Source organism: Lissotriton vulgaris, chromosome 8, assembly GCF_964263255.1.
Source record: "Lissotriton vulgaris chromosome 8, aLisVul1.2, whole genome shotgun sequence".
Classification (NCBI taxonomy): Eukaryota; Metazoa; Chordata; class Amphibia; order Caudata; family Salamandridae; genus Lissotriton; species Lissotriton vulgaris.
The window spans coordinates 104,851,849-105,140,206 of record NC_141696.1 but is presented as its reverse complement, the minus strand read 5'-3'; the positions used below and the strand labels follow the sequence as shown (position 1 = coordinate 105,140,206).

At 45.5% G+C, this 288,358-nt stretch overlaps 1 protein-coding gene across 1 annotated transcript; it reads left to right on the top strand.

Moving 5' to 3' along the window:
- Nucleotides 1-59,013: 59,013 nt before the first annotated feature.
- LOC147693544 (neuronal acetylcholine receptor subunit alpha-10-like) lies at nt 59,014-223,336 on the top strand. Its single transcript, XM_086933235.1, has 5 exons — nt 59,014-59,305; nt 178,546-178,691; nt 192,647-192,801; nt 217,875-218,407; nt 222,387-223,336. Exons 1-5 carry the CDS (start codon nt 59,248-59,250, stop codon nt 223,028-223,030), a joined length of 1,536 nt encoding a protein of 511 aa, XP_086789361.1. The 5' UTR covers nt 59,014-59,247; the 3' UTR covers nt 223,031-223,336.
- Nucleotides 223,337-288,358: the final 65,022 nt, after the last annotated feature.

The window sequence follows — 288,358 nt, the reverse complement described above, 5'->3', positions numbered from 1 at the left end:
CCCTCCTCCGAGAAGGAAACGATTGTCGCTCCGCTACTAAAAAAAAAAAAGACTAAAAAATCGAATGCAGACCCTGAGGACTTTAAAAACGTTTGCCTTATTTTCTTGTTACCTGTGCCGGCCAAGATTCTTGAAAAGTTTGTCAACCTGGAGCTTGTGAAATTCATTGATGCTCACTACATCCTCCATCCCTCTCAAAATGGTTTCAGAAGTGTCCACAGCACAGAATCCACAATCAAGTAGATCAGGGGAGTGGACATTCTGGTGATCAATCTGTCGGCCGCATTCAACACCATCTCGCTGATCCAGTTCATTAAACAACTGCAGTAAATCGGTTTCTGTGGATCTGCTCCTAAGCTTCTCCGCTCTTTCCTTACCACCAGGGAACAAACAGGTAGTTGTGGAGGGTTCAAGAGGGAAGCTTTCAATCTTCCTTGTGGAGTCCCTCAGGGTTCATCCCGGAATCTGACCCTTTTTAACGTGTATGTTGCTACGTTGGCTAAATTGGTGTATTCTTTCGAGTGCCAAGTACTGTTGTACGTTGATGACACCCAGATCATCGTGTCCATTTCCAGTGACGTGTCTTCTGTAGATGAGAAGTTCAATTACTGCATATCTGGCATTAATAGGTGAATGAGAGACCACACCCTTAAACTTAATGCAGACAAACAGAAATACAGGTATTTGGCTCTCAGGAGTCTGTTTGCTTTAACATCACTTGACTGGAGGATTGTGGCCCTCTTCCACCCCATTCAAATCAGCCAAAAACCTGGGTGTTGTGTTCGACAATGCCTTGAGCTTTGATACCCATGTCAGCAGCACTACCAGCACATATTTTTCTCATTATCAGATCTGAGAGAAAGATCCTTCCTTATAGTCCTGTGGGTCTGTGCCAAGCAGTCATCGCGCTTATAACACCACAACTGGATTACTGCAACTCTCTGTACCTCAACATCAATGCTTCTTTTTGTTAACAAACTTCAAGTTGTCCAGAACACAGCTGCCCGCTTATTCTTAACATCCCGGGGAATTTTCAGTCAGAGAAGGGATTTGTTCCCTCCACTGTCTTTCAGTAAAAGAAAAGGATTATTTTTAAGGCTCTCTGCATGGCTTCTAGTTCTGCATCGTAAAGGCTCCAGCCAACTCAACTCCCTGTTTCATTGGTACGGCCCGAGTAGGCTTTTCAGATCCTCTTTTCGCATCAGGTGTTGGTTTCCAGATTCGATAAGGCCAGATGTGGTGCTCGGTCCATCTCGGTGGCTGCTGCCAAACTGTGGATTACCCTTCCCGCCCATATCTCAGGTGACTTTTGTCGCTTTCAAAAAATAGCTTAAAACAGAACTTTTTTGTCTGCATCTCCCTCACCCATTGGGACTTCTCTGATTGCTGTTTGGTATTGGGTGCTGTCAGCTAGTGCTTTGACACCTCAGGGTATAGTGCACTCTATATCTGGCAATAAAATAGTGCTGCAAGGGCCTTCTCTTGCAGGTGTGTAAGAGCTGCTAACACTTGTTTGATTTATTGAGGTTGGGGCAGTGGGCATAAGCACCTAATGCTTCTAGCTGCTTCTTGAGAGCACTTGATGTAAGTGGATAACAAGTGATTACATGCATGCAACATAGGAATTATGGAGAACTGATGTTTCAGCAGTACTAAACTTGTGGCAGAAGATGGTCGCAATTGGTTCAATCACAGTGAGTACTACATGCAAAGTTAAGTGCACCAGCATTATCAACGCTTCTACTTCTCTTGTCGTGGTAGCTCTGCGCTCCGTTTCCGCGCCACCTGCTGTTGATCTGTAGAGGTGGGTGAGTTAATGCATTAACAGGGAGAGCCCAGCCAGAGTTTTGCCAAGGGCAGGGGTGTTATGCAGCTCCTGCACCCCCTGCTGTGCAGGATGGTCCCCAACCCCCACTCAGATTAAGTTCTATGAATTTCTGTGAGATGTGAAAGTCTCAGGTGTCCCTCACAACATTGTGAAGGGAGGTCACATAATTTTACATGAGGACACTGGGCATGGAATGGCTCTGGCTCAAAGGGTCTGCTTTGGCTCTAAAAGTCTTTGCATGAACCAAGCCTTGAAAATACGTGTCTTGTAAAACATGCAACAAACATGTGAGCATATAAGATGTCTTTTAAAATTCAAAAAAGTATTTCACCTTAGTACAGACACTATCTCTGCAAGGCGAAGTATATATCAAAAGTGAGAGTTTTGAAACCTGCACTGAGAAGCATTCCTGCCCCTGCACTTATGACAATGCTATTGGCGAAGAAGCAAGCCAGTTGTCATGTGTACTTTATATGTAGCCTAGATTCTTATTATACATAGAGCAAGAGTATAGGCTAACATATCAAACACAGGAGGGTTTTTATGCACCCTCATCTTAAACTCCCATACTTGAAGGCTTATATGTGATAATTAACAAATAAGAGGCACTGTGAAATAAAGTATTTGCCTTGGATCACTCAATTTGGTGAAGCAGTGAAGCTGGAATTGAGCCCCAATTTTTCAGTTTCACACTCTGTAATTCATCCACTAGATGGGTGTCTCTGACATGAAAAGTTAATGCTTTGTCTTTAATTCTTGGAAGATGAGATGAGCAAGGGGCTGACATGAAGAATACACATTTTATTTCTGATGGATACTTCTAACCACAGGTTCCTCACCTTTAAAATAATCCCCAGGTGCCACCCCCAAAGTGACAAAGCGTAGCAGCATATAAGCACCAATCTCAGTTCTTTTCTATCTGGGTCTTCACATACGGGTCCGGAGCGCTGCGCCCGATTCTTCAGTCGACAAATTCCTTCCAAAATACTTTTTCAGTGTGGAAGCGATCGATGTCCTCACCAAAGTTTGCAGGGTTGAAACTGTGCTGTGACTGTCAAATACAGATGTCTGTGACAGACCCTCACATGGTGTGCCTGTGCTGTTTAGGCTTGGGACATGAACCCATGTCGTATGAAGAATTGCCCTCATGTACCTGAAGGCAATTCAGGACCATGAAGCAAAGCTATATGTTACTAAATAAAAAGTCACATCCTTTGTGTTAAGTCCTGCTCCAGGCCAGGTGCAGACTTGTTCTGTCTCTCAAGGCCACTCTGCGACCGGTCCTCTTTGCTGTTGACGTCATCTGGTAAATCCAGGACTAAGAAGAAACTTAAGAAGTCGAAGTAGGACTCGACCCCATCCCGCCACTCTGTCCGAAGACAAGTGAGGAAGGTGTTAGTGCCAATAGATAGATCTGATCGCAAAGCTGGCTCCATCCTGCCCTGAGTTTCCTGGGCCATCAGCAACCCCACAGCAGCTCAAGGCATTTAAGGAGGCCATGCTGTGTATTTTTGGCACTCATGGTTTGCTCTGGGCCCCAAAGATCCGCACTGGACTCCAGTTTGGTTTACTTCAAGCAGATTAGTCATCTGCTCAGTCTGTGCCCCTAGAATTTAAATAGGATTCCACAACACTTTGGTGCAGACTTCTAATCTGGCTCCAAGATCTCTGCCTGTCCCTTCTCCACTGATACTGCCAGTACTGGAGGTCGAGCCACTGCTGATTCCGGTGCCAGAACTCGAACCAAATCCGCTTCGACCCCAACCAAGGTTACACTTTACTCCAGTCACTCCAGTGCACCGAGTCCCCGGAAACTGGTTCAGACAAAACACTTCTGCAAAGCCTTCCTCAGAGGTTTTACCTGACACGTTTGTTTTTGCCGCTTGGCTCCCCAACAGAAGTGAATGCATCATTTGCTGTAGGGATTAAACATTTGGATGTGGTCCTGGATCCAGAGCTGCCTTAAGTTGAAGTCAAGACAAATGTTCTTGCTGAGGTTTTTTGTGTTGGGCCCGACTCATCTGAGCCCTTGCTTCCATTTTATGAAGCTCTGACGGACACCCTTATGGTCACTTAGGTAAAGCCTTTCTCTTGTCCACCAGTAAACCGGGAGATGGACAGAGACCACAGACCAGGCAACCCAGACGTCCTTGCTCAGCGCCTTACTCAAGTGAATTAATGGTCCAAGCTTCCACTTGGAAAATCACTAAAGCATTCCCCACAAACCCTCCAGACAGGGAGTCGCAAAGGATTAAAGTGTTCAGGAAGAGGATGTTCTCTTATGCCTGCTTGTCATGGAGGTCAACGTGGTCTGCCTCATAGATTGTTATACGCACACCCTGTGGGACACTGCCAGCAAGATCTTGCAGTCAGTCCTCGATGAGTTTCACGCCTCTTTGGTACAAACCATTCAGGCCTTCCAGTATGCATCAAAATATATATTGGGGCTGGCCTACACACTGCTGACTGCTTGGTATGTGTAGTGGTCACTAGTGTGGTGCTCAATCACCACGTATGGATGCGATCCAATGGCTTTTCTGGCCTTCCTTCAATCCATCAAGGGAAGGCCAGTGCAGGTTCTCACGGACACACCATTTCCATGTGGTACTGCAACAAGCAAGGTGGAGTGGGGTCCTTGATACTGTGCCAGGAGGCGCTGCACCTCTGGAGTTGACTGGAGTGTCAGGGCATTATGAACATTTGTCCTCTGATCAAGCTACCACTGCAGGAGGATTTTCTGTCATAGCAGAAGGGCAGGGGTCTGCACCCAAACCTACGGAATGGACTCCTCCATGCATGCGGGGATTGAGCGGTGGTAATTGATTGATTTTATCTACCTCCGGTTGCGAGTGTCATTCTCGCATCCGTGCGTCGTCCTACAAAGTCCATGTGCACTGGGACAGATTTGGGCCCAAGTTGCAGTCCGCAACACAAACCCTTCCAAACCAAACTGTATTATGCATTACTGTTGATTTAGTCTTTGGGCCAACTAGGTCTCAGTGGGCACTCTTCAAGGTGATTTGTCACCTTTTTTGGTCTTTTTGCGTGTGCCTGTTCATGCTTCTTTATTTAAATCACTCGTAATGATGCATTTTATTAAAGGTTGGACACACATGTTCCCTCTCAAACCGTAATGATGCCACAGAAGGATCTTATTTTGGTGCTTACTTTCCTTGTGTACCCCTTTTAAATCCATTCATAGCTGCTTGTTGCGTCGTCTCACTCACAAGTAATTCTTTCTCATTACAATTATTTCCGCTTGTTGTATGCGTGATCTGCTGGCTCTATTCGTGAAGCAACGCTACCTCACCTTTTTCACACACAAGCTGATGTTGAAGACCAGGACAGCCTTTTTGCTGTAAGTTACTACTTGTTAAGTTGAGCGGTCGATCACCCTCCCAATGTTCTTGTTCCACATCACCCCTCAAAAGATAGGGAGAAATCCATAAAATTTCAAGAGAGCTTTAAGTTGGCATATTGATCGCACCATAGACCATCAGGTGGATGATAAGCCCTTTCTTTGCTTCGGAGAATCCCATAAAGACAAAACAGTGCAGAAAAGGACTCTGCATTACCTGCTAGGCACTGGCCAAAAATCAGCCTCCAGAAGGGCAGAGGGCTCAGAATCAAGGTAAAATGGCGTTTACACTTCTAATAAGCCTATGCTAACATAGCAATGTGCGCAACAAGGCCCAGCCCTCACTACAGGCTGCTACCACTGCGTTGACACACAGAGGACCTATTCTTGTCATCTGTCAGGCTGCAACGTGGGTGCCAGTGCACACATTAACGAATCACCTAAACCTCAACAGCCTGATGAATACTCTGTCTAACCGCACTTTCCTTACTGCCCTCCAACTTTCCTGTTTTGTGGAGTGACCTCCTTTTACCAACTAAAAAGATTCCAAATTAGGGATATGCACCTCTAATGGTCTGTGCTCAGTGTCTGAGGGTGTGAAAAGTCAATCATGGGTGATGTTCATATGCAGCTCTGCTTCTTCACTTACTGGGTGGAACAAAGCACCAACCTGGAGCCGCACAGCACCACCTAGCGACGTGCAGGATCATTGCTGTGAAAACTTGAATATCCAGTCAGGTACATGGGTAACATTCTAAAAGTGAGGAATCTGCTGCTAGATAGTGTCCACCAGAAGGAGCCTTCCCAAAGGTAAATAACTTGCTCTTTTGGCAGTTTTACATAATGCAAATACTGCCCACAGACATAAAAGCGCTTGATAACAGACACCGACTACTTTTCACCATTTGGTTACGGGAGATTTGCTGGGATTCACAGGATGCAGAGCCACGGCCAAGATTCCAACCTGGTCCCATTTTACTTGGTCAGTACCACTAGGACTCATCACCTCTTGTAAAAGCTCAGCTAGTTTTTGGCTCCAAGAGGCCCTTGAGCTGAGTCAGAGCTACACTTCTGACTCGACCTTTCAGTGGCTCACCCACCTTTATTGGTCCCAGGCAGCATCAGTGGTAAAGCCCGAGTTATTTAGCAGTAGCACTTTCACTGAAGTGCAATCTCCTTTCCAACTACTCTGCCTTCGTAATAGATATGTTGAGATCATGCACAGCCCACTTTTTGTGTTACCGATAACATGGTATTACAACTCAGTGTGAATGAACTAATTTATTACATAAAATGCAAAAAACACTGTTGTACATGGCATCAAAGCATTCAGATAGTGCCCTGCTTCAGGAAACTCATTAGTCCCCCACAGAATCTGACAAATCGAAAAGGGACTTGTTTGGGAAGGTGATTTGTGCCTGTAACACAAATACCCGGCACATGAATATCAACATAAAGGAATAGGAGCGTAGCCGGTCTATAAGGCCTTCTCCTTTTGCATTGTCAAGTGGTGGAAAGATCTGGATGGACATTGGGATGTGTGTGAAGGAGTCATACAAAGGGATAGCACATGTGGGTTGGTTCCAAATGTAGTAATGTTGAATTTTTCGTTGTACGCACGGAGTCGACAAATGCAACCAGTGATTGGATCGGACTGGAAGGGCACAGCAGATCCTCTACTGGGCTGATCTGGAAGGTCAGATTTCAGCAATTGTCCGGACTGAGGTGTCCTTTTGAGATGTGGTGCTGGTTCATTGATTGTGAACATGTGCAGGCGATTACATTCCAGAGACTACACCTTCGTGTCTTGTGCTCATGGTATCTGCACATGCATAGACTACTACATGCTGCGCTCCATAGTATTTCCAGATGTCCTGTCTGAACATACTGAAGGATGGAATTTCAGATGAGGCTCAAAGCTTCTTTTTTTTAAAAAACAATTTGAACAAGTGTTCTCTTCTAGGGGATCCTCATCAATAGTCATAAGCAAATGAGTATTCCCGCCCATGTGCAGGACCCCGTAAAACATATATCATATATATGTAGCTCTACATATATGTATATATACATATATAAAACACACTCACAATGCAGCCCTCTCTGTAAGAGCTGAACAATGCTGCAAAAGACTTTTTTGCACATAAACATTCCAATAAAAGCAGGGAGAAAGAAAACCTTTGAAAACTGCTTTATTACACAGTAGAAAAGGTAATCCTGCAAGGAAAATGACAGCATTGTCAGCACATAGGCTGCATTGTAGGGAAAACCATAGAGTAGAAAGCTGAACAGCTAACTTATATAGAAGGTAACAGAAAACTGGCACTGTGCCTTTAAGGCAGCCATGACCCCTAGCTCCCATCATGCCTCAGGGGTGACAGTTAGGTCAGTTGTTCTTTCCGGCTCCTTCTGACAGGACCCTGGTCTCTACAGCTCTTCTTTTTTCTGACTTTTAGTCAGAAATTGCTTCACTTTGTGAGGTTAAACCTCTTTACTTCGACATTTTTCCAGTGTTGAAGTATTTTTCAACTGTTTTTTGAAGGGGTTTAGCATTATTTTCCAGTCAGAAATGCCTTCCCTTTTTGATGCTTGCGCCTCCTGTGGCAAAAAAAGCAAAAACAGGCTCCCATTCAGTCTGTATTCTATGTTTGCCTTCAGATCAAGATCCTCGCACCTGCCAGCATTGTCAACTTCTGACCAAAAGAACATTAAAGGACAGAGAGAGGATTCACCTCTATGGCCTTGCAGAGAGATCATCCTCTAGAGGCAGGAGAGAAGAAGAGAACATCAGCGTCGGGCTCGGCGCTTCAAAACCCTTCTTCAGCAATGAAAATGGCGAAAAAAGGACCATCGGCGTCGGGCTCACCGTCGAGAGATCAGTCGTCGTCGAGATTCACAGGTATGTTGAGTCCTCCGCCGTAGATCAGTCGTCGTCGAGATTCACAGGTATGTTGAGTCCTCCGCCGTCGTCAACCAGGCGACGATCGGAGTCAAGGCAGCTATCTTCGTTGGTGCGGGCTTGCACAACGTAGAGAGATAGGTCTCCATCGTCGCTGTCGAAGCGGCGTTCGACGTCGAGACAGACTCCGTCAAAGCCTAGTTACAGGCGATCGACGTCGAAGCACGGAGCTCCGTCTACGTCAACCAGGCAATTGTCGACGTCGAGTCAGGCTCCGTCGTCGCCTAGTCACCGGCGATCGACGTCGAAGCATGGAACTCCGTCGACGTCAGCCAGACGATTGTCGATGTCGAGTCAGGCTCCGCCGTCGCAGGATCATCAGTGACCAGGGGCGTAACAAACACCCCCGCAGCCCCCGCAGTGCGGGGGGGCCCCACTCTCTTCAGTAAATGAAGGGGGCCCCCGGGCCCCTCAGCACTTCAGAGAGCTGTGAGAGAGGCTTGCGCTGAAGCAAGCCTCTCTCCCTCTAAACTTAAGCAGATGCAGGCTGTCTGCAGCCCGCTCCGAGCCCCTCACCCCCTCCCTCTGACTGAAGAGAAACAAAGTAACAAGTTGCAATGTTTCTCTTCAGTCAGAGCTAGCAAGGCCCGGAAGGAGGATGGGGTGGGTATGGGCCCGAGCAGGAGGCAGCACAGAGCAATTAGGACACAGAACAAGTCATGAGGTCAGGTCTACCTAGTTGTGAGAGGGGAAATGGAGATGGTGTTCTTCCGGCAGGTTTTGAAGGCACATACCACACTCATGACAAGAGTATGGATGCAAATATACATGTTATTCATGAACTGGTTGCCATTTCCTAATGAAGAATGAGCAGACGGGTAACAAGCTGTCCCACACACTTGCAAGACTATGTTTTGAATTAATGGTTTCAAGATCCTATCTACTCAATGTTGTCAAATATTGTAGTACTATTTCACAACTTTGGTTGTCATGTAACACCGCACCTTTAGCTGTAGCTCTCCACTGTGAAGTATTTTAAACAATAGCTTGATTCCTATAGGAAATCTTTGTGTTGGATATTTTCTAGCTTTCTGGTGAGGGTGGTGTGGAAAGTTTGTATTCTTTAGTGAATTTGCCTCTATAACATCAGTATATTGTTTCTCTGAATTGAAACTGTGAAACTGTGAGAAAGGTGGAGTATGTCTTGAGTCGGTATCCCCTTTGGGAGTGGGGGCCCTCCGAGTCAGACTGTCAGCATTCTCAAGGGCAGAGCTCATATGAGAAGGGATGAGGCAGCAAAATGGTGCCCTCAGGTAAGCACTCTTGTTAGAAGCACCATGTGGGCATCCGCAGGAGGGTTCGTAAGGGGGGGCCGAGAAGGGTGCAAGGCAGAGGGGAGAAGGGTGCAAGGCAGAGAGGAGATGGGTTCCAGGTCTTGTGAGAAGGGTGCAAGGGGGAGGGGAGAAGGGTGCAAGGTAGAGAGGAGAAGGGTGCAAGGCGGAGGGGAGAAGGGTGCAAGGCAGAGAGGAGATGGGTGCAAGGCGGAGGGGAGAAGGGTGCAAGGCAGAGGGAAGAAGGGTGCAAGGCAGAGGGGAGAAGGGTGCAAGGCGGAGGGGAGAAGGGTGCAAGGCGGAGGGTGCAAGGCGGAGGGGAGAAGGGTTCAAGGCGGAGGGGAGAAGGGTGCAAGGCAGAGGGGAGAAAGGTGCAAGGTGGAGGAGAGAAAGGTGCAAGGTATAGGAGAGAAGGGTGCAAGGCGGAGAGGAGATGGGTTCCAGGTCTTGTGAGAAGGGTGCAAGGGGGAGGGGTGAAGGGTGCAAGGTAGAGAGGAGAGGGGTGCAAGGCGAAGGGGAGAAGGGTGCAAGGCCGAGGGGAGAATGGTGCAAGGCGGAGGGGAGAAGGGTGCAAGGCGGAGGGGAGAAGGGTGCAAGGCGGAGGGGAGAAGGGTGCAAGGTGGAGGGGAGAAGGGTGCAAGGTGGAGGGGAGAAGGGTGCAAGGTGGAGGGGAGATGGGTGCAAGGCGGAGGGGAGAAGGGTGCAAGGGGGAGGGGAGAAGGGTGCAAGGTAGAGAGGAGAAGGGTGCAAGGCGGAGGGGAGAAGGGTGCAAGGCGGAGGGGAGAGGGTGCAAGGCGGAGGGGAGAAGGGTGCAAGGCGGAGGGGAGAAGGGTGCAAGGCGGAGGGGAGAAGAGTGCAAGGGGAGGGGAGAAGGGTACAAGGCAGAGGGGAGAAGGGTGCAAGGCAGAGGGGAGAATGGTGCAAGGCAGAGGGGAGAATGGTGCAAAGTAGAAAAGGGTTCAAGGCGGAGGGGGAGAAGGGTGCAAGGGGAAGGGGGAGAATGGTGCAAGGCAGAGGGGAGAAGGGTGCAAGGGGGGTGGTGATGAAGTTAAAAATGTGCCCCCCCCCCCGGAAATATTTCTGCGTACGCCCATGGCAATACACACTACTTTGTTAGAGAGAGTGGGAGAGAGAGTGGAGTGAGAGAGAGTGCAGAGAGAGTGGAGAGAGAGAGTGGAGGGAGACAGTGGAGAGAGAGTGGGGAGAGTAGAGAGGGAGAGAGTGGAAAGAGAGAGAGTAGAGAGAGAGAGTAGAGAAAGACAGTGGAGAGAGAGTGGTGAGAGAGTAGAAAGAGAGTGGAGGGAGAGAGTGGAGAAAGTGTGGAGAGAGTAGAGAGAGACAGTGGAGAGAGAGAGTGGAGGGAGAGAGAGTGAATAGAGAGTGGAGAGAGAGTGGAGAGATAGAGTGGAGGGAGACAGTGGGGAGAGAGAATAGAGAGCGGAGAGAGAGCGGAGAGAGAGCGGAGAGAGAGCGGAGAGAGAGTGGAGAGAGAGGGAGAGTGAGAGGGTGGAGAGAGAATAGAGAGAGAGAAAGTGGAGAGAGAGACAGTGGAGAGAGAGTGAAGAGAGAGAGAGTTGAGATAGTTGACTAAGTTGAGAGAGAGAGAATGGAGAGAGAGAGAGTGGAGAGAGAGAGTGTAGGGAGACAGTGGAGAGAGTGGAAAGAGAGTAGAGAGAGAGAGAGTAGAGAAAGAGACAGTGGAGAGAGAGTGGTGAGAGAGTAGAAAGAGAGTAGAGAGAGACAGTGGAGAGAGAGAGTGGAGGGAGAGAGAGTGAATAGAGAGTGGAGAGAGAGTGGAGAGATAGAGTGGAGGGAGACAGTGGGGAGAGATAATAGAGAGTGGAGATAGAGTGGAGGGAGACAGTGGAGAGAGAGTGGAGAGGGAGAGTGAGAGGGTGGAGAGAGAATAGAGAGAGAAAGTGGAGAGAGAGACAGTGGAGAGACAGTGGAGAGAGAGTGGAGAGAGAGAGTAGAGATAGAGTTGACTAAGTAGAGAGAGAGAATGGAGAGAGAGAGAGAGTGGAGAGAGAGTAGAGACTGACTGACTCAGAGACTGAAGACTGACTGACTGAGAGACTGACTGGCTGAGAAACTGAGAGAAAGAGAGAGAGAGAGAGAGAGAGAGACTGACTGACTGACTGACTGACAGACTGACAGAAAGAGAGAGAGACTGGCAGACTGACTGATTGACAGACTAACTGACTGAGAGAGACTGACTGACAGAGACTGAATGACAGAGAGAGAGACTGACTGACTGAGAGAGAGAGACTGACTCACTGAGAGAGAGACTGGGATGGAATTGGGGTCACAGTGTGTATGAAGCTATGCAATGCCTCTTAAGATTGCTATTGTCTACTAATAAAAATGTATTATCAAAATTAGCTTTTTGTAGTTACATCTGCTTTTGAAATACTGCATTGTCACATTGTCTAATGTTTTAAAACGGAAATGAAAAGGAGTAGTGGATGCACTTTTGTCAAAATTGAACGATGAGTGGGCCCGATGTTGTATATCATGACAGGAGTCTGCATCAGGAAACCCACCTAGAATTGGGCAAACTTCCCCGGCCTACTGATGGCAGGGACCCTGTAATGAATGGACCACCAGCTATGATAGCCTGCGGGCAGAGTAAGCCCAACCTTTAACTCCACCATCCAGTGTTACTTATCACGGCTGTATTGGTGACAGTGGCGTAACAATAGCCCTGCATCCCCTGCAGTATGGAGAGTCGCTGGCCTGAGAGCTCTAGACTGGCCCGGAGGATGGGAGGGGTGCCCCCTCCATGTAGTTTGCAGGGGGCCCCCTCAAGTTTCGTTACGCCACTGTCAGTGACTGGCGTTGAGGCATATGTCGACGTCGTCCAAAAGGCGTTCGACGTCGAGACAAGTACCATCTTCTCCGTCTGCGTCAAAACTACGTTCGAGGTCCAGATCCCCGATGAGGCAGAAGTCGACGTCAAGGCCAAGGGTGTCGACGTCGAAGGTTTTCTCCGTGGACAGAGCATTGGGGAGGCAGCAGGCACGCTCTTCGCATAAGGCAAGATCTAGGGACTCTAGCCATTCGGCGTCACGTCATACAACGTCGAGGCATTCAAGATCTACGTCGAGGAGATGCTCGAGATCCAGAGTCACCCCATATTGGTGACGCAGAGCAGATCCACGTCAAGACAGACGTCTCATCCCTCTCCGCGACGGCAGTCTCTTTCAAGATCACGTGGGGCCTCTTCGCATTCCATCCGAAGTCCCCCACAGACAATTGCCTCTTCTCGCAGTGCATCTGTGCAATCTGGAGGTCCTGCAGGCTCTCCTTCTAGAAGCCCTCATAGGAGACAGGAAACCCCTTTGGTTCACCTCTCTCCCAGATGGATGCAACCACTACATGTAAGGCAACTGGAAGCAGCGGGCGGAGGAAGAAGGGAGGCTGAATATTCAAGCCCTGTACATAGGTCTCCTTTACAGCGCTTGCTGCAAGAAGCAGACAAATCGCCTACCACTCGCCCCAGGGAGCACTGGTGCAGGTCTCCGGACCGAAGACCTGCACATAGCCATCATAGAAGGCAGCGTACACCATCATGGTCGTCAATGACAATGCAATCGTCTAAGAGGAATTACTCTCCAATCCTCACGGATAGTCCTCCCAGCAGAGTGTCACCCATTGATGACGTGAACACTTTCCGCGATGTGTTATCCAGAGGTGTGCAGAAGTTGGGCGTTACCATGGCCACAACTCAGACGACAACGTCTATTATCTTTGAAACGCTCACCAACGATAAATGTCCAGACCGTTATTCCCCTTGGTACCTGTAGTCATAGAACCGATGATGGATATTTTTCTGGCCCCAGCATCAGCAAGAGCAGCTCCCGCAAGGATCTTAAAGAAATATAAGCCGGCGGCTACGGATCCTCTGTTTATAAGCTCTGATCCTCCCCCTGACTCAGTGATAATCACGGCAGCGAAAAAGACCCATTCGGTGGCATCTTCATCTGTCCCACCAGACAAGGAAGTAAAGTCATGGACTCTTGGGGAAGGAAAGCCTGTGGTTCGGCTGCATCCTCGCTACAGGTTTCCAATGCTTCAGCCCTGTTAGGGCGTTATGACAGATCCCTGTGGGACTCTTTGGATCGTTTCAAGGCAAAACTCCTGAAGGAAGACCAACAGGACTTCGCGGATATTATCCAAGAAGGGTCTTTGGTTTCTAACCAAGTAACAAGCGCAGCAGCTGATGGTGTCTCCCTGGTGGCGCATTCTTATGCGCATGGCGTTTGCGCATGCCTTTCCTCTTGGTTACGACTCACCGCGTTGAAACCAGATGCTCAGCAACGCGTTTTAAACTTACCCTTCCCCGGTACCCTTGCAGACGAGGAGATGGGCAGGATGAAGTCGGAGTTGGACACTTTGAAAGCGGTTGGCCTTGAAAAAAAGAAAGAATTCAAGAAGCGCTTCAAGTCGTACAATCGCAAAGGGGGCAAACAGAGGGTTCAACCCCCTCAATGGTCCCAAAATAAACAGGGGCAATCCCAATATCAAGGCCAGCCATCTTCCACAGGAAGAGGACGCCAGCAGCATCCTCTTCCACAACCAAAGCAGGAGAGAAGCAATGAGTCTATGCTTCCTTCAGCACCGTTGCGCACTCTAGTCGGAGGAAGTATAACACACTAAGCTCAAGAGTGGCGCACAATAAAAAAAAGATCAGTGGGTGCTCAATATACTAGTCAATGGCTACGCACTACCTTTTTGCAAAGCTCCAAAAGACTGTCCTCCGATAAAATCCAGACAACATCATTTGGTCCTCTTGCGTCAGGAAGTGGTGACCCTTCTAAAAAAACAAGCAATAGAAACGGTCCCATCACTACAAAGAGGAAAAGGCATCTATTCCAGATACTTCCTGGCCCGAAAGAAAGACCAGCAAGGCAAATTCCGACCCATCTTGGATCCGCGTTTTCTAAACAGATGCATCACAGAAGAAAAATTCTGGATGCTGTCTCTCCATCAAATTTTCCCTCACCTGAAGACAGGCGATTGGATGTGCTCAGTGGATCTTCAGGATGCATGCTTCCACATCCCGATCAAGGCACGGCATCGCAAGTTCCTACGTTTCACGGTAGGGAAAGATCATTACCAGTTCAAAGTCTTGCCCTTCGGCCTCAAGTCAGCCCCAAGGGTATTCACAAAGTGCATGGCGGTAGTAGTGGCATGCTTACAGTGTCATGGCCTACACGTACACCCATACCTGGACGATTGGCTACTAAAAGAATCGTCTCCTTGTCTGGTACAGGAGCATCTTCACATGTGGCTGATCCTTCTTCATCGTTTGGGCCTTCATGTCAATCTGGACAAGTCAGTCCTGCTGCCGACCCAATCGATCCACTATCTGGGGGCACTATCGACTGCGTCCAAGGAAAAGTGTTTCCTTCGGCAGAAAGACTATCCTCAATGAAGATCAAAGGAAACATGATTCTTCAAACTCCGCGGCCTTCAGTGAGACAGATGGCTTCCCTGATGGGTTCAATGGCCTCCTGCATTTTTCTCATACCCAATGCCAGGTTGAGGATGAGACCACTTCAGCAGGACCTGGAAGACAAATGGAGTCAGGCCTCAGGTCAGTGGAACGACCGGATTGTTCTATTCCCCATTGCGAGGAAGTCCATCTTCTGGTGGATACACCCTCAGAATCTCATGGTGGGAGTTCCATTTCATCAGCCTACGTCTGTACAATCCCTGATCAGACGCCTCTCTTCAAGGCTGGGGGGTACATCTGGGCCCTCTTCAAACTCAGGGGAGATGGACTCCCCACGAGCAGACTTACCATATCAACATGCTCGAGCTGTGGGCAGTCCACTTGGCCCTCAAGGCTTTTCAACCTGCCCTTCAATCAGATTCAATTTTGGTTCAAACGGACAACACAACCACCATGTACTATTTAAACAAACAAGGTGGAACGCGATCCTCTCCTTTGTCTCTTGAGGATCAAGCGATTTGCCACTGGCTGCTAGCCAGGAACCTATCGATCATGGCAGTCCATCTGCCGGGGGAGCAGAATGTTCAGGCAGACTCCCTAAGTCGTCACTTCCAAGAGCAAGAGGACTGGGTGCTCAACGACGACGTAGTAGACAACATTTTCCAGCAGTGGGGTCATCCCAGCATCGACCTCTTCGCAGATGAATACAACAGAAAATGCCCCGCCTTCGCAACCAAGTTCTTCCGACCAGGAACGAGGGGGAATGCACTTTTGATAAGTTGCTCAGGGACGTTTGCATACGCCTTCCATCCCTCCCTCTCATTCCGAAGGTGGAGGCGAAGCTTCTGAGATCCAGGATGAAAATGATACTAATAGCACCGAATTGGCCTCGCCAGTGGTGGTACCCAGATCTCCTGCAAGTGTCAATTTGCCTGCATCTAAGACTTCCATGCAGGCCGGACCTTCTTCCCAAGATGGGGGGGAAAGATCTTCCATCCGAGCCTCCCCTCCCTCAGCCTGACAGCATGGCTCCTGCGGTCCTGCAGTATGGACACCTAAATCTTCCTGCAGACTGCATGGACATTCTAAAGGAGTCGAAGAGGCCTTCCACATGCACCTCATACTCTATGAAGTGGAAGAGGTTTTATCTGTGGTGTGTTCAAAAGGGTTGTAGTCCGACTACTGGTCAAGAGGAAGTCATACTACCATACTTACTCTATTTGGCCAAGTCAGGTTTAAGGTACTCTTCTATAAAGGTACATTTGGCAGCCATTACGGCTTATCGTAAGTCTCCTAACCAACCTTCATTTTTTCAGCTTCAGGTGGTTAAGGATTTCCTACAGTGGCTAAAGAAGGTTTACCCTCATGTGAGACCTCCCTCTCCACCTTGGGAGCTGAATTTGGTATTGTTCAAGCTCATGGGCCATCCGTTTGACCCAATCCATAAAGCATCTCTGCAACACCTGTCTTGGAAAGTGGTGTTCCTGGTGGCGATCACCTCTGCACGCAGAGTTAGCAAAGTTCAGGCTTTGTCATCTAAAGAGCCCTATACAGTGTTCCACCATAATAGAGTGGTTATGCGAACCCAACCTTCTTTTTTACCTAAAGTTGTTTTCGAGTTCCATGTAAATTAGTCAATCTCTTTACCCTCCTTTTTTCCAAACCCTACAACTCCAGCGGAGAGAGCTCTGCATTCGTTCAATCTAAATAGGGTGCTCAAATTTTACTTAGAAGCCACAAAATCTGTGAGAAAATCTGACCAGTTGTTTGTATACTATGGTTCGGTCATAACTGGTTTTGGTGCTTCCAAACGGACCATCGCTAGATGGATAGTCTTGTGTATAAAGTTATCTTACCAATTGGCAAATAAACCTTTGCTCGCTACCCCTAAGGCTCACTCAACTAGGGGCAAAGCGGCAACAGTGGCTTTTTTGCATAATGTACCGATGGCTGAGATTTGCAAAGCAGCAACTTGGAAATCGGTTCACACATTTACCAGGCATTACTTCTGGATTCAGACTCCAGAGCAGATACCCAAGTGGGCCAGGCCTCCTTGCGGAATCTGTTTAAGTGTTGAAGGCTCGGAGTCTGTGCTCGCCTAAAGGCGGGTTGTTTTTCTGATGTCTGCATAGTTTCCAGTCTACTTGCCCGCCGGATGAGGGGTTGGCTTGCTATTCTATTCATGTGCTTATGACTATTGATGAGGATCCCCTGGAAGAGAAGGATAAGTTACTTACCTGTAATCCTAGTTCTCTTCCAGGTGTATCCTATTCAAAGTCATAAGCAAACCAACCGCCTCCCTGGGCAAGTAGTTGTGTGAAATATATTTATGATTTTTAAAGAAATGGTCTGCGGTTATCCGCAAAGAACAACTGACCTAACTGTCACCCCTGAGGCATGATGGGAGCTAGGGGTCATGGCTGCCTTAAAGGCACAATGCCAGTTTTCTGTTCTCTTCTATATGAGTTAGCTGTTCAGCTTTCTACTCTATGGTTTTCCCTACAATGCAGCCTATGTGCTGACAATGATTAATTTTCCTTGCAGGATTACCTTTTCTACTGTGTAATAAAGCTGTTTTCAAAGGTTTTCTTTCTCCCTGCTTTTATTGGAATGTTTATGTGCAAATAAGTCTTTTGCAGCATTGTTCAGCTCTTACAGAGAGGGCTGCATTGTGAGTGTGTTTTATATATGTATATATACATATATGTAGAGCTACATATATATGATATGTTTTCCGGGGTCCAACACATGGGCGGGAATATTCATATGCTTATGACTTTGATGAGGATACCCCTGGAAGAGAACTAGGATTACAGGTAAGTAACTAATCCTTATATGGCGCTGGCAAGACCCGAGGATATCAGAGAGCTTTACAGCATTGTCAAGGCAGATTTACAGTCCATCATAATACAGTAGAATGCAAGTATCGAAAGCTGCACCATTAACAGGTAATCACCATACAGAATACTTGTGGTGTAGAGTGGTGGATCATTCAGTAGATCTTGAGAGAGGCAGGGTGCACTAGGAGTCATTTCCCATAGAGTTAAGGTGTTGATTTAGGAGTTCTTTTAATTGTCTCTTGAAGCTCATGAAGGAGGGGTTAGTTCTGATATGTACTGGGAGAGAGGTCTAGATTTTAGGTGCATTGCCTGATAAAGAGCAAGAGACTACCTTTTTTTTTGGGGGGGGGGGGAGATGAGTAGAAGTGTGTTGGAGTTTCTTAGATGTCTTGTTTTGCCTGCTTCTATGAGTTTAGATGTTTGGTACTCTGGTTTACCAGTGTGTAGACATGTGTGGGTGAGACGAGCGGTTTTGAAGCAGCAGCGTGTTTCAATTGGTAGCCACTTTAGATTTTTCAGTGAGGAGGACATGTGATTGTATCTCTTTGCCCTGGTGACCCTCCTTTCGCCTGTATTCAGAGTGTTACTCAGGGGGGCTAGGTGTGCTTTCGGTGTGCCTGTGAGGGTGGTGTTCCCATGGTCAAGTCTGAATAAAACTTGTGCTTGTGTAGCGATTTTTAGGTGAGTTTTTGGGAGGAAGGACTTAATTTTGTTGAGACGTTTTAGGTTATAGAAAGCGCCTTTCGCAGTGGACCGTATGTGGGTGCGCATGTTCAGACTAGAATCCAGGGAGATCCCCATGATTTAGTAGAGTTAGCCAGAGTCAGCTTGCAGTTCAGAGCGTCCAGGTTGTTTAGCCATTCTTGGACCAGTGGAGATTGAGCGTTGTTTGACATTTCAAGAATCTCAGTCTTTTCCCTGGTTGAGTTTGAGGTAGTTGTGCGATATTCAGTTTTGAACTTTTATAAGCGTGGCATTAAGTAGGTGAATGTCGATTAGAGCGGATACTTCCAGGTAAAGCAGAGTGTCATCTGCAGAAAGGTGGCAGGCAATGTTTGCTTGTCTATGTATTGCGGTGAGGGGCCCCATGTATACAATGAAGAGTGTTGGTGAGAACTGAGCATCGTGGGACACCTCGAGTGATAGTGGAAATGTCAGATGTTGAGTTGTTTATTTTTATGAGTTTGGGGCGGTTATGCAGAAACGAGGGGAACCACTGTAGGACTGTGCCTTCTACTCTGATTCGTTGCTGTAGGGAGTCTAAAAGTAGTTTACGGTTGAGCGTGTCGAAGGTTGCTGATAGAGGTAGGAGGAAGAGCTGGCAGCCTTTGGTGGTTCTAGGGAGTTATGAATGTAATCTGCTATGTTTATTATAGTTGCTTCTGTGCTGCAACCTTTCCTGAAACCCGACTGGAGTGACGTTATTGGTGTCAATGTGCTGATTGAGGTGGGGAGAACACATTTCTCGTGACTTTCTGCCAGGAAGGGAAGGTAGGATATGGGCCAAAAATTGATGAGGTCCTCCAGGTCCGTGCCTGTTTTTTTTCCCTGTTTTTTTTTCTTTTAAGTAAGGTGATTTGTCCCTGTTTAAGGTAGTCAGGTATAATCCTGTTGCTTAGGGAGCTGATTACTATTTTGGTCCATAGAGGGTTTAAGGCATGGTTGAGGTTTTTTTTTGCCAGGGAGGCAGGGAGAGGGTCTGTATAGTGGGGCGGGAGGGGGCTTGGAATTAGCGATCACCTTGGTGATGGCCTCCTCCATGAGAGGGTTTTGTCTTCCAGCTCTTGGGTGCTGATGAGGAGGGCCTTGGGCGATACCAGAGGTCACTATGGGCGAGGTTTTGTCGATTGAGGAGTGTGTTCAGGATGGGTTATTCTCTGTTGTGAGAGAAGAGTTGTTGGCGAAAGTCCATGGGTGACAATCCAGGGAGAGTTCAATCATTGTTTGTTTCAACTTTATTTCGGCTAATATAGCCATAAAAGCAGGAAGTACAAAAGAAAAACGTTTACAGACAAATATATACAGTGCCCTATACCAACAAATAGTCACATAAACAGGTTACAATTAATAGAATGGGGCAAATAAACAATTGATCCATATCAATAATTTTACAAGTACTGCGTTAAAATCAAGATCTCACTTTATAATTTAAATAAGAGTTATTTTTCATGATTTAAAAGCCAGAATTTAAAACCTTTAAAAACCACATTTAAAAGGTGAACTCAGTGCATTCTGTGCTAACTTATGCAGGGTGGAGAAGACTACGGACCCCATTATTACATTGCAGCTTGTGGCCAAGCTGTTTTCTAATGAGGTACACGTTAAATAAAAACCTACTTATGCAAAACACTACCAGTTGTGAGGTATTAGACTTAATTATACGCTCTGCCTCTTTGAAGGACCTAACGCCAATATTTTTGCAGAGGGGTCTAATCCAACGGTTCCTAGGTGACTTATAGACCGGACAAAAAAACATTAAATGGACATCGTCTTCCTTTGCCTTTAGAGAGCAGAGGATACAAAGACCATTATCATTTTTACCCCCCCCCCCCATATCTACATGTATTGGCATTCGTCTGGAGCACCCCATATCTAAATTTCAAGTATAACGTTTTTGCTAATGGTGGTCCTATCTCGTCCATGAATGGTTCAAATGCAGCATTATCCTTTACAATCAGACATTTCTGGGTCAATGTGCCAATGGATGAACTATGAAGTAGCTCACAATTGACATAAGACCAGAAAATGGACTTTAGGAGCTTTTTGCACGAGGGTGTCATATTCTGGGGTTCTTCCCAAAAATGGGACAACCCTAACCTGATACACCAAAAGGAAATATGTTTTAACCAAGCGATTTTCCTATACTCATCAATTTGAATAATTTCTATCAATCCACTTTTATAGTTACACAACTCCGGGGTTGTCCATAGCCTTACCCAATACAACAATGGCCTTAAGATTGCTTGGTAATCTGTCCGTTTGAGATCAATATCCAGAAACACTGGGACTAGGGGAGTTCTAGTTGGTAATTTGAGCAACCTACGTATAAAATGATTTTCTTCCCGTTTAAAGTTGCTCTTACAACAATGCCCCCAAACCTCAGCGCCATAAAGTGCCGCTGATTGGGCCTTTGCCTTAAATACTTCAAGTGCCGGCGTGATAGCTTTAGAATGACTCGCTCCATGCACTTTTAGGATGGGCATCGAATTTTGTTTGAAGGACAATCTACTTTTTACCAGATGCCCCTTCCATGAAAGGCTACTATCCAACATAATACCTAGGTAGTTGAAACTCCCCACATACTCCAGTTTTTGATTATTTAAGGCCAAATTCTTCCTAAAGGACTTTTGCGGGTTTATGGACATATATTTTGTTTTAGATGAATTTATTTCTAACCCCTTCTTTACACAGTAACCATAGAATGAATTCACCAGATTTTGGAGACCCTTCGGACTCTGTGAGATGAGGATTGTATCATCGGCAAAAAGTAGTGCCGTAATCACCTCATCTCCTAGCTTCGGGGAGTCATGGTCGCAGTCTCTTAGGTATGTAGGTATATCATTAACATATAATGAGAAGAGCGTAGGCACCAGCACACAGCCTTGGCGCATGCCTCGCCTCACAGGTATGGGCTTTGAAACTTCACCTCCCTTCCCCCATCTGACTTTGGCATAGTTCCCTGTGTGTAGTCTAATAGGTTCTTTGAGTAGCTCGCCGGGGACCCCCATATTTCTTAGTGTGATCCACAGAAGATTACATGGGACGAGGTCGAAGGCGGCCCTCAAGTCTATGAACGCCACGTACAAACTGCCCTTTCTTATATTGATGTACTTCCAGCAGATGCACGTGAACCTAAACACTTGATCCACCGTACTGATTTTTTATCTAAACCCTGCCTGGTATTTAGTCAATATCTGAGTCCCCTCTATCCATTCTAAAAGTCTATTTAAAATATGTCTGGCAAAAACCTTCTGTAAAAGATCAATTAAACTAATTGGGCGGTAATTGCCCGGATCATAACGATCCCCTTTTTTAAAAATTGTTGCTATTTCTGCCCCTTTCCAACTATCGGGAATTGGCGTTCCAGCCACTATAGAGTTACATAAAAAGTTAATATAAGGCCCCCATACTTCCACATCATGCTTTAATAGATCGCCGGGGATCTTGTCAGGTCCTGGGGCTTTGCCTGCTTTGATAGCCTGTATTGCCTGCATGGTCTCCTCTATGCTGAATCGTAAAGGCACATTACTCAATTCTAAATTACTCTCTTGATCTTGTATGGGCAACCCCTCTTCATCGTGTGAATAAAGTTTAGTAAAATGGTCACACCATGTTTTTTCGTCTAGGTAAAGGTCCTTAGATGATCTACCCTTTCTATTCCCCTTTGATATTAAACTCCAAAAGGTACCCTGATCTCTCAATTTAGCTGCTGTTAGTAGATCATCCCATAATGCGTCATCCCACGCTTTTTTCGCCTGAGTCAAGATTTTATTAAATGCATGCCTGCTATCTCTTATAGACTGGGAGTTTTTAGTTTTTTCAGCCTGGATCAAGTGGGACTTAGCTAGACGACATTCTTTATTGTACCAAGGGTTAGCTAGCTCTAAGTGACTTTCATTTGAGTTCTTATCCTTTTTGCAATTTTTACTCAAAAAGGGAGTTAGAGCATCTACCAATTGATAGTGTAGGTCTAGAACACCCTGGGTGCCCAGTAAGGGCTCCTGGCAAGATGCAATGGTGTCGGAAAAGGTATTATAAATATTTAGCATCGTCTCATCTTTAGCCAGGATAAAGGGCCAACTCAGAGCACGCCTATTATTTGATACCTGAAGTTCCCCAAAAGAACTATTTAATGCGACCTCTTCAACTGGTTTAGATATAAAAGGCTGAGGGTTTAGCCATAGTTAGAGTGGAAGATGGTCACTCTCTGTCCTAATATCTATTTTGAAGTCAATAATTAAATACCATCGACTCAGAGAGACCAATATAAAGTATATATGTGACTTACAGTTGCCTTTACAAAAAGTTGGGGCTGCTGGTCTATCAGACTGTAGGCGGCCATTACATGCCCTTAAGTCATGACCCAAGGTCAGCTGTAGAATTTGAATTGCTGCTACAGTACATTTAACTGACCCAGTAGAATCCAAAATTGGGATATCATTTGCCATGTCCTGTTCATCGAGTAAGTTATCGAGGCCCAACACTGGTTCGTATTTACAGTTGAAGTCCCCTCCTACTACCACTTGCGCATTTGGTCCTAGTGTATCTAAAAAGGAGTCCAGTAGCTCCACTGCCTTAGATTCCTTGTTTGATGGGTGTGGGCTATTATATATGTTTATTAGATATACAGATTCTTTTTTCCTTGTCACCATCTTTAATGCCAATAAATCTGGAGAAGGAATTGACAGTGGAGTAACTTCTATTTCTAAATTAACTCTTACCCAGATCACCAGGCCCCCCGACGCTCTCCCTCTTACTGAGGGAATTGCATCACAATGAAAAGTTTTATACCCGAGCCTATGCGGAGTTTCTAAGGCCCAAGTCTCCTGGAGGAGGATGACATCATAATCCTCAATGTAGGTGCACCAAACTAAATCCCGAAGATTCCTAGCTAAGCCTGCTATGTTCCATGATATCAATCTTACGGGTAGATTTTCCTTGAAACTGGGTAGGGGTGCATCCAACAATATGTCTTGCATAGGTTTACCATCTAGAGGAATAGTTATAATACTTGTTCCTTCCATTGGAATATTTCCAGTAATGATTCCCTCAGGCGCGGTACTATTGATACAGCATAAACCGACCTCTCCTGGGCTGCCATTGCTATCCCCAGTACAATTCGAAATCTGATATCACACCGCTGCCATTAAAGCAAAGCCTGGTCTAGGGCTATCATCATAATTCAATGTGGGCACCACTGTCCGTAATTGCTTAAACTCTAGATTATTCATATTTAACTTCCCAACCTGAGCATTTGAAGTTACCCCCAAGCCAAGGCTGCCAGCCGACAAGAGTCAGTCATTCTGATCCAAGGTACTCAATGCCTGATATCTATTATGAGTTGGGATCTCGAAGATTGGACATCTGCTGGAATTAGGAGGCCTGCTTGTGGTATTATGCTGAGGAACCTTGGCTAAATGGCTATAGAAATATCCCAAAGGATGCACACCCACACTATATCCAGTTTCAGGGATGCTGCTCTAAGTAGCACAGTCGCAACATGTTGAGGGTGTCTAAAATTAATAATGATACATTCAGCCCTACAAGTTTTCCTGGCATTACCGATCCAGAGTACCTGTCTAGTTGTTAATATCTGGTCCGAATAATTTATCGGAAACCCAAAGTTCTTATTCAGCCAGGAAACAGTTTTGTGTTTAAGTGAATCATGTGATTCCTGGCGGAAATTGGGCTCTGTAGAGTCTAGGGGTGGGACATTGGAAAGTACGACAACATATGGTTCACAATCTGGTGGGCGATTAGTTGGGCGCATTTTCCTCGGTGGGACTGATGACCCCACTATACTTGTTGGGACCACTTTGGTCTGTGTAGTCTGGCCATTCGATTGGCTCGTCTCCCTGGCTTTAGCCCTACTTACCCTCCCCACCAATGGCTTCTGTACAACATTTTCAGGTAGATCGTCCCTTTCCCTCAATTTCGAGCTCTCATCGCTAGTTATCCGGGTTAGAAGACCTCCCAATCTAGACACTTCAGCTGTCAAGACATCTATTTTTGCCACTAGAGGCTTAACAACAATTTCTAATTTAGCCTCAAGCATCTTAGCTATATGGTCCAAAAGATCAGAATTCATGTTGGTGCCACTGTTAATAGTCATGGTCTCCTTGTGACCAAGAGTGCTCCTCTGCACTGTTTCAGGTATTTTCTTGTGGTGTGTTCCTCCCCGCTTGGTCTGTGTTTTCCTACATTTCCTTACTGCTCTCTTAACTGGAGAGCGCCGTAGTGAAACATCCATGGAATCATCTGGTAAATCCTGGTTTGATATGTCCTGATCTACAACTGATATTGCCGGGATTTCCACTATAGGGACATCAATTGTAACATCAGTAATAGGAGGAGAGGCCAGATTCGAACCACTACTATCACCAGGAGGAGTAGTAATTATCACTGGTGAATTTTCCCGACCTAGTGATTTCCTTCTATCATTATTAATCTTACTCAACATTTTGACTAAATAATTGTCCATGGCTGATTTGTTCTTAGCCATTGGTATTAACTAAATATTAACCCCTAAAGTGCTAGTACCTTTAGAATCACGGCTAGTTGGGAATAGGCACACAAAGACAAAAAATTATAACCTTGCAAAGTACTTCCTGTCTAAAAGTATGGAACATGGGATATGGTTAAAAATGTACTAAACAGTCATGTTAATAATATGTCTAATGCTTACTTTTCGGGGATAGCAATTATCAGGGGGGTGGCCTGCCCTGCCTCGGTCTGCCTGGACTGCACAGACTGCCCCGCCCTTGTCCCGCGCTTCTCCCGGCGTCGCCCGCGCGCGTCCCGCGACGCGGGAGGTGTTCCGAGCTCTTAAGCGCCTCCAGGCGCGGTGGTGGCGTCACAGTAGTGCGCGGCCCCCGGGGCTTCTGGGAAATGTAGTTCGCCTGAACTACGGCGTGTCGTGGTGGTAGCTGCCAGGTCCTGCCATTTCCCTCACAGCGCTATCAAAAGGAGCAGAGACCGTTGCCCTCACGGTGTGCTTGGCTCCAACACAGATAACCCCCAGGAATGCTCGGCCCTCCGAGCTCTTAAGCGCCTCCAGGCGCGGTGGTGGCGTCACAGTAGTGCGCGGCCCCCGGGGCTTCTGGGAAATGTAGTTCGCCTGAACTACGGCGTGTCGTGGTGGTAGCTGCCAGGTCCTGCCGTTTCCCTCACGGTGCTATCAAAAGGAGCAGAGACCGTTGCCCTCACGGTGTGCTTGGCTCCAACACAGATAACCCCCAGGAATGCTCGGCCCTCCGAGCTCTTAAGCGCCTCCAGGCGCGGTGGTGGCGTCACAGTAGTGCGCGGCCCCCGGGGCTTCTGGGAAATGTAGTTCGCCTGAACTACGGCGTGTCGTGGTGGTAGCTGCCAGGTCCTGCCGTTTCCCTCACGGTGCTGTCAAAAGGAGCAGAGACCGTTGCCCTCATGGTGTGCGTGGCTCCAACACAGAAGACCCCCAGGAGTGCTCGGCGCTCCGAGCTCTTAAGCGCCTCCAGGCGCGGTGGTGGCGTCACAGTAGTGCGCGGCCCCCGGGGCTTCTGGGAAATGTAGTTCGCCTGAACTACGGCGTGTCGTGGTGGTAGCTGCCAGGTCCTGCCATTTCCCTCACAGCGCTATCAAAAGGAGCAGAGACCGTTGCCCTCACGGTGTGCTTGGCTCCAACACAGATAACCCCCAGGAATGCTTGGCCCTCCGAGCTCTTAAGCGCCTCCAGGCGCGGTGGTGGCGTCACAGTAGTGCGCGGCCCCCGGGGCTTCTGGGAAATGTAGTTTGCCTGAACTACGGCGTGTCGTGGTGGTAGCTGCCAGGTCCTGCCGTTTCCCTCACGGTGCTGTCAAAAGGAGCAGAGACCGTTGCCCTCATGGTGTGCGTGGCTCCAACACAGAAGACCCCCAGGAGTGCTCGGCGCTCCGAGCTCTTAAGCGCCTCCAGGCACGGTGGTGGCGTCACAGTAGTGCGCGGCCCCCGGGGCTTCTGGGAAATGTAGTTCGCCTGAACTACGGTGTGTCGTGGTGGTAGCTCACTCGTCGGAGCCGCGTGGAGGGGGAACAAGCCAGACAGCCCTGTGCAGAACCGTGAGTGTGTATGGATGTATGAACAAACCTGAAGGTGTGTGATCTATTTTTACCGAGGTATTACTACCTTTTGATCCATTCCCTTAAATACCTCACAGGTTGCCATATCGGGTAGAACGGACCACGCCCCAACACGCTGTGGCTCATGAGGCCATTGGACCTCTATTAATAAGTAAGCTACGCATTTGGGTCACAAACCATACCCTCTAAGACCTATCTGATATTTTGAATGTGTGTGTGTGTCTCAATCTATATGTAGTTCGTTTTTTTCTTTTTAGGGTTCCTGGACCTTCACTTTTGTTCCTTGTTACCCTTCTGTGTATTTACACAGTAGTAACATAAAAATATGTATTATCTTGCTTAGTAGTAAAAATTTTTTTAGGGTTCCTGGACCTTCACTTTTGTTCCTTATGACCCTTCTGTGTTTTTTAGCACAGTATGGACACAACAATATGTGCCATCTTGTTTTACATAACCTTTCTGTTTACAGGTATCCTGAACCGCCAACTGGGCGCAACGGACCGTACATCCAACATAGATAGGTACATTATTCACCATATCTATTTTTGTAGAGCACAATTTTTAATATCTACACACATGTGAGTAAGGTGGGGATAAGTAGTGCATATTCCCGTCCTGAAGAAGGAGTTCCAGTACTCCGAAACATGTCGACGCACTAATTTGGTTGGGTTACCCTAATTAGTAAACCACAACCACTCTAGCACTTTTTTTAATAATACCAGCCGGAGACTAAATAAAAATTTTTTTCAGCACTCACGTGCCAGGTATTTTTTAATTCCTCACTTTTTCACCTCACCACTCACATTATTGGTACCTTCACACACCAAACACATAGTTCACTCATAAAGTGCTCCTGCGTAGTCGTGAAGTCGTAGCACGCCGCATTCCGTAGAGGTTTGCGAAGACCCCGATGATGAAGCATGACACCAAGGGGCCTGTTGGTGTGTGAGGGGTATTTTAACAACACTGGTTGCTCCCCACCATTGTGGTAACAACCGCCGTCCACCTAGTGGATTCCTTTTGTTTATGATAGTTGCCAGGGGAGACAGAATCCACTTTTCCCTCTCCATCCCTCCTTTGTTAAAAATTATTCGTGGTGGTAGCTGCCAGGTCCTGCCGTTTCCCCTCACGGCGCTGTCAAAAGGAGCAGAGACCGTTGCCCTCACGGTGTGCGTGGCTCCAACACAGAAGACCCCCCTCAATCATTGTGATTTTGTCATTGCAGAATTTGGCAAAGTTGTTGCAGTGTTCTTCTGAGGCAGGGGGACTTACTTTGGTTGGTTTGGAGGATTTGTTTTTTGATGTTGAAAAGCTGTTTGGGGCAGTTTCTTGCTTTATCTAGGGCAAAGCTGAAGAAAGTGGCTTTTTATTTTAGGATGTGGGTTTTGTATGTTGTACGTTCTCTTCTGTGCTGGTGTAGGTGGGTTGTGGTTGGGTTAGCTCTCCAGAGCCTTTTAGCAGCTCTTACTTGTCTTCTGTCCACGTTCGGGTCTTTGTTGAACCAGGATCTTGAGGGAGTGTCTCTGATCCTTTTTACTTTTAGGTTGAAGTTTAGTGAGTTGTAAGCTCATTTTTTGTGAGGTCAGCAAGAGGGGGGAGTAGAGATGAAATTTTTTCTTTCAGGTCTGTTAGGGGGATCTGACCAACCTCCCAGCCCCGGTAGTGCTTTGGGACCCATCCTTAAGGTGAGGATTCTGAGGGAAGATGCATCCATCAGAAGAAAAAGGTACTTACCTTCGGTAACAATTTTTATAGTGGATGCATAAACTTGCTGTAGATTCCTCATTGTCGTTTTTCCTGAGATGTTCAAGCAGGGACTAAGATTTCAAGGTATGCAAGCATGCTAATGTGCTGTATCTGCTGCTGTTCTCTGTTCGTTTCCACAAGAGGAGGGCTGGACTGCTAACTAAATCAGCCATAAAAAAATACTCAAACCAGCCCCTCGCTGTAGGAGCTTGTGACTACAATGCAGCTATAGCAGCATGGTTGAGTTACGGCAGCCCATCTGGCTTTGAAAACAGCTCACAAGCCTGCAGCCCACCGGGAAAATGCCAGTGGCACAGTGGCCTGTCCGGCCCTGCCTCTGCCCAGATCTTTTATAGACAGAGTGCAGGATCTTTAATTTAATCCTATCAATAATTTGGAGCCAAAAGTGATACTTAAATGGTTTTAATGGAATCCCGCCTCATGAAACTTAAGGCATCATCCTTCCACATTGTACACATGTAGTTTACCGAAAAAGGTGTCTTAGAGAATAATACATCTCTAGGTTCTATTCTGCCTACTCAGAATATTTTCTTGGTACAGTGCAGCAGGTGTATTGACATCAGGATCCAGAGGATGGAAGGCCCCCCAATTCCTGATTATTGCTGTAATCTATCATTCAAAGAGCAGCCAGAGGGTCTATTTCCTAATTTCACCAGGGCTCATGACGCACTCGCCATGTCACTGAGGCCACCAGCAACATCTAAGATGCCTTGCACGTGGAGTCCAACCACCCCCTCTACCTCCCCTCCCAGTTGAACCCCTCCTTCAACCTTCCATTGCAAAGAAGATGCCCAGGTTGTTTCCTCCTACATAATGCATGGCCAACAAACGTGACACCTCCAGTTCTGGGAGGCCTGGCTGTCGCGAGGCACGTAGGGACCCTTCGTTACCGTAATGAGGGGGACCTGCACGGCAGGTCCTTTCGTGCAGCGGGTTGACCAGAAAGAGCTCCAAGGGACTTCCTGATTGCTCGTACATAATTCACCACCTGTAAACAGAACAGTATACAGCCCTTAAAACTGACCAGCAATAGTGATCTCGTTTCAGGGGCTGTCGATTAGCATATCAATGGAAAAGGAGACACCGGAGAGGGCTCCCGGCCTGTTTTACATCGCCTGCTCCACGTGAAAGGAAGCCTGCAGCTGTTCGCCCTGAATTACTGCAAGCAACAGAAAAGTGATACCGTGATCCATTGTGATAGAACAGCCATTGCACGCACTTCCATAGTGTTGCGGTGGTGTATAGTCTGGAGAGTTGGATCCTTGCCAGACTTTCAGGATGAAACTCCCTGTACACAAACGAGCACAATTCAATTTCCCCACCCACACTTTCAGGGCACTACATAACACTGGCCCAGCACAACTCCGCAATCGCATCTGCTTTCACAAACCTTCCAGACTTCTCTGCTCAGCTGGACTCCTACTTGCACACATTCCATACACACCAGATCGGACGGGCAAGCCTTCTCCTGCATGGCTCCTAAAGCGTGGAAGGACAGGCTACTACACATATGAGCCGCCGCCTCACTTATTGAATTCCGCAAGAAGCTGAAGACCTGGCTTGTCGAGTAGTCCCACTTGGCTTAGGAGCGTCTCGGCTCACACCGGCCGGGGATACTCTCTCGGCTCACACCGGCCAGGATACCCTCTCGGCTCACACCGGCCAGGATACCCTCTCGGCTCACACCGGCCAGGATACCCTCTCGGCTCACACCGGCCAGGATACCCTCTCGGCTCACACCGGCCAGGATACCCTCTCGACTCACACCAGCCAGGATACCCTCTCGGCTCACACCGGCCAGGATACCCTCTCGGCTCACACCGGCCAGGATACCCTCTCGGCTCACACCGGCCAGGATACCCTCTCGGCTCACACCGGCCAGGATACCCTCTCGGCTCACACCGGCCAGGATACCCTCTCGGCTCACGCCGGCCAGGATACCCTCTCGGCTCACGCCGGCCAGGATACCCTCTCGGCTCACGCCGGCCAGGATACCCTCGACGCTCACACCTGCCGGGATACCATCTCGTCTCACAGGGCCCTCTACAGATCTGCCTAATATATCACGGTCGTCCTATTGAACAGTACTATATTTGCTGCACACATTATTGATATTGTAACTGTGGGACGGTCCAGCATGTTGACGTTTCTACACCAACATTTTATTTATAGAGCATTCCATCATGTAGTGCTAAATTAAAAAATAATAAGTGGAGTGCACAAAATCAAGGAGCAGCTGGTAGCAGATCTCAGCTGCCAGCCCTTGGAATAAATCAATAAATAAATGAAAAATCTGGGGTGTAAGTGGAGTAACAGAGCTAAGTTACTTCGAGCAACAGTGAGAAGAGAGGGGTAGGGGTGCAATAGAATAGTGGGGATGGGATGGGAAAATGAGAAATAAAAGTATGTGGCCTGAGGGGAACATCAACAGGTGAGCCTGGGGCAAGAAGACAAAATCAACACAGAGAGCGCAGGGTGGCAAGGATGTGAAGAGGGAAGCAGCACACAATTGTGGGTGTGCAGCACTAAACATGCAATCCCATGGAGTACTAAAAGCAAAAGAAAAAAAGTAGTTCTCTAAATGTAAACATTGCAAGGCTTCGAGTCACCCTGTCAAAATGCTGGTAAAAAGCTAAACTCCTGTGGAGGAATACACATAAGAAGAGGAAAATAAGCTATCTAACAAGGAGCAAGCAAATGAGTCAGTCAAGGAAGCAAACCAATCATAAGCGTGGAGCTGATATAAACCCACTGTAAGTACTGGAATAGCACACAATAGGTCTTTTGATAACATATAGCGCTGTTTGGAGACAAGACCTAAAAGCAAGTGAAAGTTGATGTAAAATTGATGTTTAATATCATGGTTCCTCAAATGCAGTTTTGTTAAACTATTGTTGCAAATGTAAAGAAGGATTTCTAAAGGGCCTGGGTGCCTTCTTCTAAAACTCTGCAGCGGGGCAAGGATTCAAAAGCACCTTAGCCAGTTGGACACATACTGGGGCCATCTAAAGTTTAGCCAAGTGGGAGCACGGAATTTCACATCTTATACCAACAGAATTGCTACCAAGTTTTACCTGCCATGAACCTGTGTGCAAATGCCACAGGGTACGTAATTTGCATATGGGCAAGTAGCCATGGGTAACTCCTGCCCTCTTGGATTCCCATAGGGTAAGTTTGTAGTTGCAATCGGGGGCTAAGAAGGTTTAATGCTGATCTGGCGTCACCTACATCTGAAGTCAAGTCCTTGGAGTGAATACAGTAGTGATGCCCGTCATCATTACAAGGAGATGCAGACACAACATACATCATTCTTACGCTACAATGTTTATTTGAATCCCATTGTGTGTGGTAATTGGACAATTCAGGATCTATAAACTCCCACACTGACGGCACATTCATTGTGCATCTCGCAAAAATAAGAAAAGTTATTTTTCATTTCTAATAAAATTATTAAAGCTTTCATTTATTTATATCCTCCTAGCCCTAAAATATTCTTCTGCCAGGGACAGCTTATCTGCTTTTGCCTGGTTGGCCCCAGAAAAGGCTCAAATTAATTGTCACTTTGAAATCTGTCCCCTCGATCCCTTCCATTAAAATCTTCAAGGGCGTGCGACAAGTTAGAACCATATAATGTAAACCGACCCTGTAATGTGCCTTTTTTTTTTTTTAATACTGACAGCGTTTGAAGCCATGAAGGAGGCAATTATAATTTCTCTGCTCGAGTTCCCTTCTAGAACCCTGAAGACTGGGGGGCGGTAATATTTAACTGCCCCAGAGGCACGCTGGGTGTTTGTACAACACTTCTCAGCACAAATATTAATTTCTGTTATTCGGAAGGAAGTGGTTCTTGACTTCTGGAGTCCTGTGATAACATCCTAAAAGGTTAAGTGCATCCCATTCAAAGATGGCTGACACTGAGCAGGTCTTCCCGGGGGCTTCTTTCAATTGATGAACTCTGGGGTCAGGGTGTGAAGCTAAAGTACTCTGTGGACATCTGAGCTGAGCGACTAGCTGCTGCTGGCCTGCAGCTAGCTGGGGACATATGTGGATACTGCAGGAGCTAGTGATAGTTGTCGCTCTCCAGTGCATACTCTTCACAGAGCCCCCTACTCCCGGCCCCATGTGCCCCATCCAGCACCCACTCACTCTCTGGAAGTGGCGATTTCAGATGCAGGCGTTCTCGCGAGAGTTTGAGATGCAGCAGGAGGCATAGGGCCTTCAATGTGGCAAAGCTCAGTCCAGTAGGTGAGTGGGTAGAGTGTTGGGGCAGCTAGGAGGCGGCAGCTAATGCGCGAACGCTGCAGGAGTACGAGCTCGAGGAGGTAGCGGCAGAGCTAGCCCAGCTCCTTCTGCAGGTCTAGTCCCATGTAAAGGTGACCCCACTGACCCAGGAACCCTACGGACCGTGCAGGGAGGCCTCCCCGCTCCGCTGCAGCGCTGGTGCTGGCTGGTCTCCGGTTTGGAGAAAGGTTATGACATGCACAGTGCTGCCAGATTTTGAGACCCACCCCAAACCCAAAGACGCTCAAGTACAAGTCCAAATTCAGCCCAACACAGACCAGTGTCAGCCCAAAAACCAGCCCAAAGTCAAAACTCATATTTTGCAAAAGTAGTCTTCAGAAAACATTTTAAGGATGTATCTAAATTCTATTCAATATACAGATAGTGTAAGGAGGTTAACTGGACACCTGTTTTAATAAATACTCCTTTTCAAGACCAGTCACTACTTTAACTTTTCATCTTGTAGTTCTCTCACCACACAACCAAGTCTTAACCTGGCATTCATGAATTACCTCTACAAAAGCAGATTATAAACCACTTTGTCTATGGATAGGAATTTCAATGCTATCTCAACAATGTGACTCCAAAAAAGAATACTGGAATGGTTATGCAGAATTAACACTACACAATGACCTACATATGAAGTAACATCCCCTTGTATCAAAGTAATTGCAACACAACTTGTTTGGCACTGCTTAACATTCTATGTACTTGTCTAAAGGTATTCGACAGCAAAAAACTCCTTTACAAAGGCAGTATGGGACAACAACAAAAATAAACATCACAGCAGACAAATCTGAAAAACAGTTTTTATGCAAAACAAGTGTATGTAAATGTGAAGCAACAGTGTTGCTACAGTAAGACGAGAGTTCCACACTTTTCCATTTAAGATGTAAGGAGAGGTCAGAAAAGAGACAGTCACGTACTCTGACTGATTCCCTGCCCTCCGTTCCAAAGTCTGTCACCGTGACCACTTACTCTGGCACTAAAAAGTATGGAGGACATTGTTGTTTTCATGGTGTTGCAAGCAAGCGCTCGACTAAAGCTCCTAGTCTTGGCAATCAGCAGATGGGTTTGTTTACGGTACAGATGAATGTAAGGCTGTTGGAGCAGATAGGATTATTACCCAATTTCCTTGAACTTTTGGCAACACCAACACTCCCTCAACTCTAGTGATACTGTCGGTGTTCCATCCCACTCCCTTCCCCTTCATCACTAGAAGTGTCCCACTCGCATGCCACCATTGGCCTGGGCCCTCTCATGAGGCTCCTTTACTCCTATCGCCCAGCCAGGGCTTTAATTATTCACGCTCTTAACTTTAAATGACAGTAATCTCCATGAATGAATGCTCAGGTGCAGGGAGGTGTTCCTTCCTGCACATGCTCAATCATTTAACAAATGATGATTTGCAACTTCAATATGTGCTACACCGTGCAGCACACATAAGTTACAATTCGCCATTATGGATTCTTTATGTGCAGGAAGGGGCACCTTCCTGCACATAAACAATCATTCCCTTATCACTGGCACCCTTGCACTGTGGTGCAAGGTTGCCTATGTTGGCGCTAGGGAACATGCAGGGATATGCTCCAACATTGTAAATAAGGTGCCTCCCTGCGTTTTCAGAATGGCGGGGAATGGCATTAGCAATGTTTGCTTAACGCCACACTTCGCCATACCCTTGTAATATGCCCCTTAGTTTGATGTGCGTGCAAATCTTATATTGCCGATCCCTGGTGAGTTGCACTGCTCCTGCTGAAACAAGGCCAATGGAGGTACCAATGGGTGAGGGGGAGTGGCCTCAAGGGACCTGTGACCTCAGTGACAGAGTCACTGTCGCTCTAGTGTGTGCTGCTTCGTAGGCCTGCCCCCAAGACTGGAGGTGAACTTCAGCATGGATTGTGGTGGACAGACCTTCAAGTTGCTATGATACCAGCGCTTCTAAGGTCTAGCATGGGAATGTGCTTCTTCAGGAGAGTGGTCTGGTGGACTTGTCATGAAGGCTGAACCTGGTTCCCCAGTTCCAAATTCGGTAGCTCTCACCATAGTGTCACATCCTCTTCCCCCACTGACCACCATACTGCCCCACTGAGAGAAACTCACACTTCCTTCAACTACAACTCAATTGTGCCCTGTTATTAACACCTGGATGTGACTGAATTCAAATTATGCACAAGAGTATTATGCTGCCTGAAAACAAATGTAACAACATCCTGGAAAAAGTAAACCCTCATAGGGAATACAAGATTAAGTAAAGCATGTGAAATGTAAGCAGAACAACATGGTTATTACCTTAACACTTTTATACTCATTATTCAGAAATCAATGAGTGTTTTGCCTGAAACGTCAAGCGCACGACTGCAGGGCTCGGAAGGGACTCCTTTCAATGTCCATTGCTTAAATCCTTACAAAACAGAGGTAGTATGGTTTAAAAGGACCACATTCCTGAACACAGCGCAGCAGTACACATGTTATAAACTAAAATAAGGAAAAGAGCTGATAAGGATCACAATAAACATTTTCCACTCCAGTCATCAGCCAGGTATTGCAGAACCTCCTGGAATGGTGCACTACCACCACCCAGGGAAAACAATGGTGTTTCAAGAATGATGAGAAAAAGAAAGAAGCGCTTCAGGGGCAAACTCTGTAAAGTGGCGCTAATGTGTTTGTGTGAGAATAAAACCAATCTGGTCACTTTGCAACTGCTCGGTAACGCTTTATTCAGTAATTTTGTTTTCCTATTTTGCACCTTTTTTTTCTCTTGGTCCCGAAGCTGAACTTTGGAACAGAAATATGTAAGGGAAAGACGAAATTTCCAACAAAAGTCTTTCTTTCTTTTTTGGATCCATTTCACATGGGGACGAATGAAGGAAAGTAGAATGAAACCGAGGGTAAGAGACGTTTATTGAAGCACGGGTTTCAGCAAGTGAGCAGCTGCGAGAGAGAGAGAGACAGAAAGAAAGGGAATAAAAGGAAGAGAGGGGGCAGCTGACCGGCAGAGCAGGAAAAGTGGACACTTTGTACACTAATCTCAACTCAATACACCCGCTGGACACCAAGGGACTCCCACTCGCTACAGAAGCAGGCTGCAGGATAAGCCAACCAGCCCTGCCTTGACACTTGTGCCTCCTCCTTTCTTGAGCTCCAGACTGCAGAACTCCGAGTACGCTGCGCGCCCGCACCAAGAGAGGCCGGTGAATGAAAAATTGTCTAGCAAACGCGACAAAGAATTTTCAATTCTATTAAGGACACGGAGGCCAGGATTATGCTTCTCTTCACTTTACTGACACAAACAGCAGCCAATAAAAACTTTAATCTGGCATGACCCCGGAAGGACAACCCCCTCCAACAGTATGCACCAATCACTAACAAGTCCAATATATAACTGTCCATGTTTATCCATACGACCTCCTCTTTCTTTGCGAATACATCATCAGTCCAACGAGACCGGAGGCCAACGTGGCAACCATCGCCTCCATCGTCGAGGAAGGCACCTCCTGTACCACGTCACACAGTTCCAGATCATAGACTGTTCATCTCATGTCTGCTTGTGCTGATCTCCTGAAACAAGAACATAAGTCGTAATGGCCATTCCCAAACTTGGAAATACAACAAGCCATAACATTCATTCGGGTGGGTACAATAATTCACAAACCATACAATAATGCATGAAATACAGTTCTGCAAGCCCGGGTGGGATAATCCTCGCCTCCGTGTCCTTAATAGAATTGAAAATTCTTTGTCGCGTTTGCTAGACAATTTTTCATTCTATGTCAGTCCACGGAGGCTCAGATTATGCTAGTTTAAAGTTTCTCCACCACCACCGAGTCCACATCCACAATAGGCTTATGATAAAACACTTTAAAGGTGGAATCAGAAGACCAATCTGCCGCAGTCATGATATCCTGAAGCCGAGAACCGGCACCAAAAGGTTTTGAGGCCATAGCCCCCCCTCACAGAATGAGCCCCAAATTTAGAGGTATCAATACCCGCCAGGTCCAACAACCAGGTAACCCACCTGGCCAGAGTCGCACTGGTGACTGGGCGGAAAGGTTTCTGCAATTAAATCAACAATTGACCAAAACCAGTTCTAAATTCTCTAGTACAATCCTCATATACCTTCAAACATTTGACCACACATAATTTACTATGATGAGGAAATGCAGGATAAGCAATACATTTTGTATGTGTTTTTGTACGCCTAGAGATTGTAAAAGAAACTCCCGTGGGAGTGAATACTCTACCTTGCAAATCCAAGGCCCGAATATCCGACACTCGCCTGCATGAGATCAAGCAGAGTAGAAGTGTAAGCTTAACTGAGAGTTGTTTGCGAGACAGACCCTCATTAGCCGGCCAGGCCGCCAAAAAACGTAGGACCACTGAAACGTCCCAGAGCTCAGTATACCTGGGTTGAGGGGGATTCACTAAGGGGACCCCCCTGACTACCCTACACACCAAGGGGTGTTCCCCAACAGGTTTACCATCAACATGCGGGTGCCCCGCAGAGATTGCCGATCGGAAGTTATTCACTGTTCGATAAGCCATTCCTGACCGCGCCAATTCAGATAAGAAATTTGCTATCACAGTGATATCGGATCCCATCGGATCTCCCTGCCGTTCGTTACACCAACCAACCCATCGTCTCCAAGCTGACTCATAGCGCTTGTGGGTGGAAGGTGCCCATGCCTGTGATAAGAAAAAGAGAGTGTTCTGTGAAACTCCCGGCACTTGCCAACGGCGCCGGAAAGTCTCCACGCCATGAGGGACAACTGATTCTGAAGGACCAACGGGTGGTGAAGACCCACCGGGTCTGTAAGAAGATCCGGAAACGATGAAATCCGCACCGGCGCTGCACAGGTGAGACTCATTGCTACCGGGAACCACGCTTGTGCTTTCCAACACGGCGAGATCAAGACCAGCTCCGCCTTCTGCCTCCGAACCTGAGCCAGAACCCTCGGGATCATGATAAACGGAGGAAACGCATATAGAATGCCCGTCGTCCATGATAGAAGGAAGGCGTCCGAGCTGATCTCCAAGGGGTCTGGGCGCCAGCTGTAAAACTGGGGTAGCTGCCTGTTGAGCCGAGAGGCAAAAAGGTCCATCACACACGGACCCCATTTGTGGTTCAATGCCCCGAAGATCCGGGGGTACAACCTCCAATCGCTCGCATCTCTCAAATACCGAGAGTTCCAATCCGCCGTCACGTTGGCAGACCCCGGTATATATTCCGCCGTCACTGAAATTTGATGGGCTAGGCAATAGTGCCAGAAATCCTTTGCTATCTCCGCCAGGAGCCGAGACCTGGTGCCTCCTAGGCGATTTATGTATCGCACCGCGGACACATTGTCCATGCGTAGGAGAATGCAGCATGACACTTTCTGAGGGGACAGAGTGCGAATCGCAAAGGAACCCGCCAGGAGTTCCAGGCAATTGATGTGGAGACTCAGCTCTTCGCTGGACCACCGACCCCCCGTCTCCACCGAGCCGCAACGGGCTCCCCAGCCCCAGCGGCTGGCATCTGACTCTATCACCACCTCCGGGGTGGCCGCGAAAATGGCTCTGCCATTCCACGCATCCATATGCTCTAACCACCAGTTCATCTCCGTACGAGCCTCCGACGAAAGGGAAACTTGTTGAGCGTAAGTCAGACCTTTGCGCAAGTGCAATGCCTTCAAACGCTGCAGGGCCCTGTAATGTAAAGGGCCCGGAAAAATCGCCTGGATAGACGAAGCTAGAAGCCCGACCAAGCGCGCCAAAGTCCTCAAGGAGATTGTCGGAGAGGCAAGCGCTCTCCTCAACTCCTTCCTGATTGCTACTCTCTTCTTGAGGGGCAAGAGTAATTGAGCTTTCACCGAGTCAACCTGGAAACCCAGGAATTCCATTACCTGAGAAGGTCTCAAGATGCACTTCTGTAAATTCAGAAGGAAACCCAAGTCCTGAAGAAGTTGAATCGTCCAGGACAGATGGAGTGACACCATCTCCGGCGACCGACCTAAAATCAGTATGTCGTCGAGGTAAATAATGAGGCGAACGCCCCTTTCCCTCAAGTTCTGTACGACGGGTTTCATCAACTTGGTGAAACACCATGGGGCGGACGATAGTCCAAAGGGCATGGCTGAAAACTCGAACCACCGGTTGCGCCACTGAAACTGTAGGAACCGCCGGTGTGGGGGGTAAATGGACACTGCCAGGTAGGCGTCTTTTAAGTCCAGGCGTACCATCCAATCTTGTTCCAGGAGGATGTCGCGCAGTAGGTGTATACCTTCCATTTTGAAGTGTCGATACACCACCCAGCCGTTGAACTCCCTGAGGTTCAATACCAGCCGATACCCCTGGTCCTTTTTGGGGACCACAAAGACGGTGCTTACGAAGCCCAGGTCGTGTGGGGCGGTTTCCACAATCGCGCCTTTCTGGAGTAAGGAGCATATCTCTACGTCGATGAAACTCTGCTCTGTCTGGGAAAAATGCAGGGGATTCGGTCTCCGCCGTTGTACCGGGGAGGCATAGAACTCTATGTGAAATCCCTGTACTGTCTGTAACACCCATGGGTCGCTCGTGAGCATGCGCCACCTGTGGAGAAAAAGAGACAGCCTGCCTCCCACCATATGTTCTGACGGACACAAAAGTCGTACCTGAATAGGAGTTGTCTCCAGAATTACTCTGTTGTCCCCGATAGGTTCCTCTCTGTCCTTTGCCTCGCCCTCCTCTATCGCGGGAGGGGTAGAAGTTGGAGCGTCGGTTGCCTCTGCCCCTCTGATCTGCTCCACGCAAGGTCTGTGCATAACCTCGGCCGGACCCTCAACCTCGTGGGCGTCCGGCCCTATCAAAAACACCAGTGTGGAATACCTTCTTGATGTTAGATTGCGCCCGGTCCAGCGCGGAGAAGGTGGCAACGTACTTGCCCATTTCTCTAACAAATTTGTCCCCAAAAAGCATACCATTAGCAAGAGAGCCAGGTTCGGAAGGGGCCATTTCCACCAGATGGGAATCGATTCTCATAAGAAAAGAGCGTCTCCGCTCTGTAGACAGGGCCACATTTGCATTCCCCAAGAAGCACATGGCACGTTGCGCCCATTCAAGGACCTCCGATACATCCAGTGGTACCTTTTTATCTTTTGCCTTGACTGCCGCGTCTAGTATCTTCGTGAGGGGTCCAGCGACATCCAACATTTTGTCCTGACACCCCCGCCAGGCCCTATCCAGCCCCTTTTTAGGGTCCTTTGCAAATTTCCTCATAAAGGCCGCCATCGTGGGATCCAAGTCCGGCGTATCTGCTACCTTTCCTGTCAAGGATGGTCTGGGGCATTCAGATCTGAGCGTGGCCCTCACACTGCTGTCGAAACCCTGTCGCAGGTTGTTACCCACATAATGTGCCACCTCCGGGCACGGCACCCATTCCGTGGACCTAGGGTGCACGATGTTATTTGGATCAAAAAGAAGGTTCTTCGGCGCCTGACTATCATCGGCCTTATAAGCGGTGTGATGCACCTTCTTCGATTTCTTCCGGGACGTCACCGACTCCACCTCAGAATCAGAGGTGACAGGTGGGGTCGGGGAAGAATCCCCAGAGGTATCATTAATCATTGAGCCATGGTCCATCATAACATTCCTGGCCATCTGTGCCAACACCTGGGCCGAGGATTGAGTAGAGGTACCACCCTGGTGGGCTGACTTGAACTTCCTCTTACCATATTTCTGAAGGGGTTTAGTGAAAGGCTTGAGAGCCTTGATCAGTGCCTTATTAACTGACCCTTGGACATGGGTATCCAGGGCCTCAACCAAGTTTTCCTCCAATTGTTCTTCTTGCGGCTCATAGTCTTCATACTCGTTGTATTCTACCCATTGGTTATCCTCCTCGGCGTAGTACGCCATAGCGCTAAAGCAGGGAGGTGTGGAGGAACTTCAACAGGGGGGAGCAGCCCAGGGGTGCCTCAAACACACACACACACACACTGTAGTCCGAAAGAATCACCACTCTGTGAGGCCAAGATTGAGGTGGAAGGAGACCCCTTTGTACACACAAATCTCCCCTAGAGCAAAGCTCTGATCCGGACACGCTCCGGTAGGCGTTCTTTGAGACCAGGATTTATGCAGCCTTAAAAGACGCGCGATGTACGAGGAGCCGGTATCACAGAAAACGAAAGTCGGCTCCTCGCGCATGCGCGCCGCGTGTGGGGGCCAAACTCGACTGCCTCCTGAGCGCGAGAGGCTCGCGTCTGTCTCCTCCTGCTCCACCGCCCCCTACCGAGCGAACCACGCGCACTGCCGACTCGCGCCTACACAAACACAACAAACGCGCGGCAAATCCCTCAACGGGCAATTAAGCAACGGGAAGAAAGACCGGCAAGGAAGCCAAGGTATAAGCGCACATCAGCAACATGATATAAACGTGTGGGGAATAAACACCATAACGGATGGACCAACATCAATAAATGCGAAGGCATAAGGAACACATTAGGCACAACAAAGTCAAGGGCACGATCACGCGCCGGTAAGAACCACCGCCCTTAAAACAATTAACCACAAACAAGTAGAAACGTAAAGGGCACTTAACTCGCTGCTGCAGCAGCAAAGAAAGAGGAGGTCGTATGGATAAACATGGACAGTTATATATTGGACTTGTTAGTGATTAGTGCATACTGTTGGAGGGGGTTGTCCTTCCGGGGTCATGCCAGTTTAAAGTTTTTATTGGCTGCTGTTTGTGTCAGTAAAGTGAAGAGAAGCATAATCTGAGCCTCCGTGGACTGACATAGAATGTATTCAAAAGTAAACAAAAAATGTATTACAGGCCTGCCCCTCGCAAGATCATTGGTCCATTCTCTCTGGGGGCAGGCCAGTAACAAGAAGCAGGGCCGTCACAAGTAGTGCGTTCGACTTCGCGCTATGAATGATTGACGGCCCTGATTATTACAGATTCTATGTGGGTGCCGCAGAAACCACTCATTTTGAGCACACAAGGACAAATGTCGGCCAACTTTTCGCAACCCGCCAGGGTAGTTTTTTATGAACAGTGTTGCCAGACTGGGCTGTTTCCCGCACAAATGGATGACATTTTTCCCATTTGTGTGGGAAACAGCCCAATTTGGCAAAACTGGTCACATGCAGTAGCTGAGTGCAGAGTATAGGGCAGGGCCACGTCTGTGTCATCAGAGTAGGGCACAGCTAGTGGGACAGGTTGAGGCAAACAGAGGTCCCGCCGGGAGGTGTTGTAAAGATAGAATAAAAGTAGAAAGGGGTCTCCCCCTTGAGGGACCCCACATGTGCAGGTGGTGGTCATCTCTTGCAGTGTTCTGAGACTGAGACAGGTCAGTGGCACGATGAGAGGAGAACCATAGAGCAGACTCCTGAATGCCAATGTATTAACTAGAAGGAGAATGGAAGCCCATTATAAAACTTCAGAATAAACAAATACATGTCTTAGAAGGAAGAGAGTAGTTTAGTGAACTACAGCGTCAGATGCAGAACGATCAACGAGGCAGAGGATGGAAGACAGAAGAAGTGAAGTCTGTAACGTGACAGAGTATGGGTTCGGATTTGTGAAGGGCCGAGAAGCCCACTTGCAAAGGGTTGGGGCGGTGAGAAGAGCAGAGATGGGCTTTAAGTTGGCTAAGCACTAGCGGGCCCAGGGTATTGGGGATGAAAGGACACTGGAGGAGGGTCACAGTGCTGGGTCGGCTACCTCTAAAGAAGACCGAAGTCTGAGAAAATCTCACTAAAGGAAACGCTGAACCTCATTCAGACACTGCCCCAGCATCACGCTGAATGTAAACGGTCACCCCATAATGTTCATCATCCACAGTGGGGCGTCAATTGGTATCATGCCATTGGAAAACTTCAACAGCCTCTCGCCTGTGCAACGCCTCACTCCTTCAGACAAGAAAGTATATTCCTGGGCGATGTCATGACCGTTGCAAGGCCAAGTGTCATTCACAGCGACAGTGCAACACAAAACATTGTCAGTGCACACCACCATTTACGTTCTACAAGGGCCCTCGTCTAGTGCATGCTTACTCAGTTTTGCCACAGCAGCTGACATGGCGTTGACATCCCTCAACTGCAACCTCTGTGCTCAGCCTGATATATCACAAGGCAATTCCGGTCACTGTTTCATGGCTTGGCAAACTCAAGAAGATCATCCAAACAATAGGAGCTACAGGGGGAAGAAATGATCAGGCCGCCCCCCACTCAACGTATTATAAACCAACAATGGGTCTGATCAACAATAGTTACACCAAAATCTGTGTATCCAGCGATTGAGGGGTCACCAGAAACTTACTAACTCCCTCCCAGACTTATCTAAGTCACTATGCTGTAGTGTATCTAAGTTCCAAATGCTATACCATCATGAATCCACCCAAATGTACATGAAAAAAAGGTGTGGGGCAGAGAGAAAGCACCTCACGGTAGTAACACCAAGGGGACTGCTGGCTGGTACACGTCAGCAAGTTCACTTATCATCATCGGTTACTTCCGCTCCGTAAAAAAAAAGAACCTGTGTGTGTGTTTTATTAACAAAAAACTCAAACCCATGAAATCAAAATATAGAAACCTAAGTGTGATTATAAGATCTAAACATGCTGACAACATGCATGCCCAATGGATACCGTCAGGATATAGAGAGACAATCCTCACCTCTAAAAATTGGTGAAGCTAACTAGCTTGAGATAGCTTTATTCGATGCCGCTAGCTTCCCAAATTAAAAATGTTTCCCTTCAAACCATAATCAATTCATCAGAGCCAACATGTTTTGTTGCCAAGGGATAATTCGGGCAACTTCGTCAGGGCTACTGGGGTTCCAAGCCAACACTTCATGGGAGGTTCACATCAAACCATCTGGTTGCGTCCATACTGTATACCTACAACTATAAAAAAAGGGGAATGCAGCATGCGTCAATGGATCGGGTTTCCCTGCCATGGTTGCCCACAGGTCCTATCACCGCTACCGGACACGTCCGGTCCTCAATTCGGTACCCAACTCAAGAAGACACTGCTTCATATCAATAAAGACATTCATCCTGTTGCCCAACGGCACTTGAGTCGCTTTTCATTTCAAGAAGCTGTAGAGAAAGAGTTGGAAACAATTCTGAAACACGACATCATTGAACGTTCCACAGTCTCCATGCCATGGGTTTCGCCCATAGTAGTAGTACCAAAGAAAGCCAGTAGAGGATGGAGCGGTGTGCATTTGTGTTGATATGCCGAAGCTAAACAAAGCTATTGAGAGGAAGAGGCATCTTGATCCTCATATAGCGGACCAGATCATGCAACTGAACGGAACTAAAGTCAAAATTTTGGAACAATATCACCAACTTGAGCTAGAAGTGAACTGCAGATACAGTACTACTTTTTCCACTCATGTTGGTTTGTTCAGATATAAGAGACTGAGCTTTTGAGTATCCTTGGCTGCTGTGATATTTCAAGATGTTATATGCAACATAGCCCAACCAGGTTAAAATGCTTTAAATTACACTAACAACATACTGGATTTTGGGAGCACTCAAAGAGAGCACGACAAAGCCCTTACTCAAGAGGCCCAGCTACTTCCTGATGTAGGCCTCACTTTGAATGGTATTCCAAAATTAGAGGGCAACAATGTACCCTTATTCTGTTTTACTGGCCATTCAATTTTATAGCTGAAAACACTCTTAAATTCTTTAAATTAAAGAAGGGGAAACACGCGTGACCACCCGTGACGTGAGATGGGCAGTAAAGTCTTATTAAGGAGTGCCACCCGAAAGACGGTAAGTAATCTTAACATGTATAGTTAATCTCATAAAATGATAATTTACGGATAGGACTGAATTGGCGTAAAAATGTGTTAATGTGTTTAATCGTTTTTAATAAGTGCGATCAACTATACACAATTGAAAACTGAAGGGCACATGTATGAAGCCTTTTTCCCGTTCACAAACGTGCCGATTCACGGAAACGGCCCGTTTGCGAACGAGAAAAAGCCTTTTGGGACGTATCATCCCAAAAGGCCATCGGAATATAGGGAATCGCATTTGATTCCCTATTTTGCAAATGCATTTAAGAAATCGCAAATTGCGATTCCTTAAATGCAATGCAGAAAGCACCCAAGTTGTGCGATTTTGCCCTAAGAAATCGCAAATTACCACCAACTTCAAGTTGATGGTAATGTGCAATTTCTTTGCAAAATTTACTTTTTTGCATTTTTCAAAGTGCCATGTTGGCGCACATACATGCGCCACATGTGCACAAATACATATTTCAAGGGTGCAACAGGGTGTACTTTTGACACCCTTGCACCCTTGAAATTGCATCCGCATTTTGCGAATATCTTCCCATTCATTCCTATGGGCCTCTAGGCCCAAAGGAATGATTGGGAAGGTATTCCTTAATTGCGAATCTCAATTTGCGATTCGCAATTAAGGAATATTAGGAATCACAATTATTATTGCGATTCCTACATACATTCCATTTTGCGAGTCCTTAATAGTGATTTGCTAAAAATTGCTATTAAGGACTCGTAAAACGGTTTGTTCATACATATGCCCCTTATTATTTTAAATTCATACAGGAACTGAATGATAAACTATGAACGGGGATGACTGGGCTCTAGGCGACAAGAAGAATTCATACAAGGGATAGACAATGAAATTAAAAGACGAAGATAACATCCACTCAAAGCATAGGGTTTACAATACCTAATTGGACATTAAAAGTTAATTAGTGAGCATATTCCTGTAACGGACGGTTCTTTAAGAACAAATATAAGCCATGTACATGGAAATAAATTGGCTTCAGACACATTGAGGGGAGATATAAACAAAAGGAGGGGAGATATAAACTAAAGATGGCGTCCAAAACTACCCATGAGATGATCATATATTTGAGACTACAAGCAATGGGTAACTGCAATGGATGAGCTGGGGTCGCTCAGATCAATTTGGAATCAATGAGCATCTTTTTATAATGGACGGGGCTTAAGAAACAGACATTATCCATCTAAGTAGAAATAAAATGGCTTCATACACATTGAGGGGAGACGTAAACACATGATAGCGCCCAGAAACTACCCGTGATATGGTAACATATTGGAGATTGCAAACAATATGTAATTTTAATAGATGAGCTGAGGAACGGTCCGGTAAGTATGAAACGTAGATTTAAAAAGCAGGAATCAGGAAAGATATATGAAGAATACATTTAGAATATTCAGATTTACCAGCCGGAAAGCCAGGTTAAGATGGCGCCCATGATAAAGAGAAAATTTGGAGGCTCTGTGACAGGTGAAACCGGTCAAACAAATAGAAAGCCTATTTAAGGAATGCTAAGGAGGCACAGGTTATTCGAGCAATTTGGATGCCAATATGGGAGTCCGCAGTACAAAAAAGGCAGGACGTGAGAATGAAGAAGGAAAGTGATCCCTGTTGAAAAAATTACAACATAGGAAATGTAACCTCAGATGATTGCCCTGATAAAATCCCTATAAGGGATAAAATGCATTGGCTGGGTCTGCCAAAAAGTGATGATTGGAATTGAATAAAGGTTATTTATATAAATTTCAACGTTTAATGATTTACTTTAAAGAAAAATAAAAGAGACTTTGTTTACAGGGTTGGACATAAGAGTGATTACAGCTACAAAATGTAATGACCAGAAAAACTTTTCCTTGAGATTGAGTTCTGGGAGCAGTCGGAACTCTAGGAGTTGGCACACTATCTGGGGTTTTAGTGGGACTTTGGCCGGTGCACTCCAAGGATCACTACTGCTACTCTTGTGAAAATTTCACTTTGAGTGCAGCAAAATGTGAATTCTATAACTCCTAACTCTAGTTTTTTGGGCACACATTCTCCAATGAGGGAATGACTCCAGGTCCAGACCTAGTACAAATTATTTCATCCACTTGCCCTCCCCATGATGTTGCCATGCTGCGATTTCTAGGCATGGCCAGTTGTTGCTCACGACACATTCACAATTTAGCCATGGTGAGCGCCCCAGTGAGAAACCTGACAAAATAGAATGTTCCTTTTCAGTGGTCTCCTGAATGTGATCAAAACTTCAAATAAATAAAAAATGCAATTGAGAATGCAACTGAAATGGCCTACTTCGACCCCAGGCTACATACCGAAGTCACAGTAGATGCGAGCCTGGTGGCGCTGGGGGCCATCCTTGCTTAGCACAGGGCCATTTGAATGCTCAGAGACATATTGTAAACACCATAAGGAGATGATGGAAGGAGTTCTGAAACTTTTCAGACACTCACCCCAGTCACAGATTTGGGTTGAATCCATCATCGTTCTTTAGCTCACTTTGGCACCCCAGTTCAGACACAGCTATATGCAAATCAGTCTTGACCCTGTGCCTCATGGGAACAGTCCAGCCCGAACTGCCAAGCCATGTCTTTCCTGGACCGGAAACAAGCATCCTGAGACCACTTTCTGGCCTTCATCAGCCAGGCTAGCTTGAATCCAATGGCAAAGTGAGCAAGGGACCCATGACAGGCATACCCTGCGTATGCCAGTCGAAGCTTATCTGAAACAGAATGTGCCTACTCTCAGCCTGAGAAGGAGAGTTTGGCTGTGGTGTGGGTCTGCAAACATTTTTATGCATTCCTTTATGGAAACCGATCTACTGTCATCATGGTCTACCAGGTGTTGCTCACTATTTTTGGAAGCCGGAAGCCTAAGATGCCCCCTCTCATTGAAAGGTGGAGGTTGAGGCTGGAAGAGTATCACTATGAGAGTGTACACAAACCTGGGAAGGACCCGAACCCAGGGGATTGCTTTTCACAAGCACCACTACATCATCCTAGTTCGACATCCAGGATGGCTGAAGAATAGCTCAATTTTATTGTGAGAATCAGCCCACCAGCAGCTGTGTCTGTGAATCAAACCATTGCTGCAACCAACACTGACAACAACATGACTATTGTTAACCTGTTCGCTGCGGCGCAAATTAGCCCGGTGGATTTTATGCCTGCAGAAGTCGGATGGCCCCCAACCCCCCGACGCACACGCCCACCGTGACGTCAGACGGCCGGGGGTCGTCCGTCGCATGCAAGTCGCTAAAGAACTCACTGAGACACATTCATTGAGATGAAGCACTCGGTCTCTGGCTGATGACACTGAAATCCAAAAGTTTTAAAATATACAGGTTTAGTTAACAGTCAAACCCAGAAGGAATAATATTGAGAGGCTCGAGAATCATCATACCCGAGAGCCTGAGACAAGGGGCATAGAGTTGAAGGGCACCATGGCATTGTAGCCACCAAAAGAGCATTGAAAGACAGAGTGTGGTTCCCTTGACTAGATGAGTGACTAGAAAAGGAATTGAAAGCTTAACACATCTGCAACTGCCTGTCCCCCAAGGTGACTCAGCACTCTGTGACAATGTCTGACCTCCCTGCTCATGCTAAGGAGCGAATCGCAGTTAACTACTTCGAACCATTAGGAGATAGACAGCATCTCATGGTAGTCATAGACGAAAATTCCCGTTTCTCCTTGGTGGTGATGATGTCATCAACAACTCATGAAAAGTTCATAGAAAGGCTTGAAGACATCTTTGCAAATTGTGGTATTCCCGAGACCCTCAAGTGAGATAATGGCCTGCCCTTCAACAGTAAAGAGTTTAAAGAGTTTATTGCACAACTCAACGCCAAACACCAAATGAGTACACCCCTCTGGCCTCAAGCCAATGGTATAGGCAAAGGATTTAAGGACATCCTCTAAAGGGTGATTCAACGAGCATCCCTGGAAGGAATCGACTTGAGACAAGCAATGTGCCAGGTCCTCTGGGCCTATCGGTCAACTCCTCACTCCACAACAGGTGGGAGTCCCGCTATCTTGTTGTTTGGGAGCACAATCAGGACAAAACTACCTCAATGGTCAAACTTAGTGACACCGACGCTGCTCATAAGAGTAAAATTAAAGTATATGCTGATCAGCGCTGACAAGCCACGGAAACAGTCTTTGACAAAGGAGACCGGGTACTGGTAAAGCAGAGACAGAAACGAAAGATGGACCGCCCATTCGCCACCGATCCTTTACAGGTGGTGGCGCGCTGGGGACACATGGTGTCAGCTCATCGTCCTGCGAAATCCATTACTCAGGACACATCATACTTGAAACACCTACCTCGTCACTCGCCAGCTCCTGAAACTACTTTGGAGCGACCGCACCTTCAGGTCCAGCTCGAGAGCCTGGGTCTGGGCCTCTGCTGCCGGATGAGGGTGGAACTCGACCACCCTGGATCACCCGAGCGGACAGACAAGTACGAGCTCCTCGCAGGCTGATTGGAAAGATGTGATTTAATTGATGCCTGACACTTTTTATTTAACAAAGGGGGAGATGTAGCATATCGATGCTTTAGGACCCTGGTGGTTCTGGGCAGACTGAACAGGAACTACGTGCTATGCAGGGGAGGTGTTAGGAATAGGATATGGTTTGGGAAGTATGGCGTAATGGGCAGAGCATGACTGAAGGTTGGAGAATAAAGATATGCTCAACCGCAGCTCCTGTGTGTGGCGTAAGCTATTTGCATGCTTCAGGGCTGGGGAAGACGCTACACCTCAGACAACAGAACTGAGTCAGAGCATTATATAATGTATTGAGGATCCAGCCCCCCCCCCCCCCCCCCCCCCCCAACAGAAGTACCTATGCATTCACGCATGAAGGGCAGATTTGCCTGGATGTGTTTGAAAGGCGCCCACATTGCTCTAAGCTTGAGTGCAGCGCTTTCTTGGTCCGCTGCACTGCACTGCAGCATGAAATGGGTCCACATATTTTATTGAGCAGCCCCTGGTGCCTCTGCCACGGCGAGGATTTACTCTGCTCTGCTGTGAATCTGTCTCTTTCTGCAGCAAGAAAGACCCCAGAGCTATTAGAGCCCAATGTTCTCATTTACTGGTGTGGGTTTGTGAGGGCTGAATTCTTATAGGTCTCAATGGGTCAGTTGAGAGCAGCAGGAGAGGCGAAGGAAGGTAAGAATTTGAGAGAGAGAAGGGTGCAGTGAGAGGGAGGGAGGAGGGAGAAAGTGGAATACGTAAGAGAAGGAAGGGAAACAATAAGAGAAGGAAAGAGAAACGACTGAAAGCAAAAAGAGGCACGTTGGGTGGAAGGAAGAGGTATAAAAGGAAATTTAAGGAGGACAAAAGCAAGGCAGGGAAGGAGATACATGGATAGAGGACGGGAAATAGAGTAGAGGGAATCCGAGAAAGGAATTAAGATATTGGCAGAGAAAAAGAGGAGGAAGCTGAGAGGGACTGTTGGTAAAATAGAGATGAGGGCAGGCAGGACGGACTGGGAACCAGAAGCAGGCCTGGCAAACTCTGTAGGATCAGCCTCCTCACTGCATCTAGCACCCAAGTTCAGAGAGCGCACCTGGCCACTGCGAGAGTGGGAAGGGTGGGAAGGGTCTCCTACATAAATTATTTTTAGACTTGCAGATACGGTGTGTCTTACGAACATTTTTCATTATCAAACCTTATCCAGTCATTGAATGAATGGATGGAAAATATAGACAGGTCTGCATGACTCAACGAATGAATAGTTGGATGGTGAATAGTGGGTGGATGAATGAATTCAAGAATACATGATAGTACCTAAAGGCTTTTAGCTCCGTGGAGCGAATGGTCTAAATGCACTGACCTGCGTTATACCGTCACCCTCCCCAGACACTACTACCACCGCCAATCCTTGTGAAACAGGCACAGCCTGGGTGCATTTGATACAGTGCACTCATTTAGAACTTCCAAGGAAAGCATAAACCATTATGCTTGGATCTAAAATGGGAGATCATGAGACACCCATGTAGTGGCTGAATTGCTCAAAAACGTTTGCATTGTTCCCGGCTTCCCCATGACCACATTGTGTAGTCTTTGGCAATTATTTTTTTTACAATGTCTCCTTTTCCTTCGTCGTCACGAGAGCACCTTAACTAGGTCAGTTCGGAGTGAGCGCTGCACAGAAAGCAAAAGACTAGAATTTTACTCCATCTATAGTAATACCCTATGCCACACATAGAAATGTACTCCATCTATTGTAACACCCTAAGCCATGCATAGAATTTTACTCCATCCACAGTAACAGTCTACGCCACGCATAGAATTTTACTCCATCTATAGTAACACCCTATGCCACCTATAGAAATTTACTCCATCTATTGTAACACCCTACGCCACCTATAGAATTTTACTCCTTCTATAGTAATACCCTACGCCACGCATAGAATTTTACTCCATCCACAGTAACAGCCTACGCCACGCATAGAATTTTACTCCATCTATAGTAACAACCTACGCCACATATAGAATTTTACTCCATCTATAGTAATACCCTATGCCACATATAGAAATGTACTCCATCTATAGTAACACCCTACGCCACGTATAGAATTTTACTCCATTCACAGTAACAGCCTACGCCACGCATAGAATTTTACACCATCTATAGTAACACCCTATGCCACATATAGAAATGTACTCCATCTATAGTAGCACCCTACGCCACCTATAGAAATTTACTCCATCTATAGTAACACCCTACGCCACCTATATAATGTTAATCCTTCTATAGTAATACCCTACGCCACGCATAGAATTTTACTCCATCCACAGTAACAGCCTACGCCACGCATAAAATTTTACTCCATCTATAAATAACAACCTACGCCACATATAGAATTTTACTCTATCTATAGTAACAACCTACACCACGTATAGAATTTTACTCCATGCACAGTAACAGCCTACGCCATGCATAGAATTTTACTCCATCTATAGAAACACCCTACGCCACGTATAGACTTTTACTCCATCTATAGAAACACCCTATGCCACCTATAGAATTTTACTCCATCTATATTAACACCCTACGCCACCTATAGAATTGTACTCCTTCTATAGTAATACCCTACGCCACGCATAGAATTTTACTCCATCCACAGTAACAGCCTACGCCACGTATAGAATTTTACTCCATCTATAGTAACAGCCTACGCCACCTATAGAATTTTACTCCATCTATAGTAATACCCTATGCCACATATAGAAATGTACTCCATCTATAGTAACACCCTACGACAGGGGCAGATAGCGCATATTGAAGGTAAGCCTACATCATGGGCCACATTGCCATCCCCAATGCATCGCATGTCACTACATCCCAATAGATAAGAATAATAAGAATACTGAGGTAAACTAATTTGAGGAAAATCAAGTTAAAGTGTTAAAAAAGTGTAACTCATTTGAAAAACATTTTAGATTTAAAAAGGAGGATTTGAGAGATATTTCTCAAAATATTTATTGGATGGTATTTTTCTTTATCTATGATTAATTAAATTAAAATTATATATTAATAACAATGGCTCCGGGTTTTGTGGAATGGGGGTGTGCTGCAGTTCCCCCACAAAATACGACTTCAAATATTACTAAGTGTACTTCTTTGTATTAGTATTATTAAAATCAAAAACAATAATGTATTATGTATTTTTTACATTATTTTGTTGGTATTCATTTTTTAAATATAAAAGGAAAATATAGGGTTAAGATCAGTTTTAGGGTTAAGTAAGGAGAAACATATTTTATATTTTGGGAGGTAAGATATGTAAGATCATAGCTGTGTGACGTAAACTTAGTCACTTTTCTCATAAATATTGAAAGTATAGCTGAAATAGCTCTTGATTTTTATTCTGTAGATTAACTCGATATGAAGGGACTATAATAGCAACGCACCAAGGACTTGTGACATTACATCTTATCAGTTGTTGACTATGAGACATGCTGCAGCGTGTTGTTTGTGATTTATGAAACAGCCTTTGTTCTTTTTTCCATTTTCTTTTTTTTTTTTTTTGAAAACCTTTTTTTAACATTTGCAATCAAATACAGACAAGGGCCTACAACCCCCAGGGCTGGCCGCTAAGCATAGGATCTCAATTCACAAAGCGCATCAGTTGCAAAGGTAATTCAATTTAGACACAGGATAGGAGGTTTTCATTTTAAAATAATAAGTAGAAAGAGTCAGGTATCGCACAGTGTCTCGGATCACAAAAGGGGGCGAGCAAAGAAACAACGTGTCCAAAAGAAACTCGCTATCAACTAAGTCAACGGAGTTAAGACGTAAGTCATCAGGATAAACTAGCACATTTTTGTTCTTCTACTCCATCAGTATTGTCCGCCCCAGAGCACCAAAACCTCAGAAAGTCAAGGTACAGATATAGAGTCAAGGATGTAAGAAAGCCGAACCCACTACACTAACCCGGAAAAGGAAAAGAAAGGAAGACAAGGGAAGAGAAGGAAGAAAAGAGGCCATAGAACAAAAATAAAAACGAACACCCATTCCCACACCCCGCCACCCTGCACCCCAGCTGATGACTACGGCCACCCCCCTCGCAGCGTGCCTGTCACCCAGTAATCAGAACCTGAAATATAGAAGAAGAGAAAGAAAGAAAAGGCAGAGAACCCCACTCGGTGAGGGAAATCGGAGGAGGGCATATTTCTACGGACTCCCGGTCTTCTTCCCCCATCATAACCAACCCCGCCCCGGACTCCGTTAGATCAAGAAAACAATCCCGGTAAACCTAGTGCCACAATGAGAGACCCAGATAACAATCTCAACCCTGGCCCAGTCTATCAAATTCACTAAAGTCGTTAATTAAAGAAAGCCCTTTCCACAAATTACTGCAAGAGTCTACAGAACAGGAGTAAACAGATGAGAAAAATGCGGCAGATCTCAATGTGGATGGTTGGCGCCAATGTTGCCCCTCCCTGTCTCCGAAGCCAAGCTTTAACCAATCCGCCATCTTGAAAGACCGACAGGGGAGGAGAGTCGACAAGGTCCAAAACAGCAAAGGATAAAAAGTAGAAAGTTCCAGAATGGGGATGTCGTGTAAATATTCCAAGGGATACACAATCGGGGGTTCCAACGGCTCCATTGGGTGATCGGGCACAGTACAGTCAGGTAGATCCAGTACAGTAGGAGCCGACCCTTCTTCCAGCGCCGGGTCAAAACAAGTCTCCGAGACATATATTGAAATGCAGGCTGGTTGCCGGGGCGCGGGTGTCGAGTCAGGATCCGCTCTCAGGTCTGTGAGTCCATCCGTCGCAGACAACAAACTGCAAGTCTGGACTGCAATGGTTCCCTTAAGTGCCATAAGTGCTTCCAGCACCATTCGCAGTGACGGGCCAGTTCGAGCCTGCTCCGCTAGCGGCCTTTCTTCCTCCAACATGGTGGTCTCCACGGAGTGGCGCCTTCTCCGGGGCAAAATTAGACGGAGCAGGAGTAAGCCATGAGGGACTGATGGTTAGCAAGCAATAATACGCAGCGAGGTACCGACCCGGGGGGATCGACGATGCGAATGTCGAACCCCCGGTCAGGGACCCCCGCGACACATCGCCGTGCGTCACTCGTCGCCTCACCTACTGTAGGGCACCAGGCAGTTGGTGGTAGCAGACCAATCAAAAGTCCGAATGTTCCAGAGAGCGGACCCGACCACATTCAGCAGTCCGTTGTTATTCAACTCGGACCTGGCAGAGCCCGTCCTCGAGACCCCGGCATCCCTGCTGGGTTAGGCCTCAGACGACCATCGATGTAACTCTGCTCCACAACGGCGGAGAAACTCCGGGATTGCACCACTGGAAAGCAGGTCAGATCACACACACGGATCCGGTGCGGGTAACCAGGATAGGCGACAGGATAATAGATCGGAAGACGGAGGTCAGCGGAGCCGGGAGACTATGCGGCCATCTTGGTTGATGTCGTAGCTCCTCCTCCTTTTTTCCATTTTCACTAAAGGTTAGAGAGTACACCTTCAGTGTTTTTGTTACTTTAATTTTATCCTTCATAGTGCGACTCACATGCATTTTCTAACATTGAGTAAGACTGAGAATATTTGGAAAAACTAGAAACCAGATGGCATCTGAGCTTTTTAAGTATAAATAAAATCTTCCAAACTTTGCGCCAAAAACATCCTGGAAACTCCCCAGCAGAATGAAAATGCTAAAGGGCTACTTCCTTTAACTCTGTCCTTAACTTTCGTATTCTTTCTTGATTTGGAGCCCCCGACGCACGTCAATATTGTAATTAATTTTATTTTGATTAACTTGCTTTGTTATAAAATATCTATAGAAAGTTTTTACCCCACAGATAATGTGTGCTGATTATTGTGCTAGGTATGTTTATCTTTTACAGCCCTGAAGAAGCGGTTGTTGTGCCACGAAACACGTATTGGCTGTATCTGTGTATCAAGCATCTCCTCATGACTTGCTGTATCTGTTCAGCAAGAATCAGCCTATGGGATTTGGTTTTCTTTTCTCAAGCGACAGTACCTTGCCTTTTTGTATAACAGTTTTCATTGGCTGAACCTGTATGTCAAGCAGTTACTCAAGGGATTGACTGTATCTGTTTATCAAGAATGCACTTATAGAAATTACATTTTTTTTCTTAAGAGAATGTATTTTGCATTTTTGTATAACTGCTATCACTGTGAAGTATGTCTGCGACTTAAATTAGTCCGTTTTAAGAATAAAAAGTAAGACCACATTTGGGGCATCTTTTTATATTAAAAAAATAAATCTATGTAACTAGTGAACTTGTATAAATTATTAATATGTAATAATTAGGCTGTGGCTCCCCAATGACTTGTGTATTTGATTTATGTAACTTATGTGTAAGTTGGGTTACTGACAACAGCGGGTAGTATACATCTGTAGCCCGTATACATCAGCGGGTAGTAGCCTAGCGCAGGGCTGTATACATCTGTAGCCCGTATACATCAGCGGGTAGTAGCCTAGCGCAGGGCTGTATACATCTGTAGCCCGTATACATCAGCGGGTAGTAGCCTAGCGCAGGGCCATATACATCTGTAGCCCGTATACATCAGCGGGTAGTAGCCTAGCGCAGGGCCGTATACATCTGCAGCCCATAAGAGAAGACAGGCTATGATCCTTGTCCTTTCCGGTGGCCCCTCTGGCATCCACGGCTCCACTCTTATTCTGCACTCTGGAGGTCGGTAGTCCAGCAGTGGTCCTTTCAGCAGCACAGCAGTCCTTCCAGGCAGAGTCTCCACAGGTCCAGAGGTGCACTGAAAGTTGTTGTCTGAGGTTAAATATTTATACCTGGTGCCTCCTTTGAAGTGGGAGAAGCTTCGAGAGGTTTCCTTTTGAACTGCACAGGTTTCCTGCCTCCCCTGGATCCAAACAAGCACAAGGGTATGCTCTCTCTTGTGTGAAGGCAGGACCCAGCCTATTCAGGGTTTACCACCTTGGGTGCTCATACCCGGCTCAGCTTTTCATGAGGCACAGTGGCGCTGTGGTCATGACCGCCGCGGCGCTCCCACGCTGGGATAATTCCCCTGCTGTGCTGAGCGTTCTAAGAAGCAGGCGTGGTCTCGTCATGAGCACAGCGCCACCGTGCAGCGTGACGAGCTGAGCTCGTCACGAGCACCACGGCGCTGCGCGCGGCTCCCCTTCCCCCCCGCACTCTGGGGGAATTAGCCCAGCGGCAAAGGGGTTAAGTGGGGCTGGGCGGTGGGCCTAACTCCGCCCTCCCATCATGCTAGTGATGGCCCATCCAAACACTACTAAGCTTTGTATTGTGAATGTCTAGGGAGGAACACACACAGACCAACTACTAACCACACCCAGTCATGTGACCTAGAGGCAGTATGCAAGCGCTCATTGGCTATGTCAGGTAAATGCCAAGTTTCTAAAAAGGGGCATTTTCGAAATTCTAATTCAAAATCTGACTTTACTAGGCTCCTATGCAAGCCAGCTGAGAAATTATACTCTGCAGACTGTTTTCTAAATCTCCCCATGTGTTCCCAAACATTGGCAAGTATGCAACAACAACGCCAGAGATCATCCAGAGGCAGTAGACACACTTTATTTAATGTGCACCTGTGCAAAGAGCTTAAAGTGCATTGTCTACATAAAAATGCATTTCAAATGAGGGGCAAATCTACGCAGTGACTCCTTCATCCATTCATCTGCTAAAAGCAATCACTCATTCACCCATCTGCGCACTTCATTCACCCATCTGCGCACTTCATTCACTCGTCGACCTTTTCATAAACTCTCCCATCCGTTGACTCACTGGCACATTTAACCACTAACGCGTTTCAGCCACACATGCCGTCACACTCACTGGCGTGGGAAATTAACACGTCCTCACATTAAAAAAACTAAATCTGCATGCCTCTTACTCAATATTTATCTTAAAAGCAAAAGAGCAGACGAGTGCATGAACACCTCGAGCGACAAACACGAGTGCTGTACAGGGGGCGGACCCCAGCGGGGTGCGCATGGCTGGAGGAGGCACAGGAAGGAAGTAGCGCTAGTGAAGGGGCTGAGAAGTCAGCCTTTCTGGGGTCGTGTTCAGTAAAGAGATGGCGCTCCAGTTCCTTCCTGATTTCTAGGAGGATTGGTTGTGTCCTGATGCCGTCCCACACGTTGACACGTTGCGGCTGCGTGAATGACGCCTTTCAGAGGGGTGAGGGTGGTCTCTGGTTGCTGCCTGTCTAGATAGGAGAGGACTAGGTTTTGAACTCTCTTAAGTCTTCTGTGGGAAAAGGCAGGGCTTTAAGTGGGCCGGGTCTCACTGGTGCTGAGCACCGGTAGTTTTTTTGAGGGGGGGGCTCGAAAAGGGTCTTTGTTTTGGGCCCTGGCACAGGTGGGTGCTCACACTGCTCACTTCTCACTAGTGGAGAAGTTACGTCATGCCGTCATGCCAGGTGAGCGTTTTAGGGGAAGGAATTCCTTTAAAGAGAGTCATTTTCTCCCTGGATTTCAATTCACTTTTTAAAACTCGGGACCAGCAACATCGTCGTGGTGTCTTCAGGGCTTTAAGTGGAAGCTTTTTCAATATTATATACAAGCCATAGTTGTTGCTTATTTTTCTTATGCATCAAACAGCCATTCACAAAGTCCTGACTTCTTGTAGGTATGATGTTACTTGTTGTATCATATATCTGGATGCAATGACGGAAACAGCAAAATACAAGTCGCGCGACACACTATGCTAAGCACAGATGTTTGGCTTAGGTGTTTTTAAGCCACACCCTAATTAATTGTAGAGAACCCCTAGTTGTTTCCTCCCACTTAAAGCCCTGCCTCCAGATATTGTTAGTTTGTTCACTAGTGAGGCAGGGTCTTGAGGTAGAGAGCCTTGTGAGTGGAGACGCTGATCTGAAGATGGTTCAGGGCTGCTTGCAGGGCTGCCCCTGGAGAGCCGCTGGCGGGCAGCTGTGGTGCGCGGCTGGCTTCAGCCGCATGTTGACACGTTGCGGCTGCGTGAGTGACGCCTTTCAGGGGGTTGAGGGGGTCTCTGGTTGCTGCCTGTCTAGATGGGAGCGGACTCGGCGTTGAACCCTCCCTCTGAAGTCTTGTGGGAGAAAGGGGTTCCCTCCTTTCAAGAGAGAGAGAGAGAGTTGGAACACGGCTGATTTGATCATGTGTGCTTGAGTGACAGGTTCGAGTCACGCATGTGCCCGACAGATTATTCGACCTGTTACATCAGTTCGGGTCTGAAGCCTGTTCGGGTTTATTTGGGGAGCAGTGACTGTATCACAAAATGTGTGGTGCTGTTGGCAAAGCGGAGGAATTCGGTCTGTGTAGGGCCAGTAAAGTAGCTGGGATACCACAGGCCTTGTTGCAAACAAGGAACATGCCCCCCTGTGGCTGCTGTTGGGGTAGTAAAATACAGCATTGACAGGGTTCAATGGGCCACGGTGCCACTGCACCTGCTGCACTATGCGAGCTACACTCCTGCCTGAGTTCAGCATCAGAGAGTTAATGGACCCCCGGCTGTGTTCCAAGCAGACCTGGGGTCTCTGTGTGCCGGAGGAGATTCTGAGACCGTTCTCCAAAGGTGCACGTGTAGGCGGGTACCATCGGCGTATTCCTAATGGTATCTCCAGGGGTCCACAATGTTCCTTGCTTTAGGGTGGGGCATGGGATGCCACCATGGCCCTGGTGATTGACCCTCACTGGAGGGTGGCAGTGCCGCCCCAGCATCAAACGCGATCCGATGCATTTGCCACTGGCGGAAACCGAGGTTTAAAGCAGAGCGTAGAGGGGGCCAGAGCACAGCTGTGCACGAGTAACACATTAGAGGAGGGGACGGCGGGGCGGACCCTAGCGGAAAGAAATAAATGACCCCCTGTGAAATGCAGCAATAATCAAGGTTCAACGGGCCCCGGTGCCACTGCACCTGCTGAACCGATAGAAGCTACGCCCCTGAGTGGGATGAATGAAGTCACGGGAAGAGAGGAGTGAGGGGGCGATAAATGGGTAAAGGATTGTGTCCCTCGTGGGTAAGAAAGTGTGAAGGCTCAAGGGGGGCGGGGGGCGAGAGCAGGTCACTAACAGAGCGGGGGGGGGGGGGGGGGGCGTCGCGTGAGGAGCGTCTGTAGAGAGGGGGGCACAGACTCCAGGAGAGGGAGCATGAGATAGGCAGCGAGTGAGGGGGCAGGGAGAGAGTGTCGGGAGGGGTGGAGAGAGGAGGAGACAGGATGCGCTGAGGTGGACAGCTCTCTGACCGACTGAACGCGGCGGACGTACCTGCAGCATCCGGGGACCCAGAGGAGACCCTGCCCGGGCGCCCCCTGCTGGAATGCATTCACCGGCTGCTCTCCGGAGGACCCCGGGGACCGAGCTCGGACCGGGAGTCCCGGACTCACAGCCGGCGCGGGCCTGAGGCAGCCCACCACCTGCGACCATGTGGCCCCGGGGCCCCCTGCCCAGCCTGCTGCTCTGCGCCGCCGCCCTCCTGCCAGGTACATCCCGCCATACCACCCTCTGCCCTCTGTCATTTATTGATAAAGTCACCAGTTAGCAAAGTCCCTGTTTATTGCTATTTACACTGCTCGTATAGCCCGGAGGGATAATGCGCCTGCTGCCAAAACTTGTGTTTAATGTACAGGAGCAGGGACCCATCCCAGTGAGCTGGCGAATTAGTTTGAAGAGCTGTCACGGGAGCCTTTGAACACTGCAATTTACAAGACACGTGTTCAATTCAAATTGAGATACCTCTGTGGGTTAATGCACCTACTGGCGGGGTCTGTTAAAATTTTGAAGCATACAGGCTCAAACCTCTCCCCTCAGCCCTGAATCTTTTTGCCAATGCTTAATTAATACCGGGTACATGTGCTGATGAAAAATATCGTATTTACTGCATTCCAGAGAAAACGCTGATGCATTGTTGACCCGCTGAAAAATAACACGGTGCTTGTGTAGAGCTTACTGTCGTCGCGTGTGCTGTGACGAGATATAAGTAACACGTTATTGCTACCAAACTTAACGGCAATAATTTGAAAGAAGTTGCAAGGGCGAGCGTTTGATCCACCCCTCCGTGAACAAACCTGAGAACTGCGGCATGTTACACAAATCTCAGCCCGAGCAGGCGCCTTATCCTGCGGAACTATATTACCAGCATTGGGGGCGGGAGGGGGCAGCAGGGAGACCCGGTGGACTCAGTGAGAGTGGGGTGTGACGGCCTCGACCGATTCGAACCCGTAACACACAGACTCTCCTCTGTAGGCGCTAAGCACACTTTTCATGATTCAAACACGCGCCCTGCAGTTTTACGGACAACTCTGCAGCATCCGCATTACCCACTGAGATATCTTCCTGGGGCTGTAATCCGCAACACGCGGGCAAACCTCCGTAGCAACTTTCTTGCCCACTGCAAGATTTATTTTTAATTTGCGACCCGTGGAGCCAGGGTTACATTCAGAGCCATATATATCAATAAAACCAGGGTTGGAAATTGTGAACACGCGGTCTCCATCGCTTACACACACGCGGACTCCGCTGCAGGTGCATTAGCCAACCGAGCTATCTCGTTAAGTAGACGGCCTTCCTGTTACGATGCATGGAACTCGACAACAGGTGCAATGACCTGCTGAGTTATCTGGTTGGGTTAAACCAGCAGAGATTCACCAATGACGGCGTGTCACAGGCTGCGCTGCCAGTGCCCGTGGGTACTTCAGTAGGGAATTTAAACAGGCATGTGACGGCCTGACAGGCATATTAGCCCGTGGCATTGCAATATTGAGACATATGAGGGCAGAAGGATTTTTTTTTGAGCTCGTCAGTTACACACATTGCTGCAGGAAGGTTGTCACAACATTGTCTTATTTTGCACTGATTAGAACCTGTGTGCATTGCATGCAGGTCACCGCAGCAGGTGCTTTAACCCGCCGAGCTGACTGGTTCGGATCCTGCAGCTGGGACCCACGGATTGCGATCTGGAAGCGGCTTCTTCCGGGGTACCCTGGACTCCGCCGCAGCAGCCTTGACCCACCGAGCTGTCCCTGGCTCGGATATCCCGGGGGAATCTTAACCGGGGCGCTGTAGGGTCTTACATCTCTGAATTAGTTGTAACCCAATCATCTGCGCGGCGCTGCGGTGAAACGCGGCCCGCTGGTAATTGGAAATGTTGTTGTGATCTGTAATCGCCGCGCGCGGGGATGTCAATGGAGCGCGTGCCGGGTAACCCGAGCCCGCCCGCGCGCCCATGAAAGATTGAGCGGGAAGCCGGGGCGCGAGGACGCGCCTCCACCTAGTACCTGCGAACAAACGCGCAGGCCGGCACGTGTCCGCAATTCATTTCATTAATCTTTATTTCGATCACAGATCATAAAAGATAAAAACAGTACATACATTTAAAAACTTATTAAACATAGTGTGATCCAGATTTCTAAAAGTAGTTAAAATATAAATAAGACATGGGTGGGCTGGCGCTGGTAATGTCCAATTATGGTAGGCATTTCATCATTCGGCTACGGGTAAACCACAGGGAGGTTAAAAATTTTGACAGTGCAAAAACAATAGGGGGGGAGAGATCGGATTTTAGCACTCTATAGGCAATTTGATGAGATCTAAAACCCAAGTTCCTAAGCATCGGGACAAGCCAATATTTCCTGCTCCGCTCGTAGCCTTTGCAAAAAAGGACCGCGTGCATGTCGTCCTCTTTGGGGTGTGCACACATTGGGCAAATTGATGTAGTGGAGCAGACTGACCAAGATGCTGTAAACGAAGCTAGAGGAAGGCATCCATAACGCCATTGTAAAAACAGTTTCCTGGTTAATGCAGGGGAAATCTCATCTAGTGTTTTTTCAAGGGAATAAGTATCTTTTATTTTCAGAAATGAATTTGTCAAAGACCCCTCGCGAATGTCATTAGAGGCTCTGGTGAGCATCATGGCGTAGTAGGTGTCCGCAAGTGTCTTTTTTGGGATCTTGGTGCAGGAATTTAGAGGATCAGTCCATAATTCCGGGAATCCCATTTCCTCGCACCTTCCCTTGACGTAAATCAACCAAGGAATCCTTTTTATGCTTCGTAGTTCCAGGAATTCTTGTAGTTCTTCTCTATAGGTTACAAGATCTGGGCTGGACCACAAACGCCTCCAGAATTTTAGGGGTTTTAGACCTAGCTCCTCTGTGATGGGTCTGATTCCCAGGTCCAACCTGAGTGGTAGTAGTGGAGTGCTCTGGGGGAGGGCAGCTACCTGTCTCAAGAACTTGTTCTCCGTGATCTGTAACTTAGGGTACTGGGTGTGTCCCCACAACTCTCCCCCGTAGGTGACCCCTGCCCTGGCTTGTGTTTTGTATATGTGAATAACTGGGGTTAGTGGTCGATAACTAGATTTGTTAGCCAGGCGCAAAGTGCCACCCGCCAACTGTGCCAGTTTGATGGTCACTTTGGCCTGGTGTGCCGACCAAGTTAGGTGTTCATTTATAGTAATCCCCAGATATTCAATGTTGTGCACTCGTTCTAATGTAACCATGCCTAGCTTGGGGGGGGTTCTATTCCGGGAGTTGGGATTTAAAATCATGAATTTTGTTTTTTGGGGATTGACTTCCAGTCCCCGATCGGAGCAGAAGTTAAGGAAGCCATCCAGAATGCGCTGAATCCCCATAGGGGATTTGGACAGCAACAGGGTGTCGTCTGCAAACATAATTGCAGGCACCCTGTTGCCGGTCAACTTGGGGGCGTCTGTGTTGGCGATCCTGTTAAGGTGGGCAATTACCCCGTTCACGAAGATGCAAAACAGGGTAGGTGCAAGTACACAACCCTGTCTTACACCTCTGCGAACGGGGAACCGCTCGGATAGTTTCCCACCTTGGCCACACCTAACGCGGGCATAATTGTTAGTATGGAGTCTTATCAGGATTGCCAAAATATCGGCGGGGACATCGAGTTCTTTCATGACATTCCACAGCCTGGCTCTGGGCACCAAATCGAAGGCGGCACGTAGGTCTACAAAGATGGTATAGAGACTTCCGCCTTCGATTATCGCTGTTCTCCAATAGAGCAGTTGTAACCTAAATATTTGGTCTGTGGTGGATACACCCTCCCGGAATCCTGCCTGGTATGGGGACAGAATCTCCCTTTCTTGAATCCATGCTTGCAGACGATTTAGGATCAATCTGCCAAAAAGTTTTTGGGAGATGTCTATCAGACTGATTGGTCGATAGTTGGACGGGAGCAGGGGGGATCCCTTTTTATAGATTGGGACTACCTCTGCTCCCGTCCAAGTGTCGGGCACAGTCATACCCTCCTGGATGGCGTTAAATATTAGTGTGAGGTAAGGTGCCCAAATCCCTGGTTCTTGTTTGAACAGGTCCCCCGGGACCCCATCCAATCCCGGGGCTTTACCAGCAGCTAGACCTTTGATGGCCTCCCTCACCTCCTTCTCAGTGAACGCAGCCCCCGAAGGGGTGGGTGCGGGCAAGAGACTCGTAATACAAGAATCCTGACCTCTCTCTGCATAAAGTGCTTCAAAGTGGGCCTGCCACACTGAGGCGGCTATATTGGGTTCTATTGCCGATGGTAACTCACCCGTGCCATTAGCTACTACCCGCCAGAATTTACGTGAGTCTCTGGTTGATAGTGCCTTCACGAGATTCTCCCAATAGTCGTAGTCCCATTCCGCCTTGGCATTCACTAGGAGGGATTTGTATTTATTTCTTCTCTCGCGAATTTCTTCGCTGCTAAGGCGTCCCTTTATTGCAGAAAGCAAGTGAGCCTTTGCCCTCCTACATGTAGCATTATACCACGAGGTCTTTGGCTTAAAGCCCTTCCTTTTCATAGAGGTTGTGAACAGATCTTGTTCCAGGGAATCAGTAATAGTTTTGTGAATTTTTGCCAGCTCCCCTCTGGTGTCTTCGTCTGGGTATTTAGTACCCAGATCAAAGGCACTCTCTAGTAAGGGGACTAGCCTTTCATAAAGGCGAGGGAGTTTGTCCGTGCTAGTGACCAGCTTCTCCCACTTCACTTTCCTACGGTTGGTTTCAAGTAGGAGACCAGACTTTTCCATCCCAGATCCCTGTGATATATCCTTACAGCCGGGAAGGCAGTAAGTTAGTTCCAGGGAGTTATGGTCACTATCGTTTCTTGGGCACACTTTGAAATCAACTATTGCTGGCCACATAGAAGTTTTGACCATAATGTAGTCAAGTCTAGATTCACTGCCAGGTTTGTTGTAGGTCGGGTTGCTGGGTATGTCCGAGGTACAACGGCCATTACATGCCCTAAAACCGAAATTAAGGGTGAGGGCATTTATTTGTAGGGCAAGGGGAGTCCAAGCCCTTGGCGGTGGCGCCGCCGTCTCGGGTATGAGCCAGCAGGAATCCTCATCTAAGGAGGGACCGTCGCGTAGTCCGGGCAGGGGTTCATAATGGGAGTTAAAATCGCCCCCAACCAGACAGGCGAGATCACACGGCACGCCCTCTAGGAATCTAGCTAACTCTTCTATGGTAGGCGACTCTTTTTGCATTTGGGTCGGCCTAGAGTAGATGTTAATGATTAGTAATTTTGTTGTGTCCGGCCACTCTAGTAGAACAGCCAACAGATCATCGGAAGCGGTCTCTATATCAGAGGCTTGGCAACCTAGATCCGTTGCTACCCCTATCATTAATCCCCCAGATGGTCTCCCCTTTCCCCCCCACCTGGCTATTTTGGAAAAGGAAGCAAAGCCAGTTAAATCTATTGCTTCTCGCGCCCAGGTTTCTTGCAGGAGTATTAAGTTCTTAGATCTAATGTAGGAGGCCCATTCTAGACAATCTAATTTACTAGCGAGCCCTGCTACATTCCACGAAATTGCTGTTATGTGTGATGTTTGGGCTCGCAACGGACTCACAGCAATATCAATGGGGTCAGAGTGAGCCCTTTGGCTCGAAGATGAATGTGTGAAGTCCAGTGGACAAATGGCAATGGGTGAGGGAGGGTTCACCATAGTTGGCGTCTGGGTCAATTCACCCAGACTGGTTGTTAATGAGCCCGTCAGTGTATGTGAATTTATATCACATAAGGAAACTACGGGTGTATTGGTGGTAGTAGGGGAGGATGCAGAAGCAGCATTCCCCTCTCCAGCCCTCTGTCAGTCTACCATATCTAAGTGGCTGTATCGATTCTGAGTTGGTAGATAGGCAGGGTAATGCGTTCTATATGGTCCAGGTATTCCCCTCCTATGACCTCTTCCCCCCCTCCTCCTCCTGGTGACAGTTTCCCACCCATCCTCATCCCCGTAGCCAGAGATGTACTCAGTTGGTCTCCCCCTATATGGAGGATAGGTGTTAATATCTCTGTGACAAGTTTCCCAACCCTCCAATAACTCTTGGTGGTGCCCCCACCTATGATCCTCAGAGTCATAAAGATTGGAGGGGTAGAAAAATGAAAGGGGAAGTGTTTGGATGGTATTACCGAAGTCCTCATCAGTAACACAGGAGCAAATATATGCAGCTGTGTTAGGGTCTCTAAAAGAGACCAAGATACAATCTCCTCTGATAGACTTCCTGGTATGCCCCACCCATGCCACTCTCTTTGTCGTGGATATGTCACTCACAGTACCTCTCGGTAGTGGTCTATTAACCGAGAGCCAGTTTATTACTTTATTCTTGAGTGAAGTATAAGATTCAAATGTGGGTGGGTCAAGTTCAGGTACCCCAGCCAAAACTACAGTGTAGGGGGCGGCTTCTGGTGGGAGGTTTACAAACTGTAGTTTTCTTTTGATGTGTGGCTTCTCTCCCTCAAGTGGGGGGTTGTCCTTGGTCTTGTTCAGGGGAGTTGGGACCGATTTTGATGTAGAGGTCGGCTTGGGAGTAGTAGTATTAGGCTGCTGTGAGGGTGTCGGGACTGTAAGTGTGACAGTAGATTTTAATGTACTGTTTTTTGCGGGTTGTGTGGATCTGATTTTTGGGTCTAATGGTTTGGGGTTTGATACAGCCTGCAAGTTATTGTTTTTAGCCGAATTAGAGCCTGTGCCCTCCGTTAATGACTTAGTGATATTGCTGTCGGTTTTCCTGGCATCAGCGAGTTGCACCGTTGCCTTTTCGATGCTCACTAGTCTTGCTTCGATCTTTATCAGTCTTGCCTCTAATGGGCTTAGTAAAGACCTGAGCATTGAGCCTATATCCTCCAGAGTAATGTCATCCGAGGAGGTGTCTAATGGGGGCTTATCACTAGGTTGTAGGGGTGGGATTGATGTGGGTGGTCTGGGAGTGGTTGAAATTCCGGGCCTAACCCCCGTTGCGGGTAGGGCATTTAATTTCCTCCCCTTTCCTCTAGTTTGTTTAGATTTGGGGGTTTTAGACCTAGGTTCTTCTTGGTTTTGTGGCCCTTGCTTTTTCTTGGGGATTGCTCCCTCTCTGACTCCCTTATTGTTAACACTATTGGAGTCTACGGTTAGAGCTATCTCGGTGTTCTGTGGTGGTATAGGTTGTGTATTGGGAAGCACCATTAGGCTCATGTCCTCTAAGTCACTTGGAACATCAATGGTGATTTCTGGGCTATTTATTGGTGTATCCGTAGGGTGGAATGGTGTTTGATCAGAGCTGATCAAGGTGGGCCTGTCTGCACTATTTTCAGGCGTTTTAGCTAGTGCCATTGGGCCCATAGAAGATCTCCTTACCCAATCAATTTCTTGAGAAATTCTTCGCTCCAGGACTTGGATCTCCTCAATCAGGAGCGAACCAGCCTTGGCGAAGTAAGTGTCGATTGGGCCTTTGGTCACTCCAGCTGCAGCAAGGGAAGATGTTTTACTTCTTGTTTCCCGTGTGCACATTGCTCAGGGTGTCCGAGGTCTTGGTGGGGCAGGCAAAGAGCGGGGGCCCGGACCGGACTCTCCCGACCTCGAACGGCCTCAAACGGCCCGCTCTTTGCCCGGTCTTCGCCCCGAGCTCCGCCCCGCGCGCGTCCCGCGTCGCGGTTGAGCTTAGGTGGATTAAATGTTCCAAGGCAGGGGGCGTGGCCGCCGGGGGAAGAGGCACCAGCTGAGTCAGCTAGGGCTGCTGGTCCTCGCAGTCCTCCGGTCGGCTCCAGGCACAATCCAACGCACTATGCCACACCCAGGAGCGCGTTGGCTCTTCACCGAATGTGAAGCCGCTCCCACTAGGCAGACACGGCGAGTATGCAAATGAGCGGCACCCGCGAAGCGGGTGTCGCGAAAGGTAACGCTGGTCTTGGTTCCAGGAATATAGCAGCGCCTGTTTCACTCCACAAAGGGCAGCAGCGCCAGAAGCACCCACTCGATGTTTGAACACAGGTGATCTTATTTCCGTGAGGTAGGGGGCGTGGCCGCCGGGGGAAGAGGCACCAGCTGAGTCAGCTAGGGCTGCTGGTCCTCGCAGTCCTCCGGTCGGCTCCAGGCACAATCCAACGCACTATGCCACACCCAGGAGCGCGTTGGCTCTTCACCGAATGTGAAGCCGCTCCCACTAGGCAGACACGGCGAGTATGCAAATGAGCGGCACCCGCGAAGCGGGTGTCGCGAAAGGTAACGCTGGTCTTGGTTCCAGGAATATAGCAGCGCCTGTTTCACTCCACAAAGGGCAGCAGCGCCAGAAGCAATTAGTGTGATGAGGTGCAAAGGGATATCCTGGGAGAGGCGCGCCTCGCGCTGCTTCTCGGGTGACCCTCGCGGCGCTAAACCAGCGCTAAACCAGCGGGCTGAAGAGGTAACTCACTGCAAATTGTCACAAATTCACCCTCTAGTAGATAGCAGGGTGGATTAACGCGCCTGCTGCAGAGGTGCTGGTCTGTGCACCCTGAAGAGTACAGGTTTCAATCCCTGCAAGATAGCTCAGTGGATCAATGCACGTTCCGCATAGAGCTGCATTACACACAGAGAGGGTCGCTAGAATTGTGAAGGTCCTTGAATTATGAATGGCTGCTGCACTTTCAGCTTAATTATGGATTTGCTGCTCTTGTCACACAATCCACCATTTGCTGCCTAATTTGCAGATTTTAACAAAAAAAAATTCTAGTTAAAAAATATGAAAATATACAGAAAATAGTTTCCCATATCATGGGTCAGCGCTGTGGCATAACCTTTGCAAAGGGTAAATCAAATGGACACCCTAAAATGGCTGTCTTCAAGTGTTAAACTGGCAGAGATGAGTTACGATTAGAAGGGGGTGGGCACACACTGTCAGTCAGTCAAAGTACTTTATTTCGATAATTCAATATCATAAAAAGAAGGTGAAAGCATACAATACATTCGAAATACGCATTAAAAACAATTACAATTCATGTATTAAAAATATCCCACAGAATTCATAAAATTACTAAAAAAAAAGTAATTTAACATAAATATGACTACCATATAACGTTGCTCTATTAAAAAACCCAATATATACACTGCCTCCCACTGCAGCACTCAGTTTGCCCCTGTGCGTCATAATAAATGCAGTGCATGATAACACTTTCTTCGGTGTCAGACTTTAGTTTTTCACCCTTCTTGGTGCAGCCAGTGCTGTGTATCTCTAGACACGTGTTTCAGGATAAATGTCCTTCTTCAATAAAGAGCAACACATTTTTTGGGGGTGCTGGAGATGCTGCTCAAAGTCTTCTCAGGTCTCAGTACCACTCGCTGGGCGCAGGTGCATCAACCTGGGACCTGAGAAGACTTTGGGCAGCATGTGTTGTTGTCTACTGAAGAAGGACAACTATCCTGAAACACGTGTCTAGAGATACACCAACAAGGGTGAAAAACTAAAGCCTGACACCGCAGAAAGTGTTATCATGCACGACATTTATTATGTTCTAATATCTTTATTAAATTAAAAAAGGACATATAAATAGTTAAACACAATTTAAAGAAAAGTGGTACACTGACCAAGAATAATACAAGAACTCAGATGCAAAGTTGTCATGTATTGTTCCCACGAAAAATGCAAAAAGCATGTTGCAAAAGAAAAACAATATCATAGAGGATCCATATTAAAAAATCAGATGTATCACTTTGAAAAGAATAAATCGAAAGAAAAAATAAGAAAGGACAGGAAGTAGGAAAGAGGGAGAAAGAGGAAAAAGAAAAGAAGAAAGCAAAAGAAAGAGTAAGAGTGAGGGGGGGATGCACTGCATTTATATGATGCATCGGGGCAAACTGAGTGTTGAGTGTGAGGCAGTGTGCGCCCACCCCCTTCTAGATGAGTTACAGTGTTGCTCTTCCTGTATTCACCTTTTAACCCGTTGGGTGCTCATCACGGGCGGCGTGTGCTCATGACGGCGTGGAGCCGTCATGCTGCTGCCGCTCCGCCCACGCGGCACTAATTCTACGCCTGTGCGGGCGAATTATTGAGTGGGCGGGGTCATGACGGCTAAACACCGTCATGAGCACACGCCGCCCGTGACTCATGACGGCGTGGAGCTGTCATAAGTACCGGAGAGCCATGCCCACCCTCTAGCCCCCGCACCGTGGCAGAATTTGCAGCACAGGGAAGGGGTTAAAATGACCAAACAACAAAAGAATCCTGGCCCGGAATGCGCCCCGTTTATTGTCACGCAGTTTAGTCAACACTGCGGGCATACTGTGTCTTTCATTGCAACATAATCCTAGTGGCCGCGTCTAGAGGCCAACAGGTTCAATTCTAGCAAAGAGTTCAGTGTCACCTGCCTCAACATATACGTGTGCAAGTGTAGGTAACAGGTCTCATCTGCAGCAAGACACCTCAGTGGATTCATGCACCTGTTGCAGAAGGGGGTCCAGTTCCAGGTTTAGTCAGATTATTCTGTAGATGAATGCGCCTCGTGAAGCGAACTGCTTGTGACCTGCAGACCACAGATTTCACTGCCAGTGACTCTATTCTGTGGGCTCATGCGCCTTTTGTGGAGAGAAAATCATTGTGCAACCTGTTGGTTACACAATGTTAACACCTTGTGTGCTCATGACGAGCTCAGAGTGTCATGAGGCACAGTGCCTGTGTGCTCATGATGAGCTGAGCTCGTCATGAGCCGTGGAACGCTCGCACGAGGGGATAATTCCCCTGCTGTGCTGAGCATTCCATGGAAACGGGTGTGGCTGTGACGAGCTGATCTCGTCACGAGCACCGGGGAGTTGTGCACCTCCCCTTCCCCTCAGCACTGCTGGGGAATGAGCCCCACAGCTGAGGGGTTAAACACAGCTCGGGCACTGCACGTAAAAGAGGTGGGGCCGGCTGAGTGGGGACTTCGAGAGACAACCACAAGGAAACATTAAATAAACAATTATTTTTCCCCCGTGGTCGTCTTTTAGCAGTTTAAAGCGCCTACAAGTTAAGGCTTCCCAGGCCAGTGACAGGTCGTGGGCTTAAAGGGCCAGTTGTAGAGAAGCGTGTGCAACCTGTAGCTCACCGATCTCGTAGGATAGGCCAGTGAGTTAATTCACCTGCTGTAAAAAGATGGGTTTCTCCCGCACTTCACAAATTTCAAACTCTGTGTACCCCTGGAAGAGATATTTGCGTGTCCTGCTAGTCACGTGGGTCCATCCCAGTACAATGGTTCCAATGGTCCGACACTATTTAATATCTACGTGTCGGACCTTGCTAATGTCATCAAAGCACATGGGATGGGCCTTACCTCATATGCGGACGACACGCAATTGGTTCTAGCCATAAGGGGAGATGGACCAGAAGTGGCCAAACGCTTTCAGAGGGGAATGACGGAGATAGGAGATTGGATGGCAACTAATTGCCTAAAACTTAATTCAGAAAAAACTGAAGTAGTGATATTTGGCCCTCTTTTGCCGAGCTGGTCAGCCCAATGGTGGCCAGCCAGTTTTGGAGCCATTCCTAAACCAGTCCCCAAGGTAAGAAATCTGGGTGTCATCTTTGATGATGGCCTCAATTTCATGGACCATGCAAATAAAGTGGCTTCCACAGCCCACTATAAACTTCGCATGATCAAAAAAATTCAGCCCCTACCTTCCAGTGGCGGCTATCAAAACCCTAGTTAGCTCCCTGGTTTTATCATCACTGGATTACTGTAACGGCTTATTTCTGAACACACAATCCAGAGTCCTGGGAAAATTACAGTCAGTGCAAAATGCCGCAGCTCGCCTGGTTTTCGGAATTCCTAAATATGTGTCCACCTCAGATGCCATCTCGCGACTTCACTGGCTGACGATCCAGAACCGGATCAAATTCAAGTCACTATGCATTGTCTATAAGACACTTAACGGACAGGGCCCACACTCACTGAGTGAGCAACTGATACTATATCAGCCTTCTCGTCAACTCAGGTCCTCCAACAGCAATCTCTTAGTGATTCCTCGCGTCAAAACAGTATCTTGGGGCGACCGTCGCTTTACGGTTGCGGCACCAAAACTGTGGAACACTCTCCCGTTGGACATTAGAACTTGTCCAACGCTGCTCCAATTTCGTAGGAGACTCAAAACGTGGCTGTTTACTCAATAACTCTACAAGGGTAAATTTAGAGAATTTTAACACCATTTAGGCTTCTGCAAACAACCAGCGCCAAGACGCCTACGGGTATATGTCGCGCTTTACAAATAGCAATAAATAAATAAATAAATAAATGGTGAATACACTTCCTGCAAATCTCTGTATCCAATTTAAAGGTTACCGAGTTGATAGCCAGCAAACGTTCAATGGGTTTATGAAATGCCGGTGATACATGTTTATAACCCGCTGATCAAAGGTAGCATGCCAAGTGAAAGGCCTCAATGGGCTAATGCAAAACTGTGCTATATTTCTTATTATTGTAAATTAATCTTCTACATTTATTTAGAATGCAGGACAAAAGAAAAAAAATACCAGAGCACTTTTATCCTAACTTTGAATCAAATCTTTAATTAATTTAAATACATTAAATACAAAGAAAATTATTTTTCTGAAGTTTAAATAAAAAAAATCTTCATTAAGAAAGACAAATTGCATTAATAATTATTGACATTGATATGTATCATTAATTAAAAACAGCATTCATTTATAAATTCAACCAAGGGCGTTACGTCTGACAGTTCACACCATTCCACACCCCTAAGGTGTACCAGCGGGTGGCATGTATTAGTCATTTCGAATGTATAATGAATTAATAAACGACTATTGTTGTGTTCTCTCCAAAGTAGACAAAAAGCACCACCATGTGGCAGGAAGTCATAAGTGTCAGTCTTGACAATTAAGTCCCTGTGCTGAACACTGGTAACCACCGGCTAAAATTAAGCACTGGCTAGATATATTTCTGGATACCCCGTCTGTAACAACTTTGAATTTTATAATCTATTTCCTTCTAATAAATGCCCTCATGATGCCAAACAAACTTTCCAAAATGGCGCTCACACACAAAACAGTTGAAATATATCCGGAAGCGCCAAAAAACCTTTAGATGACGCCAGGTGACCGAGCCAGTGGTAGAGGGAGGCAGACAGAAGGAGAGAGGTTGAAATATAGAGGAAGACAGAAGGTGAGCTAGATACAGAGGAAGTTTACTTTCCCAGAGGACCCCTAGGACGGTGGGGCCTCTGGTCAATTGCCCACTTGGCCATGCTTTGAAACGTCTCTGCGGTCAAGCACAAGGGTAGCTCTATTTCGAGGGTTTGTAGGGGGAAGGGAACACTTACAAAATGGCGGTGGTGTGGGGGGTGGCGTTTCTCCAGGGGGAAATATAATTCCCCATATGAATTTATTTATTTATTTATTTATTTTTTAAACTTATAAAGCGCAAACAAATACCACTAATGGTGTCTCGGCGCTAGGCTGATAGAGAGGCAGATAAAGAGAAAACTTCTTTACATTTATTGACTGAATAGCCAGGTCTTCACTTGCTTTCTAAAGATCATCAGTGACGGGCTGCATTTTATTTGATGGGGCAAGGTATTCCAGAGCCTCGAGGCAGCTACCAAGAAGCGTCTGTCTCCCCATGTAACTGTTCTAACTCGTTGAATACAAAGGGAAGCAGATGAGGCAGATCTTAAAGCTCTCTTAGGGACATAAACCAACAGTGATTCCCTAAAGAAGTCAGGTCCTTGGCTGTTCAACGCCTTGTAGATAATACACAATGCCTTAAACTTGGTTCTTTTTCTCACCGGAAGCCAATGAAGTTGGTAGACAATGTGGGAAATGGGCGCAAACTTAGGAGTTTTAGTCAGGATTCGTGCAGCAGCATTCTGCACCATTTGCAATTTCTTAAAGACCTGCTCCTGGGCATTCAACAGAAGCCCATTACAGTAGTCCACCTTGGATAACACCAAGGAGGACATAAGTGTTTTCCCGGCAGACAGGGGAAGGAAAGGTAATAACTTTTTCACTTTTCGTAGCGTGTAAAAGGAGGAGGAGACCACTGCATTAGCATGATTGGTGAAACTCAGTTTGCTGTCAAACAGCACTCCTAAGTTTCTCACCTTCGAAACTGGAGTAGGTGGATTACCCATTTCTGGTGGCCACCAGACCGGGGACCAAGCTGGTTTTAGGTCCCCAAAAACCATTACCTCAGTCTTATCGGTGTTCAATTTCAGACAATTATTGTCCATCCAGTGACTAATAGCTCTCATGCCTATCTGAAAGTTGGCCGCTACCTCACTCCCGTTTTTATGCACTGCTAACACCAACTGAGTGTCGTCGGCGTATGAAGTCACTCCCATTCCATGGATTTTAATGACCCTCGCCAAGTCCGACACATAGATGTTAAAAAGTGTTGGACTTAGCGAGGATCCCTGGGGGACTCCACAAGGCAGCATAAATGTGGGTGAATAAAAATTCCCCATCTTTACTGACTGTTCTCTGTTGGATAGAAAAGAGACCAGGAGCTCCACAGCCTTGCCCTGTATGCCCATAGCTGTGACACGGTCGATCAAGATGTTGTGATCGACCGTGTCAAAAGCCGCCGAGAGATCCAGCAAGATCAGGATTGCCGTGCCACCCTGGTCTATGATCTGTCTGATCTCTTCGGAAGCCTTTATAAGCGCCGTCTCCGTTCCATGGCCTCTCCTAAACCCAAACTGGGTGTTATCCAGCAGATTGTTGTGATCAATGTAACTGGCCAGCTGTTTATTTATAACCTTTTCAAGTATTTTGGATGGAAAAGGGAGGGCTGCTATAGGGCGATAACTTTTTAATTCCAAGGTGTTAAGAGTGGGTTTCTTTAGCAGTGGCTTTATTATAGCAGTTTTCCATTTTTGAGGATAAATGCCTGATTCGCAAATGGTACTGCAGATATTCTCCAAAATTGGAGCTACTACCTCGGTTGTTGATTTAATGATGACCGGTGGGCAGGGATCCAAAGGAGAACCTGACATAGTTGTTTTAATAAGGTCTTTTATTTCTGAAAGTGATGGGGGGATAAATTCATTCAGAGAAGAGGATATGAGCTGTGTGTTCTTGTGGCTCTCTGATGATTCCCCTGTTATATTATTGTTGAATTTATTATAGATTTCTGTGACCTTGGTCCTGAAAAAATCAGCCATCTGATCACAGAACTCTTGAGTAACGTCTGTAGTATTTGCTGTTGGTGTATTTGTTAGTGTTGCCACTACCTGATATAATTGTTTACTGGAATTCTGGGCTTTTTCTATCTGTTCGGTAAAATATTTACTTTTTTCCAGTCTTAACAGCTTCCTGTATATTGATAATGCTTGTTTGTATTTCTCTTTATCGTTGTTGTCATAGTTGATTCGCCAGCACCTTTCTAGATTGCGGCATTTCTGTCTTTCTAGTCTTAGAGGTTCGGAGAACCAAGGGGCTGATGGTGTTGCGCGATTGGGGCGCAATTTCTTAAGAGGCGCTGCTTGATTAAAAGTATCTGTAAGCCATTGGTTATAGTTATTTGCTGCCAGTTGAGGGTCTGGCGTTCTAGATGGCTTGTTATTTTCCAATTTCTCAGATAGTGTCTTTGTATCTATATTTTTCCAGTCCCTGCACGTTCTAAGTTGTTTTTTGGCCGAGTATTGAATTTTATGATTTTTAACACGGACGTGAAAGACCACTACTGCATGGTCTGACCATACAATAGGGACAACAGTAGGGGGAGTAATGGCCTGGTTATTTGTAAATAGGCCATCAAGAACATGACCTGCTTTGTGCGTGGCTGTAGTGACTAGCTGGTTTAGGCCAACGGCCTTAAAATCCTCAGTAAGGCTCAGTGTGTCTTTATCTGCTGTTTCTTCTAAATGAAAATTAAAATCTCCTAGTATAGTATAGTCAGAGGCTTCTGCTACTGGCTCTAATAAGATACTGATAGATTGGAGAAAAGGCATTCTAGTGGCTGGGGGACGATAGAGCAGAACTCCATTAAACATTTGGATAGGAGATAGAGTGATGGAAAAGGCTAATGTTTCTGCCGGAATGTTATCTAGTGTCCATGTTTTCAGTGTTAGTTCTAGCCGTAAAATAATGGCAAGGCCGCCCCCTTTTTTCCTGTCGGTCTATCTTGTCTAGTGATATAGTAGCCCTCCGGGATGGCTGCTACAAGGTCAGGGTCAGAAGCCAGATCGGCCCATGTCTCTGTTATAAACAGAATATCTAATTTGTGTGCCGAAATTAATTCGGCCACATCTTCTCTATGTTTACACATAGATCTGGCATTCACCAGTGCGCATTTAATGCGTGTAGTCTCGTTACTAGAAGCTCCTGATATCAGTGGTTTCTGGGTGAGGGAACCTGTTACGTTAAAATTACAGTTTGGGCAGATTATATGTGACATGTTAGAACACTCTGCTAAATTAAAATGTGGGCACTCTTTCAAAAACATAGTGTTTTTTATATCTAGCAGGTCAGAAGAAGTATATTTCTGGAACTTACTAGATTGGCGAGGTACACGGCCAGGGGAAGGAGCGCTGGGCGCGGGTCCAGCGCGGACTGGCGCAGACTGGCACCCCTTAGGCGCGGCTTCGGCGCGGAGACGGCGCTCCCGCTGCGCTCCCGCTGCGCTCCCGCTGCGCTCTACCGCTGCGCTTCCGGGTGGCCATTTTATATCCTGTGCCCCGCCCCCAGCTGTAACCCTACCTCCGTTGGGATTGGTGAGCCAGCGCTAAGGCACAATGGAGCTGACCCTGCCCTCCACACAAACGGCACAGAGCCGCGATGGAACGGGGCTAAGGGTGCAAAGGGCAGAACAATAATGGTGAGGTATTTAAGTTTTAAAAAACATTAACAAGATTATGCAAATCGTACATCAATTGTATCTGGTAAAATACGTTTGTTAAAATCACGCTGAGTTCAGCAATTAAGCGTTTCAGATCGGCCTCGATAACATGCAGAGGAGGGTCCCCTCGCAATCTGCACAAGCTCTCAGTAAACCACACAGAGCGCTGCCACCACTCTGCTTAGTCAACAGAGCTGCCCAATCCTGCTTCTACTTATTTCCTGTAGGAAAAAAGAAAACAACTGCATTTCACTTGCATTGATGGCTATTGAATGAGCAAACATACAAGTGTATATTTGTTCCTACAATAATAGAATTCCTGAAAGTTTTTTCCTCCAGGATTTCACCTGGAAACCTGTGTTTGTGGCTGATTTGCAGGAAAAACCTGGCAAACTATTATGAGTCTCAAAAAGGACTAAATTCCCCTCCTGCCCCCTCATATATATGCACATGCTTTCAAAGAGCTTTGGGGGAGAGGGTGTAGTGAAGGTTCAAGATGTTAGTCTTCAGAAACAACGTCATCGGTGGTATCAGGCAGGTGCCCAGGAGCTCTGTCCTACAGCACCACCACTGCACCCGCCGCACAAGTGCAGGTGGCACAGGGGCATATCCCAGAAGGGATCACCAGGACCCCTCCTGTAATGTCAAGTGGGAGTACATTTACAAACTGCATGGCCCCACAGTGGGTGGGTACCCTTTCAGACAGTGCTTTAAATGGGAAGAAAATAGTGCAGGTACTCATTAATATGTGGCGAGTGGGCGGGGCTAGGGGCGGAGCCAAAGGCCAGACATGACCTACTTATTGACTTGGATACTAGTTGTAGCACATACCAGAACACATGAGAAATGGTTTCTATGAACAAAATAGGCTAAATCATTACTCAAAACAAAAGACAAACGCAGTGATATTTTAACATTTCCTTGTTTTGTAATATTTGCAGCTTGAATACTGTCATTTGCTGTTACTTGTCGCAATACTATACATTCACGAGCATGCAGAGAAACAAAGAGAAACAAGCAGATGTGCACACACAAACCATTCCACACATTTCCTTTAATATTCCCCCAAGAGTGCCTCGATTTCCTCCCTCTTTTCACGCACACTAAAACATGCACAGGTAAACAGACAAACCTAAGCAGTCACTCACACAAAAGAATTGGGTGGGATGAAAGCCCTTTTAACCTCCTTACCTCCACTGTCACGGGGCTGCCTGGATTCCTTACAACACAGCGTGATGGTGAACACCCGGATATCATGCAAGTGAGCCCACGCTGAATAGTTCAGCGGGGGCTCGGCTCAGGGCTGCAGAAGTGATTTGACTGTCAGACACAGGTTACCAGCCCTAGCAGCCAATGCGCCTATCCTTTCATGGGTACCTGTACTCTCCTCAGCAGTAGAGAAGTGCTGGTACTCAGAGTGATAAAAATATGAAGTGCCGGTACTCAGCACCTCTGAGTACGGCCCATTTAAAGCACTGCTTTAGGACATGGCATGGAAGGTGCTGGGAACTGTTCATGGTCCTAGGCCCCTTCCAAAGGGAGATCAGGGGGTGCTGATAGAATGGCGAACAGGCGGAACAATGTGGGCAGAGCCACGTGTGCCGGAACAACGCAATCTCAACCACACTTGCCTGAACACACATCTTCCTTAACCACGCTAATGCGTAGTTAAATCAGATATCGGTCTAGTGTTCAGAATGGGCGGAGAGAAGGAGAGGAAGCGGTGCAACAGGAAGCTCTGGATGCGGACAGGTAAGTGGGGCTGGGTTTGCAGGGGGTTAGTTTTTAGGGGTGGGAGTCGCTTTTAGGGCTCAAGTTCGGGGGATAGCGGTACTTTTGGGAAGGGGCAGATTTTTTGGGCTCAGGTCAGGGGTCAGGGTAGTTTTAAGGGCTGGGCCTGGGTTTGGGAGTGGGGCGGTTTTAGGGCTCCGGGCACGGGGGAATAGGGGTAGTTTTTTTAATTGGGAGAAGGGGTTTAGGCCCAAGGACAGTGTAAGGGGTTGGGGTACTTTTATGGTCAGCGCAGGGGTAAGTTTTAGGGCTCAGGGAGGGCGGGCATGCAGCGGGACGTTTATGGCAGGGGCAGGGTTTCAGGCCTAAGGGTAGGGGGAGGGTAATGGCTAGTTTTAAAGGCGAGGCTTGTTTTAAGCCCCGGGGTGGGAGGCGAGGTAGTGAAATTAGAATTTTAGGGCTTGAGGCAGGGGAGGTCATTGTAGTGGCAATCTTAACCATGCATACCCCCTTACCATGCATAACTTTACAACGAAATTGCGTGGTAAAGGAATGCGTGTTTAAGACTTATTCGTGATTCGGGCTCTGTGGTAGAGGCACGTGTGGTTTAGCACGGCGTGCCTCTGTCATACAACCTGATAGAATGACACTCACCGTGCAGCGGGGACAGCACTTTCAGTCTCTGCACTTACCACCGCAGGACCCTTGAGTGGGAGCCTCAGCATCCTTCAGGTCCATCCAATCTGGTCCGCACTCACTTTCATGTGCGTCTTCAGGGCCCTCTCACGAGGCCACATATAGCCACAGATGGTTCATCTCACAGTATAAAGGGTCTCGTTCTGAATGTCCTGCACATCCTATTCCTGGGACCAATAGGAGTTCACAACCAAGTTAGGATCTTAGTTCCGTGGTTCTTGTTCTGCATTCTAGACAAGCAAGTAACTGCCACCCCCAAGGAGCTGCTGACGAGCCATTCTCCACTCTGCAACTCACATCACCACCTTCCATCTAATCTACAGGCCTTCCGGGTAGAACGCGGCCTTCATTGATGAATTCTCAGATCTCCTCGCCACCTCAGCCATTCATCATGCCCACGCCACCCTCCTGGGCGACTTCAACCTCCCAGACTACACATGACTTAAAAAAAAAAACTAGAGACCCACCTCAGCCTCATTCACACACTCACATAATCAACTTGATACAGCACACCACGCAACAACACATTCCAAGCATCCTTGTCCTGATCCTTTTTAGATCACCAACAATCCTATGCAAACCTCCCATATCCACGGACTGGACAGACCACTTTGCCGTCCCTGTTCCCTCTTTAGCGTATTATCGAAAAATCAAGGTCAATCCAAAATAGCAAATCTTCAGATCCTTCAAAGACTTATGCAACCCATTGCTCAATCTCATCTCTCACCCTATCAACTCCATGTCTGACACCAACACCCCCCTAAACAACCCAAACACTTTTTATGTAAAACTATGGGAACATTCATGTCCCAATGAATACACACAATTGCAAACTAAAGTTTTCAGCAATCTGGAACTGTAATGACCTTGCTGATGACAATAAATGATCCAGCCACAGACAAGGAAGAAAACAGAAGAAAAACTAAATTTGACACAACCTCATGATACGGAAGTTTCTCAGCGCAACACTCAGATAGCTCATCACATCAGTCAAAGCAAAGTATGACACAAACACCATCGACAAAGCCACCAACAGAAGCAGAACACTTTCCAAGACAATCAGGCACTGCTTCACCCTCTGCCGTATCCACTTATTCCTCCCTCCACAGAAAAGTGCAATGCCGCTTCTTGAGTGAAAAAATACAGAGGACCCAACAGCACCTTAACACCACCAAGACTGTTTCATCTCTCACGCCCACCTCTCTCCATAGATTCACACAATGTTACCCATCAACGCCCTTTCTCTTGCAGAGCTCACCAACATATGCAACACCCTCAAAGCCGCTTCTCATCAACGCTCTCTCTGGGGATGCTCTCTCTCACCCCCTACTTACCGTTGTCAATGCTTCTCTTGCTCAAGGAATCTTCCCGGAGGTTCCCAAGACAGGCCAGATTCGATCCTCTTGGGAGCTGTACCCTTCCCTGATTACATTTCAAAGGACCTTGCACACACAGGGGAACCTGACACCCGGCCTTCCCTTGCCTTTGTCCCCTAGACAGATTGGAGACGTACCCAGGGGAAGAACTGACCGTAACCAGTTATGAGGGTAGGTCAGGGAATTCCCCACACAATGGCTGGCACCAGGTATAAGGACAGGCCCTTCCGAACCACTCATCAGAACACTGCTGGACCTGTGTGAGATTCAGATGAAGGATTGCCGATCTGCCAGAAGAACTGCCCACCTGTTTGTAGAACTGCCTTGCTGCCTCAAGAAGGAAGATTGGACTGGCTTACCTTGGTCCCCGGCTACCCAGAGTGATTTCAAGGGTCCATTGGCTGACCTTCTGTGTGAGCTACGGGGACACAACAACTTTCCAGAGTTCTCCTTGCAATTTCTCAGCCGACTAGAGAAGACACTCAAAAGAGGTTTTATTTCTCTGTGAGGCTGTAGAATGACTTACAAGCTTCAGCTGGAAGGTCTGTCCCTGCTACACTGTAGCTGCTACTGGACTGCGAGGCTCCAGAGATGACCGGCTGTTTGCTTTACAGACACGACCGTCTGTGGCGGTATACCTGCTCTGGACTTGAGAAGGTATCACTTCAGCTAGACTGAGCTGGTTCCTGGTCCAGCTTGAGCTCCAATGCGATAGGCCTGAACTTGTGCCTTTTCCCCAGATCAACACAACCAGGTAACTACGAGAAGCGCTTTCTGCTTCTTGGCACTATTTTCCTTAGCAATTTAAAATTCAATGCCTCTGGTTCTACTGATTAGATACTTGTCATTCTGGTATCATTTTATTTATTACAATTTACTCTATCTTTCGAAACTGGTTTGGGATTTTTCTTGTGTTGTGTTTTCACTTTATGACTGTTTGAGTGCTGCATAAATACTTTACGCATTGCCTCTAAGTTAAGCCTGACTGTTTTTCGTGGCAAGGTTCTAGAAGGCTAAGCTCAGGTTAATTTAGTGTCTTTCGTGGTTTACCCTGACAAGGAATGTGCTTGTGGCCTGAGTGGGGCTAACACCCCTTTCCACCAATAACTCAATTTCTTATAGAAACCAAGACAGAATTCCTGTTCTTTGCCAAGAACAACAAACAGAAACAGGGCACACCTGACTTAATTATATGAACTTTGACAGCTTTGAACCCCCACTTTCATTGAATGCCAAGTCACTTGGATTCACCCTGGACACCAACTTCATTCTCAGGGAACACATTGACAAAACCTGGTATCAGGTTTCTCTTCTAAAGAAAGTGAAACTGTTTCTTCCAGACGCCGACTTCAGAATTGTTGTTCAAGCCCCTCATACTTTCCAATCTGGATGGTAGTAACAGCCTACTCCCTGGATTCCCAAACTGCACTCTGGCACTCATTAAGGTTTGCCTACATGCCGCAGTTTGTTTCATCCAGGACCCTAAAGAAATACATCCACATCACCCCATCCTCATGGAACTCCGTGGACTCCATTTGCCCACCTGCACCATCTCCAAAACCAGCTGTATTGTTTACAAAAGCATCACAAGCAGCACCCTGCTTATCTTGTAGACAACTCACCATCTTTGATGGTTCCCGGCACATCCGCAGCCATGAAAGCATGGCTGAAGAGTAAGCAATGTAAAAAAGAAAAAAACAAGACAGCAGGACTTCTGCATCAATGCACCCGGGATCTGGAGCAGTGTCCCTATATCCATCTGACCCACCCCAACCCTGCTCTAATTTAGAAAAGGGTTGAAGATGCACTTCTTTAAAGACCACTGCATCACAGTGCATTAACAGTCCACAAACCTGCTACCTCTCCTGTCTCTTTGTGACTTTAGGCTTGTATTTGACCCTGAACAGCACTCCACTGCCTTTGAGATAGGTGTGCCCTATAGGAGTCCCACATACATACATAGAATACATACATGTATGTGCCATATCGCCACATGAAACAAAGGGCAGCTTTTAATAAGGCCTTAGTTATGAAAGAGGGGATTGTGTAGGAGAATGCACATTTTGTTTTAGAAATGCAGCACATGACCACAGTGTGGTGTGGCACGTCTGTTTAAGAAGGCCATGATGCCCTTTCATTCATTCGACCCATGGTATGTGCATAGCACTAAAATTCCTGGCACACCAGAAGCCTTTTTTTCCCCAAACACTTTGCCCTTCGTTACATCTTGGGCTGAATAGGTTGCAGTAGCTAACACACTTAATAAACACCAGTACCCCAGGGTGAGTCTTTTACTGCACATTGCAAATACCTCCGATTCACAATTTTCAATCAGAAAATGAGGCATAACTTGTAATCAGATTTGAACACATTGAATTTCACATTTTGCCAGTCTTTTCCAGGCCTTTTCCCTCCAATGCATTTCAACAGGTTTGAGGTGCCCAAATCTACCAGGGGAAAACTGCAAGGGTGCGATAATGATCACACACTGCGTAATTCCGATTTCTCTGCAAACCCTTATTTGGTCAGGGATCGTAACGTACTCCTTAATTTGTAAAGAGTTCCTAAGACGTTGATGTGGGCTTTCAACGTTATTTAAAAGCACATAACACCAACACCACCTGATGTTTCCTGGAAGATACGAGCGAGAAGCCCATGGCATGTAACAGGAAGCAAAGAGCAAGAGCCCATGGAGATATAGTTACACATATCAACTCCTCTGGCATGCAGCCACTGGCAGGGTTGAGCGTTGCCAATGCTGCTACGGTGTTCTGCACATCACTCTCAGAGATTACAAGCGATGACAGACGTGGGGAGGGCTCACTCTCATGTGGCACCCTGGCACCTTCTCAAGGTGCTTTGTTTCTTGCCAGCAGTGTGTGCTCTCACATATTATCTCCCGGCTCTTTGTCAGGCTCTGTTTGAGGGACCACCGGGCTGGAATGGGCTACTGGGCCACAGCCGTTGGGAGTGGTCTCGTTTGCCTCTACTCCCCCGGGCTCCGTCCTACTATGGTTCTGCAAACCGGGCCGAGTACAATCTTGGGCGCTTGACTTTCAGTGGCAGTGATGGCGAACGGACACAAACTTCCATGGGAGCTTAATGTCAGAGCTCAACAGACACCCAACAGCGCAAAAATGTGATTCTCCAGCCCAGTGCTTCCATTAGAAAAAAAAACACTTTATTGCACACGAAGACACAATACTGCCCAGGTGTGCAGAGCTGTGCAAGTGCAGGACTCCGCTGGGTCTTCTGTGGTTTCCCCAGTGAAGAAGAAAGCTAGCAGAATGCCCTTATTATCTGCAACAGAATGCAGGTCAGACTTGTAGACCAGCACAAGCTGAAAGGGATGGATCATTATCGGCCCAGAGGGCGCAGAGGTAGACATCCCACCACAATCCTGGGGACGTCCAGTCCTGCTAGGTAGGGTGACCAGGCGTCCCGGATTTGCCCGGACAGTCCCTGTTTTTCACGAGCTGTCCAGGCAAATTTCAAGAAATTAAGCTCATGTCCCGGTTTTTAGAGAGAGTCATCTGAAAAAGCTGGGAGGTATCTTTTTAAGTTTTGCAAAGCAGGGATAGTTGGCTACTGTTATAAGAAGTCAATTTAATTAACAGGCATGCTACTGGCTTTAAAAATAGCATTTTATGTATGTTCTTACTGCCTCTTCTGTAATTCTCTGCTAAGGAGCACTGTCATTCGGTGCGCTGTGTGGAAGTAAAATTGTAGTCCTTCTTCTATTTTTGGGAAATGTCCTGGTTTTTGGCTTTAACATTCTGGTCACCCTACTCCTAGGCATCCTCCAAGCTTCCGGCTTCCACACTTCTCCGTTTCCACAGGATGAACACTGGATGGCAGTTTTGCATCTGGCTGTAGTCCTTAAAGGACAGGTTGAGGCCTGGCTCTGAAAATCCTTCACCTGACACTGGGTAGAGAGACAGAGTGAGGGGTAGAGAAGGGAAGGGAGGGCGAGACATCCTGAAAGAGAAAGCGACAAAGGCGTGAGAGAGTGAAGGAAAGACGACTTTACAGGGGTCCCTTGGGAGATGTGGCCCTGGGCAATTCTATTTCAGGACAGGAGGCTCCGATTATGCTTAGTCTCATTTCTTTACTGACACATAGCAGCCAATCACATTACAGTAAAGAAAAACAAAACAATACGTCACGTATGAACTCAGGGCAACCATAGAGTACACCCATAGTATATAAACAGTCTCAGAGGTAACCACTTCCTCTTTCTTTGCTGCTCCGCAGCCAGTTAAGTGCATATTTCTTATTCTCTGAATGTTTACCTTGTATTGAGAGTTTCATTAAATACCGCTTTGTGCGCGCTGTTTAATATTGCTTTGGCGCTTATTTTCGCGCTCTTACTGCCGTCTTGGTCGTCGTTCCTTACACTCGGCCGGCGCGTCGGTGGGAGCGTGTGTCACCTCCCGGGGTCGGGCACTTGCTGCCGTTTGTCCCGTATTTTGGTGGAGGGAGTTGGGGACTGTCCTGCCTCGCGCGCGTTCAGCGCGAGTCGGCTTCTGAGCTGTCGGGCGAGCCGTGTGTCTGCGCATGCGCGACCTTTGTCCCTAAGGGCTTTTCCTCGCGCAGCTGTGTTTCTGTCAACACAGCGCCGGCTCCTGAACGCGTCTGTTGACGTTTGCGCCCACTGCCTGTCAGCTTGTCCCTTTCGACGCCGGAGCTTGGAAAAAGGTCCCGGTTGTGAATTTGCATAGGCTTTGCCTAGAGTGGTGATTTTTTGGTCGGCAAGCCTCCCTCCACGCTCTAATTCTGGTGTTCTAAGCAGTTTTTTACTGTTTTTCTTGCTGACTGTGAGGTTTTTTCACTCCCTCGGACTGTGTCACTGACATACCGGATTCCTTGTCACCTAGTGGGCTGAATTACTACACTCCCAGTGTACCATGAGTGGCTCCTATCATTTTGAGGAGGAAGGTGACTTTGAGGAGGAGGGGTCTGACTTTTTTGAGCAGGACCTGGTGGAGACACTCGACAAAGGGGTGCAGCTCTCTATGAATAGGGCAATGGCTCGCGCCATTACCCCCCTGAAGCGCCATTTGACGCAATATGCGCAACAGCAAGGTTGGCTTCCCTCAAAGAAGTCCTCATCTCCTGGTAATCCCCATTCTTCGGATTTTAGGAAGTTGGCTCGTTCCTTGTCCTCTAAATCCAAGGCTGTCCCTGTATTGGTAGAGAGCGATGACCATGATGCTTCCTCCTCTTCGTCGGAGGTTTTGCCTCCTCCCCCCAAAAAACGTAAGTGCAAAGAACATTTTGTGGATGCCTCCTCGCGGCCTCCTGTTTTAACTTTTGAGCCCGAGGATATTGTGCACCCGAATTCTTCCGCCTGGCTTCCTTCCCCGGCTGTGGCTGACTATGTTCAGCAATATATCAGGCACCCTTTTGACAAAGATGTTCGAGCGCGTCTTCGCTCAGAGTGTCCGCGACCAGATTTGGCGGACAACCTGGCGGACACGCCGGAGGTCGACCCTACTATCCTTACATACATGACCAAATTTTCCAAGGACCCCAAAAAGGGTCTAGATCGTTCCTGGCGGGCTTGTCAGGATAAGGTTTTGGACCTTTTAGGTCCAATCACTAAAATATTGGACCTGGGCTTCCGGGCCAAGGAGACATCCTCCACTGTCGATCCTGACGAGCTCATTCAGTGGGCACAGCGAGCCGTCTGTTTTTTAGGGAACGCCAACTGTGCCCTCTCGAGTGAACGCCGGCGTTCTATTCTTCTAAAACTGGACCCGAAGTTGTCTGAACTTTCTTCCTCGGAGGCAGGTGCTGCTGCTCAGGGCCTTCTTTTTGGTCAATCCTTTTTGAAGGAACTCACCCATTTTGTCAGCACTTTTAGTAGTATTGACAAGGCACAGGCCACTTTGAAGCGGGCCATGCGTCCGGTTTTTAACAAGGCCGGACGAAGCTGGGGACGGTCGTCCGGCCGCGGTCAATACCAATCCACTCAACGTGGGAACCAGTCCCAAAAGGGAGGCCATCAGGATTCCGGTTATGCCCAGCGGTCTCACTTCTACCCTTCCAAAAAAGGACGTGGACAGTTCAAGAAAGGAGGTTCAGGTGGCTACTCCGGCGGACGTCAAGATTCCGCCGCTTCAGGTGAGGCTTCTTCCTGCATGCAGTGTTGTTCTGGGGGGCAGGATCCGCCATTTTCTAGCCAATTGGCGCGCAATCTCAGGCGATGCTTGGGTGCTGGAAACAGTTCAGGGATTCAAAATCGAATTTTATCATCCCATTCACCAATCTCGTCCTCCCTTCCCTCTTCACTTCTCAAAGGAAAGTCAGGAGTTCATCACAGAGGAACTCAAGTCTCTGGTGTTGAAGGGGGCCATTGTGCCGACAGTCCGTCATCCGCAGGGCTTTGCCAGCTCGATCTTTCTGGTGGACAAGAAGGGAGGAGGTGCTCGGTTGGTCCTCAATCTGAAGGATTTCAATGCGGGGGTAGTTTACAGACACTTCAAGATGGAGGGTATCCATCTGTTGAGAGACCTCTTGAGGGAACGGGATTGGATGGTTCGTTTGGACCTCAAGGATGCTTATCTTTCGGTCCCGATCTTCCATCCACATCGCCGTTTTCTGCAGTTTCAGTGGCAGGGGACTTGGTATCAATACCAAGTCCTTCCCTTCGGCCTTTCGTCGGCACCGTGGTGTTTCACGAAGCTGTTACGTCCTGTAGTGGAATCGCTCCGCAGTCGTGGGGTCCGTTTGATCATTTATTTGGACGACATCCTCCTTCTGGCGGATTGTCCGGTCCGACTAATGACCCATCTGGACTGGACCATAGACCTTCTCCAGTCCCTCGGGTTTCTGGTGAATGTTCCCAAATCTGTGCTTCACCCTTCTCAGGTCATCGATTTCTTGGGGTTCAGAGTCAACTCCATCACTTGTCAGCTGCTGCTGCCCCAGCAGAAGATTCGCTATATCAAGAAAGAATTGAATTCCATTATCTCGAGTCCGACTGTGTCATTGAGGTTGTTAGCACGAGTAGTCGGGCTTCTGGCGTCTTCTCTGCAAGCAATATTTCCAGCGCCGCTACATTATCGAGCCCTTCAACGCCTGAAGATCCAGCATCTGCAGCGGGGCCTCCGGTATTCCGATTTGATACCTCTCTCGGAGGAGGCCAAGCTGGAGATGCAATGGTGGTTGGATCACATGGAGGCCTGGAACGGCAAAGCCCTCTTCGGCTCCTCCCCGGAGGTTGTGATCGAGTCGGATGCCAGTCGTTGGGGTTGGGGAGCCCGCTGCGGTCCGGTCTCGACGGGGGGACGGTGGTCTCAGCGGGAACTTTCGCTCCACATCAACTGTTTGGAGTTGCTGGCGGGGTCTTTTGCGATCAAATGCCTGTCGCCTCTTCAATCCCACTGTTGCATCCTTCTCCGGATGGACAATATATCCGCAGTGCGTTACATCAACAAGCTGGGGGGTACTCGGTCGCGATTGTTGGCGGAGATTGCCAAGGAGTTCTGGCACTATTGCCTCCAACACAAGATCACTGTTATTGCAGAGTACCTTCCCGGGTCTCGCAATATAGTGGCGGACTGGAACTCCAGACATCTGAGGGACTTCAGCGACTGGAGACTCCACCCCAGGGTGTTTCGCCAACTACTTCGCAACTGGGGTCCGTGTCTGATCGACCTCTTTGCGTCCCGGCTCAACGCCCAACTTCCCCAGTTCTTCAGCTGGCGACCGGATCCGGAGGCTCTTGCCACCGATGCTTTCCTTCAGACGTGGCCGACATCCCTCTGTTATGCGTTTCCCCCATTCATGATGCTCCTGAGGGTTCTGGCCTACGTGACGCGCTTTCAGGCGGAATTGATTCTGATTGCCCCTCTCTGGCGGGCTCAACCGTGGTTCCCTGTTCTTCTAGAGATGGCATGCGACCTGCCCTTTCTTCTTCCTCAGAGAGCGAATCTCCTTCTAGATCCATTGCAGAATCCGCATCCCCTGGTTCAGTCAGGCTCCCTCCTTCTCCTGGCGTGGCGAATTTCGGGGAACGTTGGACGGTGCCAGGCCTTTCTGAGGACGCTGCCAGATTCCTCAGCAATGCCTGGGCCCCTAACACTCACAAGCGCTACAGAAGTTCCTGGAAGCGTTGGAGTGATTGGTGTGCTCAACGGCAAGTTGATCCCACATCGGCTGATATCTCTTTGATATGCAATTTTTTGTCCTCTCTGTCCTCCTCTTCGGGTTTGGCTTATTACACAGTCAACAATTTCCGTTCCGCCATCTCGGCGGGTCATCTTCCTGTCGATGGCAAGCCAGTTGGGGAACATCCTCTCGTAGCCCAACTTCTGAAAGGTATTCGTATGGCTACTCCTCCTAAACCTAAATATGTTTCCCTCTGGGATGTTTCTGTGGTACTACGTTTTCTAGAAGCTTGGCCGATTAATTCCTTATTATCTCGTAAGCAACTTTCAGCCAAGCTTACTATGTTACTGTGTTTGCTTTCCTGCAAACGCATTTCTGACGTCCGCGCTATAGATCTAGCGGGTCGTAGTTTCACGCCTGAGGGTGTTTCATTTCGCCTTTCCCGGCGCACAAAAACTAACACGGAGGTCATTTCGTATCCTTCTTTTCCGGCTCGACCCAACCTTTGTGTGGTTCAGTGCCTTAAGGAGTATGAGGTGAGTACTTCTCTTTATCGATCTGATATGCAGGGTCAATTGTTGATTGCTTTGCAAAAACCCTTTCGTCCCGTTGCTCCAGCCACTTTGGCCCGTTGGGTAAGATGGCTTATGGAGGAAGCGGGCATTGATGTTTCTGTTTTCGGGGCTCACTCGGCTCGGGGAGCCATGGCCTCTAAGGCCTTTTCATTGGGGGTCTCTTTATGTGACATTATGAAAGCGGCTGATTGGTCATCAGATTCCGTGTTTAAGACATTCTATTTCAAGCCTGTTCCTACTGTTGCTTCTGTTGTGGTGGATGAGCTTTGAACAAGCATAATCGGAGCCTCCTGTCCTGAAATAGAATTCAAAATTTGCTAACATTCGTGCCAAGAATTTTCAATTCTATTAAGGACAAGGAGGCGAGGATTATCCCACCCTTTGTATATGCATATATCTATTATATTGTTACTCTGCAATGCTACATAAGTTCTTTTCTGATGAAATGTACTGAATGCTTTAATTTTTGCTCTACCCACCCTTTATTTGCTCATGATTACACAGGATGTGTATTACGGCTTTGTGTCTCTTTTCAGGCTCTGATCCCAAGTGAGGTTCCTCCGGACCCGCCATTGTGGAAGTTTTGCTGCGAGTTTCTACTCCTCGTGGGACTTCTTCTATTCCTGTGGCTTTTGGAAGTTCCTCCTCCTCCTCGTTCGGATGTTGGCCCTTTCGGATGATGTTCTCCGTGGATTTTCTGATGTTCAATTGGTTCTTCCTACTGGATTTGGACAAAGAAAGAGGAAGTGGTTACCTCTGAGACTGTTTATATACTATGGGTGTACTCTATGGTTGCCCTGAGTTCATACGTGACGTATTGTTTTGTTTTTCTTTACTGTAATGTGATTGGCTGCTATGTGTCAGTAAAGAAATGAGACTAAGCATAATCCTCGCCTCCTTGTCCTTAATAGAATTGAAAATTCTTGGCACGAATGTTAGCAAATTTTGAAGTGCCCACTTTTCCTTTGTCACTTGCAGCCGCAGCCGTTAGTGGGAGTTCGGGCCGGGCGGTGACGTGCGAAGGGGGAGGGGCAGGATGGGGGGTAGTAATGTATGGGTTAACGACCTTAACAGGTAAGTAAACATATAAATAAAATAAAACGAATTTCGTTGCGCGCACTTCATCGCATTTGGTGATGCAGTGTGCGCAACGAAATTTGTTTTATGAACTTGTATGTTTACTTACCTGTTAAGGTCCGTAATCCATACATTACTACCCCCACCCTGCCCCTCCCCACGTCACTGCCCCGCCGGTACTCTCACTACCGGCCAGTCACTTGGTTCCGCTTCCGGTGATGTTTTGAAAATGCGTTATTTGCGCCTGAGACGATGCGGTTTCAGAGGAGAGTTTTCGCCAGATGTGCTTGTGAACCTTCCAACGGAGAGATCGGGTTTCTGTGAGTCCTGCACGCGCCGTTCCTGCCTATTTTTAATCATTTCACGCTGACAGGAATCTCCTTCCTCGCGGCCTCTGCTGCAGCCATTCATTATGCAAGAGGCGCACCCGTGACGTAGGCAATTCCCCTTTCCGTGACTCCGCCCAGTAGCAAAGGGCCTTGAGGTCTACCCTGCGCAGTGTAATACCAAGGGCTTTAAGTGGACCGGGTCCTACTGGCTGTTCTTAAAAGCAGGTGCTGTGATGCGTCCTTATCGTGCCCCATTACCCTCACCATCAAGGAGAAAAAAAAATCTTAACTCTGCAGCATTGCCACCCTTCACTGCCTTGGATTTGGATTAAAAATCGGCCTGGGCATGCAAATAAAAAAATTGGCCCTCATTTGCATATTGCCTTTCCGCAAAACACTCCTTGGGTGAAGTTTTATATAAAGAAGTGGGGGGGCTTCTCTGACAGAGGCATGTTTTCTTAATTTAGCTTAGATTTTCTAGAAATGCATGGATTAGTTCACACTAGAGAAACACCTGAAAACAAGTGTGGCCATTTCTGCTCAGGCCCCCTGGCCCCGCTCAATATGCATACATTAATGGGCCGGCCCAGCGACACAAAGGGAGTGACACCTCTGCCTGTTGATAAAAGGGAGGTAATAGAGGCCCATCTGTCTCCAGAAAGGCCGCTCAAGGCCACTCGGTCACCCACTGGGCTGCTGGCAGCATCCGAACAACACAGACACCACCCAATTCTGCCCCCAGGGCTGCACAAAAAAGCATCCCACAGCTGGAACTTGGATACCGGCCCCTCGGCCATTGCCCGAGTGCCCGCCTTACCAATCCGACGCTGGCCTTTCATGTAACTTTCAAGAAACTTGTTATAGTTCTTTCACAGAAACATCATTTCAGAAGGGAATGGTATTCTATACAAGGAAGCCATCGCTGTTGCTTATTTATCTCACACAACTAACAACCATTGGCAAAGTCGATAGCCATGGCTTGTTACAGGTGTAATTTTACTTGTTATATTGTTTATCTGGGTGCAATGACAGGAAAAGCAAAATGCCACTTGAGTGACACACTATGCTAAGCACAGATTTTTAGCTTGCGTGTTTTTAAGCCATGTCCTTAATTGCAACGGCCACGCCCCTTTGAGAGACCCCCTAGTTTTTTCATTCCACTTAAAGCCCGAGTAATACCGATGGCATTTCTGCGGATCACACTTCGCAAAGCCCCCTTGTACTAGGGTAGTTAAGGGGAGAAGCGTGCATCGGGGAGCAGAGCTCACGCAGCCCCGGCCTTCCTTCATCCCATACCCCCGCACCCCAGTGGAAGGGACCGCTCACCAAATATTCACTGCTCTGTCGAGCTGCACCCTATACTCGCTGCTATGCTGGTTGATTCAGTAATGACACTGGTTCATTCAGCGTGTTCAGTAGTGCTGGAGGCTTTCTTGCTGAGGAGAGGGATGTACACTGTTTACAGATGCATTCTGGGAGCGCTCTTACTGTCTCTGAGTGTTGCGATTAGAGTCATCCCTGATTAAATGTTCATATTATCATTATTATTAAAAAAGTTTATAAAGCGCACAGCTACCCCTGAGGGTTTCCCGGCGCCCAACATCAGGCAAGGGAACGTCAGAGCTATGTTTCCAGCTGTCTTCGAAAGATTCTTAGTGAGGACATTCTCTCAGCTGTTCATGGAGGGCGCTCCATAGCTTGGGGCCCAGATAAGCCAACAAACGCCCTCCCATGCATGACAGTTTTACTGTCTGGATCGCACACAGCGACAGGCCATTAGGACGGAGGGACCGGGCCAGACGATACGATTTAACAAAATCCTGCAGGGAGCATGGACCAACCCCTGCGCCTGCTCTGTGCACATAACACAAGGTTTTAAACTGAATTCCCTCATTAGTTGGGAGCAGCCGCGGTCAGTAGTGGGAGTACCTGCCGGGCGGTGACGTGGGGAGGCGGAGGGGCAGGGTGGGGGGTAGTAAACTATGGATTACAGAGGTTTACAGGTAAGTAAATATATAAATAAATCAAATGAATTTCGTTGCGTGCACTGCATCTCCAAATGCGATGTTTCTGTCATTGCATCCAGATATATGATACAATAAGTAACAATATACCTACAACAAGTCAGGACTATTGGTTTTGTCAATGGTTGTTAGTTACATAAGATAAATAAGCAGGAACTATGGCTTGTATATAATATTGAAAAAGCTTCGACTGACACCACCACAATGTTGCTGCTCCTGAGTTTCAAAAAGAGAAGGGAAATCCAGAGAGAAAGTGACTCTCTTTAAAGGATTTTCCTTCCCCTATGAAGCTCACCTGGCATGACGTCATGACGTAACTTCTCCTGTAGTGAGAAGTGACCCGTGTGAGCACCGCACATCGATGTGCCGCTGTCACTGCAGTCTGGGGAAAAAAACGGGCCGCCTTTGCCATGGCACAAAACAGATCCCGCTAGAGACCTGTTTCGAGGCCCCCTTTAAAAAACTGCTGGTGCTCAGACCCCTGGAGACCCGGCCCTCTTAATGCCCTGGGCACACCAACAGTGTAAGTGACGCAGTGAAAAGTGGTGAAGATCACTTCTGTGAACTGTGAAGGAATAAAATGGAACAGCGCAGTGAGCTCTGTGGGAAGCTCAAGAGGCAAGAGAATTATTTGGTCAGTAGCTAAGTCAAACAAACCTTTGTGACTCTGAAAGGGTCTCTAGATAAGGACCAGAGACGATTTATTGAGGCTCCTGTGAAAAGTCAGTGTTTCAAGCTAAGCCAGAGGTGTAAACCCACAGGTCAACGAGAGGCCTGAGAAAGCATCATCAGGATATATCTGAGGTTGAAAGAGTCAACGAGTAATACGCAAATATGTAAATAAACAACACTGATTGGAGGTGGGCTTTACCCTATTAGGATCACAACATTCAGAAGTAGTTTGCAACTCTTCCCTAAACTTATGTGGATTTTCTCAGTTTTGGGGACTGAATTGTCCAGGAGGGAGTGTTCAGGTGATCAGGGGACTGGGAACCTTTTATCTGACACTGTTGCTGCGGTAAGAGGGCTCCAGGTTAGATATGAAAAGGACACTACAGTCACCATTGTCATCAGCGCTCAGGGACGGGATTCGCTGCCGGGTTAGGGCACACCTCACCAGCGTCGAGTCATTGGTCGCCGACTGACTATCCAGATACAAAACAGGCTTTTGGGAACAGTGAGGGGGCTGTACATGGAACGTTCTTGAGTCTGCCTCTTCTAGTCCTCGTGCTTACACTACTATCAGCCATGCTGCTGCTTGAAGCGCTGCTGATTATTGCCCCTGCCTGTACCCCCCTACTGGCGCTGCCCCTGTCTGTACCCCGTCAGCCTGCCCATCGGCTTGTACTGCCCCATTCCCTGGTGCAAACAATGGCACTCGCCTGACACCTACTGCTAGAATTGGAAATGTGAAATAACTACCAGATCCTCCTCCCTGTCTTCTGAATAGTCACTTGGACATACAATCAGTGGCAAAGCCAATAGGTCTCGCCTTTTGCCTTTGCCAATGCTTTTTGCTCAATGTTTACCATTTAAACAAACAGTGCGTGGGGGTAATGTACCTGTGAAGAGGAGAGGGGGACAGCAGCAGATTCTCCATCTCCTCTGAGCATGTCGCAGCGCCTGTGGACCGCCAGCTTGCGACCAACCCTCTGTCGGCTATGAATACAACAAAGGGGACAAGGGGAATGAATGCAGACAACGGGAGGGGGCAGGAACTAAGGGAATGTGGACAACGGGAAGGGGTGGAAGCATGGTAAACACGGACAACGGGAGGGGGAGGGAAGCAAGGGAATGAGGAGAACGGGAGGGGGCGGGAGCATGGTAAACATAAACAACGGAAGGGGGCAGGAACTAAGTGAATTTAGACAAGGGGATGGGGTCAGGAGCATGGTAAACACGGACAACGGGAGGGGGCGGGAGCAAAGTAAAATACAAAAGAAATTTAAAAGCAAGCCGAGGCAAAAGAAAAAGCAGCGTGGGTAACAAAACATATGGTCTGTGTCTAAAGGATCCATGCAGCAGGGCTAATGCCTGGGCAGAAACAAAACACAAAGCGGGACAAATTTAATGTATCCTCCAACCAAAACTATGCCATTTAGAAAGGCAGACTAAGTAACCAATCACAAGTGGTGGGCGTGTGGTGGGTGTGTTTCAACTTCACAGAGACATTACAGCATGCCTCGCAGACCAGCGCATGCGCGCTGCCTCTCGGCTCGACCTAAAAGGTAGGTAGGTAGTGTGGGGCGGAGGGGGGCGGGGAGGAGAAGATCACAGGGATGAGGTAGGGCAGTAAGGGCACAAGCTTGCAGGGAGGAGGTAGTGCAGTGTGCAACAAGCTTGCAGAGAGGATGTAGTGCAGTGGGGGACAAGCTTGCAGGGAGGAGGTAGGGCAGTGGGGGACAAGCATGCAGGGAGGATGTAGTGCTATGGGGCCACAAGCTCACAGGGAGGAGGTAGTGCTGTGGGGGCACAAGCTTGCAGGGAGGATGTAGTGCTGTGGGGCCATAAGCTCGCAGGGAGGAGATAGTGCATTGAGGCACAAACTCGCATTCTACCCCTCATGGGACGGCTTTGGTATCTCATTCTCTCTTCAGTGTCTTCAAGACCCCTCATGTGCGATTCCTGCCGACATCTCGTAACTTCCTCATGCCGATTAAGGAAGGCCATCCATTACTATGGGGTTGTACTATTATTAGGGTATATTGGCCTCCTTTTTAGAACCATTTTGGATTTCAATGTCACAAGTGTCTCCTTCAGGAAAGTCTTTGCTTTTTTTGCCATTAGTGGAATAAACCCAGTTCTCTATAAACCCGCATGTATTCCCATCATGTTGGTGACATATGAAGTGGGCAGCAGTCTGTATGTGTGGGGTCCTTCTTCTTCTCTTTGGATTCCTCAGCTCCCGCTTTCCTTACAGCACATTCATTCACACTCTAGGAGGATGTGGATGTCGTCTCTGCATGTTGCCGCAGCTCATCAACATTCATGGAGGGTTTGGGGATGATTATGCTAAAAAGGAATGGGAAGGTCTGACAGCTTTGCCCTGTGATTTGCCTAGGTGGCAGGTTGGAGTATCCGTCCGTACCTGTCCCCTTCCCCCCATGGAACCGGAACACCTCGGTCACGGCCGGTTGGGGCTCGCCGGAGGTTCACGGCAGCTGCACTAGTGAATTTCTTTCATTACATTCATGCAGTTGGGTCCTTAGATTTCACCCAACAGGTGAAGGGACCGACACATGAGAAGGGACATGTGCTTGACTTAGTCTGGACCACCATGCCAGCCCAGGGTGCTACAGAGATCCTGCCTTGTGCCTGGTCTGACCACTTTTTAATAAAGGGCAGAATTTTATTGAAGGGCCATTTGTACAAGCCTGGGGAAGGTTGGAAAATGGCCCGGAAGTGGAGAAACTTTGACGGGGAAAAATGGTTTACCTCCTGGAACAGTCCCCTTCAGCAAAGGAGCAGGATGCTAACATTGATGTCCTCTGTGGTCACCTTCAGCATAAACTGGGGAGCGCCATTGATTTGGTGGCACCCCTTCGTAGGGTGAAGAAGGTGGCGAGAGGAGCTGGGGCCCCTTGGTACAATGATTCCCTACGGGATATGAAACGTGGGGTGAGGAAGAAAGAACGGGCATGGCGCAAAAAGTATGACGCCACTGCCAAGAAAGAATACATTTCATCCTTAGCGAACTACAAACTAGCCATCCAAACTAGGAAGGCTGCTTTCTTCGAGGAAAGAATAGTTGCAGCTAGAAATCCACAGAAGGAAATCTTTCGGGTCCTGGCGGAGCTCAGGATAAACAAAGAGCAAAGTACTGAGTTCACCCAGGAGGACTGCCAGAGGTTCCAGGATTTCTTCGTGAATAAGATCTCCGATATTCTGGGAGAAATTGCTGCAACTACACCCCTCGATTGTCCTTGCCCACCGGACCTCACTGCCCCGCCAGATATTTCACCACTAGCTGAGTTCTCCCCAATTTCAAAACAGGAACTATTTATGATCACGGACCGAGTCAAATCGGGTTCCTTGGTGGATCCATGCCCTCCTGATGTATTCAAGTTGGCATTGCCAGGAATTGAGGAAGAGGTTTTGCATTTACTGAACACCTCCCTTCGCACAGGACAGGTCCCTCTAGCTTTTAAAGAGGCTCGCCTGATTCCTCTACTAAGAAACCCGGATCGGACACGAAGTGTTTGAAAAACTTCCGACCCATCTCCCAGTTGCCTTTCCTGGCTAAGGTGATCGAGCTTGCAAAAACAACAGGTGATGGACCGAATGAGGATCAATGTCACACATTCAACCCAGTCAAAAGATCTGGGTCCTAATCCATCGTTTTTTTGCACTCCACACCACCCTGGGTTAGACAATGGCGATATGCAAATCAGCTCTGACCCTGTGCCCCATGGGAACAGTCCAGTCCGAACTACAAAAGCCATGTCCTTCCCAGAACGGAATCAAGCATCCGAGGACCGGACCGGTTTCGAGGTACCACCTCTCATCAGCCCGGCTAGCTTGACTCCAGTGGTGTGGAGTGCCTGGGACCCACGTCTGGGCATCCCCAGTACACTTATAGCGAGTTTGCAAAAACAACAGGTGATGGACCGAATGAGGATCAATGTCACACATTCAACCCAGTCAAAAGATCTGGGTCCTAATCCATCGTTTTTTTGCACTCCACACCACCCTGGGTTAGACAATGGCGATATGCAAATCAGCTCTGACCCTGGTCCATCACCTGTTGTTTTTGCAAACTCGCTATAAGTGTACTGGGGATGCCCAGACGTGGGTCCCAGGCACTCCACACCACTGGAGTCAAGCTAGCCGGGCTGATGAGAGGTGTTACCTCGAAACCGGTCCGGTCCTCGGATGCTTGATTCCGTTCTGGGAAGGACATGGCTTTTGTAGTTCCGACTGTACTGTTCCCATGGGGCAACAGGGTCAGAGCTGATTTGCATATTGCCATTGTCTAACCCAGGGTGGTGTGGAGTGCAAAAAAACGATGGATTTGGGCCCAGATCTTTTGACTGGGGGAGTGTGTGACATTGATCCACATTCAGTCCATCACTTGTTGTTTTTGCAATTGCCGCCCTAAGTGCGCTGGGGATGCCCAGACGTGGGTCCCAGGCACTCCACACCACTTGGAGTCAAGCTAGCCGGGCTGATGAGAGGTGTTACCTCGAAACCGGTCCGGTCCTCGGATGCTTGATTCCGTTCTGGGAAGGGCATGGCTTTTGTAGTTCGGACTGGACTGTTCCCATGGGGCAACAGGGTCAGAGCTGATTTGCATATTGCCATTGTCTAACCCAGGGTGGTGTGGAGTGCAAAAAAACGATGGATTTGGGCCCAGATCTTTTGACTGGGGGAGTGTGTGACATTGATCCACATTCAGTCCATCACTTGTTGTTTTTGCAATTTCCGCCCTAAGTGCGCTGGGGATGCCCAGACGTGGGTCCCAGGCACTCCACACCACTTGGAGTCAAGCTAGCCGGGCTGATGAGAGATGTTACCTCGAAACCGGTCCGGTCCTCGGATGCTTGATTCCGTTCTGGGAAGGGCATGGCTTTTGTAGTTCGGACTGGACTGTTCCCATGGGGCAACAGGGTCAGAGGTGATTTGCATATTGCCATTGTCTAACCCAGGGTGGTGTGGAGTGCAAAAAAACGATGGATTTGGGCCCAGATCTTTTGACTGGGGGAGTGTGTGACATTGATCCACATTCAGTCCATCACTTGTTGTTTTTGCAATTGCCGCCCTAAGTGCGCTGGGGATGCCCAGACGTGGGTCCCAGGCACTCCACACCACTTGGAGTCAAGCTAGCCGGGCTGATGAGAGGTGTTACCTCGAAACCGGTCCGGTCCTCGGATGCTTGATTCCGTTCTGGGAAGGGCATGGCTTTTGTAGTTCGGACTGGACTGTTCCCATGGGGCAACAGGGTCAGAGCTGATTTGCATATTGCCATTGTCTAACCCAGGGTGGTGTGGAGTGCAAAAAAACGATGGATTTGGGCCCAGATCTTTTGACTGGGGGAGTGTGTGACATTGATCCACATTCAGTCCATCACTTGTTGTTTTTGCAATTGCCGCCCTAAGTGCGCTGGGGATGCCCAGACGTGGGTCCCAGGCACTCCACACCACTTGGAGTCAAGCTAGCCGGGCTGATGAGAGGTGTTACCTCGAAACCGGTCCGGTCCTCGGATGCTTGATTCCGTTCTGGGAAGGGCATGGCTTTTGTAGTTCGGACTGGACTGTTCCCATGGGGCAACAGGGTCAGAGCTGATTTGCATATTGCCATTGTCTAACCCAGGGTGGTGTGGAGTGCAAAAAAACGATGGATTTGGGCCCAGATCTTTTGACTGGGGGAGTGTGTGACATTGATCCACATTCAGTCCATCACTTGTTGTTTTTGCAATTGCCGCCCTAAGTGCGCTGGGGATGCCCAGACGTGGGTCCCAGGCACTCCACACCACTTGGAGTCAAGCTAGCCGGGCTGATGAGAGGTGTTACCTCGAAACCGGTCCGGTCCTCGGATGCTTGATTCCGTTCTGGGAAGGGCATGGCTTTTGTAGTTCGGACTGGACTGTTCCCATGGGACAACAGGGTCAGAGCTGATTTGCATATTGCCATTGTCTAACCCAGGGTGGTGTGGAGTGCAAAAAAACGATGGATTTGGGCCCAGATCTTTTGAATGGGGGAGTGTGTGTTGTTTTTGCAATTGCCGCCCTAAGTGCGCTGGGGATGCCCAGACGTGGGTCCCAGGCACTCCACACCACTTGGAGTCAAGCTAGCCGGGCTGATGAGAGGTGTTACCTCGAAACCGGTCCGGTCCTCGGATGCTTGATTCCGTTCTGGGAAGGGCATGGCTTTTGTAGTTCGGACTGGACTGTTCCCATGGGGCAACAGGGTCAGAGCTGATTTGCATATTGCCATTGTCTAACCCAGGGTGGTGTGGAGTGCAAAAAAACGATGGATTTGGGCCCAGATCTTTTGACTGGGGGAGTGTGTGACATTGATCCACATTCAGTCCATCACTTGTTGTTTTTGCAATTGCCGCCCTAAGTGCGCTGGGGATGCCCAGACGTGGGTCCCAGGCACTCCACACCACTTGGAGTCAAGCTAGCCGGGCTGATGAGAGGTGTTACCTCGAAACCGGTGCGGTCCTCGGATGCTTGATTCCGTTCTGGGAAGGGCATGGCTTTTGTAGTTCGGACTGGACTGTTCCCATGGGGCAACAGGGTCAGAGCTGATTTGCATATTGCCATTGTCTAACCCAGGGTGGTGTGGAGTGCAAAAAAACGATGGATTTGGGCCCAGATCTTTTGACTGGGGGAGTGTGTGACATTGATCCACATTCAGTCCATCACTTGTTGTTTTTGCAATTAAGGTGATCGAGCAGCATGTGTTAGCATTACTCTCAGGTCATCTAGAGAGCAACAACCTGCTGGAGTCCAATCAGGCAGGGTTCCGTGCTAACCATAGCACGGAATTAGTCATGCTATCAATCCTGGATGAACTGAGAACTCGGGCTGATGTAAAAACACCGAGCGCCCTGGTACTACTGGATCTCTCCGCGGCTTTTGATACCGTGTGCCATGAACAGCTTTTGTCGCGGTTGAGATCCTTTGGTATCAGGGGTACAGCACATGCATGGCTTACATCATTCCTGCAGGGCAGGACGCAAAGAGTACAGTTGGGAGACTTACTTTCCACCTCTGCTCCGATCACCTGCGGGGTTCCACAGGGATCTGCCTTGTCACCCCTACTCTTTAATATCTACCTGCAGCCATTAATCGCACTCCTGAATAGGATGGATTGCCTAGTGTACAACTACGCCGATGATACCCAGATAATCATCCGGCTGGATGATGGCCCGGGAGCGTCCACCAGGTTGCAGGACATACTTAAAGCCACGGTTAACTGGATGTCCGAGAACTCCTTAAAAATCAACCCGGATAAGACGGAAGTGTTGCCCATTTCCATCTCGGGCAACCCCTGGAGCGAGAAATTTTGGCCTGTGGAGCTGGGTGTGCCACCGAAACCGGCGACTGCAGTCAAAAGTCTAGGCCTATATGTGGATGACAAACTATCCATGAAAAAGCAAGTCACTACGGTAGTGGGTACTTGTATAGGCCTGATACGACAATTAAGGAAGATCTCTGCTTTACTTTCATTCTCTACCTTGAGACACGTGGTCTCAGCCACAATCCTGGCTAGGCTGGACTACGGGAACTCCCTGTATATAGGTTTACCCCAGCGGTTGCTGGATAAACTACAGGGGGTCATGAATGATGCAGCCAGGTTGATCTATAAGAAACCCAGGCCTGCCCACTCTTCCCCCCTGATGCAGGAGCTACATTGGCTCCCGATTCGACAGAGGGTTGTTTTCAAAGGACTGTGCATCGTACACAAGGCGCTGTATGGTAAAGCACCAAGATATTTGAAATCCCGCCTATTCCCATATATACCGGGCAGGACCTTGCGCTCGTCGGACGCTACCCTTTTGTTCCAATCCCGTTTCAAATTGACCACGTGGGGGGACGTGCTTTCTCCAACACACTCCTAGCCTTGTGGAACAAACTGGCCCCAGAACGTAGGAAGGAAAGCAATTTGCTATCCTTCAGGAAAAAATTAAAAACTGTACTTTTTAAGCAAGCATGGAGCAGACCCTAGGCGCACTAGTGGGATCAAGTGAATGCCATACCTCACTATGTAATCTGAACAAACAGCGCTTAGAGACCCTGGTGGTTATAACGCGCTATATAAGTTAAATAAATAAATAAATTGGGTCTGCATTGGGAACAGAAGTAACCACTGCCACCTAACCTCCCAGACCTCCTGCTCTAGTGTGTGGGTTTCACTCACACCTCTTCCTCCTAATACCTGTGACCCCCCCAAACTACTTCACCCCAATGTAATCTGCCCCGATGACTTATGTAACTGATTATATTCATGAAAAAGTAACTTGTGTATAATTATAAAAACTTATATTTGAAAATGGAATCAGGTTAGACTCTGAAATGAACAGTGAGTCGGACACCAGACCATCCTCCAGCCAAGGTCCCCAGGAGAACCCTCTGCCTTATCTCAGCAGCTGCAGCTGTCAAGTGGAGGTTTGGTCCAGCTCCAGTCACTGCTTTTGGCCAAGACAAAGCATTTCCAGGCCAATACACTAACATCTGTAGAAAATAACTCCTTCCCATGGTATGATGGAGGCTGTTTATTCCAAAAATGAATAGTCTGTGAATCACAGAGATTACTGAAAAAGGGATGGTTATATATATATATATATATATATATATATATATATATACATATATATATATATATATATATATATATATATATATATATATACCACGTGACTCCTCTGAATCTCTCGGACTTTCCAGCTTGGCACACCAGCAAACAGAAGGAAGACGGACCACATAACTTCAGCATCATAACGATTTTATTCGGTACACAAAAAGCAGCTACGCGTTTCTGGCAAGTTATGCCCTTGATCAGAAACCGGTCCCCGGGAGCTTGTTTCCACCGGGCCGAAGACGGCTGTAATGCCAGAAACCGGTCCCCGGGAGCTTGTTTCCACCGGGCCGAAGACGGCTGTAATGCCAGAAACCGGTCCCCGGGAGCTTGTTTCCACCGGGCCGAAGACGGCTGTAATGCCAGAAACAGGTCCCCGGGAGCGGGCCGAAGACGGCTGTAATGCCAGAAACCGGTCCCCGGGAGCTTGTTTCCTTCCCAGTGTAAGAATTGGCTTTTGTAGTTTGGTTTGCCCTGTTCCCATCATGCACTGGGGCAGGAACAGACTAATTTGCATACAGTCGGGTACTGAAACTGGGATGGTGCAGTGAGCTAAAAAACGGTGTTGGATCTAGCCCTGATCTCTTGACTGGGTGAGAGTTTTCTGCTTAATTCAGAGGCTCTGTCCCTCACCACCCCTTGTTGTAAATATTTTTGTCCACCCTAAGCGTGGAAGGGTATACTCAGACATGAGTCCCTTGCTCATTGCACCATCAGGATTCAAGCAAACCGGGCCGAAGACGGCTGTAATGCCAGAAACCGGTCCCCGGGAGCTTGTTTCCTTCCCAGTGTAAGAATTGGCTTTTGTAGTTTGGTTTGCCCTGTTCCCATCATGCACTGGGACAGGAACAGACTAATTTGCATACAGCCAGGTTCTGAAACTGGGATGGTGCAGTGAGCTAAAAAACGGTGTTGGATCTAGCCCTGATCTCTTGACTGGGTGAGAGTTTTCTGCTTAATTCAGAGACTCTGTCCCTCACCACCCCTTGTTGTAAATATCTTGATCACGCTGCAACATGTACTAAAGACATAATGCTTTTTTAAATGCAAGGTTCAAAGGGACCACCCCCTCACAGTGACGTGATGTGTCATGTGACAAATAAACAGTGAAAACATACTGCCGCAGTTATTCATTTTTTGAAAAAACAAACTTAATAAGTAACCGGATAAATCCCGGATTTTTGTATGTACAAAACGGAAGGTAAATAAACCTATCACATATAAACGTTCAAAAATGGAGCACAATCTAACTGTAAATACAGATTACTTGTATGACTTAAAAACATTCTTACATACAGTATAATGCTCATAAAGCTTGTCTGATCATATAACAGGGGCAGCTAATAAAGTGCTATGTGAGAGTGAGATAAAGTGCAAAGAAGGAGAAAGGACAAGAGAGGGAGCAAGGGAGTTCTGTGCAATACCATTCATTAAGCAAGAGACGGAGAATATCATGGCATATATAAGTTTCACAGATCCCTGGAAACGAGTAAATATCTCAAAATTCATGAACATGATTCGTCACTTAATAATAAATAGTATAAATAGTATAAAAAGAGTATAATAAGATCCAATAAATACACCTAAACTTGTGGTATGCGTATACACATATATACAAATAGACATATAATTGCATATATATACACACAATATGATAAATAAAACCTCTAATTAATATGACAATTCATGTGAATAAATTTGACCTCCGTCAAAGTACAAAAGTAGAAAACAGTATAGAAAAATAGAGATGCACATAGATACATATATAAAAATATAAATGTCCATAAACACATATCTATACCAAAGAAAAATGCAAGAATGACATCAAATAGAATAAATGCGATAAATATATATACATCAAAGTAGTTATGCTTCAACCAATATATACTATATCACAAAACCGATTAAGATGGATACATGAGTGAGCAACAGAAATGAGACCCGACCTCAACCTCGAAATAGGGAACCTAACTAAGAGGGAGGGAACATGATGGACCGGGTCTAAAAGATGTATTAACTATTATGGCATAAGAACAATATATTTACAAAAAGTGATGCATTTCATCAATATTGTTCAAACCATTCGGCCAACGTGTATCGAGCTCTAGGATCATCTTGGTTTCCAGCTGTCTTAATAGTGATTCCCTGTCGCCTCCTCTTTTGAGGGGCGATATAGCACCAATCACAAAGTATTTCAAACAGGATAAGTCATTATTATGTGTTCTTTTAAAGTGACGGGCTACCGGGTACGCTGGGTCACTGTGTAATATGGCGCGTAAATGCTGTAAAATCCTGACGTGTACCTGTAGCTTAGTGCTTCCAACGTATCGTAATCCACAGGTTCACGTCAGGACATACACGGCAAAGTCTGTCTTACAGTTGAAATTGCCCATGATCATTTTGGGTTCTACATCAAAAGGAGTTGAATAATGCAGAGTATTAATGCCGAACCTGCACGCGCGGCAGCTGGAACATTTAAAAAAAACCCTAGAAGGTTTCAACCAAGTAGTATATATATTACCTACTGGCGGTCGCCAGTAGGTAGTTATAGTTAGGATTTGTTTTCAATGTTAAATCTCAAAATTCTACTTGGAATAACTTTGGCGCCGGTTGACGAATCTGACTGAAAATTTCCTCAAAATGGCCTCGCGGCATTCGGGTCCTTCCCTGAAAGTTTGGGGGGATTCGTCAAGCGGGAGCCGAGATAAAAGGGGGATCCCAAAACGCGTTTTCCCCATGTTAATTTCCATAGGGCGGTCGATTTCACTTTTAGCCCGAACGGCTGAATGGATTTCCACCAAACTTGGCAAAATTGTATGGACTGGTAGCCCGATGTGCCTTTGCTATGTCTCAAGATATGTGCTCCAGTGGATTTTGAGTAATTTAGGTTCAAAAAAATATATATATCTATAGGCGCGCTCCAGTGCGCGCACCGGGGAGCGCACCAGGCGCGACACGCTACTTGTGCGCGGAAAGCTGATTGGCTCACGGGTGTCTGTAAACATTCGAAACAGTCCGGAGCGGCCGCCATCTTGTGTCTTGGTAGGATCGAGACACAAGAGGTGACATAAAAAAAGGGAGAAATGACTATAAGGGGGCAGGGTAGACCCCCTCCTGACCCCCTAGGTTTAATGTGGGGGCTAAAATAGGGTCCCGCGGGGCATTTAAAAAAAATATTTTTTTTCGATTTGCGCGGGGGGAGCGCCCGGTACGCGCACCGGGAAGCGCACCGGGGAGCGAAGCACGGGGAAAATCCAGGACCTTATTTATGAAGGCCTTGCGACAGTTTTGCGCCGCCTGTGCGTCACTTTTTGTGACGCACCAGCGGTGTAAAAAAATGCGCATCGTTGCACTATATTTAAAAAGTGACGCATCTAGGTAGATGGGTAACTTTTTAAAACCCTGCGCCACATTATACTTGCGTCAGGTATAATGTATGCAGAGGGGGCGCTCCCCCGCAAAAAGCTTCGTAATAGCGACTCAGTGAAATCTATGAGATTTCACTGCGTCACTTTTAGGATGCTGTTGCGTCAAAATCTTGCGCCTGCCTCACAGCAGGTGTAAGACTGACGCAAGACCATTCACAAGGTGCTTTCCCCCCATGTGAAAGGACGCATTACTGGAGTTGCGTCACTTTTGTGAGGCACTCCAGCAATGCGTTACTTTTGTGTTTACAGATACGTCAGAAATACTGACGTATCTGTAACTCCTTGCGACATGATTCGTCATACATTAAATATGACACATCTGGAATGTTGTAAGGAGTGCGCACAGAAAAGTGACGCATCGCGCCAGCGGTGTAAAAAAATGCGCCTTGTTGCGCTATATTTAAAAAGTGACCCATCTAGGTAGATGGATCACTTTTTAAAACCCTGCGCCGCATTATACCTGCGTCAGGTATAATGTATGCAGAGGGGGCGTTCCCCCGCAAAAAGCTTGGTAATAGCGACGCAGTGAAATCTATGAGATTTCACTACGTCACTTTTAGGATGCTGTTGTGTCAAACTCTTGCGCCTGCCTCACAGCAGGTGTAAGACTGACGCAAGACCTTTCACATGGTGCTTTCCCCATGTGAAAGGACGCATTACTGGAGTTGCGTCACTTTTGTGACGCACTCCAGCAATGCGTCACTTTTGTGTTTACAGATACGTCAGAAAAACTGACGTATCTGTAACTCCTTGTGACATGATTTGTCATACATTAAATATGACACATCTGGAATGTCGTAAGGAGTGCACACAGAAAAGTGACGCATCGCACCAGCGGTGTAAAAAAATGCGCCTCGTTGTGCTATATTTAAAAAGTGACGCATCTAGGTAGATGGGTCACTTTTTAAAACCCTGTGCCACATTATACCTGCGCCAGGTATAATGTATGCAGAGGGGGTGTTCCCCCGCAAAAAGCTTCGTAATAGCGACGCAGTGAAATCTATGAGATTTCACTGCGTCACTTTTAGGATGCTGTTGCGTCAAAATCTTGCGACTGCCTCAGAGCAGGTGTAAGACTGACGCAAGACCTTTCACATGGTGCTTTCCCCATGTGAAAGGACGCATTACTGGAGTTGCGTCACTTTTGTGATGCAATTCAGCAATGCGTCACTTTTGTGTTTACAGATATCTCAGAAATACTGACGTATCTGTAACTCCTTGCGACATGATTCGTCATACATTAAATATGACAGATCTGGAATGTCGTAAGGAGTGTGCACAGAAAAGTGACGCATCGCTGCTTTCACGCAGCGATGCGTGACTTTTTCAGAAATGAGGCCTCCAGTTTATTCACTGTGTCACCTCTACGACCCTTTCTTGCGTCAATACGTCCCTTTTGCATACATTACACCTGACGTAGGAATAATGTGGCGCAGGGGTTTACAAAGTGACGCATTTACCTAGATGCGCCACTTTGTAAATATGAATAAATAAGGTGCATTTTTTATTGGACTGATGCGTCAAAAGAAGTGATGCTTTGGTGGCGTTAAAGTGACGCATGGCTTCATAAATGAAGCCTTCTGCCTTCAACTCCAGCAATGCATCTTTTCTTATCCTTCCACACCCCTGTTCCTTTTCAACATTTCTTTGAATTTCAACATTCCCCATATTCACTCTTCTTTTCCTTACTTTCTTTCCTAACACTCACCTTCTTTCAGTCCTCCTACTTCACTTCCTTTCTCCTCTCATACCTTTCTGTTCTTTCTTACTCATTTTCCTTCCCATTATCAATGCACTCTATTTCACTTACTCTTTTTCATTTTTTTAAGAATATAGCTCTTTGATGAGAATTGGAGGTAGTTCTGAAAAGAATTTTTTGTTTTCTTCTTTTTTCTAAACAGGAACAAAAACAGGGAATGGAAACTGCTCAACAGGAGCAAAAAAAACAAAAAAAATTAGGGGTGGGAAGGGCAGCAATGGTTTTCTAATGCTCGAACCTTGAGCTGTACACTTTGTTCTCCAAAGGTAAGTAGTTGATTGCAGTATCTGCATCTGAGGGCACCATGGTTAAAAGCAGGTTGAATGTTCGGAACCAGCTCTTGTGATCTCCCCCTCCCAGAAGAAGTTGCTCCTCCGGTGGATGTAGAGGCCCCATCACTGGGAACCTCTTGTGCCAGAGCCCTGACACTTTCCCGGGCAAAATTCTGGGGGTGCTTCCTCTCCACATGGCGCAGCATCGTGAAGTTTCCAAATGAGTATTTTTTTAAGGGGGTACCCCGTGACAGCACTTCTTTGCAGATCCTGCACTCCACTTTTGGAGCATTCACCTTTTTTTGGTTAGGTGGGATTTAAAAAAAATTCCAAATAAAATGTTCCTTAACTTTTCGTTGAGGAGGCTCTTCATTGATAAATTCAGGTTCTTCATCACTGCTGGATTCTCTGGCAGCCATGGTAAAACCAAGAAATATCCAGGAGCAAAAAGGCAGGTCTTGCAGTCACAAAAGTGAAAGAAGAAGTGAAGGAAAGGGGTGGGGATTTCATTCTTTGTAAAAAAAACTGTTAGCAACCAATGAAAAGTGTTATGGGGCGCACACGCGGTGCGAACGTAGGCGTTTCCGGGGGCGCACACGCGGCGCGAACGTAGGCGCTTCTGGGGCGCACACGCAGCGCGAACGTAGGCGCTTCCGGGGGCGCTTACGTTGCGCGCCGAAGCGACGTCATCATAGTTTTACGGAAATGCATAATCATTTTCCTTATTAAAAAAAACTGCTTTTATTTGTATGGTACGAAATGTTTTGCGTTATTATTAACTTTTCATTCATATTTTTTTCACGAACGAAAGTAGCGCTCTGGGTGCGCTTTCCGGAGAGCTTACCGGAGAGCTTACCGGAGAGCTTACCGGAGCGCGCACCCAGAGCGCCCCAGGAAAAAATGATATAAAAAAAACTCAAAAATTAATACTTACACAAAACAGCAAATTGTAAAAAAAAACATAGGTTAGAAACTCGATATAGAAAGGAATTAGCATTTAAAAAACCTATGAAATTCACTGAAAAAACCATAGGTTTCACACCAGTTATAGTTAGCTGGAAATGTTATTGACATAAAACCATTGAAATTCACACGTTATAGTTAGTTGGACTCACTAAAACTTGCGCGCCTGCAATGCACTGCTGATGACGTCACATATTACATCACTCATGACATGGTCATTGACATCACTCATGACATCACTGATGACACCATCCTTGTGACAGAATGAGAGACCTCCTTTCAGTGTAATGTAAGCCTTGAAACACATATTCAAGAACAGTATTTAACATTTTCAAAAAAGTGGAGATACCCATACCAGTTACAACAAACAATTCAGTAATTCCACCATCTATATACACATCCACTCATTCACAAACAGTTCTATATAGTCACTCATACATATACTCACTTATTATATGTAGTGATACACCTATACATCCTGTTACACTTCGACAGTCATCCAAAAGTTACTCACACACATATTCACACATGCAAAAAAACTAATGAACATTCATTTATTTGCATATACAGCAATACACACACTACACTACCACTTTACTTCTAAGAATACTTACACATACTTACTCTCTTAAACAATCACTTATATAAACACATACTAATTTAAACAGGAACTCTTATAATCTCTCACTCTCACATATACTCACTTTTATAAATCAATACTCACATATACTAGATTAAAACATATGTCGTTACTGAAAAAGACAATAGTGAGACAGTCGTTTACTCACTAACATACACATATACACACTCATACATCCATGCAGTCCTGTACATATGCTGTCTTCAAAACACATACAAACAGTGAGTCAGTCACCAACCCATACAGCCACTTATACAGTCTCTACCCTTGTTGGATGTACATGTTTTACTGAGAATGTCAGACTACATTCTCACATGACTGAGAAAGATAATGTGAATTTACAGAAAAAAATGCTCTCAGTTTAGCTCATAGATCACCTTCCAAACCTCTGTGGGAAAAGCATGAGAAAATAGTTTTCTCTCAAACATGATTCATGATATCCCAGCAGAAGGCTTTTTCACATGGTAAAATCACCTTAGAACACACCACTATTCCTAAAATGAGTATGGTACCATCAACAAATGATTTATAATGTAACTAAAGTCTTAAAACCTTCTATTAACTGCAATGCTTTTTATTGAGGTCCCAAGATGGCTGCCAACACTTCTTGGATGCAGTGCTGACAGCCAATCAGATCTCACAATGAGATGTGTGGTTAGGCTCCGCCCAGATATATATATTTCTCTTTCCATTAATATTTTAAAAACTACTGAACGGATTTACACCATTTAACAAAATGGGCTCATTCTGAACCAAGGGCTACCTTTTTGCCAAATATTATGTAATTCCGTTCAGCAGTTCGGGCTGTAGCCGTGTCAAAAGTTTCCTATGGAAAATTGCATGGAGAAAACACGTTTTGGGACCCCCTTTTTTCTCGGCCCCTGCTTGCCGAATCACCCCGAAACTTTCAAGATAGGAGCGGACCGAAGCGGGCCATAAGTTTTGAAAGTTTTGCGAAGATTATTCCATTGGCGCCAAAGTTATTGTGAATAGAATGTTGTGATTTTCCTATGAAAACTAGGTCCTAACTATAACTGCCTACTGGTGACCACCAGTAGGTGATATATATATTCCCTGAGAAACTGCAAGACCCAATTTTCCCCCAATTTACCAAGGTAAAATTAGACCAAAAGTCTAATGTTGAAATCAATTGTCCTTGGTCCATCCGTGTCCCTTCCCCACTGGAATGTTCTGCACTCAAATGCCTTGTGAAGATTCCATGGCTGACTCCAGCTGACTGGAACCTGTGATGGTGTAAAACGCTTAATTAAGGCTCTTTTCAACTCACTGTCTTCACTTTGTAACACAGATTTATTGCTTGGTGGGGAAAGCTACACCATCCCCCCCAACTAGTTCTCCAGTGGCAGCAGTACTGTATATCGTACTCTGAAGTACCTTTTGGGTAAGATTACCCTATTCTACATCCAGCTGTGGAAGGTATTTAATTACACCCCACATTTATGAGGCTGTTAACGACTTTTGAGCTCATTTTATCGTGTGCCCTTAAGACCATTAAGCTTCTTTTAGCGATGCCACTTACCGTACCATAGTCCTGTGCTGGCTGAGGACTAACTTTCTACGTGGTAAGGCTTCACACTGTTTTTCTTCTTTACCGCAGCTTTTCTGCATTTTACTGGGTACGCGCAGATCTCTGTTACTTCACAGTTGATTGTGCTGCTGGTGGGACCCTATAAGCAGTGGGGTCAGTGTTGCCACCTTATCCTTGCTGCTATCAGCCGTCACCATTTCATTACTTTTTGGAGACTGCACAGCATTTAAATGGCTTGCTTTTGTAGCATGCTGTTGGCATCCATCTTCCGCTGATCAAGTATTGCAGTGGAGTTACAGGGATTGCTGCTTTACAATGGGCGCTGAGGAATATTTCTACCACTCCCTTTTGTAAATATTAGCTACGCATTCCAGAGGCAGCCGTGCTAAAGGAGCGTCCCGTGCCTTGGCTTCTGAACACAATCCCTTTACTGCTTTTCGGTATTCACAAAGATAAGTTACTACTAGTGATTTTACTAGTAGTAAAGTTACTAGTAGTAACTTACCTTTGTTATTACCGAAAAGTAGTAAAGTTAGACTTTTGGTCCAACTTTACTTGTGTGAATCGGGGAGTTAGACTTTAGGTGTAAACTCAGACTTCAGGTATAAAGTTAGATTTCAGTTGTAAAGTTAGACTTTAGGTCTAAACTCTGGGCCCGATTCACAGGACTAACTTAAGACAAAATCCTAAACTTACTACCATTTTCGTATTCACAGAAAGCACTTACTCATTTTGGTATTCACAGAAGACACTTACTCATTTCGGTATTCACAGAAGTTAGGAGTCCTAACTTTAGGACTCCTAAATGCCTTCTGTGAATACCGAAAGTCTTAAAATTTTGATTTTTCTCAGTTTACTAGTAGTAAAGTTGAGAAAAATCCTAATTTTAAGACTTTCAATATTCACAGAGGGCATGTAGGAGTCCTAAAGTTAGGAGTCCTAACTTTACTACTACTAAATTGAGAAAAATCCTAACTTTAAGACTTTCGGTATTCACAGAAGGCATTTAGGAGTCCTAAAGTTAGGAATCCTAACTTCTGTGAATACCGAAATGAGTAGGTGCCTATTGTGAATACCAAAATGATAGTAAGTTTAGGATTTTTTCTTAAGTTAGTTCTGTAAATCGGGCCCTTAGACTTCAAGCCTAAGTTTACCTTTGAGAATCAGGCCCACGGTTCTTAGTGTCAGCCTCATGACTAAATTCTCACCAAGTGAAAAAGAAGGTGCCTCGCCTAGCTCACGAGAATTAGTTAATTACCTTCATGAGTAACAAAAATGCAAACAGTTTCGGCTGAACACGCTAGTTTGCACCTTTTTGCTTCAGAGTGCCAGGATGCGGCACGTCTAAGGCTCATAAATGCACGCATCCAGAAATCTAAGTTAGCACAAGAAAGAAAACATGGTGTCAGTAGGGTACAGTTACACGAAAATACTGCGTTTCAACTTTTCACCTCGTGTCAGAAAGAAAACCTGATGCAGAATCACTATTTTGTGCAATATTTAGTGTCGTCCAAGAACACACATTGATTGCTAGCCACACAACAAACATGTGACACTGGTCACACACACCGATGCTCCCATCCTGAAATCAGAGTGCAGTCGTCATTCTTAACTAAAGGTGGGTGTACACATTGGGTGCACCCCCTGCCAGCAGAGCATCAGTGTCATCCCTCCCAGGTGTGCAACAGTTGATCTACTCACAGGGGTCACCCTTGAGCCAACTTTACAGCATATTCCACACAAATGTCCACCAATGTTCAATCAGTCAATCAATCCGGATTTGTATAGCGCTGCTTATCACCCACGAGGGTATCTAGACGCTGGGGGAGGGGTGGAAGCTGCTGCTGAGGTGTTAGTTGAAGAGCCAGATTTTCCCTCAATTGCTGTAAGGTGGGGACTGTTCTGAGGTGGAGGAGGAGATTGTTTCAGGATTTGGCGGCCAGATGAGAGAATGAGCGTCCGCTGCTCTTTCTCTCACCTGGGCCTTATGCAGGGCTCAAGAGCATAAGTGGAGGAAGGAATATAAGGATGATGAGAAAGGAAGATAACAAAAACAAGATGCTATACTGAAAAAATGAGTGCAGCCATAAATTCCTCCAGTGAGCTCTTTAACACAGTGAGGACTCTATCTAAATTTAATAACTCACAGTCTTTTATGCCTGCTAAACAATTTTGTACAGAACTGGCTGATTTTTTGCAGGCTAAAGTTAATGGTGTTTATAAAGAATTTTCTGCCCATCACATGGATTATCATGGTTCTCTAAGGAAGGAAACAGTGGCGTAATTTTCTGGAACATTTTCCCCTCTCACAGCAGGCTATTAAAAGCTAATAAATCATATTTCTCTATAGACCCTTGTCCTCCTTATGTTTTACATATGTTTTTATCAATATCTCAAAATATGTGACTCCTCTTTTAAATAAAGTCTCAGGACACTGCCCTGTGGAGTGGAAAAAAGCATTGGTATGTCCCCTCCTAAAGAAAGATTCACTGGACCCAGGTGATACTAAACATTACAGACCTATCTCAAGGCTCTCTCTTCCTGCAAAGATATTAGAAAAAAGCCATTATTGTATAATGTGTGGACTATCTGGATATACATGATGTTCTAGATCCTTAACACGGTTTCAGACCCCAAAACTACATGGAGTCAGCATTATTGATCGCCATAGAGGAGAAATGTACATTGGTGGATCAGCGACATAGGGCTGCATTGATACTATTCGACCTCTCAGCCACATTTGATAAGATTAACCATGTTACGCTTGACAGATGGTTGTAAAGTGTCGGGATTAATGTTGCAACCCTGACTATCCTACGATCATTTTTGTCAAACAGAGAGCAAATGGTGTCCTTTGGAGAGTTTACATCTGATCCTTTTTCTCTACCTTGTGGAGTACCACATGGGTCGTCTCTGTCACCTACATTGTTCAATATTTACGTTATCCCTCTACTGGAACTCATTAGATCTTTTGGGCTGACGGCCGTATCCTTTGCAGTCAATATACAAATTGTGGTATCAATATCATCTGATGTTGATCAGGCCACCAGCAATTTTCAGAACTGTCTGGCTGAGATAGTGACCTGGATGCAGGATAACTGTCTAAAGTAGAACTCAGAAAAGATGGGAGTAGTTATTTTCAGTTCAAATACTTCCTTCTGGAACACATCGTGCTGGCCAACAAATCTTGGGCTGCTTCCTTGCCCCGTGGTGTAAGCAAATAACCCGGGAGTGCTATTTGATAATCAGCTGGAATGTTCTGCCCAAATTAACCAGTTCACCTGCACTTGTTTTCATCTCCTCAGAGTTCTAAGGAAAATATATCCGCTCAATCCAGTAGAATTACAGAAAACGGTGGCGGTGGCTCTGGTGTTATCGAAATTATTGTCATGCATTGTACCTAGGCACCCAAAATCTCCAGCTTCGAAAACTTCCATACCTCGAAAATGCTACAACTCGTCTACTCTTGGGAATTCCCAAATTTGCTTCTGTTTCAAAAAGTATCAGGAATCTTCACTGGCTACTTGTCAGTGACAGAATTAAATTCAAAGCTTTGTATATTGCACACAAAGCCCTGCATAGAAGGGCCCTGTGTACTTCCAAGGGACTTTTGTCCGGCGTGTACCTACCTTAGATTTAGTTCAGAAAGATTTCCCGCGGTCGGAAAATAAAAAGAGAAAGATGGGAAGGGAGACGGTTTTTTTTTGTAACTTGCAGACTTTGGAATTTGATGCCATTGGAATTAAGAACATACCAGAATCACTACTCTTTCAGAAGTCTTTAAAGACATGGCTGTTTAAGAGCAGCATGGTCTGTTAACATTTGCAACATGTTTTTCAGCTTGCTTCCAGTAACCACTACTGCCAAGACGCCTCGGCAATCACGCTCCCTATACAATCGTTTACTTTTCTTTACTCCTGTGGATGTGAGCTGCGTTGCATGGAGAGTACTGCAGAGCTTAGCTGTTGGGTGGGCTTGTGGAAGCTCAACATGTAGTTGAGGTATGCTGGTCTTATCTTGTTGAGCGCCTTGTAGGCGTTGGTGAGTAATTTGACATGACACTGTTTGCTGACAGGGAGCCATTGTAGTGCCTCGAGGTGGGGGTGATGTGGGTCTGCCTCGGGTCGAGGGCGAGCCTGGCTGCAGCTTTCTGGATGTCTGCAGTCTGTTTAGTAGTTGTGAGGTGATTTCCAAGTAGAGGGCATTGCTGTAGTCCAGTCGGCTGGTGAGGCGGGCCTAGGTGGCGGTACGTCTGAGCGGGAGCCATTTGAATATTTTCTTGAGCATGCTGCAGGGTGTAGAAGCAGGCGAATGAAACGGCGTTCACCTGCCTCCTCATCGTGAGCCTGCTGTCGAGTATGATGCTGGGGTTCCTTGGAGGTTCAGTGGGTGCCGGTGTCGTGTTGGACACAGCAGGTAAAATCATAGCTGCCCTCTCTTATTACCACTCTTTTTAGAAGACAACCAAGGGGCCGTTCAACATTGGAATGCTTCATTACATTGTGCGGTTGTACTCAATGCAGTTAGTGGTATATCAATATTGTCTGTGTAATATTACACACTGTTGCCGGTACTCATATAGCACTGGCGGTACTCATAAAAAAAGTTCACAATAACAACATGCAGCAGGTAGTCCTGGCATTTGGACATTGTGGTACATCAATTTTGTTGGCAGTACTCTCAGTTTTAGGGCACAGAAGTAATGGACGTCCTCCTCGGATTGTGCAGTTGGTAACCATACACTGCTGGCGTACTGAAAAAGAGTTGCGGTACTCAGATAACGTAGTTAGTATACAGATTGTGCTGATACTCAGATATGTTGAGATACTCGAGCAGTATTGGGTGCACTCAGATATTGTAGTTGGCACTCAGATAGCGCTGGTAGTATTAAAAAAATGCTCTTTGTATTCAGTAGTGGGGCATTCAGAGTGTATTGGTGGTACCCCAGTGTGCTGTTGGTATTCAAATATTGCTGCTTGTACTCACACAGTGTTGCGGGACTTGGACAGTGTTTCATGCATTTAAATGGTGCTAGTCAGAGGTCTTCAAACTTTTGTAGGTTGAGCCCCCCCAGCTCACTTTTTTCAGCTGTTGCCCCCCCCCCCCCCCCCAAAACCTGACAGAAATTTCTGGAATCTGGTACACTACATAATTTACCTCCGCACCAAACCCGTGGCCATATCCAGCATATAATGTCCAACATAATAAGAGTGTTTAGTTAAGTGCAGGTTTGTGAGTGGGGGTGCTGAAATGACAGTTTATTACATAGCTCAAACCAGCATTTTCCTAGATAAAATGTGCACAAATTGTTTTTACTAGGATGCTTTGTTTTACACATGACATTGATTGATAACACCACCAATATAAATGTTACGGGTGTGCCCGTTTTTCGTCACAGATGCTCAATCTGTGAATGGATTTTTGAGAATGAGAAGCGAGTTGTCTGAATGCAAGGTGCATTCCAAGACACTTGAAGTAACTCAGAATGTTATTGAGGGCAGAGTAGGGTTTCAAACGTGTTAAACCATGGGCAGTCACAAACTTTCTCTCGGGGGGCCAAATTTACAGTGTGGTTTGTGTCCGAGGGCCGCACCGCTGGGGGCAGGGTAAGTGGGGGAGGGGCGGGGTTAGAGAAAACAAAAAAAACTGAGGTTGAACAGAGGTCCCTGCAGCAGACACCTTCGTCCACTGAGCCACCAGACCAGGCATACACACATCTCTCTCTCACTCTCTCTCTCTCTCCATCTCTCTCCATCTCTCCCTCTGTCTCACTCAGACTGTCTCACTCCCTCCCTCTCACTCCCTCTCTCCCTCCCTGTCTCACTCCCTCTCTCTCTGTCTTTCTCTCTCTGTCTGTGTCTCCCTCTCCCTCTGTCTCCCTCTCTGTCTCCCTCTCTCTCCTTCCCTATCCCTCTCTGTCTCCCTCTCTCTCCTACCCTCCGCACTCTGTCGCCCTCCCCCTCCCTCCCTCTGTCACCCTCTGTCTCCCTCTCTCTCCCTTTCTCTGTCTCCCTCCCTCTCCTTGTCACCCTCTGTCTGTCTCCCTTTCTCTGTCTCCCTCCCTCTCCCTCTCTTTGTCTCCCTCTGTCTGTTTCCCTGTTTCCCTCCTTCTCCCTTTGTTTCCCTCCCTCTCCCTCTCTTTGTCTCCCTCTGTCTCCCTCCCTCTCCCTCTCTTTGTCTCCCTCTTTCTGTCTCCCTTTCTCTGTCTCTCTCTCTCCGTCTCCCTTTCCCTCCCTCCCTCTCCCTCTGTCTGCCTCCCTCTCCCTCCCCCCTTTCCCACCTCCCTCGCTCTCACTCTGTCTGCCTCCAATTCCCTCCCTCCATTCCTTCCCTCCCTCACTCTCCCTCTGTCTGCCTTCCTTTCCCTCCCTCCCTCGCTCTCCCTCTGTCTGCCTCCCTTTCTCTCCCTCCCTCTCCCTCCCTTTCCCTCCCTCCCTCGCTCTCCCTCTGTTGCCTCCATTTCCCTCCATCCCTCTCCCTCCCTTTCCCTCCCTCCCTCGCTCTCCCTCTGTCTGCCTCCCTTTCCCGCTCCTCTACTTAAGCACACACAAGCAAGAATTTGCAAACATTTGTTCCAACTGAGACACTTCGGTGAATTGGAAAGCTGAAAGCCTTGCTATATTTAGTACGTAAGTATAAGGTAAGGTACTTTTAATATTATAATTTAAGGACGCATTCTTGTTAGCTTCCTTAACGTTTTTAAAAATATATTTGTATATTTATCAAAAGTACACTAAAAAGTACATCTATCATTGAGATGTGGGAATTGTTATAGTACTTAGCTGAAACCCTCCAAACAGAGGCGTCCTCAAGGCAGTTAAATACAGCTTTGTTATTGTGCCCATTCAAATGGTGGCCTCTCAGCTGATGCTCTTATTCTGCGGGAGTCAAGCAGCACGGAATGTGTAAATTCGCCCCTAATGCTTCTGGACTAGCTTGCCTCAACAGTCAGATGTACACCTTGTAGCACTATCATGGACCCTTGACTTGCTTCAGCATTTCTCACTCTTTTAAGATGGGACTTTGCCTGAAAGCGCCTCAAGGTCATTATGATTCGTGTGCGCTATAGCCCAGCTGACCCCTCGTAACTTCTGCCAAAGTGCATGATGGTGGTAGGAGGTAACTGAGCGGGTTCACACATCTGCTGGAGAAACGTCCTCGCACGCTGCAGAGTGTGAGTTTGAACCCTAGCAGGGCCGGCTGCGCACCGTCCTCCCACTGTCAGGAAAATTACTATCATGGAGATGCGGGAATGGTTACAGTACTTAGCCGCAACCCTCCAAATAGAGGTGTCCTCAAGGCAGTTAAATACAGCTTTGTTATTGTGCCCATTCAAATAGTGGCCTCTCAGCTGATGCTCCTATTGTGCGGGAGTCAAGCAGCACGGAATGTGTTAATTCGCCCCTAATGCAAAGTTAGAACATAGTGCTACATAAAACTATAATAAATAATGCACCACGGACGCTTTTAAAAACAAATAGATAAACAAGCATTTGCAATGCAATAGGTCTCGCATTAGGAAAGTCTGAGTTATTGGTATTGTAAATGTCAAATTTTTTATTTATGTGTTGGTTTTGAAAATAGCGAAATTAATAGCTTTGTCATTTACAATGCCAATATTTTACATTTCGCAAATGTGACACCTATAGCCTTTGTAATGCAATATGTGTTGTATTTACGTGACTTAGATGTATTGATATTACAAATAACAATTGCTTTTGTTTTTTTTAAATAACACTTAAATAAAAGTTATTGTAATTTATAATGGCAATAACTTAAACTTTTGTAAATAACTTTTGTGAAGATTATGTTCAGTGTATTTTATCGTGACGAAAATCCAAGAACAGAAGTGAAATCCAGGTGAAGAGAGTGAAGACCGCACCAGCTTTTCTCCATCTAGCATCGCGCCCTGCCTGCTATCATGTTCCCAGCACCATGGAGCTTAACTGCCCCTGGCTGACACACTCCGACGCACATCTCGGTCATCCCCACCCACACAGCCTGAAATGGTAGTCACCATAAGTGCCTCAGTAGCCCAAGGCAGACAGTAACTACACTTTCTGATCGGTTAGTGACCAAGATCTGCTTACTTGTGCTAAGGGCACATCCTTTTTTCTGAGACTACCTAATCTAGCTCTAGTGCAACACTAACTCGAAAGCACGGGCAGCCGGCTGGAGGCCTCCAATGGACGCCAAGAGGATAACGTCTGTTTGGTGAGCTCACTTTTGTCAATAAATTCTGTTTGCATCTACAGCTGCCTCCTATGGTCAGATACTTGGACGACTCAGTCTGTGTCTCTGTGGTGTGCTAGACAATGCCCAGTGGATGCAACATCCCCTCTTAAGCATTCACTCTTTCTAATTGGGTGGGAAACATCCTATTCTATGTAGGAACTTGTCTGTATCTAATGTCACAATTCCCTTCTGATCTGTGCTCCTTACGGAACATGATGTAGAATCTCAATGGTAATAGGGATACATTCAATGACGCATTCAATGACGCATGTTATCTCACTGAACCATCCCAGCTCAGAACCTGGCTACATGCAAATCAGTCTGTCCCTGGCCCAGTGCATCATGGGAACAGGGCAGACTAAACTACCAAGCCAATTCTTCCCCAGAAAGGAGACAAGCTACCGGGGACCGGTTTCTGGCATTTCAGTCGTCTTCGGCCCGGCTTGCTTGAATCCTGATGGTGCAGTGAGAAAGGGACTCATGTCTGAGTATACCCTGCCACACCTATAGTGGCCAAAAACGATTCAGAAAAGGGGGTGGTGATGAACAGAGTGTCTGAATTAAGCAGACTACTCTTACCCAGTCCAAAGATCAGGGCTTGATCCATCACCGTTATTTATCTCACTGAACCATCCCAGCTCAGAACCTGTCTACATGCAAATCAGTCTGTCCCTGGCCCAGTGCATCATGGGAACAGGGCAGACTAAACTACCAAGCCAATTCTTCACCAGAAAGGAGACACGCTACCGGGAAGCTTGTTTCCTTCCCAGTGTAAGAATTGGCTTGGTAGTTTGGTTTGCCCTGTTCCCATCATGCACTGGGACAGGAACAGACTAATTTGCATACAGCCAGGTTCTGAAACTGGGATGGTGCAGTGAGCTAAAAAACGGTGTTGGATCTAGCCCTGATCTCTTGACTGGGTGAGAGCTTTCTGTTTAATTCAGAGACTCTGTCCCTCACCACCCCTTGTTGTAAATATTTTTGTCCACCCTAAGCGTGGAAGGGTATTCTCAGATGTGAGACCCTTGCTCATTGCACCATCAGGATTCAAGCAAACCGGGCCGAAGACGGCTGTAATGCCAGAAACCGGTCCCCGGGAGCTTGTTTCCTTCCCAGTGTAAGAATTGGCTTTTGTAGTTTGGTTTGCCCTGTTCCCATCATGCACTGGGACAGGAACAGACTAATTTGCATACAGCCAGGTTCTGAAACTGGGATGGTGCAGTGAGCTAAAAAACGGTGTTGGATCTAGCCCTGATCTCTTGACTGGGTGAGAGCTTTCTGTTTAATTCAGAGACTCTGTCCCTCACCACCCCTTGTTGTAAATATTTTTGTCCACCCTAAGCGTGGAAGGGTATTCTCAGATGTGAGACCCTTGCTCATTGCACCATCAGGATTCAAGCAAACCGGGCCGAAGACGGCTGTAATGCCAGAAACCGGTCCCCGGGAGCTTGTTTCCTTCCCAGTGTAAGAATTGGCTTTTGTAGTTTGGTTTGCCCTGTTCCCATCATGCACTGGGACAGGAACAGACTAATTTGCATACAGCCAGGTTCTGAAACTGGGATGGTGCAGTGAGCTAAAAAACGGTGTTGGATCTAGCCCTGATCTCTTGACTGGGTGAGAGCTTTCTGTTTAATTCAGAGACTCTGTCCCTCACCACCCCTTGTTGTAAATACTTGTGCTAAGGGCACATCCTTTTTTCTGAGACTACCTAATCTAGCTCTAGTGCAACACTAACTCGAAAGCACGGGCAGCCGGCTTGAGGCCTCCAATGGACGCCAAGAGGATAACGTCTGTTTGGTGAGCTCACTTTTGTCAATAAATTCTGTTTGCATCTACAGCTGCCTCCTATGGTCAGATACTTGGACGACTCAGTCTGTGTCTCTGTGGTGTGCTAGACAATGCCCAGTGGATGCAACATCCCCTCTTAAGCATTCACTCTTTCTAATTGGGTGGGAAACATCCTATTCTATGTAGGAACTTGTCTGTATCTGATGTCACAATTCCCTTCTGATCTGTGCTCCTTACGGAACATGATGTAGAATCTCAATGGTAATAGGGATACATTCAATGACGCATGTGCCTTGAAAAAAAAAAAAACAGTGACACTATAGCCTTAGTCCCACAAGAACGAATGAGGTTATGAAATGTTTTTTTGTAAACAGCCAGGGACTGCAAGAACTCCAAAATACAGATCTGGTCGGGCACTGCTTTTTTATTGCGTTATGTCTAATGTCCAGTGCACCAGAGTTCCAAACCTTCAAGAGTGCAACTTTACTGATCAACTTCTGTAAGCACGGACACCCCTGCATCTGAACAAAAGGGACTGCGCATCGGAGTGCCGCCGCGCTGCCCGCGGCGACCCGGAAGCTCTTGGCCGGCCGGCGAATCAGGTCGCGGCCGACCGGAAGTCCGGCCTCCCGAGGTCCGCGAGCCCGATTGAGAAGAGGAGACGAGCCGCGCCGCGCCGTGAGGAGCCCGCCGGAAGAGCGCAGTCGGTGAGTGGGGCCCAGGGCTGAAGTGAAGTGCGTGCGTGCCTGTGTGTATGCCTGGGTGGGGAGGGGGGGAGTGTGTGTGTGCGCGCGTGCGTGACTGTGTGTGATTGAGCCTGTATGTGTGTCGTATGCCTGCGTGTGCATGCGCGCGCCTGTGTGTGTGTGTGTGTGTGCGCACGCGCGCCTGTGTATGTGTGCATGCAGAGGGGTGGGGGCTGGCTGTGTGCGAGCAGGGGCTGTGAGTTGATCTGCGCAAGCGCGGGTCAGACGCGCGCTCCCGCGGGGAAAACTGCGAGCTCGTAACAGATTGGTGTCCTCATTCCCCAGCATTCTCACTAACGGGCCACAATAGGTCTGAAGCAGACACCTTCAATGCTCACGCATTGAGGGTAGGTCTGCTCGACCTAAAAACAATGCCATTTAAAATACCAACAACTTCAAACTTTGCTAATGCGAGACCTATTGCATTGCAAATGCTTGTTCCTTCTTCCCTCTGTCTCCCGCCCTCTACCTCCCTCTTTCACCCTCTTCATCTCATCTCCCCCCTCCCCCCCCCACCCAAGCACTTCACAGGTCTTTAAAAGACCATTTGTATGTTAATGAGGCTTCTGTATTTCACCTCTGGGGACAGACAACCAGGAATGTGGGTTAAGGTACCATTGGCAAGAGCCACAAATCAATTGCTATTTGCAATTGACGCAAGACTTCCTGCCTCCTTGCTGAAGCTGAATGAATTAACCCCCTCCTGGGAGGGTAAACATAATAAAAGAATGGGCACTTCGTGCCTCGTCGATTTCCCCCCCCTCCTCCCTCAACTTGCCACAGAGAACAAAGGTGAAATTAGAGAGTAGTTGTGAAATTAGAGAGGAGTTCGCGCCCCCCCCCCCCAAGGATGGTGTTGCGCCCCCTAGGGGGGCGCGCCCCACAGTTTGAAGAACGCTGTGCAGCTAGTGGGACTCAGGAAGTGCTGGTGGAACTCAGATAGTGATACTCAGTACCAGGGATAGTTAGATTACTCAGATTGTGCTGGGGAACTCTGATTCTACTGTTGGCATTCAGTAATGGGGGCACTCACTTTGCACTGTGGTTCTCTAATTGTACTGGGGCATTTCGATTTTCTCAGTGATTCTAGTTCTGATATTCAATACTGAGATACTCAAACGGTATTGCTGGCATTCAGCACTGGGGGCACGCTGATTGTGCTGGTGGTATTCAATGGGGATACCCAGATTGTGCTGGGGGTATTTAGATGGCACTGCTGGTATTCAATGCTGGAGGTACTCAGGTTGTCCCAGTGGTACTCAGTTATAGTTGGTGGTATTCAATGCTGGAGGTACTCAGGTTGTCCCGGTGGTACTTAGTTATATAGCTGGCGGTATCCGATGATGGGGGTACTCAGATTGTATTGCTGGTTTTCAGTACTGGGGGTACTCAGTTTGTGCTAATGATATTTAGTTCTTGGGTATTCAGAATGCGTTGGTGGTGCTTAGATTGAACGGTTTTTCAGTACTGGTGGTACTCCGATTGATCTGGTGGTATTAATTAGGAAGAGTACTCAGATTGTGTAGAATGTAATCAGATTGTACTGCTGGGGGTGCTCCAATTGTGCTGGTGGTACTCTATTATAGCTGGTGATGTTCACTACTGGGTTGCTCAGATTGTTCTAGTGTTACTCAGTAATGGTTGGTGGTTTTCAGTGCTGGAGGTACAAAGGGGCATACTAGCAAGGGCTGGCAATATAATTATCGCCACTTTAGCGTCCGTTTTTTGGGCGAAAAGCGGCGATAATTATATTGCAATATCATCAAGGACACGCTAGTGCGTGTTTCCTTGATGTAGAGCCCGTTTTTTCACAGCCTCGCCTCGCATCTCTAATGAGATGCAAAGAAGGCGTGGCTGTGAAAACAACACATGTTAATATCGTGAAGGCAGCTTCGCGATATTAACAAGGAGGTGCAGCGATAAAAAAATCGCAATACCTCAGCCTTAACTCAGGAATTTAACGTCTGTTAAATTCCTGACTAAGGCATACTTTTAATGGGAGATGGATTATGCTGATATGACCACAGGGTCGTATCAGCAATGTTATTGCTGTTTTCAATGGAACATCGCTGGAAAACCAGCGATGTTCCACTGAAAACACTGCTATCGCTGAAATATTATCGCCATAGCAATATGCGTTGTAAATATAGCGTTATCATGGCGATAATATTCAGCGATATCAAGCGATAACATTTCTATCGCTATGTACGGTTAGCGATAATTATCGCTGGCCGTTGATGATATGCCCCTTAGATTGCCCCAGTGGTACTCAGTTATAGTTGGTCGTATTCAATACCGGGTGCTCAGAATGTTCTGGTGACACTCAATTATAGTTGGTGGTATTCAGTGCTGCAGGCACTCAGATCGGCCGGGTGGTACTCAGTTATAGTTGGTGGTATTCAGTGCTGCAGGCACTCAGATTGGCGGGCTGGTACTCAGTTATAGTTGGTGGTATTCAGTGCTGCAGGAACTCAGATTGGCGGGCTGGTACTCAGTTATAGTTGGTGGTATTCAGTGCTGCAGGAACTCAGATTGGCCGGCTGGTACTCAGTTATAGTTGGTGGTATTCAGTGCTGCAGGCACTCAGATTGGCGGGCTGGTACTCAGTTATAGTTGGTGGTATTCAGTGCTGCAGGAACTCAGATTGGCGGGCTGGTACTCAGTTATAGTTGGTGGTATTCAGTGCTGCAGGAACTCAGATTGGCCGGCTGGTACTCAGTTATAGTTGGTGGTATTCAATGCTGGAGGTACTCAGATTGTCTCAGGCTACTCAGCCTTAATTTGTGGTAATCAATACCAGGGGTACTTAGATTGTGCGGTGGTACTGTTATAGTTGGTGGTATTCAATGCTGGAGGTACTCAGATTGGTCGGGTGGTACTCAGTTATAGTTGGTGGTATTCAATGCTGGAGGTACTCAGATTGTCTCAGGCTACTCAGCCTTAATTTGTGGTAATCAATACCAGGGGTACTTAGATTGTGCGGTGGTACTGTTATAGTTGGTGGTATTCAATGCTGGAGGTACTCAGATTGGTCGGGTGGTACTCAGTTATAGTTGGTGGTATTCAATGCTGGAGGTACTCAGATTGTCTCAGGCTACTCAGCCTTAATTTGTGGTAATCAATACCAGGGGTACTTAGATTGTGCGGCGGTACTAAGTTATAGTTGGTAGTATTCAATGCTGTAGGTACTTAGATTGCCCCAGCGGTAGTCAGTGTTAGTTGATCGCATTCAATACTGGGGAGCTCAAAATGTTCAGGTGGTACTCGATTATATATTGTGGTATTCAAGGCTGAAGGTACTTAGATTGCCCCAGTGGTACTCAGTTATAGATGGTCGTATTTAATACTGGAGTGCTCAGAATGATCTGGAGGTACTCAATTATATTTGGTGGTATTCAAGGCTGGGGTACTCAGATTGTGCCACTGGAATTTAGTTAAAGTTTGTGGTATTCAAAAAGGGGTGCACTGATTATCCCGGTAGTTCTCAGTTATAGTTGGTGGTATTCAATACTGGGGGTACTCAGATTGTTCCAGTGGTACTCCGCTTTAATTCATGGTATTCAATGCTGGGGGTACTCAGATTGCCCCAGTGGTACTCAGCTTTAATTCGTGGTATTCAATGCTGGGAGTACCCAGATTGCCCCAGTGGTACTCAGCTTTAATTCGTGGTATACAATGCTGGGGGTACCCAGATTGCCCCAGTGGTACTCAGCTTTAATTCGTGGTATTCAATGCTGGGGGTACCCAGATTGCCCCAGTGGTACTCCGCTTTAATTCATGGTATTCAAAGCTGGGAGTACTCAGATTGCCCCAGTGGTACTCAGCTTTAATTTGTGGTATTCAATGCTGGGGGTACCCAGATTGCCCCAGTGGTACTCAGCTTTAATTCGTGGTATTCAATGCTGGGGGTACCCAGATTGCCCCAGTGGTACTCAGCTTTAATTCGTGGTATACAATGCTGGGGGTACCCAGATTGCCCCAGTGGTACTCCGCTTTAATTCATGATATTCAATGCTGGGGGTACTCAGATTGCCCCAGTGGTACTCAGCTTTAATTCGTGGTATTCAATGCTGGGAGTACCCAGATTGCCCCAGTGGTACTCAGCTTTAATTTGTGGTATTCAATGCTGGGGGTACTCAGATTGCCCCAGTGGTACTCCGCTTTAATTCGTGGTATACAATGCTGGGGGTACCCAGATTGCCCCAGTGGTACTCAGCTTTAATTCGTGGTATTCAATGCTGGGGGTACCCAGATTGCCCCAGTGGTACTCAGCTTTAATTCGTGGTATTCAATGCTGGGAGTACTCAGATTGCCCCAGTGGTACTCAGCTTTAATTTGTGGTATTCAATGCTGGGGGTACCCAGATTGCCCCAGTGGTACTCAGCTTTAATTTGTGGTATTCAATGCTGGGGGTACCCAGATTGCCCCAGTGGTACTCAGCTTTAATTCGTGGTATACAATCCTGGGGGTTCTCAGATTGCCCCAGTGGTACTCAGCTTTAAATCGTGGTATTCAATGCTGGGGGTAACCAGATTGCCCAAGTGGTACTCACATTACGGGCTACTTATGACTATGAACTAATAAACTTAATTTTAAAAATCACAGTTTCTTGGTTGACGTCGTTACAGTAATGCCAAACTCTGTGGTTTCCGTGTGATTGTGTGGTCGGACAGCCTTAAGCTAACCCCCCCTGTGCCACACACCCCCGAGCGGCAGCAGCCCTGCTCCGTGCACACACGCAGGGTCCGTTTCCTCCACCCAGGCCTTGGTGTTGTATGTAAATGAGAGACAATTAGGACACCACGCTTGCCAATTAAGAAAACATGAGCAACGATTGGGCTCGCGCAGCGTGAGGTCAAGGAAGGAGTCCTGCTGAGAGTGGAGCGCGGCAACCGGAAGGAACATTAGTTACCCGCGTCCTCTGTTCTGGCCTGGGAATGAGTTGTGTAACTTCCCTCCCACGCAGGCACGCACGCGCACGCACGCACATACGTGATATAATATTCAGTAGCCCTATAGAGTAGCAAGCACAGCGAGATAAGATAAAGACAAATGGCCTGGTATTAAATAACTTAAAATGCAGTGCATCACCAGACAATAAAATGGAACTGGCAGTGGAAATTTGTAGAAGACAATAAAATTATGCGTTGTGACAAAGGACAGACCAGTGACGAACTGACGTCATAAAACAGCAATGAAACATGCAGGTTGACGTACAGGGTCAGATCAGAGAAAAACAATACAACGTATAATATAACAACATGTCGTTTAATATAAAGAAACAACAAAGGGAACGAGCCAGTGACGTCAGACAATTATAACAGAACATGTGGTGTGACGTCAGAGAATAACAGTGGCCCCTGCAGTATGACACCAGGAAATACCAATAGACCATACCCGGTGACATCAGAGAATAACAATGGAGCATGCAGCGCCACATAGGAGAAAAGCAAGGGGGCATTTAATGTCACATAGGAGGATACCAATGGAACAAACATTGTCACATCAGAAAATATCAATAGAACAGGCAGTGCAGCATTAGCTAAAAATAGCTGAAAAGTCCATGCGTCGATAGAACATAACAATAGAACATACAGTATGACGTCAGAGTATTACAATGGAAGAAATACTCTGACATCAGACAATACCGATGGAACACGTGGTATGACTGCAGACAACAACAACACATATAGTCTAACATCAGACACTAGTAATGGGACATGCAGTGTGAGTGTATGAAAATCGATTATTAATTGGTGATGTTGTGAGTCCTACCCAAATAAAATCCTATAATGTCAGAGAGTTTTAGTAATTTAAACCTGGGCTCACCTCTTGGTAAGTATGGCACAGAGAAGACAAGTCTAACTTAGGAAAATGTACAAGGTATTTAGCCACACTTAAACAGTCAACAAATCCAAACCCTACTCAATGAAAATCCCAGAACTAAGTTTTTAAAATTAAGAAAAATATCACAAGTAAAGAGAAACTAAAATGACAAAAATCTAATAAGGAGAACCAGAATATGAATTGCTAATGTTTTAAGGCAAAATCACTGTTTGCTGTTGACCGGGACCCAAGTACAATTTAAGGCTGATCACGGTGGAGTCTGATATCAAGCAGGTCGTCCCAGTCAGGGTTTTTACCTACTGACTTAGGGCCCAATTTAAATCACTCAAAATAGGAGGACCCCACTCTTAATTCATGAGGGACGGTGGGGAAAGTAATTGTCAGAAAAGAACAAATGTCCAGAGTCGGTGGACAATGAGGATGGTGTCTTATTCTGGTGTTGGACAAATGGGCATCACCATTAAGAATTGTGATAATTATCAATAAACGAGGGATGTGATTCCCATGGAAAAAGCAAAAAAGTTTTTCAACAATTGATAATAGAGCAAAAAGTACACAAGGACTTCCCGTGGAACCAACCAGTTCCATCCACGTGGATAATAAATCCATTTGGATCTACAAGGTACGCATTAAATCATAGAAGGTACTAATTCTGGGTGATGGTTACATGGGTATACCATGATGGATGCATATAGTTCCAAGGGGAAGGCAAAAGAGAGGGAATAATATTAATATAAATGTACTACTGATACCTGTCAAGAAGAAGCCTATGTGTTTTAGATAAAAGAGACAGAATATGTGCATTGTAATTGAATAGATAAATGTGTAGTTCATGAAAAGGAGTAGAGTACTTGAGATCGGGACGACAACATGTAACAAAAGACAGATGAAAAATGTAACAGACACTATTATCTGTTTGGTAACTCTGTTGTTTTATGATTTTAATTGTCTAGAATCAGTCCTGATGAAGGTGTACTAGAAAAAGCCGAAACGCCACGTCGACCTTTTGATTCTGTGACTTTTTAATCAAGAAATTGTGATGATCATGTTTATACCTAAATGTTTTTAAAGTGTATTTTAATATTTTTGTAAAGTGTAATAAAATTTGTATATTGTTACCAAACACATGTGGTGATATGCTTTTAATGAAAAAACCTGTTTAATACTTGTCTTAATGTTGTAATCCGATGCATAGTAGTTGGTCCAAGATACCCGAATCAACTTTTTAAGAATCTGTCACTTTCCCGTATCTACTCTACGAACTTAAATATACATAATCCCCCCCCTTAAAAGGTTTAAACAAATATACAAATGTGTACTTTTTGCTCTATTATCAAGTGTTGAAAAACTTTTTTGCCTTTTCCATGGGAATCACATCCCTCGTTTATTGATAATTATCACAATTCTTAATGGTGATGCCCATTTGTCCAACACCAGAATAAGACACCATCCTCATTGTCCACCGACTCTGGACGTTTGTTCTTTTCTGCCGATTTAAATCACAACATTGACGAATATCCAGTCCGCCAAAATATAGATCCCATTATATCCTACAGGATTTATATTTCTGCGGACTGGATATCCGTCACCCTTATGATGGAGTAACCCGTCCGCCAAAATCTTAAACAGGCCCTTAGTCTTTTTTGTGAAAGTTGACATCCTGCAGTAGGGCATGATTGAAGGCTGTATCCAAAGAGGTCTCTTTGATTCCGGATAGCCGCTGGACGAGTTCTAGCTGAAGCCGTCAACAAGAGGATATCCTTCAAGCTCCTCACCCACGCACACAAGGCACTCCACAAGACCGGCCCAGCCTACCCCTACAGACGGCTCTCCTTCTACATCCCCAGCCGCCAGCTATGCTCTGCCAACCTCTCACTAACCACCGTCCCGCGCATCCGAAGAACAACCACTGGTGGGAGATCCTTCTCCTATCTCGCCGCCAAGACATGGAACACCCTCCCACTGAGCCTACGACAGACCCAAGACCTGCTGACCTTCAGGAGGATACTTAAGACCTGGCTGTTCGATCAGTAGCGCCCCCCAGCGCCTTGAGACTGCGGGGAATGAGATTTTGATATCAATTTATGATTATGATCAATTTAATAAATTATCTCATTCATCTATTTTGGACCGCTAATATCTGTCATTGAGGAAAAGACAACCCCCGCTTAGATTAGACAAACCCCATTAACTGACGCCACTCTGAAGAACCACTTACAACTGATAAAGTTTTAAAGTTTTATATGAAGTTAATTTGAATGCAATACAATCCTTACAGAATAAATTTTAAAGTATACAAGTTACAAAATCAGTCTCTAGATCCGCAATTAAAGCTTCAGTGTGAAGTGGTTCCTTCTGCGTCATCTGCAGTAAGAAAAAAATAATCAAGTTAAAACTGTCCCTACTCTATGCTATGTGACATCCCTACTTCGCAAGTTTCTTCCCTAAAAAGGTGTCAGCAGTTTGACTCCCAAAGAAGTTCAAACTCTCTTAGCCTCTAAAGGAATTCTTAAATTTCAGAAGCAGTACCCTCTCTGCCTACCCATCCGCTCTCTAAGGGTCCTCGGCCTAACTGCTCCCTTGCGCTCTGATCTCTCAGCGCATCTGCTCAAGGCATCTACCCTTGTCTTCGCTCTCGCCTTAGCCTAATGCTAATTGCTCTGCCCTCCTCCCCGGGGTGCTGTCCCTAAAATACACAATCACAATGTGGGTGAAACGCCCCTTGACGCCCACCACGGACTTTCCCCGATGATGTCAACTTCTTGCTTCTTCCATTGGTCCACTCCTTGCGTCGTTCGTTAAGTTGACCCTTCTCCTTAGATGTCATCTTCATCATCTCGCTGGCTACCTTCATTGACACTTTTAGCGCAAAAGTCAAACGACCTTAGACAAAACTTTAACTCCATGTCGCTTAACTTGACCCTTCTAGGTCCTGCGAATGGTCTTGTCAAAACATAGTTCACATTCAAAGTGTCTCTCCTCACGTACGAGCAATAAGCTCCGTCCGGCATTGTCACCTTAAATCTAACAAGTGCTAGACTTCTTGGCTCTCACGTCCACATCAAGCTATTTACGACTTTTACAAGCCCACTAAATTACTTACATTTGACTATGTTCCTGCGAACTCTTGGTCAGTCGGGTTATAATCACAAATGACCTAAACTTCTTCTAGCATTCTTACAAAAGCTTTCTACACAGTGTAAACTTTAACATACATTTATATATTCGTACTTTTACCAAGTCTTAGTTATGCTTGAATACATTTTACCCAGAATATAACTACGTAGAGTATAACTTTTATATTCTCACTGATTACATCGTTATATGTGTTCTCTGCACATTGCTCCATGTTACATTTCACGCCGTTTCTCCATTTAAAGTTACACACGTACACGAATTCTACTGTGCACGTTCTACATTTCATAAGCATTTCTACACATCTCTATGTCTACCCATCAGGTATGCGGGCCTTCTAAATCTAATGCATGTTTAACATGTGAATACATTTACATTTCCTATACCATGTTATCACGTTAGTTGACCTTTATGCTATTATCGTCGACTTTACATTACGATATGCGTTTCATTCCTACGTTTATAACATATACGTCTAAATATGGCTACGATATACTTTCTATTCAAATTGCGCTCTCTCAAGACCCTCGTGGGTATGTAGTGCGCTTTACAAATGATTGATTGTTGTGAAAAGCACTGAGGTGGAAAGTTGAACTTTTGCTGCTACTGAAGACTTCTCATTGGCAGATACTTTGCACAGCTTTGCTCCGTCAAGATTTCTACCTATGGACTCTTTTCAAGCTCAAAATGTTTCCGCGGCGCACACCTGAAGCTATATCTGGCAAAATCCTCCCAAAATCAGACATCTTTGCTGCAAGGTCCCTCTGAAATTCTGAAATTTCCTTTCAGTCCCAGCTTTTCAGCCTTTCTGAGGTAGTTCCTTAAGATATTCCCTAGGCTGCAGGCCCTCAGAGAGAGCAATTAAAGGCCAGCACACAGTCCAGTTCCTGTTGTAGCTAGTCCACTCGCCACTCCAGGAACCAGCCACTTGCAGCATGCTATGTCCCTATAGTCATACAGGAGATTAGCCAAATAACCCTTTGAGTCGTATCGTATTCAAAAACTTTATTCGATACATAAAATGAATCATAAAAGTATTGAACATACAATCATATCGCATTTCAAATAGGAACACATTTATACTAATAGTATTAAAAACTGATTGGAAGACACATTTAAACAGAAACTTTTTTTAAAAAGACATAATGATAACAAAGACGGAGATTCAAAAAAAGGTTTACAGTATAAGATTTTTACAGAAATTCTATACCTGTGGTGCTACCCATAATTCTTTCTAATCTTTAAGGAGATTCTGATAAAATTTAACATTGCACAGCAGATTTCCACAGAAGATAAGGATAGCAAATATTCATAACCTTCCTTGTAAGTGCAAGGTTGCCTACCCTTCAGAATAGTTTTAATAAACCGGAGTCTTGGCTCTTTGTACAGGGAGCAAAAGAGAACCAAATGCAAGGTACTCTGCCTGTCCTTGTTGTTACAGGGACAAGGGGACAGTCTCTCACCCCAACCCCCTTGTTTAGGAAAAGCAAGTAAAAAGTGAAGGGTCTCCAGCCTAAACCTTGTTAAAAGAAATCGCCATTGCACATTAAGGGTGAATGTTAAATAAAACTGCGGCTGTGGTTTACAAGCATAAGTAGTTCCAGTGTCAATTATATCCATAGGAGGCTGATTCGCTGACTTCAAATACTTTGTCTTTATCTCTATCTTATAGTTCCCCTTGATTTTCCCGGGGCTGTGGAAATAAAAACCAAGTTCGATTTTATTCAACATATTGCAGACATAAGATAACCAGGGGATCTGTTTAGAATTTTCTAAAGCCATGCAGTCAGTAATAATTTCTTTTGTTAACTGCAAGTCTTCAGATTGCCAGATTTTACCCCATAACAGTAAAGGGGACATACGGATTATATCGGATACGCTGACCATACCAATTTCGTCATGACAGAAGGTGTTTGAGGTGCTTTTAGGAACTGACAGGACCCTTTTTATGAAGTTATTTTCCACCACCTGTATTGCGGCAGGCATTTCAGTCCCCCACACCCCTGCCCCATAGGTGGCAACAGATAGGCACTTTGAGGTGTAAAGGGTTCTGAGATGCATGATGTGCTTTTGCCCCAATTTACTACAGAAGCGGAAGATACCCTCTATCGCCCTTGTCATGTTCTGGGCTCGGACCTTCATTACCGGTGTCCAGCTTAGCTTACTGTCAAACAGATTACCAAGATAATTAAAATTATCCACTTTCCCTATTATGCGGTGGTTTACCTCGAACTTCCTAATAGACGACCCCTTTGGGCCACAGGACATTACAAAGGATTTTTCGAAATTTACCTTTAGGTCTAAGTCAAGCATAAATTTGTTAAATGCATTTAAACACATTTGCATGCTATTGCCTGTTAGTGTCATTAGGACAGTATCGTCCGCATATGAAAGCATAGGAATGCTTTTACCATTAATTTTTGGGAAATCACAGCCCTGGTTTAGTAGGTACTGTTCCAATCCATTTGTGTAAACCAAGAAGAGGAAAGGCGCCAAGATACATCCTTGACGCACTCCTTCCGTAGAAGGTATTGGTTTCGTTAATTCCCCTCCAGAGCCAAATCTGATGGACACATTTGTAGCTTCATGTAACCTACGGAGCAAGGTCACCAGAGGTTCCTCAAAGCCCATATCACTCATCATCTTCCACAACTTGCTCCTGCAGACAGTATCGAAAGCGCTTGTCAAGTCCATGAAGGCCAGGTGAATAGCGGATTTTTTGGCCTTCATATACTTGCCCAAGATCAGTGCCAAATTGAGACACTGCTCATTTGTCCCCTTTCCATGCCTGAAACCATATTGGGAATCAACTATCAGTCCAACAGAATCTGCCCAACTTTCCAATCTCACCAGGATTACTCTGCCGAGAATTTTACAGGCAGCGTCTATTAAGGAAATCGGACGGTAACAACGAGGATCAGATCTATTGCCCTTCTTAAATATTGGGACTACAGTTGCCTCTTTCCATGTGCCAGGGATACGGCCAACCACTACAGCTTTAAAAACATTTAATAAAATGGGTGCCCACAGACTGATATTAGATTTGAAAAGATCCAGGGGGACAGCATCAGGGCCTGGCGCTTTTAATGATGCTCCTTTCCCTAAGGCTTCCTCAATCTCAGTCAATGTAATTGAAGAGCTGAGGGTCAAAGCCGAGGGAGATGGTAGCACCACGCCCCCTGTCTCCTCAACGCTTGGAATTATTAAACAGGATTTGGGATTAAAAATCTTACTATAGTGTTGAACCCATTGATCGGCAGTAACCTGCATAGCTATAGCTTCACTGTTATTACTCTTAAAAAGGGGGCGATTTATGACCTCCCAAAATAGCCTGCTATCTTTCAGTTCTGCTGCCTTTTCAAGATCATCCCAGGCCATATCTTTCAGGTCTTGCTTTCTTTTTGTAATAGCGTCTCTATAAGCTTTCCTACTAATCTTTACAAGCTCTTTATTTCTTGGCTTTTGAGACAAAGCTAGTTTTAGTGATCTATGTGTGGCAGAGCACACAGAATCAAACCATCTAAAGGCCCTTTGGCCACCTTTCCCTTTAGGCTTTTTTAGGCACTGTCCTATATGGCAACACAACTTCTCAAAACTTCCTATGACCTTATGTGAATCAGATCCTGCTAAACATGTATCTATTTCAGCTTTACAGTTAGCAGTAATATCATCTTGCAACTGGGACACATTTATCTTCCCCCATTTCATAGTAACACCCTGGTTTTTGTTATATTGAATAGATTGTTCACAGGACCTTGGTGATTCATGAGTCGGAACCCAAATCGATAGAATTAAAGGGTTATGATCACTGGCAGGATTTGCTACTACCTCCAACTTATCCACGTGTTTAAGAAAGGTACTTGATACCAGAACAAAATCAATTGTACTCATTTCACCCCTCAAGCCCTGAAAAGTCGGTAGATGCAGGGTATCTGGGGGAGACCAGGGGTCTACTACACACAAATCATTAGTTATGATGATATTATTCAGGGCGTCCCCCTGCGGTGTGTGCCTAAAATGGTTTAGAGGCTGAGCATTCAAATCCTCTAAACCACATACATTCGATCCTGCATGAGTGCAAAGTGTACAATTGAAATCACCAACCCAAATGAGTGGAGAAGAAGGGTGCCTACAACGGACTTTACCCAAAGCATACTCCAAATCTTGAATTATTGAGGTATCATGTCCATTAAAGATGTTATAGTACCAGTTAATTAATAACACTGCTTCAGGGAGAAGGTGTTCCAATAACAACACTTGATACCAGTTTGTTTCTACCAGTGTCGAAATTTTGAGATCCTGTAGGTTTGTGGACAATGCAGTCAATATTCCACCTTTGGCCCTTCCTGATGTAGATGGAACAGCCGGGACAGCAAGTGATTGAAAGCCCTCGATATCACAGGTGGTCCTGGACCATGTCTCTTGTAAACACAGGATTTCATGAGATTTCACAAAATCTAACCAAATCTCATCCTCTAGCTTATTTGTTATTCCAAAGATGTTCCAGGACAATAGGGATATTAATGAAGATGAAGATGAAGACCCTTGTGTTTCGTGACTATTTCCCGAATCATCTCCTACGACGGCGGTATTTGGGTTAAGCAATGATAACCTATTCTGTTCATGGCCCTTGTCTGTGTTGACCATTGGCACAGCAACAGACCCTATCTGTGAATGTCCAACAGTCGCATTTTCACCTTCCGGAATTTCCCGCCCTAAGTTACCATCGTTAGTGCATATCCCTTGGTCTTCTTTTATTCCCCCGGTTTTTACTGATGTTTCTATGGCCTTAGTCCTGGATGGCAGTCAATCTACCTCATCTAGGTTCATTAAAGGGTCAAAGCGATTCCTCAGTGAGATGTTGTTATTATAGTTATTATTATTATTTGGGAACCAGCCAGGATATTCTGTACCCCTGAACCTTGGTCTTCGCGGGTTATAAGGGACTTGTATAAAATTACCCATACTTGGTGGCCCCATAAAATTAGCTGTCTCATGCCAAGGAGTATAAAGGTGATGCGGGCCATAATTCGTATTTGGATTATGTGCCCAACCCGTTTGATGTCTACCATTTATGCCATGTCCTTGGCGGGAGGTATTATGATCAGGGAAGGACTGGTAGAGATTGGTATAAAATCAATTAATCAACTAATCAGTAGCTTGTAAAACACGGCTACTCACCCATGAGTGTCTCAAGGCACTGGGAAAGGGGGGAGAGGGGGGCATGGCACTGTAGCAAAATTTTCTGCCCTCGAAGGGAGCTTGTGCCATACTTAGCGATATATTTAAGGCAATGAGGAGTCCCCTCCCACTGAAACACTTTACACTAGTTCTGGGACCAGCTCCCCTAAAGTGTGTTCTTGGACCAAAAAACCCTTCTCATGTGGGCTTCCCTTATCACTAAAGCATAGGTCAGTCGTGGTCCTTTTTGAGACCATGAAGGACACTCCTACGCTGTCCTGCTTGAGTTAGGCTGGGAGGCTTAAGTCATTGTCTCTGCTCTATGAGCAATATTCACATCTCATCAAAGCAGTACTGACAGGCCACCTGCAGGCAAGCCATTGCTAATTAGCCTGCAGGAGCTTCAGGCAGGGAAAGTACAACTTTTTAAAAGTTACTGTTCCTGTATTTGTATCAAAAACCAAAATTCACCATTGAATTATGATAAGTATTGAAAACAGTGGTTGAACCATCTCTGTTTTTTATTCCAAATGAAATATGGGGCATTAACACATCAACAGTACTTTAGCTTTATCTTCACAGTAATAGCTACACTGAACATAGCTTTTGGGGCCAGTCCCCGGAGGATCATGCAAACATTAAACTTTTACATGTTCCACTTTAAAAGCCAGACACTGTGTCTGGCGCTCTGGAAGACCTACTTAAGGATGACTTACTTAATATTTTAAAGTAGGGTTCCCCTCCTATGAAAAAGTTTATTTTGACAGGTCTACCTATATGTCTAAATGCTGCAGGAGAGAGCCTAGCTCCTTGTCAGCCCAATGAATGGTAGAATAGTTGCTGCAGTCCACAGGCAACATTTCACTTTCTAAGCAATTAGTATATGTTCTTGCACCATATACTATGGTCTTACTGGAAAGTAAAATATTCAAATTTGAGATTAGCCAATTTTAGCATGTTTTAGGGTTCAGGGCACATATACTGCAGACTGGACAGTAGTATTCCAGTGCAAAATGCAGGAGCATCAGTCCACAAAAAATGGGCTGACAATACCAAAAGAGGCACTTTCTCATATTAGCATTAAAAAACATAACAAAGGATCCCACTGTGACATCAGATAGTAAGAATGGAACATGAAGTGTAAGAGACACAATCACAGGTCTTTTGACATTCGACTAACAATTTTACAGACCCATTGTGTAAAACAGTAACATTGGAACATGCAGTGTGGCAGAAGCCAATAATAGTCACACATACAGCTTAAAACGAGACAATGATAGAGAAAAATGGACCATGCACGTTGACATTACACACGACTGTACAACAGACTCCGTGACTATAGGCAAATAGGTGAACATTGGACTGTGACATCAGAGAATAACAATGTGACATGCAGTCTAACATATAAATGCGTTATTTGTAACAACCAAGGAATTGTTCCAATGCTGACAATAGACACTTTTATTCATGCTTTAGATCAAAAGTATGATTATTCTGCATCTGAAGAACACAAGGGGGTCCTGCTGCCCCCTAAAGGTGACCTTGGCAAGACCAGCCAGTCTGCTGTTAAACACAGTAAGGTCCATAGACGGGTGTTGTGTTCCAGATCCATGGATGACGGGATGGCAGATGCACAAAGATGTGGCCATGGGTTGTTTGGCCACTGGAAGCAAGCGCAGATGGAGCAGATGGCCAGAGATAGAGACATGGGAGCTAAGCTGGAAGCGAGGCCGACTGCTGCCTTATAAATCAGTTGCAGCCTGGAGGAAAGGTATCTCGGGACAACTGATATAGTATGTAGAACGTGTTCCCGAAGTACAGGGAGAGGAAATGATGGACTGAGTAGTCTTATCTCTGTAAAGGCTCACAAAGAAGAGGAATGATGATCCTTAACACCTTCGACGCTCATGACGAGCTCAGCTCGTCATAATTAGTAGGAATTTCAGATTTTCAGCACAGGGGGGGAAAACCATAAGCGTCGATGGTGCTAAATGTTTCAGTTAGAATGAAACTTGGCGCTGTATCTTGGTTGACTTCAGGGAGCCAACAGCAGTGTGGCATCAAGGGTGACCCCAAGTTTGCAGGCATTTGAAACTGGAATGTGGGCTGATCACATTGGAGAGTGTCCCTAGTCCGGTATAGAAATAAAGGGGAACACCGGTGACCAGAATGGAAGTTTTGTTGGCGATCAATTTAAGTGAATTTGTACAAATCTAGACAGCAATAGACGTCATACAGCCTTAGAAGCAAGTATTGGCCAAGGGATGTTGTCCATCGAGAAGGATGATAATCTGGTATCATCCTCATATGAGAAGAGCAAGAAGTCGAAGGAGCCAATGAGAGCTGCTGCGAGTGCGGCTCAGATGTTGAGCAATGTGTGACTAAATGATGAACCCTGAGAGTCTCTTTATTGGAGCAGCTAAAAGGATGAATGGAAAGGAGAGAAAGACCCCCCCTGGGATCAACTGGTTAGAAAGGAATAGTGCCGACTAAGAGCATCTAATACTTTTATCGCAAGTGATCTAACGTCTGTCTGAAACAGATTATCTCGCAGAACAGAATGGCTGATCCTTCGAAGATGTAATTGGATGCGCCCAGCCATGACATTGTCATCCAGCATGATGAAGAGATGGCATAGAGGAGCATCAAGAACTGATTCATTGCCATGGGCTGCTGTTCACCTCTTTGAGCAGTGTGCAGTGGTTCTTTAACCTCAAGAAAATGTAACTCCCTTCTCCAGGATCTGTGCTGGTACAATTAGTTTTACTCCCCTCTCTTTCCCTTGAAGCTGACATCACTGCTTCCTGCCCTTCTTCTCGTTTTCCAAGTTGCCATTTTTAAAAATTCTTTTTAATGGAGGCCTGCAGCTGCAAAGTACTATTGGGACGTTCGTCATCTTCATTTATTTTCCTATTTCCTTTTAATTTACTGTTCTAATATTCTATTCCGCTGTATCTCAATGGTAAATTGTCCCTTATTGTTCATGATGCATGCATGTGTCACGACTCACACATGCTCATGCACCAAAGCGCATACACTCGCATTGATAGCCATCTTGGAATTGGTTTTCTTGAATAGAACTTGTCATCAGTTGACTCTCCCCGTCATCTGGCAGCCATCCGTGGCATCTGGTGATCAACCCTACCATCTGGTGACCCTGCTCAGCATACAGCGGCTTTCTTGGCATTTGGTGGCACTCCCTGGTTTGAGGAGGCCCTCCCTGAAATACAGAGGTTGAAAAGATGAAATACAGAGGTTGAAAAGATAAAATACAGAGGTTGAAAAGATGAAATACAGAGGTTGAAAAGATGGTAGATTGGAAAAAAAAGATTATATTTTTAGAAAATAGCAAGCCAATGATTAGTGGAATTTGGTATATTTACTAAAAAATGGAAAGTTGGTATTTGACTTGCTAGCGGTTGTATAAAATACGTGTTTATATACTAAACAGCGGAAGGTGGTAATCAGGGACAAAATACATAATTTTGCAAAAACAACAAGGTTTTGTTTGGGAGAAGAATTTGCTACATTGACTTTTTCTGAAAAGCTGACATTTCAGGGCAAACTATATATATTTTCACAAATTGGTAAGATGACATTTGGGAAATGCCATTTGTTCGTATCAAACATTTCAAGCTGGTTGTTAGCACTGGAATGTCCCCTGCATGGTGTACAGTCATGTTACCTTGCCCTCAGTGACAACTGCTTCTATTGTGTATCCTAGTTGTTGATTTTGACCCTGGTGTGACTCTAATCTAACCGTGTACGCAGAAGCCTTGACATGAGTGAGATCTGGGACCTATCTGGTGACATGGATGGTACACCAAGCACACCCTCACTGACAAATGGTGGACTACTGTCCCTGTCATGGGTTTAGCATATAGAGCGCTGGTGGCAGTGTACTGTGCTCTGTGAATCCTTAGTAGTGACTGGGATTTTTTATGCATGTCAGTAGAGTTGAGGTCTATTGGCCTACTCATGTAAAGTTTCACTTCTATGTACTTACCCAACGCCTAGTGGTAACATCCTATATTATATTGTGTTTGTGTGTGTGCGTAGCCTGTGTGGTACATGCATTGTGTGTAAGTGAAACTGAATAATATGGGATCCATTTTGTATACCTCGCGCCTGGAGTTTTGCATTAGAGTGCGCTGACATTGTTTTCCCAAACAGTGGAAATGTTTTGCGACATTCTTGATGCTGGAGGAAGGAGACCTAGACTTTGAAATGAGGGAAAGGATATAAGGCTCCTTTATAAACTCAATTAGGCCTTTTATTGAGATAGGAGGTGTTTTCCTGGATCACAGCAATGTGGTCAACGATGGGAGAAAAGTGTGGGAATGAAGACTCTGTTGTGTAAAGTTAAGGGGCTCTTTAGATGAGGACCAACTGTTAGACCTGACAGCCTTTGCTGTGGCCTTCCCCAAATGTTTTTCTTTCTCCCCATCTGTTTTCTGAAATAATTTTTGGTGGGTTTAGGAGTCTGTGCACTTTACCACTGCTAACCAGTTCTAAAGTGCTGATGCTCTCTCCCTATTACATGGTAAAATTGGCTTACACCCAATTGGCACACTTAGTTTACCGATAAGTCCCTAGCAAAGTGCACTATATGTGCCAAGGTCCTGTACATTAAATGCTACTTGTGAGTCTGAAGTACTTATTGTGCCATCCACTTCAGTAGCCCTTTAAAACATGCCTCATGCCCGCCCTGCCAGCCTGTGCACAGTTGTAAACTGCCAATTCGACCTGGAACACTATAAACCTTCTGCCAGGCCTTTTCACATTTTTTGTGTGCCGTTTTATATAGCACCAACACCACCCAAAGGTATTGGAGCGCTTTATGTTAGCACCAGTTACTTTTTTTGTGCAGTTTTGTGTAGTTTTTAAAACATAAGCAGCACTTATTTTTTTTTTCCACTCAATTCATTGGTATTGGACAACTTGCCCTGTCCTCTGTCATGCCTTAGCGCGGACATGAGCCGGTGGTTTTGGAGCACTTTAAGTGCTCACCAGTTACATTCCACAGTGACACATTCTTTTTTGTAGCTGAATCTGCTTCAACTAAGGTATTTCTTTCCCCCTTCATTGTTGCTTCCTCCGTCCCCCTCCTGTCATTGCTTACCCATCTCCCCATCCCCTCCTGCTCCCGTCACCCCAATACTTCCCTCGTCGTAGCTGCTTTTTTTTTTGCACGATCAGATGGTATTGGAGTGCTTGTTCCGTCCTCCATCGTGCCGTGGTGCTAACACCAGCCGATGGTATTGGAGCTCTTTAAGTGCTCACCAGTTACATTACACAATGACACATTCATTGTCGTATGCAGGGAGACGCATACGTGATTTTCCCAGAATCACAAACTGTTCAGCTGACTCTAAGATTCGAACCTGGTTCCCCAGTTCCCCTGTCAGCAAAAAATGGCGATTTCTTGAATTGGGAGTGGCAAGTTGTTTCATGCATCGCAAATGGCTGATTTTTGCGATCGCACCGTCTACAATCGCAAAAAGCTTTGATGCATATGCATGTGCCTGTTAGGGCTTGATGAATCCCAAAAGGCTAGATAGCGGTCGCAAACGGGCCGATTCTGCAAATCGGCCCGTTTGCAACCGCTAATTAGCTTGATGCATGTGCCCCTTCATCTTTTTTATAGGGCGGAATCGTGCTCTACAATGTTTGGCCACTCGCTTTTGGAATACTCTTGGGGAAGCCTCTCTGGCGGTCCAAACTGCTTTTCAATGTGGTGGCAAACACCGGGACAGTTCGCATCTGCGGGATTCCATTACGTGTCAGTGCAATTTCCTGTTGCCATGCCAACCGAGGATGGGGATACAGCACAGCGGACTGCATTTTCGCAATGAATAAACCTGCGTGTGTTTGCTTTGGATGCTGCATAGAACCAGAGTGAGTTCCAGGTTCCTCTTTACTTTTTATCACATTTATAATTGTGCACCAGGCACCACTTGTGCTCACAAGACACACTGTTGATGCTTAGGGAATTGCACATTTTAGTTGACTTTTTCTGCTCTTAAATCAACATAAATATTTTGCTGTGCTCTGCGATGTTTTACTTCGACTGAACAAATAAAAAGATCCGCGAATTCATGTTGAAATGCATGTTTTATTGCAGTTAGGCAATAAGACATGCATGATACTAATACACACCAAAGCTACTTCAGGAAATGGGGGGCTTGAAAATTCAGGGAAGATGGAAGACATGGACAAAGTGGGCTCTGGCCCTGGAAGGCATCCTTCCAGTGACTCCTACTTATGGTGAATAGATATCTGCTACTGTAGGCACTGCAAATGGAATCACTTGTTTTTCAATTTCCCCATGTGCAATAACTCTTACAGGTAAACTGGTGAAATGTGCGATGCATCGCTTAGAGGTTCTCCTTCTGGAAAAAAAACCCATTAATATTGATTGCCCTTAGAAACTGTCGCTTATTTAAAGACTACTTTATTGGTATTAGAAATGAATTTGTTTTTCTTTCCTTTATGGTTAAAACAGGCTAGTGCTGGTGGTTTGAGGCACATTCTTTTGCTTTAATAGCTGTTTTAACACTTCTGCTGCAGTACCTAAAGCACTAATCCCGCGAATGGTTGTTTATTCTGTAAGAGAGGGTCAAGATTTAATCTATAGAAAGAAAAAAAACACAACCTGGAATGATATATATGATGATTTTGTATTGATCTACATCATTTTGCATGAGGTCCAGCGCTTTCACCCGCTCGCTTACCTTCCCGTGAGCCACCTCACCTCCAGGGCCGGCTGCTGCCAAACTAAAATGGTGGGGCAGCGCAGGGGTGGAGGTGGCAAATAATAATAATTTAAAATAACACTTAACTTACGCTGCCGCTCCCTCTGCCAGCCACTTCAATGAAGAAGTATGAAGAAGTCCATGGACCAATCCAGAAGCTGCTCTTAGCATTAGAGCAGCACCAGGATTGGTCTGAGCAGCCTAGTTAAATGCTCAGTAAGTGACTGGTAGCCTTTGCTGTTTCTCCACCTGGCTGTACAATCCAGCTAATATGGCTGGCCAAACTGTCATGCGCACTTCCAGTGCCCAGGAACTCCTCCTCCCCTGCTGGCTGTCACTCAGAATGCCCGGCTCACTCTGCCCTTGACTCAGCAGCATCGACGGTCAGAGAAAAATAAAACAATAATACTATTATTTTATTTTTGTTTTATTTTTCTTCTGCAGTGAGTGGGGCGACGCTTCTCCTCCATTGCGAGGCGCCCCTGCTGCTCACCTCCATGTCGGTCACAGTTTTTCCATTTATTTTGTTACATTTCAACCTTTGGTCATGCCTCTCAGCAGAGGGAGGTGTAGTACAGACTAATCGTGCTTAGCAATATTAATGGGCCGGGTCAGGGCCGGCTTTAGCGCTGGTGGCACCTTGTGTGGCAATCTTTTTTAGCGCCTGTCCCATGACCTCCTCTTCAGATTCCTTCTCTACCACCTGGCAAAAGAGCCCCTCATCTCTCCATTGCCACTCTCTCTCATACATTTAATTTGTTTTAAAGTGCTGGTAAAGGATGGTGTTTCTAATCCACTCTGCTAGCCACATAAAATACAGATCTGTTCTTTGCAACAGGCTCAATAACCCTCTGCGCTACTTTATGTCGCGTCACAACTGCCACTAGACAAAACTGCAATCTCACTCTGGAGCAGGAACATCAATCACAAGAGTCATCCTGACATTGTTCTTGCTGCCCGAGAGCTGGACGCACAAGGAACTCTGCATCAGCTGCTTTTAAATCTTATGTTGTTAAAAACACAGTTCCCCCCCTTGAGGTCAGTGGCCCCCTCCAGGTCAGAGCCCATGCGGGCGCACTGGTCGCACAGCGTTAAAGCCAGCCCTGGGCCAGGTTGAAACTAGTCTCTGCTTTTACCAGGATGCAGGGAAGCAGAGCTTCACATACAAAGCTCGGAGTGGGACCGCAGACCTCCACGTGCTGGTGATTTTAATGCGTGTCGATGGTCATGTGGGTATTGAATGACATATGCAAGCCGGGAGGACCAGATACATCACCGAAGTACCCAGCACAGGTCCGGCGTTAGCGCTGGTGGTGCTCGGTGAAACGCATACTATTACAACGCAAACCATTACAATGCATAATACTTTTAGAGCAACAGTAGGGTAAGTTTTGGATAGTGTAAGGGTGCTATGCGTTGTGATGGTATGCGTTGTAATGACTGCGTTGTAATGACATGTGTTGTAATGACTGCGTTGTAATGGCATGCGATGTAATGGATCTTGAGTTGTAAAAGTTTCGTTGTAATGGTAGTGCGTTGTAAAAGTTGCATTGTAAAGGTTGTTTCCCTCTTTAAGAGGATGTAATTTCAACTTTAAATCTTGCCTTTACTTTTTAAGAAGTTGTAATATTAATTTCAAATCTTGATTAAACTCTTTAATAGGATGTGAAAACTTTAAATCTTGCATCTACTCTTTAAGAGGATGTACTCTTAACTTTAAATCTTGCCTATATTGTTTAACTGGATGTAATATGGACTTTAAATCATGTCTCTACTCTCCGAGGACTCAATATTAACTTTAAATCTTGACCAGACTTTCTAAGAGGATGCATTGCTAATATCCCTCCAGGCTCTAACTCCTTTTCAGCTGCCCCGCAACTCACGCCCAAACTGTTTCAAAACCCCTTCCCCAAAATACTGTGACAAGCTTTAAACAAAAACTTGTGAGAGAGCACCATGGGGTGCATTTTATCAATTAAACAATATGAAAGTACTCATGCGCTGACTCACCAACATGTCCTTCTCCATCTATCTAAATATTCATATTCAGCTGAGGGCAACCCTAACAGGCGCACCAGTGGTTTTTGGGAAGCATTTACCATTCACATTTTCTCTGAAGTTTGTGATGGACCCATCACAGCTCTGCAGGTAATGTGTGCGTATATTATACCTAAATATTAAACAAGCATTGGCAAAGCCAGTAGATCCGGCTTTATTGTGCCAACACATGTAGAAATCAGCATTAACAAATGCTGTTTTTGTTCTGGATACCACATTAAAGCTTGCCTTACTGGCTTAGCCAAAGATGGGGGAAAAACGAATAAAAAACGCTAATTGTCTGTGTAGAATGCATACAGGAGTTAAAGAATTAAATATGACAAACAACATGAGGATTGAATTCATTTTCCAGATGGAAAATAGTCTCTCATAAATACCAATAGAAGCCCTACCTGGAGGATGGAACGATACAACAACAACAAAAAAACACTAAAGAGGGCTAGTGATACTCCTCTCGATGGCCAAAGCCCACTTTGTGTATATTTTAAAGACTTGGGGTTTGATTCATAGTTTGGTGGTGGCCCTCCACCCATCATGATGGCAGAGGGCATTATGCCCACTCCCTGACTGCCTACTGCCCACCTGTCTAGTGACCACCACTGGCCCTGCAATCATCTCTGAGGCCTCACAGGAGCCGCCATTTGGTGGCTCCTGCAAAGGTACTGATAGTTTTGTGAAGAGCCGCTGTGCTTTAGGGCTTCTCTGTGCTTTAGGGCCAGACTTTTTAGTTTTTTTAAAACTAAACCCGAAGTGGGACTTTGTTTTTGAAAAATAAAATACTTCCAAGATGTGGGGCTCATTCACATTTTTGCTTTTCAGGGCTGCCACATTTTTCCTGACAGACCCAAACAGAAAAAAGAACTTCAGAGTGCCCGTTCTACATAGGGAGAGCGATCTAATGTTCTTACAATGGTGGAGCCAGCTCTATCAGGCCGTCAGCGTAGGTTTCTAACAGCAGACCCAGTGGGGGCATCGCCATTGGAAACCTGATGGTTGGCCAAACTCAAAATAGAGCAGGTGGGCACATGGTTTGGTGTACATGGGACTTCTTCCCATTTGTGGCAGAGTACCCTGTCCTCCTAATTCTGACTTGGGGGCTTGGTAACAATGCGTCTTGCAGACAGCTGCACTGTCAAGTCAGACCTAAAACATGAAAGCCCCCCGCCACCAAGCCTCTGGACTTCATGTATATGGGGAGGCCAGCAGCATCTCCAGGGGGTATCCATAGGCACTGACAACTGTAACAAGTTGCCACCATCCAGGGCTTGAGTAGATAGAGTGAAAGAGGCAAACCTCTCTAAACTAGAGGGTTGGTATCCCTTTCGATGTGTAGCCCCTAAACTCTTCCAAAGAACAAAGCACATAGTGAATCTCTAGGAGTAAAAAAATGGCGTGGATGGCACAACAGTAGTGCTTGTAACGACTTCCTTCTCTCCACACTATTCTGGGGCACATCTGCATATCTATGAATCCCTCCAGTCAGCACAACTACAAGCATCCCATTACAACATGTTTCGGCTCTAGGAGTGATAGCGATATGCTGCTTCAACCGGATAATGATTATACGACAGGACACATGGCTAAGGGAAGTTAACATCTGATACCTGATCGAACAAGGATGATTTATTCTTCCTTCCCAGCCCTGCTCTGTCTGACAGCACTTCTGCACACTTGTAAGAGAGAATCTGAGCCTTCAGCGGGGCCTCGAGGCATCTCAGCCACAGGAGCTGCAGAGGCATGGATCTGTGATATCAGCACAATATGATATGTGCTCCCTGAGGCAGCTGTAAGAGGAGAGTTTTAACATGGTGATATCTTAATTAATCACAGCTCATCCTTGGATTATGGGATCATTTGTATAGATGGTGGCTGGGAGAATCACAGCGGTCTCCAAGCCCCCACACACTCTCAGTCTAACACCGCTCTTTCTCTCTTTCAATTACACCAGGCGTGTCCTTCTAGTCCTGCCTTTGCACCTTACAGGAGGCATAAATGGGGCAGTGTTGAGTACATTCAGCGGCAAGAAAAATCTAATTATGCAACATAATGTGGCACATTTTGAAGCAGTATTCACTAATTTCCAATTTTTGCACACGTTAACTCTATAGGCAAATGATCTACTTCACTAATATCAGTTTAACCCTAAATACTGTTTTTAGCAACAGAAAGGGGATCTGCCTCTGCGTGACAAAGGGCCTCTCAATGCGTGGTATCACGAGTGACCGCATTTTTTGTAGCTTTTGATTCATTTGAGCAAGAAAATCATTTTTTTGGCTAAAATCTAAAAATTAGGTAGATTATGTGGCAAGTCCATACTTAAGCATGACACAGTATGGCCATAGAATCGCACAATTCTAGTGGCCTTGTCCTTAAGCCACAAAAATGCATTTGTTTCGCCTTCAAGCATATATCTCCAGCTTTATCGGCGGGCACCTCTTGCCCTCCAACACATTGACCGCTGACAGTGAACGACCTGTAATGCATAGACACAGGCCTTTCACCTCTACAAACCGACCCTTTTATGATGTATATCTGTTTCCCCCATAACTGACATCCTTGATTGCTCCCTGTGTGTGAATGGGGCCCTTTGCAATGGCATGGTGATTGCAGCACAACACTTTGCTTCAAATGTGGCTTTCCCTGGCAGGCATGCCAAGGTGCCCCTGGCTGCTTCTGGAAGATCTTGTTTACATATGGAAGGTTGAGGGAATGAACATGTGCCAGGGCTTCAGATCTGCCCGCAACAAGGGGCCGAGATCCCAAAATATGTGTGCTCTCTTTGACAACAAGTGGGGGCTGAAGGTCTCACTGGACTGTGTGTAAGAGAGAGAGACAGAGATGAAGCGAGAGAGAGACAGTGTGTGTGTGTCTGTGTGTGTGTGTGTGTGTGTGTGTGTGTGTGTGTGTGTGTGTGTGAGGGGGCAGCAGAGAAGCTTGCTCCCTGCCGTCATGCAACTTCTGAAGTCAGCATGGTTCAGCAAGATTTTTTCACCATAGACTAACAGATGAAATCGATTCACACAACAATAAAAAAAAAAGCACTGACAAAGTCAATAGTTTTGGATTTTGGATAGTGTGAAACATTTCCCAAGCTTTAATGGGACACACAAAACAGGCACAGCTTTGGTGCAGTAGTGCACGCTCCTCTCATATTTATACTCATTACTTGCACACACAACCGGGGTAACACAGACGTCAGCGGTGCACGCTTTACCTACACACAGCAGCAATAAAACATTTCCTTACCCGGAGGGCAGGTTCACTGGAGGCAGCAGAAGGACAAACGGCATCATACTAAAGACACAGAGGACACTGATTACCTCACCATATGCTAGATAAAAGATTATTACACTTATCACTGTTCCATGTATCCCATCGCAAAAGAGGATTGTGTAGATTACTTATCTGCAAGGAATTACAGATTACAATCACTTTCATTACTCTACAGTACCTTAGATCAAAGGGATGGAGATTCCCCTCAAATCGTCACTCTACACTGAGCTACAGAGGGAGATTACTGGATTACACTAGACTGAGAGTATACTCAGATTACCTCTCACTGGATTACAGACAGAAACTGGTTTGATTTCTTTAGCGCACACTGCATTTCAGAGAGGACCCCTCCCCTGGATTTAGTTACAGATTAAAATAACTCTCTTTATTGTCCTGGATTCACATCGCTGGCGATGACCCTGTGTTTGGGTGCAGGTGTGCAAAAGGAGATGGATTCACTATTTTAGCTCCTGATTGGTTTACAGAAAGTTACTTTGACAGCTTTACTGTGCAGAGTGACAACGACAGGGATTGTGATGACGTCACATTGTACTAAATTGCTTAACTGGACTATCCTGATGACTTTATTCTGAATTAGAAAACAGAAGTTTCTGTTTGTTCTGCATTGATGAGAAGTCAGAAAATATTAAATATTAAATATATTTTATATATTATTATATTTAATATTAAATATTACAACGATTGCTTCATTCTGTGTTAGATAAAGTTACTGTGATTGCTTAGCTGTGATTTGCATTTCAGAGGATGACTTTATTTAGTTTGTCATTAATTACTGAAGATCGCTCAGTTCACTTTATCCTGCACTGGATTATAGAAATAGGTCACTCCAATTCCTTTTTGGCAGGAGATTCCTGATTCCTGTAATCTCTAACAGGTCACATAAGGAGATTGTTTTGTTGATTATCCTGTATTACTCTGCGTTGTTTTACACATTGCTTTGATTATTACACGTTGTTTTACGCATTGCTTTGATTATTACGCGTTGTTTTACACATTGCTTTGATTATTACGCGTTGTTTTACACATTTCTCTGATTACTCTGCATTGTTTTACGCATTGCTCTGATTACTCTGCATTGTTTTACACATTGCTCTGATTCATCTTTATTGTTTTACACATTGCTCTGATTACTCCGCGTTTTTACACATTGCTCTGATTACTCTGCATTGTTTTACACAATGCTCTGACTACTCTGCATTGTTTTACACAATGCTCTGACTACTCTGCGTTGTTTTACAAATTGCTCTTATTACTCTGCATTGTTTTACGCATTGCTTTGATTATTACGCGTTGTTTTACACATTGCTTTGATTATTACGCGTTGTTTTATGCATTGCTTTGATTATTACGCGTTGTTTTATGCATTGCTCTGCTTACTCTGCATTGTTTTACACATTGCTTTGATTACTCTGCATTGTTTTACGCATTGCTTTGATTATTACGCGTTGTTTTACACATTGCTTTGATTATTACGCGTTGTTTTATGCATTGCTCTGCTTACTCTGCATTGTTTTACGCATTGCTCTGATTACTCCGCGTTTTTACACATTGCTCTGACTAATCTTTATTGTTTTACACATTGCTCTGATTAATCTTTATTGTTTTACACATTGCTCTGACTAATCTTTATTGTTTTACACATTGCTCTGATTACTCCGCATTGTTTTACACATTGCTCTGATTACTCCGCATTGTTTTACACATTGCTCAGATTACTCTGCATTGTTTTACACATTGCTCTGATTACTCTGCGTTGTTTTACGCAGTGCTCTGATTACTCTGCATTGTTTTACACATTGCTCTGATTAATCTTTATTGTTTTACACATTGCTCTGATTAATCTTTATTGTTTTACACATTGCTCTGATTAATCTTTATTGTTTTACACATTGCTCAGATTACTCTTCATTGTTTTTACACATTGCTCTGATTACTCTGCATTGTTTTACACAATGCTCTGACTACTCTGCGTTGTTTTACACATTGCTCTTATTACTCTGCATTGTTTTACACATTGCTCTGCTTACTCTGCATTGTTTTACGCATTGCTTTGATTATTACGCGTTGTTTTACACATTGCTTTGATTATTACGCGTTGTTTTATGCATTGCTTTGATTACTCTGCATTGTTTTACGCATTGCTCTTATTACTCTGCATTGTTTTACACATTGCTCTGCTTACTCTGCATTGTTTTACGCATTGCTTTGATTATTACGCGTTGTTTTACACATTGCTTTGATTATTACGCGTTGTTTTATGCATTGCTTTGATTACTCTGCATTGTTTTACACATTGCTCTGCTTACTCTGCATTGTTTTACGCATTGCTCTGATTACTCCGCGTTTTTACACATTGCTCTGACTAATCTTTATTGTTTTACACATTGCTCTGACTAATCTTTATTGTTTTACACATTGCTCTGATTAATCTTTATTGTTTTACACATTGCTCTGACTAATCTTTATTGTTTTACACATTGCTCTGATTACTCCGCATTGTTTTACACATTGATCTGATTACTCCGCATTGTTTTACACATTGCTCAGATTACTCTGCATTGTTTTACACATTGCTCTGATTAATCTTTATTGTTTTACACATTGCTCTGATTAATCTTTATTGTTTTACACATTGCTCAGATTACTCTGCATTGTTTTACACATTGCTCTGATTAATCTTTATTGTTTTACACATTGCTCTGATTAATCTTTATTGTTTTACACATTGCTTTGATTACTCTGCATTGTTTTACACATTGCTCTGCTTACTCTGCATTGTTTTACGCATTGCTCTGATTACTCCGCGTTTTTACACATTGCTCTGACTAATCTTTATTGTTTTACACATTGCTCTGACTAATCTTTATTGTTTTACACATTGCTCTGATTAATCTTTATTGTTTTACACATTGCTCTGACTAATCTTTATTGTTTTACACATTGCTCTGATTACTCCGCATTGTTTTACACATTGATCTGATTACTCCGCATTGTTTTACACATTGCTCAGATTACTCTGCATTGTTTTACACATTGCTCTGATTAATCTTTATTGTTTTACACATTGCTCTGATTAATCTTTATTGTTTTACACATTGCTCTTATTACTCTGCATTGTTTTACACATTGCTCTGATTACTCTGCATTGTTTTACACATTGCTCTGATTACTCTGCATTGTTTTACACATTGCTTTGATTACTCTGCATTGTTTTACACATTGCTCTGATTACTCTGCATTGTTTTACACATTGCTCTGATTAATCTTTATTGTTTTACACATTGCTCTGATTAATCTTTATTGTTTTACACATTGCTCTGATTACTCTGCATTGTTTTACGCAGTGCTCTGATTACTCTGCATTGTTTTACGCAGTGCTCTGATTCATCTTTATTGTTTTACGCATTGCTCTGATTCATCTTTATTGTTTTACACATTGCTCTGATTACTCCGCATTGTTTTACACATTGCTCTGCTTACTCTGCATTGTTTTACGCATTGCTCTGATTACTCAGCGTTTTTACACATTGCTCTGACTAATCTTTATTGTTTTACACATTGCTCTGACTAATCTTTATTGTTTTACACATTGCTCTGATTAATCTTTATTGTTTTACACATTGCTCTGACTAATCTTTATTGTTTTACACATTGCTCTGATTACTCCGCATTGTTTTACACATTGATCTGATTACTCTGCGTTGTTTTACACATTGCTCGGTTTAGTCTGAATTGTTTTACACATTGATCTGATTACTCTGCGTTGTTTTACACATTGCTCTGCTTACTCTGCATTGTTTTACGCATTGCTCTGATTACTCCGCGTTTTTACACATTGCTCTGACTAATCTTTATTGTTTTACACATTGCTCTGACTAATCTTTATTGTTTTACACATTGCTCTGATTAATCTTTATTGTTTTACACATTGCTCTGACTAATCTTTATTGTTTTACACATTGCTCTGATTACTCCGCATTGTTTTACACATTGCTCTGATTACTCTGCATTGTTTTACACATTGCTCTGATTACTCTGCATTGTTTTACACATTGCTCTGATTACTCTGCATTGTTTTACACATTGCTCTGATTACTCTGCATTGTTTTACACATTGCTCTGATTACTCTGCGTTGTTTTACACATTGCTCTGATTACTCTGCATTGTTTTACACATTGCTCTGATTACTCTGCATTGTTTTACACATTGCTCTGATTAATCTTTATTGTTTTACACATTGCTCTGATTAATCTTTATTGTTTTACACATTGCTCTGATTACTCTGCATTGTTTTACACATTGCTCTTATTACTCTGCATTGTTTTACGCATTGCTTTGATTATTACGCGTTGTTTTACACATTGCTTTGATTATTACGCGTTGTTTTATGCATTGCTTTGATTACTCTGCATTGTTTTACACATTGCTCTGCTTACTCTGCATTGTTTTACGCATTGCTCTGATTACTCCGCGTTTTTACACATTGCTCTGACTAATCTTTATTGTTTTACACATTGCTCTGACTAATCTTTATTGTTTTACACATTGCTCTGACTAATCTTTATTGTTTTACACATTGCTCTGATTAATCTTTATTGTTTTACACATTGCTCTGACTAATCTTTATTGTTTTACACATTGCTCTGACTAATCTTTATTGTTTTACACATTGCTCTGACTAATCTTTATTGTTTTACACATTGCTCTGATTACTCCGCATTGTTTTACACATTGATCTGATTACTCTGCGTTGTTTTACACATTGCTCGGTTTAGTCTGAATTGTTTTACACATTGATCTGATTACTCTGCGTTGTTTTACACATTGCTCTGCTTACTCTGCATTGTTTTACGCATTGCTCTGATTACTCCGCGTTTTTACACATTGCTCTGACTAATCTTTATTGTTTTACACATTGCTCTGACTAATCTTTATTGTTTTACACATTGCTCTGATTAATCTTTATTGTTTTACACATTGCTCTGACTAATCTTTATTGTTTTACACATTGCTCTGATTACTCCGCATTGTTTTACACATTGCTCTGATTACTCTGCATTGTTTTACACATTGCTCTGATTACTCTGCATTGTTTTACACATTGCTCTGATTACTCTGCATTGTTTTACACATTGCTCTGATTACTCTGCATTGTTTTACACATTGCTCTGATTACTCTGCGTTGTTTTACACATTGCTCTGATTACTCTGCATTGTTTTACACATTGCTCTGATTACTCTGCATTGTTTTACACATTGCTCTGATTAATCTTTATTGTTTTACACATTGCTCTGATTAATCTTTATTGTTTTACACATTGCTCTGATTAATCTTTATTGTTTTACACATTGCTCTGATTACTCTGCATTGTTTTACGCATTGCTCTTATTACTCTGCATTGTTTTACGCATTGCTTTGATTATTACGCGTTGTTTTACACATTGCTTTGATTATTACGCGTTGTTTTATGCATTGCTTTGATTACTCTGCATTGTTTTACACATTGCTCTGCTTACTCTGCATTGTTTTACGCATTGCTCTGATTACTCCGCGTTTTTACACATTGCTCTGACTAATCTTTATTGTTTTACACATTGCTCTGACTAATCTTTATTGTTTTACACATTGCTCTGACTAATCTTTATTGTTTTACACATTGCTCTGACTAATCTTTATTGTTTTACACATTGCTCTGATTAATCTTTATTGTTTTACACATTGCTCTGACTAATCTTTATTGTTTTACACATTGCTCTGACTAATCTTTATTGTTTTACACATTGCTCTGATTAATCTTTATTGTTTTACACATTGCTCTGACTAATCTTTATTGTTTTACACATTGCTCTGATTACTCCGCATTGTTTTACACATTGATCTGATTACTCTGCGTTGTTTTACACATTGCTCGGTTTAGTCTGAATTGTTTTACACATTGATCTGATTACTCTGCGTTGTTTTACACATTGCTCTGCTTACTCTGCATTGTTTTACGCATTGCTCTGATTACTCAGCGTTTTTACACATTGCTCTGATTCATCTTTATTGTTTTACACATTGCTCTGACTAATCTTTATTGTTTTACACATTGCTCTGATTAATCTTTATTGTTTTACACATTGGTCTGATTAATCTTTATTGTTTTACACATTGCTCTGACTAATCTTTACTGTTTTACACATTGCACTGATTACTCTGCGTTGTTTTATGCATTGCTCGGATTACATTACTAAGCACCTGATTCCAAGAGACACCTTCTGGTAAATGCGTGCCCAGTTTGGGTCTAGTCAATGATAAACGCCTGCGGGCTGGGCTACTAGAGCAGTCACAAGTGAAGAAACTAGTTACCCAAAATGGATGAGTAAGATTAACAAGTGGACTGCTAAACTATGACCATGTAGCTTGGAAATACAATCTTTGTTTTAAAGGGGGGAACAAAGTACAACTGTTGGTCCTGTGTATCACACACAAAGGCATCATTGGCGAGGCACCTAAAACAAGTTTCAGGGTAAACGGATAGAAAGTAGGAGTTTCTCGTACCTGGCTCTTAAAATGGTGCACCGGCCTCTTAAAATGGTGCACCGGCCTCTTAAAATGGTGCACCGGCCTCTTAAAATGGTGCACCGGCCTCTTAAAATGGTGCACCGGCCTCTTAAAAAGGTGCACCGGGCTCTTAAAGTACCCATCTGATCATGCAGTACACGAGAAGAACCATGCACAATTCAGAACAGCATAAAAACTTCCTTTTTCGTACTCCTGTTTGGGACTCCGGGCGAGTAATGGGCAGAAGGGGGAGTCTGTAGTGTGTGCTAAATAAATGTAACAATCCATCCACCGATTGGTGAAATTACTTATTCCTGTAATCGATCTAAAAGATTACTCTGGCTCTTTTATTTTGTATCAAACACAGAAGAAGATTAAATTGATTATTTAATTTCCTCATTAGATAACATGAAATTATTCTATACTTTGTGATACATCAGAGAAGCATTTCACTCTGGTTACTTTGTCTTACATTTGATATATTAGATTAAGAAAAGTAACTACTCTCATTAATCTGCCATTTAATAGAATGTACAAATAAATGGATTTATTCTACATATAATTACAGATGATTATAAAATACATTAGATTACACGACTTTTCTATGATTACTTTATAATACATGGAAGCTTGCAATCCCTGCACAAAGGGTATTCTCTAATTTTCTTATTACAAGTTACTTATAGTTGCCTGTAATAATGTAATGATGTCGCTGCGAAACTAAATGCTTTAATAAATTATTACAGCTGAATTCTGTTGTCTTAATGCCTGCTGCAAAGCCAACAGCCAATGTGAAAGGTAGGATAGGCCGTGTAATTAAAGCTAGAGTTTAAATAGTGAAAACGAAACTTGGGGCATATTATCAAGCAGGGTGTTAAAATTATCGCAGTTTTAGCGTCAGAAAATTGCTGCTAAAGCGGCGATAATGGGCTTGATAATATGCCCTGGAGAATTCCAATGGAAGCCCAGGTTAACACCAGAACATGGGCTTCTATTGGAATTCATAAGGCCATATTAACAAGCCCATTATTGCCGCTTCTGCCGCTAAAACGGCAATAATTTTTAATGCCCTGCTTGATAATATGCCCCAAGTTTTTTTTTTTTATGCCTTGTCTTTTCCTTCTTCTGCTCTATTTTTCTAGATCACCAGTGATCAGCACAAAAGAGATATTTATGGCAATTCAATGTGTACCCATTAGGCAATTATAGGAAAGATTGAATCTTTATGCATATTTTTACTCATTCAGAGCTACAGCATTTGTTTTTAAACGGATTTGTACTAAACTAATATTTTTTGCAACAAATATCTCACTGTGTTTTGGCGTGTTTTATTTTGCAGCACAGTTCTAATTTTATTCTTCATGTCTGCAAACATCCTATTTCCTTTATATGAAAGAGCAACACACCAAATATTTAACAAGCATTGGTATAGCCAATAGGTCTCGCCTTTGGGACCTTATAAGTATTTTAGCCATGCAGAACATTATCTTGGGTGCTACAGCATCTCGTGTTACTTCACGTGCCACTGGTGACTGGCCATGCTGTGGCTAGAAGCAATGCAGCCTGTGGGTCCCGCGCGTGACAATTATGCCATTAATATGTCCTTAAATATTCCGTTCTATGATAGCAATGGTCATGCTTGTCATTTTCATCACCAAGAGCTCTAGCTTTCACAAATGCGAGACCTATTTTATTGGAAGTGCTTGTTTTTATCTCCCACTTGCCAGCTCTAAAACGTTGGCGTTATGCCACATCCCCTATATTAATGTACTCTCCGAGACTGAGATTACTGCACTACCTCCATGTAGGAGAGTAGGATCTGCTTACTATGGTTACCCCCACTTTTTGCTGGTGTTTCACTGTTTTTCGACTTTAGTCTGGCTGGGACCCTGCTAACTAGGACCCCAGCGTAGCTACTTCCTCTATAAATTGATTGCATGTACATTAGGTACAGTCCAGAGTGGTTACTGGGTTACCCTTGTGAGTCCCTAGTATATGGTACCTTAGGTACTAAGGGTATAGGTACTCCAGCGGCCTACCAGGGGCTGAAGCATGTATTATGCCACCCCTCAGCAGCCTTCCAAGATGACACCACAGGTCTGCTACTGCAGCCTGGGTAAGGTGGTGCATGCACCCCTTACTGAGATATAGGTTACCTATATCTACCTTATAACACTGACACATATAAACCTATAAGTCACTCCTATGGCATGCCTTAACAATCCTGAAGGAAGGGTACCCATGCATGAGCAGGACCCCTCTGCAGCTTTCGGAATCACTTCTCTGTAGCTGTTCTGTGATGCAGCCAGACCATATACTCTTAAGTGCATTATAACCTTGCGGATAATGCTGTCATTGGAATGACAGCATGGAAACATGTCGTGTTTGGTGTCAAACACTTTGGAATCCTAGCCCCCCGCCAGTTCTGGTGGCGGGGGTAGAATTCCACCCTTCTAGAGGGAGAAGACATGTACATACTTACTTAACCGGTAATAGTTTAAAAGAGCCCTGGTATCACAAAATGGATGCTGCAGCCACAGACACAAGTCTGACCTCCTACTGCTGGACGAAACTCCGGCAGGGGAGGCCTGGACAATATGTTTCCTGTCCCAGGGAGGTGTAACCACCTCCCAGACAGGCTTTGGTGTATTGGGGCTGGGTGAGTGCATTCAGAGAATGCTTTTCAGACAGTGCTGGGGCACACTTGGTGTCCCTGTGCGTACCCAAGTTCAAACCGGTTGCAGGGGCACTCAGCCCCTGCTCTGGCGCGAAACTGGACAAAGGGAAAGGGGTGTAACCACCCCCATCCTGGGTCCTCCCATAGGCCGGGCCCTAGAGTAAGTCCAACCCCTAAACTTAGTATAGGAACCCAGTCCTTAGGACTTTAGATTACCCTGGACAAAACTCTGCAACATATATCCTGGAACTTCAACATTTTATTTCGACTAGAAGACGGAAGAATCTCCCTTTGGGTCAAGGAGTGACTCCCCTGTTGAAACAGGCACAAAAGAAGCATCTTGCCGGTCTGCATTTCCAAGGCTCCAGCCAGATCCTGAGAGATTTGTGACACAGGACCCCAACTTCCAGACTTCTCCGAGGCCAACACGAGATCCTAGCAAACTGAGGCCTGCAGCCCTCATGATTGACGTGGAACCGGAATCTCTTGACACCGTGCACATTTGCAAGTGCATCAACTTCCAGAGCTTTCCCGAAGTTGTGCATTGAGCTACTTGTAGTCCAAGCCCCGAGCACCATTTGTACTGAGGATTGTAGGCCTACAAGTCAAGTCAAGTCAAAGATCTTTATTCGGATTTAAAAAACATCCATAAAAGTGCATGTAAATCACAACAGTCAACTCCTTTGTGATCCCTGGTCCGTCGACTGGTGGGTCCCCATGAAGGTATCTCTTCTGTTTCTTGGGCTTTCTTGATTGCTCCAGACGTGCCCTGACTCCCCTGTAAAGGGTGAGTCCCACAGACCTTGCTGATCTGCAACAAAGCCAATCTTTGCTTACTGCGTGGGCTGCTGTTGCCAAGGCTTGTTGAGTCCAATCCAGAAACCGACACTGCAGAACTCGACATCCTTTATGGGACAGCTCGAATCCAGCTCCTGGTTGTCCTCGACACCTCCTGGTCCTTGTGGCTGAAGGGTCAAGCTTCACCTTCTTCACTTGAAATCACCTGACATCGGTTGGCATCTTCTCCTCGCTTTCCTGGTCACTGGCTAGTGACCTAGACTCTGTCCCCTCGGCTTTCAGGTTCTTCGGATCTTCGATCCACCCTTGGATCCACCCGAACACTTTCGACTTGGTCGTCAGCAGCACTTTGCAGCAGATCGCCATTGAAAACGACGACGAAACCTGACACCAAAAGACACCTATTCACCCGGCTTCCCTGGGTGAGGTAACTCGAGTACTCCGGAGCTCCCATGAGTATTAACTCTAGAACTGCCTAGTTTAAAAGGGGTTTGCTCCAAGTCCTCTTCTAAGTGTCCTTCCTTTGTAATTTTCCAACTGCGACTTTCCCCATTGAAGTAAATCATGATTCACGTCTGTGTTTAGACAGTGCACGCGACCCCGTGGGTCCCCTGTGTCACTACCTTGGGTGGTTCCTGGTGGCCCCAGCGGTTCTAAAGGCTCTAGGCCTTGCATATATGTCAGTTGTGGTTCTGATACCACTTTCTTAGAATATGGTTTGTGACGCCCCTAGGGCTAATCATATATTGTGCTAATTTACTGTGTGCTAAATAAGTTTACTTTATGTACTTTTGCCTCAAACCTCATAAAGAGACTAGAGGGACGTGTTTAGAATAAATACATATATTTTATATATATACCTGGTGTGGTTCTCCTTTCATTTTGTCATTCATGAGATTATAGACTAGTAAAACAAGCTGCTTTACATTCCTTCAAGACTTAGCCTGAAGGCTGCTCTCCACAGCTACCACTAGGATAGCTTTCTATATGGGTTGTCTTTAAACCTACCATCAATAAGGGTCGTTTGGACTGGTGCAAGGTGCCCACTAGAATAGTGGACAGCATATGCCAGGCCAACTTCTCACACTAAATCCACCTCACTTGTCATAACATTGCTGCCACTACATCACCATAAATACCAACATTGTAGAAGGGGAAAGTTGGAAGAATTGAAAAAACGAATCGGGAGAATGTATTTCCATAATTGACTGTTATTTAGTTTACCTGAAAAGAGGAAGTTTCCCGCCTGGATCGGGCGCTTTGGCATGTATTCACACCTACATCCTCTAACAAATTTAAGTTGATTCCTTTTGAAAAAATCGAAACAAACAACAGTCCGTAGGGATCTACCCGTTACTTTGTGCCTTTTGTACAGATCATAACAAGCAACTGTTTGTAAAAAATGTATTTCTTTTAATGAAACCTGTTTTATTGTGAGGCGCTCTAACACATTTGGGTAATGTTCGTGCTATGCAAAAATGCATAAATGAACGAGATAGCAAGCAAATTCAACACTTCTCGGTCCAGGTGGAGACCAAAATGGAAATGCTAATGCTAAGCTGATGGAGCAGGGCGGGTAAATAATAATGAGCCATTCACATTGAGCAGCACAGAAGAGGACGGAGTCCCGAAAGGAGTCGCAGATGGGAAATAGCACTGGGAAATGGCCTTAGTCTGTCTTTAAGTTTTACTGCCGTGGGTTTTGCCTGTTTTCTCTTTCAATGCTCCCCATCACCCTCCCCGTAAGTCTCAACTTTAGACTACATGTCTCACGTGGCTTCGCTGTACAAAACGCTGGTGTGCCATGCGTGTGCTGCCTGAGTGTAGTGCGTGGCCCATACCAGGACAACAAAGGGTAGGGCGAGGAAGGTCGGTGGGCAGGGGGTCAGAGGGAACAGTCATAAGAATGGCAAAGAGATACTCCAGGGTGGGGAGGGCAGAGAGGAAACTTCAGGACTAAGTAGGAGATAAGAGCTGAGAAGATATAGTGACTGAGAAGGGAGGAAAAAGGTAAGGAAACAAGTGGTCTGGAACACCCTTTCACTTTGAGTACTAAATGCGTCCTAACCCGTAATGTCCTAAAGGTAAAGAGTGAGAAAGAGAGAGATGGGGAGAGCGAGAGAGGAGTGGAGCAAGAGAGAGGGGGAGAGAGAGAGCGGGTGAGAGAAAGAGAGAGCGGGAGACAGAAAGAGAAAGAAAGCCAGAGGAGAGAGAGAGAGAGAGAGAGAGAGAGAGAGAGAGAGAGAGAGATAGAGAGCCCAGGAGTGCTGCTTGCTTGTGCGCACAGTCTGCTAATTTTTGAAGCACACACTCGTGCTTGTGGGTTTCCCCTGTGCGCTCCCGCAAGGTGTATGGCACCACAACCATGAGGATGTGCTTCGAAAAAGAGCTGAACGACAGCTAAATGTCTCCGATGCAGCGCATGCGCGCTGCGTAGGCAGACCTAAAAAGTTTGAAGGAAGGGCGATGGTGGTGTAACCATGTATTATAAGGAATAGAGTACCCCTACAATACATTATAAGGATTTTGCAAGTCACCGCGGAGTTCCATTACCTTATAAAGGTTTTTTATTTAGCCATGTTCTTCTATAGGGTCACACAACCCTTTGGTGGCTTGCAATATCCTTAGAATGTATGACAAGAGCTTCTTTATTCCTTATATCTTGAATTAGATGAGAGAATATTACACTGATTGTAATCTTGTATTACATGAGAGAATGGAGGGGTGGCACTCTAATTCTTTTCTCTGTACAAGATTATAACATTAAACATTGGATTTACCAATGAATTTGTTCTAGTTCCTTTTCCTCACTTAGAATAAAGGAGAATGCTTGACTACATTTGCTCTGTCGGTAGAATATATTATGAGATTACTCTGATTACTTTACCCTGCATCAGATTGGCGCATGCTGCTGTGTATTGCATTACTCTGCCTTAGTTTACAGAAGGTGATTACTCTGATTAGAGTCCCCTGCACAGGATTACATGATCACGCTCGGATTGCTTTGTCCTGCATTAGATTGTAGAAGGAAACTATTATGATTATTGTATCGTTTACCAAATGAATGTGATCAGTCTGTTAACCGTAGGCTGTATTTAATTATGCAGAGGATTGCTTAAATGATCCTGTTATATTCTGGATTACAGAAAATATTACTTTACAATGTCTGCATTGAATTGCAGGAAGTGCTTTGTATAATTAATTTACTTTCTACTATTATAATAAAGGGAATACATTTAATTTAGTATGCAATAAATTAAATGAGCTTATTTTAAACACGTTTCACTGAATTTTGATTATAGAGGGTGATTACTCCAATAATAGTGCTCTTTATTGATTTTTTAAATATTTATATAGCGCGAACTCGAGCCGAAGGTATTGGAGCGCTTTACATGAGCACCGTATTTACATTACGCATTCAGGCACGGGGAGATTAAGTGATTTGCCCAGAATCACAGGATGTGGACGCGACCCCGAGTCTCGAACACTGGTCTCCAGCACCAACGTCGGCAGTCTAGCCGACGGACCACATCCTCTTACAGAGTACTTTGACTATTTGATCATGCATCGGATTACAGAAGAGGTGTGGCCTCTTTTGTAGTGCCTATGAATTAGTGGTGTTTGGATAAGCTGGCAGGGGGCAGTGTAATCTTGGTGTGTTTCAATGCTTCCCTAACACAGCACTCTCTCTGGTGGTGGCTTGGTGGTTGTTAATACTGAAGTGGAAAATACAACAGGCCTCTCCTTGTACTACTGATTTTAGACACCATCAATATTGTAGCATACTAACATTGAGGACAAATACCAAGAGACAGAAAAAATTGAAAAGTAAGTGCATATAGGGCAGGACAGATTTATTATTCCAATCTCCAGCTCTACGTGCCTTGAAGATCTGTGTACCGCATAGGTACACATGTGGCATTAGGTAAAGAAAATCTAGACGTACTTATCTGTCGATATTTTATTTTCAATATTCTGTCCTCAATAATGTTGATATTCAGAGGACACACCTGTTTTTGAGACCTAATGGATTTACCAACGTTTTTGACAACGCTTTAAAGCGTGCAAACTTTTTAAGCAAGTTGCTGCCATGTTCCATTATTGTAAATACTTGAAAACCTTCACTTCTGTGCTTCACGCGTGTGATAGTGCCTTAGAGATCAACATAAATAAAAATTAATCAACAATGGGGAACAACGTAAGCCAATAGCAGGGTTCATAGTCAATGTATGAGGGCAGACTCACAAAAAAGTAGTAAAACGATACTCACAATCTTAGATCTACACGTCCGTGTAGTTTTTGTAATTTTTGGGATTTCAGAATTCCAGTTGAAATCCACATGCAAAGCAGGTTTGCACCCACATTCTTTGCAGAATCACATGATCTGCAAGGTTGGAATCCCTTGTCACTTTACGGTGTCCTCCGTGGCGAACTCCAATGGACAAATGAGCATTTATTTGTTCTATTTTTTTCAACTGGGAAAATATTTTTCCCTGTAGACAAGCACCATCCGCCAACCCCAGAAAAGTACCCAGGCACCCGGTTGGAGTATGAATATGGCCCTTTCTATGCTGGAAAAAGGAATACTAGGGGATTTATATGTGCGGCATCTGCAATAGATATTGCCCCTGCCAGGAGTCTCACTGTGAACCCCTGGCAGGTGGAAGTGATGTCAATTCAGCCAGAACTTTGTTTTAGGACTTTATTAGTTAATTCAGGTGGGCATACCTATCAGTGTTTTTAATTCTCTTTTGTTGGCTCTACTATGATTTTCCAGTACATTTCTCCTTGATGTTTGCACTAGAAGACATAATAAATCATGACAATTTGAGGTACAAATAATGTAGGTTCCCAGTGTTGTTCTGTGTTTTGTGGCACTGCATCCTTCTCTGCAAATAAACAAATAATTTTTAATGTAAGACAAAGAGAAATAAATAACGTCTCCCAACATATCATGTTAGCACCCTAATTAAAGATAGATGTCTATGATAAACATGTATCTGTGTTATGTTGATCTATCATGCAATAAATATGGAATGTCGGTGATGTCAATTATTGTGATGCCATGATGGTTACAGTCATGATACATCCCTTCCTGAGAAGGTTCAGGGTCAGAGGTTTTATGACATTACCTACTGTGATGCTACTGAGGTCCGGTGTGGAGTGATATCACTTCTGCTACCTCTGGCATTTTGGTGAATTGGCATCCATGATTTTGTGCTGTTGCCGGAGTAAATTGAATCCAGTGGCAAAGTGAGCAAGGGACCCACGCCTGGGCATACCCTGCCAATTTAGGGCAGGGTATGCCCAGGCGATTCAAGATAGCCTGGCTGATGAGGGTTATAAACCCGAAACCGGTCCTAGGATGCTTGTTTCCGGTCCAATGAAGACATGGCTTGGCAGTTCGGGCTGGACCGTTCCCATGAGACACAGGGTCAGACTGATTTGCATATGGCCATGTCTGAACTGTGTTGGTGGAGTGAGCTAAAGAACGATGATGGATTAAACCCAGATCAGTTGACTGGGGGCGAGTGTTTGATTGGTTCAAACGCTCCGCCGATCATCCCCTTTGGTATCGCTTCACTCTGTTTGTGGCTGTTCTTTTGGCAGATAATGGAATTTCACTTCTAAGCTGTTCTTTTTTTTTTAGTATTTCCGCCATTTGTAAAAATGCCCCATTGGTGCCTTGATTCTGTTCTTGATGTTTGAGTCCATTGTGTTTCTTACTCGTATCTTGGATTGTATTTATTGTTTATATTATATTTATAAGTTATATGAAAATATATCATTTGCTCTGTTGATTCTGGTAGTGATGCAGGTATTAAACAAACAGAAATCGTAGAATTCAATTAAATACCTATCAGGACTGCAGAGGATTCGTTCCTATGTTAGTTTAACACTCAATTATAAACATACGGGGGCGGGGAGAGGGGAGGGGCACTGGTCAGGATACAGGATTCTCCTACAAAAATACATTACATATTTAGGTGGTCTGCCACTCTGATTGATAACTGTGTCATCCAGTCTGGGCGCTGATCCAATGAAGCCCAGAGGACGCCTCTGACTGATTCAATAAAGTGACGGACGGAGAGGTGCAGAAAAGCAATATTTTTTAATAATGCTTTTGTGCACCAGTGGAAAATCAAGCCTTTTCTTTCAACAAAACATCTTCCGCATAATATACATATCATCCCTTGTGATACTGTAAGTATAAAGCAACCACAAGTGACCAGGCTTTCGACTATATCTAAAGAGTATGGGAATAACCATCCCCAACACACATGCATGCAAGCACACATCCCCTATGGGCTTCAGAAATGACCTAAAAACTCACCTGTAAAAAATTAGGTTATTGGTTGAGGGGTTCGAAGCCCACGAAGGCAACAACCACAATCCTTGTCTGGGTGAACCACCAAAGTCATTAAATTAACCTGTGATTAACCCTCTCGTAGCTTGGCATAAAAGCAGTCAGGCTTAATGTTGGGGAAATGTGTAAAGTAGCTATGCAGCACACAAACTAATAAAGTGTAAAAACACAGCTCAATAAAAAACAAACAATTTGGAAAAAGAGAGTAGGGATTAATAAACAAAATGATACCAGAATGGTAAAAAATCCAATCTGCAAGACGGGAGATATTGAATTTGAAAGTTTTAGGTCAAAATAGCGCAAAAGGCATAAAGCACCAACTGAGGGTATGTTGTGTTAGACCGGGACAAAGTCAAAAGTTCAGGCCGACTGAGAGGGAACATAGGCCAGGCACAGGATCAAATCTTGGCCGATGGGAGAAGTACCTTATGTCTTTGATGCGAGGTCTGCATAGCAATGCTTTGTGGGGCTTTAAGTCGCTCTGCGTTAGTTCTGATGCAGCTTTTAGCTGTGCGGCGAGGCTTTGATGGGCTTTGTGTTGCTCAGTTTTGGTTCAGATGAAGCTCTTAGCTGGGCGGTGAGGCTTTTCCAGGCTTCGTGTTGCTTGGTGTCCGATCCAATAAAGCTCTCAGCTGTGCTGCAAGACTTTGTGTCGCTGGGCGTAGGTTCCGATGAAGCTTTCAGCTGTACGGTGAGGCTTTGCGGGGCTTTGCACCAAATTTCATGGAACCTTCAATTATGCAGGGAAGAGTTCTCGCTGATGCCAGCCACAGGTCCAGGACCTGGGGGCATCGCTGCGGAATCAGGACTCAGTCGAGCAGATGCCAGCAGCAGGGTCCGAGCCCAGTTGCAGCAGGTCAGTAGGGTACTTGAATAGAAGCACAGGAAACTTGTCCCTGTAGCTCACACAGGAGGTCAGTCAAATGACGCCCCTTGGAGTCACTCTGTGTGGCCTGGGATGAAGGCAAGTTAGGTACCCTTAACCTTCATCCTCCCAGAATGGCCCATCCTGTCCACACCTTAGTCCCCTCTGTTTTACTGTCTAGAAGCAATACACAAACCCCAACAGCAGAGCCATTCACTGCCATGTGACCCAGGGACACTGGCAGAAGGCACATACTTTTGGGATAAGAAAATGTCAACTTTAAGTGGTATTTCATAATTGTGACTTAAAATCCGACTTTACCATTTAAGAGGATTTTAAATATAATACATTTTTTTCTAAACAGAATATCTCTATGTGCGCCCAACCCAAAGTTTGCACTTATAATAATAAAGTAACCCAGTGTTAGTCAATGGAGCGATAAGCCACAAAAGAGTGAAAACCAACTTTAGGAGTTTTTGCCTGCCAGGACAAGTAAAACTTAACTTCACATGTCCTACCTTTTAAATACAATGCACCCTGCACTGTGAGCCTTTAGTACCTACCGTATGGGTGATTTATAAGTATTAAAAAGAACGTTTTTGGACTGGCAAAAGGTTTATTTTGTTTTGCCAGATTGAAATGGTAGTTTAAAATTGCACTAAAGGCGGCAGTGGCAGTCCTGAGACATGCTTTACCGCGCTACCTTAGTGGGTGGCACAACGAGTGCTCCAGCCCCACTAGTAGCATTTAATTTACAGGCCCTGGCTACATGTAGAGCCATTTGCAAGGGGCTTGCAAGGAAATTGAATGTGTCGATTAGGAGTAGGTCTATTTTTCCATGTTTGAATGAGAGAGCACAAGCAGCGGTGTAGTTTGGTCAGTAAGATTGGGGAGTGTGAGCTTCATATTTCCCAACAATCACACTGGTTAAAATATATAATACGAGAAGCAGGGCAGGAGGGGGGCCTTGAGGAGCAGTATGTAGGGCGAGGAGTGTGATTTGTGAGGGGTCCTTATAACTCAATATTTTGTAAAAATAAACAATTTTTAAGACCTTTAAAACAGTCGTGTGTGTCTGCATACTTATGTCAAAATCCCAAGTGAAATCTGCTAAACACCTCACCATATCTAACATAGAGCACGGGTACCCAACTATTTAGTACAGAATACATTTATTAGGAGGGTGTAGCACCTCAATTCCCCCCTTAAGCCACGCCCCTGAGCACAAGCACATTAGCAGTGGTTAGCAGGGCCAAGTTTGGAAGAACATCATGCCAAGGTTCCCAGGTCTAACATCACCTGTTTATATGTATGTGGTATAGTGAGAACCTAATCGAGAGGCATCAAAGCGCTCTAGAGGGTCAAAGACAAATATGACAATCATATAAAATACAGTCAACCACTGATTGGCAGGGTAGCTGGCTTCTGAGAGTGGAAATTGACTGTCCCTACATTGTGATGTAGTGTTCTTTGAAGAGGTGGGTCTTCAGCTCGTTCCTAAACTGGAGGAGGGCCGGGCAGTCATGATGAATATGGGTTTATGTAACCTCTAATATGTATCTTCTCCTGCATCCTCCTACCGTCAAAAGGCTGATTGCTGCTTTCTGTAACGCTCCACTCTCCTCACCCTAATGTACAGTGTCAGAGTGGGGCAAGAAATAGGGCCCAGGAACCAAAATAAAAGTGTCCCACATTAGTGAATCAGATAGCTAAAAAATGTCCCACGTTTGCAAATTGGGGCAGTTTTGACCTTGCAAAGACAAGCTGTATACGTGTTTTGCAACTTATGGGCGTCTGCATGCATTTGTGCTTTCTGCAGACAATGTTTGCTTTACTATCAGGGAACGCAACAATAAAAACCGGCCCAGCAGAGCATAAAACAAGCACACAAACTGCTAAAAAACCCATCCCACACACTGATCTGTCAGACCAGCACATTGAGCACTGCTGGATTGGACTATAGGAAGGGCCACTGGAATTATGCGAGTGTGCAGCCACAGCGATTTCTGCATGATTATAGATTAACCGCATTTGTCACATAATCCATCATCTGCTGTATAATCTGCAGATTTTTATGGAAAAAAATGTATTTCTAGCTCAGGCAGTTCAAAAGTTACTAAAAACAAAGTGACACGTGTTGCCACAGAGTGGAAGGTCGTTTGAAATGGTTCACTGGTTGTTTATTGCTATATGTGGGTGTTAAAATGAGGTGCTACCACTGCCCAGACAGTGTTAACAAGTGTAACAAGCATTTTCAAATGCAATCGGTCTCGCCTTTTGGACCTTGTAAGTATTTAGCCATGCAGCACATTATCGTATATTGCTGCGACGTGGCCTGGCTCATATATTAGGAAATGTAAACTCTGGTAAATGTTTGGAAATTAATATTTTCAGAATGTTTACAGCAGTACTGGTATAGCAATGCTGATTTAAGGATTTTAAATTATGTACAAACGTCTGCACACTTTTGTTTAAACATTAGCATTGAAAGATATGCCATTGCATATAGAAAAGAGATTGGTGACAATATATAATAGGGTATATGTCGGTGTACTGCAGTACAACAGCATGTGCCTGCCCATGCCCATTCCACCTCTAAAGAAAAAACACTAGTAATAACCTACCCGTCAAATGTTTCCATCCAGTTACCACATTAATTATGTGGTTTAAGGGATTAAAGGGGCAATTATGCGGCAGTACACTCCGATGCGCTCCTTTGCTAGTGCTTCGTACAGTGACACAGTTGGAAGTGCTATCAGAGATGCCTCTTGCCCCCCAAAGACAGCCCGTTTCACAGCTTGACACACCGCCCTCAGTCAAAAATATTTGTTTATTCTACTACAACTTCAGACAAAACTTGTGGAACGTGGCCAAGATTCGCAAACTCGCACACTGTTAGGAAGATGCAGGCTTTCATAGATTCAGGGCACCGATATCGAGAGCAGAATTCTCTCTGCAGGTAATCCAGGCTGTTATGCAGCAGTCCCAGATAGAGGCAAAGAGAATACGACCTTCTCTTGCACTCAAACACAGGCATTGGCAATAGTTACATTACACATGGACTCTTTGTTTTTTTACGCCCCGGGAGATAAGTGATTTTGCCAGAATCACAGCATGTGAGCCGACGCTGATACTCGAACCTGGCTCCCAAGATGACAGATCTGGACGTTACGCCAATTGAGAACTATTAAAAAGACTAATCTTGTTTATAATACTGGTGACTACAGCTGTTTATGCTCACCTTTTTTCTACGTCATTGCCTAAGAAATCATGTTAAAGAATATATTTCCACAATGTACTATTATTAAAATAAATACAGCAAAATGATTGTATTTACAGGAAAGTAGAATAAACGGGGAGTACAGCACAAATGTAATTCAATTGCACTAATCACTCAAGTAAGCATGATCATTTCTTTTCATAGTTAAAGAAGTTGTGGCTTTTGATTGTGTGTGTGTGTACTTGTTGCAGCTAGGTCATCATGATTGGCAGGCTTGATTACCCAGCGATGTGTAGGCCTATTGGAAGAAGTCGGCTACAGTGATCAGGCAAGTAGGCGTTGAGAGTGCAAGCGGAGGCTGTGCAGAGAGGCCTCGCTGCAGGGTCTCACTGAAAGGGGCAGCTATAATGGCACATCGGAGGAAGCGACCGAGAAAATGCAGATTTCTTTCACCAACACGTCGCCTGCTTCACGAAGCATGGCTGGTCTTCATGCGGGGAGGGGAGGGAGTGTGCCGACTTCATATAAACAAAACAAGAGGTATACTGGGGTCGTCAGTACCCAGAGAAAGTGGGGTTTCCAGGCGTGTCCTCAGCAGCAAACTGGCTTCAGCATGCTAGCATGGCAGGGGGTCGGAATCAGAGGAGCCTCGGGGTAGACGGTGGATTATCAGGGTGCTTCCAGTGCAGCACCAGGTGCTCAGTTGTCTTCCAGGGTAACCGGTGTTCTCTGCCTGCAGCAAGGGGTGTTCCGATGCCCTTGGCTAGCAGCTGAGGCGCGCGGAGTACAGAGGTCTTCTCGGAGCACAGTGCTTGGCTGGCTCTCACGGACCCCAAACTGCTGAGTCCTGGAAGGGGGAAGTGGTTGCAGTCTGCAATACGGCGGGCAGGGTTCAGCAATGCCATCTGCAGTCAATGGTCACCGGTGCCAAAGTAAACTCCGGGCAGCAGTGTGCATGCTCAGTTGCAGGAAGCACTCCCTACATCTCCTGCCCTGCCCGAAACTACCTGCACCCTGTGAGCTCGCCAGCTTATTTCAATTTCAATTTTCAAAGCTTTATTCGACAGCAGTCATAAAAGCATTTTGACCCTAAAGCTATACAATAAATACTAATCTAAAATACTTACGTAAAAACAAGTATTAAACAATTAATGCTGACGAAATTAATACAAGAATAAAATCATTCCGTTACAATCTGTACATTTTGATAAAAGAGAGACATGGTTACCATGAATCGTTAGGTTACTTTTCCCAGTAGCATACGTGTGCGGATTAACCATGCCCAACCGAGGAATTTTGCGACTGCAATTGCAAAATAAGGTGTGCAATCTGTTTCTAATATTCTAAGTGCCACTATTTGCCTGCGAGTCCCAAGATTCAAACACACTGGTTTTAACCATTTGCGGCATGGACCAGCATATATAGGACAAACAAACAGCACGTGGGAAACATTCTCAATTTGATCTTTACAATGGTGGCAATGTTCATTCCTTGTTAATGACCAGTGTTTTGTGAAAGCATTGACTGGGAGGGTTCCAAATCTAAATTGAAAATACAGCTTTCTGTCCTGTGGCTTTTCAATAATGTCCCAGTAGGTTTCACGGAGTGGGACCATTTTAATGTCTAAAAAGCGGCCAGTTACGTTGGAGCTGCATCCAGAGCGATAAGCTGTAGAATAGACCATCTCCCAATAAAGTTCCTTCAAGTTTGCCTTTGTAGGAAAACATGACATATCCGTGTTTCCCCAGAGATGATCTAACTTCAGCTTAGCCAGCAACCCCCGTAGTTCTTTTAGCCACAAAATGGTGTGGAAACGGTCCGTGGTGATAACATCAGCCAATGCTGCAGCATAGTGGGAAAGTTGCGGGATCACCATTAAGCGTCGCCAATATAGCAGAGGGCGGAGACGAGCTAGGTCCTCTACACTTTTCCTTCCCAAGTCATGCAATAAAGGGACAATAGGAGTGCTTTGTGGTGCCATTACTAGCCGCCGTAAAAACCTATTCTCAGCTAGTGACAGATTTTTTAGATTTGAAAATCCCCATAATTCTGAGCCATAGAGAGATGCACTAATTACCTTCATGTTGTAGATCTCAAGGGCACAATTTACTGGTTTAGTCAGCGAGGCTCGATATTTGAGTGCTACTACGCCTGCTAGCTGATTAAACTTTAGAACTGCCGTATCAATATGGGTATTCCATCTCATGTTGCCCTGGAGTGTTATACCTAGGTAGGTAAAAGCCTCTACCTGTTCTAAAGGAGTACCTTTGTAAGTAATTACACCTTTGAATGTAGACCTTTGGTTCATGCACATAAACTTTGTCTTGGAAGCGTTCAATTCTAGCCCACGGATCTAGCAGAACTCACCAAATGCATTGACTGCCTTTTGCAAACCGCTTGGGGTGCGGGAAAGTATTAGCGTGTCGTCCGCAAACATGAGGACAAACACGTGGGCACCTGCCAATATTAGAGCGTCTGTCGGAGTTCTTTTTAAATAATCCACTATAGCATTAATGTATAATGAAAACAATGTTGGGGCCAGAACGCACCCTTGTCTCACACCACGCTCGACAGGGAAGGGCTCAGTTACTTGACCCTGAGCACCCCACCTGATTTTGGCATAGTTGTTTTCATGTAGACGAACCAAAAGTGTAAAGAGTTCTGGACTTATCCCAGCTTCATCGAGAACCCTCCATAGCTTTGGTCTTGGAACTAGGTCGAAAGCTGACTTCAAGTCAACAAAGACAGCGTAAAGAGGGCCATTTATCAAGGTCACATTCCTCCAATAAAGGGCAATAAAATAGAAGACCTGATCGATGGAACTAGTTAAGGGGCGAAAGCCCGCTTGATATGGAGACAGGATGTTATTTTCCGCTATCCATGTTTGCAGCTTATTCTGCACTAGTCGAACCATCAGTTTTTGTGCTGAATCTATGAGCCTGATGGGTCTGTAATTATTTGGGAGAGATTTGTCGCCTTATTTGAATATTGGGATTATTTCCGCACCCTTCCAGGAAGAAGGTACATCTGCGCCTAGGGCCACTGAGTTGGCTAGCCATACAAAATACTGGCCCCATGTTTCTTGATCACTTAAAAAGACATCTGCGGGGATGCCATCCATACCTGGCGCTCTCCCCCCTGTAACACAGTCCAAAGCGGTGCAGACATCATTTACATTGAATACTTGATGGTTGTAATAGACAGTGGGTGGCAGAGTATAACTATCTGGAGCCAGATTACAAGCATATTGAGGCTTAAAAAACTCTATCCACTTGTTTTTGGGAACATGATTTTGAGGGGGGGCAGCAATTCCACCCCTATCCCATTTTACAGTAGCCCAAAATTGCTTTGAATTTTTAGCGGCACATGCAAGCTTCAGCTCGCACCAATATTCCTCATCCCCCTGCCTCTTGGCTAGTTTTAATGCATTTCTATATAAATCCCTGGCCTTCCTTACTATTTCAGAATTCCCAGACCTAAATGCACTACTCAGGTTCTGACGAGCTGTTCTGCAGTTTTTGTCATACCACCCCTGCTTTGGTTGGTTTTTCATGGCCTTGCTTGACTTTATTGTTTTTAAGAAAAATCCCTGCAGTCTATTAAAAAACTTGATATGAGCCTCTATCAAAATTTCTGAGAAATTAGGTTTGTTAGCAAGAGGTTTTAGATTATTTATTTCCTCTACCACTACTCTCTTGAGCTCACCAACACAATCAGGGTCTTCTATTAACTTTCCCCGTTTTAAGTTTTGTTGATTGTTGAAACATACAACATCTAGGGTCACCCTGTCTTCCACGGTGCTTATTCCTGAAACCTCTTGGTAAGATTGAAAAACCAAGCAAAGAGGATTGTGATCACTTTCAACCCTATTTACCACAGTCATGTCTAGCAGTTTGTCCCAAACCCTGATATCCACCAAGAGATAATCTATTCTACTAGATGCCCTACCATTGTCAAATGTATTGCTCCCTTGTCGATCAGAGGGTGTACGCCCCTTTGCAGCTCTCAGACCCCTTGCTAGACATAGGCTCTTGGTTTGAATAGCCACGGCACTCCATCTACTGATCGTGGCCACCTCAAGCTGGGGAATTCCCCATTTACTGTCTTCCTCCTGGGCAAGATACTTGTCCTCTTCTCCCAAAGGTTCAAAGGTGGTATTAAAGTCCCCCCCTACAATGATGGATAACTCCGTGGGCAACACTTCCAGCTTGGATATAACTTCAGAGGTCTTCCCCCCCCCCCATTACTCCCCTAGCATATATATTGAAGACAACCAACCCTTGACCATTGACCCATTTTATGTTTACTGCCAATATGTCATGCGTTGCCATGTACCTTTGCTCTATTGTGCAGTCTAATGATTGGCGTATCCAAATCACCAAGCCTCCTGATGGACGTCCTTTTGGGTTTTTGTGGCCGGGATATAAAAATTGAGATATCCCTGGTGATAAACTGGTATCAAAGACCAAGCTTCCTGTAATAATATGATATCATACTGTTCAATGAAATCACACCATTCCGGAGATAACAATTTGTTTGCAATGCCAGCAAGATTCCAGGAGATAAAGGTGAGTTTAGATTTATCAATATTTAGGCCTGTTTGCCCTACGCAAGTAGGTTTTCCTCAATTCATTAAACATGGAGGTGTTTTGGGGGGCACAGATATTGAAGGGGTGTTAAAGGAATTAGATAGTTGGGACCCGGGTACCAAGCCAGTTTCCTGCTCAAAGCCATTTTCTGTATCACATTCAAGGACGTCCGTCCCCCCTCCCCTTGCGTGGGTGACAGGGAATCCCCTCCTATTTGCTACCGGTGTCATGTCCAGTAAACACTTATTTTTAACAATACTTAGGCTATTGATCACCTTAGAGTTATTTTCTTCCATAGGTGTGCTACATTCGAGTCAATCACACTCATTCAAATTAGACAGTGCTGCATATCTGTTTTCAAGGTGCAAACCCCATTCACTACTTTGGCCACCCCGAGCCTTCCTATTGGGTACGACAGACCATTTGGTCCTTAGCACACTTGGATTTGCGATAATTCCTCTTCTACTATAGAAAAAGTCAAGGGTGAGTGGAATTATTTCCGCGGTTCTATGTTGTGGGGGAAACAAATTCTGCAAGATGTTAGGCAGTACATCAGGCCTTATGAAATTCAATACCACACAGTCACCAGCGAATCTTTTCTTACTGCTCCCTATCCATTCTACTCTTCTAGCTGAGACTAGTTCATCGGAGAGCTGTTGCTTACCCCACGGGGACATAGACATATTATTAGACAGCCAGTTAATGCTTTGCTTAGTAGGGATTGGGGGGATTCTATCTGTCCAGATTTCAAGTGTGGCACATTAGCCAGAACCAGGACCAAGGGGGAGGCCTCTACTATTAACTCCACTGGGCCAGGTTCTAGGCTAGATACATTTCGCCCCACTGATCTGAATTGGGGACCCTCTGTTGGTTGTCCACTCGCTTCTGAGGATAGGTGGGGGGATGAGAGGAGGGTTCATATCTAGCTTCTCAATTCCCCCCTCTACCACCACCTCCGTTTTTTTAAAGTTGATCAATTTTACTTAACACCTGGTTTGGTAAGTCACCTATGTTGTCACACGTGATATTCAAAAGCCCCTCTAATCTGTTGACCTTGTCAGTTAGGTGGTCTATCTTAGCAATCAAAGGCTTGATGATCCCCCTTATTTTTGAATCCATCATGCTCATTAGTTTCTTGAGTTGGGCATCATCCTTGAACAAAATACCCTCATCATCACACCCGGGATCATCCATATCATTTTTCCTAGGTGGGGAAGCTGGTCTCTTCCTACTAGAGCGCAGCCCCACTCGTTTGGGTTGGTTTTTAGTATTCCCTCTAGTCACTCTGGGAGCTGGCACAGGCGCTGGTGGAAGAGATTCATGCTCGACAGTTTCAATATCTATAACATCTGAATCAACCTCACCATTAATGTCCAAGTTTACATTAGCTGATACATTCTGCATGGAACTATCAGAGATAGGCTGGGAGGGTACAGGAATTTCATTGGTATGATCCAGCTCCGTAGAGTTATCTGGGATTTGTCCAGCCATATTGCTAATAGAAGAGTGGCTCAGACCCAGGGAGGACCTTCTGTCATTATTTATTTTAGCAACAACCTGGACCAAATAGTTATCCATAGTATTATTGGGTGCAGATAAAGCTTTTTGTTTGGACATTCCGAACTCTCTTTCCGATAACAATATTTCACAAATGAAATGAACAAGTCAGTATCCCTCAATCACGGTACCTGCTGCTGTTCAACTGCAGAGTATGAAGATTGCAAAGTTCCTGGCCCAGTCCAGTCAGGACAGTCTCGGACTGTCTAAGAATGTCCGCCCTTTGTCCGGGCTTCGTCCGGGCGTCCCGCTCGCGGTCCGCGTTGCGGGCAGCCCCGAGCTTTCCAGCGCCTCCAGGCGCAAGGTGGTGACGCGCTCACTGAGCGCGGAAGCAGTGCCCCCTGGGTAACCGAGTTTCTCCACACAGCGGCCGCAGGTGTAGATAGCGCGGCGGCGGGAGAACTCGGCGGAGGGAACCAGTGTCCGGCAGGAAGCAGTGGGGAACTGTGGAAAATGCCCAAAGATCCGGTGGAAAGTATGTTGCCCCAGCTGTGTGTCAAAGGAATGCCCAGCTAGTCGGGCGGTCCCGAGCTTTCTAGCACCTCCAGGCGCAAGGTGGTGATGCGCTCACTGAGCACCGAAGCAGTGCCCCCTGGGTAACTGAGTTTCTCCACACAGCGGCCGCAGGTGTAGATAGCGCGGCGGCGGGAGAACTCAGCGGAGGGAACCAGTGTCCGGCAGGAAGCAGTGGGGAACTGTGGAAACTGCCCAAAGATCCGGTGGAAAGTATGTTGCCCCAGCTGTGTGTCAAAGGAATGCCCAGCTAGTCGGGCGGTCCCGAGCTTTCTAGCGCCACCAGGTGCAAGGTGGTGACGCGCTCACTGAGCGCCGAATCAGTGCCCCTTGGGTAACCGAGTTTCTCCACACAGCGGCCGCAGGTGTAGATAGCGCGGCAGCGGGAGAACTCGGCGGAGGGAACCAGTGTCCGGCAGGAAGCAGTGGGGAACTGTGGAAACTGCCCAAAGATCTGGTGGAAAGTATGTTGCCCCAGCTGTGTGTCAAAGGAATGCCCAGCTAGTCGGGCGGTCCCGAGCTTTCTAGCGCCTCCAGGCGCAAGGTGGTGACGCGCTCACTGAGCGCGGAAGCAGTGCCCCCTGGGTAACCGAGTTTCTCCACACAGCGGCCGCAGGTGTTGATAGCGCGGCGGCGGGAGAACTCGGCGGAGGGAACCAGTGTCCGGCAGGAAGCAGTGGGGAACTGTGGAAACTGCCAAAAGATCCGGTGGAAAGTATGTTGCCCCCGCTGTGTGTCAAAGGAATGCCAGCTTATTGCTGAGGCCATCACATGGCTGAACCAGCAGCTGCAGTAGAACACCGTCACTGTTTACTGTGTTTAAACAAGCTAGAAGGCATTGAACTGCGGGAGGGGGGGGGCATGGGAAGAAAGTAGTCTGTGCAGTAAAGGGGCCAGTAGCCATGGAAGGACACAAATGACGACATAGCCATTATAAGGATGGAGTAACAACCCTAAAACCAATCGGAAGGCAGCATTTAGGACCTAAGCCAATGAAAAAGATGGGCGTAGAGTGGGTGGAGCTTCCACGTAGCTTCCACGCTATACTAAATACGGCATGGCTCGCAAATCGAGCAGCGCATGCGCTGCAACGCTAGACTCGACCTAAAAATGACAAAATAATGAAGTAATGCTATCACAAAATGTGGCTCATTTGGCCGCATAATTTGACTTTTCTTGCTGCATAATTTGATCAGCCCTGCCACATAATTTAGCACTCCCCTGCCACATAATTCCAGTGGCCCTGACTGTTGGCCAGTCGGACCCTGCTAATGGAACCCACACTCCACAGGCAATGTAAACACCCCAGATGCATTCTCTGGTGATAAGATATTTTTGGTCATTTACATCGTGATACAAATCTCACCATATAATTAACTCGCAAAGTACAAAAACATGGAATAAAAAAAGGCATTTGGCATTAGCAGTAACGGAAAGGCTAAAACATCATTTAAATATTAGGATTGCATTAGAAAGAATTAAGGTAAATTTGGAGTACTGAGAGAAGGTCATCGCTGTACAAATAATGTAAATAAGAAAATGAATACATTTTAAATGAAAAAGGTGACAGGTTTAGGTAATTAAAAGGAGGGCAGGAAAATAGGAGTGAGGAAAAAGGGTAAAGCTACAGGAGGCGATGGTGGTACTTATACACATTTTTTTTTAAAGAAAATGTCAACATTCACGTTGGCATTCCCCCAAAAATACGCCAGTTTTTTTTGTAAAAATAGTTTTACAAAAAGTACTTTTAAATGAGTCACTATGAGAGTCATTTCATATTGATTATTGATCCCGAAGAAATCATAGAGCTTAGCATCCTGTATCCCAGATACAGGCCACACCACACACCCCTTTCTCAATCTACAATGCGTCGCTGTTCCTTGGGCCTAGTGCTATCCAATGCTTATGTTTCCAGTACACATGTTAGCATCTGTATTTTTTACATTTATAATTTTGCCTGGAAGTTGTGATATTTGGCCTTCAAGCCACTGGAACGAGAAGCTTCTCCTTTCACAGTGGATGCTGCTTGATTAGAAACAGTCAACAAAACCATGCACGATAAAGAAGGGATTGAGCAACGAATATCCCACACTCTTCTTTTTTCGGAGACTTGGTAGGGCTTCACAAGAGTAGAAATTGGACGAAATGCCAGAGGCCCTCTCTTTCCACGCCCAGCGATCTTTTAGTAAAACGTATTTAGAGATTTGTATTTGCAAGCAAGCTTGCTGTCTTAATTAACAATGAGGCAGTTCGGGTAGCCATACCCTAGATGGCGCCAGATGCCATGCGTTATCTTTATTAATATTTAATTACAGGTGCCTGCGCCACCTGCCAAAACTGGAAGACGTGTCTGGAGGGCCCCACGCAGCTCTCAGCCCAGGCCTCGCAATACTGTCTCATAAACCTGTGCAGTGGTTAGCACTTAAGTGATCTTGATCAGAATATTGGGCTGGAGATTTATAAACTTAGAAAAACAGATATTAAAGCATTTTGACAAGGGTTTTGCAACTAACTTTATGTATGTCGGACCTCAGGGCATCTGTATGTTTGGAAATTATGTATTACTTGTTAGGAAAGCACTTAATGATTAAGTTGGTGAAATGCACTTTATTTTACACGGGGTGTAAAGTAGAATATTATAATGCGCTCGTTGTAACTCTCAGGGGGATATTCACAAGAAATGAATGTCAGAGTGCGGTGTTACAACAAAACAGCTGCTGCCGCGCTCCGACAGTTTCATCAAGAATGCGGCGCACCCCTGCGTTTCTCCTAGCGCTGGCGCTAAATTTAGCTGCCTAGCGCCAATGCAGGCGCCCTTGCACCACAGCGCACCACAGTGCAAGGGCGCCTGCATTGCATGGAATGATTGTTCACGTGCAGGAAGGTGTCACTTCCTGCACATAAACAATCACTAATGGCGATTTGTAACCTCAATGTGTGCTGCAGAATGAAGCACACATAGAAGTGGCACAACGTCATTTTTTAATGATTGTTCATGTGCAGGAAGCGACACCTTCCTGCACATGCAATCACTAATGTTGATTTGCTGGCGATTTCTGCAGCACACATAGAAACCGAAAAAACGAGAAGAAATTAATGATTTCCGCTCCTGTTTAAGACCAGGTTTTCCATGTTCTTATTTTTGGCGCTGCCCCATTTTTATGCCACCCTTGTAAATAGGGGGCAGTGTCAAAAAGCAATGGGTGTTGCCGTGGAATGCACACAGGAGCACCCATTGCACACCCCTTTGCTGCTCACTTTGGGGTGGGAGAGGGTAGTGGCACTGGAGCTCAGCTCGTTATGAGCATGGAAGGAGTTAAGATGTCCCTGCTTGCGGGGGCTCCACGGGATCCTTTTATGCAATAAGGGTCAAAAAGTGCCATATCTGGAGACAATACTACCAGTGGAAATTCCTCTACCATAGATTTCCTCCTGAAATCCGAGGGTTTACCAGCACATGCCAACTCTAAATAAGGGCTAGATGTCCGAAAATAGGAATAGCAATGACCTAACTGCGATTTTTGTAAATCACTATTAGCAAATCTCTATGTCTTATGTATGAAACTCATCGAGTTTCATTTAGCAATTTGGAGAGGGTCGCAAATAGACTTACCTCATGCATATTAATGAGGTAGGTCGCAATTTGCGACCCACTATGATTCACTTCCATCACAGGGATGGTGGCCTGTTGGGGTCAGCAGACCACCATGTCTGTGACTGATTTTAATAAAGCAATATTTTTTTCTTTTAAACATAGTCTTTTTTCGAAAACAGGATGCATTCAAAAAGAAAAAAATGTAACTTTAAAGTTTCATTTGAGTAGGCAGTCTCAAAAAAATATTTTTCGAACCGTTCTCAAAAGGGAAGGGGTCTCTTGGGGATCTCTTCCCATTTGTGAATGGGTTACCTCCAACTTTAAGTAGGGAGTAAATTGTGAATGCTTTGCGACCGCATTTTAGTTGCAAAACGTTGGTGCATGCGATTCCGTATTAGGAAGGGCTGCCATCCACACGCCCATTCCAAATACTGAATCGCAAAACCTGAATTGTGATTCAGCAACAAGTTATACGAATCACAATTTGGGCTTTGTACATCAGAAAAAGTATTTTTGTGGCTCAAACGGCCCGATTCTGCAAATTGGGCCATTTGAGAATGCAAAAAAAGCTGCGTACATCTATCCCCAAGTGTTTTGCTTCCTACCAGCCACCGTAGGCCAAGCAAACTGATTAGGATGAAAACATTCTCTTGTTGACCGAGCAATACTCTGGTCAATTTCTTGATTTCAAATTGGGTCACTAATTGGTTGTTTTACTTTGACACTAAGCATTCATAGCGGCTCGGAAGGGATACTTTTCTTAAATTATGATATAAAGGGTGGGTTGGCCACTGTTGTGCCAAACTCCATTTTGGGATCTTGCTTCTTATAATGTATAATGGCGGCCTTATGCTTTGTCTTGTATCAACCACAGAATTGATTGAATTGTGTTTGCTTCATTTAAAAAAAAAAAAATATATATTGTTTTTTTATTGTTTCCTTCATTCTTAATGACGATAGTCGTACAACACATTGAATTGAACCGACTCTTGTGCAGTCGACTAACCTGATTTAAATTTCAATAAATTTACCTTCTTGCCTCTTTTGATTGCAGGCTGCCTGGGGGCCCAGGGGAAGTACGCCTACAAACTCATGAAAGACCTGTTTGCCAACTACTCCAACGCGCTGCGGCCAGTGGAGGACATGGACAAGTCCATGAACGTCACGCTGCAGATCACGCTGTCCCAGATCATCGACATGGTAAACGTTGAGTGTCGGGCGAGAAAACTCAGGTGGCGGGACATTAATCGACACAAAAAAAGGACTTTGGGAGTTCAACTCTGAAATGTTACTTTATCTGCTATTTCTTCTTAGTGTGTCGAATATGGCTGTCGTTCACTCATCAATTGCACACTTAGACTTATTTTTTCTAGTTGTAAATTTGTGTGAGAAATAACTTGCAAAGAATTTATCACTGTCCAAAAAGTCCAACTTAGTGTAGGTTTAAAAGAGCTTTGCATGGCCATCCTCCATTTCTCACCTTTTTCCTCCCCTTGTACTCCACTTCCGGTGGGGGCTCCTCTGCTATGGCGGAGGAGCGTCGCCCCACTGCTTTCAAGCAGTGCCAAGTAGAAACATAAAATGATAATAACTTAGAGTTATTATCATTTTATGCTTCGTGTCCGGCTGCTTTGCGGGTGGGGCTGCTCCGCTCTCGGAGCATGGCAGGGGAGGAGTGGTTTGCCCACTCCTAAGTTCACAATGACTGGTTTGGAAGGGCCGAGAGGGCCGACCAAACAGTCATGCGCACTTTCCCTGTTCTGCATGCAGGCTCCATTACAGCCTGCATGGAGAACATACCCACCCTCCAGTCCCTGGCTGAGCGCCCTGTCACGGCGCTAAGACCAATCACAACGCTGCATGCTGCATTGTGATTGACTTAGGGGCGGGAGCCTGGCTCCCTACTTCCTGTTTCTGGAGTCGGAGGCAGGAGAGCAGGAGCAGAGACGCGAGAACTGACCTCAAGGTAAGTCTATTTATTTTTTATTCCCCCCGTACTAATCCCCTTTGACCCCTTCGTGAACCCCCAAGCCCACCCGCCACCACCTCTGTCCATTTCTTAAACTCAATCATGTGAAAATATCCATCTTTCCACATCAGTAAATTTCTTTCTGCAAGCAAACTCTGATTTTTTGAATCAGGATACTCCATTTGCATATGTGCAATCACATTTTCGCACTCTTATGGGGCATTTAAGAGTGACAAACAATCAGTCCTTTGTGCCCAATTAGGCTAAACATAAATCATAGCCAGTGGTATTGCTTAAAATCTGCCCTGGTTCCAGCCTTCCTGGACCAGTATTTGTCATCCCTGCCTTAAAGTCCTATGCCATCGAAGAAACCCACCCAGAGCAAAAAAAGACAGTTTTAGCCAGATTAATGAGGCAGCAAGACTACTTGGAACTGCAAATTACAATCTACATAAAATGTTTTCAATAATTTCCTTAGGGGAAAGGCCCCTGTAATTTCATAAACTTGGGTCCTTTAGCTCACCAAATCCCTTTCCATTGTAACACTTTCACTGGGATTATTTAATCTAAATCAGGAACAATTCAACTCAGTGATTTGCCAACTTGGGTTAAGATTTGTCCTAATTTGTGGATCCTATAGAGGTAGCCAAAGAGGTTTCAGTCACAAGAGGCCAACAGATGGAGCCCTTCCCAATTCTGTACATCTGTGAATGTGGTTTATACATTTTAGGGTATTTCGCATCCTTGTCACAGCAGTTCACACAAGTATCTTTTATCTCTCCATTCATATGTATCTGTGTGTTTTACTCTTTCCTGTGTCATGCACAGTTGCTCAGCCTGGTTCCTCTATTATGATCCACCTCACACTTGTGCAGCTTCTTCCTATTTTATGCAAACGAAGAAGAACCCTATTCCGCAGTGGGTAGCTTCAACATCTGGAGATCATATGAAGTGACAGGGAGTGGACTCCAGATGTTTCCCACTGGGAATGTTCCCCTAAAAAAGAATGCATGGACTTGAATTGAGACGTTAACTTCTGTCTTTCTTTAGTTTAATAAATGTTACAGGGCAAATATATTGCATCAGCTCAAGGAGCAGAGAAGATCTAACAGCAATGAAGTAACAACTCACATATATGTGCCATGGCTTATAGTAACCTGATTAGTGAACATGCATGTGGCAGTAGGAGAGAACATACGACGGAACATGTCAGTAGGGGAGAACATACGACGGAACATGTCTTCTGTGTTGTAGAATAACTATACGGGGCGTCAAATATGTAAGGGGCTGTAGGGTAATAACATTCCAGATATTGAAGACCTTTGAGCGAATGACAGCTGTCCAGGTTGCTCTCTGTCATCTTCATTACACTGAGTCCTACTCTTCCTTGTATCAATCCTAACCAAGAAGATGTCCACCCTCGGAGACCACCACCTTTACCGCCTAATTTAAAAAAAAATCCAAAAAAACGTGGAAAGCGAGGACCTCTCCAACTACAGGAGCTCCAGGTAGTACACGGTGGAGACTCCGCTGAAACGGTCTCTGCTTCACCCGTCAAAGCAAAAGCCACCATACTTGGTTCGGGAAACATCGTTTACAACGCGGGGATTACATCGCGATGCCAATACATTGCGTTTTTTACAACGCAAGTCCTTACAATGACTTGCACTGGATGGCGCTCTAGGACAAGGAATAGTATAATTTACTATCCAACACCTTCGCTACTGTACGTAGACTGGAGTTGGAATAGTAAATTATACTACTCCTAAGTCCAGCGCCCTCCAACGCAAGTCTTTGTAACGACTTGTGTTGTAAAAACCGCAATGTAATGTACCTCAATGTAAATGTATGTGTTGTAACTTCATACATCCACTTGGTTCACCAGACCAGGGACAAGACAGGCCAGGCCAGGACACGGGAGTGTAGGAGTCAGCGTAACAAAGATTACTCGTAAATTCCAGGGTCTTCTGGATTGAGCCCACACATGGTCCCGTTCACAAAGGAATTCGTAAATTTGCCCACATGTTCATTTGCTCACACTGGTGCTGGTTTACTACTGTCAGGAATAGTAAGCTACAGCTGATGCAAGTCTCCAGGATGACTCCTGGGAATGTTTACAGTATTCCTTATTATGTCTACACGTAGGAAGCCGTGCCTGTGAGATTGTACATATTGTAAAACGGACCTTGCAGAAATGGTTTTGCATTGCTGTAACTGTACATTTACTTTTTATCATTTTTTATTCATAGGGAAGACAGCTCTCCTGCTTAAAACCCTGGTTGACTCCCCCTTCTGTTCCTACCATGTGACTGACTTTACTCCATTTATAGGAGTAAATGTGCAGATGTGAGGGTGGGAATGGATCATTGAAAGTTGTGCGAATAGTATCCAAAAAACTCATGAATTTGTGTGCCTTTTAAGGCCATCACCTCCCTGGAAAATCCCACTTCATACTCCTAGTTGGGGATTTACCTCTGAGTATTATTACTCCACACTGCGATAATATTGTGAAGATTCACCAAATGTGAATCTTTGGCTGGCGATTAAAGCCGGTTACATGCGTAAGTTAAACATACATGTCCAAATAGCTTTGTAAATCTGGCTAATAGGGTGTAGCATTGATTCAAACTGATGCTACACAGTGGCAGCCATTCCACACTGAGCAGAGCCAACGGTGCCCGCTGGGGAGGCCGCTCCTTTTCACACACTGCGGCTAAGCTCTGGAATACTCTCCCTGTATCCCTTTGAGGAACTACTAATCATCTTTCCTTCAGGAAAGCCCTGAAAACTCACTTGTATGCTAAATCCTGCTGATCTGCCCTGAGCCCGCGCTAAGTAAGTTTTCAGTCATAAGCGCTACGAGGCCTCCGGGTAGATAGCGCTATATAAGTGCAGTTTCAATTCAATTCAATTTAACCCACATTGTGAAAGGAATGTGTGCGGGGGGAATCCCAACTGGTCTATCAGGGCCATAACACAAGATTCAGGCCAGGGTGTCATATTAGCCTGTGCGGAAAGACATAAAACTGGATCTGGAAACCAGGGCCAGCCATGTTGACTCATAAACTAAGATCAACGCCAAACTTACCCTCCTACTCAAGGTGGTAAAAAAACAATTGGTTCTTGCCCTTGTGAACTGGGTCAGAAAACAACATTCCTGATTCCCTGAAGGCTGATGTGCGATTCTGGAACATTCATACCACCCCTTCTATGTCCAATAAAGGACATTACGACTCCCTAGAGTGTAAACATTGGACTTTTGCTAGACAGGATAGTCTGATTTAAGCAGGAATAGGAAAACATTTTGGGAACAATGGGGCCGATTCACAGAACTAACTTACAACAAAATCCGAAACTTACTACTGTTGGTATTCACAGAAGGCATTTAGTAGTCTTAAATTAGAATTTTGTCCTAAGTTAGGATTTTGTCTTGAGTTAGGATTTTGTCCTAAATTAGGATTTTGTCTTAAATTAGGATTTTGTCTTAAATTAGGATTTTGTTCTAAATTAGGATTTTGTCTTAAATTAGGATTTCGTCTTAAATTAGATTTTTTTCCTAAATTAAAATTCGTAATTTAAGACAAAATTCTCATTTAAGACAAAATCCTAATTTAGGACAAAATCCTAATTAGGACAAAATCCTAATTTAAGACAACATTCTAACTTAAGACAAAAACCTAATTTAAGACAAAATCCTAACTTAACCTCATGCGTGCAGCAGGAATTCCAGCCCTGTGCTGGAGATTCCAATTGTGGGCGTGGTCGTGACGGACCCATTCCATCATCAGCACATCCAACCGTGACTGATAACGGAATGGTTCCGTCACAAGCATCGAAGGAGTTAAGACTACTAAAGGCCTTCAGTGAATACCAAAAGTAGTAAGTTTAGGATTTTGTCTTAAGTTAGTTCTGTGAATCGGGCCCAATGTCCAGGGAACAGCTGACCCAGATCAATTTGTAAACTATAGGCCCATCTCCCTTTTACCACTCTTTGGGAAAGTCATGGAGACCCTAATCAACAAACAGCTTGTTGCCCACTTGGAGTCTAATAAACTCCTCGATCCATCTCAATTCGGCTTTAGGGCATTCCATAGCACTGAAACGGCCCTGTTGGAGATCGTGGACAACATAAGGCTGTCCCTGGACTCAAAAAAATCAGGCATCCTGATACTATTGGACCTATCTACGGCCTTCGACACCATCTCGCATCGCGTTCTGTTAGAGCGGCTTGCTGAGATTGGTGTCGAAGGAAACGCTCTTAAATGGATATCAAGTTACCTTGGAAACAGACGATCAAGGGTCCAACTAGGCCCCCACACCTTTATCTCCTACAATAATGATAAAGGTGTCCCACAGGGATCTATTCTAAGCCCGACCCTTTTTAACGTTTATGTTTCCCCCTTGGCCAAGATCATCAGAGAAAATGGTTTTGGGACAATATCCTATGCTGACGACACTCAAATCCTCGTCACCATCAGCCAAAACCATGATGACGTTAAAAATAGGTTCAAAAACTGTATGACTAATATACAAGAATGGATGACCAGAAATTACTTGATGATGAACGCAGGGAAGACCGAAGTCATGCTCTTTGGCAAAGCTGACCAGATCTGGTCATCGGACTGGTGGCCAGACTCCCTTGGTGCCTGCCCCGCCCCTAAGCCATACGTCAGGAACCTGGGAGTAATCCTAGACAACAAGCTTACCATGTCTGAACACATAAAAAAAACAGTGGGAAGTAGCTATGGCCAGATACGTAGCCTGAGGAAGATCTTTAAATGGATCCCACTCTCAGCACGCATGCCCCTAGTCCAGGGACTGGTTGTCAACAGGATTGACTATGGGAACGCTCTGTTCTCGGCCATCAACCAAACACTACTGAACCGATTACAGGTCCTCCAAAATACAGCTGCGAGGCTGGTATTAGATCTACCTCCCCGCACCCCCTCAGCAGCATGTCTCAGATCACTGCACTGGCTCCCCATACAAAAACGTATAAAGTTCAAGCTTTGCTGCCTAGTCCATAAGGCAGTAAATGGACATGGACCTGCTTATCTGGAACAGAAACTCAAAGCTCATATCCCTAACAGGACCCTACGCTCCTCCAGCAAAGCCTTGCTCTCCGTTCCCAGAGTCCGAACAGTCAGAAACGGAGACAGAGCTTTCAGAAAAACCGCCCCAGAAGCATGGAACTCCCTCCCCATCCCACTGAGAGAAGAGCCAGATCATGTCAAATTCTGAAAACTACTAAAAACCTGCCTTTTTAATCTCTAGTTTATCGAGCCACCGACCCCCTGAATCTATTGAATTTTAAGGATCCTTGTCTACTCCCAGCGCTCTGAGACCTTCGGGTGATTTACGCGCTATACAAGTGAAATAAAATGGAAAATGGGAATGATGCAGCACCAGCTCCTCAGGATGAAAACTCAGGAATAAACCCTGAGACGATAAAATGAAAAACCTTCATGGCTGACACTAATTGCAGCTGAACATCTTTAAAGGGTCAACCAGACCAGATAGGAGACGCTGATCTTCAGGCAAAGCTCCAGAGTGGGGAAGAGAGGTTGTACCATAAACAGAAGCAATTTAAACCCATAAAATAGGGTGAATAGATCTGTGCACTATACCAGTGACCAGGAGCGGATATCCAAGAGAGGAACCCATCACAGAATTGCACGACAAAACCATGAGACATATCAGTGCATCAACATTTTAATGCTGCACAACGCTGGGAGTAGTAACACAAAGTAGATGTAGGGGATAGCAGGACAAAAATCACTACTTCCTAAGACAAACCTAACACTGGAGACCGTGACACTGAGTCAGTGGCGGCTTCTTCACCAAGGCGGAGGAGCGTCGCCCCACAAGAAAAATAAAATGAGAATAACATAACATTATTATTATCATTTTATTTTTATGGTACTGGCCCAGTTTGGTTTAATGGGCGGGGCAGGGCTGTCAGCCAGCAGGGGGAGGAGTTGTATGTGCACTTAAGTGTGCATGACGATTTGGCTAGCCATCTTGGGCCGGCCAAATCGTCATATGCACTTTACATGTTCTCCACCCAGGCTGCATTAAACGGAACTAAATTGTATTACAGCCAAACCACAGCGCTCAGACCAAACACAAAGCTGCTATCAGCAGCATCATGATTGGCTGGCAGAGAATGGGAGACTGGGTGCTTCCTATTTCTGTCGACGGAAGAAGAATGGAGGAAAGGCGGCGTAGAGGTAAGTGCCATTTTCTTTTTTTTAGCCCCCTTCTCCCGCCTGCCCCCACCCGCCGCACCACCACAGCCCTATAGCAGCCGCCGCTGCACCTCGTTCAAGGCCAACAACATCTGGCAGGTGGTTATCTGAATCAGAAGGGTAGGTCCCCTGAGCAATGGAGAAGCTGATGAAGCATGCACTTCTGACCCAAGCTCACTTCAAGGATCGAAGAACATGTGCAGAGAGCTCGGTTGTATGTTCACAGAAGTCAAACGCAGTATATGTTAAAAAAACAAAAATTCCCTGACAAAAACAATGTTAAAGTAGAGCCAGTTATAACACCTCAATGTAACCTTAAAAAACCTTATTGTACATTTTTTGTTGCGAATTAAAGCTGAAAACTACTGACCACACCAAATACTATGCTTATTACGTCACAACAACGGTACCAATAAATGAGAACTTTCGCATAAAAATATTAAAACAACATGTACTCAAACTGATAATATTACATTCACATCCATCTCTTTCATAGAATTAAGGGTAATATGATGTCTAATCTCATCTGTAAGATTGTTATGACATTTGTAATTGCATTTGTCACATCAAAGGTGAGGACATTAGAACTGCATTTGGTGTGTCAGTTAAGGCTTTCCCGGCTGTTGTGCCACCTATGGAACCTATGGATGTATAGCCAACCCTCGCTTATGAACTTCAGTGAGTATTCATATTGAATTTGAAACCATAATTGCAGTTTACCTGTGGATTTGTGAGTGAATTTCTGAAAATTGTTTAAAATAATATGGTAAAATATTATAAGCAAATCACTAATCCTAAAGATTATTTCCCTGTAACTTATATATACACACACACACACACACACACACACACACACACATATATATATATATATATCCGAGATCCCATCACTCCCATCACTCCCATCGCCATCATTTCCTTTCTCCTTGTTGCCTTTAATAGGATAAACAAAAGATCATCTTCCCACCCATAGACCCCTCCTCTGAGACTTTCTTCCCTCCACAAATGTTTAATGATACAATGCATGACATGCTGCCAGCCTCCCACACCACTCATGGGGCTTCTGTTACGAAATATTCAATAGAAAGGTTTTATTGCAGACAGTACAGCCAGATCTCTTGTGTTCCACCTCCCCCACTAATATTTAATAAAATAGCTGGCACTCTGCCTCCCTCCCCCTCTCTGAGCACTGCTCTGACAGCCAATGGCTTTGTCAGCATGATTGCCCCCCTGCCGATAGAGGCAGCGATGCACTGTTTCTGAGGGTAGTTACAGGCGCTGGGCAGGCAGGGAAGGGTGGTGGGTATACCCCCCCCCTCTTCCTCAGGTCGCGGGGAACCATGGATGGTTGGGAAGCAAGGGAGGTGGCGGCACTGCACCTGCCCAACCCCCGCATGTCTCTTGTCTCAGTAGGGGAAGGTGATGGCGTAGACCCCCATCTTCCATGTTGCCGGCAGGTGTGTACATACTTGTGGGATGTTGGGAAATGTGCGATTGATGAAACAACATACTTTTTGATGACAGAGAGGGAGTTACTTCAGAGTTGCATAGCAGTCTATACATCCTTTCTTTGTTCTAATGCTTAATTTGAACCAGTGGTCTAAGTTGGTGGCTCCGGCACTTATTTTTGGGGACCAGGACTTACTGTTCATCATCAGATTTTGACCCAAACCAAGAGAGATCAAGGCATAAAAAGGATGAACAAAAGGAAAAGATTAAAACTGTGACAAATGGAGAAAGCAGGGATGAAAAAGAGCCTCCAAGAGTGAGATGAAGAGACAGGAAGCATAGGGTCTGGAAGACAGAGTCCTGATGGTGAATCAAAGCTAGACAGCCTTGGGGTTGGGCATTCACAGTCCTCCATCGGGGCGGAGCCTGCTACTGATAGAATTCACTGTACGAAATAAATTTTGTTGGATGGAGGAGGAAGGGATACATCCTCCTGGGAAGGAGAATAGTAGCCAGGGTGGAAGATGTTGGGGGACAAGACAAGGTTAGCGCTGAGCTGTGACGTGTTTACAGCACTGCAGCAATTACCCACCACCATACCCTCCCGGGAGGTAAGATTTAAAAACCCAATTAGGCGCCACACTCAGCACATCAGAAATTCAATGTCCCCATGGGGCTTCCTTTATGCCGAACAAGAAAAAGCGCTTAAGGGAGCCGCAGTGGTAAGTAATGTCCTGCGGCAGAGCTGTCGCAGTCGAGCGTGCACCTTGGGTTGTGCCAGTGGCCTGTGCTGGAAGTCATTTTAACCTCTCACCATGACAGACTGAAAATCCCAGAAACACAGAAACACTGTTTTGTCCCTTGAGTGAGAGAATGTATCTGTGACCCTCTTTCCTATGATGCTTTAAGACGCGGCAAGCAACACTAGGGGCAGTAGCATGCTTCGGGCACTGAGGAGCTACGGATAAACTTCGCACGCGCCCACTCCCATTCTGAATTGAAACACTACACGCTGAACGTGTTCGGAAGTTTTTTAATTGCAGCTTTATTATTACCAAGGTTGAAGAATATTTACCCGTTTCAACTTTATTAGGGGCCATCAATCTCCCTGAATGCCCGCCTGTCATAGAACAATAATTGTCAATTATAATTGGCATTATAAATCAAAGTCACGCCCTTAGGCTACATTGTCATCATAAATCAAGCCATAAATCAAAACAGACAGGAGTTAAGCTGGCTTGTCATCAGGTCATAAATCCTGCCAGAAATCAAACATACAGGAATATTTTTGCCTAGTTATAAAGTCGTAAATCATGCCATAAATCATTTTGATGGTTATTGATGTCAGCTGGAGTCTTTGAGCTGGAGGTTTACTGTCTGTGGGTGTGGGGGGCAGGGGGGGGGGGGGTCATTTCACTATACCATACTCTAAATAACCAAATCTACCCGACTCAACTCCAACCTAATCCACATCACAACACTCCACTCCAATCTAAACCCACTCCACTCTTCCCCACTCTAACACACTCCACGCCAATCTAAACCCACTCCAATATATCCAACCCCACTCCACCCTAATCTACCCCACTCCACTCTACCCACTCTAATCCACACAATCTACCCCACTCAACTCTATCGCAATCTTCCACACTCTATTCTACTCTACCCAATATACCCCACTCCACTTCAGTCCAATCTACCACATGCCACCTGTCTAGCCCCACTGCAGTCCAATCTAACTCACTGCACACCAATCCAACCTACTCTATCCCACTGCAATCTACTCCACTCCTGCCCAAACTACACTACTCCAAGCTAGCACATCCAATCCGCCCCACTCCAATCTACCCCACTCCAATCTACTCCACTCTGATCTACCTCACCCCATCCCAATCTACCCCAAACCGCTCTATCCAACTCCACTCTGATATACTCCACTCCTATCTATCTCACTCCAATCTACCCCACTCCACTCCAGTTTACCCACTTCAGTCCAATCTACCCTACCACAATCTACTCCACTCCAACCTACTCCACTCCAACCTACTCCTCTCCACTCCTATATACCCCACTCCAATCTAACCCACTCCACTGCACTCCAGTCTTCCCCAATCTACCCCACTCCACTCCATTCTACCCTGATCTACCTCACTCCAATCTACCACACTCCAATCTACCCCACTCCACTCCAATCTACCCCAATATAGCTCACTCCATTCTACCCTGATCTACCTCACTCCAATCTACTCCACTCCACTCCAATTTACCCCAATATAGCTCACTCCATTCTACCCTGATCTACCTCACTCCAATCTACTCCACTCCACTCCAATCTACCCCAATATAGCTCACTCCATTCTACCCTGATCTACCTCACTCCAATCTACCACACTCCAATCTACCTCACTCCACTCCATTCTACCCAAATATAGCTCACTCCATTCTACCCTGATCTACCTCACTCCAATCTACCACACTCCAATCTATCCCACTCCACTCCAATCTACCCCAATATAGCTCCCTCCATTCTACCCTGATCTACCTCACTCCAATCTACCACACTCCAATCTATCCCACTCCACTCCAATCTACCCCAATATAGCTCCCTCCATTCTACCCTGATCTACCTCACTCCAATCTACCCCACTCCACTCCAATCTACCCCAATATAGCTCACTCCATTATACCCTGATCTACCTCACTCCAATCTACCACACTCCAATCTACCACACTCCACTCCAATCTACCCCATTATAGCTCCCTTCATTCTACCTTGATCTACCTCACTCCAATCTACCCCACTCCAATCTATCCCACTCCACTCCAATCTACCCCAATATAGCTCACTCCATTATACCCTGATCTACCTCACTCCAATCTACCACACTCCAATCTACCACACTCCACTCCAATCTACCCCAATATAGCTGACTCCATTCTACCCTGATCTACCTCACTCCAATCTATCCCACTCAACTCAAGTCTACCCCACTCCACGGTACTAACTTTTAGCCATGCTGAACAGCAGCCACACTGGTGTACTTAATGGCTAAAACACATTGCCAAAGCCAGTAGTTCTCGCATAGGCAAGATCTATTGGCTCTACCAATGCCTGTTAACCATGGTGCGAGTGCCCATTTTCCTTGCTTGTAAGCATGGGCGGAAAATCCGTTTCGCTCGCGGATTTTGCGGATTTTCGGTAAATTCGCAATCCGCGAGATTCGCGAATCTCCCGCAAAATCCGCAAATCCGCGAGCAGCGGATTTTATGGCTTGCTCGCACTGTTCGCGTGAGTTCGCGGCTTCCCAGTACAACTTCGCGCCCCGCGAATAAGCGCTAAATTGCAGAAATACGATCTTAGCAAAACTGAAACTACTTACCAGGTTCAAAAGTTCAGGCTCATCATTAGTAGCCATTTCCTGTATTGCTTCCTGAGGGGCCCCTCCAGAGTTCAGTTGCCAGTTGCAACTATTATGTGACCCTGCTCTGAACCTCAGAATAGTTACACATATGCCACAAAGGTCCTGAATTACAGCTAAGGGAGACAAGCAGGAGCCAGGCTGGAAGTTCAAATCCATTAATCAGCCCCTAATTCATTATTGTCAGTTGGGGCAGGGCAGGTGTTGTAACTAATTTTGCAACAATGAAAGCACTTAGCAAGTGCAAAAGATCACTAATCAGGAAGCACTAAGGAAGCAGGTGCCAGCTAAAAAAATATTCTGTGACACATTAATCAGCCCCAAATTAATTCAGGTCACTTGAGGCAGGGAAGGTGTGCTTTGCTTTGCCACAATAATGTACACTGACTGGACAACCAGAGGGTGCTGTGATGAAACAGAGGGTGGCATGGGTGGGCCAGAGGGTGGCATGAGTAGTCAGAGAGTGGCAGTGGTGACAGAGAGTGGCAGTGATGAAGAAGAGTGTCCCAAACAGGCTGGACACGTAGAAACAACAAGTTCGCAAAACTTGCGACCCGACAGGTAAGTTCGCGTTTGCGAAATTGTACAAAACCCTCGCGAACTGGCAGAAACTCGCGCGAACACAAAAAAAAATCCGCAAATTCGCGAGAATTCGCGGATTTTGCGGATTGCGAGTTCGCAAATCCGCAAAATTCGCGAACGCGAGATTCGCAAAATTCGCCCATGCTTACTTGCTTGTATTATGATGCAGGACCCCCTTCCTCCGTTGCTGTAAAGACAGTGGTGATACAACCCCTCCCCCTTGATTGATCTTTTAATTCTTGGTGCGCTTACGTGCGGATATATTAGAACTATCACTGTCCCAATCGCACGCCACTGTGACAACCGCATCATTTTGCCTTTGCGTTTTTACCACTGCACATTTGTGTTTAACACTCTTTGAGAATGATGCTCACGTCCCCGGCTCATCAGAGCATCGCCTCGGTACTTGAATCCCACAAGAAACTTAAGACCTGGCTCTTCACCTGGTCTCGGCCCTGGCTTCGGCCCCCGCGTCTCCTGATTCACAGCGCCTGGGTACCCTCGCGGGTGATAGTGCGCTCTACAGATACACATAATTCGATGACATGACATGGCTTAACATGGCATAACATAACATAACATAGCATACAATAAAGCATTTGGTATTACACCTCTAAATTGATTTTATTTGTTTCTAACGCGACCCCCCCTCGAGGGTGCTCGAGTCTGTGTTTAGGTGTGTTACACCCACTGGCTCGCCCGCCCTCATGCTGAGTGTCTTCTATGAGGAGAGATACTGAGTCGCCCCTTCCAGCAGGCGGGGCAGCGTTTGTATCACCACCTTTCATAGAATGTACCAGTGTGTCCGGAGGTCAAACAATGCTGGATGTAGGACACCACTGGTGTCCCTTCCTCGTTCATTCTCTCCTTGAAAGAAATATCTGCTGGTGGAATAGGTTTCAGGTTTCCTGCAAGAGGCACCAGGAGGGAGACCTGAGTATGTAATGGTGCAATGTCCTCTCCTCTATGAACTGCAATGCACGAGCCAGCTGTTTGTCTTCACACTTTTTTCTTTCCTTGCTTCCTTTTTCATTCTTCCCTCCTTCTTTCTTCCTCCTTTCTTCTTTTGTTCCTAGGTTTGTTTGTTCTTTCTTTCCTTTCTTCTTTGCTTGTTTTTTTCTTTCTTTCTTTCTTTCTCTTTCTTTCTTTCTTTCTTTCTTTCTTTCTTTCTTTCTTTCTTTCTTTCTTTCTTTCTTTCTTTCTTTCTTTCTTTCTATCTTTTTCCTGTTTTCTCTTTCTTTTTCCTTGTTTCTCTCTTTCTTTCTTTCCTTGTTTCTCTCTTTCCTTCCTTGTTTCTCTTTCCCCTTTCCTTGTTTCTCTTCCTTTCTTTCTTTCTCTCTTTCTTTCTTTCCTTGTTCTCTTTCTTTTTCTCTCTCTTTCTTGTCTTACTGATTTGTTTTCTAGTTTTCTTTCCACCATTTTCTCTTTTTCTTTCTTTCGGATATCGTCTTTAAATATAACTCATCTCTTTTGTCTCCCTCTTCCCAGGACGAACGGAACCAGATTCTGATGGCTTACCTGTGGATACGGCAGGTGTGGTTCGACGCCTACCTGCGCTGGAATAAGGACGATTATGATGGACTCGATACCATCCGTATACCTAGTAGTTATGTATGGAGACCCGACATCGTCCTATATAACAAGTAGGTCGGACTGGTATGGGGCTGCATCATGTCGCCTCTTCCGCCTTTGACAGCCAGGGCTCAGGCGACGGACCACCCTGGCACCCCGCACAATGGAAGGAGTGCCTTCTGCCATCGGAACACCTCAAGCAGCTAAGTGCTTTATGTTTGGGTATCTTTACAATGGTAAGGGTGAGTCTGTGGTTCTTCGTCACAGGGACACCCTGTTGGCTGGTCCTTTGAATCCAAGTCTAACCTGGTACTTGGAGATCTGGGTCTCAACGGGGAAACCCAGACTCCATTTACAGGGTGTGAAATGGAAACCAGGGAACACTGTGCCCCGCTGATGCACAGCCATAAATTCACCTCTGCGTCACCGCTGCTCTTCTGAAATGAAAGTTATTCTCATGTAAGAACAAGCATTGGCATAGCCAATCGGTCTCGCATTTGGGACCTTATAAGTGTGCAGCGTTGCAGCACATGATCCTGGATGGTTCATTATAGCTTAATTTATGAATATGTGTAAGGTTATATCAATCCAAAATTGGAACCTATGGAAGCTCGCGACATTAGGAGCAGTGCTCTAGTAAGTGATAATGAAGAAAAAGTGAAATAAAATATTTGCCTAGGATCCCATAATTTGGTAAAGAAGAAAGGTTTTGACTGATCTCAGATTTTGTGATTGTGCAAGTCAGACACTAGACAAACCCCTTATCTATGCTGTGGTATCTCACTGCGACATCTTAGTGCTTACCGATGATGGTGCTAAATACAAGATGTGACTGATGCGTGACAGGAGGTACGTCAACAGCAGAGAGGGAGCAGTGGCAAGATAAAACAGTAGTTTTTGGGGTGATACTGTTTCGTTTTCCAAGCTGCAGTCAAGCTCCCTAACACTGGGCACTTGGAGGATAAGTGGTGGCGAGGGCTCCTCGACGAATGCAGCAGCCCCAGGCTTGTTCTGCTAAACACAGGTCGTTCCTTTATTAAGAATGGAAGCTCAGTAATTAAAGTCCGGGGAGTCAATACACCAGATCAAAGAAGCAGACGGGCAGGGAAGCATACATGTAAATAAATACCTGGAAGTAAAGTGCGCGCCATGACGCACCGACCGAAAACGTTAACTTTAACACCGTGCACAGAGAAACCAAGATAGAGTTCAACACGATGAACGCACGTGGAGCTTATAAAACACATTATTTAAAAATATAGTCATGTTCCGCGTGGCTGTGTTGAGATTAGCAAGCATTCACAACGACGAAACTCCATTCATGTTTATTAAAGCAGAGCAGGGTGAAAATAGCGTAATTTATCCACGACGCACAGAACAGACTTTCATGTGAGCTCAGTGCCATGAATTGATGAAAGCCATCGAGGACACGTGTGCTCTTATATTTTAGACATGGCCTTCATAGAGCATTTAAACCATCTGCTCACACAAGTACTTAAAGATTCCAGTCAGCCCTCAAAGCGCCTTCATTCACTTCATGGAAAAACAAGTTTCAGTACATAGTGCGAGGAGGAGGGGTGGGGGCTGACCCTGAGCTTTCTTCCAGCGCCGTTGCTCAGTTTCGGTTGATCTGAAGGCACGGAGCTGAGAAGAAAAAGCAATTAACTAAATACAGGCACAGGATCCGGTGACCAAACAATACAAAAGTCGGCAAAGTGAAAGCGTGCATTGTGCATGGAATGTAATAAGCACGTTCCTGCAAGTATATAGGGCAGAGAGGTGGCCCCAGAGCAGAAAGGCGCTGAGATAGCCCCACATTTGTTTAAGGAACTGAAATCAAGCGCAGCCGCAAAAGTGAAAGCGACCGCCCTGGATTCATGAGTAACATGATCCAGGAATGCAGCTGGCACACTGCGCGCCACTGCTTGCTCCCGAGCCCCAAAGGCCATGGGAGTGAGCCTTTACAGAAAAGGTGGGACATGCACCCGCCTTTGGCCAATTGCGTGCTTTCATTTTTGAAAACCACACGCCAAAGGCCAATAGAATGTGTGGAAAATAAAAAGCCACACTCATGAGTTTATTGAAAGGCTGGAGTGATTTCAAGGGGCCCTCTCCTAGGGCAGCGCATGCGCGCTGTGCTAGGCTCGGCCTAAAAAAACATACGGCATGGCCCTGAAAAAACTGAAGACCAGGAAATGGTGCAAAGCCAGCTGTCTGGAGGCACCCACTGATGTCTCGAGGTATCCACGGATGCCTGGAGACTCCCACTGATGCCTGGAGACACCCACTGATGCCTGGAGACACCCACTGATGCCTCGAGGTATCCACTGATGCCTGGAGACACCCATTGATGTCTCGAGGCATCCACTGATGTCTCGAGGCACCCACTGATGTCTCGAGGCATCCACTGATGTCTGGCATCCACGGATGTCCGGAGGCACCCACGGATGTCTGGAGCCACCCACGGATATCTGGAGCCACCCACGGATGTCTGGAGTCACCCACTGATTTTTGGAGGCATCCTCTGATGTCTGGAGGCACCCAAGGATGTCCAGAGCCACCCACTGATGTCTGGAGGCACCCACTGATGTCTCGAGCCACACACTGATGTCTCGAGGCACACACTGATGTCTCGGGCACCCACTGATGTCTCAAGGCATCCACTGACGTCTGGAGGCACCAAATGGCCTGAACTTAAAACAAAGATGGACAAGTAGTATTCTGTGATCTGAAACCTACAAGCAATTTAGTCTTGAAAGTCTTGCCATGTTTTGTCAAATCAGTATGGCTTGTTAATAAAAGATGCAGCCAGGGATCTGCTTAATGTTTCTACTCCTATTATGAGGACCATGCAGGTCCCTGATGCATCTCTCATAATATGCAGGCGTTTTGGTTACTCTCCAAGTCAGGAGCTCAGTCAGATCTTTGCAGCCTGTCAGCCATACCAGTGAAAAGCCCTGTTTCTCTGTTTCCTGTTAAAGCGACAACCTTTCGTCTTTTTTCAGTGTCAATTGTAGTGCTATATATATAATCAAGCAGCCCAGTCATTCATTTAGTCTTTTTGGAAATGTGCCTCCTAGAAACAGATGAAATAGAAAGTCCCTTTGCTTCACCTCAAACCTCCTCTGGCCACGAACACCCCACAATTGGACTTGTTATGTCTCTTATGTATATTTCATTTTTTTCTACAACAGAAGTTTTACATTGGATCACAAATTTAACTTATTGAGACCTATCATCTGCTCCTTATATCAACCCAAGCAAACGTTGTCTCGAAAGCTAGTTTCCCACTCCTGGCTGCAGCTAAGTATTCACCCCACAATTTCTCCTGCATTCCCCCTCTGCACACCGACCCACTGACCCTGGAGGAGTGGGAGCGGAAATATACCTCCACTCACCTGGTAGTAGCGGCTGCTTCCTACTTCCGGCTACCCTCTCCGGGAGTGAGCTCTCTGTAGTCAAGTGTAGTTCAAGTACACTCCACCACCCACTGACCCTGGAGAAGTGGAAGCGGACACGCCCCTCCACTCTGCGGGTGATGGTTGTTACTTCCTTCCTCGGAGTACGCGCTCTCCTGAGTGAGCTCTCTATAGTCAAGTGTGGTTCACCAACCCTCCACTACCCGCTGACCTCAGGGGAGAGGGAGCTGACATGTCCCTCCACTCTGATTGTGATGTCGGCTACACTTCTACTGACTGTGCTCTCTCCTGAGTGTGCTCTCCATAGTCCAGTGTGGTTTATCAATCCTCCACTCACCCGGTGGTAGCTGCTACTTCCTACCTCCGGACACCTTCTCTCTCTAGTGTGCATTCCATAGTCAAGTGTGGTTCATCAACCCTCCACTCACCCGGTGGTAGCTGCTACTTCCTACCTCCGGACACCTTCTCGCTCTTGTTTGCATTCCATAGTCAAGTGTGGTTCACCAACACTCTACCACCAACTGACCCTGGAGAAGGGGAAGCGGGCACCCCCCTCCACTCTGCGGGTACTGGTTGTTACTTCCTTCTCTGACTACCCTCTCCCCTGAGTGCGCTCTCCATAGTCCAGTGTGGTTCACCGACCCTCCGCACCCCCCACTGCAGATCACGTCGGCGTTACAGGGAGAGAGGGGAAGAATTTTCACTGCGCAAGTTGCCCTGTGAGGGTCTAACCTTCAAAAAGGGCCAGGCCAGAAATTTCCTGGCTTTAAAATGTAGGGCTCCAATGAAGATGCTGATGGAAGAAGACCAGAAACGAAACCATCTTTAAAACTGATGGTCCTATGCACTGGCAGCAAAGAGGAACCCTCCTGTTGCTAAAACTGATGGGGGCGGGGGGATGGGGTGACAATTGGCGCTCTCTAAACAGACAACGGCAGAGGGTCAAACCTCCACTGGCATCCTTTTAAGCTGTTCATTTCTATTTGGAGCTAGGGTGGGCATGCTCATGGTTGGTCATGCACTGGTTGGCATGACTTTGAGTTATGACTGTTATATTTTCAAAGCGTCATAAGTCACTGAACCTTTTCTGGCCTTGCATAGATAAGGCGGGTGTACAGGAAGTGACCAGGGAACATATGAGACATCTGTATGTAATGTTACAGCTGTAATACAGGTGTAGATCGTCTATGGAGCTATGTACAGGTTTTATAAAATGATTCGCTTCTCTTGGAGATCCTGGGTCTTGGAGAATGTCCTTTCAGAGCGGCTCATTCTACAGCCCTGTACATGATACAATGACGCTTCTGCGTCTCCTTCCTGAATGTGAGGAGGCGGAAGCTAAATGTACCAGGGGTTAGGACTCCCTTGATCTCACAATCCTTGCAATGAGGGGATACATAAGATGGAGCGACTGAAGCCCTATTGGGACGGTGGACGTCAGGCAGTGTCCCATCTGATCCAACCCTGAGGGGGGGGTCTGGCTATCAGGGCTAGTGTGCCGGCAGTGCTGGGTGGCCCCAGCGACCATGGCCAGAGGAGCCCGAGGCGCAGCAGGGGTTTGCCGTACCTCAGTGCCACAGAATGAAGACGCGGGTGTCAATGCAGGAGCACGGGATGTCCCCTGCGGGAGATGCTAAGGTTGGTATCTATGCATTGACTTGTGAAAGTTTTCAGAGCAAACACTTGCGTCCATGCTTACTATTGGTTTGAGTTGTCAACTTTACACTTAAAGTTGAAGTGAACTGGAAACTGATCATACATAGCTGCCAAGGTTTCACATTGCTTATGTGTGACATTTTCATAATTTCAGTATAAATAAGAGTGACACTTCAATGACTATGAGTGACACTTCCGCACGAGCAAAATCAAGCAATGAAGACAACTGAAGTATATAAATATAGGAAATTGCACCCATTTGAGCAACAAGAGACTCTACATAAGATCTAAAAACTGCTGCAAATGACCTGTGGCTTTGCTGTCACTCAATATTTGTGACTGCTGTAATTTCTATTTGTATGCTCTTTGTCTATCACATATGGCCGACCTCCATTGTGTAGTATCATTTATATGCCTAACATCATCTATTTTATTTGTAAAGCACTCTAACATCTTTCAGCCCCTCGCTCACAAATTTGTAATTTGCTTTCTAGTGCTGCTCATGCCAATGTAGGGTGCAAGAGCACTTTACATCAGACAAACATTATACCAACACAATGACTCTTTCGTGGGTATTGCAGTCTAGCGAAATGTTATTTGTAGCACATCTCCCCTGACAACAGCTGAAGTGGTTTCATAGGTAGTTATGAAACTGAAGTGATTTGCAGTGTTCACAAGCATTTTGCCTGGTGTACTGCAAGAAATAGAGCACACATTTGAAAATAGCAACTGGGGGCCCAAGCCAGCAGGATATTTGAAACTGAAAATATCCTGCAGTGTCACCTTAGTACTAACACAGGCAGGGACGCACAGGCTGCAGCTGCCTGACCGCCCGCTGCCGTTTATTGTGTACATCGCACAGAGGCTGGTGGCACTTACTTGGGCAGTGGTCGCAGTTTCCGGAGGAGTGTGGCGGTGGCGCTCCAAGAATTGCTTGACACTGGTCCGTCTTTCTGCAAGGCAGTGGCTACAGGCTCAATGAGGCTGCTACTGCGCGCTGTGGTAATTCAGGTTTGCTGGGGGCGCATCATGAATAGTTAGCCTACAGGCTGGCAGGCAGGCCGGTGAGTCCCGCGGCGAGCGGGCCCATCCAGTGACACGCAGACTATGTCCTGGCGGCCGCAGCAACCCGGGTCACTCACTTGACTTCTCTCAGACTCCCTCGGGTCTGGCATTATTAAATGGAGGGGGTTTAAGGAAAACTGCTGATAACACCCGGCGAGGCCGGTGCTAGCGGCATGCAGCAGGCACGATGCTGCAAGCACCATATTTGAATACATTTGCAGAGCCGCATAAAACACCAGACAGGAGCCGCTTTCCTCCACAAACTTCCCAGACCCTCTCGGGCAGCAGGATGTGACGATCCCCGCGGCGCCTGCCTGAAGCACACAACCTGATTGTCCGGCTGCTCCACGGGGATTCAAAACAATACATTGTAGCAGTGTGAGCCTTCATCCTGCTAGCAGCTGTAATTAATAGCTCAACTACAAGCCTGCAAGAGCAGTGGGGGCACGGCGCGCTGCCAGACTTAACGGTTTTAAAAGCCAGCCAGCACTTCAGTGGCTACTGTGAGACACTATACATTATGCGTTGCAACACATTTCAGTGCGGTAATGCGGAGTACTACACTGAAAAGAGTTAGTCTGATGCCTGATGCGTGATACTTGGCAGGACTGCTGACAATTCATGCCGAGTGGCTGTAGTGGGAACAACAGCACAAACATCCCTTGGCAATCCACGCAAAGTCATATCAACTAAAGCCAAGTAAAGCAGCTTGCCCTAGCTTGCCATGGTGTACTGTGCCACACGCAAAGAAGCAAAGAATGCACAAACAATGGGCCAAAGGAGACTGAATGATAATCCTATGTGTAACACACCATGTTTGCAAAAATGACAACTAGTTTACATTTACCGAGCCGTCGTGCTTGGGGTGAATTCTATTACAGGACCGGAGGCTTCAGATTATGCTTCTCTTATCTTTACTGCAAAAACACAGCAGCCAATAAAAACATACAATTTAGTGTCAAACAACTACATTGCCCATGATGCACACATATAAGCCACGCCTCTACAGTCTATAAGAGCCTCCTGCGTGGTCCCATCATCCTCTTTCTTTGCTGCTCACAGCAAGAGATGAGTGAACCATTTAATGTTACCTCACTCTGCTATTTACATGGGGATTTGACTGTTCATTTATATTACGGACATTGTGATTGTTTCGTGATTGTTTCGTGGAATTTGTATTACCTTTTCAGACGTGTAATTTCTCGCAGGTTAATGTTGGCTGGGTTAGGAGCGAGTGCTACGTCATTTGAGAGTTGTCCGAGGGCTCATCAGCGCAGTTTTATGGTGCCCGCTCCTTAGCGCTGATCACAAGTGCCTATTTCCTGATTGATGCGACGCAGGCTTGTCGCGTGTCAGATAGCGGTCGTTGACCGGGCAGTTGCGGCGGCTGCAGTCACGGAGCCTTGTTCCCGGTTTTGTTTATCTCCCCGTTCTTGTGCACAGTGCGCGGCGTCTGGGCTCCCCTAATCGCCCTCTGATGACGCAAGCAACGGGTGGCTCTCGGTCGACGCGCGCTCCACAACGCATTTGGGCCGCTTTTGGGCTCCTATTTGGGCGCGTTTGGGCGCGAATTTCCTCTGCTTAACTGACACTTATTCACAATCGGTTTGCCGCTCTGCCTATAATCGCCTTGCTGGTTGTAAAATCCAGGCCATAAAGAGTGCGCTCACGCTCTATATATATTCAAATTGACTGGCCTAGGTCTTGACCTGTGACTACAGCATTGCTGATGGGGGTTTTAAAACTTTACAGTGTGTTTGGAACTTGTGTGCAGGTGGGCTGACTCCCCCCATTACTCCTCCTGGTGGTCTGTGAGTACTATAGAGTCAGTTAAATACAGACGCCATATTTCACTCCACCTGTTGTCATGGATGACTGGGTTAGATACCCCAATGAGGATGAGGAGGAGATCTACGAAGGACAGCAGGAGACTGTCATGGAGGATAACCTTACAGATCTTTCTCCTCTTTCTCCTCTTCCGTTGGGGGTCACACTCAGCATTGTCTTCTACAATGGCAGAAGCGGACTCAGGATGCTTGGGTGTTACAAACCATCATGGGTTTTCAGTTGGAGTTTTATTCTCCTCCGTATCAGAACAATCTCCTGCGAATCTCCATTTTTCCCTTCAAGATCGCGGTTTTATAGACAGAGAAATTGCGGAGTTGCTGCAAAAACATGCGATAGCGCCGTGCAACGAAGGGCCTCACGGTTTTTGCAGCAACATTTTCCTCGTACAGAAGAAAGGGGGTGGAAACAGACTTGGCCTCAACCTGAAGGGTTTCAATCAGTTTCTCACCTACAATCATTTCAAGATGGAGGGGATCCATCTTTTAGCAGACTTGTTGCAAGAAGGAGATTGGCTGGTAAGGTTAGATCTCAAAGACTCCTATCTCTCCATTCCAATTTTCCCGCCACACCGTTGTTTCCTCCATTTCCGATGGAACGGTCAGTGGTTCGAGTATTTGGCCCTTCCTTTCGGGCTTTCATCAGCTCCGTGGTGTTCACCAAGGTGATGCAGCCAATTGTTGCTCATCTGAGAGAGCAGGAGGTGAGGCTAATAATCTATTTGGACGATATCCTGATCATGGCTCAGTGTCAGGCCACCCTTCTACAACACCTGCATCTCACAACGACGCTCCTACAGAGCTTGGGGTTTGTGATCAACCTCGCAAAGTCGGTGATTTCCCCGACGCAGTTAATAGATTTTCTCGGTTTCACGATAGACTCGAGGTCAGCTCGGTTGAGCCTTCCCAAAACAAAGTTGAGAGATCTCAAGAAAGAGATTCTTGCATTGCTGAGTGTAGTATCCATGTAATTCACGTTCAGCATTCTCAGTTGGAATTGTTATTGTACACTTGCTCTGTAACATTCTATGCACCTTTGAGCCACTCTCTACTGGGCTCCTGCTGGAGGTGGTTGTTCAAGCTGTCAGTGGAATAAATCTTCCAACTTCTACTTGGTTTCCTTGAGCCTCATTACAACATAAATTTGGCGACGACCGGGATCTTCTACACTCAAGAACTGTCAAGACTTCATTTCTTTTATTTTTTTTTTCCTCAAGAAAAGAACCCACATTCAAGGATTCCTTCTAATGAAGAAGCCAAGACATTCCTGACAGCGTTCACCTATGCAGTTCAAAGAAGATTAAGGTATTTCTGTATCTCAAGTGTAAAAAGATTGCACCAGCGGCTGTTTACTTCCTTATGTGTTTTGATTGCACCAGCGGGAGTTTATTTTATGTATTTATGGATTTCCTTCTCGTTTAACCGGCCATATATATTTAAAAACTAATTAACACTCATTTATCTCATTTATCATCTTAACGCGATCTTTATATTCCAACGCGTTACAGTTTTGTGACTTTGTTCGTATTTTAAACTACTGTTTACATCTGCATTTTTCGAAACTTACCCAACGAGCGCTCCCTGCCTCCACGAGCATTCTTGTTTACACCGGCATCCACCTACACGAGCGCTTCTCCCACGCGAGCGCTTTCCTTCCATTGTTCCGACCTCCGCAAAGCTGTGTTCCTGTCGGTGACTCTTCGCACGTCACTTCCTCATCGTCATCACGCACGCATCACGTGTATGCGCTTGCGTTTCAGCAACCATTTTGTTTCCAGCATAACCATGGAAACAACTACGATCGTATACATGCAACATTCACGATCGTTTTATGTGTAATTCGCCTCATTTACAGTTTATTTAAAGCCATTTACTGCGCTTTCTTTTCATTTTTGTTCGTTCTATCAAGAAAAGGAAAGACATTTTGATGAAAGACTTTTAACAACAAGATTCAGAATCGACTGGAACTGACATCCTCAGACAACGGTGACTACTTTTTTTATTTTCCATAGTTAGTCATTAGTCATTTTATCTCTTTTTGGACTTTTCTTGTTTTTGTGGAATTAGTTTGGAATTATTCACAATGTCTAACAACATTTCTTCCCCTCCACATTTCTTACCTACAGCAGGTGATCCTAAAGTGGAATGGGATCTTTGGTTTCCTACATTTTTGGCTTATGAAGAGGATGGTTGTTCTCCTAAAAGGAAGCTAGCACTGTTAAAAAATTGTCTGGGTGGTGCTGGTCTAAAAGAGTTACAAAGTTTACCTCCCATAGATAGTACTGGTGCTGGGGATTTAAACGTTTTTGATATTGTTATTAAACAATTAAGCACTAGGTTTGGCAGAAAAATTAACATTGTAATGGAAAGATTTAAATTTTATTCAAGAATACAAAAAGAAGAAGAGTCAATTGAAAATTATGTAGCCGCTTTACGCACCCTGGCTGGCTCTTGTGCTTTTGAAACCATCAATTTTGAACAGGTTTTGAGGGACCAAATTATGATGCGTACCAAAAGTAAAAAAATCCAAGAACGCCTTTGGATGGGTACTGATTCCTCTCTTAGTGCTGTACTGAACATTGTCAAAAGCATTGAACAGTCCGAACTTTTTGTGAACGAGATCAGAGGCCAGGACACCAAAACTAAAGTTGTCATCCCTGAAGTTTCCTTAGTCAAAAATTTTAACAATTTTAAAAAGAGTTCTTTTCCTCCCAGAAAAGATTTCTCTACCAGAGAAAGTAGGTTTCCTGTTAGAAAATCCCAGATTATTTGCTATAGGTGTGGTGCCAATGATCACGTTGGTAATTACAGAGGTTGTCCAGCTTGGAATAAGGTTTGCATAAAGTGCAAAAAGTCTGGCCACTTTAGCAAAATGTGCAAATCCCCTCAAAAGGTAAACTTCTTGTCTTATGAAGAATTCGATGATACTGAACAACCTTCTGAAATTAACACTCTGTTATGTGTAGGTGACTCTGAATGCAAAGGTTTTCCCACTGATATCATCACCATTGATGGTAGAGAAATCTCAATGTTAATTGACTCGTGTGCCTGGTACACCATCATTGGGAAAAATATTTTTGATCGACATTGGCATTCAACCAAGTTGTTACCGTCAGACATAAATCCTGGTGGGTACACCGGTAAGAAAATTAACATTGAGGGTTACATGTGGGCTGAGATCAAATTCAAGGATAGATCCATTAAAGGGAAGGTTTATGTATCTTCCAAAGGAGCTTCCATCTTATGTTGGCCCCATCAGTACGACCTAGGTATAAAACTTGACCCCAATGCTTCACCTCCGGTATACGTAGTCTCCCCTGAAAACGATTTCACAACACAATTAAAAAACAAGTTTTCATCCATTTTTTCAGATAATTTGGGGACCTTTGTGAATTTTAAACACCGCATCATCCTTAAGGACTCAGCCATACCCGTTCGCCATAGAGTAAGGAACGTTCCCCTGGCTTATCGTGAAAAGCTGAAAGATATTCTTTCTGACTTAGTAGATAAGAAGATTATTGAGCCTGTTGAGTCCTCTCCATGGGTTTCGCCAGTGGTTTTGTCACTTAAAAGCAATGGCGAACTCCGCCTATGTGTTGACCTACGGAGTTTAAATAAGGAAATTTGGATTGACAGACATCCCCTACCCCACATCCATGAACTTATTTCCACTCTATCTGGAGCATCAGTATTCTCCACACTGGATTTAACTAGTGCATACCATCAAGTATTGCTACACGAAGAATCAAAATTCCTAACAACCTTCATCACGCCGGAAGGCATGTTCCAGTATTGCCGCATGCCTTTCGGCTTAGCTAACGCAGCCTCTGTGTTCCAAAGGCTGATGAAAACTGTGCTAGAGGGTTGTTTGGGTGCAATTGCATTTCAGGATGATATCCTCATTTATGGTAAGAATCATGAGGAGCATGATGTCAATCTAGAGAGAGTCCTCAAGTCCGTTCAAGAAAAAGGTTTAACACTGAAATTATCTAAATGCAAGTTCAGACAGAGCAAAGTAGAATATCTTGGTCATGAGATTTCTTCGGAGGATATTAAACCTAAGTTCAACCACATACAGAGTATTTTAAAAGCTCCAGCACCGTCTAATAAGGAACAATTAGTCTCATTTTTAGGTTTAACTGAATTCTATAGCAAGTTTGTTCAGAATTATGCCTCCAAAGTACACTCCTTAAGGTCTTTACTAAAGAAAGATGTAAAATTCAGCTGGTGCAAGGACCAGCAGTTTGCTTTTGACACTATGAAACAAGAAGTAGCTAATGCTCCTTTCCTCAAACCTTTTAACCTGGGTAAAGAATGCATAGTATGTGTGGATGCTAGCAATACCGGTTTGGGTGCCGTTCTAATCCAGAAAGATGATGGTGCAGAATGTGTAGTTTCTTACGCCTCCAGGACACTGCGTGGGGCTGAATATAATTATTCTACCATAGAAAAGGAACTTCTGGCTTGTACCTGGGCGTGTGAGCACTTTAGACAGTTCATTTGGGGTACCAGTTTTCGATTAAGAACTGACCACAAGCCTTTAATACATATGTTAGCAGCTGGTGGTGGCAGAACTTTGACCGCGCGTTTGGCCCGTTTGGCTGCCAAACTTCAAGAGTTCCAGTGCATTGTAGAATATATCCCTGGTCGCTTAAATGTACATGCCGACTGCATGTCCAGGTTACCTCTTGTCAATTCTGTTTGGCCTCATTCCTCTGACTCTGACTCTGATGTGGTTTTTAACATTGGTGATGTCAACAAATGCAACAGTACAGGTTTATCTACTGGTATTTCTGAGCTTGCTTGGAGAGAGGCAATGTGTAACGACACCTGTTTATCTGGTGTTGTAGATTATTTACAGTATGGTTGGCCTCAAGAAAGGCACTTATCTGGTGACATTCTATCTTTCTTTAAAGTTAAGGATGAACTCATGTTTAACCAGGGTTTTGTGTCTCGCAGTGACAAAATTGTCCCTCCCTCCTCCCTAAGAGAAAAAATTGTCTCAATGGCACATGAGGGTCACATGGGCATGTCCAGTACCAAAAGGCGCATCCGTGAATTCTACTGGTGGCCTGGCATTGACCGGATGGTTGATAGGTGGGTAAATTCCTGCTCTCCGTGTGCCAATAGTGACAAAACTGTAAAACCTTTGTCTACTGATGTTTCTCCTATCGAGTTTGTTGACTATCCCTGGAAGAAGTTAGGCATTGATATTGTTGGACCTCTTTCTTTGTCCCCGAACAAAGAAGTTTTTGCTTTAGTTCTAATCGATTACTTTTCCAAATGGCCTGAGCTCAAGATTGTTGATAAGATTGGCTCTACACAGGTTGTCCAATTTCTAGACGAAGTCTTTTGTAGAGAAGGTATTCCAGCCGAGATCGTGTCTGATAATGGTCCGCAGTTCGTCAGTAAGGAGTTTGTGTCTTTTCTTCAGAGATGTGGCATTGCCCACAAAAGAGTGTCCAATTATAATCCCCAGGCCAATGGCCAGACAGAACACTTTAACAGGGTTATCAAGGAGTCTATCCAGTTGGCAGTTAAGAGTAACCTTGATTGGAAGAAAACCTTAGGTGCTACCCTTTTATCTTATCGCAACTCCCCTAACTCTGTTACAGGTCTTTCGCCTTTTGAGATGCTTAGAGGTAGGAAACCTGGTTCGAAACTTCTTCCCTGGTGGATGAAAGTTAAATTTCCTGTTGGTTCTTCCTTTGACCGTGATGAAGTTAGGGATAGAGTGTTGAGATATCAAGAGAAAATGAAAGGTTGTGACTTGTCTTCTGGCAATTGCAGTAAGAAAATCAGTGTAGGTGATTTTGTTCGTGTCAAGTTTGGCAGATCTATTGGGAACAGGTGGAACAAATGGTCTGATCCTTGCAAAGTTATTGAAATTTTCTCCAAAGCTGTTCGCGTTGAAGGGGGGAAAGTGTGGAATTTCAGGAGAATCTCTCTGTGTAGGAACCCGAATCTCTTGTCTTCTCCTCCACCCATTAATCCCATTTTGGAGGATCCTGCATCTTATTCTCCCATGATTGACACTTTCATACCGGAGGGTCAGAATACTAGTGTGCCCGTTCCTGTGAGCAACATTTCCTCTCAGTGTGTTCCTTCCACATCTGTTCCTGTTACACCTGTCAATGAGAGTTATGTTCCTCCCTCTCCCATTGCTAGTAATGTTGACAATTCCTGTGTTCAAGCGAATGTACCTGTACCTCCAGGTCCTACAACCCATGGGAATGTTCTTCCTGAACCTGGTCCCAGGAAAAGTTCTCGGGTTAAACAAATTCCTGTAAAGTTACTTGATTATTGTTGTTGAATTTTATCTCCCCTCTCTTCCCTTGTTTCTTCCCCTCCAGCCCTTCTTTTTTTTTTGTTTTTTTTTCTTTCAAAGGGGGAAGGTGTGTAGTATCCATGTAATTCATGTTCAGCATTCTCAGTTGGAATTGTTATTGTACACTTGCTCTGTAACATTCTATGCACCTTTGAGCCACTCTCTACTGGGCTCCTGCTGGAGGTGGTTGTTCAAGCTGTCAGTGGAATAAATCTTCCAACTTCTACTTGGTTTCCTTGAGCCTCATTACAACACTGAGCAGGCAGACGGTTTCGCTCAGGGCCATTGCCAGAGTAGTGGGGATTCTAGCCTCTTCAATTCAGACCATATTTCCGGGTGCTCTCCATTACAGAGCCTTACAGCGTCTGAAGATTCAGCACATTCAGAAAGGGTTGTCCTACACGGACAACATCCCATTGTCTCAGGAAGTCAAGACCGAACTACAGTGGTGGCTGGGACACGTAGATGCCTGGAATGGCAGAGCAATCTTCTGTTCCCAACCAGAGGTGGTTATCGAGTCAGACGCCAGCCGCTGGGGCTGGGGCGCGTGCTGCGGAGACATCTCCACAGACGGAAGATGGTCTCCGCAGGAATTGTCTTTGCACATAAACTGTCTAGAACTACTTGCCGGGTCTTTCTCAATTCAGACACTGTCCCCGAGGCAGACCTCTTGTTGCATCCTCCTCCGCATGGACAATGTGTCCGCGGTGAGGTATATCAACTAGTTGGGAGGCACAAGATCGTCTCTTCTTGTCGAGATAGCCAAGGACGTTTGGCATTATTGCATCAACCAGCAGATTTCGGTGATCGCAGAGTACATACCAGGCCAATCCAATCAGGTGGCGGAATGGAACTCCAGGCACCTCAGGGATTACAGCGACTGGAAATTGCTTCCCAGAGTCTTTCAGTGGCTTCAGGACATTTGGGATCCTTTTCAGTTGGACCTCATCGCCTCCAGGCTCACGTACCATATTCCTCAGTTTTTCAGCTGGAGGCCGGACCCAATGGCACAGGCGACCGATGCTTTTCTGCAGGATTGGTTGGGCGCGACCCAATATGCGTTCCCCCCATTCTTATTGATTTCCAGGGTGAAGACACAGGTGATCAGGCAACGGGCAGAGATAGTCCTTGTGACGCCGTGGTGGACATCTCAACCGTGGTTTCCAAAGCTGCTCCAGTGGAGTTGCGACCTTCCCAGGTTGCTCCCCGAGTCGACATCATTGCTCCTGGGCCCTCTTCAGGAGAGCCATTACCATGATTCTGGAGGGGCGCCTCACGCTGATGGCATGGAGGCTTTCAGGAAACAGTGGCATGTGCCAGGAGTTTCGGACAAGGCTTCTGAGTTTATCAAGCAAGCCTGGGCACCTTCCACAAGGAAGCGTTATTCCTCATCCTGGAAAGGCTGGGTGGATTGGTGCTTGGAACGACATTTGGATCCCGTGGGGGCGGAATTAACCCAAGTGTTAAATTTCCTTTCCGACAAAGCTTCGGAGGGCCTGGCTTATCGCTCGGTCAACAATTTTCGGTCGGCCATTTCAGCGGGTCATGAGCTGGCGGATGGCAAGACAGTGGGCGTGCATCCAGTTGTATGCAAACTTATTAAGGGCATCAGGGTCGCTAATCCTCCCAAAACCAAATATACGGGTCTGCGGGATGTTTCTTTAGTTATATCCTTGTTCAATCGTTGGCCTTCTAATGCCCTTCTTTCGAAGAAGCAGCTATCGGCCAAATTGGCTATGTTACTATGCCTGTCAGCGTGCAGACGTTCATCAGATGTCAGAGCCCTCGACGTTACAGGTAGAGTATTTACCCCGGAAGGGGTTTCTTTCACTATTAACGGACGTACCAAGACACTTTCCCGCCACATTGATTACAATGCTTTCCCAGAAAATGAAAAATTATGTGTAGTGAATTGTTTAAAGGCATATGAAGAGTGTACAAGGGCATTGAGACCACAGGGTTGTTCTCAACTGTTGATTGCTTTATTGAAGCCGTACAAACCAGTGGTGGCTGCCACCATTGCCAGATGGCTTAGATTTATCATGCAGGAAGCTGGTATTGACATCCAAAGGTTTGGGGCACATTCTGTCAGAGGCGCTATGACCTCAAAATGGTACATGTTGGGTTCTAACATTCAAGACATTATGCGTTGTGCAGATTGGTCTTCAGAATCAACTTTCAAAACGTTTTACTATAAACTGGTGGGTGATATTACTTCTGTGGTATTTGGACAGTGTTAAACTAGCATAATTTGAAGCCTCCGGTCCTGTAATAGAATCAAACATTTTCTAGCATTCGTGCCAAGAATTTTCAATTCTATTAAGGACACGGAGGCGAGGATTATCCCACCGGCTTTATTACCAGTATTAAAGCTTACCCGCCCATGTTGCATGTTATGACATACTCGATTATACAGTGGTTACGGATGTTTCATTTCCTTTTATTTCAGGATCAGACAAGAAGTCTGAATAGAAGACGATGGATGGCACGAGCTTGCGCTTGAATGTTTCAGTTCATACTCCACGTTGGAGGAGGTTATGGACTTATTCATGCTCATGTTTGGACTTGCGTTCTCTGCAAAGAAAGAGGATGATGGGACCACGCAGGAGGCTCTTATTGACTGTGGAGGCGTGGCTTATATTTGTGCATCATGGGCAATGTAGTTGTTTTACACTAAATTGTATGTTTTCATTGGCTGCTGTGTTTTGCAGTAAAGATAAGAGAAGCCTAATCCTCGCCTCCCGTGTCCTTAATAGAATTGAAAATTCTTGGCGCGAATGCTGGCAAATTTTTGATTGTACACGAGGGTGGGCCTCCGAGATAGAATTCCCTCGAGACACTGCAAGCTGTGCCTTGCACCATGGCACCATGCTAACTTATTTTCAACATCATACACTCATGACTTTTTTGGTGACGTCATTGACGCGGGATGCATCAATACGACAAAGCAGACATTTTCTTCTGTACACAAATGCATCATGGGAGATTGTCTCGCGGTGGCGGCGTGGATCTGGGTGAATCTGCCCTTGGTTTGCTGCGACAAACAGGAAGGAGGTCTGCAGAGAGGGGCTGCTGTGACGTCAGCCTGAGGCACTGCAGACCCGCAATGCACCAAGCTTCGGTTTGACCTTTCTGAAAGTAATCCCGATGTTAGGGCGACACTTATCGACCACCAATCACCGGGCTGCAAAATATAAACAGCACAAGGTTAAACAGACCCGAGCAAAGCCCCAGGCGTGAGGTGAGAGGACCCTGCACAGATGGAAGCCCTCGCGGGAGGCTGGGAGAGGCGGTGAGATGCTGTGGAAAAGGCGCTCGTGAAAAACAAATGACGCAGCAACAGATGTTGGTCAAGTAATAAAAGCAGGAAAAAAACATAATAATACTCATGAGAAGCCAAACGATTACGATACTAGTAAAATATGAAAACCACTGACTGTGTATTACGCTGTTAGCAGGTGAAAATAGGAAGTATATTGAAAATGTAAATTAGAGAAAATGGTAAATAGTGAAAATGGGAAGTATACAAGAAGCCCAGAAGAGTGAATGCCTGAAGGTGACCGGAAGAGCAGCCGCACGTGCACAGGCTGTGCAAATTCCTGCCAGAGGGAGGCAATGCACTGTTAGGTCTTTAGCAATTGATAAATAGCGCACAAACCACGCACCAGAGGCCACTTCACGGCGCTACATGAATCAGAGAGAGAGGCTCGTGGTCGGCTGGTGGAATAAAAGGTGGCAGGTTAAGGGGGTTGACTGAGAATCCTCCGTCTACGAGATGAAGGGGAAGTTTGATTAACTGAAGGGCTCCATCCCTTGCAATAATCAATCAGCTGGACGTCCACAGTTCCAAAACACGTTATTATTATTTCATTTAATTTAAAGTAAACGTTTCCGTTTGCTGGTTGAGGTTGACACCCCCATCAGCCTGTAATTTAAGCTGCCTACTGTGCGCAGTGTATTCCACCCAGGCACGTGCACATACCTGCATGTTTGTCTTTTAACACTATAAAATGCCATTTTGCTACAGACCTGCACCTGAAAGATAATTGAATTAGACAGAGCATGAAACCAAGCATTGAAGAAGTGGGTGTGGTTTAGAAACCCTCCAGTGTTACAACCACGGCCACTGGCAGCAACCAAATGTCACATTGTGCAGCAGGGTTGACTCAATTATGAGGCAATGAAAGGCAAATCATGCGTTTCACAGATGTGTATAGAACATTCAGTAACATTGTTTCCTAGTTCATGTGATATTTTAACACACATTGACACGAAAGAATAAGCGATGCTTTAGAAATATAGCTTTAATAGGAAAAAAAACTATACATGTTCAGGAAATGCAATTAACAATGTAATTCACCAGCAAATAATGAATCTGTCTTCCAGGGAATCACAGGGATGCCATTTTGTAAAAATGCCCTTACCTCCACTGTGCACTTCTTTTAATTTAACATTTGCCTATTTTACTTTGTGCATCCCAGTCGGAGCTTAATTTGATCCGGTGCTTTCTGGTGCTCGGTGCCCGCACTTAACTCACCTGCACTCCAGTACCTATGAGTGTCTGCCACATGGTGGTGCTGTCTGCCTAATTTTGAGATAAGTACAACAACAGATGTTTAATAATTCAATATACGTTATATATGATTAATACCTGCTGCTCACACCAGTTTTATAGCTTTTGGGCCTGAAATAGTCTGAATTGTCACATTAGTAGGAGTGTGAGGCTAAGTAGTTGTGTTGGTACTGTCACTGGCGGCGCTGGTAGGCCCAATGGGTGGTGCAAGCTGCAGTGGCCTCCTGAAAAGGGCCCTGGCAATTTACTATTTTGCAAATTAAGCACAGATCCCAGTTCTCTTTTACAACTTGTCTACTCTCGGTGTCGACTGCATTATTCACTCTATCGGGCCCAGGAGGCTTCTAAGTCCACCCAGAAAGAGCCCAGAACACTGTAGTACATGTCATACTCCTGTGTATGTATTTTAGTAGGAAGCTTCTTTACATCAAGACTTCAAACCTTAGGAAGCATGTCAGCATGTTTGGGATTGTTCTAAAGACAAAGAGCGCTCTTGAAATAGCTGCTGCTTCCAGATCAATGGCTGAAGACCCTACTGCTTTCAGAACAGCGTCTGTCGTGGAAACATGAATCTGCCTGAATAGCAGAGCAAACCACTTTCTTGAAACAGAAGGAATCATTGTTTCCATGCTTTGTGAATTACATTTAAGTATGTAAAGTTTGTTTCCTGATGCAGAAAAAAAGCTCTTTAGAAGTCCATGAACTGGGAATGTAGAGCTAGAAGCAAAATGTGTTTTATAATAATTGAAAATGGTGGGGCGATGGTGGATTTTGTGAGTCTGGTGTAAATTTACAAAGAAAAACCTGCAGGCAGGGAATCGCGTCATCCTAGGGACCTTCAGTCTCCAGAATGAGTTACCCCCTGCGACATGCAGGATTAAGGGTATTTAAAGTCACCCCGGAGAACTCCAACCGTGTACATTCTTCTGCCTATTCATGAACTGCAGAGGTGAGTTTGCAATATCCTTATACCGTCAGGTAGGGGGGTTATCTATCTATCTATCTATCTATCTATCTATCTATCTATCTATCTATCTATCTATCTATCTATCTATCTATCTATCTATCTATCTATCTATCTATCTATCTATCTATCTATCTATCTATCTATGTATATATATATATATATATGTGTGTGTGCGTGTTTATATAGGTATGTACATTGTACATATATATATATATATATATACATAGATATATATATATATATATATATATATATATATATATATAATGTATATACATAAGTAAAGTACATTTTATACTATGCTGTAATAGTGAAAGTATGCTCAGAGGCTGTGTAACTGTTTCACATCTATTTCACTACCAGAATATACATCCCTATTTAAATTGTGTACAAAAGTTCAAGGAGAGAAACCAGGCCCCCAGGTAGTAACCCAATCTTGGTGTCTGGTCTCCCAAGAAGCATCAGGTTCACCTCTTGTGGTTTGCGATATCCACCCGTTCTCTGAACACCTGGGCCGGGTTACGCAGCTGAAATCCATCTCTTCTCGCATCTCTCCTCCTGTATGTACACTACATACAACGACACCCCTCTGACACCGAAACTCAAGCACTGGGACACGAGTGAACTCGGTAATTACTCCCAGAGCTGTGGCACTTCCTTAGCTCCTGGGAGCCGGGGGTCCTTTAACTAAGAGACCTCCAATAAGCAGGGTGTTTCTGGTGGGCTGGTGCGACAGCTGCATATGCCCTTTTCCGCCGTTCCAGTATCCCACCACCCCCAGCTGTCGCAACCGTGCACCACTGGCGATAGCTTCCCTACATGCCATTACTTATAGCCTGATAACGAGATTGGCGGACAGGGTTACTCCATCAGAAACGAGAAGGATATCCTGTCCGACAAATTACAATTACATTATATCCTATGGAACTTGTAATATGGCGGATGGGCTATCTGTCACTTTTGTGACGGAGTATCCCATTCGCCAAGATCCAAATCAGGCCCTCAGACTTTTTCCTTGGCTTCACCGGATACCTTTAACTCCCTGCCAGCGTCACATCTCTGTGAAAGCATAGGGGCAGGGCATCCACCATTAACCATTTAGTTGCTGAACTTAAACCTTATTAACATGCGATTCTATCTCTGGCCACGCGCAACATTACATTCTTGACGCCTAGTGTTGATATGAGGTGTTCTTAATCTTAACTAAGGGTTTATGTAGTACCTAAATGGAGTTACTCACGCATACAATAATAGTAGTACAAGGTAATTATATAAATGAGCATCTTTGAATCCAGAGTGGGTGTTACAGAGTAGAGATATGTGCCCAAGTAAGTGACCCCCAACAATATTGCTGGTTTGTGGACATGCTCAATCTGCCAATAGGGTTGTTTCCACCCTGGATTTGATCAGAGATATATTCTTGCAAAGGGTGCCAGTTGCCCCCTAGGCAGTATATTGACGGGGTAGTAAAACCACAAAGATTGTTGAAGGGTAGCGGAGAAGTGATTTCGTCAGTGGCAAAAATATTTTCCCAGTGGAGAAACAAAAATATTAGCCAATGAGCGTATGTGCTATATCAACGTTTGCGTGAATGTGCGCCTGCTACATTTATGTAGCCATGTCCTGTATCTTGGCAGACAAATCCATCCACTGTAGGAAGCTGTGTTTCATTTCATAAACTTCTGTAATTCAGCACCAAGAAAGCTTAAGGGGTGCTTTATTTATTAATTTTTTTATTTTAATTTCCTATATAGCGCTGGAATCAATCCCGTAAGGGTATCTCCGCGCTTTGTTTACAAAAACACGTTATGTTATGGATGGTTTTAGCTACTCTGGAGCGCTCAAATGTCTGAGTATTTGCCCATCCACAAATGTAACAGATGTAACTATGAGCACAGGTGAACTCATGGGCGAGTATAACCTGTAACATTTAGATACATTTACCTATGAGTCAATGAGTATGCTTCTGAGAAATCCTGTAAAGCTGCAACAGTAAAGACTTTGCAGGAAGAGTACTGGAACCATTTGAGAATTTAGGAAAAAGTCTAAAATATAATCTAGGTTAATATACCCTAATTTCACAATCAGTTTTTAACTATCAGTTTGCAGTATTGTAGACAACACATGTGGGTATTCTAGGAAATGAAAAAGGCTTAATAATCTCTAGCTAAGCTTCGACAACAGCCATGCTTAGCTCATCAAAACTGCCCCAACAAAGACTCTCCAAGGTTTCCCTCGGCTCGCCTCTTGGTAGCGTGGTCAAGTTTATGGTCAATCCCTAGAAAAATTCTGGAGAATGTAAGAAGCAGTCATCACAATTAAAAAAGCATTTAAGGTATTAGAGACCCTGTATTAATAAGGCCCACAATTCACAATTTATAAACTGAAGTTACTGGATGAATCAGATTTACAACCAACACAGTAAATTCCCTCAGACATTTCATCAGCTAAAGCCTGGCAAAAAAGTAGGGTCAGAATCAGGACATAACTGAGGAATTACCACAGAACTGATTCCCACAGTAAGTACCTAGTTTTCAGGGGATAACCAGGGCAGAGCTCAGAATACCATGAAGTTACCACACTGCAGAGTTAGTTGTTTAATCCAGGTGCAAGAGTCTGCATTGGGTTTCTCAGCTCATGCAGAATGAGAGCCACAGAACTGTGCCGCAACAGAGGAGAATCCACCAGTGGCATTTCCCCCACTGTACTTCTTTAGTCACATCACCTTCTTGAAAAATCATAGAATTTTCCATTAACACCCAACCGTAAATCTGACCCTGAGAAAATTAGGGGCAGTAAAGGAAATTTTAAACAAGTAAAATGCAATGGTGACAATGGGAAAAACAAGAACACTTGAAAAGGAGTAAAAACTGTCCTATTCTTTAATACATTTTTGTGTTTTTAGTTTTTTAAAATAAAGTTTACTTTAAGTGCCTTTTTAAAGTGTCAGCAAGAAATGTTCAAGTGTGGATGGAAGTCTTCAGTGAGTGAAGACTTTATCCTGGGCTTGGGCTGGAAGGGATCAAACCATGAGGTTTGGGATTGCTGGAAATTTTTTTTGTGGAGTTTTATATAGTGCTTACATGACCCGAGGGGTATTAGAGCGCTTTACAGCAGCATACATGAATAGAATCATAAAATATTATTAGAGTACAGCGACTAGTATCTAGAGTACTGAAGGTCACACAGATCGAGGTCATTGGCTGCGAGGTAGTCTGGTTTGAGAGCTTCGACGGGAAGCCATTTTAGGTTGTGTAATGCAGGGGTGATGTGGTTGTATTTCTTGGTCCCAGTGACCATTCTTGCTGCTGCGTTTAGGGTGGTTCTCATGGGGGCTATGTGTGTTTTAGCTGTCCCAGTTAGTGTTGCATTTCCATAGCCCAGTCTGGAGAGAACTGGAGATTGGGTTGCGATTTTTAGGTCATTGGGGGGTATGAAAGGTTTGATTTTGTTGATGAGTTTTAGGTTGTTGAGGGCGCCTTTTGCTGTGGTGTTTATGTGGGAGCTCATGTTGAGATTTGAGTCTAGAGCAATCCCTAAGTATTTGGCTGGGATTGCTGGAGTAAGTTTGCAGTTTAGTGAGGCAAGATTGTTTATCCATTCTTGGATTTGAGGGAGTTGTTCGTGATTGGAGAAAACAAGGATTTCAGTTTTTTCTTGGTGGAGTTTGAGGTTGTTGAGTGTTAGCCAATTTTCTACTTTTGATAGTGTGGAGTTGAGTCGGAGGATGTCATTGAGGGAGGATATCTCGAGGTATAGCTGGGCATTGTCAGCATAGAGGTGGTAGTCGATGTTTGCTTGTTTGAGAATTGTAGTGAGTAATTCCATATAAATGTTGAAGAGTGTGTAGGAGAGAACTGAGCCTTGGGGGACACCTCAAGTTGAGGGGGAGGTGTCGGACATCAAATTTCTGATTTTTATGAATTGGGAGCTGTTATGTAGAAATGAGGGAAACCATTTTAGGATATTGCCATCTGCTCTGAGAAGCTTTTGTAGGGTGTCTAAGAGTAGCTTCTGGTCTATCTTGGCAAAGTGAAAATGGTTATCATACAGAGTTTTCTTGCTTGGAAAGTTGTTTCAAACAATTCTCATGTGGGGCAAAAAAGGTATTTGGAGCCACTGGTGCAGCGAAAGTCACTGCGTCCTTGACTGGGCTTCATACAGCTTTCGACTTGTTGTCCATCGTGCTGCCCCATATTATTCATCTTTGGCCCAATTACGTAAATGCTAGTAGCATATATTAAGTGTAAGCTGCTACTTATTGCAGGAGGACTGCTAGTACCTTGAGGAGTGTGTCGCTGGTGCTAAACGCCTCTGAGGCAACACTCCAGTGGGTTTCTGTCCATCGACGGGGACCTCCTTTGTATGGAGAGTCCATCCTTGCCCACTCCTCTAGGTGTGATACCTTTTGGGTTGAAGGTCACAACATTCAATACAGAATCACCAATGGGCAATATTTTTGTAAACGATATTAAGGACTTAATATTTAAGTGAGACAATATTTATATCAGACAGTATTCCAAGGAAGCGCAAATGTGGGTCTTCTAGTGGCCCCACCATGGTGTAAGCAAGATAGATGCCTTGAGAGCCTGCAGATCCCAGGTTAGAGGTTCTCAGAGCTGCTCTTTGTGAGAGGGCAGTAGTAGAGCCCGTTATCGGCCCAGCAGCAGCATTTGCACACTGCCAATTGTAAATGGTTGTGTGGGCAGTAAATTGCTCCGTTGACTAGTTCTACAGGTAATCCCACCTTAGCACAAAATTGAAGAGCATTCCAGGATGTTCCTTTGTTTTGATGGTGTCTGCATGAGTTGGAGACTTGGGACCTGATTTAGATTTTGGCGGACAGGTTATTCGTCACTACGGTGATGGATATCCCGTCCGCCAAAATATAAATCCCATAGGATATGAATGATATAATGGGATTTAATTGTGGCGGATGGGATATGCTTCACCATTGTGTTGTAGTAACTCGTCTGCCAAAATCTAAATTAGGCCCTTATCCATTCACTGGAGGGGTTTATGATTGCCTAGGTAGAATACTAACAACCTGAACCAATGGGAAGTATCTAATCAATAATAATGCACCTCCTCGTCACAGCACTCAAAAAAAGAAGAGTAGAGATGCTCTATTTTTATTGCTAAGGTCCAGAGGATGACATTATCACTGAAGTGGGTTTATAATAAAGAGATGATGTGTGCATGGTTGGGGAGCTGAGGTTTTACCATTATCCTATCTTTGTATAGTGATGTCCATTGGCCCATCTTTGCGTCTCTGTTTTTTCTCACCCTCAGCGCAGATGACCAATTCACAGGCTCGATGGAGACAAACGTCGTCATTCGGTATGACGGGCAAATCATGTGGGACTCGCCCGCCATCACCAAGAGCTCCTGCAAGGTGGACGTCTCCTTCTTCCCCTTCGATGGCCAGCAGTGTCGCCTGACCTTCGGCTCGTGGACTTACAATGGAAACCAGATCGACATTCTCAACGGCCTGGACACGGGCGACTTGACTGACTTTGTGGAGAACGTGGAGTGGGAGGTGCTGGGCATGCCGGCCAAGAAGAACGTCATCACCTACGGCTGCTGCTCGGAGCCCTATCCGGATGTCACCTACACCCTGATCCTGCAGCGGAGGGCTTCTTTCTACATCTTCAACCTCCTGCTGCCCTGCGTCATGATCTCCTTCCTTGCACCCCTGGGGTTCTACCTGCCTGCCGACTCTGGGGAGAAGGTCTCCCTGGGGGTGACGGTCCTCCTTGCGCTCACTGTCTTCCAGCTGTTGGTGGCAGAGAGCATGCCACCTTCTGAAAATGTGCCACTGATAGGTGAGTTGATCAACCAATGGGTGCCCTTGACCTGGTGGTGTGGTATTTTTTACATTTGTGTTGTAAGCGGTTAACCTAGTTTCGAATACTCACAGAAACAAACAGCTATAATGATGGGTCTCTTGTAGACCAACCTTAATTTCAAATAGGTATAAAAATCGGACTGTAATGAAGGCAGATGATCCTTCAATACACAGCACCTTTTGTTGCTAGGAATAAACAAGATAGGATGGGAAGCTTCAATTTAAACAGGCATTAAAAGGATGAAAGTTAGTATCGTACCCAAGCAGCATTAAGGAGTCCTCCAATAAAGTAAGGATCTTCGGAGAATTAGAAGCAACACTCAGGGGAAAGAGGTAATGGTGCAAAAGAGGAACATGTAATGGTGGTGGTTTGGGGTGGGGCGGGGAAAAGAAGTGGGAGACACTAGTGCTTAATTTGTAAAAAATAAAATAAGTGCCAGGGCTCTTGGCAGGAGGTTACTGCAGCTTTGACCACACATTGCCCCTGCCATGCTGCCAATGACAGTACCAACACAAACACTAACCATCACACTCCTACAAGTCTGACAATCTGGACTATTTTAGGCCCCCAAAGCCAAAAGAATGGCTTGAGAGGCACATAAAAGTCATTTTTAATGTGTATTGAATTAATATTTACCTCTGTTGTGGTAATCTCAAAATGAGCCACACAGCGCCACTGTGGGGCAAACTGTCAAGCTCCGGTGTTGACAATTAAGTCTTGGTGCCAGCATCGGATACCACAGTTTCAAATTAAGCACTGGGAGACACAGATGGAGGAAGGGGCAGGAGAGAGGATTGTGACAGAATACTGAGGATAACAATATCGTCCTAAGTACACCTCGCCAGCACAATTAAGGCTAGAGTTTGGCCTCCAAAAACAGCAAGTAGCACGCAAGGGTGCCTACACCAAATGCTGGCACAAAATAAAGGGATCAGAGACAGGTTCCCTGAATTCATATCTATGGAAAGAGCTGGAAAGGAATAAAGACAGCCCTGCAATGGTCTACCTCCAAACGCCAATAAGCTCTCTTGCCTTACAAGACCTTTGGGAAATTAATGGGCTTCACAAAATTTTAAACAGCTTGTAAACAAAACAGTAAAGGCACTATCTCTGGAAGAAGACAAAGCTACATTGACCAAGAGGGCTCACGGGTGATTCGTTATCCAGAGTTATACAAGGTCTTTTCCACAAGCTTACTTGGGAACAGGGTTATCAAGGATTGTAATAAAATCTTACCTGAACTTGAGAATGGGAGTTTTACCAGTAAATCAGCACCTCCCAACATGGGAACCCCTAGAAACAACAACGAACTGCAGAATCTGGTGCGACCCTAAAGAGGACGTCCTGCACTTACTGTGCAGTTGCAGGGGTCTAGATAAAGAGAACAGACCACTCTGGAACCAAAGACAGAGTCGAACACGTAGGCAAGCATTAAAAGCCTGTCTTGAAGGAAGAGACATTCAGACTGGTCCGATTCATGAGTATATCAAAAATCATGTTAAATCTAACTGCTAATTGACGGATCTATTCCAGGAGGCTATATTAAAAATGTAGAACTAGCTGCACAACCCTTAACTGTTGAGCATTGTTCCAAATTTTAAATCACACGACGATAATCCTTGCCTCTACTGTTAGATTAGTAATGAATTTTAGGGCATAGAGAGTAGGAAATAGACTTAGTCTAACAACTGTTAATTAGGAATTTCTTAGGTCCTTTTATTGTACTTTAAATCTCGCACAGTATATGAGATCTCATATTTTTTTACTTTTTCACAATAGTATAAATCCTGGCAAAATTTTAAATGATTGAAAATCAATCTCACTGTAATGAATTAAGCAGCTATATGCGTATTTGCACAGGTTGATTCTGAACGTAATTTTCTACTGCAAAGATTTGAATTAATCATGCAATAAAGATAATTGAATTGAATTGATAGAGGAAGGGTCAGGAGAGATGATTGTGACAGAATACTGAGGATAACAATATCGACCTAAGATAATATGGTGGAGAAAATATCAATAGTATTATATTATGAAGTTAAGTATATAGAGGTAAGCATAGGTAGCAAGAATACATTTTAATATTCTTAATTTCACATGTAAATACCTTGAAGATATGTATATCAGGGTGCAAATGTGGAGTTGAGAAGAGTAAACCTATACTCACCTATAGATCCTTAGTTTCACAACATTGTGGTAGTCCATATATTGCCCACAATAGTTTGGTAGGTCAATATTAAAATCTCAATATTTTGGTAGAATCTGTGGAGCGGGAGTGGGAGGGCTGTGCCGGCAGGTGAAAGAAGAGCGACACACCAGGGTAAGAGGAAAGGATGGGGGAATTAGGAATCAGAGGGAGGAATCAGAGGGAGGTGTGGGCAGGACGAATGAGAAGCAAGACCCAGAGGAAAGGGGGAGGACTGCGAGGGAGCAAGCAGGAGTGCACACAAGAAGAGAAAGCGGAAGACTTGGGGCAAGCATCAAGGAGCCGTCACACAGAGAAATAGTTATAAAATGCACTTCAATGCAAGCTCTTCATTGGAGGTGAAAAGATACATCCCAAAAACTCACAGCATAAGAAGATAAAGAAATACCCCTATGGGCTGAGCCCTATAGACTGAGCCAAGATTTGATTGACAAGGGCCCCGGCCAATGCCTGAAAAAGGTTGGATAAAAAAGCCCACTCTAAGTTTGATAGCGACGATAGGCCTGTTTGACAGCTGTGCCGTCAAGGCACAGATGAAAAAATGGCTCTGGAAAAAAATATATCACATGTAAAAACTTTAATCCTGTACAGATATATTTTGAAGTAAAGAAATGTAAATTAAAAGTAGAACAATTCCTGTTTAAGTTTCTGAAACTATTAACATATAATAGATGCACAATCCTCCACGGTGTACGGGAACCACCACGCTGGAAATATATGTTTTAGCAGCTGACACAGAATTTGAGGTCACCAGCTTCCCAAAATGCATTCTAACCAATGAAAAGGATTAAGATGAATCCATGTTCTCCGGGTTTTAAAAAAACACAAAAGATTAGGGGGCATATTATCAAGGGGGTTTATCTCCGCTTTTTTGGCTTTAAAAGCCAAGAAAGCGGAGATAAAATGATCTCCCTATTAACTAGCTGCTGCTAACACCAGTTAGCGACAGCTAGTATGAGATAGCGACCATCTTGGGCCCCACTTTGCATGTCAGTGATATTTATCACTAATGACATGCAAAGTGGGCGTGCCAAGATGTTAGCGACTGGAAACCGTTGCTAACATCGCTATCTCCTATTACCAACTTTTGGAGATATTTGCGCTAAGCGCGAATATCTCCAAAAGCTAACACCTGCCCTGAGCAGTTATTAGCCATGTTATCCAATGGGAGGTGGATAACATGGCTAAGAGCATTAGCTCGGTAATGCATGAATATCGCTGACCTTTCAGCGATATTCATGCATTGCGGCGATTTTTATCGCATTTGCGATAAACCTTGGTAATACCAAGGTTTATTTGCGGTAAAAATCGCTGCAGCTCAGCGGTAAATTTTTGTCTCTAACCAAGCAATAGCGATAATTATCGCTATTGCTTGTATATGCCCCTTTGTTTTGAAATAATAAAAAATAGGAAAAGGTTCTTCTACACCCAGGTCTTTCTTTAAATTATTTTTGCACAGCCCTATTCTGTCTGGTTCTTTCCCACATTGACTTATGTATGGAAGTCCTCTCTAAATAAAGATTGTTTTTACTCGCAGACATATAATCTCTGGATCTCTTCTCACTGTCTGATTTACTCTAGGTCTTTTTGTCATTATTTTGTTTGAATCATTTTGTGTGTTAGCCGATAGGTGGTGCATCATGGGAATGGTCTTGCAGATGTAGATAGTACTTGTATTGATGATTTGACAAGAAGTATAGATCATGCGGAGAACACACCAGTAACTTGTTATTATCCTTTCTGTTCTAGGCAAGTATTACATTGCAACAATGACGATGATCACAGCCTCAACCGCTCTAACTATATTCATTATGAACATTCACCATTGCGGTCCAGAGGCTAAGCCTGTCCCCAAGTGGGCCAAGAAGTTCATCCTTCAGTACATGTCTCGGATATTTTTTGTCTACGAGGTGGGCGAGAGTTGTAAAAGTCCAAAGTCTCAGCCGGAACCTGAGACGATGCCCAAGGTGGAGGTGATGAATGGGCAAGCCAAGAAACAGGAGTTCAAACCCAAGGCGGAAAGCTTTCCTGAGAACCTTGGACCGAAAGCGTCAGAGAAAGCAGATGAGCTGGAGCGAGGCAACGGCAAAGCCGCCAACGGAGCTCACAGCAACTTGAAAGAAAGCGACAAATTGGGCGATCCCGAATTTCTGTGCGGAAGTGGCAAGGAGGGCAAGTATAAAAGCTGCCTCAAAACCCAATGCCTGTGCCATAACGAAAGTCTTCTCAAAAACATTGAGTATATGGCCAACTGTTTCCGGGAGCAGAAGGCGGCTCAGATAAGGACTGGAGAGTGGAAGAAAGTGGCCAAGGTCATGGACCGATTCTTTATGTGGGTTTTCTTCATCATGGTCTTCTTCATGAGTGTGCTCATCATGGGCAAAGCCATCTGAGGGACCTTGTTCCCATGAAATCACCAGCTGGACCCTCACCGGATACCTAGAGGTGCGCCATCATGTCATACACATGCACCCATGCAATGCCCGTGACATTGCTGTCTAAAGACCTATGAGTGGGGGATAATACCTATCATGCATTGTTTTAGAGCAAGTATGCAATGTCACTTTAGTTCTTCCATCTGCATGTTCCTCAGCAAAGACATTGAGTTGAAACCATTGCTAGCTATCTTACAACTAGTTAAAACTAGAAGGTTATTATTCCAAGAAGGACAAATAAATGGCATTTAGTTTCAATGCCACCATGAGTTGCCTTGCTGTACTATTTATTGATAGGCATGAGGTTCATACAAGGATTATTACTAGAAACAGGGGGAATGAAAAGGTATCTTAAGAAAAGTATCACTCGCTGAAGACTGCTCCTTTATGTACGGCCATGATGACTAGGCGCAGCTGGTCGATTACTCGTGTATGATGTACGACTAGATGTTCTTTATGTTTAGTAAGATCACTTTGGAAACCATGTTTAGACGAAGGGTGCTGAAATGTAAATGTTAGTCATGTGATTTATATTCATTTATTATATGCAATATCTTGACTGGAAATGATGCAACGTTTACAACAATCCAATCTTCTCATTTAACAAGGCTTGGGGACAGAATTAATGAGCGATCATCAGACATAGCAAGATCTAATAAGCAGCACAGTCCTTGGGTTCATGATGACCACAGTTCATGTGGGTTCATCCCAGGGGATGGTGGGGCTGGGGTGGAGGATGGATTCTCTAGTTGCAGTGAGTGGTTTCTGAGGGCCTTCTTAAGGTCATCGCCACTGGAATGATCTCCCTCTCTCTTTCCGTAAGGAACCATCTTTCGGAAAAAACTAAAAACATGGCTCTTCCGCCTACAGGTTTCCTCTAAGCCGTCTCACAATATTGCTTCTTTGACGAGTTTGGGCAGCAGCCCGGGGACACACTAGTGAGTGTAGCCATGCGCTTTATAAGCTTGTTTATTATTATTAAAATGCTGTGCCATTAACGGGCTAGCAGACCAGCAATGGGGTGATATTAGTGAAAACGGAGCGAGTAGTGAGGAAGCACAGGGTATGGGACTTATAGTTAAAAAGGTAGTATTGGTCTTGCAAGCAGAGGCCATGAGCAGGAGTACAGAGGTTGCGGTTACGCCAGGTTTAGATTAGATTTGACTATTTGAAGAGTGAGCTGGTGTAGACATTTACCCATCCTGACTGACATCTGTAGGGGAGGTTGAGGAAGTTAGGCCAAGCAAAGTTAAAAGGAAGCAGGTGGTGGGGTAAAGACTTTCAAGGGCTTGAAACCAGGAGCGCTAGAAACACAATCGTATCGCTGGCTGAGTTCAATGTGAAGACGGGGTGGACCAAGGAGTGGAGGGGAGAGGAGTTGGCCTAACTACTAGGCCGGCCGACCTCCAATCTGGGGAACTGGGTTCGAGTCCTGGCAATGACGCTGAACATCCTGTGATTCTGAACAAATCACTTCATCTCCCCGTGCCTAACAAAAAAAATGAATGTGTCCTCATGTAATGCAACTGGTGTTTTTTAAAGCGCTCTGATACCCGATCCGGGTCTAGTTCATGCTATATAAAACTCTATAAAATAAAAAAAAGTTAAAAAATCATTTTGATCATAAGGATCATGCTCATGTCAATGAGCAACGAGATGGCGTTCCAGACAATGTTCAAATGTTGCAGGTCACAATTAACATCAATGCAGTGGTCAGAGGGAGAGTGGAGCATGGAAGGGGTCTCCGTACAGTCAAAGAGAGGAAGAAGATGAGCCTGGCCTTGCAGGGTTGGTGATCACACAGCTCTTAACCTTTTATCTTCAATGCAACAGAAGCAGTTAAGTGAGGATTGAGGAAACATTTACGGCATTCTAATGAAAGTAAGATTTGTCTGTCTTCATTAAATATGTAGTTGCAGAACTAGAGAGGGGGGTTGCTCTCGAGTAGGGGTTATGTAGATACATTTGGTGGACCAAGGTCTGTGTCTTGGGGGACTCACATTTGTAGAAGGAAGTTGAATTAGATTGTCTTTCTAAGTCCAAGAGCGCTGTGGGTGTGATGCTCATACTTGATAAAGTTGTGCAGAATATGTTGTGGGTGACCTTGTTAAAACCATAGGGCCCGATTCACAGAACTAAATTAAGACAAAATCCTAAACTTACTACCATTTTGAAATTCACAGAAGGCACTTACTCATTTTGGTATTCACAGAAGTTAGGACTCCTAACTTTAGGACTCCTTAATGCCATCTGTGAATACCGAAAGTCATAAAGCTTGGATTTTTCGCAGTTTAGGAGTAGTAAAGTTAGGACTCCTAACTTTAGGACTCCTAAATGCCTTCTGTGAATACCGAAAGTCTTAAAGTTAGGATTTTTCTCAGTTTAGGTGTCCTAAAGTTCTAACTTTAGGGCTCCTAAACTGAGAAAAATCCGAACTTTAAGACTTTTGGTATTCACAGAAGGCATTTAGGAGTCCTAAAGTATGGGCTCCTAACTTCTGTGAATACCGAAATGAGTAAGTGCCTTATGTGAATACCAAAATGGTAGTAAGTTTAGGATTTTGTCTTAAGTTAGTTCTGTGAATCGGGTCCATAGATTGGTGAGGGAAGATCAGCTGGGAGGAGAGATAGTCGTGGTTGAATGAGAATAAGAGGTTACCCACACAGGAACATCTAATCTTGGTGTAATGCATTCTTCAACAGCACAGTTGAAGGGTTTTGCAGAGACTGTTGTTGTCACACAGCATATGACTTTCTTTTAAGGGTTTTATACATCAAGTGGAGGAGAGAGTTCTTGGATAGGTTGAGAGGTGAAATGATCAGCAGGTGACCTTTTAGTAAAGGGTTGTGGGGAGGATCAGTAGCAAAAAATGTTGGAGCGGCAATACAGGGAGGGTTTTAAGGATCTGGTTGGAAAATAATATAAAAAATGCCACAGGTGAAGTTGGCTGAATAAGAGTGTCTTTCTTGCACAGGCGCAGGTCTTGAAGATAAATTAAGAAGTAGGTGTGGATTGGGGAAGAGTAAGATCAGGTATTGCTGTATCCATGATTTCTGGACTGCTTTGACACCTTCTGAGAGGAGGAAGGCTGTTAGCTTCTTTTAGGTGTCCTTCTTCAGAAACAGGATGAGCACATGAGTGCGAGAAAGGGCAGAGGTGCATATTCACACAGAAATGATGCAGTGCAGTGCTGCAAGCAAGTTAGCAGTGCTGTACTACGTAATTTAGAAAAAGCAGGGGTGTGTCATCTTCACAACAATATGCTGCATCCCTGAATTTTCCCTTGCGACGGCGCTAAAAAAGCTGCCTAGCTCCAATGCAGACACCCTCGCGCAGGTTGCAAGGGTGCCTGCGTGTAGGGATGATTGTTTTTAGGCAGTAAGGGACACCTTCCTGCACATAAACATTCTTTAAATGAGCAAAAAACAAGGAAAATTAAAAGTATTTCTCCTTGTTGTTCCACTCTAACACTTGCTTTTCAGTGGTGTTAGTTTTTGGCGCTGCCTCGGATTTACACATCCTTGTAAAATCTGGAGCAGCGTACAAAATCAGTGGGTGTTGCGGTGGAACGCCCACAGCAACACCCATCGCACACCCCTTTCACGCAGATGCCTGCGTGAAAGGTACGATATTTACAAAGCGGCGTTAAGCCACGTAAAGTGGCTCAGCTGCTTTGTAAATATGGAGCAGGGCAATGTTCCACCAGAGTGTCTGTAAAAGGGATGCTCCAGTGGCGCGATGCCCTTGTAAATATGCCCAGGGGTTTGGGTGGAATGTGTGGGGAGTAGAGAAGAGTTAATGTTTATGTTGAACATCAGACACATCAGTAAAATGTCTGAAGCATGGATCGTGGCTCTTCCAAAAGACAATTGTCACAACCAAGTTAAAGAGAAAGAGTAAGTAAGATGTGCCTCTCGTCCACTCACAGTGTGCAGAGAATAGCACGGTGGCAAGACAATGGTGGCTGCCAAGTGTTTCAGCTGCTAAAGTTGAAAAATATTGACAGAATTTACATTGGAAAAAATAAAATAGATGGATTTGTCTTGGATTCTGTATATTGGGGCATTCAATGGCCAGAAACGTATTGGACGGAACTTCCTCCCTAAACTAGCTATTTGCAGATATAGGAGTTAAGGCTGGGGTGTGAAGTTCTTTCCTATATGTGTGCAAATCCACTGACCAAGGGCTGGAAGTTTCCTGGGCGTTGCATCATTTGAACATTTTCAGAGGTTTCACATCCGGCTGGAGGCACTTGTCCGTCATTTCTACAGCAGGATCCAGCTGGAAGATCTGACAATGAACCCGCTTGGAGGGCTCGGGCGATCCAACCCCAGCTGAAAGATCTGGCAGTGAACCCGCTCAGAGGGCTCATGCGATCCAACCCCAGCTGGAAGATCTGACAATGAACCAGCTTGGAGGGCTCAGGCGATCCAACCCCAGCTGGAAGATCTGACAGTGAATCCGCTTGGAGGGCTCAGGCGATCCAACCCCAGCAGGAAGATCTGACAGTGAACCCGCTTGGAGGGCTCAGGCGATCCAACCCCAGCTGGAAGATCTGACAATGAACCCGTTTGGACGGCTCGGGCGATCCAACCCCAGCAGGAAGATCTGGCAGTGAATCCGCTCAGAGGGCTCAGGCGATCCAACCCCAGCTGGAAGATCTGACAGTGAACCGGCTTGGAGGGCTCGGGCAATCCAAACCCAGCTGGAAGATCTGACAGTGAACCAGCTCTAAGGACTCAGGCGATCCAACCCCAGTTGGAAGATCTGACAGTGAACCGGCTTGGAGGGCTCGGGTGATCCAAACCCAGCTGGAAGATCTGACAGTGAACCAGCTCAGGGGGCTCAGGCGATCCAACCCCAGCAGGAAGATCTGACAGTGAACCAGCTTGGAGTGCTCATGCGATCCAACCCCAGCTGGAAGATCTGACAGTGAACCAACTTGGAGTGCTCGAGCGATCCAACCCCAGCTGGAAGATCTGACAGTGAACCCGCTCAGAGGGCTCAGGCGATCCAACCCCAGCTGGAAGATCTGACAGTGAACCCACTTGGAGGGCTCGGGCGATCCAACCCCAGCTGGAAGATCTGACAGTGAACCCGCTTGGAGGGCTCGGGCGATTCAACCGCAGCTGGAAGATCTGACAGTGAACCCTCTCAGAGGGCTCAGGCGATCCAACCCCAGCTGGAAGATCTGACAGTGAACCCGCTCAGAGGGCTCAGGCGATCCAACCCCAGCTGGAAGATCTGACAGTGAACCCACTTGGAGGGCTCAGGCGATCCAACCCCAGCTGGAAGATCTGACAGTGAACCCGCTTGGAGGGCTCGGGCGATCCAACCCCAGCTGGAAGATCTGACAGTGAACCCTCTCAGAGGGCTCAGGCGATCCAACCCCAGCTGGAAGATCTGACAGTGAACCGGCTTGGAGGGCTCGGGCGATCCAACCCCAGCTGGAAGATCTGACAGTGAACCAGCTTGGAGGGCTCGGGCGATCCAACCCCAGCTGGAAGATCTGACAGTGAACAGGCTTGGAGTGCTCATGCGATCCAACCCCAGCTGGAAGATCTGACAGTGAACCCGCTTGGAGGGCTCGGGCGATCCAACCCCAGCTGGAAGATCTGACAGTGAACCCTCTCAGAGGGCTCAGGCGATCCAACCCCAGCTGGAAGATCTGACAGTGAACCCACTTGGAGGGCTTGGGCGATCCAACACCAGCTGGAAGATCTGACAGTGAACCGGCTTGGAGGGCTCGGGCGATCCAACCCCAGCTGGAAGATCTGACAGTGAACCAGCTTGGAGGGCTCAGGCGATCCAACCCCAGCTGGAAGATCTGACAGTGAACCAGCTCAGAGGACTCCGGCAATCCAATCCCAGCTGGAAGATCTGACAGTGAACCAGCCCAGAGGGCTCATGCGATCCAACCCCAGCTGGAAGACCTGACAGTGAACCCGCTCAGAGGGCTCAGGCGATCCAACCCCAGCAGGAAGATCTGACAGTGAACCCGCTCAGGGGGCTCATGCGATCCAACCCCAGCTGGAAGATCTGACAGTGAACCCGCTCAGAGGGCTCAGGCGATCCAACCCCAGCTGGATGAAGTTCAGATGATCACCTGACTCCTGCTATCAAGCACACAGGCCATGCAGATGTGTCCCACATCATACTGGGAGCGAGGTCGCAAGAATAGCAAGACCTAGTTATGCTATTTTTGCATTTCAAGTACAACATTTCCAGTAGCTTGCATGGGCAAGAACAGTTGAAACAGCCATTAAAAGTTATGGATTGCCTGACTGATGCTTTTCTGATTTACTATTTGAGACTTCAGTAAACTTTACTTTGTGCAAACTCAACAAATAAATATGATCCTTAAAGGCACAGCTGTGTCAAGAGGGAGGTCGCAGTCCCCTGGCCAACCTAGATCATGTACAGCTTGTATTTACGGGAAAAAGTTACGTTTCTTGCACTTTTGTAACAACATAAGAATATTGTGACCTCTGCTTGGGGGTGGTTCTGTGCTGATGATTTTTAAAATATTGAAGTCTGTGGAGAGAATTTGAGAACGCAACATGTTTCCCTCGAGGCCGCTAACCGATCAGGCAAGTCAATGATGTGTAGGATTCTCATCGGATTAATATCGAGGACTTGTTGACACTTTACTGCTTCATTTGTTGTAGCTCCTTCCCGTAATGTGATGTAAACAGTCCTTATCTACTGCACTTGGCCACCTCTACCATTGGAAGGAAGGCACTTGGCCAATGCATCCGTTGATGAAGAGAAGGAGCATGCATGGCCAGGAGTCACCCTAAATGTTCAGGGAGAGAATCTTTATGGAAGTTAATCGTTGGGCGGGTTGTTCCAGTATATACGGCCCAACACAGCGAACAGTTGATGGCCAACTTGTCTTTCAATATGTAGTTATAATCGAGTTTACAAACACTAACAGATGTGAGGGAGCACACAGGGTAATATGACTTTTGTACCAGCTGGTAGGCATAGAGGGTCCTGACTGTAGGGTGCACTACGCAAAGCTGCTTGAAGACTGCCCGTGACTTCACCAGCAACCACTGCCCATCATTAGCAACCAGCTATTCACTTTAAATGCGTTTCGTTCCAAATGGAACTTCGTCAGGGCTTCGATATAGTAATTTCAATCCAAACGTTCTAAGTACGTGGGTCAATAATTCCCAAGATCAACAACAGGCAGACAGGATCCGCTAGGAATAGAAATGTTCGGGGTGTCAATACTATAATCCTCCAAGCTCATTGGTCCAAAAATAGTGGCACCGGTAGTAATTCTTCAAATTCAAGCAAACATCCAAATTGCATGATTCAACAAATTGGCCCAATCCTCTACATCCACACGAACGTAGTAACGTGCAGGATTATAATTTTCAGCGTCCTGTATTTTCCAAAGCCAATGTAGTGGCCAATAATCAAACTCGATGTCGACGTGCTGTATCAAAAGTCCCTCATCCGGACATTCGTACGTTACTTGTTTTTAAAAGATACAGTCAATGTGATTTTGCCCAAGTTTTCTGTGCTTTTCAGGTGGTACTATGGAGAGTGGGGTTCTATAGCCCAAAATGACAGGCAGGGTCAATACGCAGAAAGTTCTAGTGTTGAATGCCTAGACTGGTAGCCGTGTTGCGACAGACTTTAGAAGCGGTTACCTTGGGCACCCACAGCATCAGCATCAGAAGAACATCCATCCATCAATTTCTTTCTTCCTAAACCAATGTCTGCTGACCAGACTACTTATCAGCTGTGTAGGTATGTAAGTTAATATTATAACATTATGATGCCTTATTACAGATTCCCTATACCTCTGTGGCCAATATTTCAATTGCATTGACAAGGTTTGTGCTATAGCAAAAATTCAATAAATAAATACAAACATATAAATATAAATATAAATAAATAAATACAATTCAACACAAACATTACAGCACTTGAAGAAACATTTGGTATTGCAATAGATTGCCAAGCAAAGAGGAACACATGCACAGTGGCAGACCAGAGGCATATGATGTACCAGGCAATTCTACTGGGCAGCGAATCAGCGCCAGAGCAGGATATCTTTGCTGAAGACTAGCTTTTTCTGCAAGGCCAGGAAGTGGGTTCACACATTGGGTAAGTACATGCTTTGGGAGGGCAGTCTCTACCACAACACCTACAACGTCACTGCATGCCTTGCCGAGTGGACATTTCCATTCTGCACAGTTTGCTTCCATGGAGGTTGGTATTGCATTAGGTGGCGCTGGCTGTAACTATCATGATTGGCCACATGTGTACCTGACATGCATACGAGCTGTTGTACCACAGCTGAGGGGCCCTCCATGCAATGTGTGGGATGCTGACTACAACTGGGCTGTTGATGCAATTCATGTACCCCTATGGTACCAACTGAAGAGACGCTTAGTGTGAGCAGGCATGCCACTCACAGCATCAGTGTCTAGTTTATGTATACCCCACCAATGTAATTTACCAATGCGTATGTAGGTACTGCCAATGACCAGCAGAGTACATGTACATCCCTGAAGCCGTTAACCAGCCCAGTGACACTCATAAACTCACCTGCAGAAGCTATCAACATCACCCACTAATAATGAAGGATGTTACATAAAAACACCCCTCCCCCCGTGTCTGACTACCCGCTTGACAGCCACTCACACATTCCTGTCCGTGTGCACACTGAAGAGCCACCGACAAGACCATGCCCATAAATACAGTGCTTGGGGCTGATAGACCTGTCAGCCTCAGTGTGTTCTTCCCCCAAATGTTTTGCCTTACTCCTCCTGTTTTTGCAGAGCTCATTTTTTGCTGGCCTTTGTACTCTGCACATTTTACCAATGCTAACCAGTGCTAAAAATCTTGTGCTCTCTCCTTTAAACACGGTGAAGTTGGTTTACATCCAATTGGCACATGTAATTTACTTGTATGTCCCTAGTAAAGTAGTAAAACATGTGGAGAAGTGTGGCTCAATGGTTAGAGCGGCAGACCCTGATGCAGAAGTCTAGCCCGGGACCAGGGTTCAATTCCCCACCTCGGCGGGTCTTGGGCTCAAAATTCCACGGACCTGATCATTCTTGCCTCGGTGCCTATTCCAATCATGGAGTCCCACTCTGCAACTCTGGGCAATAGCTTGCTTAATCTCCACAACGGCCCCCACAACGCTAAGGATGCCTGGCCTCCACCTTGGGGGTGCCCAGGAGTGGACACCTCACAGGGAAAGCCAGGATGCCTGGCCTCCACCTTTGGGGTGCCCAGGAGTGGACGCCTCACAGGGAAAGCCAGGATGGGTTCCACAGCGGTATTCGTACAAGCGCCTTGAGACCCTTGCGGGTGAGTAGTGCGCTATACAAGTATCAATTTACATGTACCCTGGGACAGTAAATGAAATGCTACTAGTGGGCCTGAAGCACTGATTGTGCCACCCTCTTAAAAAAGCCCTTTAACCATGTCCCAGGTTTGCCATTGCAGCCTGTGTGTAATGTTTTAGACTATCATTTTTACCTGACCAAATAAAGCTTTTCCCAGGCCTAAACATTCCATTTTAAAATATATAAGGCGTCCCTAGGGTAGGCCCTAAACAGACCATAGGGCAGGGGGCAGTGCATTTAAAATGTTGGATATGTTCTTTTACCTTTTACATGTCATGTTACTTAAAAATTCTTACATTTGTTTTCACTACTGCAAGGCCTGTTTCTCCCACAGGATAACATTGGAATTAAGGGTGGGCGTAGTGGGCGTAGTGGGGCTTCGCGAAGCTACGCGAAGTGGGCAAAAAACTACGCCCACCCACGCACTTCGCGTAGCCCCACTACGCGCCACCCACCTCCCTCCCGCCCTCCCTAAATGTTTAAATTACCTTAAAAAGGAATTATAAAACCACTTACCTTGTCCTCTGCGTCCCCGGGGCTCCCTCTTGTCATCGCGCCGCCGCCGTCTTAGATACTAATGCGCATGCGCGGCTGCCCGCGCATGCGCATTTCTTGCGAGAAATGTGCATGCGCGGGCGGCTGCGCATGCGCATTAGTATCTAAGGCGGTGGCGCGATGACGAGAGGGAGCCCCGGGGACGCAGAGGACAAGGTCAGTGGTTTTATAATTCCTTTTTAAGAGGACAAGGTAAGTGGTTTTATAATTCCTTTTTAAGGTAATTTAAGCATTTAGTGAGGGCGGGAGGGAGGCGGGTGGCGGGCAACTTCGCTACGCCCACGAAGTGGGCGTAGTGTTGCCTGCTTCGCCTACTTTGCAAAGGGCGAAGTAGGCAACTTTCGTGGGCGTAGCGAAGTTGCCCGCCCAGGGTTAATTGGAATACCTTATTACATTTAATAAGTGATAACTTTCAATTGGGAGGGAGCAGCTAGGAAAGCCGAGTTTGGATTCTAAAGAATTGTAATTTTAAACCCTCTTTAATGGTAAAATTGGATTTTAAGTTACAATTCTGAAAATGCAACTTTAGAAATAGGCATTTTCTTGTCTCAACCATTTGGTGCATGCAGCTTGTATCCTGGGTCACACAACTAGGCATAGCTGGCAGTTGGTCTTAGTGTATTACTCTCAAACAGAGAGACCAAGGGGGAACAGGTGTTAATAGAATGAGCCATCTCTGTCAGGATGAAGGGAGAGGCTGTCACCTACCACATTTACACATCACAAAAACTCTGGCTCAACATTCAAAGGGCTTTAACACTAGTCTTTTGTCCCCCCCAGACAAGCTGGGGCCAGAGCACAGAAGGACTGGCCAGCTGTGATGTCTGTCCTGCTACCCAAACCCTGCTCTGCTGACCAAAGACTGCTGCTGCTGCATCAAGACTCTTCTGCTGCTGCGGGCTGCCCTGCTGAATCCAGGCTGCTTGTGCAGATCCATGACTCCAGGAAATCTACATGGGTCAGTCGCCAGGCTCCCTGTTCAATACCACAGGGATATAACAGACATCTTTGATGATGACGCAATTCCCCGCATTTTGGCGCAGCGCAACATAGCTCACCTCTGGCACTGGCAACATATCTTGTCCTCGGCACCGCAGAGTGCAAGGCCCAGCCAGCCCTGGTGGCTTCTTTTACAACGACGCAAGCCTCGGCCCAGTGCAACGCTTCTTATCCTCTGTGCGACAGCTGTCATCGAGTGGATCTTTTTGCTTTTTCCAAAGCAACTCTCATTCTATCTGTCTGCGCCTGTGACCATACCAGCAAGAATGAAATTTGAGCTCAACAGTCTGGAGAGCTACACTGTGGCTGAGCTCAAAGAGTTCTGTAGGGAAAGGGAGCTTCCAACTAAGAAGTGCACCAAGAGGTTGGAGCTCCAGAAGGCTTTGAGGGCCTCGACGGAGGCTCACCCATTGCTGGCAACAACAGAGGACCACAATGAGGAGGAGGGGATGGAGGAGTAAGAGGAGGACCGGGACACCACATGTCTCAAACTCCTGCACTTGGCGTAGGAGGACAACTCAGCCCCAGGAGGGGATCCCACTGTCTGGCAGAGAGCAGTGTGTCTTTCTGTTGTCTGTTCCCCGAGGAGCTGTAGAATTGAACAGCTGAGATGGAGCTCAAGCTGCAGCTAGCCAAATGAAAATTAGGAGCAGAAGAGAGAAAGGCTGAGGTTCAGAGGGCTTTGGCTGAAAAGAAACTGGCCATGGATAGCAAACTGACCTTAGAGTGTCTGGCTCATGAAAGGAGCCCCAAAGAGCTGGATATCAGAGCCAAGCAGGCAGAATCCAGCAGCAATGGTGGCATCGTACTGACAGTGCCCTCTGGAGGCAAGAGGATCTACATTCCAAAGGACCTGGTGCCTAACGTTGTTATGGGGTGACATAGATAGATTATTTGAAGCTTATAAGGCTGCCTTGGTGATGCCTAGGGTCCCTGAGGAGGATTGGGGGGGCCAGTCTCTGGAGGCACATCTCTAATGAGGTGAGGGATGCCCTATTGGCCCTGGGAAAGGGTGGCAGGATGAGGTATCTCTCCAATGAAGGACACCCTTATCAGAAAGTAATGGCTTACCCCTGAAAAGTACAGGCAAAGAAATAGGGACAGCCAGAAGCTGTCCTGTGTGGATTTCGTGGATTCTTTTTGTAAGGCACTGGATGGTTGGTTGAAGGGCAGTCATGCGAGTGATTACAAGGGGCTGTACAATCTATTTGCAAGAGAGCACATTCAGTAATTGTTTTTCAGAGCTGTGCCAACACATAGTGGATAGTAAGCTCACTGACCCCAGGGAGCTTGCTAAGGAGAAGGACCACTGGCTCAGCACCAGGGTCCACAATAAGGTATCTGAGGGGGACTCCCAAAAGGGTGGTCAGGGTTCCCAACAGTAGAAAAAGTGGAGAGAACATTTTTAAAACAAGGAGCACTATAAAAATCCTCAAAATAATTCCTAAGGGAACAGTAAGTAGCCTGGGCAGGGGTTATATGATAAGCAGACAGGGAGGTTCGTGCCCCAGTGTACTGAGTGCTGCAAGTATGGGGGCTCCAAGGGAGACACCAAATGTCTAAAGAAGGAACTGCCCCATCAGTGGGCAGACACCTGGGTTGGTGAGTGTAGCGCTTGGGGAAGAGGTGGTCCTAATTAGCTTGACAGAGAGGACAGAGGTTACCTTAGTGCCCCTGGGGGATAGAGAGATGGTGCCAAAAGCCCACATGCCATCAAATACTTCAGAGTGTAGGCAGTGTATCATCATCAATGGGCAAAGGGAGGAGACTCTGAGAGATACAGGAGCCAGTGTGACTACTGTGAACTGTGTCCTCAGAGCAGGTCTTCACAAATACATTCCACCAGGTCATAGTGACAGACAACCGCTAGAGCCATTACCCAGTAGCTCTGGTTTCCTGTGAGTGGCTCAAGTTCTGTAAATGTAGCTGTGAGCCCTGCCTTGCCTGTAGATGGCCTGCTGAGCTACGGCCTAGAGGACACTGTCTGGAAGGAAGAAGAGCTCAGATCACACCTGGAGATGTTAGGATTGTCTGAGTTGTCTATATGACCACACAGTCCATGGCTGCCCAAGGGGAGAGTCAAGGGAGCCTGCCCCTAACACTCCCACAGTAATGTTTGATGTGACACCTGAGGAGGCTGCTGTGAAGCCTACCGGCAAGGATGTTGCTGCCCTGGGAGCCCTGCCTGAACTTGTTGGTTGGCAATTTGAAGATGGACCCACTAATGAGGAATTCTGTAAGGCACAAAAGAAGTTCCCCACCCTAGAGGGTTTGAGGCGGCAAGATGAGGCCCAGGCAGCAGGGGATACCTCTGGAGATCACCTTACAGGGAGAATGACATGCTGGAGAGTGAGCCTAAGGTTCCTTGGGCAGCCCATGTGTTGGTCCCCCAGTGTTACTGGACCTTACTATTGGGGCTGACTCATGACATACTCCTGATAGGACATCTGGGCAAGGACAAGACCTTTGCCAGGCTTGCCCTCCATTTTTATTGGCAATGGAGAAAGACAGCCTCGGACACATTCTGTAGGTCTTGTCCCACCTGCCATGCCAGAAGAAAAATAGGGAAAAAGCTGACGGCTCCCAGGTTCCCTTGCCTGTCATTGGCAATCCCTTTGCAAGGGTATGCATTGACATTTTAGCACCCTTGGGCACCCAAAACTGCGTTAGGCAACAGTTCATCCTGGTTTTGGTGGACCACATCACTAGGTACCCAGAGGTCATTTCTCCAAGGTTGGTGACTACAACCGCAGTGGTCAGGGCCCTGATAGGGATTTTTACCCGAGTGGGTTTCCACAAAGAAGTGGGGTCTGACAGAGTCACCTACTTCATATCCCCATACATGAAGTCCATTTGGGATGAGTGTGGTGTAACCCATAAATTCTCCACACCCTATCACCCACAAACAAATGGGCTTGTTGAGATATTCAACATTATTATGAGCCTTCCTGAGCCCATGAGGCAGCAGTGGGTTGTCCTTTTACCATGCCTGCTATTTACCTACAGGAAGGTACCGCAGAAGGGGGTTGGGTTTAGCACATATCGGCTTCTATACGATCACTTTCTTAGAAGAGCTCTCAGCATAGTGAGAGAGAATTGGAAACAAGTTCCCAGGAAACCCCTCAGGATATAGTCTTGACATGCTGTCTCTCCACAACCAGATGCAGTGCTTCTGGAAAAAAGCTAAGAAGAATCTTGAGGCCAGCCAAGAGATACTTAAATTCTAGTACGACCAGAAGGCCAATCTCGTAACATTTCAGACCGGCCAGAAGGTGTGGCTCTTGGAGCCTGTGGAACCCAGAGCTCTCCAAGGCAGTTGGTCAGGACCCTATGAGGTGAATGAGCAGAAGGGGGAACCACCTACTTGGTAGACCTCAAAACCCTTAGAAACCTCCTAGGGAGTCTCCAAATCAATCACCTCGAGCCACACTTTGAGAGGTCTGAGATCACCATGCTCCTGGTGACAGATGATGGGCTGGAAGAGAAACGTGAACTGCACCTTAATCTCCTATCCTCCAAGGAGAATGACGGGTCAGTAGAGTCTTTCCTACTCTGAGTCCAGAACAGCAGAAGGATTGTCACCAGCTGTGGGGTCATTTTGCCTCACTGGTCACCCACACGCCTGGACTTACATACTTGTGCACCCATTACATTGATACTGGAGACCATATACCTGTCAAGAACAAAACTGACAGGCTGTTGGATAAGGTGAGGGTTGGTATGAAGGAGGAAGTCTCCACAATGTTGGCATTAAGGGTGATTGAGCCTTCCAACAGACCCTGGTCCATCCCAGTTGTGCAAGTTCCCAATGCCGCCACACAGGGCACAGCCCCAAACCTAGGTTCTATGTGGACTACAGAGGACTCCGTTTAGTCACCAAGACTGATGCTCACCCCACCCCTAGCTGATGAACTCATAGACTGACTGGGCACTGCTAAACTGCTTAGTACCTTTGATTTTACAGAGAAAAATCTGATTGCCCTGACTGAGGGTGCAAAAGAGAGGTCCGCATTCTCGATCCCAGAGTGCCACTTCCAATTTTGGGTGATGCCCTTCAGCTTAAAGGATGCCCCTGCCACTTTCTACAGGTTGGTGAACAGGTTCCTGGCTGGGAAGGAGGCATTCTATGCTGCCTACCTAGATGACATAGCTGTCTTCAGTTCCAGCTGGGAGGAACACCTGTATCACCTCCAGGAGGTGCTCCAGGAGGGAGGCGGGCCTTACTATCTAGGCCAGTAAGTGCCAGATAGGGCGGGGAGTGTGGTATATCTGGGCCACATGGTGTAGCCCCTCTAGGCCAAGAATGAGTCTATTCTGGCCTGGCAACACTCATATAACCCAGGCTGAGATGTGGGACATCTTGGATCCCACCGGATATTACAGGAAATTTGTTAAGGGATATGGCACTATTGTTGTTGACTTAACTGAGCTGACTTCCAAGAAGCAGCCCAAAAAGGTAATCTGGGCAGAGGCCTGACAGAAAGCCTTTGATATCCTCAGAGAGGCCATGTGTACAGCACCTGCACTCAAGGCTCCTGACTTCTCCAAGGAATTTATTGTGCAGACGGATGCTTCAGAGCATGGCATAGGGGCTGTCTAAGCACAGTTAAATGAAGAGGGCCTAGACTCTGCAACTTCAATCAATCAATCAAAATATACTTTTATTTGATTCATTAAGAAATCATAAAAGGATGGACAACCATCATAAAACGCAATGCTTTAGAGTATACATTTTAAAAACGTAAAAAGGGCTTGAGGTCAACATCACAATAAGTGGTAGCTTAATATTTTAAAATAATGACAAGTATAGCAGTGCATTTGGAAAATATGTGCCAATTAATTGGCTACTTGGCTAGAGTCGCTTTTTGCCAGTTCTTTTGCCGCGATTTTCCAAAGTATTATGGCACTGCAGGGCAGGGGAATCGACGACCCTCCAAGACACTTAATGACCACTGCTCTACATGTTCTAATTTGTTCCTTCCTTAGAACCTCCCGTAAGGTTGAATTTTTGAGTTTCCAATAAGAAAGGGCAAGTACATAGTAAATGTAGTAGTGACTCTTTCCCCTTGACCACAGAGGCGGCATTCCTTGGATGGCCATGTTTGTTTCCATATTGGGGTCAAATCCTTTGAGGGGAAAGATCCCATTCGTAGCAAAGTCGAATATTATTTTTTCTGGTGGGGGAATTGTTCCAACAGGTATTGTTGCAGCTTCAGCCTCTGGTAGGCCTGTATCACAGTCCAGGCATGATGTTTTTTTGCAAAGGTCGTTTTATTAGTTAATAAAGAGGTCCGCTTAATGGCGTTATTGACTACGCTTTTAAATCCGGAGTACGTTGCGAGGGTAAGCTGTAGTGCCACAGGTATTCCTTCAGGGCTGTTGTGGTTAAATTGACTATGCTCATTTGGTTTTCAATCTCGACCCAACAATGATGGGCTAGGGTGTTGTCTTCTGCCTCCTTCATCCTCCAGTAATATTTTACTAAGGCGCCTTGTCCGGCCATAATCTGATTTTTTTATCAATATTCTAGGCGGCTTTGTGCCTGTGAGGTATGAAGCGGTATTGAAAACAGTCCCTTAAAAAGTGTGTATTGTGCTGTGTTTTGGTCTGTGGCATCTTTGGTGTTCAGAATTTCTGAGCCGTATGAGATATAAGGTAAACATTTTGGGCAATCACTTTCAGCAGATGGCCGCTGGAATATCCTATAAGTTTTTTCCTTAGGGTTTTAGAAGCGAACAGCAGTTGTTTGGCTTTCATACGGCCTTGGTCCAAGTGTAATTTAAAGTTAAGCTTGCAATCTAGCTGAAAGCCTAGGTATTTATAGCACGTAACCCTGGTCAGTGGATGCTCACCCAATTTCCAGGAAAAAATATTCCTTTTCGATGTTTTATTGGATTTGGAGAAACACATAACTTTTGTTTTTTGATGGTTAATCGTAAGTTGGTTCAGGGTAGTGTAGGCTCCTAATTATGTAGCCAGTTTCTGCAGGCCTACAGGAGTTTGTGCTGGCAAGACGATGTTGTCTGCATATTGGAGGCACAGTGTCGGTATTTTGCCCAATTTCGGAGGGTTGGCTTGGATTAACCAAAGGCGCTTATCAAGGTCGGAGGTGTAAATGTTAAATAGACAGGGCGCTAATACGTAACCCTGTTTTAGCCCATTGAATGTTGGAATTTTGCCAGTTAAACTGGACCCATCTCCTTTCTTGATTGAACCCACATGTGTGAATACAGATGGATGATGGCCACCAGGAGTCGTGGCGGGACCCCCAGTCTTGCATTTTTGGCCATCAACTCTTGAAACTTTATCGAAAGACGCTTTTAGGTCGATAAAGCAGGCATACAAAGGCCTAGATTTTGCAAAGGCTTGATTGCCTATAAGAGGAACCGCTGAGATATTGGTGAGGGTGCCCATCCCTCATCGAAATCCAGTTTGCGTGTAGAGTATTAAGTTTGATCGGCTAACCCAAGCCTCTAACTCAACCAAGAGGTTAAATGCGTATAATTTCGCCTCCACATCTATCAGTGCAATCAACCTGTAGTTAGAGGGATCCGAGCTGGAACCTGACTTGTGGATCGGGTTAAGGATGCTTCCTCTCCAGGACACAGGAATCAGGACCACATATTATAGCTTTGGTAAAAAAGGGAGTCAGGAGACAAGACCAAAATGGATGGTCATGCCGAAACAGGGCATTTGATTCCACACCCTCATCGCTCAAGCTGTTGCCTTCACATTAACATGACTCCATGATGCTGTGCCATCCAGCACAGATCAAGGTCAAATACGTCTACAACAGCTACAAAGTCATCCACACCAACAAACCGGGCTAGTAGCGCCTGCATAATCTACAGCATGAGCCCTAAATCAAGGGAATAGAAAGCAAGACAGGCTTTCAAAAATGTAAATAAAAAATGCCTCTCAATTAGGAGTCCTGAATCTGATGGCAATATGAGGACGTAGGGTCTGTGCCCGCTGTGCCACAGGACTCAAGCTGCACCCCACTGGTAAGATCCAGCAAGTCTGAAACCGGTCTCAGGTATGGAGTTGCTTGTGCCTCCAGTCATAGGAAATGTAAGTTTGTAGCTGGAATGGACTGTTCCTATTGGAGCTGGGTCAAGGCTGATTTGCATATGGTTCATCTGAGCCAGCACCACAGTATCTGCCCTGCAGAGTGCTACAGGAGGTTGAGTCTTGCATGTGCCCATCAGCATACCATCTCAAGGGTGGAATTGAATACATCCTTGAGCTCCAGCCCGATTCAATTATTTTTAAGCAGCGGCCTCCAGTCTCTCCTCATATAAGGTAAAGCACTTCAGCTTTGCCTTTGAGTCTGGAATATCCTTAAACAACTGGTCGGCTCTGTAGTACGTAGTCGTTAGCATCAGCTTCGGATTCTCAAATCTATTCTGCTGCTGCTATTACATGAACACAGAGGCTCTGGAGTGGGGTCCAACAGTAATCGTTGAACTCTTTAGCATATTCAACTTAATGCTGGGTTTCCAGCTCCTCAAATCCCCCACTATGAGCTCAAAATTCTGGTGTTAAAGGAGTCCTGGGGTTGAACATATAACCAGGGCCACAGGAATGATTTGATTTTGCAGCTGCAGAGTTTTCACATAATTATAAGCTTGCTGAACTTGCAATAAAATCCAGAATCTGCTGCACAATCTACAAATAACAAAAAATTGCTTCTAGCTCAAATGGATCAAAAATCTAAAAAAAAACAACAGCAACACTTGTTGCCAGGCAGTAGAAGGCCCTTCTCAAAGGTTGGCCCGTCCCTTTTGGATGCTTATTGCTGTATTTGAGTGTTAAACTGCTACTAATGATGTGAAACCTTTGGCCAGACAGCATTAACATATGTAAAAATGACAAAGTAACACTATCACAAAATGTGCCTCATTATCCTTCACAGTGTGCCTTTTTTTGCAGCATAATTTACTTAATCCTGCCGAATAATTTGGTCCTCCCCTGCTGCATAATTCCAGTGGCCCTGCCTGTATCCTTGACCAGATGAACTCTCTAATAGCTCCCTGATGGTGAGCGAACTAGGGGATGCCCTACGAGAGGCGACATCTTTGCTGCATGCCTTTGGTGCGGCCTCAGGACTCTGGGTGAACTGTACAAAGACCTGCCTTTTCCCTGTAGATGCATCGATGCCGGGTCCTGCGCAGATGGAGGGTATACCATGGGAACCACACTGCTTGCCTTACCTTGGAACTAATATCTACCATAAGCAGGAAGATTTGTTAGAAGGTAATATAGGTAGAGCTATCAGAGGAATTAAGGGCAGTTTGGCGTTCTGGAGTACTCTGCCACTATTTGTAGCAGGCCGAGTGGCACTCCTGAAGATGGTAGCGCTTCCCTGAGTGCTATATTATTTTAGAACGTTGCCGATTTGGATACTGAGCTCATTCTTCAAAACAATAGGATCACTGGTGGGTGGATTCTTGTGGGGGACCGGCAGACGGCGGGTGGCCCTGGTCACAATGATGCGACCGCGGGCTGAGGGGGGGTGGGCAGTCCCTGACTTTGAACTGTACTACCTGGCGGCCCAGCTGCAGTGGCTTACGCAGGCAGTGGCGAGGGAGTTTAGAGGCCCTGACGGGCTGGTAGGTCTATGGATACCACGGCATGAGTTGTCTTTTATTATACTTCAGCAGCGATTACACTTCGGGTAGCTAACCCATGAAGAACGTACGCTGCGATTATGCTGGAATCGGAGCCGCACCAGAGGTGGGATAGCCCGACGTTACGCCCCGGAGATTCCTCTTGGTATGTGTACTGCTCTCCCACATGGGGGGATTACTGCTCTGGCTATGTGGGAGGACCTAGGAGTACAAGCACTGGGAGATCTTTATGAAGATGGTACTCTTCTATCGTACCAGCCTTTGCAGGATAGATATGACCTCCCCAGGGGTGATTTCTTATTGCATTCAGCCCTAGTGTCAGCAATTCAGCGTCATTGGGGAGGGGGTTGTTGGAACCACAGACATCGCATGTGTGCCAGTATGTGGCGATAGCAGCGGGAACCTTTAAAGCTATAACATGTCTTTATAGACGAATGGTGCGTGAAGAGACGAAACCCCTAAGCCAATTGCAACGGAAGTGGGAGGCAGATCTTGGCAAGGAGATTCCAGAGACAATGTGTTCCCGACTAGTTGAAGGAGACTGGAAGGGCACGCTGAATGCGAGGTTCCAACTGATTCATTTTCATGTCTTACATAGGGCCTATTTAACCCCGGATAAGATCAACAGATACCTTAAAGTGGATACAGCCCAATGCCCACGCCGAGTTGGGAACGTACTGGGATGAGGTGGTTGAAATGCTTTGTGATATTTCGGACCGACAGATAGAGCCGGACATGGGTACGTGCTTATTACACTGGTTTCCGCATACATCTAGGACAAAAGTCACGAGTAACTTTTTTGACCTGGGGTTGCTGTTGGCCAAGAGGGAGCTTACGACGCACTGGAAATCTAGGCGAGGGCCCAGCATTATTGGATGGAAGCCAGAATTAGTTAAGTAGGCAGCCAGCGAGAGCACAGTTAGGTTCCGGCAAGCTAATAATGATAAAGCGCTGGAGACTGCGAGGGTGTGGGAGGCCTTGGTGGTGATATTACAGACCCTGGAGGCAAAGTCAGACAGTGACTTGACACTCAGTGAACCACTAAGGGCATCCCAAACCGACGTAGAATAAGGGGAGCTCCTAGCATTCTTGGGGGACATTGTTATGAAATTAGGGAATGTCAGATTGGAGTGAACAGTCTGGAGGTTGAAGTACTACACTGAGCTAGAATGGAACAACATATTGTAATTTCCTCTGTGCGTACACTGAACACACCAGTGGCAAAAGTGCCGGGTGATTATGGGAATGGGACTGGCTTTTCTGATGAACATAGATCCGAGGTTCAGAACAATCATAGATGTGTGTTTAGAAAAACAGGCGGAGAATACAGATAAATATGATTGCAGGATATTCCTAGGTTGATGGGGCATGACAGATGAGTATGTAACGGCGGAACGTATGATGCTAACGACTATAACCAAATCTGTACAACATAACGAAATAGAACTTATATCAAGGTTTATACTGAACAATATTATTGTACAACAAATGTCAGATATTTGATGTTGTGGAAAATCAATAAAAATATATATTTTAAAAAATGGAGAGCGAACTAGAATCACAATTATAGGCCTGACCTATAAAAGCACCTGACTCCTTGATACCTAGCTCGGAGGATTGTCCACCTAAGTGTACGCTAAGGAGTAGCAATAAACTTTGTCTTATAATGCCCAGGGTATAAGATGAGTCAAAAGCTGGAAGAGCGGTCTCACATTTATGCCATTCTCAGTATCATAAAGTGCACCTCCTCGCCCAAGCCATTGAAGAGAGCCTATAGAAGAAATGTGTTGTAAGTAATTGTTTAAACTCCGAATAGCGTCATAAGCGTAATTCTTGAATCGTCATTGAATACTTCCATACCTGCCAACATTTTAGAAAAGGAACATTTTTAAAAGAAGGAAATTTGAGGAACGTATTTTCCGGATTGACTTCTATTGACGCAGAGGCAATTTCAGGCGGGAGACAGATGAAAAAATAATTTTTTTGCTTAAAACTCTGGAGTCTCTTGATACGGGTTCTGTGCTGGGTGGAAAGGTGGGAAGATCGTATATCATTGTACGCGGACGATTTCCTATTGTATATCACCTCCCCATGACATAGCCAGAATAATGTTGATTCTTAAGTATTTAGGCGAACAATCCGGGGTCCTCAATTAATGGGTCTAAATCCATCATATATATCCTAAACGGTTCTCCGACTTTACCTGAGGGCTGAGAAGTGACTGTGATGACAGAGGGATTTCGGTACCGTGGATTATTTGTGACAACAGACCCTGAGGTATTTTATACCCAGAATACGCAAGCCCCCGGAGCGATTTCCAACTATGGAGAAAGTTACCATTGTCGCTGCTGGGCCGAGCAGCACTTTATAAAATGATGGCATTGCCTCGCTTCCTATACGTGTTACAAAACACACCGTACCTAATTTCCCAACCATATTTCCGAGCAGTTGAAGGGGAGGTACAAGATTTATTATGGGACAGAAAACCTCAGCGGATATCGGTGTTGAAACTGATACAGGGATGGTACAATGGGGGCGTCGCACTTCCGCACCTCGAAATATATTATTGGGCAGCCCAGTTGGTGGTAATAAATCAATGGATCCACTGACCACACGATGAACCGGCATAGAAAATGGACAGGTTACTCATGGGAAAGGGGGTTATACCAGACCACTGTACACAAAACCAAAAGGCAGTGCTCCGACAGGGCCAACCGCACATACAATCACATAATGGCACAAGATAAAAGGCTGGGATGGTCTAACAACCTGAAGCAAAGTACCCCTTTGTGGGAAAGTGAGAAATTGGGAGGGCTACACACCTCTCAAGGTTTCGACAATTGGGACCTCATAGGTATCTCAACTATATGGGATATATAGATACAGGGAGGAGCCATACCCTTTGAGGAGTTACAGTCCAAGAACGCAATGGCCCCAACTGAAGCCTTCAGATAACTAAAAGTTAAACACGCCCTAATGACATCCACCCGCCGGGAAGTAATCCCCGGAAGCTTTTCCATTAGAAGATAGGCTTCTTCCAGACTACATGAAACGCAAAGAAATATCCCTAACTTATCAAAAGTTGCTGCGCAACTCCCAGGACCCCCTCCAGAAACGCCGGATTCAATGGCAGAGAGATGTGGGTGAACTCGAAGATGAAGTCTGACAGGTCGTCCTCGGATCTCCCAGGAAGGTCGCTATTGCAACAAGATTTAGACTAATCCAATTTATGATTTTACACAGAGTTTACCTCTCGAGAACCACGCTAATTAAGATGGGAAGAGAAATGACCACTCAGTGCCAGCAAAAATGTGGACAAGAGGGTTCCTTTTATCATTTAGTGTGGGACTGCCCATCGATCCAGCAGTAATGGGGGGAAGTAATGAGTGAAGTGACCAGAGTCAGCGGGAGAAGCGTAACAATACAACCAAAGCTGTGCCTCCTTAACATTTGGGATGGGACAGACCTAAACCGGCAAGAGCAGAGCGGATGATGGTTGCAAAACGAAGTATAGCACTATACTGGGGGGCAAAGGGATGTATGACGTTGCAACGCATGCTTTTACCAAGCATGCTGTTACAACGCAAGTATTGCAACGAAAACCTTTACAACGCATTACACTTGGGGGCGCTGGATAGTGAATAGTTTAATTTACTATTCTAACTCCAGTCCCCGTGGACATTAGGGAAGGCGTTGGATAGTAAATTAAAACTATTCCTTATCCTAGAGCGTCCCCCAGTGTAATGCGTTGTAATGGTTTTCGTTGTAATACATGCGTTGTAACAGCACTGCGTGGTAAAAGTTGCGTTGTAAAGGTTGCATACCGGGGCAAAGACCACACCGACACTCCGGGACTGGGAGAGAGATATGGACTCCTGTATAATAACAGAAAGAACTCTATACTTAATGAGAGGGTGCCCAAAGACATGGAACCAGATATGGGGCGAATGGAATACACGTAGGGGAGGAATTTGCACCAGTCCCTCAGATATTGGGAGGGTGGCCTCGAGGAGGCAGAATAGCGAAGGGAGCTCGAGTGTTAGCTCCCCCGAGGTGTTTGATATGGGAAGTAACGTACATTAATGGTGTGACATACTGCTTGTGCTTGTACCTACCTGAACATGTTAATCTTAATAAAAGGATTCAAACAAAAAAAAACAGAGTCTCTCGCCTTATTCGGGTCTGTTGGCATGTATTGTTACTTCATCAACCAATCAAATACTCCTCATGATGGCCTTGAGGGCAGATTGTTGGGTCCACCAGGTGTGCCTGAAAAATATATTTTTATCAGCTAAGAAATTCTCTCTTTTTCTTGCTGTATTGTATTCTTTTTAATGTGTTTCACCTTAGATACACAAAGTAACATACTTCTTAAAAACATAGTGGCTGCGGCAAACGCACTGTAGAAACTGCTTCAACAAAACATTGCCTAGGACAACATTTACAGCAACTGCCCATAACTGGCGTTCTGGTTTTCGCTCTCAGTTTGTTCGGGACTCTACAGTAATCCTCTTAAACGCAATTCACAATATTTTTAGAAATTCTCAAAGTGGCCTCTGTTTTCTCCTCCTTTCTCAGTTCTGTTTCCAAGTAAAGCTTTCCCAGCTTGTTCCCTTCAAGTATGTTCCCTTTTCTCTAGGCACCTGTTTGCTTTCATCTTCTGCAGCAGTATACAGTCACCTCACCAAAACACAGTATTCCTCCAGTTTCTCTTCCAGCCACAATGGTATAATGGACCTACAGTATTTGACTGGCCCATGTGTTTTCTCTTGGACACAGGAGTCTTTCTTCACTCTCCTCTGGGCAGCTGCTTTTAGCAAGCCAGTGACACGCTGTGTCTTTCATAGTTAGGGCGGACCCTCTAATCGGGCGTGGGAGCGCTGCCCGTCCCTACATGAGCGTTCCTTAAGCTCAGTTCTTCAGTTCAGAGTCTTTGTTTTCTGAAATCTCCTGCCTTTCATGCATGGCCTTTTCAATCTTAATTCCATTGTTGCACTTTGTATTTTATGCAACTGTGTCTAAAACTGTTCAACAAAGTTTTTCGCTGGTCGTAAAATGACCTTGCATAACGTTCCATTCACTCTTAACAGACAGGCCAGCCCTGTCCATCCTGCCAATTGGAACCTTTACTCTTGCAGTTGGCTCACTGAGGCACCTACGTTCTGAATTTGTTTATTGGATATCTTGAGTTGTTCAATGGTTTTGACAGCATGGCCTCTGCTTTTCTGAAAACACTTTGATATATATATATACTAGCAGCCCGACCCGACGTTGTCCGGGAGCAAAAGGCTGCTTCAGGGCCCCCGCCCGCCCCACAGAAGAGTTGTCTGTACAAGTCCTGGCCCTGTTCAACTGATTTGGCCCACTTGTGATATTTTTTTAATTTGTATGTATTGTTTTCCGCGTTTTATGTTGTCCGCAAGATGTGAGGAAAGTGTTGTGTCATCTGTTTAATGTTTTTTTTTCTTTCGAAGGCTCTTTCCATGTGTTCGTTTTTGTATCCCTTCAAAGAAGTTTCCCTTTTGTTTTGTCAATTGTGTGGTGAAGTCCTGGCAGTGCTCGAGTGATTATGGGCAGTTGTGTTATTTTCGTTATTCGTATGTCTTATTGTAAGCGTTTTATCTTGTCCGCAAGATGCAAGGAAAGTCTTGTGAATGAGCGGTCCATTGCGTTTCTCCGTTAAGAAATGCCGGCTTTTTTTGTTCGTGTTTACCCCCCTGTGACTTCGTTGGTCAATGGCTAATGGTTAAAGACTTTTTTTTTGGTCAGCCGAAGTCGTGTGTGTGTTTTCTTTAGAGCGTTGTGATTGGTGTAGTATGCGATTAATCCTGCCCCCTGTGTGGCATCATTTGACACTCCTCTTCGATGGAAGGCCCGCCCGGTTTTTAATGCGAAGGCGTCAATGTTGTCTGGGTAACAGCAACGAATGTGTGTATATTTCTTATTGCGCGCACCTCTGCTGTTTTTGTATATTGGTGTTACCGCGCTGTATGTGTGAATTTAAATTCATTGAAAGCGCATTTCCGCTGTTTGTGTTGGGATTTGCAAATGTTTGTTAGAAAGTCATTGAAAGCGCATTTCCGCTCTATGTCTGCATATTGTGCGTTCTAAATTCAGTGAAAGCGCATTTCCGCTCTATGTGTACATATGTAAGTGTGTTATGAAGTCGCTTGGCCTATGTTTGTTATTTGCACTTGGCACAGCCCTGTAAACGCCCACATTTGTTGTTTGAGACGCCCACGGCCACGCCCCCAAGGGACTACTTTACCACTTTTGGCGTTTTTGCTTTTTTAATGTATATGGTGTACATATCTATAGCCTATGTCCTTCTGCCACATCTCCCCTTTCAAATGGTGTATTGGGTGTAGTGATTGGTGCATTACTTTTGTAGTTTACCTGGCTCAAAGGTTTGTGTTCTCTCTTTATAATAGTAGTATAGATATATGTGATCTGGTAAATCCATCCGTCAAAAGCAACCCAGTTCTTTCTTCAACAGACAAATTAGGTTTGGAATGTGTTCACTCACCTGATGCTGGAACCACTTTGCTGTGCTTTTTGTAGCATTTTTGGTTTGTCCGCCCTCTATACAGCACTTTCGGCAGCTCATTCTGTTCACTACTGGAGGAAGGATTTGAACTGTATTGTAAAATTTAATTATTTATTTAATATTTCATATCACAGATGAGATGTCAAACCGCTCCAATTCTCATCAGGATCCTGAGCGCCCTTGGGAAGGCATTGAACAAGATGTTACTTGAGGTTAAGCTTACATGGGAGATGGTGGGTGAAGTTTGTATGGTTTACAGCTGTACCCCATGGGGACTTTAACAAAGAACAAACCTGCATTTAATGTCCTAAATCTTGTCATATGCTAGATTTCGGGGTCTCTAGTTGGCAGAGGTAGGTACCTTTGTCCAAATAGGGACCCTTGCGTCTAGTCAGGGTAAGGTGGTACACTCCCAAAATAACCCCTGCTCACCCCCTTGGTAGCCTGGCATGAGCAGACAGGCTTATCTCAGAGGCAGTGTGTAAAGCATTTGTGAACACATACAGTAACCCAGTGACAACACTACAGATGGACACCACACAAGTTGTAGTATAAAAATAAGTATTTTTATATGAACTTAACACAAGACCACAAACGACAAAAATCCACAATACTGTACTTTAAAAATGGTAGAAATAACTTAGTTCAATTTAGATGGTAAATGCGACACTTTGTGCTCAATGTACCTTTGGATATGTAACGCTATACAACAAAAGTGTTGCAGGGAAGGTGATGCGTCGGTTCCCTACACGCAAGAACGGTGATGGGTCGGGTCCCTACTGATGGGTAGGGGATGTGTTGGTTCTTCTCGGCGTGGGGAGGTGATGCGTCGGTTTCTTACTGCACTTCCGTGGCGATGCGACCAGCAGCGCCGTGATGCGATAAAGATCCGGTGCAATGAAACAAAAATGTCGTCTTCTCCTTGATGCGACACGATACGTGCAAGCCCGACGGCCGTGCTGCATCTCAACGATTCTTCTGAGCCGTGATAGGCCCTGCGACACGCTTCTCCGGTGATGCGACGGCATCTGATGCGACGGCGGTGATGCGAGACTCTTCGGTGATGCAATGCAACAGCTGCAGTGGTGAAACCCTTCTTCAGTGATGCAACGACAGCGGCTGCGGCGGCGACACACTTCCCGATGATGCAATGGCGTCTGAAGCGACGGTGACACTCTTCTCTGGCGATGCAAGGCACTTCTGCAAGGCGAAGCGGCAGCGCAACTGATAGAGCGCGCAGTTCACCCGGGTCACCGAGATTACCAATTCCTTACACGCACTGGGCCCTGGCGTGCATTTAGCTCAACAATGACTTGCGTGAACCGGGTGAAATCCTACACGCTCCTATGAGCAATTAGGATTTGACTTTACACCTCTGCTGACCATGTACCTGACTTACCACAGGCACATTATTCTTGACAGACCAGGAGCTAGCAGGGAAATAGTAGACAGGGGACCTAGGGAAAAATACCCTTTATGATTCAGAACATACTTATCCACAATTTCTGTTAAATGACCACAGACACCTGATGATGTTAAAAGATTTATATAGATTTTCAAAGAAAATATACCAAGGCAATAAGTGATATACAAAGTAATACGTCAATCATTAAGATCAAAAACAATATGTAACTATGAATTAAAGTAAGGACCATTTGAGTATATGGGAAGACTAAAGGTAGGAATTTAGAACAGGTCTAGTCACTGCAACTTTATACTAGGACATAGGATATGAGTGGGACCTAAAACATGTACTTAACCTAAGTTCTCTAGACTATTCTTGCTAAGTTTACCGCAATCATACTAAAGGAAAGGGAAAAATAGGAACATACTAATAAATTCGATAGTTCAATGCTGTACTAAAGGTAGGGAGAGAGGTGGAGCAAATCTAATAAGCAAAACATATATGATTTGGCATTTCAGAAACAAATATCACAGTCAAGAGTATTCTCTTAAGAAAGAGAATAAGATATGAGTCTAAGTGAGAGAAGACTATGAGAAGACGCAAACCCACTGTTTATAATTACCTAGATAGGAGTGAAGACTAACCCTGGCCACGGGTCAGTTTGGAAAGACGGGGACAAGGACCCTCAAGGATTTGGAATACCAGAAAGCGAGCAGGTACAGCTCAAGGACAGTTCGGGACAGGATACCCCTCAGGTTTTGGGTCAAGACTGGGCCTCCCAGGGTACGACCAACACCTACAGCTTCGGACAGCAACGCCTGCGTTACCCCTCTCCTGCAAGTAATCCGCCAGCAACCCCGATTGGGTTTTCGAATTTCCCCAGCAAAGTGCTTCGCCAGCACTTAGGATTATTTCCACCCCTTAGGAGTTTGTGGAAAGTATGGACAGAGTGCTCCGCAGCACTCTCAGATTGAGCACCTATTGAGTTCGTAGGGTCAGTGACAGGTCTGCTACTCGGACAAGTCAGACAATTTCTCTATGGAATACTGGGTCAATTATACTGTTTTGGGGTTCCTCAGACCACCCACTAATGTTGCAAGTGACAGTTTCCTTCATTACGATTGGTCAGGAGAGGCGATGCGGTCATTACCACCTCCTAGAATTCAACTTTCTCATCCTAAATATTAAAATTTTCCTACCCGCCCCTTGGGTTCACGTTCCCATGCATAGAAATACAGCAGTACAGTAAAGTTCACAATAGGTAGCAACAGAATTGCATCTTCCAAGGTGAGATTTGGTCTTCCCAGAGAGGTTCTCAGGCGCATTGTGCTTCAGGAGCCAGCTGGCTTGTTTCAGCTTCTGCGCAGTAGAGTTTCTCCCTGGTCACATGTCGGAGCCCAGCAGAGCCTCAAGTATGGCTCCGCTCCCGAATTTCCCAGCCCCAGAGACGCGGTACATGAAAAGTAAGCGAGAACGAATTAAAATCACACATAAAATGATCACACTGTATACCGTGATGAAATGCTAAACACCCCTTACTTTATAATAACTATAGCATTACAGTTTAGTGCGAAAAGACAGATAGGCTGAAGCAGCTGTAGCAAGCACAGAGCGTGGTGAAAGTCAAGCGGCCATGTTTGCAACAGTGCGCATGTGCAACAGATTCCCTCCAGAATGCGAGTGCGTCACATCACATGGGTATGACCGACGCATGCGCAGACTGAATTTCAGCGAAGCAGCCATTTCTCTAGTGCAAGCTGTGTTAATACGAAAAACATATAAGCAAGCATCCTGGGGACACCCGCGTATTGGGGAAAAACGCTGAACAACTGACGAACAACTGGATTAATATGATTATACATTTAGACGAGGTTCTTGAATGTGAGCAAGGCGCTTTACGTGCGAATCCTTGCTCCATCAATCCCCTCTTTGATGATATTTACTATCATCACTACATAAAGGAAACAGATGCCAACTTTTTCATTCATCCACATCACTCATCTGTATTTCCACAAACTTATTGTTGATTTTTCTTTCAGCTTCTCTATGAGAGTGGTGATTTTTCACCTTTTTGTAGACCTCATTTCTTAATTCTTCTAATTCTAATTCATCAATGTTTCTCTTCACCCCCCTCTTATTTACTTGGTACTTCTTTTTGCATTTCTGACATTTGCAGCAGATGAAGATGATCAATACAACCACACCTATTACAACTATTGGCATCAGTATTTTCCACAAAATATTTCTACCTAGGTTAGAAAACCAACTACCTATAGAGGAGAGACCTCCAGTCAGTCTCGTCCAGGCACTGTCAACCTCCAATGGTTTGAGTTCTTTTTCCAAATTGGTTATGTTCTTCACATATTGCTTTAATTCGATACTTTTATCAGGAATGTAAGTGCAACAATGTTGCGCCTTTCAGCGTTCTACAGACTCCGCCCTCTTTTGCTAATAGGGTGTCAAGAGCAAGGCGATTTTGCAAAACCATTGATCTGATCGCAACCATTTCAGTATTGACCAGCAGGAATCCAGCAGCAGTGTCCGTTGATAATCGGTCCACTACTGTAGACAATTTGCAGATTCTATGAGTGTTCAGAACTACCCCCATTCCAGGTATCAGTGCACTAAAAATATCACCTATAATTTCACCTACACTCTCACGCTTACTACGCACTAAGCCATTAGTCTCTTCATCGCTTCCAGCTGCATTATTCACATGGTATATTTTCGGGAAAACAATGCCAAAGTAGCAGCTTCCATACCAGTGATCCGGCAATTTGAAATAAGCCTTGTTCCCACATATATAATATATTCCGGGAAACACAGGTTCTGACCCATTCTTGAAACCCCAACCTCCAATTACCTTGTAATTATGTTCACACTCGCTGGAACCGATGAATACATTGTTATAGTACTCTGTCTTTTCCCTATGGATACAGAGCTTCCCCTTTCGTTCAAAATCCAACAACAAGGCAGGATTAGCTTCGCCCTGCGAGGTGTTATCCATGTGTTCAGCCCACCTAGGGACTCTATCCTTTTCGTCATTTGCCTTCTTCTGAAACTTTTCTCTCCTTCTGTCTGCCATCTTTATGAGCATCTTTTCCTGCTCTTGCAGAGAACAGGTCAGATTAGCTTGTCTTGCTTCGTCTAAATCTATGTTGCCTATAGTCAGAAAATATTCTCCCATATAACGGGTCACCTCCCTCCTAATATGTACAAGGTTCAGGTGTCCTCTAATGGGAAGTTCAGAAAACACTACGTCAGCATTTGAATAGTAGTACTGTAAAGTGCTCCTATAAAACAAGCTAGCTAATATACTACAGGAAATTCCATAGGTTAAGGGTAGATGGTGATATGTCACGCCTTCAGCCACTGAGGTTGGTAGCTTCATGCAGACATAACAGTCCTGTATTTCCATAGCTTCTACGTAATGCACCAACAAGTTGGCAAAAACATTTAAATTCGTCCTATTTTTCATTTTGTGAAAGTGTAGTCCATCCTCATCTGATGCTTCTAAATTAGGTCGTGTGTATGTCAGACTCACTTGTTGGTTACGTCTTTCTAAGCTTCGTGGTGTCTCTGCAGTCTGTACAGCCCCTACGTCTACTGCTTCTGGTTCAGTAGGGGACAGGTTAGGATTTTTACTTATCATAAAAGGTAAGAAAACTGTCAGTCCTATCCACATCACTATCAGCATAGCTATACTACATAAGCATATTTTACAACACGTTTTGCAACACCCAAATCTGGACCTTCCAGAGACATTCGAATCAGACATTTTAGCTTACAGGTGGCTTCTGCTACCCCTCTTCGTTTTCTCTGTACCAGAGGCTCACTTCGAGGCTCTCTCAAGGAGGGTCTTCGTCAGAACTCCGATCAGTGATGGACTCTTCGTCACTTTTGCCACTGTGGTGGGGCTCATCAATTTCCTCCAACACCAAGTAAGTCCATTCAAGGCTCCGATACAGTCGATTCTGCTTCTTTACTCTGTCGCTCTTTCTCAGCGACTTGCCTCGGGCTGCCTTTCTTTCACTTTCAGCCCTTTTTCGGTCTTTTAGTTTTTCTTCGACTGTCTTTAGTCTGAGCCTCAGCCTTTTGACGTATCGGGGTGCACTTCCGTCTCTGTGCCCCCCAGTAGTCGAGGAAACTTGGCCTTCCTCGTGCACTCTTTTTACTTCTTTTTGTTGTGGCACTTCTGTTTCCCTACCTGTCTGACTAGTTCCAGGTCTTTCATCTATTTCTTCTGCCTGGTCCCTAATCTGATCTGTTCAGGTTCAAATCGTACTTGCTTTTTATTTCCGGTTGACCTTATTTCGGTTGCCTGAACACGTTGGTCTATTTCTATCTGTTCCTGTTCATGCTCTTCGATCCCTTTGTTTTCTTCTGCATGAACGTCAGCTCTAATTACTATCTGTCCCTCTCCAGACTCCGGAGTTTCAGGAGGAGTCTCGCTGTCTTGATCTGACCCTACTTGGCCTATTTCCTGATCAGGTGTGATGTGAGTCTCGTTAACCTGACCTTCTCCTTCTTCTATTTCTAGCTCACCTGGACTGTCCCACTCACTGTCTAAGTAGGAATATTTTCTGGTTCGTATTGGATCATGAACCTGGTCGTCGGCAGGGAACAACTCAACGTCTCGACTTGTGCTCGGCAGTTCGATGTCAGCTAGTTCCGGACTCTCCTCTTCGGAAGCCTCTTCAGCTGCGCTGCCTTCAGCTCCAGTCGCGTTTTCTCCAGTTACCCGCTTCGTGTGACTGGCGTGGATCCACTTCGGTACACCAGCACACTTTACAGCAGTCGTAGTAACGAGGATCACTTGTCTTGGCTTTCCCCACCTTGGTTTCAGGCAACTGCTCCGGGTGTGTTTCTTTAACGCCACCCAATCTCCTGGTTGCAGTTTATGTGCTGGAGTCTTTGGCCATTCGTCAGCTGTCTCTCCAATCTGCTGAGAGAGAGAACGCACTTGATCACCCAGCTGCTTGCAGTATTCTAATACCATATCATCAGAAATGCTTAGCAGTTTGTGTCCGGGTACCCATGCCTGCCGCATCACTCTTCCCATTAACACTTCATGGGGGCTCAGGCCAGTTTTTCGGTTCGGGATACTTCTCAAACTCATCAGCACAAGGGGCAAAGCCTCTATCCAGTTCATCTTTGTGGAATCACACATTTTGGCCAATCTGGATTTCAGGGTGCCATTTATTTGCTCCACTACCCCAGAAGCCTCTGGATGGTAGGCACAATGCAGTCTTTGCTTCATTTTGAATGCTTTACAGAGTTCCACTAGGACATCGTTGGCAAAATGCCCACCTTGGTCCGTTTCGATTGTCTCAGGAATTCCGTACCTAGGTATCAACTCCCTGAGCAATAATTTGGCTGTAGTTAGGGCATCATTTTTCTTTGCGGGATAGGCCTCCACCCACCGGGAGAATAGGCAAACTATGACCAAGATGTATCTATACCCTTTGCACTTAGGCATTGTTATAAAGTCAGCCTGCATTCTGACAAAGGGACCTACTGCCTTTCCAATGGTACTTTGTTCTACTACAGTCCTCTTTCCTGCATTAAATTGCTGACACACTAGGCATCTCTGGCAAAGCCTTTCTGCCTGGTTCCTGAATTTTGAATTATAGAACACCTTGTCAAATACCCGACACATTGCGTCCCTTCCCATATGTATTGGTTCATGTATCATCCTGATCATGGGGTCTATCAAGCTATCAGGCAGTACAGGCACCCCAGTCGAGTTTACCACCACACCATCATCTCTCAATTTACATCCATTTGCTGACCACCTGCCTTTTTCTTGTCTGTCTGTTGCCTGTTGCAAATCTCTTAATTCTTCCCACGTTGACACATTCTCAAACAACATAAGTTGGCAGCTGGTTCCACCCCACAACGCAATTTGGAGGGACATTTGGTATCGGGCGCAAAATTGGGCAATTTGGTCAGCGTACCTATTACCGGCTGTCACATCATCATTTCCAGATCTGTGAGCCGCACACTTGACCACAGCCAATTCTTTGGGCAATTGGATAGCTTCCAGTAAGTTATGCACCACCTTTCCATTTCTGATAGGGGTGCCTGAGGAAGTCATGAATTCTCTTTGCAACCACAATTGGCCGAAGTCATGAACAACCCCGTAACAGTACTGGCTGTTGGTGTAAACAGTTATTCTTTTGTTCTTACCCCTCTTACATGCTCTTGTTAGCGCAATGAGCTCTGCCACTTGTGCAGATTTCACTTCGCTTAGGTAAGATGCTTCTATGGTTTCCGTCAATGTGACCACAGCATATGCAGCACATAGTCTTCCACTTTCATGTCTTAAACACGAGCCATCTACAAAGACGGTAAGATCTCCATCAAGTAAAGCTATCTCACGGATGTCAGGACGGGGCTTAGTACTGAACTCAGTCAAATCGATGCAATTATGCTCCCCTTCCTCTTCAAGTTCTACATCCAGAGGAACAGGTAACAGTGTCGCAGGGTTTAGGACATTGCACCGGGAAATGGTTACATTTTCAGCACCAATCAAGATTCTCTCATACTTAGTCAGCCGACTAGGTGTGAGGTACTGGGTCTTAGTTCTAGTCAGTAGGATTACAACAGAATGAGGAACATATACAGTGATGTGATGTCCCATGACAATGTTCTCACTCTGTTCCAGGCTGACGCAGGTAGCAGCCACTGCCTTCAGGCACCCAGGTAATCCAGCAGCCACCGGATCTAGTGTGGCCGAAAAATAGGCCACCGGACGTCTAACTAATCCGTGCTCCTGGGTCAGGACTGAAAGAGCACAATTTTCTCTCGTGTCACAGAATAGCTCAAAGGACTTAGAGTAATCAGGCATACCCAATGCAGGAGCGGTACATAGACAGTTTCTCAATGTTACCCAAGCGTTCATGCTTTCACTGTCCCAGCTGACGGGGTCTTCTACTCCTTTCTTGGTCATTTTTATCAGGGGTCTTGCTAGCGCTGCAAATCCTACAATCCATTGTCTACAGTAACCCACAACTCCTAGGAACATTCTCACCTCTTTCTGAGTTTTGGGCAGTTCCATTGCTTTAATTATTTTGATTCTTTCTGTAGTAACTTTCCTGATTCCTTTTTCTATCTGGTGCCCCAGATACTTCACTGAGTTCTTACAAAATTGTAACTTGTCAGGCGACACTTTATGTCCTCCCTTTCCTAGGTGATTCAGCAAGGCAATGGTGTCGGTGACACAGTCCATCTGGGTTTTAGATGCCACTAATAGGTCATCTATGTACTGCACTAAAACAGACTCTCTCGGCAGCACTAGAGTTTCAAGGCACTTCTTTAGTATCTGGTTGAAAATCGATGGACTTTCGGTGTACCCCTGGGGGACACGATTCCAGACATAGATATGGCTGTCAAATTCAAAACTAAAAAGGAACTTGCTTTCTGGATGCAATGGGATGGAAAAGAATGCATGGCACAGGTCGATGACAGTGAACCATTCTGCATTCCATGGAATCTGATATAGTATCACTGCAGGGTTGGGCACAACCGGACAGCAAGGCACAACAATTTGGTTTACCTTGCGCAAATCTTGCACCACCCGGTACTTTCCACTAGGCTTTTTGATCCCAATGATAGGTGAATTACAGGGACTGCTCATCACTTCCTCTATTATTTCTGCTTCGAGCAGCCTGGTAATTTCAGTCGCGACTCCTGCTTTCACTTCTGCACTCATTTTGTACTGTCTTGTTTTGGGGTATACAGCATTCGTTTTTATTGTTATTTTAACTGGGTCCACATTTGCCATTAAGCCTACATCCTTTCCTGTGAAATCCCACACTTCTGGTACCACTCTTAACTGGAGCTCTTCAGGTAAATCCTCAACGGACAAGGGTTTAATGTCAGAGTCCTGTCTGACCAACATCAGTTTGTACAGACCATCTTCCTCGGGGGTCTGAATTTCGACGCCTTTTGGTGTGCAATAGATGGTACAATTCATCTTGCACAACAAATCACGTCCTAACAGGTTCACAGGACTGGAATCACAGACTACAAATCTGTGCATTTCCTTGAAATTTCCTATAGAAATTTCCATTGGTTCAGTTACTGGAGTACTTATTATTTGATTGGAGACGCCCACTACTTGGATCGCTTCTCCCGAGAGGGGTAGGTTAGGAACATCCACTGTTCTTACAGTGGATCTGGTAGCACCAGTGTCCAACAGAAAGGTGACGTCTTTTCCTTCAACCTTTCCTTCAATGTATGGTCCAGTCTGGTCTACCGGTAAGGAGGCGCCAAGCACACACTCCTCGTCCTCCCCTCTCAGGCCCAGTCAATCTTGATCTTCACAGAGGAAGGAATCATTTAACAAATACTGTGGAATGGCTGCATTTCTTTCATTCTCGACTTCCCATACTTCCGCCCTCTCATTCTGCTGACCCTGATTCTTAAAATTTTGTCTAGGAGTGCGAGGTACTGGAGGTAATTTTACCTGTTGCTGGTTCTTCCTTGTCCCCTCTTTCTGCACCTGTGGATTTAAACCATTTACAGGGGCATTACCGGCCTGCAGGTGTGGACACTCGTCTCTCCAATGCCCTATCTGGCCGCACCCGTGGCAAGGGAATTTCTTCATAGCCTCTTCCCGACTCATTTTAGCCCGGGGCTTCCCTCCTCCCCCAGCAGTGGCATTCTGTGTATTCTTATTAGAATTCAAGTTACTTAACTGCTTTTCTTGTTGTTCAGCCAATTTCACCTGTGCCCACATTACCTTCTCCTTGAGAGCTTTCCTTTTATTTTCGATTTCATCTTCGCAGTATTTTGCGTATTTCAGGACATCATCTATTGGTTTTCCCTGCCAACTGATTTTATTGTCTCTAATCCATTGGGATATTTCAGGCCTTAATCCTAGCACAAATCTGTAACTGAAATGGGTCATGTCTTTCATGTCCACATTATCGATACCACTGTATGTTTTAAACACTTGCAGTAACCTTTCATAAAAGGAATGGACAGTTTCATCACGTTCTTGGGTGGTTCTATCTATCCTGGTCCAATCTGTCTCTTTTGCGGGCACCTTTTTCTTGAGGTACTGTATGACCTGATCATACTTCCTCATTACTTCAGGTGAGGGAGCTCCGGTTTTCTCATCTCTGGGATATTCTTCATTGGGCCAATTAATTTCTATTTTACACTCGGTCCACAGATCTACAGGGACCACAATGTCGAAAAACCCATCCAGGTCTTTCAGGAGACATTTCTGAACCTTAATGAAGCGCTCAACCTGTCTGTACCAATCGACGGGTTTCTCCCGGAGTTTAGGAAAATCGTTGGTAAAGGACACAATATCCTGTCGGGACCAAGGGACATGGACGTATTTACCCCCCGGGACCTCTCTCATGGGACACAATTTTTCTGCGGGAGTTACTTCCTTTAGCACATATTCTGAGGTTTGTGATTTTGCTCTACTGTCTTCCTTTTTCTTTGCCCACCGGGTTCTCCATTTTCCTACATCCCCCCATTTCTGCAAGAGCTTTAATAATTCTTTTATCTGGATCTGCTTTCCCATCACATTCAAGCTTTCTAAGTCTTTGTCTGAAAAATCTACTCTGTAGGGTTTCTGAAGAATTTTGGAGCGACTGACATCTATTCCCATTTCTGTGGCAGTGTCCATTAACCTTTCGTGGAGCAATCTAGCGTTTCGGGTAAGATTTTTACTGATGAACAGCAACTCTTCTTCATTGAAGGAGTTCAGGCGTTCCACTCCCACATTTCCAGCCATCATCTCTTCTATTTCTATTCTCAATTTATATATTTCTAACGCTTTGGGTTGGGGAGTGGTCTCTTTCTCCAGCTCTTTGGTCCATCTGTCTAATTCTTCTGGGGATACTACTGTGGCACTCCTAACCCCAGATGCACCTTCAATCAACACCTCTTTTGGCCTACTCTGACTTCTTGCCCCCGACATGCTAGTCCTAGGTTCCCTAATGGGCAAATCCATCAGAACCACTGATTCACATTCACTCTCTTGATCGTCATCTATGAATACTTCCTTTCTCGGGGTGGGATGCTAGGAATAGGTATTATTGGGGAGATAACAGGAGGACGAGGACTAGCCAGGTTATCCCTATACAGAGGAATAGCAGGACCAATAGTTACTGGAATAGTCAGGGAATCAGGATGGGGATGAATCTGGGCTATGGTTCGAACTAAATCATCTTGCTGTCTCGCCAGGGCTTCTTTCTCCTTTTCTCGTAAAGCCTTTTCTGCGGAATTGTCATGCAATACCTGAGGTACCAAGGGAGGATAAATACTTGGAGCAGACGGAGTGAGCAATCGAGGTGGGCCTTCTCCGAACGGCTGATAATTTGGGACCGTAGATCTAGGTCTGCAAAACCCATCCCCGTCACTGACTTTACTGTCTGTACCCGTTCCATCTGTATCACTATCCCTCCTACATCTGGGATATTTTGAAAAGGGGTTTGGAGAATGCACAGGTTCTGATTCTGCAACATAGGGAGGTGGGTTTTTCATTAACAAATCTTCTAGGTGCTTATCCTCTGAGTCCCCCACGGGCATTAAGTGATGGGTCTTTTCTTTACTTTTTCCTTTCCCTTCTTCTAATACCCCCATCATTGGAAACAATCCTTCTGTCATCATGTTTTGCCTCCACTGTTTCATTTTCTGCTCTTTGGTTTGTGCTTGAACCCTCGGATACCATTTACTTACTCCCTTATCCATCCGGGGTCTATCTCTTTCTAGAGCCTCAATCTCCCATTCTTCCAGGGCTTCGTACTGGGTCAATCTAGGTCTGGGGTGTAATTCATTCATGCGGGTCCTCAAGTTAAACAGGATCCGACCATTAAATGTACCTTCAACAGGAAATGCTAGAACTCCGTCATCTGCAGTATACTTTGCCCAGTTTTCCAACCATACACAGGTATGATACCCTTTGTCAAACATCATGAAGGAGGCAGGGGTATTTGGTGGGGGAATGAGCACACCTTCCCTCGTTCTAATGGGCTTGTCGGTTTTGAAAAAATTCTTTATTTTGTCAGTAAATGACAGTTTCCTTTTTATTCCATACATCATGTGCGGTCTACCTCGCAAAATCTGATCCTTATGAAATCCTAGGTACTTTGGATTCGGTATAAAATCGGGATACCACATACAACTCTCCAGACTCGCCTCTAACTCGGTCTGATTAATTTTCTTTACCTTTGTGCTCCAATGCTAGCGCGACTTCTATTTTGTAGCAACCAATCAACTCAGTGAATACAAAAATCCTTAACCAATGGGTGCGCAGCCTTTCGCGAGACCAAGTCCCACGCTCCGGCACTCACCCCTCCCTTACAAATTCGGCTTCACTACACACCCGCTGTTCCGACCAATACCAGCGCGGCACGGAGTGACGTCAGAGCAGCTCTCCGACTGACTCCCTCCTTCACAAGGTAACGGAAACTTTTAACTTTTCCTAAAGTGCGAGTATAAAACTTAGTTACTAACACACAACGTCTGCCACTATGTTTGAGTGTTCTAAATAGATAGAAAAACTTTCTCTCACTACAAGTAAACCACTTCTGTCTACTTTTCATTCACTCTGGATAGACTTCTTTGCCTAGCCTCACACACGAGTAATATAGAACCCGTTATTCTTCCGACTCATCCACTTTTGTCAGGGATATGTACTGAGCCGAGATTTCACCAGCGGACTATTTTACTTACCAGTCAAGCCTCGGAGACCCTACTACTCCTTCCGTATGCGACCCTTACTAGGTGATATCGCAATGAAAGTTTTATAAAGAACTCGTAGCTATAATTTACTCAGATGCAAACAAAGGTCCTAATTAGTGCTTCCAGTTATTCCTAACCCTGCACTAATGTCTCAAACCAGTGACTTCAACAGCTAACCGGATTCTGCTCACCGTTAGCTATAATACCTCCCCGGGGATTCGGACTACACTGAACACTTACAAACAATTCTTTTGTTAATATTGCATACAACACTTATAGCAGCAATGCAAAATCATATACACAGTCCTATAAATCCTTAAAACATTGTAAAATATTTGAAAAAATGCAATAGAAAAAATCAACAGCATAGAAAATTCAGCAGCACATTTTAATTTCACGGTTTATTTATCCATTATCCTGTCTACCTAATCTAACTAGTCCTAACCATCCTCTGGTTACCAGAAAATTACTGATAGAGCGCGCAGTTCACCCGGGTCACCGAGATTACCAATTCCTTACACGCACTGGGCCCTGGCGTGCATTTAGCTCAACAATGACTTGCGTGAACCGGGTGAAATCCTACACGCTCCTATGAGCAATTAGGATTTGACTTTACACCTCTGCTGACCATGTACCTGACTTACCACAGGCACATTATTCTTGACAGACCAGGAGCTAGCAGGGAAATAGTAGACAGGGGACCTAGGGAAAAATACCCTTTATGATTCAGAACATACTTATCCACAATTTCTGTTAAATGACCACAGACACCTGATGATGTTAAAAGATTTATATAGATTTTCAAAGAAAATATACCAAGGCAATAAGTGATATACAAAGTAATACGTCAATCATTAAGATCAAAAACAATATGTAACTATGAATTAAAGTAAGGACCATTTGAGTATATGGGAAGACTAAAGGTAGGAATTTAGAACAGGTCTAGTCACTGCAACTTTATACTAGGACATAGGATATGAGTGGGACCTAAAACATGTACTTAACCTAAGTTCTCTAGACTATTCTTGCTAAGTTTACCGCAATCATACTAAAGGAAAGGGAAAAATAGGAACATACTAATAAATTCGATAGTTCAATGCTGTACTAAAGGTAGGGAGAGAGGTGGAGCAAATCTAATAAGCAAAACATATATGATTTGGCATTTCAGAAACAAATATCACAGTCAAGAGTATTCTCTTAAGAAAGAGAATAAGATATGAGTCTAAGTGAGAGAAGACTATGAGAAGACGCAAACCCACTGTTTATAATTACCTAGATAGGAGTGAAGACTAACCCTGGCCACGGGTCAGTTTGGAAAGACGGGGACAAGGACCCTCAAGGATTTGGAATACCAGAAAGCGAGCAGGTACAGCTCAAGGACAGTTCGGGACAGGATACCCCTCAGGTTTTGGGTCAAGACTGGGCCTCCCAGGGTACGACCAACACCTACAGCTTCGGACAGCAACGCCTGCGTTACCCCTCTCCTGCAAGTAATCCGCCAGCAACCCCGATTGGGTTTTCGAATTTCCCCAGCAAAGTGCTTCGCCAGCACTTAGGATTATTTCCACCCCTTAGGAGTTTGTGGAAAGTATGGACAGAGTGCTCCGCAGCACTCTCAGATTGAGCACCTATTGAGTTTGTAGGGTCAGTGACAGGTCTGCTACTCGGACAAGTCGGACAATTTCTCTATGGAATACTGGGTCAATTATACTGTTTTGGGGTTCCTCAGACCACCCACTAATGTTGCAAGTGACAGTTTCCTTCATTACGATTGGTCAGGAGAGGCGATGCGGTCATTACCACCTCCTAGAATTCAACTTTCTCATCCTAAATATTAAAATTTTCCTACCCGCCCCTTGGGTTCACGTTCCCATGCATAGAAATACAGCAGTACAGTAAAGTTCACAATAGGTAGCAACAGAATTGCATCTTCCAAGGTGAGATTTGGTCTTCCCAGAGAGGTTCTCAGGCGCATTGTGCTTCAGGAGCCAGCTGGCTTGTTTCAGCTTCTGCGCAGTAGAGTTTCTCCCTGGTCACATGTCGGAGCCCAGCAGAGCCTCAAGTATGGCTCCGCTCCCGAATTTCCCAGCCCCAGAGACGCGGTACATGAAAAGTAAGCGAGAACAAATTAAAATCACACATAAAATGATCACACTGTATACCGTGATGAAATGCTAAACACCCCTTACTTTATAATAACTATAGCATTACAGTTTAGTGCGAAAAGACAGATAGGCTGAAGCAGCTGTAGCAAGCACAGAGCGTGGTGAAAGTCAAGCGGCCATGTTTGCAACAGTGCGCATGTGCAACAGATTCCCTCCAGAATGCGAGTGCGTCACATCACATGGGTATGACCGACGCATGCGCAGACTGAATTTCAGCGAAGCAGCCATTTCTCTAGTGCAAGCTGTGTTAATACGAAAAACATATAAGCAAGCATCCTGGGGACACCCGCGTATTGGGGAAAAACGCTGAACAACTGACGAACAACGGGATTAATATGATTATACATTTAGACGAGGTTCTTGAATGTGAGCAAGGCGCTTTACGTGTGAATCCTTGCTCCATCACAACAACCTCCTTCAGTGATGCGACAACAGCGGCTGCGTCGGCAACGGGCTTCTTCCGCACGAGTCGCGCTACCAGCTCCTTGTGACACACAGTCCCTCAGAAAGCCCAACACAACTGCAGATACTTCCAAAGAACTCTTGTGGAGCTGTTGGGTGAAGTCTGTTGTCCCTGAGACGTCAGCAGGAGGCAAGCTCTATCTCAAGCCCTTGGATATCATTCACAAGTTGAATGAAAGTAGCACAAAGTCATTTCTCCTTTCTTTGGCAGTCAGGCAACCACTGCAGGTCAATCCCCCAGACAGCCCTCAGCTTAGTCTCTTCCTCAGTTCCTCTGGTTCCTCTCCTTAGCAAAGGTTTCTTCTTGTTTCCCCAAAAGTGATCTACAGTTCTGGGGTCTTGGTCCCACTATTTTATACACAGTTTCTCTTTGTTCTCTGAAGGCAGAGAGACCTTTGCCTAGTCCAAACCAGTTCTGGTCAGACCTGGAGCACTTTGTTGACAAGACTCCTTTCCTTTCACAGTGTAGGGCAAGGACATCAGACGGACCACAGGAGGTGGAGCCAGCATTATGGAGGAAAAGCACAGCCCTATTCAGGTCCCAGGTGCAACTCCTCCCACCCATCTACATGCAGATCTCTCTATTCAGTCCTGTGCTGACTCACCCTGTCTCCTGGAATCCCCCAGCCCCTGTCACTCAAACTCCAGACAAGGAATAAAAAACCTAGCAGAGGCAGGCTTGGATAGTTAGACAAGAAAATACCTACTTTCTAAAAGTGTTATTTTCCAACACAGAATGTTAAAACCAACTTCACTAAAAGATGCTTTTTATCATTCTGAGTTCAGGAATACTAAGCTTGAATTTCTACCTAGTTCACTGAGTCAGTTAGGATTATAATATGTAATAATCAAACTGCCTATTCTGGCCTATGGGGAACAGGTAGTCTTGCAATAGTGAAAAACGAAAATGGTTGTAATTCACTATTAGGACATGCCACACACATCAGGGCATGTCCTACCATTTCAACTACAATGCACCCTGCCCGTGGGCCTACGATAGGGGTGACTAATATGCAGGAACTGGAAGGTTTAGGGACTGGCAAGTGGGTGCACTTGCCCAGTCAACATGGCAGTACCAGACTGCACACAGGCTCTGCAATGGCAGGCCTGAGACACACTTTACTGCTGCTTCTGTGGGTGGCACAACCAGTGCTGCAAGCCTACTAGCAGCATTTGGATTACAAGTCCTGGGCACTCTCAGTGCACTGTACTAGAGTCTGACAAGTAAACCAAACCAGCCAATCATGGAGTCACTAATCCATACATCAACTTACAATAAGGAGAGCATATGCACTTTAGCACTGATCAGTAGTGGGAAAGTGCCCAGAGTCATAAAACCAACAAAAACAGGTCAGACAAAATACAGGAGGAAGGCAAAATGTTCAGGGATGACCCTGCAAAAAGGGCCAAGTCCAACATCATATATTTAAGATAAAATTGCAAATGTGCAAACCAGTCTTTCATTAGAGCCTTTATTTTGAACACCATTTTACTGAATCTGTTCTTTAAAATCTGTGATTCTGTCCTTTGAGTGGGAGATTTTCCAACCAACGTCCCCATGAGAGTTCCAGTCCACCCGTTTCAAAACGTGTTGTGGCTGCATAAGAATCAAAAGTGTATGAGACCTCAAAAATGTGTGTCAGGATATATCACAGCGACACAACAAGAATTGTAACATTCATATTGAGTACAAATTGATACCCTGGAGAACTGTATGAAGCATCACCAAGGCACTCTATCACTGCTTATGGACAAGATACGTGTTTTCAACAAATAATATTCAACAATAAGATTTTCTTTGTAGAATATTCAATGTATATGTCAAAAAATCTTTTTTTCTGTTTGAACACTAAAAAATTGTGTTTTTCCAAATGCTTACGTTACGGTAACATATATGCTGGCAAACATACACCATATACTGCATACCCTAATCTACCTTGTCATCTTCTAGGGAAAGTTTTAAAAAATGAAGCCATTTCTTCCAGGTGATTGGTGTCTCTTGAGTTTGCCCCCCTCTCCAACCCTGCCTCTGACGCAGGGTAGTGGAGGGATGGACCCGCATGAATGTCAGTTTACTGTCAGTCGATGAGAGAGCAGCAGAGCCTGTGGCAGCGCAGAGTGGAGTCTGGATGCAAATATTAACAGTGTGATGATGGGTTTGCGGTCCCACGCCTGTCCTGCCAGCTGTGCCCTGTCAGCCGCATCACGTGATCCGCGCAGAGCGTCCCCAGGCTCCCCCACACGCTTCACGCACGTCCTAATTAGCACTCTCCGGAAAAGGTAATCCGATTAAGGCGGGACGCAATTATGTGCGCGCGCTCCGCCTCGTGCCCAAGAGACACTCGACCGCGGTGGGAAGTCTGTGGAGCGCCCGCGCGCCGCACTTCCGAAGCCTTTATCAGCACGCGCCATGGCCTGGGCCATGCAGGCACTCTGCAGCCATGTGCTCAGCCTCAGCCGCCTGCTCCTGGGGTCCCAAGAGAAGGACGGGGGCTTACTGTGCATGCTTCAAGCACACAGACTGGGGGAGAAGGAATGAAATGGCATGACATGGAAAGAATGCACTCATTTTAGTGGGGGAGTTAAGTGCAGGGAAAAAACGTATTGCTCATTTGGAACACAGCCTGGCCAGAAACCACTTCTGCGGCTTTGGGGGTATGGCTCACGGGTACTGTGCCCAGGTTTAGGTGCAGTGTTGTGCCAGGGCGGGTCAGTGGTGCCCCTAGGGTGCCATGGGTCTAAATGCAAACAAGAATAAAATGCTACCAATGTGTATCCCTGACCGGGGTGGGACATTCCGAAGTATAATGAGCCCCTCAAAAGCCTGGGCCCTGGTGCCACTTCACCTGCTGCTCAAATGATAGTTACGCCCCGGGAGCAGTTAATAGGCCACAGGGGCGGTTGCCATTGCGCCCTCCCTGGGCTGCTACCAGTGACATAAAATTGTAGCCCCTATATATTAGAAAATGTTAAATAAATGAGAGGTAAGGGGGACCGCTAAAATATTCTAGGTCTTGGGAGCAAAAATATGTTGAAACAACCCTGTTTTTTAATTTAGTACAGTGAGGCTGTACCTATGAGGAGCAGGGTCCCACAGGCCTTTATGCTGAAAAGGGTCAGCATTTGAGTCCAAGTGGAAATGAGCATGGGTATCTTTTAGCATTTTGCTCAGCATCAAACGACCAGGAAATATATTCTACCCATTCTACCCATGTAAAATACTAGATATCTACCCATGTAAAATACTAGATTGAGGATTATATTTTTAAGTCTACATTTTCCAAATCTAAATCACAAACTTCATCCGTTCAATAAAAAAAAACGGAATATCAATGAATAGGTTTTATTTGCACAAAATGTGCAATGTAACCATTAAAGTACGAAAATAAATTATCAGGAGCTAACAGTCTGACTTCAGACTCTAAATCGAAAATATCTTAACTAACTTGATTTGTTTTAGCCGAATGAATGCTTGGCCAGCATCTCTTTTAACTATTTAATTTCGAATTGATAAACAGAAAAGTATGCCTGCAAAGTGAAATATCAGAAACTTCGCTGGACATTTGCCACAGACATATTTACAACTAAACTTCAAGGCTCTCCTAATAAAGATAGGGTTTCTTGATCGATAAGTGGGGTAAAAAAAAATAGTACGATGTTGCCAAGACAACAAATAAGTGGTGCAAGAAAAGCATGCAACGAATACTTCTAATCCGGTCGCAAGTGTCCCTGGGTAGCATTCCATTTAATTTTTGTAGCATGGCTTTGGACACTTAGGCGCTAGGTGGGATTGACAATATTTCCCGCACAATGACCTAGCTGGGTATGCCTGGCCCAGTGAGGTAAGGGGTGGATAACTACAGATGACTCCATGGGAGTGCATGTAGGGTACTCCACCCTGATGGAGGATGTGCGTGGGACGAGGGTGCTCAATTTGGGACTCTGAAGCTCTGTGGGGCAACACGATGGTGGTATAAATGGGCCAGGGCAGCTAGAATAAGAGAGAGGGGCACAATTCTGGCAATATACAATACAATACATAACAGTCTTGCTCCAAAACACATAGAACCATGAACTACAAACAAACACTTTTTTTTCTCACTAACCCTTGGAAGAAACCAATGGTTAGTGCAAACATGAAAGTGATGTAGTGTGGGTCCTAGACCTCCATTGGTGGAGCGTAATGACATGGAGAAAGAAATATGGGTGGTAACCGGAGCGAGGGCACCCGCACTCAAGTTCTTTTTGTTAGCAGGGTCACCTGACTGGTGACACCTGTAATGGATGATTATGTGGTAAATTTTAATTACCTATGCTTAATTTATGCGGTAAAGTTCAATAAGAATAACTCAGAATAATAAGAGGCAGGATCCGTGGTATCTGAGGTTTTAAAAGGGGTTTTATTCCTTATAAAGGAATTGGTTCGAACCAAGGCAATCACCATCCATCACCACGAAGGTTCAGGAAGGGATAGACAATACTTTATTAACAGCATATCATATATATAGTCAATGCATTACAGTGGTGATGGAAGCAGAAGGCGTAACAGCTGAGAGAAGAGATAAGAACACGTGTACGTAACAGAAGGCGTGCACAAGGGCGTACACGGAGGTGTGTGCTAGAAACGTCACATAGAGGTGTCACAAGTGGGTGGATCCAAAAGAGAATCCTGCAGTGTCAGCAAAAACATGTGGCATAGATGCGCGCGCAGCAGCATGACGTGTGATTGACGTGGAACTAGAGGGTGCAGGGGACTTGACATTTAGCCTCACATGAGGAGACAGAAGTCTGGGGTGTCAGAACAACCTAATCCCAAATCATATCTGATATCTGGTGTTTGAGGAACTGTATTATCTGGAAGGAAAAGGTCTCTCGGGCAGAGGCTATTCTATACTGACTGTTAGTGCGTGTATAAGCGTCTACGTGTCTACATGAGATGCGAGGGGGCATGGGCCTACCATGGTAACGGGAGCAGTGAATTACTTGCATGGAGACAGTGAGGCCGGGCCCTTTGCTCTGCAGCTGGGAAGGATGTTTACCTAAACTACTAGACAGGAATGTATTTTCGAGGAGCGGAGCAGATAACTTGAAGGCTGAATACAGTCTTGGCAGGCAGGCAGGCCGATCCAGGCACCGCTAGCCGCGCAGGGAGTAAGTCAAAGTTCAGGGATACGGATGCAGGTCCAGGCTGTAGCATCCAGAGGCAGAAGGCAGAAAAGACTCGATGGCAGAAATCAGGGCCTAACTCGCCAGAGGCGAAAATATGAAAGTGCACCATGTAAAGACGGTGGCACGGCATACTTAGGAACAGAATTATCGATCCATTCATGGTGGATCTGAAAGAGGACATGTTGACGTTGGACGCAAATGTATTTGCGTCTTCATAGCTGATTGTGGAGGGAACTTACATGTACTTGAAGCACATACATGGAGACGGTGGGGTTCACGTTAGGGGACACAATTGACCATAAAAATTCATATTACCTCATTCCCTCCTTGTCCCCTACGGACCCTTCATGATATTTCAATCTGCATTAATCTATCAATTTGTTCACGCAACACCAGTTGCTCTTCCTTTTTCTGACGGGAATTTGAATGTAAACTGGAATGAGGAATACATGATGTGGCGCACAAGCCGCAAATCGCTGGCCCACATTGTAAACATAGGCAACAACTGAATACTATGAGAAGGGCTATTCCGAGGAAGGATAGGACTTTCCAACCCCAGGCTGACAACACGCTCCAGAACCAACCGGACCATGTCCATGTACTGGGTTCCTGATGTAACTGACTTGCAATCTTATGGAGACGTGTAATAGCTTTATATACTGAAGGTGCGTTTTGTGGAATGAAAATACAGCAACTCGATCCGATGACTCTACAGGCTCCGCCCCTATCGGCCAAGATGACGTCAAGGACAAGACGATTTTGAAGAACAACAATCCGCATAGCAGACTGCTCCTCTGTTAAGTTACCTAGGGCGGAAGTAGTCTCATTCACTACTGCTTCGAGGGTTCTGGTCAAGTGACGTATCAGTTTACTATTCGATACAGTGCCTAGATAGGGGAAGAAACCTTTATTGAAGTCTGTGTATTGCTCCCATGCCGTTTCAGTATAATCGACAATCGGGAGATCTCTCTTGGGTCTATTAGGTACTAGATGGGAGTTCCTATGATAATCAGGAGGGGCTAGAAAAACAGGTGGCAGAAGGAATGCAATGTAACAGGTGCCATCCCAATCTAGAGGTAAGCGTATATATGCGGTATGACCACAAACGAAGTAAGAATGACGTGAAGCTTTGAATGTAGACTTGCCTTTATCACTGAATTCAACTACAATGGTACATTTACTATGACCTAGATGTACTGAACCATTTTTCCTAACACATAATTCACCTTTGACTGGTAATATGGACATAGCGGGTAAGACTGGTTCGGTTTCGGATTCAACATTCAAAATCATGAGGTTAAGTGTAAAGTTACCTAATCCATATACTTCGTTTTCTAGATCAGTCCCTGTCCTTTTTGGAAGACCCTACTTGTCAGGAAAACATACTTTATGCAGAACTGTGTTCAGGTTTCCCCATACCCAGTTGCCCTGGTAAACTACGGAATCTGAATCTAGTGAATTTATCAAACTAAACCATGCACCACAGGTGCCATTGTGTGTGAACGGGTACGGGAAGAGGGGCAGAACTCCCTTGTATTTCTGATAAGGAGGGAGTCGGCCACATATCCAACAATTTGTAGCGTTGCTGGTTTGAAGAGAATGATGTAACATACTGATGAATGTATTATTGCGCAGCGCAAGTCGGTATGACAATTCATGCGGGGGTAATTCACTGAAAGTGTGCTCGATAGTGTCATTAGCAGAAGAATGTGCACGCTTGAATATAGGATAGTACAAGTGTAGCAGTATACTTGCAGCAATAATCATAAGACTCAGAAAGAACATAATCAACAATGTCACTATACAGTGACTGCGAAGTGATTTACAATATTCATGTTTCTTGAGCTGTTTCTGTCTATCTCTCTCTCTATTGGGGTCTAGGGGATACATGTCAGAGACTAATTTAACCGATTCACCTAGGGGAGGACTTAAACAATTAAACTGTCTGACTTGCTAGACCTCAATTTCAATTTATATTCTTGCGAAGACGTTTTCTCTGCCAGGGGAAGTTTAGAGTCACTAGAATCTGGGCAGTCCTTAGAAAGGGAGGGAGAGTCAGTCTGTGGAGGAGGGTAGGGCTGAGAGTTCAGATCTGGCGGCAATCCATGAAACTTCTTGACGTGGCTCGAGTGAAGCCAGCCCTTGCGGCCCTCGACTTTAATCGCTGTCCTTGTTGTTAAAAGTACTAGTTTTGGTGCTTGCCAACGGGGCTCCAGCGGACTCCTCCGATCGAAATTTCGTACGAAGACGAGGTCGCCTGGAACAACTTCATGGGGCTTCACCTCGGTGTTGTCGGGAAAGGCTGCAGCTACCTGTGAACGACAAGATTGTAGTGCAGACATCAAGGAGGCAAGGTAATCTGTCAACATAGTACAATCAACATCGGTAATTTTTCGAGGCAGAGGCGTCCCCCACATATTCGGTGGCCTACCGAAGACCACCTCGTACGGGGATAGCCCTGTTCGAGAATGCGCTACCATCCTCATATAGAAGAGCGCAACTGGCAAAGCTACTATCCAGTCGACGCCTTTCTCCCTACAGATTTTGGCAAGACGTATTTTCAGGGTCTGATTATGGCGTTCCACGAGACCTGCTGCCTCGGGATGTCGGACACAGTGGAATTTCCATTGATAGCCGAGCAGGAGTGATACCTGTTTCATTAACTCGGACGAGAATGGCTGACCATTATCTGAGTATACGATACGGGGCAAACCATACCGTGGGAAGAATTCACGAACCAGCTGCTTGGCAGTGGTCGGGGCAGTGTAATCTGGGACTGGATATGCTTCTGTCCAACGGGAAAGTGCACATACAACTACGAGGACATATTTGAATCCTCGACAACGTTCCATCTGGATATAATCCATCTGGAGGACTTCAAAAGGGTGATCGGGAGGATGAAATCCACCTTGCTCTACAGGAATGCTTTTACCTGGGTTGAACTGACAACAAATCATGCAAGTACGCACTTTCTGTTTGGCTGCTGCTCGTAAATGTTTATTGAACCAGAGGTTTTGAATACTGCCTAACATGGCTTTTTCTCCTAGATGTGCTGGACTATGTACTGTATTAATGATAACTTGAACCATAGAGTCGGGGAGAAACCATATAGATTTTCCCTTCGTCATCCATCCCTGATCTGTCTGGATCCCTCCTAGTTCAGTCCATTTCTTTATTTCATCTGGTGTAGCATGTGTCTGTATGTCAATTACATCTAGGGCGGGATCCTTAACTGTCATGCAATGTGTCGGTGTCGAGACTATTGTCTTTGTCATATCAGTTGCGTGAGTACGAGTCTGAGCTGTATTCTTGGCTGTGCGATCTGCCAGGTCGTTACCCTGTGTAATGGTATCTGTGACTTTCGTATGTGCCTTGCACTTCATGATGGATATGGCTGTAGGCAGATGTATTGCATCTAACAGAGCTTGAATGAGAGGACCGTGCTGGATTTTGGCACCGTGAGAAGTCAAGAAACCTCTCTCTCGCCAGAGTACACCGAAGTCGTGTACAACTCCGAATGCATAACGGGAATCTGTGTATATGTTAACTTTCTTGTTCTTGGCTTGAATACAGGCTTGTGTCAGAGAGATGAGCTCTGCTGCTTGGGCTGACAGGGTGTCAATACAATTCGTTTCTATGACTTCAGTTTCTGTCGTGACTGCGTAGGCGGCCACTAACTCTCCTGTACTTGTTCTCATGCATGAACCATCCACATAGAGTGTCAGGTCTGGGTCTGGTAGTGCAGTGTCTGTCAAGTCTTGTCTGGGTTTCGTCGTAATAGTAATGATTTCAATACAGTCATGTGCCAATGGGTCTGTTTCCATTAATGGCAAAAGAGTAGCAGGATTCAGTGTATTACAGCGTCTGATTTCTATGTGTGGCTGAAACAATGTCAATTCATATCCTGTCAGTCGTGCTATAGTCAAGTGCTGAGTCTGTGTTCGGTTTAAAAGAACTTCCACGGAATGTGGAACTTGCACTGTCAATTGGTGTCCTAACACTATGGAATCGCTTTGTCTGATTGCTAGAGCTGTCGCTGCTACTGATTTCAAGCACGCAGGCAGAGCCTGGGCTACTGGATCTAAGGTACTAGAAAAGTAAGCACACGGTTTGTGTGAACCTGCTTGTTCTTGAGTGAGGACTGACAATGCAGTACCTTCACGTTCTGTAACAAAAAGTGTAAAAGGTTTGCTGTAACATGGTGTTGCTAAAACAGGTGCTTGGCATAAGGCTTTCTTCAAGTTTTCAAAAGCTTGCGTATGTTCTTGAGTCCAAGGGAGGACAGTCGATGTCGCTGCCTCTTGGGTTGTCAACTGAATGAGTGGCTTTGCTAGAAATGCATACTGGGGAATCCATTGTCTGCAGTAAGAAGTGAGGCCTATAAAGGCCCGTACCTCCTTTTGTGTCTTGGGTTGTGACATGTTTACGATTAACTGGATACGGTCAGGTGTGAGCTGTCTCCCCCCTTTGGTCAGCAAGTGCCCAAGGTACACAACTTGCTGAACACAGAATTGCAGCTTCGAAGGGGACACCTTGTGCCCCTTGCCGGCCAGAAAATGTAAAACCGTCAGTGATGCTTGTTCACATTCAGGTTCGCTCCGGGCGGTGATCAGTAGATCATCGACATACTGAAGCAGGGCAGTGTTTTCAGGCATGTGAATGCTGTCAAGTTGTCTTTTCAGTGCTTGGCTATAGGTGCTGGGGCTTTCTGTGAATCCTTGAGGTGCGCGTGCAAATTTGAAGCTTCGTCCATTTAAACAGAATCCGAACAGATATTGGCTTTCTGTATCGATTGGGACACTAAAGAAGGCGTTCTTGAGGTCTATTACAGTAAAGAACGCTGCTTCTGAATCAATAGCAGTCAATAATGAAGAGATATCTGGGACCACAGGATACTGTGGTACAATGCATTTATTCAATTCGCGTAAATCGATAACTAATCGATAAACTGGGGGTGCATTTGGATCGGTACGTTTAAGAATCGGAATGATGGGGGAATTACAAAGATTGGAGTCGGTTTCCACAACCACTCCTTGTGCAATAAGCTCGTCAATGATTTTCAGCAAAGCCACTACAGCATCTGGGGGTAACTTGTATTGTCGAATGCGTGGTAATACTACTCCTGGCTTGAGTGTGACTCGATATGGTGTAATGTGCATACAACCTACATCAGTGGGGCCTTGTGCCCATAAATGTGCAGGTATATTCTGTAGTCTGGGATCAATATCTCTCAACTCGTAGTGACCCTTAAAGTCGCGCAAGAATAATCTTACTCCTTCCGGAGAACAGCAAATAACAGCTCCTAGAGCTTTCAGTGTCTTTATACCTAACAAGTTTTCCGGACATGATTTCGTAAGTAACAAATCTGTAGTACGTGTCAATGGACCAACTGCAAGGGGAAGTGGTTGCGATACTTCATTAATAATAGGCTTTCCTGAAAATCCAAGGGAAACATTCTGTGAGCCTGAGAGGGGTGCCCCTGGAACCTCGTCGTGACTTATAGTTGTCCTGCTTGCCCCTGTATCAATTAAAAACTTTCTGTCTTTCCCTAATACTTGACTATGTTCATAAGGACCCTCTTGATCTACAGGAACCTCAATAAGAGGCAAGCCAACCTCCCTCTCTAGGCTGTTTCATGTGTATCGTTGATAATCTGGATAATCATTTTGTGCATACTGGTACATCTGTTGCGTCGTGTTTTGTGTTGCGGCAATGGGCTGTGGCTGTGGTACTGCTACGGTCTGTACTGTCTGTTGTGAGGTATGCATAGGTTGTACATTCTGTGGTACTAGTTGTTGGGTCTGATCTTGTCTAGGTGGACGCGGTCTCTCTTTAGTTTTACCTGTAGCGATATTGTGTTTTAAAACTGCACACTCATTTATATAGTGACCTGGCTGCTTACAGAAGTTGCATGTCCCTTTAACAGGAGCTGCCGAATTACTGGACTGGGTCATACCCTTTTTCTGACTGTCAGCTGGAACTGACTGAGCAACTAGCATTTTCATTTTCGTGTCTTTCATACGTCTTTGTTCGTGCTCATGTTCTTCTCTAATTCTATTCTGGTGATACTGCAACATTTGTAACATTTGTGAAGGGGTATTTGCTTGCCAGGTGCTCTCGACTTTCAGTACTCTGTTCTTAACCTGGGGCAAGGAATTCTCGACTAACTTAGTAACAAAAAGGTGTGGATATGACTCGCTGCTTGCTTTCAGGCCACTATTAATACCAAAACATTTCTCAAATCGGGAATAAAAATCACTAGTGTCTTCATCAGGTTTCTGTTTACAGGCTGAGATTGCACCCCAGTCCTCCTTTTTCGTTGCTAATAAACGTGGCAATACTTGTACTAACAATCCTGGTAAGGCTTTCGTTTTGTCCCCAAGCCCTAGGCTTGGAGTCCTAGTGTTTTCTTCGTTTTCTAATGCAGCCCAATCAATCTTTTGCTCTCCCACCTCCCATTCTTTTTTTTGAGTTTCTCGTAAATACCGGCAGGCAATAACACTTTCAATATTTTCATGATATCGGGATAGGTATAATCACCCATGAGTAACATGTCTTTTATTTCACGGTGAAAACCTGCTGGATCTTTGTCATGGCTAGGCACTAACTTCTTCATTTCCAATAGTTCTATTTTAGTTATGGGCGTGTACACAAACATGCGTCTAAAGGTATTATCTTCATTCCTAACTGGGTGCACTTCTCGTAAGGGATTCTGTCTGTCTATGTAATACATTTTTCTTTCAACGGGTGGAGCTGGAACAGACTGCGGACACAGGAAGGCACTATATCTGTGCCGATGTTCTAGAATTACTTTAATCAAATCGGTACCTAGGCCTCTCCATTTATTCATGAGTAGTTCTATTAATATATCAGGCAGGGGACCAGGATCAGAGTGTTGGATTTTATACAATAAAAGGAGGTGCTGTATCATGTACATACCAGCTAGTCGTTGTTCGTCTGGGGAAAGGCTCAAAAACGTTTGCGCTAACGCATCATCACTATATTTATCGGAATTGTCAGCCCATTGTACTGCTGACCTGGCTAATTCTTGTTCGTCCATGGAATCGAGTACATGGTACCCCATTCGTTCTTGAAGTATTCTATCGGTAGCCTGAAACAGATGTTCAGGAGTCTTCGGATTTGACATAGCTGCTTGGAAAAGTCTCTTACTTTCTGGACGTATCGGACGTATTGAATTATTAAAGGATCTTCCTTTACATACGTATGCTATCATTTCTCTAGCTGGTAACTGTAATGTTCCTGCTGCGGTTTCTGGTTGTTCGTCCTCCTCCGAGGATTCATTCTTGTCTGAATCTATTTCTCTTTCAGGCTGTCTTCTTTCGTGTATTTGTATTACTGCTTTTCGGATCCTTCGGTACATGTTTTCTATACAACTCTGTTTATCATGTTTTCCGTCTGCTATATTCTGACCCCATTTGTTAAGTCCTTTCATTTCTTCCTGGTCTGCACCAGGCCTATCTTGGTTTCTTATCAAGCAGTTTATGAAGAAACGTAATATCATTCTTTGAGTGTCAACTTTCTGATGTGCCATGGCCTCGCCAATACTTTCCGGGCCTTGCCCCGTTTGGACAAAAAGATATATTCTGTCTAGATGATCAATCATTCCTGGTAGTATCATTAAATAGTTGGCAACTCGCCGTAGACGTACTGATGCGAGCATCATTCTGTCGTCTTTACCGGGTACTGGATCATATCTACAGTCTGTAAGAGGCTCTTTGAGTATATCGTAATTCGCTGATTGAGGTGTACGTTGTTGCGCTAAATCCCTATAAGTCAATCGGTGTGTTTGCGGCGGTGTTTGAAAACCTCCTGTCGCACCTCCTGAGGTGCCAGGTGAGAAAGGATTTAATGGATTCATGCCAGGAAGAATAGGTGCAGGAAGCATTGGGGCTGGAGGAACGGGCGCAGGATGTGAACCGGGAGGAGGAGTCCGTTGTTGCGGAAGTGGGTGCTGATTATCTCGGGGTGGGGTGCCGTCAACAGGTGGTGTGTGTGGCGGCGGAATATTAACATATTCGGGAGCAACATCGTCTAAATAGGAAGAAATGAATATGTCCTTTGCGGTCTTGTGATGTAATTTAGTCGGGAGTAATGGAGGTGGCAGATCTTTTGGTACTTCCTGAGTGGCCTTAGGTAAACCCTCGGTCAGAAGAGGATACATACCATTCATAAGAGTATTTCGTTGTCTGTCTACTTGTTCTGCTTTAACTCGTATACCTTCTTCTACTAATACGTTTTCTTTGGCTTTGTCTGAATCCTCTCTACTTTTCTCTGCTTTTCTGAGTGCTTTCTCTGTGCGTCTATGCGATTCTTTACGCCATAATTCAATGGCATCTTTTTGTGACTGTCTGGCTTTCTTTTTCCATAATGCTTCTTCTACTCTCATGATGCACTCGGCATCCCATGTCCCCGTAACGGGCCATCTCTGATTCTCTGCTAAATCTTTGGTGTAATCCACCCACAAGTCAAGGAATAATACGGCATCTAAGCCGTGCTTATGATACATAAAATATCCGGGAGTGTCCCTGGGTGGAATGGGAACAGCTTCCTCAAGTATCCCTTTCCTAGTTCTTATTTGTCTTAACTTACTGAACAGCGGCATATTTTGAACCTTGATACTTGATACTTACTCGAACTTGAACACAGCTAATACAATAAACACAGTAATGAAGATCGAACAATCACTCATACCACGACATTTAAAACACATTTAAACATTTTTTTAAACGAACAATAATGATTAGAATGAAACTAGCTAACTGCATACTGGATATACTGCTAAACAGTACAGATACACCGCTAAAACAGTGCATACCGGGTCTGTGTACCCAAACCCGTCTTGACCGGCACAAATTAATGCGCTCGTCTAGATGCGTCCCCAGCAACGGTACTCACCGGGAAGCACGGAACGGAAGGCCTCGGAAACTCGACACTGGACTGGACCGGACTGGACTCGACTCGTGATGTAGGTACTTCGGGACTTCGGAACCTGGTGGGCCTCTGAATACCTCGGACCTTGCTCTCTCAGCTAGGCTCTGGTCGGGATCCTCCGCACTCCTCACCGCCTCGTCTGGGTGTCGATCGCAGCCTCAGTCACCTCCGTTGGCCTGAGGGAGGTACAGGAAATCCTGCGGGTACGCGTAGTTGTCCGTCACGGCTGTGGCAGGGGACCAGGCCTGCAACGCACCGCCGGCGCGTAAGGTGGGGGAGGGGTCCCTGTTCGGGCGCCAATTATGTGGTAAATTTTAATTACCTATGCTTAATTTATGCGGTAAAGTTCAATAAGAATAACTCAGAAAAATAAGAGGCAGGATCCGTGGTATCTGAGGTTTTAAAAGGGGTTTTATTCCTTATAAAGGAATTGGTTCGAACCAAGGCAATCACCATCCATCACCACGAAGGTTCAGGAAGGGATAGACAATACTTTATTAACAGCATATCATATATATAGTCAATGCATTACAGTGGTGATGGAAGCAGAAGGCGTAACAGCTGAGAGAAGAGATAAGAACACGTGTACGTAACAGAAGGCGTGCACAAGGGCGTACACGGAGGTGTGTGCTAGAAACGTCACATAGAGGTGTCACAAGTGGGTGGATCCAAAAGAGAATCCTGCAGTGTCAGCAAAAACATGTGGCATAGATGCGCGCGCAGCAGCATGACGTGTGATTGACGTGGAACTAGAGGGTGCAGGGGACTTGACATTTAGCCTCACATGAGGAGACAGAAGTCTGGGGTGTCAGAACAACCTAATCCCAAATCATATCTGATATCTGGTGTTTGAGGAACTGTATTATCTGGAAGGAAAAGGTCTCTCGGGCAGAGGCTATTCTATACTGACTGTTAGTGCGTGTATAAGCGTCTACGTGTCTACATGAGATGCGAGGGGGCATGGGCCTACCATGGTAACGGGAGCAGTGAATTACTTGCATGGAGACAGTGAGGCCGGGCCCTTTGCTCTGCAGCTGGGAAGGATGTTTACCTAAACTACTAGACAGGAATGTATTTTCGAGGAGCGGAGCAGATAACTTGAAGGCTGAATACAGTCTTGGCAGGCAGGCAGGCCGATCCAGGCACCGCTAGCCGCGCAGGGAGTAAGTCAAAGTTCAGGGATACGGATGCAGGTCCAGGCTGTAGCATCCAGAGGCAGAAGGCAGAAAAGACTCGATGGCAGAAATCAGGGCCTAACTCGCCAGAGGCGAAAATATGAAAGTGCACCATGTAAAGACGGTGGCACGGCATACTTAGGAACAGAATTATCGATCCATTCATGGTGGATCTGAAAGAGGACATGTTGACGTTGGACGCAAATGTATTTGCGTCTTCATAGCTGATTGTGGAGGGAACTTACATGTACTTGAAGCACATACATGGAGACGGTGGGGTTCACGTTAGGGGACACAATTGACCATAAAAATTCATATTACCTCAATTGTGGGGACAGCATTGAGGTAGAGTGTGCTGCAGTGACGTGTTCTCAAGACCCTACTGTAAGTAGTAACCTATACACACACTCTATCATCATTGGGCAAGTACATTTACCCTGGAGTGACTCTCCTCCAATGTTCCAAGACTGATGGGTTGCATTTAGGGGCCTTGAAGAAGGAGGCCATGCTCTGAGATAGGGTGAGCAGATTTTCAAAACCAAAAACTCTGACATATTACAGACAGAGAAGTAGGACAATAAGTTGGCAGCGATAATGAACTTAGAAGAAATATAATAGTAGTACACACCAGCTTAGAAGATAGACTAAAACACAGGCTACAAGTAAGACAACAAATGCAGGTGAAACCGTTAATAAATCAGAGTGGTTTTACTCATGTCTGCAGACAATGGTAAAATGAATGCGTATTGGTTTATTTTCTTACCCATATTCAAACCTTATCTGCCTCAACATTCCACAATTAAAAGGCCCGAATGCGCCTAATGTGTAATGCGTGTAAACTTGGTACCTTTCAGTGCCTCAGTCTTTCTTCCTCCATAGAGCCTAATAACAAGTTGCACATGTTTGTTAGCAAAGGCCATCTCCGTGGAGCCACATTATGTAAACTTACATATACGTGACAAGCAAATGTACAGGGTTTGTCTTAAAAGTTGTTCCCCGGGCTTTTCTTAATTATCACTGACCCTTCACTGCATTTAAACCAATAGCTAATGGTGCACTGAAATGACAACTGATTGGTGTCACTGTTTCACATTACCTTCCTTTAATGTCTCTGCCTCTGGGGGTGCTGCAGCACCAACCGCACCCCAAGGCCGAGCCCTCCTGGCTGGGTCCTGCACACTGGTGGGTTAAAGTAGCCTTGCTTTTGATTGTCTCCTGGTTCCCAGAATGGCCTTGCAGCTCCAGATGTTTGAAACCCAGAACAAACCTTAGGTGTCCAGCAAAGGCAAGGTTCAAAAGCTACTTAATTCGAATGAGGAGTTGAATGTCGCAATTTAACAAAAAAAGGCATGGCCGCTCATCAATGTAAGGGGGCGTGGTAGGCGGTGGGGGCAGAGGGTTATGTGGCCACTACATAAATTGCATTAGACATGATCAACTGCATTCCGTAAACAGTGCAGCAAAAAACATATGCATGTGTCTGTTCACTCACGATGCACCTGAAATAAGTATGCACACATCTGTTGGAAGCCGTCATACCCAAACTTTCCACTATTTATTTAATTGTCCTCCTGTTTCCTTTCCCGTTCTGTCTTTCTCTCCATTTACGTACCTCTTATTCATGTCTCACTCTCTTAACCTTCTTTCATGTTTTCTTTTTTTCCCTGCTCTTTCTTTTTATATCAACCTTGGGAGGTACATGCCATTTGTCCAATGAGGTATGACTGCCAGAGCTACAAGGGAGCGCCTGGTGTCCTTACAACTGGCCTTTCAGTCATGCCTGCTAGTCCCACAAGGGAAAGCCCTCATGTCCTTGGGGGTGTGGGCCTGAGGCCCAGTGAGGTATGTTTCTTAGAGCTACAAGGGAGAGCCCTCATATCTTTGGAGGTGTGAGGCTGAGGACCAGTGATGTATGGTTCTTAGAGCCACAAGGGAGAGCCCTCATATCTTTGGAGGTGTGGACCAGAGGTCCAGTGAGGTATGGCTGTTGGGTCATAAGGGAGAGCCCTCATGTCCTTGGAGGTGTGGGCCTGAGGCCCAGTGAGGTATGGTTCTTAGAGCCACAAAGGAGAGCCCTCATATCTTTGGAGGTGTGAGGCTGAGGATCAGTGGTGTATGGTTCTTAGAGCCTCAAGGGAGAGCCCTCATGTCCTTGAGGGTGTGGGCCTGAGGACCAGTGAGGTATGTTTCTTAGACCCACAAGGGAGAGCCCTCATATCTTTGGAGGTCTGAGGCTGAGGACCAGTGATGTATGTTTCTTAGATTCACAAGGGATAGCCCTCATATCTTTGGAGGTGTGATGCTGAGGAACAGTGATGTATGGTTCTTAGAGCCACAAGGGAGAGCCCTCATATCTTTGGAGGTGTGGGCCTGAGGCCCAGTGAGGTATGGTTCTTAGAGCCACAAGGGAGACCCCTCATATCTTTGGAGGTGTGAAGCTGAGGACCAGTGGTGTATGGTTCTTAGAGCCTCAAGGGAGAGCCCTCATATCTTTGGAGGTGTGAAGCTGAGGACCAGTGGTGTATGGTTCTTAGAACCTCAAGGGAGAGCCCTCATATCTTTGGAGGTGTGAAGCTGAGGACCAGTGGTGTATGGTTCTTAGAGCCACAAGGGAGAGCCCTCATATCTTTGGAGGTGTGAGGCTGAGGACCAGTGATGTATGGTTCTTAGAGCCGCAAGGGAGAGCCCTCATATCTTCGGAGGTGTGAGGCTGAGGACCAGTGATGTATGGTTCTTAGAACCTCAAGGGAGAGCCCTCATATCTTTGGAGGTGTGAAGCTGAGGACCAGTGGTGTATGGTTCTTAGAACCTCAAGGGAGAGCCCTCATATCTTTGGAGGTGTGAAGCTGAGGACCAGTGGTGTATGGTTCTTAGAACCTCAAGGGAGAGCCCTCATATCTTTGGAGGTGTGAAGCTGAGGACCAGTGGTGTATGGTTCTTAGAACCTCAAGGGAGAGCCCTCATATCTTTGGAGGTGTGAAGCTGAGGACCAGTGGTGTATGGTTCTTAGAACCTCAAGGGAGAGCCCTCATATCTTTGGAGGTGTGAAGCTGAGGACCAGTGGTGTATGGTTCTTAGAACCTCAAGGGAGAGCCCTCATATCTTTGGAGGTGTGAAGCTGAGGACCAGTGGTGTATGGTTCTTAGAGCCACAAGGGAGAGCCCTCATGTCTTTGGAGGTGTGGACCAGAGGTCCAGTGAGGTATGGCTGTTGGGTCAAAAGGGAGAGCCCTTGTGTCCTTGAGGGTGTGGGCCTGAGGCCCAGTGAGGTATGGTTCTTAGAGCCACAAGGGAGAGCCCTCATATCTTTGGAGGTGTGAAGCTGAGGACCAGTGGTGTATGGTTCTTAGAACCTCAAGGGAGAGCCCTCATATCTTTGGAGGTGTGAGGCTGAGGACCAGTGGTGTATGGTTCTTAGAGCCTCAAGGGAGAGCCCTCATATCTTCCGAGGTGTGAGGCTGAGGACCAGTGATGTATGGTTCCTAGAGCCTCAAGGGAGAGCCCTCATATCTTTGGAGTTGTGGGCCTGAGGACCAGTGAGGTATGGTGCTTAGAGCCACAAGGGAGAGCCCTCATATCTTCCGAGGTGTGAGGCTGAGGACCAGTGAGGTATGTTTCTTAGAGTCACTGGGGAGAGCCCTCATATCTTTGGAGGTCTGGACCAGAGGTCCAGTGAGGTATGGCTGTTGGGTTATAAGGGAGAGCCCTCATGTCCTTGGAGGTGTGGGCCTGAGGCCCAGTGAGGTATGGTTCTTAGAGCCACAAGGGAGAGCCCTCATATCTTTGGAGGTGTGAAACTGAGGACCAGTGGTGTATGGTTCTTAGAGCCTCAAGGGAGAGCCCTCATATCTTTGGAGGTGTGAGGCTGAGGACCAGTGATGTATGGTTCTTAGAGCCTCAAGGGAGAGCCCTCATATCTTTGGAGGTGTGGGCCTGAGGCCCAGTGAGGTATGGTTCTTAGAGCCACAAGGGACAAGGGAGAGCCCTCAAATCTTCCGAGGTGTGAGGCTGAGGACCAGTGGTGTATGGTTCTTAGAGCCTCAAGGGAGATCCCTCATATCTTTGGAGGTGTGAGGCTGAAACCAGTTATGTATGGTTCTTAGAGCCACAAGGGAGAGCCCTCATATCTTTGGAGGTGTGAGGCTGAGGACCAGTGGTGTATGGTTCTTAGAGCCACAAGGGAGAGCCCTCATATCTTCCGAGGTGTGAGGCTGAGGACCAGTGATGTATGGTTCTTAGAGCCACAAGGGAGAGCCCTCATATCTTTGGAGGTGTGAGGCTGAGGACCAGTGATGTATGGTTCACTTCTTAGAGCCACAAGGGAGAGCCCTCATATCTTTGGAGGTGTGAGGCTGAGGACCAGTGGTGTATGGTTCTTAGAGCCTCAAGGGAGAGCCCTCATATCTTCCGTGGTGTGAGGCTGAGGACCAGTTATGTATGGTTCTTAGAGCCTCAAGGGAGATCCCTCATATCTTTGGAGGTGTGAGGCTGAAACCAGTTATGTATGGTTGTTAGAGCCACAAGGGAGATCCCTCATATCTTTGGAGGTGTGAGGCTGAAACCAGTTATGTATGGTTCTTAGAGCCACATGGGAGAGCCCTCATATCTTTGGAGGTGTGAGGCTGAGGACCAGTGGTGTATGGTTCTCAGAGCCTCAAGGGAGAGCCCTCATATCTTTGGAGGTGTGAGCCTGAGGACCAGTGAGGTCTGGTTCCTAGAGCCTCAAGGGAGAGCCCTTATATCTTTGGAGGTGTGAGGCTGAGGACCAGTGGTGTACGGTTCTTAGAGCCTCAAGGGAGAGCCCTCATATCTTCCGAGGTGTGAGGCTGAGGACCAGTTATGTATGGTTCTTGGAGCCTCAAGGGAGATCCCTCATATCTTTGGAGGTGTGAGGCTGAAACCAGTTATGTATGGTTCTTAGAGCCTCAAGGGAGATCCCTCATATCTTTGGAGGTGTGAGGCTGAAACCAGTTATGTATGTTTCTTAGAGCCTCAAGGGAGAGCCCTCATATCTTCCGAGGTGTGAGGCTGAGTACCAGTGATGTATGTTTCTTAGAGCCTCAAGGGAGAGCCCTCATATCTTTGGAGGTGTGGACCAGAGGTCCAGTGAGGTCTTGCTGTTGGGTCATATGTCCTTGGAGGTGTGGGCCTGAGGCCCAGTGAGGTATGGTTCTTAGAGCCACAAGGGAGAGCCCTCATATCTGTGGAGGTGTGAGGCTGATGATCAGTGAGGTGTGGTTCTTAGAGCCACAAGGGAGAGCCTCATATCTTTGGAGGTGTGGACCAAAGGTCCAGTGAGGTATGGCAGTCAGGTCATAAGAAAGCGCCCTGGTGTGCTTTGAGCTCTTGTCCTCGAGTCCTCTGAGGGGGGCTGGTTGACCCACAGACGGAGCTCTGGTATCCTGGAGGGTGCTGGTCCCAAGAACAATTTATGTGGCCTGGTATCACTAGATATCCAGGACTCAGGCGCGCACTACATAAATGAAGAAGTTTTCCAATAAAACGTTTTGCAAAAGCACTTTTTATCTATGTGTCATCAAATATTTGCAATCAAATATATTTTCAGTTTTAACAATCATTTCAAATATGAGGTGTACAACACATTTTTTCATATGTACATGTTTTACAAAAAACTATTTGCTCTAAAACCCAATGCATTTCGGGGTTTAACACCCCTTCGTCGGGGGTCTGTTGAAAAGGAAAGAAAAAGGAAACACTATTACTAAGGATGCCTTTGGAGGCTATTTGATTATGCTTCTTAAGAAAGTAAGAGTTTCTTACCAAAATCGAGGCATTATTCAAAAAAAATTGAATGCTGTATATCGTGGTCTATGGAAAATCTAGGGAATAAGTAAAAAGTTGAATTTCCTTATTACGCGATAGATGTGTTTTTTCGAAAGTTGGTAATGCTGAAACATACGTGCAATTTTACCTGTGTTCTGATTACGGGCTGGCTGTCAAAGAAAGGAGTCATATTCAGGGGAATTAGGTTAAATTAGATTCCATGTTGCATGAATCACATATTTACGTGATTCCTTGACGCCTCAAAAAAATGAAATGAAGTGAACGCTCACCTGCGTATTGTGCTTGTGGCGACTGTTCAAGTCTAAAAAGAATAATGGTGATGATTTTAGCTATATAGAGTATGTAGGAATGGAACCGCTAGGGTCCTGCGTCTACACCATAAGAAGTATTTACCTGCGAGCCTTCACATAAACGCAGACGGTCTCGCTTGTCTATGAACGTCGTGTCAGCTAGAAAAACGAAAAAACGCTGAATTCAGTAAATGGATTGAACCGAATGTCGCAAGTGTATTAAGCAGCGGTTAAGTATTGCTTCTTACCGGTCCGGTCGTAGCCGGTGCCAAAAGCGGCGATTCTGCCCGATGTGTTATTCGAGTGTAAACGCGGTTACCGTAGTCCCTTTTCAGTATGCACTAATGGATGTGAAAATGGAAGAAGGACAATTGTTTATATGAAAACGGCCGCCATTGTTAAGAGGGAAGTGCACCTCGCTAGTGTGGATATTAATTGCAAGGGTTTAAATTTTAAGTGTTTTAGGAGTTCATTCTTAATGATGGACTCAATCTTGAATTCTGTGTTGGAAGAAAAATAAGAAAAAGCGAAAGAAAGAATTTAAGAACAGAGAAGTGATCTTCGATGATCAGCCCCTGAGTTGAACACTTTAACGATTGCAATACATCAACATTACATTAACAATTGTATGCATCAGCAAATCACCATATTATCTGTTTAATTTATACTGAACAAATGAAAAGAGAAGTCATATTACTATCTACCTATTTACATTCTAGAATTCGCTGTGTGCGCTGAAAATACTCATGTGGCTATGTGTGCTTATTTAGTGTCCCAGTATCCCTGTGTACTAGAAGCCCTGGGGGGTTAGGTAGCCTGTTGCTTGTGATTTTTTGTACAACAGACTTTCAAAGGAAACAAACCATTTCCATTTTATCGTTGAGACCATTCGGGGCCAGTGTCGGTAGTTTACGTATCCAGAAGGTTTCTTTCTGGAGAAGGATTTTGGCATTATCTAATCCCAGGCGTTGTGGAACCAGCTCTATTACTTGGAATCGCAATTGGGCTATTGTGTGCCCCTTTTCAATCAAGTGTTTAGCGAGTGGAGACGTGAGGTTCTTATTGCGAATCCGACTCTTATGTTCAGATAGACGTACTCTCAATTTGCGATCCGTTTTGCCGATGTACAGTAATCCGCATGGACATTTTATTGAATACACTACATGTTCAGCATTGCAGTTTGTAGAGTGCCTGAGTTGGATTCTTTCACCTGTACGTGGGTGCGATAGCACATCCCTGTTATAACATTATTGCAAATCTTGCAATTGAAGCATCTCGTAGTCCCTTTATGGATAACTGCATGCTCATTTGTTTCAACAGGTTTGTTGAGAAGTTCCTTTAGATTTCGTGCTCTTTTGTAGGCAAACAATGGCTAGTTGGCAAATAATGTTCCAAAATCTTTCTCTACTTGCAGGATCTCCCATCTCTTTTGTATGATCCTTTTTATATCTCTTGATGCTGTGGAATACTTGGATACAAATACCATCCTTTTATTCAAGACTTTTGTTTTTTTCTCAAGCAATTCAGTTCTGGGTATTGTCTTTATTTTGTCAATGTGTGCATCTAGTAATTTTTCAGGATATCCCCTATCAAGGTACCGTTGCTTTTGATGCTCTAGACTCTAGACTCTTCATACATTGCGTTTCATTGAATTAGCTGGATGAAAACTTCCATATGCTAGTGCTGTATTTTTGTCCGTGGATTTTTTGTATAGTCTTGTGTGAATTGTATTTCCAGTTATTTCCACCAACCAAGACTATACAAAAAATCCACGGACAAAAATACAGCACTAGCATATGGAAGTTTTCATCCAGCTAATCTGATTAACAATCTTCCAATATCTCAATTTATGAGAATTAAGAGGATATCATCCAATGAAACGCAATGTATGAAGAGTCTAGAGCATCAAAAGCAACGGTACCTTCATAGGGGATATCCTGAAAAATTACTAGATGCACACATTGACAAAATAAAGACAATACCCAGAACTGAATTGCTTGAGAAAAAAACAAAAGTCTTGAATAAAAGGATGGTATTTGTATCCAAGTAT

Coding starts and splice junctions, on each gene's coding strand:
- LOC147693544 (XM_086933235.1), top strand. CDS start 59,248: ATGTGGCCCCGGGGCCCCCTGCCCAGCCTGCTGCTCTGCGCCGCCGCC. Junction 59,306..178,545: donor CGCCGCCGCCCTCCTGCCAG/GTACATCCCGCC, acceptor TTTTGATTGCAG/GCTGCCTGGGGGCCCAGGGG. Junction 218,408..222,386: donor TGAAAATGTGCCACTGATAG/GTGAGTTGATCA, acceptor TTTCTGTTCTAG/GCAAGTATTACATTGCAACA.